This window comes from Hyla sarda, chromosome 1 (genome assembly GCF_029499605.1).
Source record: "Hyla sarda isolate aHylSar1 chromosome 1, aHylSar1.hap1, whole genome shotgun sequence".
NCBI classification, from domain to species: domain Eukaryota; kingdom Metazoa; phylum Chordata; class Amphibia; order Anura; family Hylidae; genus Hyla; species Hyla sarda.
Window position 1 is genome coordinate 139,416,792 of NC_079189.1, and position 288,358 is coordinate 139,705,149.

A 288,358-nucleotide genomic window follows, 5' to 3' on the forward strand; every position below is an offset into this window, starting at 1 on the left:
TCACCTTAAGGACGCAGACCTTTTTTTTGTAATTCTGACCACGGTCACTTTAAGCATTAATAACTCTAAGATGCTTTTACCGATTATTCTGATTCTGAGATTGTTTTTTCGTGACATATTCCACTTTATTTTGGTGGTAATTTTTTGTCGTAACTTGCATCCTTTTTTGGTGAAAAATCCCCAAATTTCATGAAAATTTTGAAAATGTAGCATTTTTCTAACTTTGAAGCTCTCTGCTTGTAAGGAAAATGGATATTCAAAATAAATTTTATATTGATTCACAAATACAATATGTCTACTTTATGTTGGCATCATAAAATGGACATATTTAACTTATTGAAATTAGAGGGCTTTAGCAGCAATTTTCTGAAGGGACAGATGTTACAGAACTACAACTCCCAGCATGCCTGGGCAGTCTAGGCATGCTGAGAGTTGTAGTTTGGCTACATCTGGAGGGCTACCATTTGGGCACCACTGTAACAGTGGTCTCCAAACTGTGACCCTCCAGATGTTGCAAAACTACAACTCCCAGCATGCCCAGCATGCTGGGCGTTGCAGTTTGGCAACCACTAGAAGGGCAGCAGTAAAGATCACTTTACTGCCCCCTTCCTTTCCCCCTCCCCCATCGTCGCTTCTCTACCTGCGCCGCTGATCTCCGCAGTCTCCACCGATGATCGGCGGTTCCCATGGCATCTTCTGTTCAGGTAACCGCCGCCATCTTCTCCCCCCGTTCTGCCCGACATCCAGGGGTGGGCAGAGTGGGGGTTTCCATGGCAACCCCCTGTCGTGCGCTGCCATTGGTCAGAATTCATTTCTGACTAATGGCAGGGGATAGGAGGAGATCGCAGCACTGCAATCTCGCTCCAATCCCTCAGGATGATCAGGGCTGTCACTGACAGCTCCGATCATCCATATTTACTGGGCGATCAGGTCACCAGAGACCCAATCAGCCGGAATAGCAGAAAATCGCATGTCTGAATTGAAATGCGATTTTCTGCGATCGCCGACATGGGGGGGGGGGGGGGTCTCAGGACCCCCCTCGGTGATGTGCCGGGATGCCAGCAGGCATCCCGGTCCGGTCCCCAACCGGCTAGCGGTGGGGACTGGAATTCCCACGGGCGTATGCATACGCCCTACGTCCTTAAGGACTCGGGATCCAGGGCATATGCACACGCCCTACATCCTGAGAAGGTTAAAGGGGGTACTGCAGGCAAAATTAACTTATCCCCTATCCACAGAGAAGGAGATAAGTAACTGATCGGGGGGGTCAGACCGCTGGGACCCCCGCAATCTCCAGAACTGGACCGGGCTTTTAGTGAGGAGCGCATGGTCCATTGATTTCTATGGGAGTTCTGAAGAGACCTGAGCCCAGCACTCTATAGAAATGAATGGGACGTGTGCTGTCTAGCGGTAGACGACACGTGTTCCATTCCGTGGGCGCACTCCTACCCTTGCCCCCCCCCTCCCCCGTGCGGCCCCGGACGGCACTGCAGCTCGCATGTCAGGCTGTGGCTGTACTCTCCCGGCCGGCGGTCACTCTCCCGGCAGCCACGTTACCAGCACCTCCACTCTCTCACACTGCTTGCGCCCTCGTTCCTGCCTCCTAGGGTGTACCTGCCGGCTCTCTGAAATTTAAAGGGCCAGCGCACCAATAATTGCTTTCTTACGGCGCTGACCCTACATTTCCCATTGACCCCTGCTGGATCTTTGTGCCTCCTAGTGTTTCTAAGTTGTTTCTGCTTTACCGTGTACCAGTACCGTTTGCTAAGTTTCCTGACCACCCATCTCACTGCCTGCCCTGACCTTCCTGCCAGTCCACTGACTCTGAGTTTCCCTTACCATCTTACTTTACCTCGGCCGCCACTGTGAGCTAGTTGTACCAGGGATAGTGACCTGGGAGTCACCTGCTGCAGCAAATCCATTCACCCTTGCGGCAGGCTCTGGTGAAAACCAGCGGCTCCTTAGACTCAGCTCCCTGGTGCGGCTTTCTGATCTGGCCATGGATCCTGCCTTTACTGAGCGTTGCTGATTTCACCACCATCATGGCCCAACATTCTCAGCAGATTGAACAGCTATCCGCCATGATGCAGCTGCTTCTCTCCGCCCAGCAGTAGCAGCAACAGCAGCGACAATCTGCCCCTGTGCCTCCTCCTGTGCCTGCAGCTTCCATGGCATCCATCGGTCCCAAGCTTAAAGGAGTTCTCTGAAGAAAAACTTTTTACCACCATTTTCAAGCATTCCCCAACTTATATAAGATAGTAAATTGCCTCCGTTGCGTTGCATGCAGCCATCCCTGTCTTTCGGCGAAACCGGAACTGCAGCCGCTCACAGTGAATTATGACTTTCGTTCCCTATTATCTGGCCGTCCGTGGCCATCTTGGGAACGAATCGTCATTATGCTCAAGATCCTCCCCGCTGTGTCGGTCCCCACACCCACGAGTCGGTGACTCCCACATATGAATATTCACATTCCCCAGCGTGAGCTGGGTGCAGCAATGAGGAGCTTAGCAGAGGGGGAGGAGATTGCGTAGTGGCTCCGGGTGGGGTTCGGCACAGGGAAGGCAGCGGATTGCGTACTGTGAGCGGTGGGGAGCGAGAGGGAGGGAGGGCTTGGGAGCCGAAGAAGAGGAGTAATGCCTCATGGGTGACGTCATTTCTGACGTAACAATACAGTACCCGGAAGTAAGCGAAATGACCATGGTCTGCAGCGGGAAAACGGCTAGACCGATTTGGTCGAGAAGCACCTCTAGGGACAGGTAATGATACAGCCTGTCCTATGGTGCTTTTTTTTTTTAAGTATAATACTACTTTAATTTGTCCCTGCCGTCTAAGTATGAAGGGGACCCAAAATTGTTCAGGGGGTTCGTGACTCAGTGTTCCCTTCATGTGGAATTGATGGTCGACCAGTTTCTGACTGAGCGTGCCAAGGTGGCATTTGTGGTGAGTCTACTTTCCAGTAAGGCTACTGCCTGGGCCAGATACTGTTTTTAACCCCTTAAGGACTCAGCGTTTTTCCATTTTCATTTTTTCCTCATCACCTTCCAAAAATCATAACGCTTTCAATTTTGCACCTAAAATTCCATATTATGGCTTATTTTTTGTGCCACCAATTCTACTTTGCAGTGACATTAGTCATTTTACCAAAAAATTAACGGCGAAACGGAAAAAAAATCATTGTGTGACAAAATTGAAGAAAAAATTTCATTTTGTAACTTTTGGGGGCTTCCGTTTCTACGTAGTACATTTTTCGGTAAAAATAACACCTTCTCTTTATTCTGTAGGTCCATACGGTTAAAATGATACCCTACTTATATAGGTTGGATATTGTTGTACTTCGAAAAAAATCATAACTACATGCAGGAAAATGTATATGTTAAAAATTCTCATCTTCTAACCCCTATAACTTTTTTTTTCCGCATACGGGCCGGTATGAGGACTCATTTTTTGCGCCGTGTTCTGAATTTTTTATCGGTACCATTTTTGTATTGATCGGACTTTTTGATCGCTTTTTATTCATTTTTTTCATGATATAAAAAGTGACCAAAAATACACTATTTTGGACTTTGGAATTTTTTTGCGAACACGCCATTGACCATGCGATTTAATTAACGATATATTTTTATAGTTCGGACATTTTTGCACGCGGCGATACCACATATATTTATTTTTATTTACACAGTTTTTTTTATGGGAAAAGGGGGGTGATTTTTTTTTCACTTTTTTTTTCACTTTTTTTTTTGCAGTGTTATAGCTCCCATAGGGACCTATAACAATGCACACACTGATCTCCTATGCTGATCCCTGCAAAGCCATAGCTTTGCAGGGATCAGTCAGATAGGCGGTCGTTTGCTCAAGCCTGTAGCTCAGGCTTGGAGCAATCAATCGACGATCGGACGCCACGGAGAGAGGTAAGGAGACCTCCGCCTGCCTCCCAGCTGATCGGAACATCGCGATTTTATAGCGATGTCCCGATCAGCCCGACTGAGCTGCCAGGAACGGTTTACTTTTGTTTTCAGACGAGGCGATCAAATTTGATCGCCGCGTCTGAAGGGTTAATAGCGCTCCGCACTGCGATCAGTGCCACGCGCTATTAGCCACGGGTCCCGGCTGTTGTTAGAGGCCGGGCCCACGCTGTGGCCCCGCGTTAGAGATCGGGAGCGGACTCATGATGTAGCAGTACTTAAAGGGTTAAATATACTTTAATAAAAGTTCTATTTTATGACTAAGTGGGAGTCAACTTGGTTTTTCATAAAGTGTACAAAAAGTTGGTGTCAGCAAGTTGTTGATATAGAGATACAGAATGGAAGTCTGAAATAGTTGCCACACTAGTATGGTTGAATATTTAGGCAACGGCGTTTATAGCCGATTGGAGCCTTATAGTGTAATTTCAAACTCGAGAAATGCCTCTTCGAGAAAACGGGTCTGTCATTTCTTGGTTAGATTGTCTCTAACCAAGGCCTCCAGATGGACCCTGACAAGTTGTCTTCTGTTCTAAACTGGCCCTGCCCTATTGGCCTGCAGGCTATACAACATTTTCTTGGATTTGCCAACTGTTATCGACAGTACATACTGCACTTTTTCACGTTGGTTGCACCAATTGTGGCCCTTACCAAGAAGAATGGTAACCCCCAAATCCTGGCCTCCTGAGGCAGAAGAAGTATTCTCCAGATTGAAATCGGCGTTTGCTTTTGAACCAGTTCTGACAAGACCCAACCCTGGAAAACCTATCTTCCTCGAGGTGGATGCCTCGTCTGTAGGTGCCGGTGCGGTCCTGCTCCAAAAGACCACCAGGGGCAAAAAAGTGACATGCGGGTTCTTCTTCAAAATGTTTTCACCTGCCGAGAGGAACTATTCCATAGGAGACCAGTAACTCTTGGCCATTAAACTCGCCCTGGAAGAATGTCATCACTTACTGGAGGGATCTTCTCATCCTGTCAATATTTACATGGACCATAAAACTCTCTTGTATTTAAAGTCTGCACAACGATTGAACCTCCGACAGTCCAGATGGTCTCTTTTCTCGATTAAATTTACTTATCCATTTTCCGCCAGCGGACAAGAACGTCAAAGCTGAAGCTCTCTCTAAGGCCTCCGATGTTGTGGGCCTGGACTCCTCTCCTCGGCATATAGTGCCTCCTGAGCATGTGATTTCAGCCACACCAGTCGACCTTCTGCAAGTTCCTCCAGCCAAGTCTTTTGTGCCTACCCACCTTAGAGTTAAGGTGTTGAGCTGGGGACATTCTTCTTTACTGGCCAGGCATCCTGGAGTAAGGAAGTCCATTCTGCCCATCTCCCGACATTACTGGTGGCCGAACCTGGACACACATTGCCCTGGACTTCATCACGGATCTGCCACCTTCCTCTAACAACACAGTTATTTGGGTGGTCGTGGATTGGTTCTCCGAAATGGCCCATTTGGTACCTCTGCCTGGACTTCCCTCTGCTCCACAGTTGGCGAACCACTTCTTCTGGCATATTTTTAGCCTACATGGCTTGCCATTACACATTGTCTCTGGGGTCCAGTTTGTCTCCAAGTTTTGGCAGGCTCTCTGCTCTCGTCTCAAGGTCAAGTTGGACTTCTCCTCGGCATATCCCCCACAGACCAACAGCCAGGTAGAGAGAGTAAATCAAATTCTAGGGGAATACCTCTGCCACTTCGTTTCTGCATGGCAGGATAATTGGGCCAACTTGTTACCTTGGGTGGAGTTTTCCTATAACCACCGGGACTCTGAGGCTACAAGAACGTCTCCATACTTCATTGTCTACATCCGCCATCCTTGCCCTCCCCTCCCACTACCTGCCTCTTCTGTGGTAACTGCAATGGATGATAAGGTTCTGGACAATTTGGCAGGAAATCTGGTGCTCTTTAATTCACACCTCCACCCACATGAAGTCTCAGGGGACAGGGTCTGGTTGTCACCCAAATATGTATGTTTGAAGATTCCCAGTTACAAACTGGGTCCTCGGTTCCTGAGTCCTTTTAAAGTCTTTCACCGTATTAACCCGGTGTCATGCAAGCTCTGCCTGCCATCTTCTCTTCGCATTCCGAACTCCTTCCACGTCTCCATCCTTAAGCCACTAGTCTTCAACTGTTTCTCCCAGGAGGATGTCTCTCCTACTCCTGTGACCAGTGCTGCCAACGTATTTGAGGTAAAGGTAAATCTCGCCACCAAGACCGCCAAGGGAAAACACTTCTTTTTGGTGGACTGGAAAGGGTTCGGACCTGAGGAGAGGTCCTGGGAACCAGAAATGAATATCCTGGACCAGGATCTGGTGCCTGCGGCTTAAAAAGAGGGGGAGACCTAAGGGGGGGTACTGTAATAAGTAGCTCCGTTGGCAGACATGCTGACCACGGGCGCACTCCTACTTCGTCGCCCTGTGCTGTATACGGCACGGGCAGCACTGTGGCTTGCATGTCGGGATGTGGCTGTACTCTCCTGGCCAGCGGTCACTCTCCCGGCCAGCTTTCAGTCTCCCCACCGTGTTCCCGGCACCTCTACTCTCTCTCACTGCTGGCGCGTGCGTACCCACCTCCTAGGGTGTACGCACTGGCGTCTGAAATGTAAAGGGCCAGAGCACGGATAATTGCTTTCTGTCGGGCGCTGACCCTATAAGTGTTCCACACTTCCCATTGACCCCAGCCGGATCTATGTGCCTCCTAGCATAAGAGAAAGCGTTTCCAAGTTGTTTCTGCTTTACGGTGTACCAGTACCATTTGCTAAGTTTCCTGACCACCCATCTCGCCGCATGCCCTGACCTTCCTGCCAGTCCACTGACTCTGAGTTTCCCTTACCATCTTACTTTACCTCGGCCGCCACTGTGAGCTAGTTGTACAAGGGATAGCGACCTTGGAGTCGCCTGCCACAGCAAGTCCATCCCATGTGTACATGTATATATGTGTGTGTGTGTGTGTATATATATGATTACTAAATGTAGGCACTATACGAAAAACTGAGCCATGGGCACTGCAGTTGTAACCATGGCGGTTGTCAGGTGTAAGAGGACATTTCAGTAGTCAGTTTCGGTTAGTATGTGGATGCACTACATAGCATTAATCCATAGGGTATACTATTGCACTGTTCATTGATCTGGTCAAATCCTACCAACTTATAAGGTTTAACCCCTTAAGGACTCAGCCCATTTGGGCCTTAAGGACTCAGACAATTGTATTTTTATGTTTTCGTTGTTTTCCTTCTCGCCTTCAAAAAATCATAACTCTTTTATATTTTCATCCACAGACTAGTATGGGGCTTGTTTTTTCTGCGACCAGTTGTCCGTTGTAATGACATCACTCACTTTACCATAAAATGTATAGCGCAACCAAAAAAATACTATTTGTGTGGGGAAATTAAAAAGAAAACCGCAATTTTGCTAATTTTGGAAGGTTTCATTTTCACGCCGTACAATTTACGGTAAAAATGACATGTGTCATTCTTTGGGTCAATACGATTAAAATGATACCGATGATAACACACTTTTCTATTACTGTTGAGCTTAAAAAAAATGGTAAACTTTTTAACAAAATTAGTATGTTTAAAATCCCCCTATCTTGAAGACCTATACATTTTTCATTTTTCATTATAAGCGGCGGTATGAGGGCTCCTTTTTTGCGCTGTGATCTGTACTTTTTATTGATATCATATTTGCTTATATAAAACTTTTAATCCATTTTTTATAAAAAATTTTAATAAAATCTTATAAAAAAGAATCTATTTTGGCCTTTTTTTTTACGTTCACGACGTTCACGGTACGGTATCATTAACATTTTATTTTAATAGTTCAGATATTTACGCACGCGGCTATACCAAATAGGTATATAAAATATTTTTTCCAAACTTGTTGGGGGTGAAATAGGGAAAATGGGACCATTTACGTTTTTATTGGGGGAGGGGGGTTTTCCAATTTTTTTTACTTAATTTTTTTACTTTTATTTTTACACTTTAATAGTCCCCATAGGGGACTATTTATAGCAATCATTCAATTGCTAATACTGTTCAGTGCTATGTATAGGACATAGCACTGATCAGTGTTATCGGTCATCTTCTGCTCTGGTCTGCAGGAAGGCAGATCAAAGCAGAAGATGCCGGCAAGGCAGCAGAGGCAGGTGAGGGGACAGCGCCGTGGCAGCGCTGCGGGCGATCAGATTATCCATTTTAGTGACCGCGATGCTGCAGATGCCGTGATCTGTATTGATCACAGCTCCCGCTTATGTCCGCCATTACCAGCGGGTCCCTGGCTGCTATCAGAAGCCGGGACCTGCCGCACATGATCCGGGCATCGCTCCGATGCTCAGGGTTATGCTTAGGATGTAAATGTACGTCCTGGCGCGTTAAGTACCAGCTCACCAGAACGTACATTTATGTCCTGCATCATTAAGGGGTTAAGCAAGAATATATATATATATATATATATATATATATATATATATATGTGTGTGTGTGTGTGTGTATAATTTTAAGTTTCAAATGTTCAGCAAGGTTTCTCTCATTTAGTATTGCTGCCAAATGATCCTATATTTGCCATTGCCAATATAAAACCGAATTGTTAGGACAAATATTCATGGCAGACAGCTGCTAATACCAGGATGAGCTATTCTGGCAGTTTGATGATCTTAGATTTCTTCTGACATGGATGGACATGTTGTCATGTGAACGCATTTAAAACATATGTGCTACCATATCTTTTCTTTTTATAGAATACTCTTGTATATTATTTCAACTTCATCCTCCTCTTTGCTTTATTTTATTCCTAGATAAAATCTATGTCTAGATTGTTGGATTTAACCAATAAAACCCCTTTAGCAGCTGTAGTCTGTTTTTGGTTCTGTATGGATTTTTCCAGGTTTACATTGCTATGTATTTTATTCCACAATCCCATTCCAGTCATATATATAGTAGCTTAGCTTTTATTTGACCAGAATGTATCAATGACCCATACATCGATATGCAGAATGCACATTACCATTACAAAGAAGGCTTATTCATCATAATCATTTCTCTCTGTGTGCCTTTCAAATAACTATGGTAGAAGCATATGATGGGTATTATGGACTATATCAATGAAGCGAGGAGGATATGATCAGCTCAAGAACACTCAGCTCAGCTGGAGAGCTAAGTCAGTGCCCTTTGCTTAGCTTGCAGTTTACCATCTCTCCATTATTTCTAGTGATTACTTGAAATGTTATCTTGCATTTCAAAGCATCAGTCTGCATGTTCATAAAAAGCTAATGGTTCAACATAACATATATTTTAACGGTCTAATAAATGTATTTAATGAAGTAAAGTTATAGTTATAGCACCTTTTTGTGGTTTTTAATGCTTTCCTTCTGCTTTTAATGCAATCCGTCTGCTATGTTCTCTTCATTACTTCCACTTCCTATCTCCTTGCAACTAACAGGTTTTATTGTCATTAAGGTTTAAAGGGTAGTTTTTTGCTGGAGAACCCCGGGTTCAGTTTGCATACAGTAGTTGAGTATTTCACATTTTTTGCTTTATTAGATTTCTTATATATATATTCTTTAGGTACACCCATTTTCCATCAAATTCTAAATAACAATTCTGTGTCTAAGAAATATTATCTACCTTTGAAGATACAAACTAGTCACCTGTTAAAAGCATCTTGGCATCTGTTTGCCACTTGTGCCTATGTGCTTTAACTTTTCAGCATTGTCATAAGGGGTGATATCTGCTGCCATTTAAATTGTATATGTACACTTATATGGAAACACTGTAACTCATGCATCAAAACTGTCTCATAGATTCATTTTCTTAGAGTTTGCAGAGGGAATCATCTGGCACTTGCTTCCATCCAGCATCCAGACGATCTAAATCTGTTAAATAAGTATGCCTTCTCCCTGAAATCCTTAGATGGTAAGAACAAACCCAGGTAAGCTTCTCCCACCTCTCCTAAAAGCTATTAAATGTAAAAAAAAAATCTATAAACTGCTTGTTAAGTTGAAACAGTAATAGGTAGGCTTGGATTGGCTCACTAGGTGTGGGCCCCTAAAAAGAGAAGTGGACATTCCTTTTCTTAATAAATGGGCCCCATAAGCAAACTTCCCTTCCCCCATTCTTTGAGTAGCACACGATATGTCAGGGCCAAATTATCAGGTTTATTTACCAAAGACAAATGACAAAGGCCTTTTACAACAGAGCACAAGGACTGACAATGTGGTGACAAATAATGAGGGGAATCATGGGGAGTCGGAGAGAAAAGTTTTGGTTTTTTTAAGGGACCAGTGTGTGTAAAAGAGAGGGGGAACCATGGGGAGCAATGCATGTCAGAGAGGGGAGAAACATGGTGAGTAGCAAGAAAGAATGAACATAGAGAGCAGTATGTATGACAACAGCATGGAGAGCAGTCTGTGTGAGGGGGAGCGGGGTTTATAGGATAAGTCTGTATAATGGGGGACCAAGAGGAGCATAATGTGCGATACAAGAGGACATGTGACCCAACCTTTGTGAAAGGATGGCATTGGGCCTAGTCTGTAAGAGAAAATGGGGGTATTCTGGTCTGATCTGTGTATGAATTTATTTAAATGTCTTTTCTGGTATCTGTACTTAGGGGTCTGGTTTGAAGCCTGAATTATTTTTGGGTCTGTTCTGCTGTCTGAATTCAAGCATACAGCTGAGGACCTGAACTAATTTAGTAGTACGGTCTGGGGTTTGATTAATTAAGGAGTCTGTACACGGTTCTGAATTCATGTTGAGGTCTTATCAATAGGATCACATTGGGCAACGGTAGTCATATCATTGATGGTAGCAGCAGGATGACACTTTTAAACTTAGGGAAGGGGATAGGGATGTCAGCAGAAGTGACTAAATATGTCTGGGCAGCAAACATTACAATTGTCCCAAAACACTGTCATATTGGTCTGGGCTGGATGGAAAAGAAAAGGCAACATTTGTGGATATCATAGGATATCCATAGTTATGTATTCTATGACTGCATTTAATCAGTTGAGAACTTCGACTGAACTTAGTCCAGCATGTACAAAATACAGACACACTTTAGGGACTGTATTATTTTACATAGTTTACTGAATTAAACATAGATCACCGAAGAATTAGATTACCAGGGATCAAGTTTCAAGTTTCAATGGTTTCAAGTGTAGCGGTGCAACATAGTCCCTATGACAAAACCAATACACCAAAACCAGCACTTTGCTCTGCGCCCAAAAGGCTAGACACCTGGCCATGTGATTCAAACGTAGGGAAGCGGCACTCCAAGTCCAAACAAAAAGCTAATTTACCCATTCATGTTACAAACGCAAAATTTCAGTCTCATATTGAGACCTATTTCAAGCATTTAAAATGTTCCATTACTACCTTTTATAAGGCATTAATCAGTGACATACATTTACATAATATGTATATAAACATACTGTATCCAATACAGTGATCTCACATTGATTTGTGGAGTTGACAGACCTGTGCAATTGATAGATCCCAGACTAGATTGACTTCTATTTTATTGTGACCCTAAGAATGTATGAATCTATGTTGTTAATACCCCTGGATACTAACTCTACCTCATGAATGGGTACAACATTGGTGTGACTTTTTAGTCTTATATAAAAGTGATGCAGTGGAGCATGCTACACACCATTTGTTTATCCCATACACACCATTTGTTTATCCCAGTTAAGCGAGAGAGACGTATGAGTAGCAATAAGCATTAGACATGCAGAGTTCTTATATCTTTATTAGTCTTATATAGAATGAAGATGGGCCTTTCCTACACAGAAATGGCCACCGCCTGGGTTTTTTATCTTTGATCCGACCCACTCACTGCAACATGTGACAAATGTGGAGTATCAGGGAAGAACAGTCAGTGGGATTTGGAGTGAAGAGATGGAGATGTTTTGGATTCATTTCTGGTGAGTGCCGGCCCACTTAATAATATGTAATGATACTTATTGACACTAGAAACAAATAGGGCATATAACTAGACCACATCTATATTGATTAATCACAATGTATGTTATGTTTGGGTGATACTTGATTACGCACTATATATGTAAGATCACTGTATTGGATATGATTATATATACATTATGTAAATGTATCTGATGATGTCACAGATGAATGCCTTATAAAAGGAAGTGATTTAACACTGTTTCATTGCTTGAAAAAGGTTTCAACGTGAGACTGAAACATTGTGCTTGTAACATGGATGGGTGAGTAAACCAATTTTTGTTTGGATTTGGAGTGCTGCTTTCCTACTTTTAGATCTATGACAGATTTGTATTATAGCAGCATGAAACAGGTCTTAGATACATTTCTCCAAATTGGGGTCTTGGGCTGTAACCACGCGGTTATAAACAGGGGTTAAGTCCTGGGGGGAAAAAAAGTGAGGGAACTCACCCAAGATTTCCACTCAAGGGCTGGTCCTGCAGGACTCCTGCTTATGGGAATGGTGTTCCTGCTGTGGAAAAAGTGCAGGAATTTATTTGCCACAAGTTTCTGCAGGACTTGAGCCCTGGTTATAATTCTTCGAAAAGTATGTTATGTTTACCTTAGATGGGTTTCCAATCTGTTTTTGTTATGAAGTATACAACACTGAGGCTAACTAGCAATATAGTAGCATGAAATACAGCTTAGATGAGATGTCCATTTGTCAATACATTATTTAGTAAATAATTAAAACTACATAAATACTTTTTTAATACTCTTGCATTCATAAAGACCTAGAGGACAAACTAGCTGAAATAGTACTTTAAAACAAACTTACTTTACATAAGACCAACATCTCAGGGGAGCTGCAGTAAACAAGTGTCCCTTAGGAAGTCACAAATAAAACAAACAGATTGGGGGGCGTGCCTAGCCATGATGCTGTGAGGAAGCTGTTTCACTGAGCTCCGTCCCTGACCGCCATCTCTCTGGGAATTAGCACCCTCAAAATGATGAACTGCCGCAACAAATCCCAGTCCAAGGCGGGGGAACCCCTGCTGCCTCGGGGGTTCCCATCTCCAACTATTTTACCCCTCTCCTGGAGAAATTAGGGGCCCCGGCCATCTCGCCCCCAGCCAGGCGCCATCTTCATGGCGCCGGCGCGCGCAGCCACCCGGAGCTCCAGGCACACTTCCTGCTCCTGCTCTCCTGCCTACCCCGGAGCCGCGGCGGACCGTGCGACCAGCTGCAGGGGGTGAGTCTTTGATGCCCCCACTCACCTCTCCGGTGCCTCTTCTGGACCTGGCCTCCCCACAGTGTTCGGTCCCGGCCCTCTCTTGCACACAGGCCCGGTCTCCTCACAATCGAAGTGCTGCGGTGGTGGCCCCGCCACTCTACACTGCAGACTTGAGGCCGCCATCTCCCCGGCTCCCCTCGTGGTCACAGAGTCCCGTCGGGCTGCCGAACCTTCCTCTGGGGGCTCCGCTACGGCCCCTCCGGGCCTCACCTCCAGAGGCCTGGTCAATTCAGGTGCCTGAGGAACAAACAGAACTTGCTGCAGTGGCACCTGGATCCCCGCTGCAGGCACCTTGTTAGGATTCGGCAGGCTGGAGGTGGATCCTCTGTGTCAGAGAGGGATTGGCGTGGACCGTGTCGGTGGACCGGTTCTAAGTTGCTACTGGTTTTCACCAGAGCCCGCCGCAAAGCGGGATGGTCTTGCAGCGGCGGTAGCAACCAGGTCGTATCCACCGGCAACGGCTCAATATCTCTGACTGCTGAGATAGGCGCGGTACAAGGGATTAGACAAGAGCAAGGTCGAACGTAGCAGAAGGTCGGGGCAGGCGGCAAGGTTCGTAGTCAATAGCAACAGCAAGAGGTCAGGTACACTGGTAAGGCAAACACTGTAACGCTTTCTCTGGCACAAAGGCAACAAGATCCGGCAAGGAAGTGAAGGGGAAGTGAGGTAATATACACAGGGAGCAGGTGGAAGCTAATTAGACTGATTGGGCCAGGCACCAATCATTGGTGCACTGGCCCTTTAAATGTTAGAGAGCTGGCGCGCGCGCGCCCTAAGGAGCGGAGCCGCGTGCGCCAGGACGTGACAGCCGGGGACCGGGACAGGTGAGTGACTTGGGATGCGATTCGCGAGCGGGCGCGTCCCGCTATGCGAATCGCATCCCCGCCGGCAGAGTCAGTGCAGCGCTCCCGGTCAGCGGGTCTGACCGGGGCGCTGCAGAGAGAGGAACGCCGCGAGCGCTCCGGGGAGGAGCAGGGACCCGGAGCGCTCGGCGTAACACACCTCCTGCGGAACCTGCACAATCCCCTCAGGGCTCCCTCTGCTGTTCAGCCCTATGGAGGCCCCTGAGCCCGCTCCTGATTCTGCTACACCTCTGCTGGAGGCCCATGGACTCCTCCAGCAAGACCCCTGTGCCTTGGATGCTGAGAGGATGCTAGACCCTCTGGCTCGCCCGATGTTCCCCGCTCCTGGGAGGCCTACATCCCCCGCTCCATCCTGGGGGTCCTTCAGCGGGTCCTCCTGGCTGGTGGGGAAAGGTGGTGGCCTGTCTGCTCCCCGTGCCCCTGCCTCGCTGCCTGCCCCACTTCTGATGGACTCTGTCCTGCCCCATCCAGTGGGCCAAGCAAGTGCCCTGATGGACCCCCATCCGCATTCTGCCCGGTCTGTCTCTGCTGCACACGTGATATTGCAGGATCACCCTGAATTACAGGCCCTCCTTACACTTATCCCTACCAAGCAGGACCTCACCTCCTTGACAACAGAGCTGAAAACTGCATGGCGTCAGGTTATTCAGGTTGTGCAGACTGAGGTTGACTCTTTGCGCATGGCTGTGCATGACCTCCAAGCATTCAAGGACTCTGTCCAACACCAACAAATCCTCCACGCACAATTTGATGACTTAGAGAACGGGAATCGCCAGAATAATATCCGGATCCGAGGGCTCCCTGAATCGGTATGTCCTCAGGAACTCTTTCAAACTCTTACTGAACTGTTCAATTCCATTCTCAATCGCCCAGCCCGAGCACCCGTTGAAATGGACAGGGCACACAGGGCGCTACGTCCCCAGAACCCCGACCCCTCTAAACCAAGGGATGTAATCTGTCGCCTGCATTATTATGCGATGAAGGAGGATATTTTGCGAAAGGCCAGACAACTTAGAGACCTGGACTTTGAGGGGACTCGCTTGCAGCTGTTCCCTGACCTCTCCCGCCACACCCTCTGCCTACGTGCCTCTCTCAAACCACTGCTGGTGGTTCTTCAAAGCCGTAACATCCCCTACCACTGGGGCTTCCCATTTGCCCTCTTGGTCCGCGTGGAGGATAAGCTGATTACTCTACATCTCCCTCAGGATTTGCCGCTGTTCTTACAGACTTTGGGCCTGCCCTCCATGGAGCTTCCGCAATGGACTGAGCTACTGGACAATCCGTTCCTGCAGCCTTCTCCTGATACCCGCCAGGGTATGATTTATTCTCTCCACCCTGCTACTCCTCGCTCCCAAAGATCCCGAAGACGTCCTAGGAGCGCCTCTCGATCCAGGAGGGGTTCGCAACTCTCCCCCTGTGCCGCGTCCCGTCTGGACTTGGATGCTTGATGTTGCTGTTGGACTCTCACCTCCGGGACTCTTTCTTCACCTGCCGAGACTGATGAGTATACTACTCTGCTAATTCCTCTAGTCGTTGTTTTATGATATGTGCACTATTTTTCTTTTTCCCAATATACCGACCCTAGGTCTCATACAGTTTTCCTTATAGTGGCGGTCATACGGATAATGCAAGCTATCTATTGTTTTTCTGCCTCCGGTTTACTGTGGTTTCCATTATCTGTATCACCCTTGTCCCTACGCCCCACGTAGGTTGCTGGTAGTTGCATTGACTACCGCGTTTTCGCCTTTTGGCTTTTTCCTTTTAGTCGGTTGCGCAGGCATTTCTCTTTTGCTCTGTGCTTACTTCCCCTCTCTACTTCTCTCTCTTCTACCTTTCCTCCTCTTCCCTCCTATTTCTTTCCCTCTTCCCCTCTCTGCCCCCTTCCCACCCCCCACCCCTTTTTTTTTTTCCTTAGCTCTCTCCCTTGCTGCTTTCTCCCCCTTCCGCTACCCCCTGGGGTGCTCTCCGTTGTTGATCGCACGCTCCCGTTTTAGCCTCTATGGCCTCGCTCAAGGTCTCCTCCCTGAATGTTCAGGGACTTAACGTCCCTGGGAAACGGGCCAAACTATTGTACCACTTCCATAAGCTTAGGTCCCAAATAGTGTGTCTGCAGGAAACTCATCTCCGTCAGGACCAATTGTCGGTCTTCCGTAATAGGTATTACCCGACCTGGGTACACAGTAGCTTTCCCCCCCAGAAAGTGAAAGGGGTTGCGGTGTTTTTCCATAAATAATTGCCTGTACACATTGTGGATACTAGGGCCGATCCCGAAGCCCGCTATGTGTGTGTCAAATTTCTCTTGCAAGGCTGTGAATACACTGTGGCCTCTATCTACGCCCCAAATCATGGCCAACGTTTTTTTCTTGAGAGGACTCTGGAGGACCTTAATGCTTTCTCCCAAGGTTTGCTCATTGTCTGCGGAGATTTTAATGTCGCCCTGAACCCCCAGATTGACACCTCCTCTGGCTCTAGTACACTCTCCTTTGCTGCGCTGAGAGGGATTAAGCGCTCTCTTCATGCCCACCAACTGTGTGATACGTGGCTCCTACTCCACCCTGATGACGGTGATTTCTCCTTCTTCTTACATGCGCGGAGAGTGTACTCTAGACTCGATTACATTATGATCTCACACCACTTACTCCCTACTCTCCTGTTGGGGGTCATAGACCCGATGATCCATTCTGATCACGCTCCTGTTTCCTGTATTTTTAGTCTCCCGACGGCTCCCCAGAGGGATTTCACTTGGAGGCTGAATGAGACGCTCCTGTTGGATCCCCTTTGTGTGGCCGATATTAAAAGAGACCTTCACTCTTAACCATGCCTCTGACACTACGTCGCCGCAGACCCAGTGGGAGGCATTGAAATGCGTCCTTGAGGGTGTTCTCATACGGCATGGTGCCAGATGCAAGAGGGAGGCCTCCCATAAAATCACCAACCTCCTCGCACAACTTCACACTCTAGAAACCAGACATAGACATACTCTAGCCGACAGTGACCTGAGGAAACTTCTTAAAACACAGAAGGAAGTACAAACCCTTATTGACAAGAAACACAACAGGTACCGTCAGTTTTGCTCCACTTCCCACTATGAGTGGGGCAATAAGGCAGGCAGATTACTTGCTAGAGCCTTAAGGGAGAATCGTGCTGCCCTCTACATCCCCTCTATTAAGAGTCCGCAGGGGCATTTGGAACACCTCACCTCCCAGATTCTAGCTAGTTTTCATACTTACTACTCTGGACTCTATGACCTGGAGGGAGTGGGGGGCGTTTCCCCCCTTCCCCTCAGGTCCTTCAGTCTTTCCTGAGACGCACAGCAACTTTTGCATGTAAGTTATGACTCCATATCAACATGGATTTATGAGGGATTGGTCCCGTCAAACTAACCTGATCAGCTTTTATGAGAAAGTGAGTTCAAGACTTGACCAGGGTGAATCACTGAATATTGTTTATCTAGATTTTCCAAAGCATTTAATACGGTGCCACATAAAACGTTGGTACATTAAATGAGAATAATTGTCCTGGGGGGGGAATGTGTGTAAGAGGGTGAGTAACGGCCTCAGTGATAGGAAACAGAGGTTGGTTATTAATGGAGCTTATTCTGATTGGGTGACTGTTACTAGTGGGGTACAACAGGGGTCAGTTTTGGGTCCTAGTCTATTTAATATATTTATTAATGAGCTTGTAGAGAGGTTGTATAGTAAAGTATCAATCTACGCAGATGATACAAAGCTATGTAAAGTGGATAACACAATAGAGGAAAGTGCACTGTTACAAATGGATCTAGATAGGTTGGAGGCTTTGGCTGGCAAGTGGCAGATGAGGTTAAACATTGATACTTGTAATGTTATGCACATGGGGGAAAAAATTTGGGCTGGGATTATGTATTACATGGTAAAACACTGGGAACGACTGACATGGAAAAGAACTTAGGATTTTTAGTTAACAGTAAATTTACCTCTAGTGACCAGTGTCAGGCGGCTACTGCCAGGGCAAATAAAATCATGGGATGCATCTAAAGGGGCATAGATGCTCACGACAAGGAAATCCTTCTACCACTGTACAAATCACTAGTCAGACCACACATAGAATACTGTGTACAGTACTGGGCACCAGTGTACAAGAATGATATAGGGGAGCTGGAGAGGGTTCAAATACGGGTAACCAGAGTAATAAGTGGAATAAGAGAACTACAGTACCCAGAAAGATTATCAGAATTAGGGCTATTTAGATTAGAAAAAGATTCATGCTGGAGCAATCGAGCACTGATTACACTGATCAATGCTATGCTATGGCATAGCATTGTTCAGTGTATGCAATTAAAGGATTGTAGGTATTAGTCCCCTATGGGGGCTAAAAAAAAGTTTTACAAAGTTTTACATTTTTTTAAATAAATGTGATTTAACCCCTTCCTGAATAAAAGTCGGAATCACCCCCCTTTTCTCATTTAAAAAAAATGCAAACAAAAATAAAAATGAACATGTGGTATCACCACGTGCGTAAATGTACGAACTATAAAAATATAATGTTACCTAAACCGCACAGTCAATGGCTTAGACGTAAAAAAAATTCCAAAGTCCAAATGTGCAAATTTTTGGTCACTTTGTATACCCCCAAAAAATTGATAAAAAGTCCCATCAAAACAATCAAGGTACCGATAAAAACTTCAGATCACAGCGCAAAAAATTAGCCCTCATTCCACCCCATATACGTAAAAATAAAAAAGTTTATAGGGGTGAGAAGATGACAATTTTAAACATACAAATTTTGGTGCATGTAGGTATAATTTTTATTTTAACTAGTAAAATAAAAAAAACTATATAAATTGGGTATCATTGTAACCGTATGGACCAACAGAATAAATATAAGGCATCATTTTTACTGACAAATGCACTGCGTAGAATTAGAAGCCCCCAAAAGTTACAAAATAGAGGTGTTTTTTTTCAAATTTTGCCCCACAAATAATTTTTTTTCTGGTTTCACCATAAATATTTGGGTGAAATGATTGATGTCATTGCAAAGTACAATTGGTGGCACAAAAATAAGCCCTCACATGAGTCTTTTTAGAAGGTGAGGTGGAAAATAAGAAAGTGCAAAAACGAAAATAAAAACTCTGGTCCTTAAGGGGTTAAAGAATAATTATAAGGAACTAGGTGCCAAGCTAAAGGAAAGGACCTCTAAGGTTGTATTCTCCACAATACTGCCTATGCCATGCGCATCACAGGAAAGACAGCGGGAGCTTAGGGAGTTAAACGCATGGCTTAAGTCGTGGTGTAAGGGGGAAGGGTATGGGTTTTTAGACCAATGGGCTGATTTTTCATTGGGGTACAAACTTTATTCTACGGATAATTTGCACATGAATGGAAGGGGGTCCACTGTGCTGGGGGGGAGAGAATCCGGGAAGGGGTGACAGAGTATTTAAACTAGGTAAGTGGGGGAGAACAATAAAGCAAATCAAGCAGATAGTGGGACAGATAGGTTAGAGAGCACCTGTATGCTCCACAGGAAGTTCTTTTCTTTTTGAATGTCTTTTCCGTCTGACCACAGTGCTCTCTGTTGACCTCTGTCCATCTCAGAAACTGTCCAGACCAGGATATGATAGGTTTGCTATAGGGATTTGCTCCTGCTCTGGAAAGTTCCTGACATGGACAGAGGTGTCAGCAGAGAGCACTGTGGTCAGACAGAAAATAAATTCAAAAAGAACTTCTTGTGAAGCATACAGCTGCTGATAAGTACTGAAAGGATTAAGATTTTTAAATAGAAGTAGTTTACAAATACAGTCATGGCCATAAATGTTGGTACCCCTGAAATGTTTCTATAAAATGAATTATTTCTCACAGAAAAGGATTGTAGTAGCACATGTTTTGCTATACACATGTTTATTCCTTTAGTGTGTATTGGAACTAAACCAAAAAAGGGAAGAAAAAAAACAAATTGGACATAATGTCACACCAAACTCCAAAAATGGGCTGGACAAAATGAATGTCACCCTTTCAAAATTGTGGAAAAATAAGATTGTTTCAAGCATGTGATGCTCCTTTAAATTCACCTGGGGCACTTAACAGGTGTGGGCAGTATAAAAATCACAAGTCAAAGCACATAAAAAGGAGAGAAGTTCACTTAGTCTTTGCATTGTGTGTCTGTGTGTCCCACATTAAGCATGGACAACAGAAAGAGGAGAAGAGAACTGTCTGAGGATTTGAGAACCAAAATGGTGGAAAAATATCAACACTCTCAAGGTTACAAGTCAATCTCTAGAGATCTAGATTTGCCTTTGTCCACAGTGCGCAACATTATCAAGAAGTTTGCAACCCATGGCACTGTAGCTAATCTCCCTGGGCGTGGATGGAAGAGAAAAATTGATGAAAGGTGTCAACACAGGATAGTCTGGATGGTGGATAAGCAGCCCCAAACAAGTTCCAAAGATTTTCAAGCTGTCCTGCAGGCTCAGGGAGCATCAGTGTCAGCGCAAACTGTCATTTAAATGAAATGAAACGCTATGGCAGGAGACCAAGGAGGACACCAATGCTGGCACAGAGACATCAAAAAGTAAGACTACATTTTGCCAAAATGAACTCGAGTAACCCAAAATCCTTCTGGGAAAACATCTTGTGGGCAGATGAGACCAAGAAAGAGCTTTTTGATTAAGCACATCATTCTACTGTTTACCGAAAACAGAATGAGGCCTACAAAGGAAAGAACACAGTACCTACAGTAAAATATATTGGAGGTTCAATGATATTTTGGGGTTGGTTTGCTGCCTCTGGCACTGGGTGCCTTAAATGTATGCAAGGCATCATGAAATCTGAGAATTACCAATGGATTTTGGGTCGCACTGTACAACCCAGTGTCAGAAAGCTGGGTTTGCGTCCAAGATCTTGGGTCTTTCAGCGCAGGACAATGACCCCAAACATATTTCAGAGAGCACTCAGAAATGGATGGCAACAAAGCACTAGAGAGTTCTAAAGTGGCCAGCAATGAGTGCAGATCTAAATCCCATTGAACACCTTTGGAGAGATCTTAAAATTGCTATTGTGAAAAGGTGCCCTTCCAATAAGAGAGACCTGGAGCAGTTTGCAAAGGAAGAGTGGAGTTTGGTGTGACATTATGTCCAATTTGCTTCCCCCCCCCCCCCTTTTTTTTGGTTTAGTTCCAATACACACACAGGGGAAATGTATCAAAGATTTTACCCCTGTTTTGTGTGTATTTTTTTGCCCAAAATTTTGCGCAAGCCCTTTCTTTTTGCGCATTTTTTTGCGCACGTTTTGGTAGAGCATGTCCTCCAGATGTGGTGATATGGGGTACCTTGGAGTGACATCTATAGTACGCATGGATTTATTAACTGCGTACTTTTCCTTTACACCAAAAATTGTGCCACAAGAGCCGGTTTTTTTTGGCGCAAATATAAGCCATCTTGGACTTAACGTAGCAAGATGCTCTAAATCATCGATTCTATTTTCCAAAGAGTGGATTGAGGAGATTACTATATTTACATGCAATTTATGAAGCTCATTGCTCTTGATTGATACATTTATCTCTTCTTCGCATAATTGAGAATTCGGGAAAAGGGGTAAACTGCTTCTACCATACACAAATAATGATACATGTCCCCCACAGGGTATAAACATGTGTATAGCAAAACATGTGTTACTGCAATCCTTTTCTGTGTGAAATACTTCATTTTCTAGAAAAATTTCAGCGGTGCCAACATTTACGGCCATGACTGTATGTATGACTTTCTGGCACCAGTTGATTTGGAAAAAAAAATTTCCACTAGGTTACCCCTTTATGACCCAATCCGTTTTTTCTAATCTGATATTTGTCTCTTTAAGTGGTAACAACTTTGGACTACTTTTACCTGGCAAAGTGATTCAGAAATTGTTTGTTCGAGACATATTGTACAGGGTGGGCCATATGTATGGATACACTTTAATAAAATGGGAATGGTTGGTGATATTAACTTCCCGTTTGTGGCATATTAGTATATGTGAGGAGGGAAACTTTTCAAGATGGGTGGTGACCATTTTGAAGTCGGACATTTTGAATCCAACTTTTGTTTTTTCAATAGGAAGAGGGTCATGTGACACATCAAACTTATTGGGAATTTCACAAGAAAAACAATGATGTGCTTGGTTTTAACGTAACTTTATTCTTTCATGAGTTATTTACAAGTTTCTGACCACTTATAAAATGTGTTCAATGTGCTGAACATTGTGTTGGATTATCAATGCAACCCTCTTCTCCCACTCTTCACACACTGATAGCAACACCGCAGGAGAAATGCTAGCACAGGCTTCCAGTATCCGTAGTTTCAGGTGCTGCAGAAGGGGCAAAACAAAAATTGGAACAGGACCCTCAGTTTATGCAGAAGATTTTGTTCAGTGATGAGGCAAACTTTTATGTGAATGGTGAAGTTAACAAACAAAACCACTGATATTGGTCTGACACTAATCCACATTGGATAGATCCCTCCAAGACTGTTGGAACACAAAAATGTATGGTATGGTGTGGTCTATGGGGTACAAAGATAGTGGATCAATGATCAATGGAAACCTCAAGGCCACTGGATATGCAAAATTGCCACATGATGATGTGTTTCCCTCTTTATGCACTGAAGCTGTAACGTTCCCTGAGTTTTTCCAGCAAGATGGTGCACCACCACATTATGGGTGTCAGGTCCGAGCATTCCTAGATGAACAGTTTCCTGGAAAGTGGATTGGTCATCGTGAGCCAGTTGAATGGCCCCCAAGGTCTCCTGATCTGACCCCCTTAGACTTTTATCTTTGGGGTCATCTGAAGGCAATTGTCTATGCTGTGAAGATACGAGATGTGCAGCACCTCAAACTACGGATACTGGAAGCCTGTGCTAGTATTTCTCCTGTGGTGTTGCTATCAGTGTGTGAAGAGTGGGAGAAGACGGTTGCATTGACAATCTAACACAATGGGCAGCACATTGAACACATTTTATAAGTGGTCATAAACTTGTAAATAATTAATGAAAGAATAAAGTTACGTTAAAACCAAGCACATCATTGTTTTTCTTGTAAAATTTCCAATAAGTTTGATGTGTCACATGACCCTCTTCCTATTGAAAAAAAACTAAAGTTGGATTCAAATTGGCCGACTTCAAAATGGCCACCATGGTCACCACCCATCTTGAAAAGTTTCCCCCCTCACATATACTGATGTGCACAAACAGGAAGTTAATATCACCAACCTTTCCCATTTTATTAAGGTGTATCCATATAAATGGCCCACCCTGTACTTTATATTAGTGGTACATTTTTGTTGATACATGAAGCGTTTTTGTGAAAAATTTGAAAAAAATTCATTTCTCCATGTTTGAAACTCTCTACTTGTAAGAGAAATAGTCATACCAAATAAATGTAGTTATTCAAGGGGTATTCCAGGAAAAAGTATTTTTTATATATACACATCAGCTGGCTCCAGAAAGAGATTTGTAAATTACTTCTATTAAAAAATCTTAATCATTTCAATAGTTATCAGTTGCTGAAGTAAATTTGTTCTTTTCTGTCTGGCAACAGTGCTTTCTGCTGACATCTCTGCTTGTCTCGGGAACTGCGCAGAGTAGAAGAGGTTTGCTATGAGGATTTGATTCTACTCTAGACCGTTCCCGAGACAGGTGTCATCAGAGAACACAGACAGAAAAGAACAACTACTTCAGCAGCTCATGAGTACTGAAAGGATTAAGGTTTTTTAATAGAAGTAATTTAACAATCTGTTTAATTTTCTGGAGCCAGTTGATATATATATATATATATATATATATATATATATATATATATATATATATATATATATATATAAATGTTTTTTCCTGGATAACCCCCTTAATTCCCATCCACAACATGTCTAGTTTATGCTGCATAACTTGTTAAACATTCTTCTACTTTTGAGTATTATGAGCATTCTTTCAAATTTTCTACAAAAGTTCAAAATCAAATTTTTTTATGGACCACTTGAATTCTGAATATATATGTGTGTGTATATATGTGTGTGTATATATGTGTGTGTATATATATATTTACTTCATGTCAATAGCAACATTTCATATCACACAGGATCCTTTTTCAAGCTCATAAATACACACATTAGGGAGTAATATATACCCATGTGAACAAATCAACAATCATAAAACAATTATAGTGCCAATTAATATACAAAGTGTGAAAAAACTGTATATACTGTAAACCATATCTTAAATAGACCGCAACAGTGATGAGTACATTTAAAGTGCTATCTAGTGTATTAAAATCATTAAACTAGCTTGAAAAATGTTCATAATATCATACAGGGAAACATAATAGAGTAAATACATACACCTGTATCCACTAGTTTATGATCATATTCGTATGTTCCAGGATATATCCTAAAGAATGAGGAGGAGGGACGCTAACCTGCTGAGAATGGTAATGACACCGGCTGGCGTGGAGGAATTTCCACTGCGCAGGTGCAAAGAGCTGTGACGGAGTACGTGTGGGGCTGTCAGCTGACTCTCCCGATCACGTGATCCGCGTCATCAAGCTTCTAAGGATCATATGACCGTTGTCATGGAGAATACCGATGCTCACGCTTGCTCTCTCCACGACTCTCGGCTCAAAACATTGTATATATATATATATTGTGTCCGGGGAGGCATACCACAGTACCTGAAATATCGAATTAATAAATACGTTGTAAGCATCATCTACCTTAATATAAATATATATGTGTACTCTATACATAGATTACTATAAGAAACGTGTAAAGCGTGGAAGAGGGTAAACCTACGGTGGCGATCCAGGGACACACATCAGAACCATTAAGAAATTATAAAAATGAAAACACAACATAATAATAAAATAAAATATAAATAAATAAAGATATATAAAAAATTATAATAAAAATTATAAAAAATAAAATAAATATAAATAAATGTAAATAAAATAAAAAATGAAATGAGTAAAATAAAAAAATACCAGCAAAATTTCTCAAACAAAAAGAACTATATTAGTCCAGATTAGTCAGGATTTCATACTGTGCTTTCACTCGGACTCATAGACCCTTCAAATTATTGGGGACTCGTATAATAACTTTCTAATATCTGCTCCTGGCACCATGGGACTAGTGTTAGGGAGCACACTATCCATGTACCCCCCGGGCATCAGTCACAGGAAGAGTCCCCTGGTCTGAGCCGCTAGACCCTTATCCAGGGGCTCTAACCACCATGGTCTATAGTTGGAGCCCGCCCGCTTATTCAGCAGCATCATATCAAACTAACTGGGTCCCCCTCAAAAAATTATAAATGTTAGAAAAAAAATTTATAAAAAATAAAGAAAAAACTAAAAACCGAATAAAGTAAGAACCAATCTTCATCCAGAGGTGTCTCCTCCATCCACCATCGAACAGCATGCTCACTCCATCCTGGCTATAAAAATATGTGAAGAATTTTTATATATGTGCAAAAGAGTTTTTTTTTTATTGCTTAAAACCAAGATAGTATAGCAGCTCTTCCTCTGACACACTATCCTATTACATTTAAAATCGATATAATACATGTAATGTTCAACAATTTTCAAGCAGATGAGATGTTCCTCCTTCTCATCCAATCACATTTTCATATTCTACCTGCAAAGAAACAAAAAGCTAAAATAAATATAAAGTAATATTTATTAAACATATAATGTGTATATTTAATATTCACACATCTTTTTGGATGAGTTCAGAAAACCGTGTCATGGATGGAACTATACAATATTAAACTCTACATTTAATCCCTTAGGGCGGAGTGAGTCCAACTGATGGATCCACCATAGTTCTCTTCTTCGTAATTGGGAGAGTCTGTCACCCCCTCTTTCCGGTGCAAGTACAAAATCTATCGCCATAAATCTAATATCATTCTCATTGTGTCCAGCATCTACACAATTTTTGGACACAGGGAGATCAAGTACTTAGACCTTATGTGTTTGCATCTAAATCCTATATCAGGGACACCGATGATTTTTTAACTAAGATTCGTAGATTTCAGAACATACTTTGTTGGTGTCTTTTGATGTTGTAAGCCTATACACCTCAATACATCCAAAAAGATCGTATTTATACATCCAAAAAGATGGTATTTGAGAGAGAGTCATGAGAGTGGTCATCACGGAGGGGATCACGTGACGAGAGGATGTGATCTTGTCAGCTCCGTCCGCTCCAGGGCTCTCTCCCTCCCTCTCTCCCTCCCCCCCCCCCCCCACTGGGAGGCACGATACTGTTCCCCGGGATGGATGCCCCTGACTAGGGCGGAAAAATAAAAAAAGGAACCATCTGATGCTTGGGTCTGGTCTCCGCTACGGTACGGAGATGGGAGTGACCGGCACGGGAAGAAGTGTGGCGGTTTTGCTGTGGTGGACAGTAACGGTGACAGAGGTGCACGGGTTGAGAGGCACCCAAGCTGCAGAAAAGAGATCCGGCAGGAAGAAGAGGAGGAGGCGGAGTGGTAGGAAGCAATCGCGAGCGGTGCAAAGCAGCTTGGGGGATAACGTGAGCGGGCTTACCGCGAGACGGAAAATGCTAACCAGTCGCCGGGAAGCAGCTGCCGGGATCAGCGCCAGGCTGGTGGGAAGAGACCACGAGGCGGTGAGCTTGAATCCACTCCTCTTTATTGAGGTCTTTTGCAGCAAAGTTCTTTCTGAATGAAGGCTGGCGATGGCAGTTTATGAAAACCTTATTGTGTATACTTCCCCTCTCTGGCTACAGATGCCAGGATAAGCATGTGAGGACTTAATGAGAAATCTGGATGAGCTACTGTATTGAGAGCAGTGGGGGGGGGGGGGGAAGAGGTGTATTGGAGTTGTCACTGATTTGGAACTAACAAGTGACCCCCCCCTATATCCCTTATAATCCTCCAACTACCCCACCTCTATATGGATAATGTCGCCTAGGAGTATATGTGAATATGATCTGCAGACTGCATGACTAATTATGTAAGTTGATTATCTGATGTCGGATATAAAAAAAAAAAAAAAGCAGCTAAATGATGTCTGTATATGGATTTACAGGGGACGAAGGGAGAAAGAACTTTCAGCCACCCACAAGGTTAAACAAAAACGTGTTAAGTGAAGGCATCGGTAGAGAGGAGGAGGTGAATATTGAAAAGAACTGCTCGGTCTGAATCTATAAAATAACCCACTGAAGAAAGATGAGAAGTGATTCTCTGTTAATGAATGGTGTATGATTTTTTGCAGGACATATGCATTAAGATTTACAGCTTAGAGCCTGCAGAATTGAACAACGGAACTGTAAGTCTATTACTTTTTTTTTTTCAAACTTTGTTTATTGAAAGGATTTTCAAAATTTTACAATTAGGTAAACAACAATCAGGATAATAAGGCAGGTATGCAATCAGAGAGAGGGTCGCTCCGGACCCAACAGACATAAAAGCAAATATGATATAGAAGTCCTCGTTCGAGGGCAAACAGATCGCCGGACAACAGGCAATCACAATCCAAAATCAGTACGATTGTCAGCATGGTGCAAAACACTCACTCCCACACACAGGGGCCTCCTCCACATACCACACATGACATCCTTCCAAACACACATACCCACACAAGCAGAAGTAAAAAAATAAATAAAAAAAAGTCTATTACTTTTTAAATTAATGTGTAGAACTTTCAGGCCTCAAGGGTGGGAACGGTGAGAAAATACCATGGACTTTTGTTGCTTCTTCTCTGTGCAGGTATTTTCCTTGGGTATAACATATAAAAGCCAAAACAAATTAATATGGCTCCCAAGATCCAGCCTAGGAGATCAGGCGGGAATGTTACAGGAGAAGGCAAACTGGATACATTTCTAAAATCACCTAAAGAAACAATAAAAACTAGAACAAAGACATGGGGATAGCATGTATGGTTCTAGATATGCAGCCCTTCAGGAGGAAGGAGTAACAGAGGAGGGAGAGAGTGAAGACGTCAATAATTCTATATTAACTTCTATATTAAGTGGTGTGGAAAAAAGTAATAAAGCACTAGAAGATTTAACAGTACAAGTGGGCAGTCTCAGCTCAGACGTGAGTTTTATCCGTGAAAGTATAAAAAAGGTGAAAGAAAGAGTGGGAAAAATAGAGAACATGGTGCCCCAGATGGACGGTAAACTACAGAGCATTGAGAAAGCTCAGGAAGAACTCACAACGGAAAATAGTTTTTTTTTAAAGGAAGATAGGAGATTTAGAGGACAGATCAAGGAGGGCTAATGTAAGAGTTATTGGCCTTCCGGAAGGGGAAGAAGGAGCTGACCCTATTGCCTTCTGCACAAAATGGCTAGCTGACATTTTTGGAGAACGGACTTTTTCAACTTGTTATGTTATAGAAAGAGCTTACAGGATACCATATACTAAACCACCGCCCGGAGCTCCGCCAAGGACTTTACTGCTAAAATTTATGTGTGCTAAAGACAGAGATACCCTATTGAAATTATCAAGGGAGAGGGGAAAAATTGAGGTTGGGAGTGCGGGTGTCCTTTTTTATCCAGATTTTTCAAAAGAGACTCAAAGGAAAAGAATGGAGTATAGAGACATTAAGAAGAGATTGCATACTCTGAATATTGCTTTTTCATTGTTATTCCCAGCCCGTTTGAGGGTGGTTCATGATGGAAAAATATTAATTTTCCTGTCCTCTGTAGAGGCGGGAAGATGGATGGAAAGTCAGGGGTTGTAAAGTTTTGGAAAGTTTATTAATTATATTTTTTTTTTAAAAGGGGGGGGGGAAGGGGGTGGAGGGGTGAGGGAGGAGTGGAGGAGTTAAGGGAATAGTGAAGGGTTCCGTTGATAGAAGCGGATTGATGTGGGGGATAGGGTGGGAGGGGGGTGGGAAGACAGCCTGGAAATTGGTCAGAAGTGGAGATGGTGGAGTAAAAGTGTATGGGGACCCAGGGGAGCCAAGGAGGTAAAGCGCTAGTTTGGAATATTAGAGGTATTAAGGAGAGAAAGAAAAGAGTAGCTATCATGGATAGGGTTAAAAATTATCTACCTGCAGTGGTATGTTTGTTAGAAACACATTTAACAAAATAATCTGTCCATTTAATTAAAAAGAAATGGTCGGCTCAGGAATTCCACTTGTTTGGAACAAACTACTCATCAGGGGTCTCGGTGTTGATTCACGGTAAAATGAATATGCAGGTTAAAAGTGCTTGCTGTGATGATAGAGGGAGATTTGTTTTTCTCCACGTAGTGTGGAATATGGTACAAGTTATTCTTGCGTTTGTCTATATTCCTCCGCCTTTCAAAAAAGAGGTATTGGTTAATATGGTGAACTTCTTAAGTGATAAAAATTATAAAGATTTATACATTATGGGGGACTTTAACTCGGTAATGGATAACAAAAGGGACCGGAGAGGAGGAGTAATGAGGGAGGGGAGGAATATTTTGGCAGACTTTTGTGAAGAAGTACGATGGAGGAATGTATGGAGAAACCTGAATCCTTTGTGAGAAAAATTTTCCTGTTTCAATCTGAGCCATAAAACTGCATCACGTATCGATATGATTCTGGCCAATGATAGCGGAGCAAGGGGTATTAAAAAAATTGTTAATGAACCCAAGGGCCTGTCTGATCACTCCATGGTGGTCTGTAGTTTTGATTGTGAAGATCAGGTTCCCCCCCAGAACAAGAATAGAAATATTAATCCGCATTGGTTTGAGGTGGAAGAAGTGACAAAGGGTATAGAGGAGGAGATTAAATGGTTTTGGGCCACTAATAAAGGTTCTGCCGATATATTTATGGTTTGGGACGCTATGAAAGCATATCTGAGGGGGATTTTGATCCGAAATATAACCCAGTTTAGGAGGAAAGTAAGGAGGAAAGAAGACAATTTGGTAGATCAGATTAAAAAATTAGAGGAAGCTTATGCAAAGGACGCCCGAAATGAGAATTGGGAAAAATTGGAACAAGCTCAAAAAGAATATAAAGAGCTAGTGCTTGAGAAGGCACAACATAGGATTTTTTTCTGGGGACAAAAACGGTATGTGGAAGGGGGGAAATCCAATAAGTGGCTCTCTTGTATAATAAAAAATCAAAGGGAAAATACAGAAATTACTCATTTAGAAAATAAGCAGGGAATGATAGTAACAGATCAAGAGGAGATAAGGAAGATAGTGATGGAATACTATCAAACATTATATGAATCTGAGGGGGGAAAATCAGAATCGGAGATTAAAACATTCTTACAAAATTTAGCTCTACCAAGTTTAAATGAGGAGGGGAATAGGAAGATGAATGAGGGGATCAGCTTGGGTGAAGTCCAAGAAGCATTGAGAACATGCGCGGGGAATTCTGCCCCAGGGTCTGATGGGTTCTCATTTGATTTTTACAGGAGATTTCATGGGTCTCTGTTACCCTGCTTGTTGGAGATTATTAATGAATCCTTGGAAAGAGGGGCTATGACCCCTTCGATGTCTGAAGCAGTGAAAATATTGATCCCCAAGAAGGGGGGGGGGGGGGGGAGACAGGGAAAAGATGGAAAATTATTGACCTATATCACTATTGAATACGGATTACAAAATCTTTGCAAAGATATGGGCAGGAAGATTAAAAAAGGTTTTGGGTGAGATTATAGGGGAAGAACAGAGGGGTTTTATGCTAGGTAGGAATATGTTTGCTAATATACACAGGACATTCCTTAATATTCAAACACGTGGAGGGGACCCCCACTCCATCCTGTCGTTGGATGCTAACAAAGTGTTCGACAGGGTGGAGTGGGGCTTCCTCTTTGGGGTGGTGGAGAGAGTTAGTTTGGGCACTTTACTCTTAAAAGCTATAAAAAACGGTTTATTCAGCCCCTACAGCAAAAATTAGTATCAATGGGAATTTTTCTAATACAATATTTTTAAAAAGAGGTTCAAGACAGGGATGTCCGCTATCACCTTTATTATTTGCACTTTTTATAGAGCCACTAGCAGTCATGGTTAGGAACACGGAGGTCTTTCAGGGGTTTGGGGTACAAGGGGATAGAGAAAGAATGCTATTATATGCCGATGATGTGCTTTTGTTTGTTAGGAATCTGGTAGAGAAAGTACAGGAAGTGATCAGGTTGGTGGAAAATTTCGGATGTTTCTCAGGAATGAAAATGAATTGGCAGAAGTCTGGTCTTATGCCATTGGATGTAGAAATTAAGGTCCCTATTGGCCCTGTAAACGTACTAAGAGTTAATGATAGTTTGGAATATTTGGGTATTAAGATCTCTAGCGCTGTCTCAGATTTTGAGAGATTAAATTTAGTACCTTTGATGGGGAAGGTAAGGGGAAAGATAAATACTTGGAGGAAAATGAGATTAGGAATGGCAGATAGAATAGGACTGCTGAGAATGGTATTACTCCCCATGATAACGCATTATTTCAGAGCTTCTCCCATATGGATTAAAAACACTTGGTTTAAAAAATTGGAAAGTATATTAAATAATCTTATATGGGGTGGAAAAAGAGTTAGGATCACGAGTCAATATCTGTACCATCCCTTAGAGGAAGGAGGGCTGGGTCTCCCTAACTTCCATCAATATTTCATAGCATCCCAACTAACATTGGTTATCCAAGAGCAACAAACATTGTTGGATTATTTGGAAAGGGGGCGTAAGAAATACAGGTCCATATGGGAGTGGTTGGAGAGTGGGAGATTGAAGAAGGACGCAGAAGAGGAGAACATAGCTAAAGAATTATTGGTACAAATATGGGATAATATGAAGTCAGCAATAGGGATAACAAGTAGTGTGTGGTGTACCCCCATATGGGAAAATGAGAACTTCCCAGAAATAAAGAAAATCGCAGAATATTTGAATTGGGAAGATAAAGGAATTAGGTTGGTAGAGCAGGTTTGCACAAATGGGAAGATAATAGATTGGGAGTGTCTGAGTGAACGTTTTAATTAAAAAAAAATAGTAATTATTTTGGTTATGTACAGTTAAAGGAAGCCTTGGGACAATAAGAACTGAAAGAAAAATTAAAGGTAGAGTGTTATCACATTACAGAATATATTAAAAATGCACAGGGGGGAAATGCACAGGGGGGAAAAAAGAAAATAATGAGTACACTATATAATATGTTAGGTTAGAAGGGTTGGGAGGACGTAGTAAAACGGTTAGGACAGGCACTTGATATAGGTGGAATTTTCAGAAGAAGAGTGGAAACTGGTGTTAAAGAATATTAGAAGAAAAACGATTAATGTAAATAATAGGGTGTCTTTCTTGATGTTAGTATATCGGGCACAGTACTCACCGCAATTTCTCTATAAAATTAATGTTAGGGAGAATGCACAATGCCCAAAGTGTGGGTTTGAGAGAGGTAATTGGTTACACATGATATGGAATTGCACAAAGTTGCAAAAATTTTGGAGTGTGGTGTTTGAAACTATTAAAGTTAGAATAGGTGTGGCATTGTTCTTTGAACCTAAGGTCGCAATTTATGGACTAGAGATAGTGGGAACTAAGCATACAGATCTTATACTTGGAGTATTAGGAGTGGCAAATAATTTGATTCTCAGGAAATGGTTGACTCCAGCGGCTCCATCAAGGGAAGAATGGTTAGGAGGTATAAATAAGGTGAGAATTTATGAGTTGTTGCTGTTTAACCCCCTAAGGACCCAGCCATTTTACACCTTAGGACACGGCCATTTTTTGCACATCTGACCACTGTCATTTTAAACATTAATAACTCTGGAATGCTTTTAGTTATCATTCTGATTCCGAGATTGTTTTTTCGTGACATATTCTACTTTAACATAGTGGTAAAATTTTGTGGTAACTTGCATCCTTTCTTGGAGAAAAATCCCCAAATTTGATGAAAAATTTGAAAATGTTTCATTTTTCTAACTTTGAAGCTCTCTGCTTGTAAGGAAAATGGATATTCCCCAAAAAAAATTTTTATTCACATATACAATATGTCTACTTTATGTTTGCATCATAAAATTGACGAGTTTTTACTTTTGGAAGACACCAGAGGGCTTCAAAGTTCAGCAGCAATTTTCCAATTTTTCACAAAATTTCCAAACTCACTATTTTTCAGGGGCCAGTTCAGGTTTGAAGTGGATTTGAAGGGTCTTCATCTTAGAAATACCCCACAAATGACCCCATTATAAAAACGTCACCCCCCAAAGTATTCAAAATGACATTCAGTCAGCGTTTTAACCCTTTAGGTGTTTCACAGGAATAGCAGCAAAGTGAAGGAGAAAATTCACTATCTTCATTTTTTACACTCGCATGTTCTTGTAGACCCAATTTTTGAATTTTTACAAGGGGTAAAAGGAGAACATGTATACTTCTATTTGTAGCCCAATTTCTCTCTAGTAAGCACATACCTCATATGTCTATGTAAAATGTTCGGCGAGCGCAGTAGACGGCTCAGAAGGGAAGGAGCGACGAGGGGATTTTGGAGAGTATGTTTTTCTGAAATGGTTTTTGGGGGGCATGTTGCTCTTAGGAAGCCCCTATGGTGCCAGAACAGCAAGAAAAAAAAAAAAACACATAGCATACCATTTTGGAAACAAGACCCCTTGAGGAACGTAACAAGGAATTAAGTGAGCCTTAATACCCCACAGGTGTTTCACGACTTTTGCATATGTAAAAAAAAAAAAAAATAAATTTCACAAAAATGTGTTTCCCCCCCCAAATTTAACATTTTTGCAAGGGTTAATAGCAGAAAATACCCCCAAAATTTGTAACCCCATCTCTTCTGAGTATGGAGGTACCCCATAAGTTGACCTGAAGTGCACTACGGGCAAACTACAATGCTCAGGAGAGAAGGAGTCATATTTGGCTTTTTGAGAGCAAATTTTGCTCGGGGGGCATGTCGCATTTAGGAAGCCCCTATGGTGCCAGGACAGCAAAAAAAAAACAACACATGGCATACCATTTTGGAAACTGGACCCCTTGAGGAACATAACAAGGGGTACAGTGAGCATTTACCCCCCACTGGTGTCTGTCAGATCTTTGGAACAGTGGGCTGTACAAAATGTTTAATTTGCACAGCCCACTGTTCCAAAGATCTGTCAGACACCAGTGGGGTTTAAATTATCACTGCACCCCTCATTACATTCCGTGAGGGGTGTAGTTTCCGAAATGGGGTCACATGTGTTTTTTTTTTTGCATTTGTCAAAACCGCTGTAACAATCAGCCACCCCTGTGCAAATCACCTCAAATGTACATGGTGCACTCTCCCTTCTGGGCCTTGTGCGCCCCCAGAGGACTTTGTGCCCATATATGGGGTATCTCCATAGTCGGGAGAAATTGCATTACAAATTTTGGGGGGCTTTTTTCCCCCTTTTACCTCTTGTCAAAATGAAAAGTATAGGGCAACACCAGCATTTTAGTGTAAAAAAATTATTTTTTTACACTAACATGCTGGTGTAGACCCCCAATTTCACCTTTTCATAAGGGGTGAAAGAAAAAAAAAGCCCCCCAAAATTTGTTAGGCAATTTCTCCCGAGTAAGGCGATACCCCATATGTGGCCCTAAACTGTTGCCTTGAAATACGACAGGGCTCCAAAGTGAGAGCGCCATGTGCATTTGAGGCCTGAATTAGGGATTTGCATAGGGGTGGACATAGGGGTATTCTACTCCAGTGATTCCCAAACAAGGTGCCTCCAGCTGTTGCAAAACTCCCAGCATGCTTGGACAGTCAACGGCTGTCCGGCAATACTGGGAGTTGTTGTTTTGCAACAGCTGGAGGCTCCATTTTGGAAACAGTGTCGTACCAGACGTTTTTCATTTTTATTGGGGATGGGGGCTATGTAGGGGTATGTGTATATGTAGTGTTTTTTACTTTTTATTTTATTTTGTGTTAGTGTAGTGTAGTGTAGTGTTTTTAGGGTACAGTCACATGGGCGGGGGATTACAGCGAGTTTCCCGCTGCGAGTTTGCGCTGCCGTGCAAAATTTGCTGCATTGCAAACTTGCAGCCTGATACTCACTGTAAGCCCCCTGTCCATGTGAATGTGCCCTGTACATTCACAGGGGGGGGGGGGACCTCCAGCTGTTGCAAAACTACAACTCCCAGCATGCATGGTCTATCAGTGCATGCTGGTAGTTATAGTTTTGCAACAGCTGGAGGCACACGGGTTGGGAAACACTGAGTTAGGAAACAGACAATGTTTCCCAACCAGTGTGCCTCCAGTTGTTGCAAAACCACATCTCCCAGCATGCCCAGACAGCCGAAGGGCATATTGGGAGTAGTGGTTACGCAACAGCTGGAGGAGAACAGTTTGGGGACCACTGTGTAGTGGTGTCCAAGCTGTAGCCCTCCAGATGTTGCAAAACTACAACTCCCAGTATGCTAAAACTGTCCAGGCATGCTGGGAGTTGTAGTTCTGCAACATCTGAAGGGCCAGATGTTACAGAACTACAACTCCCAGCATGCCTGGACAGTAAGGGCATGCTGAGGATGTGCAGTTTTGCAACATCTGGAAGGGCACAGTGGTCTCCAAACTGTGGACCTCCAGATGTTGCAAAACTGCAACTCACAGCATGCCCAGACACCAAGGGCTGTCTGGGCATGCTGGTAGTTGTAGTATACAGGGTCCCATTACAGCAATGCATGTCGCTTTACAGCGACGTGCATTGCTGTAAAGGGCCCGACCGCGGCTGAAGAGGAACTCACCTGTCGCCGCCATCTTCATCGCCGGGATCCGGGTCTTCAGGGACGAGGTAAGTACCGGGGCCGGGCCCCAGCACTCCCCCGTCCCCCGCCGCGTCCTCCGGTCTTCCTCCCGTCCTCTCCGGACATCCAGGGGCCGGGCAGGGCGGGAGGAAGTAACCGCCCCCCCCCCCTGCGATTGGTCGGTTAGCTAACCGACGGAACCCAGGGGATAGGAGGAAGTGGCAGGCTTGCCACCTCGCTCCTATACTTTAGCATGGTCCTGGTTGTCTGTGACAACCGGGATCATACAAAATTATCAGGCGGTTGGGTCCCAGAGACCCGATCAACCCGGTATCGCCGCAGATCGCAGGGGCAATTTCCCTAGCGATTTGCGGCGATCAACAACATTGGGGGCCTACATGGCCCCCCTCAGCGTTTGCCCTGGATGCCTGCTGAAGCATTTCAGCAGGCATCCGCTTCCGATCTCTGCCCGGGGCGCGGCAGAGACCGGAGAAACACCAGGACGTACTAGTACGTCCTAGGGTTCTTAAAGCCCAGGGTGCCAGGACGTTCTAGTACGTCCTGGGTCCTTAAGGGGTTAAGGACAGTGAAAGAAATAAAAAAATCGAGAATAAATGGCTACCCAGGGAGAAAGGAGATAGTGAAAAGGAGAAAAGAGTAAGAGAGGGAAAGGAAGGAAGATAATGGATTTCGGGCCAGCTGTCTTAAGGGGAGGGAGGGAAAAGGGGGGGGGGGGGTTGGTTTTGATAATGCTGTAGTAATAATGGATTTTGTATGTATTAAAATTTAAATAAAGGGAAGGAAAAAAGGTACTTAGACCCTATGTGTTTGCATCTGAATCCTATATCAGGGACACCGAATAGGATAGTGTGTCAGAGGGAGAGCTGCTATACTACCTTGGTTTTAAGCAATAAAAAAAAACTCTTATTAATTCGATCTTTCAGGTACTGTGGTATGCCTCCCCGGACACAATATATAGATACGATGTTTTGAGCCGAGAGTCATGGAGAGAGCGAGCGTGAGCGTCGGTCCTCTCCATGACAACGGTCATATGATCCTTAGAAGCTTGAGGATGTGGATCACGTGATCGAGAGAGTCAGCTGACAGCCCCACACGTACTCCATCAGGGCTCTTTGCACCTGCACAGTGGAAATTCCTCCACGCTAGCCGGCGCCATTACCCTTCTCAGCAGGTTAGCGTTCCTCCTCCTCATTCTTTAGGGTATATTTTTGAACATACAAATATGATCATAAACTAGTGGATACAGGTGTATGTATTTAATCTATTGTTTCCCTGTATGATATTATGAGCATTTTTCAACCAATTTTAATGATTTTAATACACTAGATAGCACTCTAAATGTACTTATCAATGTTGCGGTCTATTTAAGATATGGTTTACAGTATATACACTTTTTTCACACTTGGTTTATTAATTGGCACTATAATTGTTTTATTATTGTTGTTTTGTTCACATGGGTATATATTACCCCCTAATGTGTGTATTTATGAGCTTGAAAGAGGATCCTGTGTGATCTGAAACGTTGCTATTGACATGAAGTGAATAAAAAACTTTTGCACCTTGGATTTCTGGTGGAGTGCTGCACCATTTGTTGTGATGGACTAACTGTGAGGACCCTGATCAGGTTTATATATATATATATATATATATATATATATATATATATATATATATATATATATATGTAGACACACACACATATATATATATATATATATGTATATATATATACATACACATAATGTAGTAAATTTGTGTAGCCGTATTAGTCCAGTGATGCTGATGCAAAATCATAAAATGTTGCAGTATCTTGTAATACCTTTTTTATTGGACTAACAAAAGTTTGTAGAGACAAACGTTCGGGATTCCTCTCTTTATCAAGTCCAAAGCAAATCTAAGCTCACAATCTAAACTCCCTGCATATTTGTGAGATGTAACCTGTGTCTTCTGCTTGTGAGCTTAGATTTGCTATGGACTTGATAAAGGGAGGAATCCCGAAAGTTTGTCTCTACAAAATTCTGTTAGTCCAATAAAAAAGGTATTACAAGATACTGCAACATTTTTTGATTTGCAAAAAGGAAAAAAAGGAAAAAAAAAGGAAAAAAAAGGTGTGCAGCTCACAAATCTACAATCCGAGGATATAGTTGGTTATATGCCGAAACCCCAACGGCCGGGAATAAATAATATAGATAAAATATATAACCAATTCTTCTAGGATTTTACCTCGAAGGGTACACAATGAATACAAAAATAGTATAGAGAAATTTCAATTGATATAGGTTTTATTAAACATGTATAAAATTATTCTAATCCTGGCACAGATATATAAAGGTGAACAATCCACTGGGCCCTAGTGGTATTGATCACCAAAGTGGGAAGACTTGATTCTAACAATCATATATAATGGAAAAAATTGGTTAAAAAAAATATTAAAAATTATAGAAAAATATATATTGATCTGAAAAAGGGTATTGAGTCCTTCTCTGGTGCAGCTGATAAAGTATCTAGGTGATGAATAGATAGACCAGTAGTGTATCCACTTATACAGTTGATTTTATCAGTCTATTGACTAGTATAGGCTTACTGGTCTGTGCTGGATACTGCTGTCACAATGTATCTCACCCACTCCTGGCGCTTGATGTTGTCTCCGTCCACCATATGCCGGCTGCGCTGGCACAGGGCTGTCACTCGTGCAGAGTTTGGATTATGCAGGGGTACGTTTGGCACAACGTCCCCAGTGGCCTCTGTGTTGCTCCTGTGATGGTATTACAGGGCGGGCGCAGCGCTGGCGTTCCTCGTGGTGGATGATGATGGAGAATGGTGTTTTCTCAGGGCGGGTGGAAGATGGATATTTCCCAGCAGATTCAGGTTAGTGAGAAATCGCGGTGTGAGTCCAGATCGGACTACAGCTGCAGTGATTGATGTTTCCAATATATAGCAAGTCTCTGTGCCAGGTTCACACCATCGATGTGTAACAAGGTGCGGCAATTTAACCTAGTTAAGTTAACCTAGGTTAAATTGCCGCACCTTGTTACACATCGATGGTGTGAACCTGGCACAGAGACTTGCTATATATTGGAAACATCAATCACTGCAGCTGTAGTCCGATCTGGACTCACACCGCGATTTCTCACTAACCTAAATCTGCTGGGAAATATCCATCTTCCAACCGCCCTGAGAAAACACCATTCTCCATCATCATCCACCACGAGGGACGCCAGCGCTGCGCCCGCCCTGTAATACCATCACAGGAGCAACACAGAGGCCACTGGGGACGTTGTGCCAAACGTACCCCTGCATAATCCAAACTCTGCACGAGTGACAGCCCTGTGCCAGTGCAGCCGACGTATGGTGGACGGAGACAACATAAAGCGCCAGTAGCGGGTGAGATACACTGTGACAGCAGTATCCAGCACAGACCAGTAAGCCTATACTAGTCAATAGACTGATAAAATCAACTGTATAAGCGGATGCACTACTGGTCCATCTATTCATCACCTAGATACTTTATCAGCTGCACCAATGACAAGGACTCAATACCCCTTTTCAGATCGATATATATTTTTCTATAATTTTTTATATTTTTTTTTACCAATTTTTTCCATTATATATGATTGTTAGAATCAAGTCTTCCCACTTTGGTGATCAATACCACTAGGGCCCAGTGGATTGTTCACCTTTATATATCTGTGCCAGGATTAGAATAATTTTATACAATTTTATCAATTGTTTTATACATGTTTAATAAAACCTATATCAATTGAAATTTCTCTATACTATTTTTGTATTCATTGTGTACCCTTCGGGGTAAAATCCTAGAAGGATTGGTTATATATTTTCTCTATATTTTTTGATTTGCATCTATATACACACACACATATATATATATATATACATGTATATATATAATTGATATTTATGTGTGTGTGTGTATATATATATATATATATATATATACGTGTTTGTATATAATAATATTATATATATATATATATATATATATATATATGTGTATATTTTTAATTCTGTACAACAGCTCCCCCTAGTGTCTGCCTTGTCAAGCACAAGAGGCAGTAGCAGGTTTAGGACACTAGGGGGAGCTGTGGTACAACTAAGCAGCTCATTTACAAAAAAAAAAAATTACTGCACTTGCTTCACCCGGAAGTGAAGCATGCAGGAGGGCACAGCTGCGGGAGCACAGGACGGGTAAGGGACATCGGAGAAGGGGGCCAGGACATTGGGGACACTTAGCAGAGCAGTGTGTGTCCCCTGATCCCTGTGATCTGGACACAAATACCGCTCTGCTCAGGATTTTCATTGCAAAATGCTGCCATCGGTTAGTCACACTTGACTAGCTGATAGTAGTGATCGCAGTGAGGGGGGACAAACCCCCCTAGGTCCCGAGGCAAGATGGCTGGCTATTAGTGATAGCCACCATCTTACCTGGCACGGCGGGATGCCGCGAGTATCGACCAGTATCTGCATAATGTACATGCATACGTCATAGGTCAGGAAAACCTTCCCGGTCATGACGTACATGTATGTCATGGGTCGGGAAGGGGTTAATGTAGATATGGTCCAAGGTAAATTAGGTAAAGTAAATGTAAGCAGGACCAGATGGATTACACCCAAAAGTTCTTAGAGAACTAAGTTCAGTCATTTCTGTACCCTTGTTCATGAAATTTTTAGATTTTCTGGTGTCTGGTATTGTCCAGAGGGACTGGCACAGGGCGAATGTGGTGCCAATCTTCAAAAAGGGCTCTAGATCTTCCCCAGGTAACTATAGACTGGTAAGCTTAACACGCATTGTGGGAAAATAGTTTGAAGGGCTCATAAGGGACTACATACAGGAATACTTAGGGGATAATAGTATTATAAGTGGTAGCCAGCATGGGTTTACTAAGGATGAAAGCCATTCGAATTGGTTTTTATGAAGATGTGAATAGAAGCCTTGAAAGAGGAATGGCTGTGGATATTGTGTTTTTGGATTTTGCTAAACCATTTGATGCTGATAGGCAAGTGAATGTCTTTGGGTTTGGAAACTTTAGTTTGTAACTGGATTGAAAACTGGCTTAAGGATCATACCCAGAGAATGGTGGTCAATGGTTCGTGCTCTGATTGGTCGGTAATTAGTGGTGTACCCCAAGGTTCAGTACTGGGTCCGCTCTTGTTTAATTTATTTATTAATGATATAGAGGATGGGATTAGCAGCTGTTTCTATTTTTGCAGATGATACCAAGCTTTGTAGTACGGCACAGTCTATAGAGGATGTTCATAAGTTACAAGATGACTTGGATAGACTAAGTGTCTGGGCATCCACTTGGCATATGAGGTTCAATGTGGATAAATGGAAAGTTATGCATCTGAGTTCTAAAAATCTGCGTACAACCTATGTCTTAGGGGGGGTTAAACTGGAAGAGTCACTGGTAGAGAAAGATCTGGGTGTACTTGTAGATCATAGACTACAGAATAGTATGCAGTGTCAGGCAGCTGCTTCTAAGGCCAGCAGGATATTGTCCTGTATCAAAAGAGGCATGGACTGAAGGGACAGGGACATAATACTACCCCTTTATAAAACATTGGTACGATTCACCTCAACTCACCTGGAATATGCTGTTCAGTTTTGGTTACTAGTTCATAAAAGGGACGTTAAGGAACTGGAGAAGATGCAGAGAAGTGTGACTAAACTAATAAGGAGCATGGAACATCTTTGTTATGAAGAAAGATAAAAATAATTACATTTGTTTAATCTTGAGAAGAGACATTTAGGGGGGATATGATCAACATATATAAATATATAAATGGCCCATACAAAAAATATGGTGAAAAACTGTCCCAGGTTGAACCCCCTCAAAGGACAAGGGGGCACTCCCTCCGTCTGGAGAAGAAAAGGTTTGGTCTAAAGGGGCGACACGCCTTTTTTATCATATGAACTGTGAATTTATGTAACAGTACACCTCAGGAACTGGTCACAGCAGAAACAGTTGAAAGGTTTAAAACAGGGTTAGATACATTTCTAGAACAAAATAACATTAATGTGTATGCAGAAATATAATCACATCCCTTCCCCTTCATCCCACCATACCCCTTCCCTTCCTTGAACTTGATGAACGTATGTCTTTTTCCGACCATACTATGTATGTAACCAACCAACCAACCAACCAAGTGGTGTATCTAACAATGCTGAGATTGTCAATGGCTAACAACTAGACAACAGTTCTAAGGACTCCTCAGCACCAAGTCCAGAACATGGATGAAGAAAGAAAAAAAAAGGGGAGGACCTTATCTATGTACGCATACATGTTTTTGTCAGGTCTGGAGGTGCCAAATGCTTGTGCAAAGATTGCACATTGTAAATTCTTAAGCTGTACAGGTTAAAAAAAAAATTGTATGAGGTGAAGCAAACATTGCTGGTTATGTATATTAGATTTATAGGGACAAAACGTTAATCCAGGGATTTTTCCTGACTGCCATATTTGGAGTTGGGAAGGAATTTTTCCTTCTAGTACGAGGTTTTTTTTCCTTCCTCTGGATCAACTCAGTAGGGACTCATTAGGGTTACTGGTTGAACTTGATGGACTCTGGTCTTTTTTCAACCTTATGAACTATGTTACTATGTAAATAAGGTAAAAAATTGCAAGAATGATAGTTTTGGCAGCAAAAAAATAGCAAAAAATGAATTTATGAGTTTAAAAAAAAAGTGGAGTGGTAAATTACTCCCTAAGTCCGAAAACATGCGCATGAAGCTCTGGCACATTGAGCACATGATGTTGGACACCAGCTGAATGTATGCAGATTGGACACAGCGATGCTTGTGCTGTGTAAAGGTTACCTACTTCACTGTTCAGCACTGACTGGACATCACAGTGCAAGTGCAGAATAATGGGCAACCGTAAGCAATTTAGCACAATTCTCTTTGTAATATGGAACATTTCATTGGGTGAGTATTCACCATTTAGGTGGTTTATGATGATGAAAGGAGAGCATTTCTAGGCTATAGTTGCCTACCTTGTGTATTAATAAGATTGGCTATCTATGTGCAGACACCTCATTGGCCCCATAACAATACAGCTGCCTATGAGGTCAATTAAAACTGTTGCTGTCACCAGTTATTATCAAGAGTCTAGTGACACTGTTGAATTTAACATTATTGTTTGCTTTTTCAAAAAGCACAAACATCTTTTAATTGAAGGAATAAAAGTTGAGTTTTAATTTGGGAGGTGTAAATACCGGGTGTTCGTGCACCCTCTGGGTCTTGGTGTATGGAATTTGTAATGTACCCTACAACCCTACGTGGGCAGCTGGTTTTAACATTATTAATGACCAGTGTATATACATGCACTGGCCACTTTATTGGGTACACCTAACTTTAAATCCTGTATACATATGTTTACACTATCCATGTTCTAAAAGAGTAAACCAGTTTACAATTTAAATACAGTTAGCTTAGAACACATGACGTATACAGTGCACTTTAATAAACACGCCCTTGTACAAAAATAATACATCTGATAACTGAAGGGCAAATCTAATGTACTGTACTGCTCAGTTAACCTCTTGACTTGTGAATTTATTTAGGACTAATTGAAATTTATGGACAAGAAAACGTTGTACTTTTTTTTGAAGGTCACGTTGTATTTCCATCAGCTTTTACAGAAATAAAAGAAACACATTTTTTACCAGACACAATTATGCTTAAAAGCACACAATATTATATGCATTTCAGAATGAAAAAGTAGCAGAAATTATAGTTGGTATTTTAATATGCTTTGGCCTTTTGAGTAAATAAAAAGTTTATGGAAAGTTAAAAAAAACATATGTTCAAGTTCTTTATAAATTAAGGAAAAGTACTATAGACCTCATCATGTAGTATATTTTTATTTTAATACAGTGAACATGTGTTATTTATAAGGTAGTTTTCCTACATATCCACAGGTTTATCTTATGACATAATAGGTAAAGATACTGGGGGGGGGGGGGGGGATTTATCAAAACCCATATAGAGGAAGAGTGGTGTTGTTGCCCATAGCAACCAATCAGATCGCAATTGCACCACTCATCTTCTACTAGGTTTTGATATATCTCATCCACTTTGTTTACATTCTTTACACTCTGTGTACATCGACCTGTTATGGTAATCTTCAAGATTCACCATATAGAACCTTGGTTACCATATCTTGCATTGATGGAGTTCAGAAGAAATGGGCTGTTCAAATGGTAATGTACAAATAGGCTCTACAGTAAAAAAAAAAATTAGAAGCCTACTTAGCTATTAAACTCCTGTAATAAAAGCAACCAAGAGTGAAAACATCAAGCCAAAACACCCTTAACAAGGAGATGGTGAAACTAACCACTGTCCCACAAGTGCGCTTTTTTTGTTTAGTGACTCTTCCTAGGGTGTTGAACTGTCTCCCCTTTTGAATCTGGTCCTTATATTCTAGCCATAGCAACTATTTGAAATCATGACATATTGTATATATGATTAACAGTGGAAGTGTCAAACCTCTAAATAACAAAAGCTGTTTCCAAGTGAAATAGGCTTGAACCAGCCTTTTAAGCCAATATAAACCTGGATATCAGTGGGCTTTTTGGTCACTTCTTGGGCTTTAAAATGTACTATTTTTAAATCCAGCCACACAAAAGCCAAGATATAGAGATAAATCACACAAGAAGAAAGAATGTTACGGAAAAAAAAACCTCACTGTATATTGGTTTACTTGCTTCTCACTTCCTTATTCACAGCTGTGCAGATTTAACAGGGTGTGGAATGATATTATATTCGAGGGTATCCAAATAGCAATGGAGCAACAAAGGGATTGCCCTAGCACAAGAAAAGATATAAAATACCCTAAGAGCCCAGCGCTCAATTTCTGGAGAATGTGTTAACACAGCAGAATACCTTTCTTCCTACTTGCAGTGGTGAGAAGAGAAAAGAGGAGAAGGCGCTCTCCAGGGCCTCCACATCAACCTGCTTTTTTTTTTTTTTTTCTTAAGCCGAGGAACATGCTCTCGATTCACCCAAAGTGCAAGAAAAAGTGCAAACGTGTTGCACTAAAAAAAACGTGCACAAAGGATGCGGTCTATCGCAAGCCCTTCTCCGATAGGAGAGAGGCCCCCCAACAAACCTTACCCTTCGCCTCCGGACCAAAAGGTACCTGCGAGGTTCCAGGTTCGATGTCCCTTTTCGCCGAAGCTACTAAGGGACCACAAATGCTCCCGGCATCCCCCTTGGCGTTAGCCAAGGTATCTGCCCGCAGAGCCGATAACGGTAGGTACCCTGCCAAAGCAGGAGTACCCGGAGTGTTTCCAGGGAGGTGTGGAAACCTAATGGCCCCACTCACCTCCCCTAGACCGCCAGGAGGGACACCCAGAAGGGCTACCGCATCCTGACAAATCCTGTGAACACACAACACGCAAAAAGTGACACAGTGAGACAAAAATAAATAAGTGAATGTGTACAGATATACTGCCCGGACATCCGGACAGATCTATAAAAATTTCTCTGATCCTAGCCAGAAGGCCGGGAATCAAGAGGTGAGTGCCACAAGGTGAAGAGATTATGGTGTCCGTGCTTCAACTCAGTGAGCCAGTATTCCCAGTGAGTTTCTTCACCTCGGGGTCACCACTCCCCGAGGAACAAAAGTACCTCAGCTCTAGACCCTCTCAGCCTCGTGGCGAGACCCGGAGGAATCAGGTCACATCGGGGCAGCCGTCGAGCTGATTCCTCAGAACCAGCCTCGGAAAGCCCTGGTACACCTGCACCCTCCATGCAGCACCCATCCCCACCAGCCCCATACTGGTGTTACTGCCCACCGGCATGAAAAACTGATAAGAACAGATACTACACTTGATCTTAGCCAAAAGGCCGAGAAGCGACCGAAAGGCCTCCACATCAACCTGCGGGGGAAGGAAGTAGGTAGGTTGTGTAACATACACAACAATGTAAAGCGTGTGTTCAAAATTGTCCCATCTGCAGCCTTTCTGAGAGTAAGTGTAGAGATCAGAGAGGATCAGGATCACCTGGCGCTGAATGGAACATAGGAGTCAGGATAATGGAACCTTCAGGTGAGTACCTGCAGGGGTTTGCTGTGTCACCGCAACATCACACAGCCATTGGCCACCTCGAATAGGAATGGTTTCAACCACATGCAGATATTGCAATGAAGGATCATCCCCAGCAACACACTCCTCAGAAGTTGAGAGATGGAAAAAAGGTTTGCTATTTCTTTGAGCAGGGAGAAAGATAACAGGAGAGGACAGCATCCTGTGTAATTCCATAAAATTAGGTAGGGACTCAAACAGGTATAGGTAGTTATATCTACCCAGTGACTATCTCTAACATGTTATAGTACTTAAGGTATAGTGCATTACCCCTGTTGGGTTTACACAAGATGTAAGTGTTACGCCGAGCGCTCCGGGTTCCCGCTCCTCCCCGGAGCGCTCGCTTCACCTCCTCCGCTGCAGCGCTCCGGTCACGTCCTCTGACCCGGGGCGCTGCGATCCTGCTGCTAGCCGGGATGCGATTCGCGATGCGGGTAGCGCCCGCTCGCGATGCGCACCCCGGCTCCCCTACCTGACTCGCTCCCCGTCTGTTCTGTCCCGGCGCGCGCGGCCCCGCTCCCTAGGGCGCGCGCGCGCCGGGTCTCTGCGATTTAAAGGGCCACTGCGCCGCTGATTGGCGCAGTGGTTCCAATTAGAGTTATCACCTGTGCACTCCCTATATTACCTCACTTCCCTTGCACTCCCTTGCCGGATCTTGTTGCCTTAGTGCCAGTGAAAGCGTTCCTTGTGTGTCCCTTGCCAGTGTTTCCAGACCTTCTGCCGTTGCCCCTGACTACGATCCTTGCTGCCTGCCCCGACCTTCTGCTACGTCCGACCTTGCTTCTGCCTACTCCCTTGTACCGCGCCTATCTTCAGCAGCCAGAGAGGTGAGCCGTTGCTAGTGGATACGACCTGGTCACTACCGCCGCAGCAAGACCATCCCGCTTTGCGGCGGGCTCTGGTGAAAACCAGTAGTGGCTTAGAACCGGTCCACTAGCACGGTCCACGCCAATCCCTCTCTGGCACAGAGGGTCCACTACCTGCCAGCCGGCATCGTGACAGTAGATCCGGCCTTGGATCCCGCTGAAGTTCCTCTGCCAGTTGTCGCTGACCTCACCACGGTGGTCGCCCAGCAGTCACAACAGATTGCGCAACAAGGCCAACAGCTGTCTCAACTGACCGTTATGCTACAACAGTTGCTACCACAGCTTCAGCAGTCATCTCCTCCGCCAGCTCCTGCACCTCCTCCGCAGCGAGTGGCCGCTCCTGGGATACGCTTATCCTTGCCGGATAAGTTTGATGGGGACTCTAAGTTTTGCCGTGGCTTCCTTTCCCAATGTTCCCTGCATCTGGAGATGATGTCGGACCTGTTTCCCACTGAAAGGTCTAAGGTGGCTTTCGTAGTCAGTCTTCTGTCCGGAAAAGCCCTGTCATGGGCCACACCGCTCTGGGACCGCAATGACCCCGTCACTGCCTCTGTACACTCCTTCTTCTCGGAAATCCGAAGTGTCTTTGAGGAACCTGCCCGAGCCTCTTCTGCTGAGACTGCCCTGTTGAACCTGGTCCAGGGTAATTCTTCCGTTGGCGAGTATGCCGTACAATTCCGTACACTTGCTTCAGAATTGTCCTGGAATAATGAGGCCCTCTGCGCGACCTTCAAAAAAGGCCTATCCAGCAACATTAAAGATGTTCTGGCCGCACGAGAAATTCCTGCTAATCTACATGAACTTATTCACCTAGCCACTCGCATTGACATGCGTTTTTCTGAAAGGCGTCAGGAACTCCGCCAAGATATGGACTCTGTTCGCACGAGGCGTTTCATCTCCTCGGCTCCTCTCTCCTCTGGTCCCCTGCAATCTGTTCCTGTGCCTCCCGCCGTGGAGGCTATGCAGGTCGACCGGTCTCGCCTGACACCTCAAGAGAGGACACGACGCCGTATGGAGAACCTCTGCCTGTACTGTGCTAGTACCGAACACTTCCTGAGGGATTGTCCTATCCGTCCTCCCCGCCTGGAAAGACGTACGCTGACTCCGCACAAAGGTGAGACAGTCCTTGATGTCTACTCTGCTTCTCCACGTCTTACTGTGCCTGTGCGGATGTCTGCTTCTGCCTTCTCCTTCTCTACAGTGGCCTTCTTGGACTCTGGTTCTGCAGGAAATTTTATTTTGGCCTCTCTCGTCAACAGGTTCAACATCCCAGTGACCAGTCTCGCCAGACCCCTCTACATCAATTGTGTAAATAATGAAAGATTGGACTGTACCATACGTTTCCGCACGGAGCCCCTTCTTATGAGCATCGGATCTCATCATGAGAGGATTGAACTTTTGGTCCTCCCCAATTGCACCTCGGAGATTCTCCTTGGACTTCCCTGGCTTCAACTTCATTCCCCAACCCTGGATTGGTCCACTGGGGAGATCAAGAGTTGGGGGTCCTCTTGTTCCAAGAACTGTCTAAAACCGGTTCCCAGTAACCCTTGCCGTAACTCTGTGGTTCCTCCAGTAACCGGTCTCCCTAAGGCCTATATGGACTTCGCGGATGTTTTCTGCAAAAAACAAGCTGAGACTCTACCTCCTCACAGGCCTTATGATTGCCCTATCGACCTCCTCCCGGGTACTACTCCACCCCGGGGCAGAATTTATCCTCTCTCTGCCCCAGAGACTCTTGCCATGTCCGAATACGTCCAGGAGAATCTAAAAAGGGGCTTTATCCGTAAATCCTCCTCTCCTGCCGGAGCCGGATTTTTCTTTGTCTCCAAAAAAGATGGCTCCCTACGTCCTTGCATTGACTACCGCGGTCTTAATAAAATCACGGTTAAGAACCGCTACCCCTTACCCCTCATCTCTGAACTCTTTGATCGCCTCCAAGGTGCCCACATCTTCACTAAATTGGACTTAAGAGGCGCCTATAACCTCATCCGCATCAGAGAGGGGGACGAGTGGAAAACGGCATTTAACACCAGAGATGGACACTTTGAGTATCTGGTCATGCCCTTTGGACTGTGCAATGCCCCTGCCGTCTTCCAAGACTTTGTCAATGAAATTTTTCGTGATCTATTATACTCCTGTGTTGTGGTATATCTGGACGATATCCTAATTTTTTCTGCCAATCTAGAGGAACACCGCCGGCATGTCCGTATGGTTCTTCAGAGACTTCGTGACAACCAACTCTATGCCAAAATTGAGAAATGTCTGTTTGAATGCCAATCTCTTCCTTTTCTAGGATATTTGGTCTCTGGCCAGGGACTACAGATGGATCCAGACAAACTCTCTGCCGTCTTAAATTGGCCACGCCCCTCCGGACTCGTGCTATCCAACGCTTTTTGGGGTTCGCCAATTATTACAGGCAATTTATTCCACATTTTTCTACCATTGTGGCTCCTATCGTGGCTTTAACCAAGAAAAATGCTGATCCCAAGTCCTGGCCTCCTCAAGCAGAAGACTCCTTTAAACAACTCAAGTCTGCCTTTTCTTCGGCTCCCGTGCTCTCCAGACCTGACCCTTCCAAACCCTTCCTATTGGAGGTTGATGCCTCCTCAGTAGGAGCTGGAGCTGTTCTTCTACAAAAAAATCCTTCCGGGCATGCTGTCACTTGTGGTTTTTTCTCTAGGACCTTCTCTCCAGCGGAGAGGAACTACTCCATCGGGGATCGAGAGCTTCTAGCCATTAAATTAGCACTTGAGGAATGGAGGCATCTGCTGGAGGGATCAAGATTTCCTGTTATTATCTACACCGACCACAAGAACCTCTCCTACCTCCAGTCGGCCCAACGGCTGAATCCTCGCCAGGCCCGGTGGTCTCTGTTCTTTGCCCGATTTAATTTTGAGATTCACTTTCGTCCTGCCGATAAGAACATTAGAGCCGATGCTCTCTCTCGTTCCTCGGATGCCTCAGAAGTTGATCTCCCTCCGCAACACATCATTCCACCTGACTGCCTGATCTCCACTTCTCCTGCCTCCATCAGACAGACTCCTCCAGGAAAGACCTTTGTTTCTCCACGCCAACGCCTCGGAATCCTCAAATGGGGTCACTCCTCCCATCTCGCAGGTCATGCGGGCATCAAGAAATCTGTGCAACTCATCTCCCGCTTCTATTGGTGGCCGACTCTGGAGACGGATGTTGGGGACTTTGTGCGAGCCTGCACTATCTGTGCCCGGGATAAGACTCCTCGCCAGAAGCCCGCTGGTTTTCTTCATCCTCTGCCTGTCCCCGAACAGCCTTGGTCTCTGATTGGTATGGATTTTATTACTGATTTACCCCCTTCCCGTGGCAACACCGTTATTTGGGTGGTCGTTGATCGATTCTCCAAAATGGCACATTTCATTCCTCTTCCTGGTCTTCCTTCTGCGCCTCAGTTGGCTAAACAGTTTTTTGTACACATTTTTCGTCTTCACGGGTTGCCTACGCAGATTGTCTCGGATAGAGGGGCCCAATTCGTGTCTAAATTCTGGAGAGCTCTCTGTAAACAACTCAAGATTAAATTAAATTTTTCCTCTGCATATCATCCCCAGTCCAATGGACAAGTAGAAAGAATTAACCAGATCCTGGGTGATTATTTGCGACATTTTGTTTCCTCCCGCCAGGATGACTGGGCAGATCTCCTTCCATGGGCCGAATTCTCGTATAACTTCAGGGTCTCTGAATCTTCCTCCAAATCCCCATTTTTCGTGGTGTACGGCCGTCACCCTCTTCCCCCCCTCCCTACCCCCTTGCCCTCTGGTCTGCCCGCTGTGGATGAAATTTCTCGTGACCTTTCCATTATATGGAGAGAGACCCAAAATTCTCTCTTACAGGCTTCTTCACGCATGAAGAGGTTCGCGGATAAGAAAAGAAGAGCTCCCCCCGTTTTTTCCCCTGGAGACAAGGTATGGCTCTCCGCTAAATATGTCCGCTTCCGTGTCCCTAGCTACAAGTTGGGACCACGCTATCTTGGTCCTTTCAAAATTTTGTGTCAAATTAATCCTGTCTCTTATAAACTTCTTCTTCCTCCTTCTCTTCGTATCCCTAATGCCTTTCACGTCTCTCTTCTCAAACCACTCATCCTCAACCGTTTTTCTCCCAAATCTGTTCCTCCCACTCCTGTTTCCGGCTCCTCGGACGTCTTCTCGGTCAAGGAGATTTTGGCTGCCAAAAAGGTCAGAGGGAAAAATTTTTTTTTAGTAGACTGGGAGGGTTGTGGTCCTGAAGAGAGATCCTGGGAACCTGAGGACAACATCCTTGACAAAAGTCTGCTCCTCAGGTTCTCAGGCTCCAAGAAGAGGGGGAGACCCAAGGGGGGGGGTACTGTTACGCCGAGCGCTCCGGGTTCCCGCTCCTCCCCGGAGCGCTCGCTTCACCTCCTCCGCTGCAGCGCTCCGGTCACGTCCTCTGACCCGGGGCGCTGCGATCCTGCTGCTAGCCGGGATGCGATTCGCGATGCGGGTAGCGCCCGCTCGCGATGCGCACCCCGGCTCCCCTACCTGACTCGCTCCCCGTCTGTTCTGTCCCGGCGCGCGCGGCCCCGCTCCCTAGGGCGCGCGCGCGCCGGGTCTCTGCGATTTAAAGGGCCACTGCGCCGCTGATTGGCGCAGTGGTTCCAATTAGAGTTATCACCTGTGCACTCCCTATATTACCTCACTTCCCTTGCACTCCCTTGCCGGATCTTGTTGCCTTAGTGCCAGTGAAAGCGTTCCTTGTGTGTCCCTTGCCAGTGTTTCCAGACCTTCTGCCGTTGCCCCTGACTACGATCCTTGCTGCCTGCCCCGACCTTCTGCTACGTCCGACCTTGCTTCTGCCTACTCCCTTGTACCGCGCCTATCTTCAGCAGCCAGAGAGGTGAGCCGTTGCTAGTGGATACGACCTGGTCACTACCGCCGCAGCAAGACCATCCCGCTTTGCGGCGGGCTCTGGTGAAAACCAGTAGTGGCTTAGAACCGGTCCACTAGCACGGTCCACGCCAATCCCTCTCTGGCACAGAGGGTCCACTACCTGCCAGCCGGCATCGTGACAGTAAGCTGCAAATAAGTTCCCCAACCAGTATTCAAACCAAGGACCCATCAATGTATCCACAAAGAAGTACTAGTACTGCTTTAAAGAAATTCACCCAATGGAAATGGAGTAAATCTTTAGTTAAGTTTATTGACACAATCAACAAAATAAATTACATTTTTGGAAAGTGAACAACTCCCTTCATCAGTTTGATACCGATCAATCTCATGAAGGGGGATATTCAGCCCCTAAAACATTATTGTTTTATTTTTTGTGTCAATAAACTTTACTTTGCCATTGGAAGAATTATATCAGAGCAGTGCCAGTACAGTGCCTTATTTTGCCTTCCTTGTGCATGTTACAACTTAAACTGTGCTGAGACAACCCTGTTAACCCTGGTGGCTGAAACACTGACCACTGGGTTACTAGTGTGTTATTTGTTTTTTTAAGATTTTTTTATATATGGCTTAAAACATGGGTTGCTTTTAAATCTCAACTGACCAAAAAATAGACAAGAGAGATTGAAACAAAGAAGCATTTAAAGGGAGCCTGTCACCATGAAAATGTTATGTAATCTGCTGCAATTATGATATACAGCAGGATAAACTAAGCATGTGATTTCAATAAAGATAGCATTCAGCACAACAGCAGTGCAACTAAAATCCATAGCACTAAGGGTTAACTCTCAGAACAGCACAAACCACTAACATCCAAGACAAGATAACTCACCAGATTCAAGGAGTTTTTGTTTTTATTTCAAAAGGGATGTACAAAACATTAAATGCAGAGGAGCACCGGCACCAGCGTTCACATGTCCCTGCTTCTAATGTCTTGTACACCACTTTTGCATTAAAGACAAAACTCATATCTGAATCCGTTGAGTGCCACTCTTCTTTTTTCTCCTTGTGTTAGATAAACAAAGCGGGCTGATATACTGTATAGCTTTGTTGGTAAAGATTTAGTATAATTTATTACAATCTCAGCTTTTCTATGCCTAGGAATGTAGTGGATAGTCCAACTCATTTGCAGCCTTCGCTCTACAAGCAGGCATACAGAAATAACATTCAGTCACTGATTAGGACCTAATTACTTGAAAGTTATACTGAATCTTTTTCCATCAAAACTATGTGTGAAACTGCTCAGGCATGGCCAATTATTGAAGGACCACCTTTAATCTGTGGTGTATCCATAATCCATTGTCATAAAAGATTACGGTGATTAAAAACATGTTTACATGTTTTTATAAATGATAAAAGTGGTTCATCGCATCAGGTCTCACTCCTAAGACCTGCTGTGATTGTGAGATATAATTTGGGGAAGTGGGTGGCATTGCGCTTCACTCCCCTCTGGCAGGCAGATCTCGGTCACTTCTTTGGGGGACCTTGGGTGGGAACAACAACCGCCAGAGAAAGTGATATCAGTCCAGCGACCAAACCACAACCACTGGCAAGAGATCACGGACGAGAACCTGGACCCTGAAGGAACAGGAACCCATCAAGCAAGCGCTAAGAAAATTGAACAGACCATGTGAAGCGGGCTAGGACCTGAAAGCAAGGAACCTCCCTAAGGTAGAGAATGGGGTCCACCAACCGACAGTAATCTACAAGTAATGATCATCTTGGAGACCTGAGGGGAGCACAACCTCCAGAGAGAGACAGGAAGATGCTGGACTACCACAGCTCGGACTGAATAAAGAAGGGTGAGTGACCAGAGAACACCAGCGTCAAGATCCACCCAAAGAGAGAGCAGGAAAAAGAACGCCAAAGGCCAGGAGAGAAACATCCCGAGATGCTCGGAGGGAGAGCTCTGCAAGGCCTCAGCTCCAACCTGAGCATCTAGGCTGAAAATAGAGAAGACAGAAAGTGACTGCTGGGCACACCCAGCAAGAAGGCTAGAAAACAGATGCAAGACCCGCTACCAGGCCTTACCACAAAGGCCCGCTTCCGGAAACCACCAGGTACGGAGGAAGCTCCTGGAAGTGGAAAGGTGACAGCATGGAGCATACTACTCATGACCCAAACTGAAAAGCCTGTGTTCGAAAACCACAGTTCCAAGCCGTCGGAGAACCAGTGGAAGAGAGGACCGAGGGAACAAGTCCGGTTACCCTGGACAAGCGGGAGGAATGCAACGTGGTGGAACATGTCAGCGTAAGAAGCAGGAAGGAGCCAGTCTGGGACCACTAGTGTGACTGTAACGCCCTGGGACACGAGGTCCGCACGACCCCAGAAATTGTAGGATCACCCTGAGTGAAACGCTGTGGGAGAGGAACCCCATGCCTAGAGAGGTCGCAGAGCTGCTTCAAAAAAACCATTGCCCATGGGGAAACGCAGAAATGACCGAAACAAGACATGCCAGGCCGCCTGGAAGATTGCCAAATTCAAGAAGGTTCTGACAAGGGAAAAAACCGAGGGAAAGAGTCTCCTCCTATGCTAGGTTCACCAAAGAAGAGTGACATGCAAGGGGATAACCAAAATGGAAATGAAAAGGACAGTGTTAGAGCTACGGAGACCACATAGGCCATCATCCACCGAACACTTGCAGGCACAAGCAAGGTGTGGATTGACAGGGAAGATTTAAGCATGGGATCCCTTCAGCAGAACCGACAAATAGGCTCTGAAGGAACACACTGCAAACAAAGGGACAGAGAAGGAGACATAGTGGACCCAGCAGAGAAGTCACTCCAGAATGAAAGACCTGGAGGCAAGTACGGTCCTAAGCGTGGGTGGACGCTCAATAAGACCGATGGCCAAGCACAGAAATGGAAGCAACATATTCTGGAATTGGAAGAACATGCTGCAACCAAGGGTAGCACCGAACCTTGGAAAACCAGGGCAGGCAGAAAGTAGGGCAACAAGGAGGAAGGCCCCAAAGATACACCAAATCATAGAGACAGCTCAAAATAGAACCGCCAACATTACTCCAGAAAAGCCGATGGCTGCACAGGCAAGTGCAGGCACCATGTAACAGTATCCCCCAAAGAAGAGGGAAGAGTGCTGGCTATGGTGGAGACAGCAGAAGCAAGCAAAATATGGCGCCTATAGAAAAACTGCATTGCTAGGCCAAAGAAGGGGGGAAGTGTGAGGAACAGCCAGGTACCAACAAAAAATGGACACCACAGGAGGATGCTCTGTGCTTAGAAGATAGCATGTACATAAAGGGTCACCACTTTAATCACTGCATACAAGCAAGTGGGGTACCAATACTCCAGCCGCGGTAGACATGCGCAAGAGAGAGGTATAACCCATGAAGGACAATGCTATGCGATGCAGAGAAGGGGAAAACAGGCGCTACGTCTGTGGTGTCTACTGAATACGCAGGGCCGTCTCGACTGTCACCCTGTATTAACAAGGTGCCGTAAATTCAACTGCAGAAGTGGCAAACATGACATGGGTGTCCAGTGGTGGAAAAAACAGGAAAAGTGCCAACAGGTGCACAGGAGCAATAGTGGAAACCACATGAAGATCACAGCTACACCAACCAAGGAAGGGATAACAAGGTTGCTGCATCAGAGGAAGGTCCAGTGCATCCGAAGGGACACCCCTTCCAGACACCCCCCACCATACAGGGGTACTAGAGCACCCGCCATGGATGCGGCAGACTGCACGCCCCACATGGAGGTTGGCTCAAGCATGATCACCCTCTCAGTTCACCTCCCACTAGTAGTGGGATACCGGAACCACAGTAGAAGACTTGACAGAGGCCACACCATGCATGGAATATGGAGAAAGCCCCCCGCACAAGCAGGGTCAACCCCTCCACTGTCTGGTTTCCCAGCGATAAAAAAACTGTCAGTACTTCCTTTTATACGACAGGTAGATGGACCAAACTAAATCCTCTAGCCAATCAAAGTCCAATTAGTAGAGAATGTGCATAGTTGGAGACATATGCTAGGAAACTCCCTTATCACAACCCAATGAAGTGGGGAGACAGTCAAATAGCTCTAAAAGTATTGGACTTTGGAAACAAGGTGTATGAAAGCGGGGTTCTGCACAAGAAACGCGTGACAACAGGCCACAAATTAGTTCATGGTGTGCTGTGCCCAAAGAAACTACCAGATTAGTTCAATGCAATGCATAGGGTGACAGAAATAAGCTGCAAAACTGGCCACCGTTCACAAAAATAAAAATCCAGCCTCACAGGATAATGACAGAGAATGTCACATATCCTATTACCATGCATGATCTCAGCATATCCATGCTGCTACAAAAGCAGAAAACATATCTGGCCATTAGCTAACATTACAGAAGATAACGCAGGTGGGTGGCCTATAAACAGTACTGCAGTGGTCTGGTTACTGAAGAGAGAGCTGAGAACCATCTGTGAAACTTTTGAATTGGTGGAGGTTCAAGTTCAAGGGCCCACACAAATGCTACCAACAAGATTTAAGACCTTTAAGTATTCTTGTGATACATGAGATTAGACAAAAGAAATACTGTTTTACTCTCAGAAACAGCACCATAGTCTGTGCCTGGTATAGCCGCACAGCTCTCTTCAATGGAACAGAGTAAACACTAGGGTACAAGCGACTGATGAAACTAGCAATTTACGGAATATAAAAGAGCAGACTCTTCTATACTCCCACACAACCCACTTTAAAATTTAATTTCACTATTAGCAATTCCCAAGTATGTATATATATATATATATATATATATATATATATATGCAGGTTTACAGGAAAATAGATTGAGCTTGTATGGACAGAAGGACAAGGTCCTTATCCTATGCATTTCAGAAAGAGGCAGGGGGCCAGGGGAGACAGGAGTATACTTACCTGCTGAAGACTTATACTTATCTAGAAGACTTCAGCCAGCTTGTGGTGCCACTGCTACATCCTGGCCAAAGGCGAGGAGAGCAGGGGCAGGTGGGGGGCCCGGACCTAAGGCACTCCACCATGCGCTGGCGAGCAGGGGACAATAACACAGGTTAGTGTCGTGTCCCTTATCGCATGCATCTAGACAGGGGAGGCTTAAGAGGCATGGATGGTATCCCTGTCTCCCGGACCTAGAGGAAAGGAGAAAAAATATTTCTATACAACTTAGAAAAAAAGAAAAGAAAATACCAGGGCGGAATGACTTCTTTGCTTCCATAGTGTCAGCCTTCTAGTGGCAGAACGTATACCCATGGTGTCCCCCAATGAAGTGACCGAGAAATACATAAATTCTGAATAATGGACGTTTCAGGAGTCTCCTCCCTTTCTTGAGAAAGGGAGGAGACTCCTGAAACGTCCAGCAGCTCGCATGCCAGCGAGCGTTTCCACACCCCCTCAGAATTAGCGTCCACATGGCAAGGAACACACTGTCCAGCAAGCAGCAAGTCTGGGATGGAAGGTTCTGAAGACACCGAGTGGAACAACCTCTGAGCCGTCTATTGAGCACCGGGTGATTATGTTCTATATATCTCTTTGCTATTTTGTACATGGATAAATTTGGAGATAAAGAACTTTTTAAGTGCAATTCCCAGTCTATGTCTGTTTCTATATATATATATATATATATATATATATATATATATATATATATATCCTACTAGATGACTACAGCCATCATTAACTTCCTAACTTGGTCACCTGGGTATACAGCCCCTCTATAGCTCCTGTATTTACAAAAAGCACCCAAAATGTATTTGCTCATTTAAATCATGTGGAGCTACCATATCTAACTGGTAGATCCAGCCACACTCTTTCTGTAAGAGCAATCTATTCAGATTACCCCTTTTCAAACAAATAGCCTCTATCAAGGCCCATAAAGTGAATATTGGAGAGGTCCCCCATGTATAGTATTGATGTGATTGGCAATCGGGGTGTCCCAGAAATTCCTAATGTCCACGATATACTCCAATATTCTCTTTTTAAATTCCCTACTAGTTTTGCCTACGTACAGGAATGGGCATGTGCAGAATGCTACATATATGACTGCCCTAGTAGAGCAGTTGATATAATGCTTGATAGAGACTTGGTCAGACTGTAGGGGTATGACATTAGTCCTGGTGACATACTGGCACGCTCGGCAATGTCCGCATTTAAAGCACCCCCTTTAAGGGTGCCATCCGTCCTAGCCAGATCTGGGTGGTGGAGTCACCACGGCGAAGATGACTTTGAACCAGCATGTCACAAAGGCTGTGCCCTCGCCTATAGGTGATCTGTGAAGAGTTACCAACAATGTCCTGTAAGTCAGGATCTATCTTTAAAGGAAAACTCTGATGCAGCCTCCCCCCCAAAAAAATTAATGCCATAATGTAGCCCATTAAAATACCTTTTGATGGAGCCCTCAATCGTGTAGAATGGCCCAGCCGTTTTCGCATTATGTGCCCGGCCTGTAAAAACTACATCTCCCAGCATGCCCGCTCGTCACATCCGGCCTGTATCTCCCCTGCTTGGCCCCCTCCAGAAATTATAATAAATCACGCCCCCTCCGCGTTTGCTGAGCTGAGCCTATGGCAGCTCAGCGCATATATGAATATATTAGTGAGGGGGGAGTAGCCGACTCCGGGCTGGGAGGCCGGCAGAGCCCGCAATGACTCATGGGAGGTATGAGTCACCGGGCTAAGTTGCCGATGAAGTGCTCGGAATAAGCGGTCGAGCGTCATCAAATGCAGGTAAAGGACCCAGCTTCCGGGCAGCGGAAAAATGCAGAAGACCGGGAAAGGGGCCATATGGAAAGCACAGGTATATTAGAATGTTATATAACTTTGCTTGATACTTCTTTTGCCCCAGAAAAGATTTGCATCGGAGTACTCCTTTAATATGTCCTAATGTTTGGTAATGATGTCGCAATTTGGCAAAGGTACCTATTATTTTCACAGGTTGTGGGTTTGCAGGGACATTTACATTGCTCTTGGGGATTAGGAGCTCAATCCGAAGTCTTGCAGAAGCTTCTCTATAGGCTTGATTGAGTATAAAGTGAGGATAACCCCTCTTTTGGAAAGCCTATGTTCATGACTCAAACTTCCCAACTGAAATCCTCATGGCGGGAACAAGTCTTCCTGAGGCGGAGGAACTTCCCTTTCTGGATCCCCCTTTTGGGAGGACTCGGGTGGCAGCTCTCCCACCTCAAGAGACTATTAGTGGAAGTTGTTTTACAGTATATAGTGCTCTGCAGTGTACCGTCTGCATCCTAAAGATGCTGATGTCCAGAAATGTAAATTCCCTCTCCTGGATCTAAAAAGTAAAGAATAGTCCTAGGTAATCAGAGTTAATGGCCTGTAGCAACTGCTCAAAGCTGTCCCTAGTACCACTCCATAAGAAGAACACATCGTCAATGACGCGTCGCCACATCAGTGCCTGTTCACTGAAGTGTTCCCTGGTGTCAGAGAATAGGGTGATGGCCTCCCACCAACCCAGGGTGAGATTTGCGTAGCTGGGGGACACAGGGGCTCCCCAAGGCGGTTCCCCTGAGTTGGTGGTATATTCGGCCTTGGAATAAAAATTCCAATTAAGGACAAAGTTTAGCAGTTGGAGCACAAATTTGTTGTGCTCATGGTATTGGGAACCTCTTGTGCTTAAAAAATACTCCACTGCTTGTAGCCCGATACGATGGTGTATAGACGAACAGAGGGCTTCAACATCAATACTGGCAAGAATGGTATCTCCGTGGACTGTTATACCCTTTATGCACTTGAGCAGATCCAGATCTCTAAGATACGAAGGTAAGGCTAACACAAATTCACAGAGTATTTTATCTATGTAGATTTCCATATTCTGCACAATGCTACCCACCCGATACTATAGGGTGGCCCTTTAAGGCAATTAACCCTTTGTGTATTTTGGGCAATGCGTAGAATGTGGGAACTACAGGTGAGGATGGCACAAGGAATTCATTCTTATCAAAGATTTTTTTTGTCAATGGATCACGAAGGATATCTCACAATTCACTACAGTATTTGTAAAGTAGGGTCAGAGGAAAGAATCTCATAAGTCTCATGATCATCGAGGAGTCTTACACATTCTGATGTATTTGGGTTTGTCTAATAAGATAATATTTACCCCCTTATCGGAGGCTTTTATGACCAACTGGTCATTCCTCTGTAATTGATTCAGGGCTTGTTTTTCCTGAAAAGTGAGATTCTCCCTGTCACGATTCGGCTGGCTGGAGGTGGATCCTCTGTGCCAGAGAGGGATTGGCGTGGACCGTGTTGGTGGACCGGTTCTAAGTTGCTACTGGTATTCACCAGAGCCCGCCGCAAAGCGGGATGGTCTTGCAGCGGCGGTAGCAACCAGGTTGTATCCACCAGCAACGGCTCAACCTCTCTGACTGCTGAAGATAGGCGCGGTACAAGGGAGTAGACAAGAGCAAGGTCGGACGTAGCAGAAGGTCAGGGCAGGCAGCAAGGATCGTAGTCAGGGGCAACGGCAGGAGGTCTGGAACACAGGCTAGGAACACACAAGGAAACGCTTTCACTGGCACAATGGCAACAAGATCCGGCGAGGGAGTGCAGGGGAAGTGAGGTATAAGTAGGGAGTGCACAGGTGAACATACTGATTAAGCCTGCTGCGCCAATCAGTGGCGCAGCGGCCCTTTAAATTGCAGAGACCCGGCGCGCGCGCGCCCTAAGGAGCGGGGCCGCGCGCGCCGGGACAAGACAGACGGGGAACGGGTCAGGTACGGGAGCCGGGATGCGCATCGCGAGCGGGCGCCTACCGCATCGCGAATCGCATCCCGGCTGAGAGTGATATTGCAGCGCACCTGGTCAGCAGGTCTGACCGGGGCGCTGCGAATGAGAGGGTGCTGCGAGCGCTCCGGGGAGGAGCGGGGACCCGGAGCGCTCGGCGTAACACTCCCTATAAACCTTGTAAGTGGGTGGGATGGCTTTGAGATCCCTGAGAAATAATTCAAGGAAGACATCAATACACAACATGTCCCCAATTGGTGGGAACAAATTGCTCTTGGGTTTCAAGGTAGTGAAAGGGCCTTGCACGGGGAAATGATTATTATCATCCAGAAGGTCTACCAGATGTCTTGTTGTCATTAAGTCTTCCTCCGTCAAACCATGTGCAAGGCATTCCCATTTGTCTTTTAATTTAAAGAATTTATGCCATTTGAGGTGCCGGGTGAAGAGGTGTAGGTCCTTCGTCAATTCAAATTATACAAAGTAGCCCGGCACTACGAGAATGGTGAGAGACGGTATGCGGAGGTGTTGGGTGTCTGCTGATGCGGCTGTGTGGTGGTGCTCTGGTTAAAGCAGCAAAGAAATCTTCATAACCATAAGAAAGGTAAGAAAAAAAATGGCGACTCACCAACTTCTCTTCTTTCGACTTCTTTATTCGATCATAATACTCACATATATAGAAAAGGAGGGGACATATACAGGCGACAAGCTCTGTTTTGTACAAATTAGTACTTCATCCGGCCATATCACTCTGTAAGGATAGGTGCACTTTATATAGAGGTGAGGCCCTTACTAGTGACCACCCACACACGTGACGTGCAACGTCAAAGGAGGAGAAGGGTGAGGAACAAGACAATTAACAGGTATACCGCTGTGTCAGCTTTTTCATTTAACCCTAAAGGGCCCGTTGCGTTCAATCTTAAAATCCTTTGTCCATTCAAACGGGTCATGGTTGACGGAGGGGACAAACGATAAACCTTTAAGGAGAACACGAGTCTGTGTATCAGTAAGAATATGACTGGAAAGGTTAATAACTTGCATTTGTATGGACTGACTCAGTGCCAATATTGGGGTCTGCAGGGTGGGGGCCCTCAAAGTTGGTAGGGGTCCCTCTGGCTACCATCTAAAAAAGGGGAGGAAGAGGTGGCACCACCACATGTTGTGGCCTGGTTATTATAGGCTCCTCTAGGCCGCCCTTCTACCACATCTGTTCCTTCCAGTCCTTTTGTTGGCACCCCCCTTAAGACCTGATGATCCCACTTCAGAGTGAACTGTATCAGAGGATGAAATGTCAGTTTCAGTGTCCCTCAGTGTGAGGTCCTTCTCCAGTACACTATAAACTCTGTTCTCCCTAAAGTCACCAAGATCTCTTATGAATTGCGCGTGTTTTCTCAGTTTAAGTTAATACTGGTATTTTTCCACTTGGTTCTGTAATTGTTTCTCAATTTACAAATTCTGGATCTGTCTTAAAACTGAGAACTACTTCCTTTTGTTCTTGTAACCTAGTAGAGATATTATCTAAGTTCTTCCTTTCCTCCTTCAACAGAATATTTATAAATTTTAGGGAACAGTTCGTTGCCTCTGCCTCCACTTGGTTAGCACAGAGGTGGTTCTCAATCTGACAGAGGGTAAAATGGGGACCTGTAGACCCAGAGGAACTATATTGTTTTTGATACAGCTTTCAAAACCTTGAATTTTGAAAAGGAAGTAATATGTTGTTTATGCAAGTTTGTCAATTCGAATGTTGTTCGCATAGAGGATGTACATTTTGGCTGTACATAATTTTTTTCAGAGAACGCATCACGTGCCTCCGTTAACCAATTGTTAGTGTCCAGAGCAATGTTTAGAAAACCTGCCATAAAACACGACTTCAAAATAATAACAAGAGCCGTAGTATAGTCTCTATGGTTCTACGTAGACGACCAGGTAACATCAAATAAATCATCCAGCATAAGGCATAAGCAAATAGGGGAGACGTGCTCGGGATGTGCCTAAAACTTAACCTTTACTAATTATAGTTAACCCCTTAATGTACGTCTTATGAGGTGGTACTTAACGCACCAGGACATACATTTATGTTCTATGCATAACCGCAATTGTCAGAATGATGCCGGATCATGCGCGGCAGGTCCCGGCTGCTGATAGCAGCCAGGGACCCGCTGGTAATGGCCAACATCCGCAATCACGCTGATGTCCGCCATTAACCCCTCAGATGCCGTGATCAATACAGATCACGGCATCTGCAGCATTGCGGTCACTAAAATGGATGATCGGATCGCCCGCAGCGCTGCCGCAGTGATCCCAGTGATCATGGGTATCATTTTAATCGTATTGACCCAAAGAATAAAGAACACATGTCATTTCTACCGTAAATTGTACGGCGTGAAAACAAAACCTTCCAAAATTTAGGTTTTCTTTTTAATTTCTCCACACAAATAGTATTTTTTTGGTAGCGCCATACATTTTATGGTAAAGTGAGTGATGGCATTACAATGGACAACTGGTCGCACAAAAAAAAAGCCCTCATACTAGTCTGTGGATGAAAATATAAAAGAGCTACGATTTTTTTGAAGGCGAGGAAGAAAAAAAAGAAAACGTAAAAATTTAATTGTTTGAGTCCTTAAGGGTTTAAAATGCAAAAATATTACACTCGTGGTAAAATGATAGGAGTGATTAATTGTGGGCTTCCAAATAGAGTGCTAGGACACAAAATGGGTTCTGTAGGGCCCAGCCACTCCAGAATTGCCACATAAGAGATAGAGATGATCTATACCACTCAATATACACAAAAGTACCAAAAACGTGTTTCTACCACCAGAATTTATTATACAATTTTAGGGTGTCCTAGGGATAGGGTAGCGGCCCATAGAGCCCTGTCTATCTCCCACCCCCTGCTTTATTAGTCCCGCCCCCCCAATTGGGTGACAGCCCTCCCAGTGTCTCCTGGCTCATTCATTTTTCATGAGCTCTGACTACATGTTTTGCTCCCTTTGCTTACTGCTCATTAGTTTTGACTACATATGCTATCATTATACTATATTGCTCTTGTAAGATTATTGTCCTATACCAGAATTGGAGTTCACTCAAGATTGGCTACTATATAGCTCTCTTATAAACTTTCGCTTAGGTAAACTGTTGACCGCTATTTACTGTCCATAATTTTCTCCAAGTTATACTTGCTACCAGTCACATCACAATGATACCTTTACTTGTATATTCATTTTATGAGCCATCACACCCCGTGCCATGTTTCTTTGTTCGGTGTATATTTACCTTCTACAAAGCAATTTACATGCATTCATTAACACTCCTTCTGTACTGCGATCCCCAGTGAGCGCCGGGTTGAGCGATTGATTCCCGCTCAAACACCCCCCCCCTCTGCATCATACGGTGGGAGTAGACAGGTGCGTTATACCTCGCTGATCAGAGGGAAGTGAGGTCAGACGCCACGACCTCGTGGCATTCCGCGAGTGAGCCAGTGAACTCCAGCTCCCTGCAGGTCTCACCTCCCGGTCTCCTTGCTGATCTGCAGAACAGTGAGTTCTAAAGAGTTGTCATTGTATTGATCTATGCTGGGTTTCTCTTCACAGGTCATTTTAAGTGAATGATACAATACAGAAATTTAGGTGCACTACTGCGGTAGATGTATACAATGACATTGGCTATCCCTCAACACTGATGTTAAAATTGAGACATTCGCCAGTGTATCCTTATATGAAGGACACACCAGAGCCCGCACACCAACGCCAAGGTTTCTCAAGTGGCACGGGACCTAACGCTAACCAACCTGTGCGTAAAAAGCAAAAACCAGGGGCCAGTGGGCAATTACAGCAGCACTAGGCCAACATGCAGCCTGCTCCCAGTTACCTCCAGCGTGACTGAGCACACATACAATGGGAGGAGGGAGAAAGGCTACAATCCCCACCCAAGTTGGCTGATATAGGTGCATGGCCTCACAGGTGCAACCTTAATGCTGCCTGGAAAATGTTCAAGGTGCATTAACATATGGAGTTTACACACCTCCAAGTATACATTTTTAAACAACAACCAAAAATGTGGTCTCAAATGGCTGGAGATGCTCAACCCCAAATGCAGTTGTGCATTTATACTGGGGGAGCAGATCCTGCCCTTGTAGTCCGTTGCTAGGGGCGATCCCCAGCATAAAAATGCATACAATGGAGGATGCCTGCAGCGGACTACAAGTGCCACAATAGAATCCTACACCAGATAAATAGTGTGGATGTGTAACAATTAGAATAATACAATACAGAAATTTAGGTGCACTACTGTGGTAGATGTATACAATGACATTGGCTAATCCCTCAACACTGATGTTAAAATTGAGACATTCGCCAGTGTATCCTTATATGAAGGACACACCAGAGCCCGCACACCAACGCCAAGGTTTCTCAAATGGCACGGGACCTAACGCTAACCTACCTGTGCGTGAAAAGCAAAAAACATGGGCCAGTGGGCAAATACAGCAGCACTAGGCCAACATGCAGCCTGCTCCCAGTTACCTCCAGTGTGACTGAGCACACATACAATGGGAGGAGGGAGAGAGGCTACAAGCCCCACCCCACCCCATTTTAAGTAAATGGAAATATTTTTGTTTCTTTTTCAGGTGGATTTTAACGGCATCTGAATGGAATATATGTGACCATTAGGAAATGTGCTTTTCTCTCACAGGACCTTAATACTATGTAATTCATGCCCTCATTTGCCTATATGTAACATATATATATGGATCAGAGACAATTTTTATTGCAGATCCTCATGGTCACGATCATATATTTTTTTTTTTTATAATTGCGGCAATGGTCTTTTCGGTACTGATCTTTTGTACCTCCCTGATGACGTCATCATAAAATCTGGTGGCAGAAACGCGTTGGTGGTACTTTTGTGTATTAAGTGGTATAGATCATCTTTATCTCTCATGTGGCACTTATGGGTTGGCTGGGCCCTGCAAAACCCAGTTTGTGTCCTATCACTCTATTTGGAAGACCGCAATGAATCACTCCTATCACTTTACCACAAGTGTAATATTTTTGCATTTTAACTATAATTAGTAAAGGTTACGTTTAAGGCACATCCAGAGCACAAGTCTCCCCTGTGGGTTTATGCCTTATGCTGGATGATTTATTTGATTTGTTACCTGGTGGGCTACGTAGAACCATAGACTCTATACTACGTCATTAAGGGCTCAGGATGTACATATAATTGGTATCACCACAACCACAATGGCCCATACTCATAATAGTGTGCTGATGTGCCTTCAGGGTATGCCCATATTAGCACTTGTTTCAATGTGTGTACAGAGAAGGCTTTTAGTTTGCCTGAGGGGGAGTGGCCTCACTGTGCAGGTCTCCGCCCCCTCCCTTAGTATGCTGTCTGCTCACATCTCCCCTAGCATTAGCAAAAGTACAACTCCCAGCGTGTCCTCACTGACAGTAGCAGGACACAAGCTGACAGTGGGAGGATTTTTCTTCCAGCTGTGAGTCCTGCACTCACAGCTGTCAATCAAGGAAGTGTGTCCATGACATAGGTGATGATGCATGGACACAGCAGGACTAGTATGTGTCCAAGCAGACAGAGAGGCAGTTGTTTGACTGGCTTTTTCATTATGAAATACCGAAAATTTTCTAATGAAAGCAATTGTAAAACCTATTGGTTTTGCATGCTTTTCAACATATCAAAAGTTTTTGTATCTGACAGTGCCCATTTAAACATTTAGCAATAGGCATATACTGTATATATTTTATACAATATAGTTTAAGGAAAGGAGATGTTTTACTGACTGCCAAATGAAAGTATATATATATATATATATATATATATATATATATATATGTATATATATCTATATATATTATCTGTTGGTAGCAATTAGAGATGAGCAAACTTACAGTAAATTTGATTCATCACGAACTTCTCGGCTCGGCAGTTGATGACTTTTCCTGCGTAAATTAGTTCAGCCTTCAGGTGCTCCGGTGGGCTGGAAAAGGTGGATACATTCCTAGGAAAGTCTCCTAGGACTGTATCCACCTTTTCCAGCCCACCGGAGCACCGGAAAGCTGAACTAATTTATGCAGGAAAAGTCATCAACTGCCGAGAAGTTCGTGACGAATCAAATTTACTGTAAGTTCGCTCACCTCTAGTAGCAATACTGAAAATATATTATAGATAAGCCAAATTACTTTTCTATACTTAATAACATTTTGTAACTGTATGTGTTAATTTACCCCCAAAGGTTTTGCCACCGGGGCCCTCCTTCTGGTCCTGCCTGCAGTCCTGCTTGCAGATTGCTTCCTGCAGCAGCCGGGCAGACAAAAAAAGTCAGGAAATGCAGGTGGGACCTTAGCTCAGCAAAGTGTATAGAGCTGAATATTTCAGCTCCCTTTCCCTTTTGAGCTGAGCATAGTGCTGAATATCATGTTGAATATTGTGCTGAATATTTCTGCTTCGTTTAGCAGCTGCAGGGCAGAGCTGACACATGCTGAGTTCAGTTTCAATAGCTGATGTTTGTGTGCTGCCTCACCCAATCACAGCCCATCTCACACTGAACTGATCTGGGACTTCCGGTACATCTGATCACATTAGTCTTGGGCTGCAGAGACTTTAAAATTAGTCTCGTGCTGCCAGGGACTTTTAAACATTCCGCCGACTGGAAGGCAAGTGCAGAGAACAGTTACTGTTGTGATGGGTAATTAGGTCGGTGTATGAGAACAGGATATGGGGACAGTATATGAGGACGAGATATGAGGTTGGGATATGAAAACAGAGCGCCATTGTTGCTTTTCCTCTCCCGCAAAGTTTAGGTAAGAAGACCAGGCAACACCAGGTACTCAGCTAGTGTTGTATATAAGAATCCTCATACAGTGGTTGTAACAATCACTCTTCTCACAAAAGTATGGTAAGTACTCTATTTAATACCAACAACACTTACCACATGATTTAAACACCAAAACACATTCAAAACCTACTACTCTAACATTTACATATTACAATGTAAAAGGCAATATTTTTAACAGTGCCCAAAATAAAATGCTGGTATTTTGGTACATGTTAAATATATGTTTAATGTTATTGAAAAGTAGCATCTGTAAAAAGTACAATTTTGCAAGCAGAAATCACCAAAAATGCTAATTATTCTGAAAAAAGCAGTATGAGTTCTGGCCCTCCGATGATTTTTTTTAACAGTGTATGAATCTTGTCAAGAGACCTCTAAAAATGTAAATCTTCCACCCATTCTGAAAAAAGGGTCATATAAATCAAGTATTCCTTATGTTGGTCAAAGATCTGCCACTAATGGGCTGTTGTGCTGCCAACAGACATGTTATATCAGAGGGAACAATCTAATGTATATAAACAGGTTCAGGATATTGGGGCAACCTTACTAATTCTGTCTTCTATTTAAGCAGTGTAACTTAAAGGGGTACTCCGGTGGAAACCCTTTTTTTTATTTATTTATTTTTTTAAATCAACTGGTGCCAGGAAGTTAAACAGATTTTTAAATTTGAGGAAGTTTCTTTGTTTTATCATTTCTTTTCTGTCTGTCCACCATGCTCTCTGCTGACACCTCTGTCCATGTCAAGAACTGTCCAGAGCAGGAACAATTCCCCATAGCAAACCTATCCTGCTCCGGACAGTTCCTGACACCGACAGAGGAGTCAGCGGAGAGCACCATGGACAGAGAGAAAAGAAATTCAAAAAGAAAAGAACTTACTCTGTATTATATAGCAGCTGATAAGTACTGGACGGATTAAGATTTTTCAATATAAGTAATTTACAAATCTTTTTAACTTTCTGGCATCAATTGATTTAAAAAAAAATGTTTTCCACTGAAGTACCCCTTTAAATAAGCACTGTCAGATACAAAAACTTTTTATAATTTGTACATTCTGGCAAAACCATTAACCTTCCTAATATACTTCATAAGAAAATTGTATTTCCTTTTTATAGAAATCATGGCTGATAAAATCATGGCTTTGTCCAAACTGAAGCACAGGCATGGACAGTATGTGAGGGTGGGCTAGCACTCCTTTGTCTGATAGGACAGAAGAGAGCACAGTGGAGTCCTATCAGACAGGAGAGCACAGAGGAGTCCTATCAGACAGGAGAGAGGACAGAGGAGGGCTATCAGACAAAAGAGAACACAGAGGAGTACTATCAGACAGGAGAGAGCACAGAGGAGTGCTATCAGATAAGAGAGAGTACAGACGAGTCCTATCTGACAGGAGAGAGCACAGAGGAGTGCTATCAGACAGGAGAGAGCACAGAGGAGTACTATCAGATAGGAGAGAGCACATAGGAGTACTATCAGACAGGAGACAGAACACAGAGGAGTGCTATCAGACAGGAGAGAGCACAGAGGAGTGCTATCAGACAGGAGAGAGCACAGAGGAGTGCTATCAGACAGGAGAGAGCACAGAGGAGTACTATCAGACAGGGGAGAGCACAAAGGAGTACTATCAGACAGGAGAGAGCACAAAGGAGTACTATCAGACAGGAGAGAGCACAGAGGAGTCCAATCAGATAGGAGAGAGCACAGCGGAGTACTATCAGACAGGAGAGAGCACAGAGGAGTCCTATCAGAGGGGAGAGAGCACAGAGGAGTGCCAGGCCATTCTCACTTACTGGACTTTGTCCATGCCTGTGCTTCAGCTTGGACAAAGCCATGATTTTATAAGCCATGATTTCTATAAAAAGGAAGTACAATTTTCTTATGAAGTATACTAGAAGGGTTAATGTTTTGCCAAGTTGTACAACATATAAAAAGTTTTTAAAATTTGACAGTGCCCATTCGGACCTAACAAAAAATAAAGTGGTTCATGTGGTATTATAACTTTAAACACATTTTACACCTTAATTTATAATACAATTTAAGCCAGATTTTTTTTTTTGCAGCAGCAAATAAGCCTCACTGGCCCAGATTTATCAATCTGCCTGAAAACAAATCAGTCTGGCTTTACCCATAGCAACCAATCACAGCTCAGCTTTTATGTCTTACCAAGCTCTGATACTGTGAAAGCTGAGCTGTGATTGGTTGTTATGGGCAAAACCAGGCAGTTTTGGTTTCCGTCAGATTGATGAATCAGGGTTTTCCAGAAATAAAATCCTTTGAAAGGAAGTAAGTAGGGTTCAGGCACTTTATAGAACAAACATATTTCCCATAGGGCACTCTAGAGCAAGTACCTAGGTTGGCACAATTATAGGGGTACTCCGGTTGAAACATTTTTTTTTTTAAATCAACTGGTGCCAGAAATGTAAACAGATTTGTATAAAAAAATCTTAATCCTTCCAGTACTTATAAGCGGCTGTATACTACAGAGGATTTCTTATCTGTCTGTCCACAGTGCTCTCTGCAGACACCTCTGTCCACGTCAGGAACTGACCAGAGCAGGAGAAAATCCACATAGCAAACATATGCTGCTCTGGACAGTTCCTAAAATGGACAGAGGTGTCAGCAGAGAGCACTGTGGACAGACAGAATTTCCTCTCTAGTATACAGCCACTAATAAGTACTGGAAGGAAGATTTTTAATAGAAGTCATTTACAAATCTGTTTAACTTTTTGGCACCAGTTGATTTAAAAAAAAAAAAAAATGTTTTCCACCAGAGAACCCCTTTAAGGTAGCTGTAATAATACCCACAGTGAATTATGTAAGTGATAATGCACCTTTACATTTCAAGATGTTCTACAGAAACAATGAATAGGGTTACACAGGCTCTTTTGTTGTGACAAAGGTTGCAAGGCTCAAAAGTCTCCCATTGAAATGTAGAGGCTATCTCGCAGCTCCGATAGACAGTGAATGGAGCAACAGTGTACATGTGTAATTGCTGCTCAATACTGGTTGGGTGACCCAGTACCCCGTTCTCAAGATCACTGGATTCCAAGCAGTTGAAAAGAGAAATAATTGTTAATAGTGGGACAACATCTGTAAACTAATATGCTTTCTAATAACTGTAAATTATATCTGATAATAATATACAACTTTTATTAAGGGAAACTTAAAAAATACATAATGACCAGTTCCATTTAAAATTTCTGTGATATAATTGTTTATGGAAGGACAAAGTTGATTTTTCATACAGATTAGCTCTGTTATTCTGCAAAACATCAACGGGCACGTGTCCAAGTCCCCCTTTATTCATACTTCTCCGTAATATAGAATAGCCTGTTATTTCATATAGAATAGAGAAGATTAGAAGTGTAGACTGACAACACTTGAGATGATAAAAGAAGTGCTAAGAGAATCTGTCCACCGGCAGCACTATACAGAAGATGAGAGGAGTGTCATCATACCCTGTCAGCTTTGAGTGGCATTTCTAGCATTCAAATAGGAGATTACTAGAGCCATTACTTAGAGCTGAGAGGAGGGGCTGGTAAAGCACTCACTCAATGCAGAGAATTCTGCACCCTTAATGGGTTGTCCAGCCCCCAAAAATGTATTCCCTATCCGTTGGGACCCTTGTGATCTCCAAAATGCATCCCAGGCTCTCCACTGGCCATGATGCTGCAGACAACACGTCATCAAATGATTTCTACGGGAGCACCGAAGATATCCGAGTGAGATATCTCTGGCCTTATCATAGAAATGAACAGATGATGTGTTGTCTACCGCTTCACTGCATGCGGAAACCACGATCAGACACTTATCTTTTAACTCATGGATAGGTGACATGTTTTTTGGCTTAACAACAACCTTTTTACCATAAAGGGCCTGTTTTAGGGTACTTGCTGTAGTGGCAGCCAAGAAATGCAAAACATATTTTTCATGACCGAGACTGCACGCCTCAAAACTGCTGACATATTGCCTTTAAAGGAGAACTCCAGACCATAAAAATTGTCCCTCATACTGCCGGCAGTAAAAAAATAAAGATGTACATACCTTCCTCCGCTTCCCCGGGGCCTCCGGTAACCGGCTCCGGTCTCCGCCGCGATCCACTTCCTGGTTGCCGGTGGTCGGATGAATCATACTGCGCTCAGCCAATCACCAGCCGCAGCGCAGTCAGACTCGGCCGGCAATAGGCTGAGCGGCAGTGTGATGTTTTCGGCCCCGGCCGCAGGTGCCGGTGTAGTGAAGAATTTTGTGTCCTGAAGCGTTTTCACACTGCCGCTCAGCCTATCGCCGGCCAAGTCTGACTTTGCCGCGGCAGGTGATTGGCTGAGCGCAGTATGATTCATCCGACCACCCGCAACCAGGAAGTGGATCACGGCGGAGACCGGAGCCGGTTACCGGAGGCCCCGGGGGAGCGGAGGAAGGTATGTACATCTTTATTTTTTTACTGCCGGCAGTATGGGCAACAATTTTTATATTCCGGAGTTCTCCTTTAAGCTTGTTTGCTTTATGTAAGTATATGTGTGCTCAAGTATTAAACGGGTTTCCCAGGTGTTAAAACGTTTTAGCATTTTTATACCTCGGGGTGTGCATAAATAATAAAGTAATACTGACCTACCTTCTCAGCCCGATGCTGCCCTGCTGATACTCCTGTTTCCAGCTAGTCTCTTCTACTTACTGGTGATGCTTTGCCACTGCAAGAAGTGCCAACTTAGCCAATCCCTGACTGAAGAGGCACACAATGGCAGCCAGTGATTGGCTGAGCAGAGCAGATCCTGAGGGGATGAAGCATCACCAGAAAGTAGCGGTGACAAAAGGTAAATGGGAGCACTGGCATGGCAGCTGCGGGGTTTGGGTAGGTGAGTATTCCTTATTATTTTTACACTACTACCAGGCATATATAAACATTTTTTGTTTATATATGCCCCTTAAAGGAAATATCATAGTATTAATGTCTAATGCTCTTGAAAAAATGATGTGATATTCTGCAGCAAAACAATAGATTTTTAAAACTCAAAGCATTTTTTATTCTCAAGCTTTTTGTTAGGCTGCTTTCACACTATAAAGTTCCTCCGTTTTAAAGACCCGTTATAATGTCCGTTATGAAAACCCTTAAAAACGGCCATTACAAAATCCCATAAGGCCATTACAAAATCCCATTAAAGTCTATGGGATTTTTCCATTATCTGTTTTAACCTGTCATAACCCGTTATGAATAACTGACATTATTTGTGATGGGAGAAAAAACGTTACATGCACTATTTTTCTCAAAATAACGTCTGTTAACGGGCTATGAAGGGTTAAAACAGACAATGTAAAAATCCCATAGACTATAATAGGATTTTGTAACGGCCGTATGGGATTTTGTAACGGCCGTTTTTAAGGGTTTTCTTAAAGGGACATTATAACGGGTCTTTAAAACGGAGGAACTTTATAGTGTGGAAGCAGCCTTATTTGATCCCTTCAAGACTGTATAACTAGCATGAAAAATCCAAGTGGAAATGTGCCTTCCATTATAAATACCTTGAAATGTGTTACAATGTAAGTTTTCATTTCTCATCGGCCCATTTTAGACCTCGGTGATGTATGCATTTTGTGCATAAGCCTAATTTAAAATGATTAAAAAAAAAACAAAAAAAAAAAAAACATGTAATGGTATATATTATCCAGAGATATGGATCCATGGCACCTCAAAAATGTACAATAGCACCTGACTGTTGGGACACCAGCTCTTAGATTACTTAACTTAGGCTTGGATTACACTGGTGGCTAGAATAGCGCAGTATACTAAGCTCTTCTACACTATTAAATAATAAAGTAAAAAATGTATAAAAAATGAAACATGACACGCCCATCATAAGTCAACTGTATCTGTCACAAAACAGCACTTTTTTATCCACCAAGGATGCTTAAAATACATACCTTAACATACCAGTGTGAACAGAGCCTTACAACTTGGAAAAACAGGAATCTGGGGATCTTGAAGAATGAATTAAAGGGAAATTGACAAAGGGGTTCACTCAATACACAGGGTTATAGTGCAGGTGAACCGGATTACAACTAGATATCACTTATCCAGATCCGCGGTCCGGAGATACCCACTGTATTAGCCGGGACTGCTGATCTAGAAATGGCCAGCTTTGCGCAATGGAGACGGGACCCGGCATACCTAGCTTGCCTGCCTCCAACCCTCCTGGGCAAATCGGTGCAAAGGGGATGGAAGCTGGGTATGCTGGGTTCCACCTCAATTATGCAAAGTCAGCTATTTTTAGATTCTCAATGTCGGCTAATACAAAAGGTATCTCCGGACTGTGGATCGGGGTAAGTGATACCTCATTGTAATCCGCTTCAACCGCACTATAACCCTGTGTATTGGGTGAACCTGCTGTCAATTTCCCTTTAATTCATATTTCAAGATCCCCAGATTTAAAAATCCTTGGTGGATAAGGAAGGATTGTGTTGTAACAGATTCATTATATTGTAGTTCACCTGCACTATAACCCCATGTATTGGGTTTAGTGCGGATGAACCCGCTGTAAGTTTTCATTTAAGAATAACAGTGTAAATATGATCATTTTAAGCTAAAGCAATGATGAAAACTAATTAAAAACCTAACAATAAATTATGCTAACAGAAACACTGAAAAAGTTCAGAAATGCAATACTGATTTAGAAATAAGATGGACTAGGGAAAAGAAATCTTTGCTCCATGTGGTTTCCATTTGCAACGGAAAATGACGGTGACAACAAATGACTAGAGTTAGAAGGCCTGGATGTAAACTTCACATTTGGCGATAAAGGTGGCTGTCCATCACTCCCAGAAGTCAGAAAGTTGTGATGAAAGCTGTAGCCTGAAATCAAGAGAAAATAACTTACAATAATGATTAAAATAAAAAGTAAACAAGACAATGCTGCAATACAATATTCCAGCACTGCATTGACGAGCATAGGAAAACAATAAAGAGGAAGTAGAGCTCACCACAACTTCTTCAAAGAGCTGTGAATGGAGTTATGCCCCCACTGATCAAATAATGATCACATTTTTTTTTAACAAAGGACCTAGAGACATGTCAAAAGTTTTTATTGATTGGGGTCTAGGTGTTCCTATTGATAAGAGATTAGTTAAGAACCCCGAAACACCCCTTCAAAGGAGTACTTGTTACGCCGAGCGCTCCGGGTCCCCGCTCCTCCCCGGAGCGCTCGCAGCGTTCTCTCATTCGCAGCGCCCCGGTCAGACCTGCTGACCGAGTGCGCTGCGATATTACTCCCAGCCGGGATGCGATTCGCGATGCGGGACGCGCCCGCTCGCGATGCGCATCTCGGCTCCCGTACCTGACCCGTTCCCCGTCTGTGTTGTCCCGGCGCGCGCGGCCCCGCTCCTTAGGGCGCGCGCGCGCCGGGTCTCTGCCATTTAAAGGGCCGCTGCGCCACTGATTGGCGCAGCAGGCCTAATCAGTATTCTCACCTGTGCACTCCCTATTTATACCTCACTTCCCCTGCACTCCCTCGCCGGATCTTGTTGCCATTGTGCCAGTGAAAGCGTTCCCTTGTGTGTTCCTAGCCTGTGTTCCAGACCTCCTGCTGTTGCCCCTGACTACGATCCTTGCTGCCTGCCCTGACCTTCTGCTACGTCCGACCTTGCTCTTGTCTACTCCCTTGTACCGCGCCTATCTTCAGCAGTCAGAGAGGTTGAGCCGTTGCTGGTGGATACGACCTGGTTGCTACCGCCGCTGCAAGACCATCCCGCTTTGCGGCGGGCTCTGGTGAATACCAGTAGCAACTTAGAACCGGTCCACCAGCACGGTCCACGCCAATCCCTCTCTGGCACAGAGGATCCACCTCCTGCCAGCCGAATCGTGACAGTAGATCCGGCCATGGATCCCGCTGAAGTCCCACTGCCAGTTGTCGCCGACCTCACCACGGTGGTCGCCCAGCAGTCGCAACAGATAGCGCAACAAGGTCACCAGCTGTCTCAACTGACCGTGATGCTACAGCAGCTATTACCACAGCTCCAGCAACAATCTCCTCCGCCAGCTCCTGCACCTCCTCCGCAGCGAGTGGCCGCTTCCGGCTTACGATTATCCTTGCCGGATAAATTTGATGGGGACTCTAAGTTTTTCCGTGGCTTTCTTTCGCAATGTTCCCTGCACTTGGAGATGATGTCGGACCAGTTTCCAACTGAAAGGTCTAAGGTGGCTTTCGTAGTCAGCCTTCTGTCTGGGAAAGCTCTGTCATGGGCCACACCGCTCTGGGACCGCAATGACCCTGTCACTGCCTCTGTACACTCCTTCTTCACGGAGATCCGAAGTGTCTTTGAGGAACCTGCCCGAGCCTCTTCTGCTGAGACTGCCCTGCTGAACCTAGTCCAGGGTAATTCTTCTATTGGCGAGTACGCCATCCAATTCCGTACTCTTGCCTCCGAATTATCCTGGAATAATGAGGCCCTCTGCGCGACCTTTAAAAAAGGCCTATCCAGCAACATTAGAGAAATTCCTGCTAACCTGCATGAACTTATTCATCTTGCTACCCGCATTGACATGCGTTTTTCCGAAAGGCGTCAGGAGCTCCGCCAGGATATGGACTTTGTTCGCACGAGGCGGTTTCTCTCCCCGGCTCCTCTCTCCTCTGGTCCTCTGCAATCCGTTCCTGTGCCTCCCGCCGTGGAGGCTATGCAAGTTGACCGGTCTCGCTTGACACCTCAAGAGAGGACACAACGCCGCATGGAGAACCTATGCCTGTACTGTGCCGGTACCGAACAATTCTTGAAAGATTGTCCTATCCGTCCTCCCCGCCTGGAAAGACGTATGCTGACTCCGCACAAGGATGAGACAGTTCTTGATGTCTACTCTGCTTCTCCACGCCTTACTGTGCCTGTGCGGATATCTTCCTCTACCTTCTCCTTCTCTGCTACGGCCTTCTTGGATTCCGGATCTGCAGGAAATTTTATTTTGGCCTCTCTCATCAACAGGTTCAACATCCCGGTGACCAGTCTCGCCAGACCCCTCTACATCAATTCTGTTAACAATGAAAGATTGGACTGTACCGTGCGTTACCGCACGGAACCTCTCCTAATGTGCATCGGACCTCATCACGAAAAAATAGAATTTTTGGTCCTCTCCAACTGCACTTCTGAAATTCTTCTTGGATTACCGTGGCTTCAACGCCATTCCCCAACCCTTGATTGGTCCACAGGAGAAATCAAGAACTGGGGTACTTCTTGTCTCAAGGACTGTCTTAAACCGGTTCCCAGTACTCCCTGCCGTGACCCTGTGGTTCCCCCTGTAACCGGTCTTCCTAAGGCTTATATGGACTATGCTGACGTGTTCTGCAAAAAGCAAGCTGAGACTTTACCTCCTCACAGGCCTTATGACTGTCCTATTGACCTCCTCCCGGGTACTACTCCACCCCGGGGCAGAATCTATCCTCTGTCTGCTCCAGAGACTCTTGCCATGTCAGAGTACATCCAGGAAAATGTAAAAAAGGGGTTTATCCGCAAATCCTCCTCTCCTGCCGGAGCTGGATTTTTTTTTTGTGTCCAAAAAAGATGGCTCCCTACGTCCTTGCATTGATTACCGCGGACTTAATAAAATCAGGGTAAAGAACCGCTACCCCCTACCTCTTATCTCGGAACTCTTTGATCGCCTACAAGGTGCCCACATCTTTACCAAACTGGACTTAAGAGGTGCTTATAATCTCATCCGCATCAGGGAGGGGGACGAATGGAAGACTGCATTTAACACCAGAGATGGACACTTTGAGTATCTGGTCATGCCCTTTGGCCTGTGCAACGCCCCTGCCGTCTTCCAAGACTTTGTTAATGAAATTTTTCGTGATCTCTTATATTCCTGTGTTGTGGTTTATCTGGACGATATTCTGATTTTTTCTGCCAACTTAGAAGAACACCGCCAGCACGTCCGCATGGTTCTTCAGAGACTTCGAGACAATCAACTTTATGCCAAAATGGAGAAATGTCTCTTTGAATGTCAATCTCTTCCTTTCCTAGGATACTTGGTTTCTGGCCAGGGACTACAAATGGACCCAGATAAGCTAGCTGCTGTATTAGATTGGCCACGCCCCTCCGGACTCCGTGCTATCCAACGTTTTTTGGGGTTCGCCAATTATTACAGACAATTTATTCCACACTTTTCCACTATTGTGGCTCCTATCGTGGCTTTAACCAAGAAAAATGCCAATCCCAAGTCCTGGTCTCCCCAAGCGGAAGACGCATTTAAACATCTCAAGTCTGCCTTTTCTTCTGTTCCCGTGCTCTCCAGACCTGACCCATCTAAACCCTTTCTATTGGAGGTAGATGCCTCCTCAGTGGGAGCTGGAGCTGTCCTTCTACAAAAAAATTCTTCCGGGCATGCTGTTACTTGTGGTTTTTTTTCTAGGACCTTCTCTCCGGCGGAGAGAGACTACTCCATCGGGGATCGAGAACTACTGGCCATTAAATTGGCGCTTGAGGAATGGAGGCATCTGCTGGAGGGATCAAAATTTCCAGTTATCATATACACTGATCACAAGAATCTCTCCTATCTCCAGTCTGCCCAACGGCTGAACCCTCGCCAGGCCAGGTGGTCGTTGTTCTTTGCCCGTTTTAACTTTGAAATTCATTTTCGCCCTGCCGACAAGAACATTAGGGCCGATGCCCTCTCTCGTTCCTCGAATGCCTCTGAAGTAGAGCTCTCTCCGCAACACATCATTCCTCCTGACTGTCTGATCTCCACTTCTCCAGCCTCCATCAGGCAAACTCCTCCAGGGAAGACCTTCGTTTCTCCACGCCAGCGTCTCGGGATTCTCAAATGGGGACACTCCTCCCACCTCGCAGGCCATGCGGGCATCAAAAAATCCTTGCAACTCATCTCTCGTTTTTATTGGTGGCCGACTCTGGAGACGGATGTTGTTGATTTTGTGCGGGCCTGTACTGTCTGTGCCCGGGATAAGACTCCTCGCCAGAAGCCTGCTGGTCTCCTTCATCCTCTGCCTGTCCCCGAACAGCCTTGGTCACTGATTGGTATGGACTTTATCACAGACTTACCCCCATCCCGTGGCAACACAGTTGTTTGGGTGGTCGTTGATCGATTTTCCAAGATGGCACATTTTATTCCTCTTCCTGGTCTTCCTTCAGCGCCTCAGTTGGCAAAACAATTTTTTGTACACATTTTTCGTCTTCACGGTTTGCCCACGCAGATCGTCTCGGATAGAGGCGTCCAATTCGTGTCTAAATTCTGGAGGGCCCTCTGTAAACAGCTCAAGATTAAACTAAACTTCTCTTCTTCTTATCATCCCCAATCCAATGGGCAAGTAGAAAGAATTAATCAGGTCCTGGGTGACTATTTACGGCATTTTGTTTCCTCCCGCCAGGATGACTGGGCAGATCTTCTACCATGGGCCGAATTCTCATACAACTTCAGAATCTCCGAGTCTTCTGCTAAGTCCCCATTTTTCGTGATGTACGGCCGTCACCCTCTTCCCCCCCTCCCTACCCCCTTGCCCTCTGGTTTGCCCGCTGTGGATGAAGTGACTCGTGATCTTTCCACCATATGGAAAGAGACCCAAAATTCTCTTTTACAGGCTTCATCCCGGATGAAAAGATTTGCCGATAAGAAAAGAAGAACTCCCCCCATTTTTGCTCCCGGAGACAAGGTATGGCTCTCCGCTAAATATGTCCGCTTTCGTGTCCCCAGTTACAAACTGGGACCACGCTATCTTGGTCCTTTCAAAGTCTTGTGCCAGATTAACCCTGTCTCTTACAAACTCCTTCTTCCTCCTTCTCTTCGTATTCCCAATGCCTTCCATGTCTCTCTCCTTAAACCACTCATCATTAACCGCTTCTCTCCCAAACTTGTTTCTCCCACTCCTGTTTCCGGTTCTTCTGACGTCTTCTCCGTGAAGGAGATTCTGGCCTCCAAGACGGTCAGAGGAAAAAAATTTTTTGGGGTGGATTGGGTGGGCTGTGGCCCAGAAGAGAGATCCTGGGAACCTGAGGACAACATCCTGGACAAAAGTCTTGTCCTCAGGTTCTCAGACTGTTACGCCGAGCGCTCCGGGTCCCCGCTCCTCCCCGGAGCGCTCGCAGCGTTCTCTCATTCACAGCGCCCCGGTCAGACCTGCTGACCGGGTGCGCTGCGATATTACTCCCAGCCGGGATGCGATTCGCGATGCGGGACGCGCCCGCTCGCGATGCGCATCTCGGCTCCCGTACCTGACCCGTTCCCCGTCTGTATTGTCCCGGCGTGCGCGGCCCCGCTCCTTAGGGCACGCGCGCGCCGGGTCTCTGCCATTTAAAGGGCCGCTGCGCCACTGATTGGCGCAGCAGGCCTAATCAGTATTCTCACCTGTGCACTCCCTATTTATACCTCACTTCCCCTGCACTCCCTCGCCGGATCTTGTTGCCATTGTGCCAGTGAAAGCGTTCCCTTGTGTGTTCCTAGCCTGTGTTCCAGACCTCCTGCCGTTGCCCCTGACTACGATCCTTGCTGCCTGCCCTGACCTTCTGCTACGTCCGACCTTGCTCTTGTCTACTCCCTTGTACCGCGCCTATCTTCAGCAGTCAGAGAGGTTGAGCCGTTGCTGGTGGATACGACCTGGTTGCTACCGCCGCTGCAAGACCATCCCCCTTTTCGGCGGGCTCTGGTGAATACCAGTAGCAACTTAGAACCGGTCCACCAGCACGGTCCACGCCAATCCCTCTCTGGCACAGAGGATCCACCTCCTGCCAGCCAAATCGTGACAGTACTGCAGTGTATGACAACTCATCCCGACAGGATAAGGGATAAATGTTTGATCGCAGGGGGCCCGACCGCTGGCGATCTCCTGCCTGGCAACCAGCTTTCCTTGTGCACAAATCGATCTCCGCTCCGTGCAAGGAGACTTTTGACCCCTCCATGTATCTCTATGGGAGAGCCGATGATACACACATGTATCCCTGTCTCTCCCCTATAGATGCATGGAGGTGCATGACGGCCACCACTTCGTGCTGTTGTGAACACAGCTCTGTTCATAAGATTGCGGGGGTCCCAGCAGTTGGACCCCCCACTTATCTTCTATCCTTTGTCATACACTGCAGTACTCCTTCAACCCTGTAGATGCTGCAGTCAGAAGCAACTGCTGCATCTATATGGTTGGCAGGGGGCTCTCCCTATAGCTCATCAGCAACCACAAGCTGCGTTCATGGGACTGCTACTGTTGCCATGGCAGCTGGAGGCCAAATCATGCTGCAGGCTGGATCTCACAGGCTCTCAGTGTAGTGTTATGCTATCTTAGTGTGCAGCCAGGGTTCTAGTGAAGGCATGGAAACCTGTCATTTTATTACTTCAAATAGGAGAGCAGTAAAGTTAAAAAATTATAAAATATACATATATATGAATCCAGCAGTGAAAAATAAATAGCATGTTAAATCAAGATTCCACTGCCCACTGCAGTCTTTCACAGCATATGCCAAATAGCTTTGCTAAAGAGCTAAACAGTGGGGCTGCCAAGTGTCTGCAACCTGCTGATCAGACATTGATGGCCTATCCTGAGGACATGCTATCAATATTAAATGTACAGAAAACCTCTTTAAAAATATTTAAAAAATGTTAAAAACTTTTCAGCACATCATATGATACATTGACTAGTACCAGCAAAAAAAATACTTAACATGCGGCAATATCACTTAAAAATAGGAAAATAATGGTTCTTGGAAGGCATGAGTGAAAACATTTTAGGTGATCAAACCTAAAACCAATGTGCAGGGAAAGGGTTACAATCAGAAATGTAGTAACTATAGCAGCAGTTTTATAACTAAAAACTGGAATGTAATTGCCCACTCACCTAAATGCATCAACGTAAATTGTGCTGCTAATTCTTTGGCATCTTCCGCAAATGCGCACAACTTGTCAGGCATGAAGTAGCGGTGGGAGGAATTTCCAACAGAAGGAAGAACAACCTTATAGATCAGAAGAACTTTTCCATCCTGGCTGGTAGTTGAATACAAATAGAATTCTGGAATGGCCATATTATTTTTGTAACAATAATATTCTAAATGTATGACAGCAGAGTAAAACTGATGAGGCTTCAAGGAATACGTGTTTATTGGCGCAAGCTTTGTTCCAGGGTAGAAAGGGTATGTGCACCTTTCAGGCTCTGAAGGGGTTGGACTGCATTGACCACTAAGAACTGAAGGAGAACTTGAATATCTTGAATAAGATTTTTGGCATCCTTCTCCATAATTTACCAAAGAATGCGAGTTTTCTGCACTGGAACCCATTTGCCCATTCAAATGCTGTTTAAAGTTAGCTTCCTTATTTACTGGTTTAGCCAAGGTGACTTCAATGTTGGCTCCATCAATGCATCTGCCATTCATTACAGACATAGCTGTCACAGCATCTTCTCTTTGATAAAAATGAACAAATGCATAGTCCCGCAATTTTTTTACACGGTCAACTGATCCAGGCTTGAATTTGTTAAATTCTGCTTTAATAGTTTCTTCTGTTGTGGAAATCATCAGATTCCTCACATACAACACTTTCACTCTCTGCATTGTTTCTTCATCAACTTCTTTCTCTGGATCTGCCCAGTCAACTTGAATAGTATTGCCCCATAACTGGAAAGTTCCTAGAAAGTAAGTTTAATAGAAATCATCCAAACTTGTACATAAGGATGCAAATACAGAATAGCACACATGGTACTAGTTTACAGTTGTTATCCCAAGCTTATAACTTAAAGGGGTACTCCGGTGGAAAACTTTTTCTTTTTAAATAAACTGGTGCCTGAAAGTTAAACAGATTTGTAAATTACTTCTATTTAAAAATCTTAATCCTTTCAGTACTTTATGGGCACCTGTATGCTACAGAGGAAATGTGTTTCTTTTTGGAACACAGTCCTCTCTGTTGACACCTCTGTTCGTGTGAGGAACTGTCCAGAGCAGGATAGGTTTGCTATGGGGATTTTCTCCTGCTCTGGACAGTTCCTGAAACGGGCATAAGGTGTCAGCAGAGAGTTCATAAAAAAAAAAAATAATAATAATTCTACCGGAGTACCCCTTTAAGACCTATCCAAAAACAAATGAATGGGATGGAGTTGTCCCAGTGGTCAGACTTTGATTGGTCAGATACAAGTGACCTATCATGAGGGGGTTTATAAGCTTTAATCTTAGAAAACCACATTAAAGAGTGACAGGCTAGACTCTGTTTTAGCATATGAATCGTTACTAATGTTCTTGTAGGCATTAGCAAACTTTACTGTTAAATGGGTGAGATTTGTAGGCAGAGAGGGTCCTCTCAGCCTTCTAATCCTTTATATCCCCGGAAACAGCAAAAAGTGATACAAAAAAATATTAAATTGATCAGAATATGGCTACATTTAAAGCATATTACACATGTATAATTAAGGGCACTCTTACAGGTGACAGAACCGGTTGTGACTGCCAAATGAATCCATGAATTACAGGCAGCAGCTGGACTCTTTTAAGGGGTTGTCCAGTAAAAGAAATGATCTGTGTATGGTGTCAAAAAGCATCATAAAGCAACTTACTAATAAAACAAAATGATTTGCCATAGTGCACAGATCTTTCCATATCAGCTGAGCTGTCTGGCTTGTAGCTGTGACGTCCCTTCACACTCTTTAAAAGCAGTCTGATTTGTCCCTGCTCCTCCTCCCTTTCCTCTGCTGAGGACCAGACTACTGATGTAAAAAGGAGAAGCTTATATTACTGCTAATTAGATTTTAAGGCAGCAGGAAGACTTTCTCAGATAGGACAGGAGTGAGCCTGCTCTGATGGAGACTTCTGTGATTGAGAAAAGGATTCCTGTTGCCTTAAAATCTAATGAGCTGATTTTCGGCGCGGACATGTGAGGAGCTGGGAGTCTCTAGCAAACCAGGGCACACTGACCCACACTGCCATCTTCTGAGGTGTTTGAACGGCACCACTGTAAGCCAGGACCTTCTCTTCCTCCTTTAGTGAGTCCCTGTATGGATCAGTACTTCTACAAAGATGTATCAGCCTCTCCATAATGTCCACCTTAGCCCTCCACTTCCACTGCAAATGTCACAGCCGGGACCTGATATCCATCGAGGCGGAGATGGTAAAACTTATCACCCCTGACTTCCAGAAGATGCTAGAGGCTACTATGCCCTTTACTTTACAACAAATTAAGTCTGAAGTGGGAACGCAGGCAGCAAGATGAGATGAGCCGAAGAAATGCATCATAAATTTGGAAGATTAAAAAAGTGTCTTATTCACGGAATTAAGACGGGCAGAAACTGATTTGATTTATGTAAGTAAGAAACTAAAGGATTTGGGAAGTCTATTTGGGCTCAATGACACCATGCTGCACTCAAATTACAAAAGTTCTGCGAAGAAAAACTGCCACGAGCTCTAGGAATGCAAACGCCATGTAGGATAAAAGGGGGCATCGCTTGGGTGCTGCTCCCCACCAGCGTTCTGCTTCTCCTGCCGCCAATAACTCTTGTCCAAGACAGATGATACCCAAATTCCTTGACTATAATGACAAAATAGAGATTCTCTGTGCTTCCGGAAAATTCACCTTACCTCGAAAAGTATCTTGTTCTGATGGGATTTTCTTCTCCTACAAGTTTCTGGCAGCTGCTGAAACGGCTCTTTCCGCATTGCTCTCTTGACCACCAAACTCCTAGGTGTCGTCCGGTCATCACTTTCCCCACTGATGGAGACAGGGCATGGGCCTCCCGGACCACTAGGTGAGAGATTGAAATCTCCTTATTTCTCCGGATCGCACGAAACGCTTTAGGTTTTCCAGGGGGTGCATCAGGAGTAGGAGCAGCCAATCCGCTTTTTCTGAGTATCTCTTGTGTATTTCTCTAGTATTGCTTTCTTGGAAACTGATTAGTGCTTTACAGGGACTCATATAACTATTTCTGTGGGACATTATTATGGCCTTCCATGTTCCATACGGAGACCCTTAATGTGAGGGCCTGTTTCTGCTGTTATATTGCACAAATATGTTGTATCTAAAATGTTCATTGCTGTTGATATACAAGGTGGGCCATTTATATGGATACACCTTAATAAAATGGGAATGGTTGGTGATATTAACTTCCTGTTTGTGGCACATTAGTATATGTGAGGGGGGAAGAACTTTTCAAGATGGGTGGTGACCATGGCGGCCATTTTGAAGTCGGCCATTTTGAATCCAACTTTTGCTTTTTCAATAGGAAGAGGGTCATGTGACACAACAAACTTATTGGGAATTTCACAAGAAAAACAATGGTGTGCTTGGTTTTAACGTAACTTTATTCTTTCATGAGTTATTTACAAGTTTCTCTTTGTTTACAGCCATTGACATGTCGTCGAGGTTAACACGTGAGGAGCGGATAGAAATTGTGTTGATGTCTGGTGAACGCAGTAACCGGGTCATTGCAACAGATTTCAATGCAAGGCACCCTACGAGACCACCCATCTCCCATGCTACAGTTAGCAAACCGCTTGCTAAGTTTCGTGAAACTGGTTCAGTGTTGGATTTGCCAAAATGTGGACGCATGAAATCTGTCACTAATGAAGAAACATCAGTGGCTGTCCTAGCTTCATTCAGCAAGAGCCCACAGCGTAGAACTCGCCGCATGTCACTGGAGAATGGCATTAGTCAAACATCCCTTCGGCGGATAATAGCTACTCACAAATGGCACCCTTACAAACTCCAGCTACTGCAGTATCTCAACGAGGGGCACTGAATTTGCAGAATGGGCAAAACAAAAATTGGAACAGGACCCTCAGTTTACACAGAAGATTTTGTTCAGTTATGAGGCAAACTTTTATGTGAATGGTGAAGTTAACAAACAAAACCACCGCTATTGGTCTGACACTAACCCACATTGGATAGATCCCTCCAAGACTGTTGGAACACAAAAATTGATAGTATGGTGTGGTATATGGGGTACAAAGATAGTGGGGCCATTCTTCATCAATGGAAACCTCAAGGCCACTGGATATGCAAAATTGCTACATGATGATGTGTTTCCCTCTTTATGCACTGAAGCTGGCACGTTCCCTCAGTTTTACCAGCAAGATGGTGCACCACCACATTATGGGTGTCAGGTCCGAGCATTCCTAGATGAACAGTTTCCTGGAAAGTGGATTGGTCGTCGTGGGCCAGTTGAATGGCCCCCAAGGTCTCCCGATCTGACCCCCTTAGACTTTTATCTTTGGGGTCATCTGAAAGCAATTGTCTATGCTGTGAAGATACGAGATGTCCAGCACCTGAAACTACGGATACTGGAAGCCTGTGCTAGCATTTGTCCTGCGGTGTTGCTATCAGTGTGTGAAGAGTGAGAGAAGAGGGTTTCATTGACAATCCAACACAATGGGCAGCACATTGAACACATTTTATAAGTGGTCAGAAACTTGTAAATAACTCCTGAAAGAATAAAGTTAAGTTAAGCACATCATTGTTTTTCTTGTGAAATTCCCAATAAGTTTGATGTGTCACATGACCCACTTCCTATTGAAAAAACAAAAGTTGGATTCAAAATGGCCGACTTCAAAATGGCCGCCATGTTCACCACCCATCTTGAAAAGTTTCCCCCCTCACATATACTAATGTGCCTACTCTGTCATCTCTATGGAGAGCAATTTGAACATAGAATGTTTTTTGTAGCTCTGAACTGTTTAACTGATTATCCCTTTTGCTCTGAGACCTATTGGACACTATTGGGACGTGCTTTTTTTTTGTTTATTTTCATTTTCTCTATAGTGAAGCCTCTCTGTTGTTTTGTCCTCTTCACTCTCTCCTTGTGGTATTTGATCTTTCCTGTCCTCTCTTTTAGCATGTCCATGACCATTCTACTAGGGGATGCTACTGTTTCCTTTGGGGATAAGGGATTGTCTGCCATTTACATGCTATGCCTCAGCGTGGGTCCCACTTTCGAAAATGTCTGAAAAAAGAGAGGTCCTCTGCCCCAGTTGAGCCTGCCTTCCTCCATCTATGGCGCTGCAGTATTTACCGGGTTTTTGTTTTAGTTCATGTTTTTCCAAAACAGTTCTCCTAGTTGTTTTGGTGGCTGTGTTCACCTGTCCTTCACCTGTTTTGGGAGCTCCTTGGTCCTCTAAAAGGTAAACCATGTCATGTTTAAGTTAATCTCCTGGAAGGTTAAGGGCCTCCATTTCCCTAAAAAAAGGATGAAAATTCAGCTTTTTCTGAAATAGCAGCTAAAATTGTCATTCTTTAGGAACACACTTGTAAGAGGCGGACTTTCAGAGAATGCAGCAATTATGCATAGGACAGGTCTGTGGCTCAAGGGCAGTCAATGTCATATCTGGGATATTGACTATGATCCATAAATCCTTCCCTTGTTGTCTCCTGTCTCAGATGTGTGGCACAGAGGATTGTATGTCACATATTGTTCTAGAACACAATGGATATCCTTACAGCATTTATAATGTGTATGCTATGAGAATAATCACTCTTTCTTTGATATTATAACAGACATGGTACAACAGGATCCTTATAGGCTGAATGTTATGGGTGGTGACATGAATTCTGTTTTGGACCCCTTTAGAAAATATAGAGGCTAAGATAGCCTATATAAAAGTTATACCGAAACGGGGGAAGGACCTCACAGATCCTCACGAGTCCTACAGACCCATTTCTTTAATTAACCAGGATATGGAACTGTTATCTAAAATCCTGGCAGACACGTTAGCCTTTCTGCCATCCCTGATCAGTGATCACCAGGTAGGCTTTATTAAAAAAAGACAAGTATGATGGACTGGCGACCCTGTCATCTCCGCTTCTGTCCTGTCTTGATGTGCAGAGGTCCGCAGGTGTGTCACTCACAAACTGAAGAGGGAAACATATTTTAAATAGGCCCATTCCACACTCTACAGTTCCAATATTATCCCCTCTCTGAATTTTCCAGATAGGATAATGCACTGCCCCAACTGCAAGACCCCACTCACAAATCTATCTCATGGTCTGTACTCACACGTCTGCTTACTGGGCAATGATGGCAAATTACATTAAGACTTACTTGAAATTTCAACCCCCTCTAATTCTATCTACCTTTACATAAAGTCATGGCCGTAAATGTTGGCACCACTGAAATCTTTCTAGAAAATGAAGTATTTCTCACAGAAAAGGATTGCAGTAACACATGTTTTGCTATACACATGTTTATTCCCTTTGTGTGTATTGGAAAAAAAACAAAAAAGGGAGGAAAAAAACCAAATTGGCCATAATATCACACCAAACTCCAAAAATGGTCTGGACAAAATTATTGGCACACCTTCAAAATTGTGGAAAAATAAGATTGTTTCAAGCATGTGATACTCCGTTAAACTCACCTGGGGCAAGTAACAGGTGTGTGCAATATAAAAATCACACCTGAAAGCAGATAAAAAGGAGAGAAGTTCACTTAGTCTTTGCATTGTGTGTCTGTGTGTGCCAAACTAAGCATGGACAACAGAAAGAGGAGAAGAGAACTGTCTGAGGACCTGAGAACCAAATTTGTGGAAAAATATCAACAATCTCAAGGTTACAAGTCCATCTCCAGAGATGTAGATTTGCTGTTACGCCTAGCGCTCCGTCCCCGCTCCTCCCCGGAGCGCTCACGGCGTCTCTCTCCCTGCAGCGCCCCGGTCAGTCCCGCTGACCGGGAGCGCTGCACTGTCATGGCCGTCGGGGATGCGATTCGCACAGCGGGACGCGCCCGCTCGCGAATCGCATCCCAGGTCACTTACCCGTCCCGGTCCCCTGCTGTCATGTGCTGGCGCGCGCGGCTCCGCTCTCTAGGGCGCGCGCGCGCCAGCTCTCTGAGACTTAAAGGGCCAGTGCACCAATGATTGGTGCCTGGCCCAATTAGCTTAATTGGCTTCCACCTGCTCCCTGGCTATATCTGATCTCCTCCCTTGCACTCCCTTGCCGGATCTTGTTGCCATTGTGCCAGTGAAAGCGTTCCCTTGTGTGTTCCTAGCCTGTGTTCCAGACCTCCTGCCGTTGCCCCTGACTACGATCCTTGCTGCCTGCCCCGACCTTCTGCTACGTCCGACCTTGCTTCTGTCTACTCCCTTGTACCGCGCCTATCTTCAGCAGTCAGAGAGGTTGAGCCGTTGCTAGTGGATACGACCTGGTCACTACCGCCGCAGCAAGTCCATCCCGCTTTGCGGCGGGCTCTGGTGAACACCAGTAGTGACTTAGAACCGGTCCACTAGCACGGTCCACGCCAATCCCTCTCTGGCACAGAGGATCCACCTCCTGCCAGCCGGCATCGTGACAGTAGATCCGGCCATGGATCCCGCTGAGGTGCCGCTGCCAAGTCTCGCTGACCTTCCCACGGTGGTCGCTCAGCAATCGCAGCAGATTGCCCAACAAGGACAGCAGCTGTCGCAGTTGACCGCCATGTTACAGCAACTTCTGCCTCTGCTACAGCAGCAACCATCTCCTCCGCCAGCTCCTGCACCTCCTCCGCAGCGAGTGGCCGCTCCTAGCCTCTGCTTGTCCCTGCCGGACAAATTTGATGGGGACTCTAGACTCTGCCGTGGATTTCTGTCTCAGTGTTCCCTGCATATGGAGATGTTGTCGGACTTGTTTCCTTCAGAACGGTCTAAGGTGGCGTTCGTAGTGAGCCTTCTTTCAGGAAAGGCCTTGTCTTGGGCCACACCGCTTTGGGACCGCAATGATCCTGCCACAGCCACAGTCCAGTCCTTCTTCGCTGAAATCCGGAGTGTCTTCGAGGAGCCAGCCCGAGCTTCTTCTGCCGAGACTGCCCTGTTGAACCTGGTCCAGGGTAATTCTTCAGTGGGCGAGTACGCCATCCAATTTCGTACTCTTGCTTCCGAGTTATCATGGAATAACGAGGCTCTCTGCGCGACCTTTAAAAAAGGCCTATCCAGTCGCATCAAGGATGTGCTGGCCGCACGAGAGATTCCTGCCAACCTGCAAGAACTCATCCATTTGGCTACCCGCATTGACATGCGTTTTTCTGAGCGACACCAAGAGCTCCGCCAGGAAAAAGACTTAGATCTCTGGGCACCTCTCCCACAGCATCCTTTGCAGTCTACGCCTGGGCCTCCCGCCGAGGAGGCCATGCAAGTGGATCGGTCCCGCCTGACCCAGGAAGAGAGGAATCGCCGTAGGGAAGAAAATCTCTGTCTGTACTGTGCCAGTACCGAGCATTTCTTGGTGGATTGCCCTATCCGTCCTCCACGTCTGGGAAACGCACGCACGCACCCAGCTCACGTGGGTGTGGCGTCTCTTGGTTCTAAGTCTGCTTCTCCACGTCTCAAGGTGCCCGTGCGGATTTCTCCTTCTGCCAACTCCTCCCTCTCAGCCGTGGCCTGCTTGGACTCTGGTGCCTCTGGGAATTTTATTTTGGAGTCGTTTGTGAACAAATTCCGCATCCCGGTGACCCGTCTCGTCAAGCCGCTCTACATTTCCGCGGTCAATGGAGTCAGACTGGATTGCACCGTGCGTTACCGCACAGAACCCCTCCTGATGTGTATTGGACCCCACCACGAAAGGATTGAGCTCTTCGTTCTCCCCAACTGTACCTCTGAGGTCCTCCTCGGTCTGCCATGGCTCCGGCTTCATTCTCCCACCCTTGATTGGACCACCGGGGAGATCAAGAACTGGGACTCTGCTTGCCATCGGAAGTGCCTCTCCCTCCCTCCCAGTCCCGTCAGGCAAGCCTCTGTGCCTCCTCATGGCTCCCGTCCTTGTGTCACCCTGCCCCGTGCCAGGCTTCGCCCTCTGCCCTCCCTCCCCATTCCAACTCCTGCTGTACTGCCTGCCGTTGAGGAAACCCTCCATTCTTTCCCGGTGTCCTCATCCCAGGGGAGGCAGCTACCGGACAAAAAAAAGGGGAGACCTAAGGGGGGGGGTACTGTTACGCCTAGCGCTCCGGGTCCCCGGAGCGCTCACGGCGTCTCTCTCCCTGCAGCGCCCCGGTCAGTCCCGCTGACCGGGAGCGCTGCACTGTCATGGCCGTCGGGGATGCGATTCGCACAGCGGGACGCGCCCGCTCGCGAATCGCATCCCAGGTCACTTACCCGTCCCGGTCCCCTGCTGTCATGTGCTGGCGCACGCGGCTCCGCTCTCTAGGGCGCGCGCGCGCCAGCTCTCTGAGACTTAAAGGGCCAGTGCACCAATGATTGGTGCCTGGCCCAATTAGCTTAATTGGCTTCCACCTGCTCCCTGGCTATATCTGATCTCCTCCCTTGCCGGATCTTGTTGCCATTGTGCCAGTGAAAGCGTTCCCTTGTGTGTTCCTAGCCTGTGTTCCAGACCTCCTGCCGTTGCCCCTGACTACGATCCTTGCTGCCTGCCCCGACCTTCTGCTACGTCCGACCTTGCTTCTGTCTACTCCCTTGTACCGCGCCTATCTTCAGCAGTCAGAGAGGTTGAGCCGTTGCTAGTGGATACGACCTGGTCACTACCGCCGCAGCAAGTCCATCCCGCTTTGCGGCGGGCTCTGGTGAACACCAGTAGTGACTTAGAACCGGTCCACTAGCACGGTCCACGCCAATCCCTCTCTGGCACAGAGGATCCACCTCCTGCCAGCCGGCATCGTGACATTTGCCTTTGTCCACAGTACGAAACGTTATCAAGAAGTTTGCAAGCCATGGCACTGCAGCTAATCTCCCTGGGCGCGGATGGAAGAGAAAAATTTATGAAAGGTGTCCACAGGGATAGCCCGGATGGTGGATAAGCAGCCCCAAACAAGTTCCAAAGATATTCAAGCTGTCCTGCAGGCTCAGTGAGCATCAGTGTTAGTGCGAACTATCCGTCAACATTTAAATAAAATGAAACGCTATGGCAGAAGACCCAGGAGGAACCCAATGCTGACACAGAGACATAAAAAAGAAAGACTACATTTTTCAAAATGAACTTGAGACAGCAAAAATCCTTCTGGGAAAATGTCTTGTGGACAGATGAGACCAAGATAGAGCTTTTTGGTAAAGCACATCATTCTACTGTTTATCGAAAACGGAATGAGGCCTCATGAAATCTGAGGTTTACCCTAATGGATTTTGGGTTGCACGGTACAGCCCAGTGTCAGAAAGCTGGTTATGCGTCCGAGATTTTTGGTCTTCCAGCAGGACAATGACCCCAAACATACGTCAAAAAGCACCCAGAAATGGATGGCAACAAAGCGCTGGAGAGTTCTGAAGTGGACAGCAATGAGAACAGATCTAAATCCCATTGAACACCTGTGGAGAGATCTTATAATTGCTGTTGGGAAAAGGCGCCCTTCCAATAAGAGAGATCTGGAGCAGTCTGCAAAGGAAGAGTGGTCCAACATTCTGGCTGAGAGGTGTAAGAAGCTTATTGATGGTTATAGGAAGCGACTGATTTCAGTATTTTTCTAAAGGATGTGCAACAAAATATTAAGTTAAGGGTGCCAATAATTTTTCCAGACCATTTATGGAGTTTGATGTGACATTATATCCAATTAGATTTTTTTCCTAAATTTTTTGGTTTAGTGCCAATACACATAAAGGGAATAAACAAGTGTATAGCAAAACATGTGTTACTGCAATCCTTTTCTGTGAGAAATACTTAATTTTCTTGAAACATTTCAGGGGTTTAAACAAACAAAAAAAAAAAAACGTTCTCTCAAATGGCTGGAGGTGCTCAACCCTTGTAGTCCGTTGCTAAGGGCCATCCCCAGCATAAAAATGCATACAATGGAGGATGCCTACAGTGGACTACAAGTGCCACAATAGAATCCTACACCAGATAACCAGTGTGGATGTGTAACAATTAGAATACAATACAGGAATATGGGTGCACTACTGTGGTAGATGTAAACAATACATTGGCTAACCCTCAACACTGATGTTAAAATTGAGACATTCGCCAGTGTATCCTTATATGAAGGACATACCAGAGCCCGCACACCAACGCCAAGGTTTCTCAAATTGGTGCGAGACCTAACGCTAATCCTACCTGTGCTTGATAAGCAAAACAGGGGCCAGTGGGCAATTACGGCAGCATTCGGTTGACTCACAACTTCCTCCCAGATAGCCTCCAGCGTGACTGAGCACACATACAATGGGAGGAGGGAGGCAAGCTGCAAGCCCCACCTGAGTTGGCTAATATGGGTGCCTGGCCTCACAGGTGCTACCTTAATGCTGCCTTGTAGATATTCAAGGCGCATTAATTTTGGAGTTTACACACCTCCAAATATAAAATTTAAACAAACAACAACAAAAAAAAAGTTTTGCTTATCAAGCACAGGTAGGATTAGCGTTAGGTCTCGCACCAATTTGGGAAACCTTTGCGTTGGTGTGCGGGCTCTGGTGTGTCCTTCATATAAGGATACACTGGGAATGTCTCAATTTTAACATCAGTGTTGAGGGTTAGCCAATGTATTGTTTACATCTACCACAGTAGTGCACCCATATTCCTGTATTGTATTCTAATTGTTACACATCCACACTGTTTATCTGGTGTAGGATTCTATTGTGGCACTTGTAGTCCGCTGTAGGCATCCTCCATTGTATGCATTTTTATGCTGGGGATCGCCCTTAGCAACGGACTACAAGGGCAGGATCTGCTCCCCCAGTATAAATGCACAACCGCATTTGGGGTTGAGCACCTCCAGCCATTTGAGACCACGTTTTTTTTTTTTTTGTTTACATTTTATATTTGGAGGTGTGTAAACTCCAAAATTAATGCGCCTTGAATATCTACAAGGCAGCATTAAGGTAGCACCTGTGAGGCCAGGCACCCATATTAGCCAACTCAGGTGGGGCTTGCAGCTTGCCTCCCTCCTCCCATTGTATGTGTGCTCAGTCACGCTGGAGGGTATCTGGGAGGAAGTTGTGAGTCAACCGAATGCTGCTGTAATTGCCCACTGGCCCCTGTTTTGCTTATCAAGCACAGGTAGGATTAGCGTTAGGTCTCGCACCAATTTGAGAAACCTTGGCGTTGGTGTGCGGGCTCTGGTGTGTCCTTCATATAAGGATACACTGGCGAATGTCTCAATTTTAACATCAGTGTTGAGGGTTAGCCAATGTATTGTTTACATCTACCACAGTAGTGCACCCATATTCCTGTATAACATTTCAGGGGTGCCAACATTTACGGCCATGACTGCATGTATATATGTGTACATGTTTTTTAAAATCTATGCAATCTCTGGTTGGGGTGCCTCTTTCATTGCCCTGCTCTCTAGACTGGGGGGAGGGTTAGAAAGAATTTATTTATTGTGCTGATCATGTTACTGATTGTTGCTTGATGTATTCCAATCTTTCTGATTAACCCCTTAAGGACCAATAGAAGTAAACCTGTACACCCCTAAAAGACCAGGCCTGTTTTTTCAAATCGGGGATGTCTGACTTTATTAGAGAATAACTCTGGTAACGTTTTGCCAATCACGATAATTCTGACACTGTTTTTTTTGTCACAAGTTGTCCTTCATATTTGAATGTGGTTAACACCGCCCACCACTACTCAGAGCAGCCGCAACACCTGTGCATGGACGTGCCGATTCCGCCCTCGGCCAATCAGGAACACAGAAGAATGAAGGATTGTCCAGCTCTAGGAGTTGCGGTAAAACTTTATGCTTTATTAGAAATCCTCAGACAGTCATTACAACAGAGCAAGTTAACCGACGCGTTTCGCACTTGCGTGCTTAATCGTAGTCTACGATTAAGCACGCAAGTGGGAAACGCGTCAGACAACTTGCTCTGTCGTAGTGACTGTCTGAGGATTTCTAATAAAGCATAAAGTTTTACCGCAACTCCTAGAGCTGGACGATCCTTCATTCTTCTAAGTTGTCCTTCATGTGCATAGTAAAAGTAAGCCGATATCATTTGTATTTTTTTTTTTTTTTTACAATTCAAAAAAATCATGAAATTTTTTTTTTATTAAGATTTTTTGCTATTTTAACACTAATAGGTTGCATATATTTATACTTTTTACCACATAGTTTATGGAACTTATACTTACAGATGTCTAGTTTATTTTGAAGGCATTTCTTTTGTTTTTAATTAACATGTTAAATGAATTAGAAGCCTGACAATTTAACTTGAAATTTTGAAAATTTGTAAAGTACATATTTTTTCATGTGCTATGCAAGGTTTGCAGAAATTTGAAGGTGGTAGAACATAGCCCTCCACCCCCCAAATGATGCCATTTTAAAAACTAGACCCCCTCAAGGTATTCACTAGGGGGTACAGTGAGTATTTTAACACCATCATTTTTTTGGCAGGAATTATTACACAGTCAGGATTACAGAACCCCCACAAGTGACCTCATTTTGGAAACTACACCCCCTAAAGTATTCCCCTAGACCAAAAGTGAGTGCTTTGAGTCATTTTTGTGTGGCTTGAATGGTTACAAAATCAGTGGAAAATTTTAAATCTTTTTTTCCCCACAAATGCATCATTTGTGGGACATATTTTTTGCACATTGCATCTGAAAAGTAGAAAATGCGCCCCATATTTTATTACACTGTTCGTCCCGTGTTCTGTAATACTCCCACATAAGCCATACTTGGTTGCATGGCCACATGGTGGGACCCAAAAGGAGAGGAGCACCTTTTGGTTTTCAGGATATCATTATATAAATTATAGGCTGCACTTCATCTTCCAAAGCTTTCCACAGCATTCCAAAGCAGAACAATACTGCACCCCCAGAAGTGACCCCATTTTCGAAACTACACCCCCTAAAGTATTCACCTAGGGAAAAAGTGAGTAGGTTGAGCCCTTATTGTGTGGCTAGAATTATTCTAAATTCAGTGGAAAAAAAATAGCAATTAGCTTTTTGTTCCATAAATTCTTTTTGCGTGACATCTTTTTGGTAAGTCGTTTTTGAAATGGAGGTATTACGCCCCATATTTTATCACCCTGTTTGTCCCAGGCTGGGCAGTACCCCTACTTAGGCCATATCTGGTTGCCTGACCGCCTGGTTGGACCAAGAAGGAGAGGAGCCCCCTTTGGCTTTCAGGGCATCATTATATGAATAGTCCCAATTCATACTGCATTTCTGCAGTATAGGTGTCCGTTCTCATGACAAAAAAGGGATGCCAATGTATACTGTAGCAGTCTCATTCAGAAATGAATGGAGCTGCTACAGTATACGTGAGCACCGCTTTTTTTTTTACATGATGCTGATACCTTTAACATACTGCTAAAATGCAGTATGAACGGGATGCAGTGTAGGGTCACATAGAACGCATCCGCAGCACATTTCACATTGCGGATGCCTCCGGCAGTCACAAGGGCAAGATCACTGCTGCGGCTGGGTAACTCAGTGTGTCCACTCATGACTAACGGCAGGAAATCCGCCGCTATGAGTGGACGCACAAAGCTACCCAGCCGCAGCAGGGAGCTCATTATTGTGACTCCTGGTGGGCATCCGCAGCATGTAATATGCTGAGGATGTGCGCCGTGTGATTCTACACATTATGCATTTTTATTTTTTCATTATATTTATTTAATATGTTTTCTTTTATTTTTTGACACTTTTTAAATTTTTTTTTTTTTACAATTTTATTTTATATAATTTTTTTAACACTTTTTTTTATGCTTTGGAATACTTAGTATTCCAAAGCACTGCAGTTATATGTTGCCTGCCAGTTTTACACTAGCAGGCAGCATATCAGGACGTGCCTCTTCACATCAATGACCTGGTCCTCACCAGACAGGAGGGAAGGGGCAGCGGGGACAGAGCAGACTGTTTTTAGAGGGTTTATTGGGATGTCACAGCTACAGGCCAGACAGGTCAACTTATATGGAGAGATGTGTGCACTATGGCTAATAACATTAGTAAGTTGTCTTATTATACTTTTTGTTACCGTAGACATGTTGTTTCTTTCATCTGACAACCCCTCAAAGCAGAAGTCTAGAATTAGCTTGCAATAATCAAAAATGGACTAATCATTGCTGGAGGAATACACAGGGCAGCTGCGGACAGTTCCCCAACTTGTACGAGTGCTCTTATGGTTAGTTAGTTTTAACTAGCTATAAATCACTATGGCAGAAAGTAGTCACCTGGAATCAGTTTCCTTCTGGCCATTGCAGCTGCTCTGTGAGTTTCAAATTCTACAAATGCAAAGCCTCTGTTTTTAGTTTTGTCAGTTGCACTGGGGTATACAATGACATCTACTACTCCTTCTGCAACTTTCTTCATTTCATCCATAATGTCCTCCTTCTTCTTTTCCTTTGGAATGCCACCAATGAAGAGCCTGCAATTGTCTAAACTAACACAGACTCCAATGAACTTGCCGGGGCGGATCTCATAATTATTAAGCATTCGAATAGCTAGCAAGGCATCATCTTTACTTGTATACATAACAAAGGCATAACCTCTGTTCTCCCCACTAAATTCCATCATTAACCTAAATTCATAGATTTTTCCAGCTCGTTCAAATACTGGTACAAGCTCGTCTTCATACATGTCACGGGGAATTTTTCCGACAAACACTTCACAGCCCCGTGGTGGAGGAGGACCTTCCCAACCTGTAAAATTAACTAAATGTTAGATTTTAACTTTACAAGTAACTGGAGATTTTTTCAAACCTTTTGTAAACAGAGGAGTAGTTTCCCATAGTAACCAGATTCCAGCTGAAAAATGGCTTTTGAAAATTTAAGATGGAATCTGTTTGGTTTCTATTGGAACCTGCTACACCGTTCCTCTGCACAAGGTTTGGTAAATCTCCCCCATTGAATTTTACAATATATGTACAAATTTCTTTCTTCCAATTGCTTTGCTTTGTCCTTTAATGTGTTGATATACAATGTTTTATTCAATGGTTATCTACAGGATATGTTATTAATACTTGATAAGTGGGAGTATTCCCCCAAGGAAATCAATGGAGTGATGGCCATGCTTCTACAAGCCATACAGATAATGACTTCCATTAGCCCCTTGTCCACAGCCTAATTTTTTTATAACTAACTATACATTGGCATTTTCATAAGAAGCATAACAATTGTCAGAATGACCTTATAAGCAAAAAACATTTCCGCTCCGATCGACTTAAATGGGGAACACTCAAAACATGAAAACAGCTCTGAAAATCACTTTTTTTTTTGGGGGGGGGGGGGGGGGGGGGGAGAAGGGACGACTTCCCCCTGAAAGCTCCCATTGAATTCAGTGGGAGCATTTAAAAAACTACAGTGGTCCCTCAAGTTACAATATTAATCAGTTCCACGACAACCATTGTATGTTGAAACCATTGTATATTGAGACCATAAGTCTATGGAAACTTGGTAATTGGTTCTGAAGTCCCCAAAATGCATCCAAAAATTCAGGAAAAAGTGAGGATTAAAGAAAAAGAAGTATATAACTAATACAGATAAAGCAAGTTCTAAAAATGTAAGAAAGATCTGCTGGGAGCTGTAAATCACTTTCTATGTAGAAGACAGGAGCTTCTTCAGGGTCCTGTACAGTACGCGCAGTGTCCCAAAAAAGTAACATGGAGCCAGCCCCACCTGAAGCAGCTGTCCCTGATACATGTAAAGAGTAGTACATAACATGTAATACCTCCCTGTATTGTAGGGGGTGCTACTAGACAGCCAGTCAGTGCATGCACTTCAGGAATACAGGGGTTATACCAGTGAAATGCCCATTCAGATTGGTCAGTACTTCCGGGTATTGACATGTTTTGCAGATCTGGACTGTCCGTAGCATTGTATGTTGAGTCTGGTTTCAAGTTACAATGGTCCAGAAAAGACCATTGTATGTTGAAACTATTGTATGTTGAGGCCATCTTAAGTTGAGGGATCACTGTACTCAAAAAAGCTTTCAAAAATATCTGTACAAGAGTAATCCCTAGTCTTTGCCACTCTACAGGCACACAGTGGCTTAAGTTACCCACTGGCAATATTGCTACATAAATATACATTTAGTTTGTGTTTTTATTGTAGCTCGCTGCATAGTAAAGTGCAGCCTGCTGCACTTCCCAATATTGTCAAAAATAAAATGTAGACGAATGTATAAAACCCTGACTAACAAAGAAGGCTATATCAGAAGCTAGGTAGCGCTCATTTAAAAGGGTATTTCAGGGCGTATAAATAAAAAATGTACTCACTCAGTGTGCATACAGAGTTGTGGGGTCCCCCCTCAACAACTGTCCAAGGCATGTTTAAATGGGCACTGTCAGATACAAAAACTTTTGATATGTTGTAATAGGGCTGGGCGGTATACCGGTTCATACCGAATACTGAAATTTTTGTGCTGAAAGATATGAATTTTTCCCATACCACAACACTGGTTGGGCCCCTCCCCCTCGGGAATGAATGAGTTATCAACCCAGTGCTGCGCTGTCCCAACATCGGGGAACTAATCATATGTGACCCGCGATCGCTGTTCTGCCCCCCCCCAAAATTAATTATCAGCCCAGGGCTGCGCTGTCCCCATCGGGGTGAATACTCACATATCACCTGCAAGCGCTGCCCTCCTCGTCCTCCTGTTTGTTGTGGGCCGCCGGCGCTGACATTCTATACTGTACGCTATAAAAAAAATAAACTTTAACTCACCTTCCCACGTCGGTCCGGACCTGCTTCCTGGGGACGGGAACGGACAGCCGTCAGCCTATCACCGGCCGCAGCGATGTTCTGCCTCGGCTGGTGATAGGTTGAGCCCACTGTCATGTAAGAAGCCGGCTGGGTTCAGCCTATCACTGGCCGAGGCGGAACACCGCTGCGGCCGGTGATAGGCTGACGGCTTTCCGACGTTCCCGTCCCCAGGAAGAGCGTAAGGCCGATGTAGGAAGATGCCTTAAATTTTATTTTGTTTACCTTTTGCAGCCAGGGCATAGGGATACAGCGTACAGTATAGAGTGTCAGCGCCGGCGGACCGCAACAAACAGGAGGACGAGGAGGGCAGCGCTTGCGGGTGATATGTGAGTATTTACCCCGATGGGGACAGCGCAGTGCTGATAAAAAAAAAAATTTTTTTGGGGGGGGGGGGGGGGGGAAATACCGTTATATACCGTGGAACCGCCATAAGTTACAAAAATACCGTGATACACATATTTGGTCATACTGCCTGGTCCTATGTTGTAAAGCAAGCAAAACCAATATGTTTTGCAACTGCTTTCACTACTAGTCCTGCTGTGTCCATGCATCATTACCTATGTCATGGACACACTTCCTTGATTGACAGCTGTGAGCGCAGGGCTCACTGTTGGAGGAAAAATCCTCACACTGTCATCTTGTGTCCCGCTATCTATATGTTCACAGCGGGAGGAAGCACACTGAGTGCACTTTGCTCGGGCACAAAAGTTGCTTCTGCAGGAAACATTTCTCTGCTTCTGTACCCCCGAAATCCACACTTGGGGATCGGGGGACAGAAGCGCTGCGGGGGAGATAACTGACATGTATCCCCAGCGGGGATACATCGCGCTGCGGCCGGGTGACAGGTTACTTTCACTTCTGTACCCCCGATCTCCACTCTCAGGGATCGGGGGACAGAAGTGCTGTGCTGCGGGGGAGATAACTGACCTGTATCCCCAGCGGGGATACATCCCTCTGTGGCCAGGTGACAGGTTACTTTCACTTTTCCCGTTCTGCCACACACTTTCAGCCTCCAGCGCCTCTGGCTCTCTGCTGCCATCTCACTGTCCGCCGCTCACATCTCTGCCCCCCGCACCCCCCTCTCCCACCGCCACTCGCTGCTCACATCTCCCCTAGGGTTAGCTATACTACAGCACCCAACATGCCTTGACACTGTGCATATGCTGGGAATATTAGTTTTGCTAATGCTAGGGTAAATGTAACCATCTGCCTGCTCACATCTCCGATAGCATTAGCAAAACAACTCCCAGCATGCCTTGACAGTTAGGACATGCTGGGAGTTGTAGTTTTGCTAATGCTAGGGGAGATGTGAGCAGACAGCATACTGAGGGAGGGGGCGGAGACCCAGTGAGACCACGCCCCCTCCCTTTGAGAGGAATTCAGACTAGTGAGCTAAATTAAAAGTGTAATAAAAAAATAAATAAAGGTGCTAGACACATAAAAATTAGATGTACATGGTCAGGATTAGGCACTAAGTGATATATAAAAAAAAATGTGTTGGATCTGACGGGTACACTTTAAGCTTTGTCACTTATCCTTCATGATTACAATATTCAAGTATGTAAGTGGAGGGTGCTGGTAATTCCTGATTTAGGAGAGCCTCGACCCAGATATAGAGAATGGAATACAAAGATAAAAACAACATAAGTGCTCAAAGTACTAATGACTGCTCAAAGTATCAACCATTCCTAGTATTCACCAGAACTTACTCTGCAATGGGGGTCCCAAAATATTATAATAAGTTCCTCCCTCCAGGTTAGTGTATCAAATCTCCACTCCTTTGTGTATCAATATGCAGTCTGTCCCACGTCCAGATCGCCAAAGTCATCCAGGTTTGTTTCATACATAAATACATAGCAAAATAACAAATACATAATATATAACCTTACATAAAATACAATGGTGCAACACACACTGTATATCCCCTTCCTTAGGCACATAGGGGGGAATTTATCATTGTATATAGAGCTTTTTCTGTGTATTTTTCAACACAAAAATTTGCGCAGGAGTTTTTTTGTGCAAAATCTGATTTTTCATGGCCATGTCTACGGTTAAGTTTACCATAGAGCACTTTCTAAGTAGAATCGAATTTATTAACTGCAGTTTTATTTTTTAACGCAAAAAAAAATGCGCAAAAGCACTTTTCTTGCGCAAATATACACCACTTCGGAGGACACGAAGTGTCTATTTTGGGACAGTAAGGACTGCTACTCCCATCATGGACAGACTCTGCCCATGATGCGAGTTGTAGTCCAGGGGCTGAGGTGCAAATCGCAGCAGGTCATTATCCAGAGACCCGCTGCGATCCGCATTTATTAACTTAAAAAGTCGGCGGTACATGTGGCTCCACTGCGCTGCCCGCGGCTCCTGTATACTCACAACAATTTTAGGGGAACCCCCCTAGGGGAACCCTTAAACTAAGTACCCCCCTAATTAAAATGTACCTTTTATTAATCCATTTAAAATATAATCAGTGACCAACATAAATATGTAATTACTCAAGTTGGTGTACTAACACCACCACTAACTTTAAAAACACAGTTGCCACCTAGCTCCAGTGTTTATCTTCTGTGTACACTTTATTGTGGAATTACAGAGTGAACCTTGTTATATAGTTCACTCTTCTATCTATTAGGAGCCAGTGACAGCTGCTGATTAAAAAGACCAGATATTAGCCAGCCCTTCCTGTATACACTGTCATAATTCATAATCCCCGCCGCCAGGATACAGGAGCTCTGATTGGTCAATAGCTATCCACCAATCAGAGCTCCCCTCTCCCGGCAGGGATTATGTATTATAAGAACTGTATATAGGAGCTGGCGGGCAGTGCAGTGTAGCCGCATGTACCGCTGGCTTGTATAGTTAATAAATGCGGATCACAGCAGGTCTCTGGAGAATGATCTGCTGCGATCTGCCCTTGGACTACTACTCCTATCATGAGTCTGTCCCATGATGGGAGTAGTTGTAGTACCGCAGCGCTGCTGAGGGATGGCACTTGCACATCCCCCGGCTGCGGGACTTTATAGGACTACTACTCCCATCATGGACAGACTCTGCCCATGATGGGAGTTGTAGTCCAGGGGCTGAGGTGCAGATCGCACCGGGTCATTCTACAGAGACCCGCTGCGATCCGCATGTAAGTTAACAATCCGGGCGGTACATGCGTCTACATCGCCCGCTGCTTCCATATACACTGCCATAATTCATAATCCCCACTGGGAGCTCTGATTGGTCAATAGCTATTCTCCAATCAGAGCTCCCGTGTTCCAGCGGCGGGGATTATGAATTATGACAGTGTATATAGAAGCCGCAATGTAGACACATGTACCGCTTAATAAATGCGGATTGCAGCAGATCATTCTCTGAAGATCAGCTGTGATCCGCATTTATTAACTATACAAAGCAGCGATACATGCGTCTACATTGCGGGTTCTATATACACTGTCATAATTCATAATCGCCGCCACCGGGAGAGGGGAGCTCTGATTGGTCAATAGCTGTTCTCCAATCAGAGCTCTCGTGTTTCGGCAGCGGTGATTATGAATTATGACAGTGTATATAGAAGCGGCAATGTAGACGCATGTACCGCTGCTTTGTATAGTTAATAAATGCAGATCACAGCGGATCTCCATAGAAAGATCTGCTGCGATCCGCATTTAAGTTAGCAAGACGGGCGGTACATGCGACTACATCGCTGACATAATTCATATATACACTGACATAATTCATAATCCCCGCCGCTGGAACGCGGGAGCGCTGATTGGAGAATAGCTGTTACGCCGAGCGCTCCGGGTTCCCGTTCCTCCCCGGAGCGCTCGCCTCATCTTCGTTGTTGCAGCGCCCCGGTCAGATCCACTGACCGGGTGCGCTGCGGTCCCGCCTTCAGCCGGGGTGCGATTCGCGATGCGGATAGCGCCCGCTCGCGATGCGCACCCCGGTCCCCGTACCTGACTCGCTCTCCCTCGGTCCTGTCCCGGCGCGCGCGGCCCCGCTCCCTAGGGCGCGCGCGCGCCGGGTCTCTGCGATTTAAAGGGCCAGTGCACCAATGATGGTGCCTGGCCCAATCTTCCCAATTAGCTTAATTGGCTCCCACCTGTGCACTCCCCTATATCTAGTCACTTCCCCTGCACTCCCTGGCCGGATCTTGTTGCCTTAGTGCCTAGTGAAAGCGTTCCCTTGTCTGTTCCTAGTCCGTGTTCCTGACCTCCTGCCGTTGCCCCTGACTACGATCCTTGCCGCCTGCCCCCGACCTTCTGCTACGTCCGACCTTGCTTCTGCCTACTCCCTTGTACCGCGCCTATCTTCAGCATCTTCAGCAGCCAGAGAGGTAAGCCGTTGCTAGTGGATACGACCTGGTCACTACCGCCGCAGCAAGACCATCCCGCTTTGCGGCGGGCTCTGGTGAAAACCTGTAGTGGCTTAGAACCGGTCCACTAGCGCGGTCCTCGCCATCCCTCTCTGGCACAGAGGATCCACTACCTGCCAGCCGGCATCGTGACAGTAGATCCGGCCATGGATCCCGCTGAAGTTCCTCTGTCAGTTGTCGCTGACCTCACCACGGTGGCCGCCCAGCAAGCCCGACAGATCGCCCTTCTAACCCGTCAGCTGTCGGAAATGTCCACCATTTCGCACCAACTTCAGTCGCAACTTCTCCAGCAATCTTCTCCTCCGCCAGCTCCTGCACCTCCTCCGCAGCGAGTGGCCACTCCTAGCCTCCGCCTGTCCTTGCCGGACAAATTTAATGGGGACTCTAAGTATTGCCGTGGCTTTCTTTCGCAATGTTCCCAGCACTTGGAGATGATGTCGGACCAGTTTCCTACTGAAAGGTCTAAGGTGGCTTTCGTGTTCTGCCTTCTGTCTGGAAAAGCCCTGTCATGGGCCGCACCGCTCTGGGACCGCAATGACCCCGTCACTGCCTCTGTACACTCCTTCTTCTCGGAAATTCGAAGTGTCTTTGAGGAACCTGCCCGAGCTTCTTCAGCCGAGATTGCCCTGCTGAACCTGGCCCAGGGTGTTTCTTCCGTTGGCGAGTACGCCATTCAGTTCCGTGCTCTTGCTTACGAGTTGTCCTGGAATAGTGAGGTTCTCTGCGCGACCTTTAAAAAAGGCCTATCCAGCAACATTAAAGATGTTCTGGCCGCACGAGAGACTCCTGCTGACCTACATGAACTCATTCATCTAGCCACTCGCATTGACATGCGTTCTTCCGGATGGCGTCTGGAGCTCCGCCTGGATATGGACTTTGTTCGCACGAAGCGTTTTTTCTCTCCGGCTCCTCTCTCCTCTGGTCCTCTGCAATCTGTTCCTGTGCTTCCCGCCGCGGAGGCTATGCAAGTTGACCGGTCTTGCTTGACACCTCAAGAGAGGACACGACGCCGCATGGAGAATCTTTGCCTGTACTATGCCGGTACCGAACACTTCCTGAAGGATTGTCCTATCCGTCCTCCCCGCCTGGAAAGACGTACGCTGACTCCGCACAAAGGTGACACAGTTCTTGATGTCAACTCTGCTTCTCCACGCCTTACTGTGCCTGTGCGGATATCTGCCTCTACCTTCTCCTTCTCTACTATGCTCTTCTTGGATTCCGGATCTGCAGGAAAATTTTTTTTGGCCTCTCTCATCAACAGGTTCTACGTTCCTGTGACCAGTCTCGCCAGACCCCTCTACATCTATTGTTTTTACAATAAAAGATTGGACTGTCTCGTACGTTTCCACACAGAACCCCTCCTAATTTGCATCGGACCTCATCACGGAAAAATTGAGTTTTTTTTCCTCAGGTTCTTTGGCCCCAAGAAGAGGGGGAGACCCAAGGGGGGGGGGTACTGTTACGCCGAGCGCTCCGGGTTCCCGTTCCTCCCCGGAGCGCTCGCCTCATCTTCGTTGTTGCAGCGCCCCGGTCAGATCCACTGACCGGGTGCGCTGCGGTCCCGCCTTCAGCCGGGGTGCGATTCGCGATGCGGATAGCGCCCGCTCGCGATGCGCACCCCGGTCCCCGTACCTGACTCGCTCTCCCTCGGTCCTGTCCCGGCGCGCGCGGCCCCGCTCCCTAGGGCGCGCGCGCGCCGGGTCTCTGCGATTTAAAGGGCCAGTGCACCAATGATGGTGCCTGGCCCAATCTTCCCAATTAGCTTAATTGGCTCCCACCTGTGCACTCCCCTATATCTAGTCACTTCCCCTGCACTCCCTGGCCGGATCTTGTTGCCTTAGTGCCTAGTGAAAGCGTTCCCTTGTCTGTTCCTAGTCCGTGTTCCTGACCTCCTGCCGTTGCCCCTGACTACGATCCTTGCCGCCTGCCCCCGACCTTCTGCTACGTCCGACCTTGCTTCTGCCTACTCCCTTGTACCGCGCCTATCTTCAGCATCTTCAGCAGCCAGAGAGGTAAGCCGTTGCTAGTGGATACGACCTGGTCACTACCGCCGCAGCAAGACCATCCCGCTTTGCGGCGGGCTCTGGTGAAAACCTGTAGTGGCTTAGAACCGGTCCACTAGCGCGGTCCTCGCCATCCCTCTCTGGCACAGAGGATCCACTACCTGCCAGCCGGCATCGTGACAATAGCTATTGACCCATCAGAGCTCCCCTCTCCCGGTGGGGATTATGAATTATGTCAGTGTATATAGAAGCCGTGGGCAGCGCGATGTAGACGCATGTAAGGCCGGCTTCCGAACTTAAATGCGGATTGCAGCGGGTCTCCGCAGAATGACCCGATGTGATCTGCACCTCAGCCCCTGGACTACAACTCCCATCATGGACAGAGTTTGTCCATGATGGGAGTATTAGTCCTAAAAGTCCCACAGCTGGGGGATGTGCAAGTGCCAGCGCTGCGGTACTACAACTACTCCCATCATGGGACAGACTCTGTCCCATGATAGGAGTAGTAGTCCAAGGGCAGAGGGATAGATCTCTGTTCACATTATGCGTTTTGCATAATGGGAACAGAGCAGTGTGTTCCCAAACAGGGAGACTCCAGCTGTTGCTTAACTACTGCCCCCCATGATGGGAGTTGTAGTTTAGCAACAATTGGAGGCTGCCTGTTTAGGAACACGCTGCATTATGTGCGCTCTTCCCAGGGGAGAGCAAAAAAAATAATCACTAACCCATATTTCTTGCTTTTCTTTTCTTCTCATTTCAGATTCGTGAATGAGGAGGACTACGTCAGATTCGGTGGACTGCGACGATGACCAGCTTTTTTTTTAATTTCAATAAAATGGTTAACGAGGGCTGTGGGGGAGTGATTTTTTTAAATAAAATGTTTTTATTAATGTGCCGTGTTTTTTATAATTGAATTTTCAGGCTTAGTAGTGGAAGTTGTCTTATAGACGGAATCTATTACTAAGCCAGCAAGCAGCAACAGCCTGACGTTGCCAGGGTGGACGATGACCATTGTTACTGGCCCCCCCCAGCCTAAATAACGCCAGCCTGTTACCACCTAGGCCCAGGAGCGCCATTTTTGACGCTCCGGGCCTGTTGGTATCGGCTCTTCCCGGCACCCCTGTGGCGCTGGGTACTGGGGTAATAATTGGAGGTTAGCGCTAGCTGTTTTGGGGGCTAACGCTAAACCACGGCTTAGTGATGGATTGTCTACAAGACGCCTTCGACTACTAAGCCTGAAAATTCAATTATAAAAAACACAACACATTGAAAAAAATATATATTTAAAAAACACACTCCCCCACAGCCCTCGTTAACCCTTTTATTGACATTTAAAAAAAATGCTGTTCATAGTCGCAATCCACCAAATCTGACATAGCCCTCTGCATTCACGTATCTAAATTTTCGAAGAAAAAACAACAAAAAGTTTAGTACATTTTTTTTGTTTCCACACACCAGCAAAAACGCAAGTAAAAAACGAAAGAAAAACTGACATAACACAGGAAAAAGCTGCGACAGTTTTTCTGGCGTTTTTTGCTGATGGACAAACCTCAATGGAATCCTGGCCTCAAAGCAATAGAACAAAATCCCTATGTCCACTTTTCCTGTGAGGTAGAGAAGGAGTGTACGGTAGAGCGAGGGGGGCGTTTCTATATTTGCACAAGATTTATCAAAGGAGTGCATAGCCTTAATAAATTCTGAGCAAGAGTGTACAATGGACAAGCAGTGTAAAGGGGTATAACTGTGTCTACAAAAGACACATAATGATAAATTCCCCCATATGGTATAAATAGCTTAGCTGCTATAAATGCAAAAGCCTTACCAATAACATACGCTGTCCGTGAAGCACAAGTGTGCGCCACCGGGAGCATTAGGTATGGGCTATGTGACTCCCAGAGGCGTTCAAGAGGCAAATTGTGTCGTGCAAGTTCAACCCATTTGGGCAGGCCTGGCCGATACTAAAGATTCTGGGGAATACATAGTGATTAGAAGACCAACTAAATAGATACAATAAAATTATAAAATATACAGTAAATATAAACCAATATAAATGAAAAATATACCACAATGACTACATATGAGAGAGAGAGAGAGAGAAATATTTTTAGTTTTATTTGGAAAAATAACAAAATCACAGTCATTGAACTGAAATGAGTGCAATGCTTAATTATTTTTTAATAGAATGTTGCATAATAACTTTATTAGATTTATTCCAGTAACAAAACATAATACAACATGGCATGACAGGAAGCAGCCATTTTGGCTCACCCTTAGTCGTAGTACTCTTAGTAAGTACGACTAAGGGTGAGCTACACCGTAAACGCATCACTTACTGTCTTGCCATGTCATATTGTGTGTCGTTATCTGAACAAATCTACAAGTTCTTATGCAAAATTGCCATGCTGAAATCTTTCATTTTTCTCCTATCTCTGGGTGTAATCCTACCATGTTGTGGCTGGGCTATACTGGGAGAGCTGGAAATTGATCTGATTATCTATTTGTACTCAATGTTAGAGCTAAAATTTCCATTTTTTTTAAGTGACAACTCTTAAAGTCCAGCTAGCTATATGCATCCACCATATTTAAAGAAAAACTGCCACCATGATCACCCACACCAAACCCAATACACTGGGTTATAGTGTGGGTGACAAGGAGTTGAAATGAGGTGTCAATTACCAAAATCTGTCCAATGGTTCCATTGATATTTCCCGGAGAAGTTCTGTTGCTCAAATTAGTTAATCGCACACAGGAGACGGGGCCCTGACAGCTGTCCGCCCCCTGCTTATTCAGCTTCCTCTACTGCCGACAGCTCTATTATCATATTTAGCGACTCAACGTCCTAGTGACGTGAGTCGACATCACGTGAGTGCAGCGCTCAGGGCCCGGAGCGCATGCGCCGTTCTTTTACAGTCGGCTCTGAGAGCTGAATCTCGCGGGAGCAACTGTGATAGAATGGCGCATGCGCTCACATGCGACTCAAGTCACTAGGACGCTGAGTCGCTGAATATGAAAATGATAATAGAGGGGCCGGTGTCATGTGCAGTAGAGGAGACTGAAAGAAGCAGGGGCAGGCAGCTGGCAGGGCCCCGCCTCCTGCATGCAATTAACTCAACTGAGCAACGGAACCTCTCCAGGAAATATCAAAGGAACCACTGGACCGATTTTGGTAAATGACACCTCCTTGGACTCCTGGTCACCCACAGTATAACCCAGTGTATTGGGTTTAGTGTGGGTGATCAGGGTGACAGTTTTTCCTTTAAGTAGGTTTTGGTGCAAATAGCTCCCTTGTCGATGAAGATTTTGAAGAGTACCTGTCAGATCACACGCAAACAATGTTATGTTATCCTGATCTTTCCTTATCCTGATCTTGTACATATATATTGTTAGGAATCGCGGCAGATGTACAGCAAGAGGTAGTGGAGCCTCTAGGCCTGTGTGGATAGAGACTTGAGCCGTGTCAGGGAGTGGGGTCTAAGGTGCCACCGGTCTTCAACAGAGCCCACCCAGGGGTGTGGAAATGTAAAAAAAAAACTACTTGTCCAAGGGACTAAAGCGTAACACAATATACTTGTCCCTCAAGAAAATCCACTTGTCCTAGTAGATAAAATAATTTAAACCAAAATAGTACAATTCACCCCACTAGACCACCAGGGATGGATATAAGATTCCTTTAGACACTGCTGTCCACAGCCGGCCATGGCGATCGCAGTATGCCAGGCCATTAGTGGCGGGAGAGCTGCAGCTAGCTCCTTTTACACCAGAGGCAAGCCCAGAAAATTCCGCCCCGCCCCATCTGACCCCTATAACTCCAATTTTTCCATATACAGGGATGTATGAGGGCAATCTTATGTGCCGTGATCTGTAGTTTTTATCGGAACCATTTATTATCTGAACTTTTATTAGGAAAGGGGCTTATTCACATATATACGCACGTCTTAAAATATTTTAATCACTATTTTTCAGTCTTCATAGGGAATTATATATTGAGTCTTTTGATTGGAAAACACTGAACAACGCTGTGTTACTGCCCTGATGCAGCCCATGGCTCTGCAGCTGACCCAAACCAAAACTACAACTTCCAGCATGTTACACTTTATAGTTCTACAGTTTAGGTTATGGTCCAACATGCTGGAAGTTGTAGTTTTGGTTTGGGCGTGTTTGCATGCATCCGTGGGGCTCTTGGTCGGTGGGAGAGTATGAAGGGGGTGGGATTCTGGTGGTGCAATTTAGTGCAGGTGGCCAGAAGCCACTAAAAAAAAATTAAAAAAATTAGATAGCACAACTGGCGGCAGCACTTGTCAGTCCGCCCCTGTACAAAACATACATGCATACACATATCATACATACACATATACATACACTGGGCCACTGACCCCTATATCATACATTACATACATACATCATACATAGACACATCATACATACACCTGCCGCTGCCCCCCCCCCACATCATACATTACATACACACATCATATATACACATGACACATACACCATACATATGCACACATCATACATACACCCGCCGCTGATACACCACCCCTAATCATACATTACATACATATATAACCAACCTTCCCGCCGCCTGCATGCTCGGCCTCCTCACCTGAGCCGGTGTGAGGTGAAATCCCCAGCCTGTGCAGTGCAGTATGTCTCCTTCACACACACATCCTCTCCCCTCCCCCCTGCTCAGTATTTTCCCCCATGAAAACTTGAAACCTCCCCGTGGTAAGTGAGGTCCTGTGTAGACCGAGCAGGGGAGGGGAGGAGCTGTGTACGTCCTCATTCTCCCCCTGTCTTCTTGTATTTTGCAGAGCTGCGCTCTCCATCCTCCGGGAGGGGGGATTAAGGCGTGTGGCTTAATTATCTCCTGCAGATGTGCGATCTCGGGCTCTGCCCTCACTCCTCACCCTATAGCTTCGGCAAACTTCGAAGAGCGAAGGGGAGGAGCGGTCCGAATTTTTCACGGGTTTTTTCACGTCACACCGGCATTAAAGAAAAATAAGGGGGAAGTCTGTCTGTCCCTGCTTGCCCGATACAGGGCTAAATCTATGAAAAATTCCCCTGCCCGGCACCCGGAACTACATGTCCTGGGCGTCGGGTGATAGGATCTCCACATCCCTGTCGCCAGGGATGGTCTTGCTGCGGCGGGTGACCCCCAGGTCGCTACCCCTGGCACGACTCGTCCACACAGGTAGCTGGGGGGGGTGACGTGGCACAGACAGACTGGCAGGACGTGGCAGGCAGGATGTGGCAGACAGGATGGCTGGCAGGGCAGAAGGACAAGGCAGGAACACAGGAACAGGAGAGGCCGGAACTAGGGACAGGTACACAGACTTGGGAACAAGTCTTGACTCGGGAAAAGGACTTGACTCGGGAACAGGACTTGACTCAGGCATAGGAATCACAGACAAAGACAGACAACCAAGATCCGGCCCAGGGAGCAGGGAGGAGCAGATACTTATGGAGCAGGGACAGGTGCAAGTACAGTGACTAATTGGGTACTGGCCCTTTAAGAAAGTGAGCTCTGGCACGTGCACGCCCTAGAAGGCAGAGGCATGGGTGCCGGAGCTGTGGGGACACATCGAACAGAGACACAGGACCGTAAGTGACAATGGGCTGAGATTCCCATGCGGGCGCTTCCCGAGATGCGAATCTCAGCCCCGCCGGCAGCGGGGACAGAAAGTGCTCATGGACCGTGAGTCCGGCCAGAGCGCAGCTGTTAACATATATTTTTACATACAATGTAGCAGAGAGTAACGGGAGGCACTCACCAGGCTTCGATAAAGATTAAGTATAGATAAGTGTAGCTCACAGAAAAAATATGCGAGGTTAACTAAGATATTCTCACACCCCAGAGAAAGTTGATAAAGAAAGAAAGTTGAAAAGTGTTAAAGATAGAATACTCAGTCCTCAGCTATATCATTCAAAATGAATGTATGATGGATGAATGGTTCAGTTGAAAAAGAATAATGGACTTCCAGACCGATATACTACAAAGAGAATTTAATATAAGAATAACAAAATTGAAATAAAAACAATAGGTAAAAAATCACAGCTGCAGGGCCCTACGGCTGTGCAATATAATGAACGCCAATTGGCATAAATGTTTATCACCACTATGAGCCTTGAGGAGTAAATATACAATGATTTCAAAACAGTCAATCATAAAAACAATATGACTGAATATGTTATAAAATATAAAAATGTAACTGTGTATAGAATTGCAATTCTATGTCAAGCCCCCTCCCATAGGCTTGCATTGAGGGGCAGAGTGTGACGTCACACGGGGGCAGAGGCGTGACGCCACACGCCGCCTGCCCCGTGGTCGTCGGTAATCAGACCCGGAGCGAACATGCTCCGTGGACTGATTTTAACTGGGGTGCTGCGTGCAAGATCAGGGGGGTCCCCAGCGGCGGGACCCCCGCAATCAGGCATCTTATCCCCTATCCTATGGATAGGGGATAAGATGTCTGAGCGCCGGAGTACCCCTTTAAGGATATCAGCGTCCGTCCTGAAAAGAAAAGTCCAAGTAACAGTACAAGTCCTATCACAGAGACAGGGTCGTAGCAAGTATGTATCAAACAGTTCTGTGCGGAGGAGTACTAGACTCCTGTAACGGGAATGGAAGCTGGGAGCCCGGCTGAACGGACCTGCTGTGCTGATGTAAAAATTCCTGTAAGGAAAAGGACACATGCACTTGTGTGCCACTCACCCACTCCGCGCTGGTCCCGGTGTTGATGGTTTCTTACTCTAGCTAAGAACAGCAGGAGCACCGGGAAGTGCAACCGCTGCCACAAGCTCCCGGCGTGTGACGTAGCGGGTGGATGGTCACGTGTCTGGCAATCAGCTGATCAGGTGGATACAACCGGCTCTGTGATGTTTCAATGCTTGTATGAATAAGGGCAAATCGAAATGTCCTCCGCACAGACAGATCCCTGTGATCCGGCAATTTGTGATGCAATGGTAAGTCCGATAGTCCGGTATTGCCGCGATTAGAACAGGCAATATCCATATGGGTTAGATGTTATTCCAAATGGTTTTTCAAATGGGTTTTCAGTGGATAAAAAGTTTCTTCCTGGCTTAAAATCTTAAAACTGCAATGGTCTTGTGGTGTGAACAAAATCAATAAATTTATGCCAATTGGCGTTCACTATATTGCACAGCCGTGGGGCCCTGCGGCTGTGATTTTTTTATCTATTGTTTTTATTTCAATTTTGTTATGCTTATATTAAATTCTATTTGTAGTATATCGGTCTGGAAGTCCATTATTCTTTTCCAAGTGAACATTCATCATACATTCATTTTGAATGATATAGCTGAGGACTGAGTAATCTATCTTTAATTCGTTAAAATATGCCTGGTCTCCGGCGTCTGCTTCTGATCATGCTGTTGTACCTTCACGTTTGAAAATAAAACTCATCTTTTATCGAAGCCTGGTGAGTGCCTCCCGTTACTCTCTGCTACACTGCATTGGACGTTTCTTGTCTCTCGGGATATGAGCAACACTGTATAGCTTCAAATATCCCTACCTGCCAATCACCCTCCTAGCACGTTTCCAAACTTGCATCAAGGATTATTCGCAGTTAGTGCCGGTACCTGCCTCTATTTGCTTGCTGTATATTTTTACATGTTTAGCACCTATACTTCTCTTACAAATACCTTCTTCTGGATGGTATGGAGACCCCTAGTGGTGTTTTTTATGAGCCATGATTTCAATAAAAAGGAAATAACTTTTTCTTATGAAGTACCATATTTTTCGGCGTATAACATGTTTTAAGCTAAAATTTTTAGCTTAAAGTTTATCTGCGTGGTATACGCTGAAAAAACTATTTCTGGCCCGCAAAAGCTGCTGCGGTTTAATGATTTAAAGTGGCGCTTTAAATCATGTAACTGCAGCGGCTTCTGGGGGACAGAGTCCCGCCGCTGCTGTCAGATTCCCTCCCCATCCCTGGCTTCCATATTTACCTGTCCAGGGGCACGCTCCTGCAGGCTCTGGTACCAGCGGCATCCTGCGCTGTTGCTGTGCGCTGACATCCTCAATGCGACGTCACTCGTCATTGCACAGTGACAGCGTAGGACGCCGCCAGAACCTGTAGGAGTGTGCCCCAGGACAGGTAAATATGAGCCCGGGATGGGGAGGGAACTGGGCGGCGGCGGGACTCTGGCCTTGCAGAAGCTGCTGCAGATATCGCAGCGGCTTTTGTGGGGCCACAATTTATCGGGGTATACACGCACCCTCATTTTATGAAGGATATTTGGTTAAAAAAAAATGTTTTACTCAAATTTCCTTGGAAAAATGAGGGTGCGTTTTATAGGCCGGTGTGTGGTATACTCCGATAAATACGTTATATTAAAAAGGTTATTGGATTGCCAAGATGTACAACATGTAAAAAGTTTTTGTATTTGAATGTGCCATTTAAGATCTAGGAATACCACCTCACATGAACTGCTATGCACAGTGAATTCCATTCCCCAGTGATTATGGTTTAGATTCTTAATGAACTCTAATAACAAGCTTTCAGGACCAATTTTCAGATAATAACATGGGGAAGATTTATCAAAACCTGTGTAGAGGAAATGTTGACCAGTTGCAGGTAGCAACCAATCAGAATACTTCATTAATTTTTCAGAGGACCATTTAAAAATGAAAGAAGAAATAAACTTTTCCTCTGCACAGGTTTTGATAAACCTCCCCCAATATCACAATTAAATCAACTATATAACTTTTTATGTAAGTCATAAATATTCCTCTCAAAGGCTCCCATATACAGGTTTGCATAGCTAGGGGCAAACTTAGAGACCGTGCTTATGGGGAATCATGGTTTACACATTTTTGCTGATTTTGAGTAACAATCCACTGATTTCGAGTCTTTGCATGATACTGAGGGGTTTTATCAACAGCACCTTTTGTCAAATGATGCAAAAAAGGAGCAAAACCACAGAAAGTAGCATTTTGGTGTATGTGAAGAGTGACATTTCTGAAAATATGTACCTGCACAAAATTTACCAAATGCCCTGTGACCATTTAATAAATCTTGTGCTCCTACACATTACAAGCACACAAAAAAGGTGTAGAAAAATGCTTCACTTACACCTACAATGATAAATGCCAACCAAAAAGTGTACAAACTGGAAGTCAACATAGGCCCTCAAACTATAATAATTGAGGAAGACCCTCAAAACCATCTTAGCCTTAAACTGGGAGGAGTCAAAGCAATAAGCCAAGAAGAGTGCTTGAATAGAGGTAATGCAGTAGAGAAATACCATTCTGGTAAACTAAAAACCTTGAATGTAGTATTTTTAACAGGCTATAATGCATCAATTGGCCAAATAAAAAAGTTTTGGTTAGTATCTTTGTTGCAACACTAGTTTCATTATTTACATGTAGGAGTGTTCATGTGGCTTGCGCTACATTGGACAAGGGGTACTCCACTGGAAAACATTTTCTTTTAAATCAACGGTTGTCAAAAAGTTAAACAGATTTGTAAATTACTCCTATTAAAAAATCTTAATCGCTTGACGTCTATCATAGTGAGGGAATGGGGAGCTAGGGAGCTGTTTTGTTGGGCTGATGTAGTACACTTCTGTTCACATACCCTCCTGCTGTTTAACCAGCTGATGTCTCGTAATGGTCTTCCCTCCTCCGAGCGATTTCACTACCTCCAACTTAGCCATTACATGTCCTCTTCCTTGAGCTCCCCGGTGGTCTCCTTGCCCACAAACTTTGAACAGCTGTGCCGTCGGGGACTGCAAGAGAAAGGCCTTCTTTCGGCTATCTATTCTATTCTCAATTCTCCCCTGGCAGGGGCTGCACCCAACCATCGCCATGTGTCTCGCTGGGAGGAGGTCCTGAATACCTGCATTTGGGAGAGGGCCTCGATCTTTACAGCTTAAAAGGAAACCCAGTTTAAGATGCTTATGGGTTGGTATCACACTTCTGAACTCCTTAATAGACTGAATCCCCCCATCCCTCCACAATCCTGGCATTGTGTGGTGGGCATTGGGTAGACATTTCATATCTTCTGGTCCTGACCGCTTATGGGGGGGGGGGGGGGGGGATTTTTATTTTTATTTTGGGGGGGGGGGTGATCTCATAAAGCCCTGTCTAATAGGCCATTGAAATTGTTCTAATAATACTGTGCCGCTGTTTCTGTCTGTCTGTGATCCGTGGGACCGCTTTTCTTTTCTTTTTTTTAAAAATGCAAAAAATCATGAAATAAAAAAAAAATAATAATTTCAATGTTTTCGCTATTTTAACACTAATAGGCTGCAAATATTTATACTTTCTGACCAAATAGTTGATGAAACATATACTTTCAGATGTCTAGTTTATTTTGAAGGCATTTCTTTTGATTTTAATTTGCATTTCAAATCAAATAGAAGCCTAACAATTTAACTTGAAATTTTTAAAATGTTTAAAATGTGAAAAGTACATCTTTTTTATGTGCTATGCAAGGTTTGCAGAAATTTGAAGGTGATGGAACATAGGACCCCCCCTCCCAAATTACCCCATTCAAAAAATTAGACCACTCAAGATATTTTAACACCATAGCTTTTTGGCAGAAATTATTACACAGTCAGTGTTAAAAAATTAGCTTTTTTTCACAAATGCATAATTTGTGGGACATATTTTTTGTACATAGCTTCTAATATTGAAAGAAATGCACGCTATATTTTATTGAGCTGCTCGGCCCGTGTTTGGAAATACCCCCGCTTAGGCCATACTTGGTTCATTGGCCGCGTGGTAGGACCCAGGAGAGGAGCGCCCTTTGGCTTTCAGGCCATCATTTTAGGCCAGATGGATTATAGGCCGCACTTCATGCCTGCAAAGGGTTTTAGCTGCCAGAACCATACAGAACCCTCACAAGTGACCCCATTCCCATTTTGGAAACTACACCCCCTAAAGTATTCACCTAGTTCAGAAGTGAGTACTTTGAGTCCTTTTTGTGTGGCTGGAATGGTTACAATGTCAGTGGAAAAATTAAAATTTTCTTTTTTTTTCCCACAAATGAATCATTTGTGGGACATATTTTTTGTACATTGCATCTGGAAAGTAGAAAATGCGCCACAAATTGTATTACGCTGTTCATCCCATGTTCGGTAATACCCCCGCCAGGCCATATTTGGTTGCATTGCCACATGGTGGGACCCAAAAGGAGAGGAGCCCCATTTGGCTTTCAGGATATCATTATACAAATTATAGGCCACACTTCATCTTGCAAAGCATTCTAACTGTCAGAACAATACTGCACCCCCAGATGTGACCCCATTTCCGAAACTACACCCCCTAAAGTATTCACCTAGGGCAAAAGTATGTACGTTGAGCCCTTATTGTGTGGCTAGAATTATTTCAAAGTCAGTGGAAAAAAATTGAAATTAGATTTTTTTTTCTACAAATTCTTTATTTGTGGGACATCATTTTGGTAAGTCGCTTTTGAAATGGAGGAAATGCGCCCAATATTTTATCACGCTGTTCGTCCCGGGCTGGGCAGTACCCTACTTAGGCCATATCTGGTTGCCTGACCACGTGGTAGGACCAAGAAGGAGAGGAGCCCCCCCTACCCCATGCCTGCAAAGGATCGGCACTGTCAGAACAATACCGCACCCCTACAAGTATATTGGCTGGACCAGGGACCGCTCTGATCGGTCCCTGGTCGGCTAGTAGTGACGCGTGGCTGTAACATACAGCTGAAACGCAGTATGGACAGGACGCAGTGTAGGGTCACATAGAGCACATCCAGGGCTTATTTTACACCACGGATGCCCCCCGGCAGTCACAAGGGGGAGATCACTGCTGTGGCTGGGTAGCTCAACGTGTCCGCTCATAACTGCCGGCGGGAAATCCAATGCTATGAGTGGACACACAAAGCTACCCAGCCGCAGTAAAGAGATCATTATTGCGACTGCTGGCGGGCATCCGCAGCATGTAATATGCTGCGGATGTGCGCCGTGTGATCCTACACATTATGCATTTAAATTTTTGATTATATTTATTTAATGTATATAGCATATATGCAGAATATCAGGACGTGCCTCCAAGTAAAGACCCCAGGCTGCCCAGGTAAGTAGCAGCACCCCGCGATCGTTGCTAGGTGCTACAGGAGAGAGGACGCCTCCTCCCTCTTTCAAAACTCCTTACAGCTCACGGTCCGCTGCTGCAAGGGTTAAACTGCCGGGACCAAAGTTTTCTTCGGTCCCGGCAGTGCGGCAGGTCCCCGCCGGGGATCACACACAGCACCCCGCGATCGCGGGGTTCTGCCGGAGTGACAGAGGGAGCTCCCTCTGTCATAACACTTACAGCACGCAGTCACTTCCGACCGCGGCTGTAAGGGTTAAACTGCCAGGACCGAAGTCTACTTTGGTCCCGGCAGGGCGGCGATCTCGTGGGTACACTGGGCAGAACCCACACGCCCTAATGGCGGAACGTGCATCCAGCTTGGACGTGTATACACGTCCATGGTCCCTAACGTGTTAAGCAGCATGCTAACACACACGGTTCTTACATCAAAACGGAGATGAAACTCATAGGGGGAAATTTATTAAAACCTGTCCAGAGGTAAAGTTGCCCAGTTGCACATAGCAACCAATCAGGTTGCTTCTTTCATTTTTAACAAGGCCTCTGCAAAATGAAAGAAGCGATCTGATTGGTTGCTATGGGCAACTGGGCAATGTTTCCCTTACACAGGTTTTGATTAATCTCCCACATAGTGTCTCCAGACACTTTTTGAGGTGTCACAACAGCCATTCTAGTCAGTTGAGAGTTACCCCCTTAGAAAAGATAGTGAAGGGTGACTTTAGACAGTTGTGACACATGGATTTTCCGAATTAACACATTGGCCCTGATTTACTATTGTAAACCCGACATGTCATTCTGAAAAAAACAAAAAAAAACGACCAACTCTCCCTTTTACTGAGAAAACCCAAAAAGGGGCGTAATCGTCGTGAAAATGGGTGTGGTCTTCAAAAATGGGGTGTGTCCCCGACATTTTCGAAAAATCACAACGTATTTACTAAGGTTTCCACAGAAAAAGTGGTGGATTTGAGCTGAGGAAAATCCAACAGATCAGAGCATGTGTAAAAGCAAAACATAGGAAAATGTACAAAATGTAGGGAACCTTAAACCTGAAATATCTGGTTTTAGTTCATTTGGATTTTCACTCCTTGTGAAAAGGGAGTCTGACCTATGAATAGTTTAAATGGGCACGGTCATGAACTTTTTTTTTTGATATGTTGTAGTACAAATGTACTACAACGTATCTCTAATACATTTTCATTATTTTATTTTATTTATTAAATGCTTTAACGTTTGAAAACCGGCCACTTGGGGTCTCCCTCCTAGTGGCCGGCTGCAGGCTGGCGTGACGTCACCGCTACCGCATGTACTACCCCCTGACTTGGATGGAATAAAGCAAATAAAGGCGAATCAGGGAGTGCGGCCTTTCTTTTCTTACATTGAAAATTGGACTGTTACTAAACTTTAGGCACAGCACCACCAATTGTGCATATTGTCAGCTACCCACATGAGTATACTTGTTCCTGTAGACAGCATGTCCACAAAGATGTCGCATCAAGTAGTGCCAGTTCACATTTACATTTATGGGTAATATAAGCTTATATTTTCGGCATATTTTATAGTTTTATTGGATCTATTTAGTGAGTTTTCTAATCACTATGCATTTCCCTGAATTGTTAGCATCAAATGGGCCTCGTCCAGATGTATTCTGCTTGCCCGACACAATTTGCCATTGTCACTTCTGGCTTTGGATGGAGCACTTGTTGTGTTCCACAGAGGCAGGATTTCCAACTGAGCCACTCGGAGATACAGGACACCGTACTTTATTGTAAGACCATTGTATTTATAGCAGCTAAGCCATTTATACTGTATGTGCCTTAGCAAGAGGACATCCGAAACATGTTGCACCATAACACTTTCAGTAAAGTCTTACATATGTAATTATTATTCTACTATTTATATCAGGGGTTGGCAACCCCCGGCACGCGTGCCACTCATGGTACACGGGGTGGTTTTGAGTGGCACGTGGGGCTGGCTCCGGTCGGAGAGGCATTCGCTCCGCTAATGGGGATCCAGGACGCTTGTCCCGCATCCCCAGGTGAGCGAGCGCCGCTTTGAGCTGTGTGCGCACTCGCACACACAGTTAAAGCTTCCTCTCAGTGTGAGCTGCAGGACCTGCAGCTCCACTGAGAGGAGACCTGTCACCTCTGCCCGCACACAGCGCAGGCGCCGATGATGTCACTCATCGGTGCCTGCACTGTAGTTGGAGAAGAAGGCAGCCAGCTTGTGCTGCCTAGGAGATCCCTGTCTGAGATATAGGTGAGTAAAAGTTAATTTTTTTCTTTAAATCATCCTGGAATCTGCAGAGCAGGGGACAGAAGGTGACGGGAGTGGAGAGGGGGGGAAGTGATGATGGGGGGGGGGGGGTGCAAGTGATGATTCGGGGGTGCAAGTGATGATGGGGGTTGCAAGGGATGATGGGGGGTTGCAAGTGATGATAGAGGGGTTGCAAGTGATGATGGGGGGTGCAAGTGATGATGGAGGGGTGCAAGTGATGATGGAGGGGTGCAAGTGATGATGGAGGGGTGCAAGTGATGATGGGAGGGAAGGGGGGGTGCAAGTGATGATGGGAGGGAAGGAGGGTTGCAAGTGATGATGGGAGGGATGGGGGTGCAAGCGATGATGGGGGAAGGGAGGGTGCAAGTGATGATGGGGGGGTGAAAGTGTTGATGGGGAAGGGGGTGCAAATGTTGATGGGGGGTTGAAAGTGATAGGGGTTGTAAGTGACAGGGGGGTAGGGGGTGATTATTTGGATGTGAAGGAGCGCTGGCTACTTCCCTACCTGGTTACCTACACAATTACCTGACTGGCTACCTATGAGTGCTGGGCGGTATACCGGTTCATACCGAATACCAAAATTGTTGTGCTGCACGATATGAATTTTTCCCATACCACAATACCGGTTGGGCCCCTCCCCCTCAGGAATGAATTATCAACCCAGCGCTGCGCTGTTCCCACATCGGGGAACTAATTATATGTGACCCGTGAGCGATGTTCTGCCCCCCCCCCCCAATTAATTATCAGCCCAGCGCTGCGCTGTCCCCATCAGGGTACTACTCACGTCACCCGCAAGCGCTGCCCTCCTCGTCTTCCTGTTTGTTGCGAGCCGCCGGCGCTGACACTCTATACTGTATGCTGTATCCCTATGCCCGGGGGCGCAAAAGATAAACAAAATAAACTTTTAACTCACCTTTATTAATTACCTAACTACCTACTTGCTAGCTAACTACCTACCTATCTACCCAGGTACCTACCTACATACATAGCTATCAATTTACCTACCTTGCTACCTACCTATGAACTTGCCTCCATATCTACTTACCTACCTGCATAGATACCTACCTACTTATATCCAAGGAAAATCGTAGCTCACCAAAGTATAAAGTGCAGAATTCAGTGCAGTTTATTTCATTTCAAACAGTGTTACAGAGCAGGCTACGTTCCGTCGCCTCTCATGCTTGACAAAGACAGGTCGCTGAAACGTTTCTTGCTCTATAACGCTGTTTAGACAGCGGCAGGGCCCCCCGTATAGACAGCAGCAGGACCCCCCCCCCCCCCCGTTTAGACAGCAGCAGCAGGGCCCCCCTTTAGACAGCAGCAGAAGGGCCCCCCTTTAGACAGCAGCAGGGCCCCCCTTTAGATAGCAGCAGCAGGGCCCCATTTAGACAGCAGTAGCAGGGCCCCCCTTTAGACAGCAGCAGCAGGACCCCCCTTTAGACAGCAGCAGGACCCCCTTTATACAGCAGCAGCAGGACCCCCCTGTAAACAGCAAGCCCCCCTGTAGACATTAGCAGCAACACACAGCTCACCTGCGGCTGTCCTCCGTCGGGTGCTACCGCTCCACTGCCCCGTTCTCCGGTCCGCATCATGTCGTCTTATGGAGGAGCATGTGACATATACGTCACTCCACTTCCTCAGTAGCGTTACGCTGGGCGCAGGGGAGGAGGCGGAGTGACGTGTGTGTCACATGCTCCTCCATGGAACACTATGAAGCGGACGGGAGGACCGGAGAACGGGGCAGCGGAGCGGCAGCAGGACATGGTATCGGGGACATTAAACGAGTCCCCGATACCATGTAAATGGCTAGTATCGGCCCCGATACCGATACTAGTATTGGGACATCCCTAGTGATGTGGACTGATTCTGGGGTCTGTGGATAATATACCGTATTTATCGGGGTATACCACGCAACGGCCTATAACACGCACCCTCATTTTACCAAGGATATTTGGGTAAAAAAAGTTTTTTACCCAAATATCCATGGTAAAATGAGGGTGCGTGTGTGCGCGTGTATACCCCGATACACCCCCAGGAAAGGCAGGGGGAGAGAGGCCGTCGCTGCCCGCTTCTCTCCCCCTGCCTTTCCTGGGGTCTAGAGCGCTGCTGCCGGCCCTTCTCTCCCCCTAGCTCTCGCCGGAGGCCTGCAGCAGCGCGGACTCGACCCAGGTAATTATGCCATCGGGGATGGGGGGAGGCAACGGGGCAGCGGCGCCGGCAATGGGTGCCGCTGCCCTTTCTCCCCCCCTGGCTGTCGGCGCTGCTTCTCTCCCCCTGACAATCGGCGCCTGCAATGGGGCGCCGGCACCGATAGTCAGGGGGACAGAGCGGGCAGCGGCGCCAAAAGCTAGGGGGAGAGAAGGGCTGGCAGCAGTGCTCTAGACCCCAGGAAAGGCAGGGGGAGAGAAGCGGGCAGCGACGGCCTCTCTCCCCCTGCCTTTCCTGGGGGTGTATCAGCGTATAACACGCACATAGACTTTAGGCTAAAAATTTTAGCCTAAAAAGTGTGTGTTATACGCCGATAAATACGGTAAATGGTTAAAACTTTGAGGAATAATTAGCCCTCTAGCGCTGGTACTGATTTCATGTACATCAAAAATACACCCTTTTAGTCCCTATGAGAAGATTGGGGGCCACTGACAGTGTTTCACAAATGCATCAGCTTTCCTCTTGTATACACTAAACATTTTTTCAAAACGTTCAGTAAACTAAAACGTGAACCCATAAGGTCTTTTTTACACAAGTCAATTATGACAAAAATGGGAATTCCTAGGAAGGGTTAGCTATCAACCACTCATTCATCAGCTGATTGAATTTTTTTGGTGTGCCCTTTTACATTAACACTATCAACCACACATCACCCTGTGTAAACAGGTTGTGTGTGAGCAACAGTAATACATTTAGTGGGCTGCATGAATGATTGAGCCTTGTGATGGCTCAGCAAACGAGAGCATATCACAGAGATTGGCACTCATCATCTGCAGACTGTCAGCCCTTATCATGATGGGTTGTGTTTGTACGATCATTAGAAGAGATTTGTCAAGCATTTTACATGTCTATTGGCATGTAAAAAATCCACAAATTTGGCATATTGATGGCTCTGTAATACTGGCGGTGGCTTTGGATTAAGGAAGGTAAAAAGGAGATTTTTGTTTACTTACCGTAAAATCTCTTTCTCGAAGGATCCATTGGGGGACACAGACCGTGGGTGTATTCTGCTGTCTCTAGGAGGTGTGACACTATGGTAATAAAAAAAACAGTCAGCTCCTCCCAGCAGGATATACCCGCCTTCAGGCTCTGAGCTAGTCAGTTTAAGTTCCAGAGAAATAAGGAGACCAATAGGTCAAAGAAAAACCCAAAACTGTCCGAGAACCAGAAGAAAAAACATAACTGAACACACCCTTGGACAGAGAACCAAAGGAAAATCCCAAAAAGGGCGGGAGCTGTGTCCCCCAATGGATCCATCGAGAAAGAGATTTTACGGTAAGTAAACAAAAATCTCCTTTTCTCTATCGGCTCCATTGGGGGACACAGACCGTGGGACGTACCAAAGCCGTCCCTTGGGTGGGCAGATAAGTAATCAGGCAGACGGCCGATCCACTGCCGCCTGCAACACTTTACGACCCAGACTAGCATCAGCTGATGCGAAAGTATGAACTCGGTAAAACCTCGACAAAGTGGGCAAAGACAACCAGGTAGCCGCCTTGCAAATCTGCGAGGCCGAGGCTCTATTCTGGAGAGCCCAGGATGCCCCAACAGAACATGTGGAATGAGCCACAACCCTAAAAGGAGGAATCTTCCCCTTACAGCGATAGGCTTCCGAAATGGGGGACCGAGAAATGGTGGCCTTGGAAGCAGGTTGTCCCTTGCGACGACCTTCCGTAAGGACAAAAAAGGAATCACAGTGACAAAACAAAGAAGTGATGGAGAGATAAGACCAAACAGCCCGAACTACATCCAGCTTGTGTAGTAAGTGCTCCTTAGGATGAGAAGGAGCCGGACAAAAGGACGGGAGGACAATGTCCTCATTGAGATGAAAGGCCGAGACCACCTTAGGCAAAAAGGAAAGATCTGGCCGGAAAACGACCTTGTCCTGGTGGATCACCAGAAACGGAGAACGGCAGGAAAGAGCTGCCAGTTCAGACACCCTCCGGATGGAGGTGATAGCAACAAGAAACGCCACTTTCCAAGAAAGGAGGCGGAGACACACCTCTCTAAGGGGCTCAAAGGGTGCCCCCTGGAGGGCACTCAGAACCAAATTCAAGTCCCAAGGGGGAGAAGGTGACCGATAAGGAGGAACAGCGTGCGCCACTCCTTGAAGGAAGGTCCGGACATGAGAATTAGAAGCCAGGGGCCACTGGTAAAGAACAGCAAGGGCCGAAATCTGACCTTTAAGAGAACTGAGAGATAACCACAGTTCCAACCCGACTGCAAAAAGGAGAGAAGACGGGGAATCGAGAAGGTCACCGGGGAGAAGTCCTGAGCTTCACACCAACGAAAATAAGACCGCCAAGTACGGTGTTAAATTCTTGCGGAGGAGGGCTTACGAGCCTTGAGCATGGTGTGAATGACTTGGGAAGATCCGCGGTCTCAACTGCCACGACATCAAATGCAGCTACTGTAAATTGGGGTGGCAAAGAGGACCCTGAGAGAGTAGGTCCGGGCGGAGCGGAAGGTGCAGAGGAGCGTCGTCCAAGAGCCTGACTACGTCGGCATACCACGACCTTCAGGGCCAATCTGGAGCTACCAGAATGGCGGGGACATCCTCTGCCTTGAGGTGCCTCAGCACCCTGGGAAGGAGCGGAAGAGGAGGGAACAGATAAGGTAGGGCGAACCCCACCCAAGGAATCACTAGGGCGTCCACGGCCAGAGCCTGAGGGTCCCGGGACTTGGAAACAAACAGAAGGATCTTCCGATTGTGCCGCGATGCGAAGAGGTCCACGTCCGGAATGCCCCAGAGGTCACAGAGCTGCGCGAAGACCTCCGGATGAAGAGACCACTCGCTGAGGTCGGGTGAGGACCAACTGAGGAAGTCCGCTTTCCAGTTGAGCACTCCCGGAATGTGAATCGCCAAAATGGCAGGAACCTTGCTCTCCGCCCAGATGAGAATCTTGGTCACCTCGGCCATGGCTGCCGAGCTGCGAGTGCCGCCCTGTCGATTTATGTACGCCACGGCCGTGGCGTTGTCCGACTGAGCGCAGACAGGACGGGACTGAACACGGGACTCCCAATGAAGAAGACAAAGAAGAATCGTCCGTAATTCCAATATGTTTATCGGAAGAAGGGTATCCAGGGGAGACCAGACTCCCTGAACCGTCCAATCCCTGAACACGCCGCCCCAGCCCGACAGGCTGGCATCCGTTGTAACAACTTGCCAGTGAAGGGGAAGAAATGACCGCCCTTGGAGAAGAAGGGGGAGCGGAGCCACTAGAGCAGAGACTGATGGACCCTGTGAGGGAGAACAATCTGACGATCGAAGGACAGAGGAGACCTGTTCCATCGAGAGAGAATCGCCAGCTGAAGGGGGCGGTAATGAAACTGGGCAAAGGGTACGGCATCCATAGTTGCCACCATCCGACCCAGGACTTCCATACAAGTGCGGATGGAGACTGATACCTGGGTCCGAAGGAAGCGGACCCCCGACCGGAGCGGCAGACATTTGTCCGGTGGAGGAAAAATTCGGGCAGAGGCCGTGTCGAATCGAAGTTCCAGGAAGGTTAGAGACCGGGTAGGACTGAGGACTGACTGGTCCCGGTTGACCATTCACCCGAAGCGAGTCAGAGTGTGGAGAGTGACGTCCAGATTCTCCAGAGTCTGGGCTCTGGTTGGAGCCTTGATGAGAAGGTCTTCCAGATAGGGTATCACCGAGATTCCTCTCGACCGTAACAGGCCCATCACTGGCGCAAGGATCTTTGTAAAGACCCGAGGAGCTGTGGCTAGACCAAAGGGGAGGGCTACGAATTAAAAGTGCCCCTCCGCAACCGCAAAGCGGAGGTACCGATGAAATATTGGCACATGGAGGTAGGCATCCTTGATGTCCACCGATGAAAGGAACTCCCCTTGTTCCAGGGACGCCACCACCGAACGGAGAGATTCCATTCTGAAGTGGCAGATGAGAAGGTGACGGTTGAGACGCTTGAGGTCTAGGATTAGTCGCACAGAACCGTCCTTCTTGGGGACCACAAAAAGATTTGAATAGAAACCCCGAAAATGTTCCCCTGGAGGAACGGGGACGATAACCCCCTGGAGAAGAAGAGACTGGAGAGCCGCTTGAAATTGCTTCACCAGAGGAGGAGACCGGGGGGCACAGGATCGAAAAAAGCGATCCCTCGGAAGGGAGGCGAATTCGATCCGGTAACCGTTGGACACCACATCCCTGACCCAAGAGTCCTGAATGTGTGAAGTCCAGATGTCTTGGAAAAACAAGAGACGACCTCCCACCCGAAAAGAAACCGCGGGTGGGGGCCTCACCACATGCAGAAGTGGGTTTGCGGTTGCCCGACTTGGGCGCAAAACGGCCAGACCGGTTGGAGTCCGACTTCCAAGACGGGCGTGCCCGGAACAAGGGAGCCTTCTTGTCCCGCGAGGGCGCCTGCCCGGACACTTTACTGGGGCCAGAGGTCCGAAAGGACCGAAAGGAAAAGGACTTCCTTTGGGAAGTAGGGAAAGCCTTATTTTGAGGTAACAAGGAACTCTTACCTCCCGTTGCCTCAGAGATAATCTCATCAATGCGTTTGCCAAAAAGACGGCCACCCGTAAAGGGAAGCTCAGTGAGAGACCTTTTGGAAGCGGCATCCGCATTCCAATCTTTAAGCCACATAGAGCGGCGGAGAGCCGCTAGGTGACCCACAGCAAAGGCAGAACAACGGGCTGACTGCATGGAGGCTGCGCACAGAAAGTCCCCAGCTTTAGCGCATTGGAGAGCCAGAGCAGATAGATTCTCTGGGGGGGATCCCACTAAGATATCCTGATGAAGCTTTTGGCACCACTCCGACAGGGCCTTGGACACCCATGTCGAGGCGAAGATGGGAAGAAGAGAAGAGCCAGTTGCTTCAGAAGCGAACTTCGCTAAAGATTCTACCTTTTTGTCCGTGGGATCCTTGAAGGCAGCGGCATCTGCCAGGGGCAGTGTAGTGGCCTTAGAGATCCGGGAGATTGGTGGATCCACTGAGGGAGGGGAAACCACCTTAGCGACAAAGTCCTTGTCAAATGGATAACGTTCTTGAATTGTCTTGATTCCCGGGAACCTCTTGTCTGCATGTTTCCATGCGGATTCCAGAATGTCGTCAAAGTCAGCGTGAGAGCTGAACCTTTGAGGTGCTGGCTTAGCACGATGAAAGGATACTCCTGGATTGACATCCGAAGATCCTGGGTCCACCAAGTGAAAGGTGTTTCTTATGGGTGTCACCATGAGCTCACCGTTGCAATTGAGTCCGAGCGGTCCTCTGAGTCATATGCCGGCTCAGAAGTCTCGTCCACCAGTTCACCAGGGGAACTGTGAATGAGTAGAGGCAGTCCTGGAGGGGGGGCGACCCTGACCGGGTACGCAGCTCTGACGTGGCAAAGCGGCGACTCCGAGAACGTCCTCTGGAGGAGCGACGTTTGTGCCCAGATGATTGGGGGGGGCGGGACCCACGAGGGGAACGCTCACGTCTATCTGAAGACTCAATGGAAGAGTCAGACGAGGCACCCTTAGTACGCTTGTGAGAGCGTGAAGTATGAGGAGACGAGGAGAGGGCTCTCTCAGAGGTCCTGCGCAGGGAAGACCCCTTCAAGGCGGACACCACTTCCCGGGAGGCCTCAGCCACCGAACGGGAGACTTGGTTCAAGTCAGCCATATACTGGGTCAGGGAAGAAGACCAGGCTGGAGGAGCGGCTGAACCCACCGAGACCGAAGGGGCATCAGGGGGTACCAGGGGGTCTGGGGGAGCAGTGGAGCAGACAGGGCAAGTGGGCTTAGCAGAGCCAGACATCTTGGTATTACAGTGCTTACAGATATAATAAGTCACTGAAGTTCAAGGTTTCTGTTTAGAGGGAGGAACAGCTCTGGGTACGGACATAATGTGGGAAAAGGGAGACAGGAACTTTCTCACCCTAGTCTGTGTCCCCTGTCAGCTGCAGTGAGGAGAACTCGCTCCGTGCAGCTAGAGAGACTGAACAGGCCAGCCAATAGGAAGGGAGGTGCGTGTCTGAAGCAAGGCACACAGTAACAGACCCCTTCAGTCTGAAAATCGCGCCCACAGCGCTGATTGGAGGCTGCTTCGCGCCTCTGAGAGCTCCCAGCCCTGTAGGCGGAGCTACAGACCGGCCGAGAAGAACTGTCATGGCGCCCGCTCCTTGTCCCGAGCGCACATGCCTAGCCGCATATGCGCTCGGGGGAATAGAGCGGGCGGCCTAAACGCCGGCAGAGACTGCCGGCGAAAGTGAAAGTAAGCCGGCGCTGAAGCGCCCGGCTGTCAGCCGCGTATAAGGCGCTGCAGGCAAAACGAAAGTAAGCCGGCGCTGAGAGCGCCCGGCCCGAAAACAGCGCCATATAAGGCGCTGGAGTAGTTGCACCAAACACACACACAACATAGTAAAGTTCCCCATAATACATGCCCCATAAAGTAAAGTGCCCTATAATATATGCCCCCTCAGGTGCCACTGCTCCCCCAGAATAAAGTGCAGCCCCTGTATAATCCAGCCCCATAAACTGAAGGTGGGCCAAAAACAGCGGGTCTCCAGAGGTTGCGAGTCTGTACCTATGGAGAAAAAGGGGGGAAGTACTTACCTCAGTCAGAAGAACTTACCTAATGGAGTCTTCAGTGAAGTCTTCAGTCAGCTTTTTGTCCCTGCATCACGCCTAGCTGCTATGCACGAGCGAGGCGAGCAGAGAAAAAGGGGGACCCGGACCCATGAGGTACCAACCCAGACACTAACCATTGGCGAGGGGGGGTTACCAGCGCATATACGCAATGTCTGTGCCCCCTTACTCGCAATGGGGAAACGGAACCGGAGTCCCTGAGCCCCCACCTGAAAGCAGAAAAGAAAAGGAATAAAAAACTAACACGTCCCTATACTAGGAAAATAAAAAATCAGAAGACCTGGTCTGGAAAATCCAGACCATGTCCACCTCCTTCAGACACTAAGCTTAAAGGGGTATTCCAGGCAAAAACTTTTTTTTATATATCAACTGGCTCCGGAAAGTTAAACAGATTTGTAAATTACTTCTATTAAAAAATCTTAATCCTTCCAATAGTTATTAGCTTCTGTAGTTTTCTGTCTAACTGCTCAATGATGATGTCACGTCCCGGGAGCTGTGCATGATGGGAGAATATCCTTTGCATGATGGGAAAATATCCCCATAGGAGCTGGACAGCTCCCAGGACGTGAGTCATCAGAAAGCAGTTAGACAGAAAACAGCAACTCAACTTCAGAAGCTAATAACTATTGGAAGGATTAAGATTTTTTAATAGAAGTAATTTACAAATCTGTTTAACTTTCTGGAGCCAGTTGATATATAAAAAAAGTTTTTGCCTGGAATACCCCTTTAAACTGACTAGCTCAGAGACTGAAGGCGGGTATATCCTGCTGGGAGGAGATGACTTTTTTTATTACCATAGTGTCACACCTCCTAGAGACAGCAGCATACACCCACGGTCTGTGTCCCCCAATGGAGCCGAGAGAGAAATGTGTTTTTTTCAAACTACCCACTCACTTTGTATATGCATAAAAAACATGCTGCCTGGATAAGTCCTTTCCGCTATTAGACGTTTGCATACATCCAACTGATCTCCTGCTCTGCAGTGCAAGAGATCAGCACCCTCTCCTGGCTGTCAATCACAGCCAGAATACCGCCGCAGCTGCCAAGACCAAGATCGTGGCCTCCTGTCTGCCAAGTATGGCAGCCTTTGAGGTCCAGCCATAGCATGGATCTCAAAGGCTTAGTGTCAGTGTAATACTGACAGTTATGCTGTGCTGCAGTACATATGTACTGCCGCATATTATAACAGGTAAAAATTAAAAATTATATAAAAAAGGTTTATTAATACATAAATAAAGTGTAAAAAAATTTAATAAATGCCCCTTTCTCAATAAAGCACTGTATTATCACAAAAAAAAATCTAACTGCAAACCAATACATAAAGCTTGTACAAAAAAACTTTTACAATGAATTGATAATGTTATTTATCCCGCACGGTAAACTTCATAAAAAACTACAAAGAAAGTGCAAGAATCGCTAATTTTGGTCTAAAACATGGAATAAAAATGAACAAAGGTAGCATGTATCCCAAAAATGGTACCAATAAAGTGCAGTTTGGCCCCCACACAATGCAGTCGGACAATTTTTTTCTTAAAGTTGTGCTTGTCAGAACATGGCAACAAAAAAATGAGGAAAAAAAAGATTATTTAGTGAAAAGGAAAAAAACAAAAACATAAAAAGCTATATAAATTGGTTATCGCCATATTCCTACCGACCCACAGAATCGCTTTGCTTAGTAAATGCATTAAAAGTTTTTACCACTTGAAGAGACACATGCAAGATTAGAAAAATGAGTTTTGGTCATTAACCCCTACCAGCAAATGGAAGTTTATGATGTCCGTTGGCATGGTGATAGAAACGTCATGGCAGCTGTTCTGGACAGCTGACTGATGACACTATGCAGCTTGGGACCAATCAGAATGGTCCCCTGCTGCTGATCGTTGTCATTAGTCAGTCAGTTAGTGACTGACTAATGACAAGGACTTGCGGGGTCCCTGGCTGATCGGGTCTCTGGCGACCAGATAGCCTGGAAAATAGGGATGATCAGAGCTGAGACAGCCCCGATCATCCTGAAGGATAGGACAAACTGACCAATGGCAGGAGGAGGGGGTTTAAAATTGAAATCCCCGCTCTGCCCGCCCCTGGATGTCGGGGAAGAGTGGGGGTAAGATGGCGGCCGATGCCGGGATCGGCTATCGCGGCGGGACCTGGCGATCGCGGCGGGATCTTCACTGCTGCCTTCCAGGAGTTGGCAAACTACAACTCCCAGCAAGCCCAGACAGCCAAAGGCTGTCGGGGCACGCTGGGAGTTGTAGTTTTGCAACATCTGCAGGGCCCGTTTGGATACCACTGTGCAGTGGTGTCCAAACTGTAGCCCTTCCAGATGTTGCAAAACTACAACTCCTAGCATGCCCAGACAGTCCAGCCATGCTGGGAGTTGTAGTTATGTAACATCTGGCCCTTCAGATGTTGCAGAACTAGAAGTCCCAGCATGCCTGGACAGTCTGGGCATGCTTGGAGTTGAAGTTTTGCAACATCTGGAGGGCCACCGTTTGGACACCACTGCACAGTGGTCTCCAAACTGTGACCCTCCAGATGTTGCAAAACTACAACTATCAACATGTCTTTCGGCTGTCTGGGCATGCTGGGAATTGTAGTTTTGCAACAGCTGGAGGCACACTGGTTGGTAAACACTGAGTTAAGTAACAAACTCTCAGTGTTTTGCAACCAGTGTGCCTCCAGCTGTTGCATAACTACAACTCCCAGCATGCACGGGCAGCCTAAGGGCATGGTGGGAGTGTTAGTAGTATGCCTCCAGCTGTTGCAGAACTACAAGTCCCAGCATGCCCTTCAGTTGTCACTGCTTGCTGAGAGTCGTAGTTTTTGCAACGGCTGAAGGCAAACTGGTTGCGAAGTTTGTTACCTAACTCAGTGTTTCGCAACCAGTGTGCCTCCAGCTGTGGCAAACTACAACTCCCAGCATGCACTGATAGACCGTACATGCTGGGAGTCGTAGTTTTGCAACAGCTGGAGACACACAGGTTGCAAAACACTGAGTTAAGTAACAAACTCTGTGTTTTGCAACCAGTGTGCCTCCAGCTGCTGCATAACTTTAACCCCCAGCATGCACGGACAGCCAAAGGGCATGTTGGTAGTTTTGCAGCAGCTCGAAACTGGCTGTAGACCCCTGACGTGTGAGTGCACCCTAAAAACATTATACTACACTTACACAACGTAAAGGGTAAAACACTACATATACCCCTACCAAGCCCCCCCCCCCCCCCCCCAAATAAAAGTAAAACATTTCTCGTATGGCACTGTTTCCAAAACGGAGCCTCCAGCTGTTGCAAGACAACTCCCAGTATTGCCAGACAGCGATTGACTTTCCAGGTATGCTGGAGATTTTGCAACAGTTAAAGGCACCCTGTTTGGGAAACACTGCCATAGGGTATTTTTGGTATCTGAGGCAAGTGTAATTCTTACATCCGGGACCGTCCCTATGCAAATCCCTTATTTAGTCCTCAAATGCGCATGGCGCTCTCTCACTTCGGAGCCCTGTTGTATTTCAAGGCAACAATTTAGGGCCACATATGGGGTATTTCTGTATTCAGGAGAAATTGTGTTGCAAATTTTGGGGGCTTTTTCTCCTTTTACCCCTTATGAAAAGGTGAAGTTGGGGTCTACTCCAGCATGTCATCGTAAAAAATGTTTACATTTTTTACACTAATTTGTAACACAATTTCTTCTGAGTACGAAAATCCCTCATATGTGGACTTAAAATGCTTTGCGGGTGCACGACAAGGCTCAGGAGTGAGAGCACACCAAGTACATTTGAGGTGATTTGCACAGGGGTAGCTGATCGTTACAGCGGTTCTGACAAACACAAAAAAAAAAACAACACCCACATGTGACCCCATTTTGGAAACTACACCCCTCACGGAATGTAACAAAAGGTATAGTGAGTCTGAACACCCCACAGGTGTTTGACAAATTTTCTTAAATTTTGACTAGAAAAAAAACAATTTTTTCATTAAAATGCTGGTGTTATCCAAAATTTTTATATTAGTAATAGGAAAAAAGCCCCCCAAAATTTGTAACCCCATTTCTTCTGAGTATATAAATACCCCATATCTGGATGTAAAGTGCTCTGCGGGCAAACTACAGAGCTCAGAAGACAAGGTCTTTTGGAGAGAGAGTGTGTTTGGAATTGAAGGCCATGTGTGTTTACAAAGCCCCCATGGTGCCAGAACAATGGCCCCCCGCATGTGACCCTATTTCGGAAACATCACCCCTCACGGAGTGTAATAAGGAGTACAGTGAGCATTTACGCCCCACAGGTGTCCGACAGATTTTTTGAACAGTTGTCCGTAAAAATGAAAAATTTTATTTTTCATTTGCACAGCCCACTGTTCCAAAGATCTATCAAAGGCCAGTGGGGTGTAAATTCTCACTGTATCCCTTATTAAATTCTGTGAGGGGTGTAGTTTCTGAAATAGGGTCACATGTGGGGGGGTCAATTGTTCTGGTAGCACGGGGGGCTTTGTAAACGCACATGACCCCCGACCTCCATTCCAAACAAATTCTCTTTCCAAAAGCCCAATGGCGCTCCTTCTCTTCTGAGCATTGTAGTTCGTGCACAGAGCACTTTACATCCACCTATGGCGTATTTCCGAAAAGGGGTTACAAATTTTGGAGGGCATTTTCTCCTATTACCTCTTGTAAAAATGGTACGTTTGGGAAAAAGTCTGCATTTCAGTGAAAAAAAAAGATTTTTCATTTACACATCCGAATTTAACAAAAAGTCGTCAAACCCCTGTGGGGTGTTAAGGCTCACTGTACCCCTTGTTACGTTCCATGAGGGGTGTAGTTTCCAAAATAGTAGCCAGTTTTTTTTGCTGTTCTGGCACCATAGGGGCTTCCTAAATGTGACATGAACCCCAAAAAACATTTCAGCAAAATTTGCTTTCCAAAAGCCAAATGTGGCTCCTTCTCTTCTGAGCATTGTAGTGCGCCCGCAGTGCATTTGATGTCCACACATGGCATATTTCCATACTCAGAAGAGATGGGACTACCAATTTTGGGTGGCATTTTGGTGGAAAAAAAAACTAAAAATGTATTTACACATCCAACTTTAACGAAAAGTTGTCAAAAACCTAAAGGGTGTTAAGGCTTACTGTAACTGTAACCCCTTGTTACGTTACTTGAGGGGTGTAGTTTCCCAAATAGTATGCCACATGTTTTTTTTTTTTTTGCTGTTCTGGCACCATAGGAGCTTCCTAAATGTGACATGCCCCCCAAAAACCATTTAAGAAAAACTCACTTTCCAAAATCCTATTGTCGCTCCTTCCCTTCTGAGCCCTCTACTGCGCCCACCGAATACTTAACATCCACATATGAGGTATTTCCTAACTCGAGAAAAATTGGATTACAAATTGTGGGAGCATTTCTCTCCTTTTAAAATTCAAAAACTGGATCTACAAGAATATGAGAGTGTAAAAAAAGAAGATTTTGAATTTTCTCTCACTTTGCTGCTATTCCTGTAAAACACCTAAAGGGTTAACACACTTACGGAATGTCATATTGAATACTTTGAGGGGTGCAGTTTTTATAATGGGGTCATTTATGGGGTATTTCTAATATGAAGGCCCTTCAAATCCACTTCAAAACTGAACTGGTCCGTGAAAAATCCAGATTTTGAACATTTTTGGAAAAATTGGAAAATTGCTTCTGAACTTTGAAGCCCTCTGATGTCTTCCAAAAGTAAAAACATGTCAACTTTATGATGCAAACATAAAGTAGCCATATTGTATATGTGAATCAATATATAATTTATTTGGTATGTCTATTTTCCTTACAAGCAGAGAGCTTCAAAGTTAGAAAAATGCAACATTCAAAAAAAAAAAAAATTAGAATTTTTCACCAAGGTCCTACACTGAAAATTGGCTGGGTCCTTAAGGGGTTAAGGACGCAGGGTTTTTCTGTTTTTGCATTTAAATTTTTTCCTCATATAGTTACATAGTTCGTATGGTTGAAAAAAGACATACGTCCATCAAGTTCAACCAGGGAATTGAAGCGTAGGGGTGTGGCGCAATATTGGGGAAGGGATGGGATTTTATATTTCTTCATAAGCATTAATGATATTTTGTTCCAGGAATGTATCTAACCCTGTTTTAAAGCTGTTAAATTTTCCTTCTGTGACCAGTTCCTGAGGTAGAATGTTCCATAAGTTCACAGTTCTTATGGTAAAGAAGGCATGTCGCCCCTTGAGACTAAACCTTTTCTTCTCCAGACGGAGGGAGTGCCCCCTCGTCCTTTTGGGGGGTTTAACCTGGAACAGTTTTTCTCCATATTTTTTGTATGGGCCATTAATATACTTATATACATTTATCATATCCCCCCTTAATCGTCTCTTCTCAAGACTAAACATTTGTAACTCCTTTAATCGCTCCTCATAACTAAGATGCTCCATGCCCCATATTAGTTTAGTCGCGCGTCTCTGCACCCTTTCCAGCTCCACAGTGTCCCTTTTATGGACTGGTGCCCAAAACTGAACAGCATATTCCAGGTAAGGCCATACCAATGCTTTATAAAGGGGGAGTATTATGTCCCTGTCCCTTGAGTCCATGCCTCTTTTTATACATGACAATATCCTGCCGGCCTTGGAAGCAGCAGCCTGACATTGCAGGCTATTCTGTAGTCTGTGATCTAAAAGTATACCCAGATCCTTCTCTACCAGTGACTCTGCCAGTTTAATCCCCCCTAAGACATACGACGCATGCATGTTATTAGTACCCAGATGCATAACTTTACATTTATCCACATTGAACCTCATTTGCCAAGTGGATGCCCAGACACTTAGTTTATCCAAGTCATCTTGTAACCTATACACATCCTCTATAGACTGTACCGTGCTACAAAGCTTGGTGTCATCTGCAAAGATAGAAACAGAGCTGTTAATACCATCCTCTATATCATTGATAAATAAATTAAACAGCGGTCCCAGTACAGAACCTTGGGGTACACCACTAATAACCGGGGACCAATCAGAGTACGAATCAGTGTTCAATCCAGTTACAAACTAAAGTTTCCAAACCCGAAGACCTTAACTTACCTGTCAGACGTCTATGAGGGACAGTATCAAACGCTTTAGCAAAATCCAGAAACACTATATCCACAGCCATTCCTGTCAAGGCTTCTACTCACTTCTTCATAAAAGCAAATTAGATTGGTTTGACAACTTCTATCCTTAGTAAACCCATGCTGGTTTATATTTGCATCATAAAGTTGACATGTTTTTATTTTTGGAAGACATCAGGGCTTCAAAGTTCAGCAGCAATTTTCCAATTTTTCAAAACATTTTCAAAATTGGAATTATTCAGGGACCAGTTAAGTTTTGAAGTTGATTTGAGGGGTCTACATATTAGAAATACCCCACAAATGACCCCATTCTAAAAAATGCACCCCCCAAAGTAGTTAAAATGACATTCAGTAAGTGTGTTAACCCTTTAGGTGTTTCACAGGAATAGCAGCAAAGTGAAGGAGAAAATTCAAAATCCTCACTTTTTACACTCGCATGTTCTTGTAGACTCAGTTTTTGAAATTTTACAAGAGGTAAAGGGAGAAAAAGCCAGGGGCCCTTTGAGCCTTAACACCCCACAGGTGTTTGACGACTTGAATGTCTAAATACATTTTTTAATTTTTTTCACTAAAATGCCGGTTTTCCCCCAAATTTTACATTTTACAAGGGGTTATAGGAGAAAATGACCCCCAAAATTTGTAACCCCATCTCTTCTGAGTATGAAAATACCCCATGTGTGGACATCAAATGCACTGCGGGCACACTACAATGCTCAGAAGAGAAGAAGTCACATTTTGCTTTTGGAAAGCAAACTTTGCTGAAATTGTTTTTGGGGGGCATGTCACATTTAGGTAGCCCCTATGGTGCCAGAACAGAAAGAAAAAAAAAAAAACACACGGCATGCCATTTTGGAAACTACACCCCTTAAGGAACGTAACAAGGGGTACAATGAGCCTTAACACCCCAAAGGTGCTTGACAAATTTCCGCTAAAGTTGGACAGGAAAATGAAAAATTAGATTTTTTTTTTCCCCTTAAAATGCTGGTTTTGCCCCAAATTTTTCCTTTTCACAAGGGGTATTTGGAGAAAAAGCCTCCCAAAATTTGTAACCCCATGGAAATACCCCATATATGGATGTAAAGTGCAATGTGGGCGAACTACAATGCTCAGAAGAGAAAGAGTGCCATTGAGCTTTTGGTGAGAGAATTTGATTGGAAGAGAAGTGGGATGTGCGTTTACTGTGCGTGGACTGTGGCAGGATCATTGCGGTCCCAGAGCGGTGTGGCCCAAGACAAGGCCTTTCCAGACAGAAGACTCACTACGAACGCCACCTTAGACCGTTCTGTAGGAAATTTGTCCGACAACATCTCCATATGTAGGGAACATTGAGACAAGAAGCCACGGCAGAGTCTAGAGTCCCCATCAAATTTGTCCGGCAGGGACAAGCGGAGGCTAGGAGCGGCCACTTGCTGCGGAGGAGGTGCAGAAGCTGGCGGAGGAGATGGTTGCTGCTGTAGCCGTGGCAGAAGTTGCTGTAACGTGGTGGTCAACTGCGACAGCTGCTGTCCTTGTTGGGCAATTTGCTGCGATTGCTGGGCAACCACCGTGGATAGGTCAGCGAGACTTGGCAGCGGCACCTCAGCGGGATCCATGGCCGGATCTACTGTTATGATTCGGCTAACTGGATGTGGATCCACTGTGTCAGCGAGGGATTGGCGAGGACCGTGTCGGTGGACCGGTTCTAGGGTTGCTACTGGTTTTCGCCAGAGCCCGGCGCAAAGCGAGATGGTCTTGCTGCGGTGTTAGCAACCAGGTCGTATCCACCGGCAACAGCTCAACCTCGCTGACTGCTGAGAAGACGTGGGACAGAAGGACTAGACAGAGGCAAGGTCAGACGTAGCAGAAGGTCGGGGCAGGCGGCAAGGTTCGTAGTCAATGTGGATAGCAGAAGATCTGGAACACAGGCTTTGGACAACACTAACGCTTTCTCTGGCACAAAGCAACAAGATCCGGCAAGGAAGTGCAGGGGAAGTGAGGTAATATACACAGGGAGCAGGTGGAAGCTAATTAGACTGATTGGGCCAGGCACCAATCACTGGTGCACTGGGCCTTTAAATCTTAGAGCGCTGGCACGCGCGCACCCTAGAGAGCGGAGCCGCGCGCGCCAGAACATGACAGCCGGGGACCGGGACAGGTAAGTGGCTTGGGATGCAATTCGCGAGCGTGCGCGTCCCGCTATGCGAATCGCATCCCCATCGCGAATGTCAGTGCAGCGCTCCCGGTCAGCGGGTCTGACCGGGGCGCTGCAGAAGGGAGAACGCCGCGAGCGCTCCGGGGAGGAGCAGGGACCCGGAGCGCTCGGCGTAACAGTACCCTCCCCCCTTAGGTCTCCCCCTCTCTTTGTCCCTTTAACTGAGAAGAGAACATAGGGGGTGTCTCTTGAGTTTCCTTCCGGAACAAAAAACAGTCCTGGGTAGATACATCAGCGGCCGGTAATCCAGAAGAAGTGGGAATGGGGAGGGGGGGCAGAGGGTGAAGCTTGTCACGGAGCAGAGCTTCACCAGGACGGGGGCTATGAGGAGGCACTTCAGAGGTGCAGTTCGGAAGGACGAAAAATTCAATTTTCTCGTGATGCAGTCCAATGCTCATAAGCAAGGGCTCTGTGCGGTAACGCACAGTGCAGTCCAACTTCACTCCGTTGACCGAAGAAATGTAGAGCGGCTTGACGAGACGGGTCACCGGGATGCAGAACCTATTCACCAAAGAGGCCAAAATAAAATTTCCAGAAGCACCAGAGTCCAAGCAGGCCATGACTGAGGAGGAGGAGTTGGCAGAAGGAGAAATCCGCACGGGCACAGTAAGACGTGGAGAAGCAGACTTTGTACCAAGAGACGCCACACCCACGTGAGCTGGGTGCGTGCGTGCGTTTCCCAGACGTGGAGGACGAATAGGGCAATCCACCAAGAAATGTTCGGTACTGGCGCAGTACAGACATGAATTTTTATCCCTACGGCCAGTCCTCTCTTCATGGGTCAGGCGAGACCGATCCACTTGCATAGCCTCCTCGGTGGGAGGCACAGGGGTAGATTGCAAAGGATACTGTGAGAGAGGTGCCCAGAGATCAAGGTCTTTTTCCTGGCGGAGCTCCTGGTGTCTTTCAGAAAAACGCATGTCAATGCGGGTGGCCAAATGGATAAGTTCTTGCAGGTTGGCAGGAATCTCTCGTGCGGCCAGCACATCCTTGATGTTACTAGATAGGCCTTTTTTAAAGGTCGCGCAGAGAGCCTCGTTATTCCAAGATAATTCGGAGGCGAGAGTACGAAATTGGATGGCGTACTCGCCTACTGAAGAATTACCCTGGACCAGGTTCAGCAGGGCAGTCTCGGCAGAAGAAGCTCGGGCTGGTTCCTCGAAGACACTACGGACTTCAGCGAAGAAGGACTGGACTGTGGCAGGATCATTGCGGTCCCAGAGCGGTGTGGCCCAAGACAAGGCCTTTCCAGACAGAAGACTCACTACGAACTTGCTGCGGAGGAGGTGCAGAAGCTGGCGGAGGAGATGGTTGCTGCTGTAGCCGTGGCAGAAGTTGCTGTAACGTGGTGGTCAACTGCGACAGCTGCTGTCCTTGTTGGGCAATTTGCTGCGATTGCTGGGCAACCACCGTGGATAGGTCAGCGAGACTTGGCAGCGGCACCTCAGCGGGATCCATGGCCGGATCTACTGTTATGATTCGGCTAACTGGATGTGGATCCACTGTGTCAGCGAGGGATTGGCGAGGACCGTGTCGGTGGACCGGTTCTAGGGTAGTGGCAGGACCCTGTTACTGTAACAGGGTGCAGTGAGCATTTACACCCCACTGGCGTTTGACAGATCTTTGGAACAGTGGACTGTGCAAATGAAAAATTAAATTTTTCATTTTCACGGACCACTGTTCCAAAAATCTGTCAGACACCTGTGGGGTGTAAATGCTCTCTGTACCCCTTATTACATTAAGTGAGGGGTGTAGTTTCCAAAATGGGGTCACATGAGGGGGGGTCCACTGTTCTGGCACTATGGGGGTTTTGTAAACACACATGGCCTTCAATTTTGGACACATTCTCTCTCCAGAAGCCCAATGGCGCTCCTTCCATTCTGAGCATTGTAGTTCACCCGCAGAGCACTTTACATCCACATATGGGGTATGTTCTTACTGAGAAGAAATGGGGCTATAAATTTTGGGGGGCTATTTTCCTAGTCTCCCTAGTGAAAATGAAAAATGTAGGGTAACACCAGCATTTTAGTGAAATTATTATTTTTTTTTTCATTTTCACATCCAACTTTAATGAAAATGTGTCAAACACCTGTGGGGTGTTAAGGCTCACTATACCCCTTGTTACATTCCATGAGGGGTGTAGTTTCCAAAATGGGGTCACATCTGGGTATTTATTGTTTTGTGTTTATGTCAGAATCCGCTGTAAAATCAGCCACCCCTGTGCAAATCACCAATTTAGACCTCAAATGTACATGACACGCCCTCACTTCTGAGCCATGCTGTGCGCCCACATATGGGGTATTCCGTATTCAGAAGAAATTGCGTTACAAATTCTGGGGGTCTTTTTTTTCCTTTTACCACTTGTGAAAATTAAAAGTATAGGGCAACACCAGCATGTTTGTGTAAAAAAAAATTTTTTTACACTAACATGCTGGTGTAGACCCCAACTTTACCTTTTCATAAGGGGTAAAAGGAGAAAAAGCCCCCCGAAATTTGTAACACAATTTCTCCCGAGTACGGAAATACCACATATGTAGCCCTAAACTGTTTCCTTGAAATACGACAGAGCTCCGAAGTGAGAGCGCGCCATGCATATTTGAGGCCTAAATTGGGGATTTGAATCCGCCACAAAAATACCCTACGGCAGTGTTTCCCAAACAGGGTGTCTCCAGCTGTTGCAAAACTCCCAGCATGCCTTGATAGTCAGTGGCTGTCCGGCAATACTGTGAGTTGTTGCTTTTCAACAGCTGGAGAATCCATTTTGGAAAAAGTGCCGTACAAGACTTTTTTCTTTTTTTTTATTGGGGGGGGGGGGGTCAGGGGTATGTGTATATGTAGTGTTTTACTTTTTATTTGGTGTAGTGTAGTGTTTTTAGGGTACATTCAAACGGTCGGGTTTACAGTGAGTTTCTCACTGGGAGTTTGGCGCATCGCAAATTTGCAGCAGAACTCGCTGTAAACCCGACCGTGTGAATGTACCCTGTACATTCACATGGGGGGGGAACCTCCAGTTGTTGAAAAATTACAACTCTCAGCATGCACTGACAGACCATACATGCTGGGAGTTGTAGTTATGCAACAGTTGGGGGGGGGCACATTGGTTGCGAAACACTGAGTTTGTTAATTAACTCAGTGTTTCGCAACCAGTGTGCCTCCAGTTGTTGCAAAACTGAAACTCCCAGCACGTAAAGTCTCTCAGTGCATGCTGGGAGTTGTATTTTTGCAACAGCTGGAGGCACACTGGTTGCAAAACACTGAGTTAGGTAACAAACTCGGTTTCACAGCCAATGTGTCTCCAGCTGTTGAAAAACTGCAACAATCAGCATGCACTGACAGTTGAAGGGCATGCTGAGTTGTAGTTTTGCAACAGCTGGAGGCACACTGCTACAACTCTCAGCATGCCCTTTGGTAGTCTGTGCATGTTGGGAGTTGTAGATATGCAACAGCTGGATCCACATTTTTTCATAGAAAAAATGTGCTTCCAGCTGTTGCAAAACTACAACCCCCAGCATACACAGACTACCAAAGTGCATGCTGGGAGTTGTAGTGGGAACTCCAGCTGTTGCAAAATTACAACTACCAGCATGCCCTTTGGCTGTGCATGCTGCGAGTTGTTGCTAAGCAACAGCAGGAGGTGAACAGGCCTCACCTCCTGCTGTATCCTGCCGCCGGGACCGCCGCTGCTGCCACCGATCCTGCTGCTCCTGTCGCTGCCACCGATCCTGAGGGGACCCCCGCCGGATCAGGGCAAGGTAGGAGACCCCCGCCGGCGCCAATCGCCGCCATCATCGCCGTCCCGATCGCCGCCCAGCAAGGTCGTGATTGTTCGGTCGTTCCGACCGATCAATCCCGTGATCGTGAGGCGGCACCTGTGCCACCTCATTCCTACTGGGTAAGGGTAAATGGGACTGTCACCAACAGCCCCATCCACCCTTTTTTTCAGGGTCACCAGAGACCCGATTGACCCGGGATAGCCGCAAGTCGCCGTTCTGAATTGATCGGCGATTTGCGGCGATCTCCGACACGACGACATGGGGGGTCTCAGGACCCCCCAGGGGTTTGCACGGGGTGCCTGCTGATAGATATCAGCAGTCACCCCGGTCCGGTCCCCGGCGAGCGGTGGGGACCGGAATTCCCACGGGCGTACCCATATGCCCTCAGTCCTTAAGGACTCAGGATAAAGGGCGTATGTATACACCATGCATCCTTAAGAGGTTAAGCAACTGGTGAAACTTATGTTATCCATCAATTCAGCAACTGCAACATGTCAGGGGTAGTCTATGTAATCTCATGTGAAAAGTGCCATCTACAATATGTCGGCTGTACGTCTACCCCTCTTAAAGTTAGAATAAGAAAGCACTAATTGGACATTTCACACTTTAACTCCCGTCATGTTTCAATGATCACTCGTCACTGTGCTGAGAAACATGATGGGAGTTATTCATCTATCACAGCACAAGGGATTGAGAGAGTGTCCCCTCCTATTAGAGGAGGCAACTTTAGACAGAAGTTACCGGACCGGGAGGTCTTTTGGATCTTGAAACTCAATAGACATTTTCCCATTGGTTTGAATAACAAGATGCTACATTATTAACATAGAATATTATCTATATTATAGATTTATTATTGATTTATTGTTTCTTTGTTATGATAAAAAAAAAATTTTATATACAGTCATGGCCATGAATGTTGGCACCCCTGAAATTTTACTAGAAAATGAAATATTTCTCACAGAAAAGGATTGCAGTAACACATGTTTTGCTATACACATGTTTATTCCCTTTGTGCGTATTGGAACTAAACCAAAAAAAGGAGGAAAAAAGCAAATTGGACATAATGTCACACCAAACTCCAAAAATTGGCTGGACAAAATTATTGGCATCCTTAACTTAGTATTTGGTTGCACACCTGTTGGAAAAAAGAACTGAAATCAGTCGCTTCCTATAACCATCAATAAGCGTCTTACACCTCTCAGCCGGAATGTTGGACCACTTGCAAACTGCCTCAGGTCTCTCTTATAGGAAGGGCGCCTTTTCCCAACAGCAATTTTAAGATCTCTCCACAGGTGTTCAAAGGGATTTAGATCTGGACTCAATGCTGGCCACTTCAGAACTCTCCAGCACTTTGTTGCCATCCATTTCTAGGTGCTTTTTGACATGTTTGGGGTCATTGTTCTGCTGCAAGACCCAAGATCTCGGATGCAAACCCAGCTTTCTGACACTGGGCTGTACCATGCGACCCAAAATCCGTTGGTAATCCTCAGATTTGATGATGCCTTGCACACATTCAAGGCACCCAGTGCCAGAGGCAGCAAAACAACCCCAAAACATCATTGAACCTCCATCATATTTCACTGTAGGTACTGTGTTCTTTTCTTTGTAGGCCTCATTCCGTTTTCGGTAAACAGTAGAATGATGTGCTTTATGAAAAAGCTCTATCTTGGTCTCATCTGTCCACAAGACATTTTCTCAGAGGGATTTTGGCTTACTCAAGTTCATTTTGGCAAAATGTAGTCTTACTCTTTTATGTCTCTTTGTCGGCAGTGGGGTCCTCCTGGGTTTCCTGCCATAGCCTTTCATTTCATTTAAATGTCGACGGATAATTTGCGCTGACATTGATGCTTCCTGAGCCTACAGGACAGCTTGAATATCTTTGGAACTAGTTTGAGGCTGCTTATCCACCATCTGGACTATCCTGTGTTGACACCTTTCATAAATTTTTCTCTTCCGTCCTCGCCCAGGGAGATAAGCTACAGTGCCATGGGTTACAAACTTCTTGATACTGTTGCGCACTGTGGACAAAGGCAAATCCAGATCTCTGGAGATGGACTTTTCCACAATTTTGGTTCTCAAGTCCTCAGACAGTTCTCTTCTCCTCATTCTGTTGTCCATGCTTAGTGTGGCACACACAGACACATAATGCAAAGACAAAGTGAACTTCTCTCCTTTTTATCTGCTTTCAGGTGTGATTTTTATATTGCCCACACCTGTTACTTGCCCCAGGTTAGTTTAAAGGAGTATCACATGCTTGAAACAATCTTATTTTTCCACAATTTTAAAAGGGTGACAATAATTTTGTCCAGCCCATTTTTGGAGTTGACATTATGACATTAAGTCCAATTTGCTTTTTTTCCTCCCTTTTTTGGTTTAGTTCCAATACACACAAAGGGAATAAACATGTGTATAGCAAAACATGTGTTACTGCAATCCTTTTCCGTGAGAAATACTTCATTCTACTGTTTACCGAAAACGGAATGAGGTCTACAAAGAAAAGAACACAATATCTACAGTGAAATATGGTGGAGGTTCAATGATGTTTTGAGGTTGTTTTGCTGCCTCTGGCACTGGGTGCCTTGAATTTGTGCAAGGCATCATGAAATCTGAAAGGATTACCAACGGATTTTGGGTCGCACGGTACAGCCCAGTGTCAGAAAGCTTAGTTTGCGTCCGAGATCTTGGGTCTTCCAGCAGGACAATGACCCCAAACATACGTCAAAAACCACCTAGAAATGGATGGCAACAAAGTGCTGGAGAGTTCTGAAGTGGCCAGCAATGAGTCCAGGTCTAAATCCCATTGAACACCTGTGGAGAGATCTTAAAATTGCTGTTGGGAAAAGGCGCCCTTCCAATAAGAGACCTGGAGCAGTTTGCAAAGGAAGAGTGGTCCAACATTCCGGGTGAGAGGTGTAAGAAGCTTATTGATGGTTATAGGAAGCAACTGATTTCAGTTCAGGTGTGCAACCAAATATTAAGTTAAGGGTGCCAATAACTTTGTCCAGCCAATTTTTGGAGTTTGGTGTGACATTATGTCCAATTTGCTTCTTTTTCCTCCTTTTTTTGGTTTAGTTCCAATACGCACAAAGGGAATAAACATGTGTATAGCAAAACATGTGTTACTGCAATCCTTTTCTGTGAGAAATATTTCCTTTTCTAGAAAAATTTCAGGGATGCCAACATTTATGGCCATGACTATATATAGGTTCCTCAACATACAATGGTAATGTTTCAAATGAACATTTACTTGAATCCATCGTATATGGTGAGGGATCCGTGCAATTATAAAAGACAAAGTTATACTGACGTGTCCCTGCCACACCGGACCGTCACCGCTGCCCTGGATCGTCGCTCTCCATCACATTGGATGACAGGAAGGCGTGGGCGGCGACGTAATCCAGATCTCTTGAGCTTCAAGAGGTAGTCACCTGAAATGGTTTTCACTTCACAGGTGTGCTGGTGTGGAGGAGGAGGTGTGATGGTGTGGGGGTGCTTTGCTGGTGACACAGTTGGGGATTTATTCAAAATTGAAGGCATACTGAACCAGCATGGCTACCACAGCATCTTGCAGCGGCATGCTATTCCATCCGGTTTGCGTTTAGTTGGACCATCATTTATTTTTCAACAGGACAATGACCCCAAACACACCTCCAGGCTGTGTAAGGGCTATTTGACCAAGAAGGAGAGTGATGGGGTGCTGTGCCAGATGCCCTGGCCTCCACAGTCACCGGACCTGAACCCAATCGAGATGGTTTGGGGTGAGCTGGACCGCAGAGTGAAGGCAAAAAGGGCCAACAAGTGCTAAGCATCTCTGGGAATTCCTTCAAGACTGTTGGAAGACCATTTCAGGTGACTACCTCTTGAAGCTCATCAAGAGAATGCCAAGAGTGTGTAAAGCAGTAATCAAAGCAAAAGGTGGCTAGAACCTATAATATGACATATTTTCACACTTTTTTGTTATGTCTATAATTCCACAGGTGTTAATTCATAGTTTTGATGCCTTCAGTGTGAATCTACAATTTTCATAGTCATGAAAATAAAGAAAACTCTGAATGAGAAGGTGTGTCGAAACTTTTGGTCTGTACTGTATGTCTCCTTTGTGGATCGGCACTGAGTTTGTGGGAGCATGTTCATTTAAAGGGGTATTCCAGGCAAAACCTTTTTATATATATATATATATATATATATCAACTGGCTCCGGAAAGTTAACAGATTTGTAAATTACTTCTATTAAAAAATCTTAATTCTTCCAATAGTTATTAGCTTCTGAAGTTTTCTGTCTAACTGCTCAATGATGATGTCATGTCCCGGGAGCGGCAGGTCCTGGCTGCTGACAGCAGCAGCTGCCTCCGTTGCCTTCCACGGGTCTTCTGCTCTGGTCTGCGATCGAGCAGACCAGAACAAAAGATAGCCAATAACACTGATCAGTGCTATGCCTTATCCTTAGCACTGAACAGTATTAGCAATCAAATGATTGCAATAAATAGTCCCCTATGGGGACTATTAAAGTGTAAAAATAAATGTTAAAAAAGTAAACAAAATTGGAAAAAACCCCTCCCCAATAAAAAAGTTAATTGTCCCATTTCCCCTATTTCACCCCCAAAATGTGTAAAAAAAAATGTTATATACATATTTGGTATTGCCACATGCATAAATATCCAAACTATTAAAATATAATATTAATGATACTGTAGGGTGAACGGCGTGAACGTAAAAAAAAAAAAAGGCCCAAAATTGCTGCCTTTTTATAACATTTTATTCCCAAAAAAATTTATTTAAAAAATTATTAATATTTTCCCCTGATATATTTCGTTTTAGTGCATTATTACACACAACCTGGACCAATCCACATATTGGAGATTGCTGCAATGTTTTTATCATGTCTTCTACTATATGCTTTTATTAACAACTTTTATGGACTCTATTCATGATTGTATATTGTAAATGTGGTGACTGCAGGTTAAACTACAAACATACCAGTTGCAGGTTTGCATTCACTATATAAGAGCTTCACTTGTGTAACTCATGTGTACAACTAAGGCTACATAAGACAGGCGAAATGAGTCACATATTATCCTCCATGTCTGTTTGTTTGGAATAAAGGACTAAAAATTCTTATTAGGGTGAGCTGGACTACACTTGCTTTACTTAGTGCCAAAGATAGTATGTATACATTTATTCTTTATTTATTTATTTTGCTGCAGACATTGACCAAAACATACAGAGCTTTAACTATGTATAGATTAAGGCAAATAGACAGCAACACACCTGGAGGAGGGCCACCAAACTTGCGCTGTCCATTCTCTTGTACCATACTGTATCCAGTCTTTTCCATCAAAGCAAGCAAAGCAGCTTCATTCTGAGTCCCAATATTGGATTTGCAATTTAGAATATCTGAACATTCATCATTCATGGCTCCAAAGTCATCTAGGAAAGATTACAATAATCAATATACCAAACTATTTCTAGCAGCTAAAAAAAAAACACACAAGCTTCTTGGATTCTGTGCACTTAGGCTGAGTTCACACATAGTATATTGGACATTAGTTTAAAGGGGTACTTAGCTGCTCAGTGTTTGGAACAAACTGTCACGCCCCCTCCCATAGACTTGCATTGAGGGGTAGGGGCATGACGTCATGAGGGGGCGGGGTTATGGCATCAAGAGCTCCCGGAGCCGGCTTCAGCGTTCGGAACAGTTTGTTCCAAATGCTGAGCAGCGGAGTACCCCTTTAAGTCAAAACCAGGAGTGAGTCCAAAACACAAAAAAAGGTGCACATCTTTACATTATATTTTTCTCTCTGTATGTCCAACTCCTAGTTTTGGTCACAAAGAGTTACCAAAATACTACATATGTACCTAGCCTTACTTGAAGAAGTGTTACTGTCATTTGAAAAAAACTTTTGACATGTTGTCTAACATATTTGTAAAACACTTTAACAAAAATGACTCCTTACTCCAAAAAAGTCTCATATTTTTGCAAACAACGGTTCTTCCTGTTAGGGGAATTCCTTTCCTAGTAACAGAGATACCAGGACAGATAACAGGAAGGGGGGGGGGGGGGCTCAGTGTTATGCACAGGAGAGACACACTGCATGCACACAAGCTGAGTCTTTCTGCCTCCTTCAAAGGGTTCACAATGTGCCTGAAAACCTTTTTTCTTTTAAATCAACTGGTGCCAGAAAGTTAAACAGATTTGTAAATTACTTCTATTAAAAAATCTTAATCCTTCCAGTACTTATTAGCTGCTGAATGCTACAGAGGAAATTCCTTTCTTTTTGGAACACTGATGACATCACGAGCACAGTGCTCTCTGCTGACATCTCTGCCCATTTTAGCAACCATGCATAGCAGATGCATAGCACATGTATGCTAAGTGCAGCATGGTGGCTCAGTGGTTAGCACTGCTGCCTTGCAGCGCTGGGGACTTGGGTTCAAATCCCACTAAGGACAACAATAACTAAAGCATTATTATTATTATAATAACGTCAGCAGAGAGAACTGTGCTCGTGATGTCATCAGAGAGCATTCCAAAAAGAAAAGAATTTCCTCTGTAGTATTCAGCAGCTAATAAGTACAAGAAGGATTAAGATTTTTTAATAGAAGTAATTTACAAATATGTTTAACTTTCTGCCACCAGTTGATTTAAAAGAAAAAAGGTTTTCACCGTAGTACCCCTTTAAGGCTTCCTTCTTTTCTCTGACCACCCATAACGTTTTGGCCAGCTGTCCCTTGTGTACATTTTTGTGTTCTTACTATGTACAGTGCTGCCTCCCTCCTGAATGAAGTCTCCTCTCCCCCCGCCACTAGCTTGTTATCAGCATCAGTTGCACCAGCAGTTCACTGCTTAGAAAGGGGCTTTTGCCTGTATTTATTCTGTTAGGCTGCTTTCACATTATGAGCATTCATTCGTTATTAAACGTCCGTTTTCTGTGTAAAATCAGATCTGAAATAACGGGTGCTAACGGCTGAATAAATATTCATCCGTTGAGACCCGTTATAACATCCCTCATGTATGGCCGTAAAACCTCTGCCTAGACACTCCCACAGCCGGGACTACTACTACTCTCATCATGGAACAACAGACTTCTTTCCATGATGGGAGTAGTAATTCCCTGGCTGCGGGAGTCTGCAGAGAGCTGGGGAGGCTACATTAGTGTTTGTACTACAACCCCTATCTGCAGTTCTGTTCTTTAAAACTGTAGCTCGTTCTGCTCTGCAATTCTCTCGTGTGAATAAAACAGCAATAGCAGCAGGGCTGTAGGCCCTGTTGCAGCTTTGGGATCCCCGGCTATGCTTGTATCATACGAAAAAGGTACAGTTATTGTTATACTCAGTACGCACGTTGATAGTGTCTATGCAGCAGGTATGGCCAGTGTTGGTTACAGTACATGGACTCTTGAGGGTCATATGCAGTACACTCGCTCACAGTGCTGTGTGCAGTGGGTACAGTCACATCACTGTATAACAGTACATACGCTCATAGCGTCACATACTGCAGGCACGGTCAGTATTGTATGGTACATACGCTCGTTGCGTCACATACAGCAAGTACACTCCCAGGTTGAACGCTCATACCACTAGCACCGCTTATGGGCTCGTCATTGTCATATTGCACTCGCATGTGCCTTCCATTCCATACGCTAGTGTAGCTACATGGGACGTACGTTCATAGTTTGTTGATGTGTTTAGCTTCATACTGTTGTCATACACATGCTCATAGCTCATACTGTTCATACATGCATAACTTCACACGGAGTACGCTAAATATAAGCTCACAGCTTCATACTGTTCAGATGTTCATTGCGTGTGCGGTACAGTCACAAACAATTACTCTGCACATACGTATGGACCATTACGCTCACATACGTTATGTTTTCACTAAATATAAGCTTGTAGCATTCTACAGTACTTACACTTGTAGTTTTCTTATTACGATGTGTTTCCCGGTACATTGCAATTGCTGTATATTGTTTTACACTAAACATACCTATAGAATATAAGCACAGTTTACAGCATTCTCCAGTCACACGGTGTATAGGCTCATAGCACGCATGTGTATCTTTACTTAGTTGGTGTTATGCATGACCATAGTGGTTATAACACTTGTCCTTAAGCACGGTATAAGTAGTATCAGTGTCATGGTGTTACATTCCATTACTCAGGTACACTGCTACGAGTCAGCATATACGAGACAGCTTCGTATCATCTTCATCCACATAGTATTGTCCCAAGCTCTCACTACCATAGGTAACATACCATGCACACAGTTTCACTACGCTTATTTGCTGCGCTTCAGCTGAGGTACCGACACCTGGCTCCCGTAGCTGACATGATTCACATACGTTACCATAGTAACTGCACATAGTCACAGTTGAAGCGTCCGTATCTCGTCATACAATCACTAGTTACCTCTCAAATTGTCCAAGGGCGTGCACAAAGTCATTGGCACTTACATTTTCTTATGCTTACTGACATGTCTTCAAATAACAATGAAACGACTCATAGGTGGTTGTACCCGTCATACCTGTCACTTCTACAGGAGTAGGCACTGCTTAGTACTTGTTACTGACACGTCTTCAGTGCAACAACCTCACGATTCATAGGTGGTTTGTGTTTCAGTAATGCCTGCCACGCCCGCAGGGGGTACTCTGCATAGTCGTTACTGACACGTCTTCAAAGCAACTACATCATGGCACATAGGTGGTTGTATACCCGTTATGCCTGCCACGTCCGTAGGGGGGGTGCATTGCTTTGTCGTTACTGATCTTCAGAGCAACTACACCTTGACACATAGGTAGTTGTATACCCGTCATGCCTGCCACGCCTGCAGGGGGTGCACTGCATAGTTGTTACTGACACGTCTTCAGAGCAACTACATCATGACACATAGGTAGTTGTATACCCGTCATGCCTCCCACGCCTGCAGGGGGATGCACTGCATAGTTGTTACTGACACGTCTTCAGAGCAACTACATCATGACACATAGGTAGTTGTAGATCCGTCATGCCTGCCACGTCAGCAGGGGGATACACTACATAGTTGTGACTGACACGCCTTCAGAGCAACTACATCATGAAACATAGGTAGTTGTAGACCCATCATGCCTGCCACGTCTGCAGGGGGATGCACTACTTGGTCGTTGTTACTGACACGTCTTCAGAGCAATGACTCCGTGATACTTAGGGGTTCCACACCATCTCCTGCCAAATCTGCAGGGGATTTACAGCATAGTCAATGTCACCCTTACACAAGTAATAGAAGTTTATAAATTTCATAACGTTCAAGTGGTCATTTTCTCGAAGCAACCGGTCTCGTTCTCGCATGTCAGCGTCACGCAAACATCCGTCACATCCGCAGACACAAGGGTTACTCAAGACCTGTCCCACCTACAGGTACGAGGTTAGAATTAGGTTTGTCTCGTCACAGGCAAAACGTCTATGCAAAGACCTGTCACATCTACAGGCACAAGCGCGTTTTAATGCCTGTCTAAATCTACCGAGGGTCCGTCACATAGTTAGGTTGAGCGTCACTAACTAACAATTAAATTTTGCCACTTATTTAGCAGGGAGTGCAAGATGCGTCATGCCTGACAAGCTTTGTTGGTTTCCCCTTCTGCAATGGCACAGTAAGTATGTCAACATGCACGAGCCAGTTAGTACTTAGTCAGGTCCCGTTTCCAGTGTCGGACAGTTTGTAGTAGGCATGTCTGCCTTGACTTTGCAGCATCAAGCACTGCCTCTTGTAGTTGCTAGCCTGAAGGCATAACACTCTTTGTTTCTCTAGTTCAGTTAAGTACAGTTAGGGGAGTTAGATATGACTAGTGTGTGGCTTTGGTCATCATGGTTAGGAATAATGTTGTTAATTCTACTTCTTGATTTCTTTGCCCTCTATAGGCATGCCCTCATACGCGGTTTTGGGCACAATTCAACCGCTTCGTTAGTCTTTCTCATTTGTTATAGGTGTACAGGTTTGTATGTAAGGTGCAGTCTCAAGTACGAAAGGACTTCGACCGCTTGGTAAGTCAATGTGTGGTCGTGTATAATCTGTATTTCAAATGTTGCAACCATGAGTACGAATATAAGCCCTGACCACAAGTGGGAAGCCTATTAAGGCTGAATTTGTGCTAAGGGGCATGAATTCCAACGCCCCCCGAACCTCTAGGCGGAGCCATGACGGAGGCACGACTATAAAACGCCCCTCAACCATGCAGGCGGGGCATACGAGTCATTTCGGAACCCTCCGAACCCGCCCTTATTTTCATAATTTCACTATAGGGAATGCCCTCTATAGGCGTGCCCTCATACGCGGTTTTGGGCACAATTCAACCGCTTCGTTAGTCTTTCTCATTTGTTATAGGTGTACAGGTTAGTATGTAAGGTGCAGTCTCAAGTACGAAAGGACTTCGACCGCTTGGTAAGTCAATGTGTGGTCGTGTATAATCTGTATTTCAAATGTTGCAACCACGAGTACGAATGTAAGCCCTAAGCACAAATACAATATATCTACTTTATGTTTGCATCATAAAGTTGCCATGTTTTTACTTTTGGAAGACATCAGAGGGCTTCAAAGTTCAGCATCAATTTTCCACAAAATTTTCAAAATCGGAATTTTTCAGGGACCAGTTTTGAAGTGGATTTGAGGGGTCTTCATATTAGAAATACCCCATAAATTACCCCATTATAAAAACTGCACCCATTAAAGTATTCAAAATGACATTCAGTAAGTGTGTTAACCCTTTAGGTGTTTCACAGGAATAGCAGCAAATTGAAGGAGAAAATTCTAAATCTCCATTTTTTACACTTGCATGTTCTTGTAGACCCAGTTTTTGAATTTTTAAAAGGGGTAAAAGGAGAAAATGCACCCAAAATGTGTAACCCAATTTCTCTTGAGTAAGGAAATACCTCACATGTGAACGTAAAGTGCTCTGTGGGTGCACTAGAGGGCTCAGAAGGGAAGGAGCGACAATGGGATTTTGGAGAGTGAATTTTGCTGAAATGGTTTTAGGGGGGCATGTCGCATTTAGGAAGTCCCTATAGTTCCATAACAGCAAAAAAATTTAAATAAAAACATAGCATACTATTTTGGAATCTACACCCCTCAAGGCACATAAGAAGGGGTACAGTTAGCCTTAACACCCCACAGGTGTTTGACAACTTTTCGTTAAATTTGGATGTGTAAATGAAAAAAATATTTTTTTCACTAAAATGCAGTTTTTTCCCCAAATTTACCATTTTAACAGGAGGTAATAGGAGAAAATGCCCCCCAAAATTTGTAACCCCATCTCTTTTGAGTATGGAAATACCCCATATGCGGACGTCAATTGCTCTGCTGGTGCACTACAATGCTCAGAAGAGAAGGAGCCACATTTGGCTTTTTGAAAGCAAATTTTGCTGAAATGGTTTTTGGAGGGCATGTCGGATTTAGGAAGCCCCTATGGTGCCGTAACAGCAAAAAAAAAAAAAAAAAACACATGGCATACTATTTTGGAAACTACACCCCTCAAGGCACGTAACAAGGGGTAGAGTGAGCCTTAACTCCCCACAGGTGTTTGACGACTTTTCGTTAAAGTCGGATGTGTAAATAAAAATGCAGTTTTTTCCCCAAATTTACCATTTTTACAGGAGGTAATAGAAGAAATGGGGTTGCAAATTTTGGGGGGCATTTTCTCCCGAGTATGGAAATACCCCATATGTGGACGTCAAGTGCTCTGCAGTCGAACTACAATGATTAGATGAAAAGGAGCTTTTGGAGAGAGAATATGTTTGGAATGGAAGTCAGGGGCCATGTGTGTTTACAAAGCCCCCATGGTGCCAGAACAGTGGACCCTCCCACATGTGACCCCATTTTGGAAACTACACGCCTCACAGAATTTAATAAGGGGTGCAGTGAGCATTTACACCCCACTGGTGTTTGAAAGACTTTTGGAACAGTGGGGTGTGCAAATGAAAACTTAAATTTTTCATTTTCATGGACCACTGTTCCAAAAATTTGTCAGACACCTGTGGGGCCTAAATGGTCACTGTACCCCTTATTACGTGAAGGGTTTAGTTTCCAAAATGGGGTCACATGTGGGGGGGGGGTTCCACTGTTCTCACACCATGGGGGCTTTGTAAATGCATATGGCCTTCTATTCCAGCCAAATTCTTTCTCCAAAAGCCATATGTGACTCCTTCTCTTCTGAGCATTGTAGTGCGCCAGCAGAGCACTTTACATCCACACATGGGGTATTTCCATACTCAGAAGAAAATGGTGTTACAAATTTTGGGGGGGGCTTTTTTCCTATTACCCCTTGTGAAAATTAAACATTTGGGATAACACCAGCATTTTCGAATTCTGTGGGGTGTTTAGGCTCACTATACCCCTTGTTATGTTCCTTCATGGGTGTAGTTTCCAAAATGGGGTCACATGTGTTTTTTTTTTTTAGTTTATGTCAGAACCGCTGTAACGATCACCTCAAATGTACATAGTGCTCTATCACTCCTGAGCCTTGTCGTGCACCCGCAGAGCATTTTACTTTCACATATGGGGTATATCCATACTCAGGAGAAATTGCGTCACAAATTTTGGGGGTCTTTTTTTTCCTTTTACCTTTTGTGAAAATAAAAAAGTGTGGGGCAACACCAGCAAGTTACTGTAAAAATATATATATTTTTTTACAATAACAGGCTGGAGTAGACCCCAACTTTACCTTTTCATAAGGGATAAAAGGAGAAAAAGCCCCCCAAAATTTGTTAGGCAATTTCTCACGAGTACGGAAATACACCATAAGTGGCCCCAAACTGTTGCCTTGAAATACGACAGGGCTCCGAAGTGAAAGAGCACATGCGCATTTGAGGTCTAAATTTGGGATTTGCATAGGAACGGACCCGGATGCAAGAATTACACTTGTCTCCGATACCAAAATTACCCTTCGGCAGTGTTTCCCAAACAGGGTGCCTGCAGCTGTTTCAAAACTCCCAGGATGCCTGGACAGTCAATGGCTGTACGGCAATACTGGGAGTTGTTGTTTTGCAACAGCTGGAGGCTCCGCTTTGGAAACAGTGCCGTACCTGATGTTTTTCATTTTTATTGGGGAGGGGGGGGGGGGTACTGTGTAGGGGTATGTATATATGTAGTATTTTACTCTATATTTTGTGTAGTGTAGTGTTTTTAGGGTACCTTCACATGGTCGAGTTCACAGTGAGTTTCCCACAGGGAGTTTGAGCAGCAGCGGAAATTTTGCTGCATCTCAAACTTGCAGCGTGAAACTCGCTGTAAACCCGCCCGTGTGAATGTACCCTGTACATTCACATGGGCAGGGGCGGGGCAAACCTCGAGCTGTTGCAAAACTACAACTCCTATCATGCCCTTTGGCTGTCCGTGCATGCTGGGAGTTGTAGTTTAGCAACATCTGGAGGGCCGCAGTTTGGGGACCACTGTGCAGTGGTCTTCAATCTGTGCTCTTCCAGATGTTGCAAAACTACAACTCCCAGCATGCCCAGAAAGTCCAGGCATGCTGGGAGTTGTAGTTCTGTAACATCTGGCCCTTCAGATGTTGCAGAACTACAACTCCCAGCATGCTTGGACAGTCTCAGCATGCTGGGAGTTGTATTTTTGCAACATCTGGAGGGCTACAGTTTGGACACCCCTACTTAGCAGTCTCCCTACTGTTCTCCTCCAGTTGTTGCAAAACTACAACTCCCAGCATGCCCTTTGGCTGTCTGGGAATGCTGGGAGTTGTAGTTTTGCAACAACTGGAGGCACACTGGTGGGGAAACGTTGTTTCCTAACTCAGTGTTTCCCAACCCGTGTGCCTCCAGCTGTTGCAAAACTAACTCCAAGGCAGATGTTACAGAAGGGCCAGATGTTACAGAACTACAACTCCCAGCATGCCTGGACTGTCTGGGCATGGCGGGAGTTGTAGTTTTGCAACATCTGGAAGAGCACAGATTGGAGACCACTGCACAGTGGTCTCCAAACTGCGGCCCTCCGATGTTGCAAAACTACAACTCCCAGCATGCCCAGACAGCCAAAGGCTGTCTGGGCATGCTGGGAGTTGTAGTTTTGAAATTCCTAGAAGCAGCAGTGAATATCGATTTTCACTGCTGCTTCCACTTGCCTGCCGCTGCCACTGCTTCTTCACTTGCCTGCTGCCGCCTCCCCGTGCTCCTGCCACCGGTCCATAATAACGCACCGTTCCGGCAGGTATGTGCCGCGGTCCCCCACAGCTCCCGGGATCCTCTTCTCCCGCTCTGCCCGACTTCTAGGGGCGGGCAGAGCAGGGGGATCTGAACTTTAACCCCCACAGTCAGCAATCACTGTTATTGGTCTACAGAGGCCAATCACAGTGATCGCTGACCAGGACCATTCACAGATGGTCCTGGGGGGGCTTGCAGAAGTTGTCCCCCACTGGTAACAGCCGGGTTAACTGCATGACTTTTATAAACGTCATGATGCACGAACTACCAGCACATCATGACGTTTATATAAGTCATAATGTGGGAAGGGGTTAATCAATCTCCCCAATGGACATGTATTTATGTATACTGCCAGCTCCTGCTAAATGAAGCGTGCTTAGGAGCTGACCACCCTTCATATCCGATGGGTCACAGTTGCTACCAGCAACCAGGATCTGCGGCTAATGCTGGATATCGCCGATCGGGCTGATGTCCAGAATTAACCCTTTAGACGCCATGATCAAAATTGATTACGGCCTCTAAAACGGGAGAAAAGTTATCCTGACTAGCTCAGGTAAAATCACGACATCATGAACAGCTGAGGGGGGGGTGGGAGGTCCCTTACCTGCCTCCTCGGCATCCGATTGGTACTCCGATGCTCCAGTTAGCCATGGTAGGCTGGAGCAGTCGAGCACCGATAACACTGATCAATGTTATGCTATCGCATTGTTCAGTGTATGCAATCTAAGGATTGCATGTAATAATCCCCTATGGGGTCTAAAAAATAGTGTAAAAAAAAAGTTCAAAAAAATAGTTAATAAATGTGATAAATGTGCAAACTATAAAAATATATTGTTAATTAAACCACACGGTCAATGGCGTATATGTAAAAAAATATCCAAAGTTCAGAGTTGCGTATTTTTGGTCACTTTGTATACCATAAATTTTTTTAATGAAAAGCAATAAAAAAAAGTCCCATGAAAAAACAAATGGTACAGATAAGGCTACTTTCACGCTGCCGTTGTGCCCTGTCAGAAAACAGCTGTAAGTCTCTCTCTTTTTTTTTTGTCTTTAACATCCGTTATTGAGACGGGCACAACGGGTCCCAATGGATCTCACTGACTATAATGGGGTCCATCAGGTGCCATTGTATTTGTAGCGGGAGAAAAAGATGTTGCAAGGACTAATTTTTCTCCCGCTATTCTCCCCTCCTTTTCTGACATCCGCTGCCTGCCGGGTCACAACGGCAGTGTGAAAGGGGCCTAAAAACTACAGATCACAGACAAAAAAGGAGCCCTCACACATCCCCGTATATGGAAAAAAGGAGATTTTTTTTATTCTTAACATAAAACCTCTTTCTCGAAGGATCCATTGGGGGACACAGACCATGGGTGTATGCTGCTGTCACTAGGAGGTTTGACACTATGGCAACAATACCCGCCTTCAGGCCCTGAGCTAATCAGTTTTAGTTCCAGAGCAATAGGAGAGGACCGACAGGTCAAGAAAAAGCACGAACTGTCCGAGAACCAGAAGAAAAAGTATAACTGAACTCACCCTTGGACAGAGAACCAAAGAAGAACCCAAAAAGGGCGGGAGCTGTGTCCCCCAATGGATCCTTCGAGAAAGAGATTTTACGGTAAGCATAAAACAATTTCCTTTTCTCGGCTATCGGCTCCATTGGGGGACACAGACCATGGGACGTACCAAAGCCGTCCCTTGGGTGGGCAGATAATCAGTCAGGCAGACGGCTGTTCCACTGCCGCCTGCAGCACTTTACGGCCCAGACTAGCATCAGGCGATGCGAAGGTATGAACCCGGTAGAAACTCGAGAAAGTGTGCAAAGAAGACCAGGTAGCCGCTTTGCAAATCTGCGAGGCCGAGGCTATGTTCTGGAGAACCCAGGATGCATCAACAGAACGGGTAGAATGAGCCAAAACCCTGAAGGAAGGGATCTTCCCCCTACAGCGATAGGCTTCCGAAATGGCAGACTGGATCCACCGAGAAATGGTGGCCTTGGAAGCAGGTTGTCCCTTAAGACAACCTTCTGTAAGAACGAAAAAGGAATTGAACTGACGAAAGGAAGAGGTGATAGAGAGGTAGGACCTAACAGCCCGAACCACATCCAGTTTGTGGAGCAAACGCTCCTTGGGATGAGAAGAAGCGGGAAAAAAAGGACGGAAGGACAATGTCCTCATTGAGATGAAAGGCCGGAACGACCTTAGGCAAAAAGGAAGGATCTGGCCGGAAGACAACCTTGTCCTGGTGAATCACCAGAAACGGAGAACAGCAGGAGAGAGCTTCCAATTCAGACACTCTCCGAATGGAGGTGATAGCAATAAGAAACGCCACTTTCCAAGAAAGGAGGCGCAGGGACACCTCCCTAAGGGGTTCAAAGGGGGCACCTTGGAGGACACCCAGAACCAGGTTTAAGTCCCAAGGGGGAGAAGGTGACCGATAAGGAGGGGCAGCATGCGCCACTCCTTGAAGGAAGGTCCGGACATGAGAATTAAAAGCCAGAGGACGCTGAAAAAGAATAGAAAGGGCCGAAACCTGACCCTTAAGGGAACTAAGAGACAACCCCTGTTCCAATCCCGACTGCAAGAAGGAAAGAAGACGGGGAACAGAAGAAGTAACAAGAGACAAGACCTGAGCTTCACACCAACGAAAATAAGACTGCCAGGTACAGTGGTAAATTTTCGCCGAGGAGGGCATGCGAGCCCTGAGCATGGTGCGAATGACTTGGGAAGAGAAACTGCGGGCTCTCAGAACCGCGGTCTCAACCACCATGCCGTCAAATGCAGCGACTGTAAATTGGGGTGGCAAAGAGGACCCTGAGACAGCAGGTCCGGACGAAGTGGAAGGCGCAACGAGTGTCGTCCAGGAGCCTGACTACGTCGGCGTACCACGTCCTTCGGGGCCAATCTGGAGCTTCCAGTATGGCGGGAAAACCCTCCGCTTTGAGCTTCTTCAGAACCCTGGGAAGGAGTGGAAGGGGAGGGAACAGATAGGGCAGGGAAAACCCCGCCCAAGGAATCACTAGGGCATCCACGGCTAGAGCCAGGGGGTCCCGAGACTTTGACACAAATGGAAGAATCTTCTAATTGTGCCGAGACGCGAAGAGGTCCACATCTGGAATGCTCCAGAGGTCGCAGACCTGCGCGAAGACCTCCGGATGTAGATACCACTCGCTGGGGTCGGCTGAGGACCGGCTGAGGAAGTCCGTTTCCCAGTTGAGCACATCCGGAATGTGAATCGCTGAAATGGACGGAACCTTGTGTTCCGCCCAGAGGAGAATCTTTGTCACCTCTGCCATGGCTGCCGAGCTGCGAGTGCCGCCCTGCCGATTGATGTAGGCTACGGCCGTGGCGTTGTCCGACTGTACGCGGACAGGGCGAGTCTGAAGCAGGGACTCCCAATGAAGAAGACAAAGGATCGCCCTCAGTTCCAAGATGTTTATCGGAAGAAGGGCTTCCCAGGGAGACCAGAGGCCTTGAACCGTCCAGTCCCCGAACACACCGCCCCAGCCTGACAGACTGGCATCGGTTGTGACCACCTGCCAGTGGAGGGGAAGAAATGATCGCCCCTGAAGAAGAAGGGGGAAGCGGACCCACCAGAGCAGAGACTGATGGATCCGACGAGGGAGAGCAATCTTGAGATGGAGAGACAGAGGGGATCTGTCCCATCGAGAGAGAATCGCCAGTTGAAGGGGGCGGTAATGAAACTGGGCAAAGGTACGGCCTCCATGGCCGCCACCATCCGACCCAAGACTTCCATGCAAATGCGGATGGAAACTGGGACCTGGGCCCGAAGGGAGCGGACTCCTGACAGGAGAGTCAGATGTTTGTCCGGTGGAAGGCAAATCCGGGCAGAGGCCGTGTTGAATTGAAGTCCCAAGAAGATCAGAGATTGGGTGGGAGAGAGGACAGACTTGTCCCGGTTGACCATCCACCCGAAGCGATCCAAGGTCTGGAGAGTGAGATCCACATTCTCCAGTGTCTGGACACTGGTGGGAGCCTTGATGAGAAAGTCATCCAGGTAAGGGATCACTGAGACCCCTCTCGACCGCAAAAGGGCTATCACCGGCGCAAGGATCTTGGTAAAGAGGGAGGGCTACAAATTGAATGTGCCCCTCCGGAACCGCAAAGCGGAGATACCGCTGATGGTCGGGAAATATTGGAACATGGAGGTAGGCATCCTTGATGTCCACCTAAGAAAGAAACTCCCCTTGTTCCATGGACGCCACTACAGAATGGAGAGATTCCATGTGGAAGTGGCGGATGAGAAGATGACGGTTGAGATGCTTGAGATCCAAGATTGGCCGCACAGAACCGCCTTTCTTGGGGACCACAAAAAGATTGGAATAGAAACCCCAAAAACGTTCCCTGGAAGGAACGGGGACAATGACTCCTTGGAGAAGTAGGGACAGGAGGGCCTCCCGAAACTGCTTCGCAAGAGAAGGAGACCGGGGGCCCCGGGACTGAAAAAAATGGATCCCTCGGAAGGGAGGCAAATTCGATGCGGTATCCGTTGGACACTGTGTCCCTGACCCAGGAGTCCTGAATGTGTGTGATCCAGATGTCTCGAAAAAGTATGAGATGGCCTCCCACCCGAGAAAAATCTGTGGGTGGGGGCTTCACTTCATGCGGAAGTGGGTTTGTGGATGCCCGATTTGGCCGCAAAATGGCCGGAATGGGTGGTGTCAGACTTCCAAGACGGGCGCGCCTGGAACGAGGGAGCCTTCTTGTCCCGTGAAGGCGCCTGCCCAGACCCCTTATTGGGGCCAAAAGTCCGAAAGGACCGGAAAGAAGAGGACTTCCTCTGGGGAGTAGTGCGAGCCTTATTTTGAGGCAATAAGGAACTCTTACCCCCCGTCGCCTGAGATAATCTCGTCAAGGCGCTTGCCGAAAAGACGGGCACCACTAAAAGGAAGCTCGGTGAGAGACCTTTTGGAGGCGGCATCCGCATCCCACACCTTAAGCCACATGGAACGGCGGAGGGCCGCTAGGTGAACAACAGCAAAGGCAGCACAGCGGGCTGACTGCATAGAAGCTGTACACAGAAAATCCCCAGCTTTAGAGCATTGGAGAACCAAAGCAGATAGATCCTCTGGGGAGGATCCCGCCAGGATACCCTGACGGAGCTGTGAGCACCAAACCATAAGGGCCTTGGACACCCAGGCAGAGGCGAAGGTGGAAAGTAGGGAAGAGCCTGCTGCTTCAGAGGCAAACTTCGCTAAGGACTCCACCTTCTTGTCCGTCGGATCCTTGAAGGCAGTCGCATCTGCTAGCGGCAGTGTAGTAGGCTTAGAGAGGCGGAAAACTGGCGGATTCACCGAGGGAGGAGAAACCACCTTTGAGACAAGGTCCTTGGCGAATGGATAACGCGCTTGAACCTTCTTCATTCCCGGGAACCTCTTGTCAGGAAGTCTCCATGCAGATTCCAGAAGGGTGTCAAATTCAGCGTGAGAGCTGAACATTTGAGGTGCTGATTTAGCACGATGAAAGGATACTTCAGGAGTCACGTCCGTAGATCCTGGGTCCTCTAAGTGAAAGGTGTCTCTTATGGCCGCAACCAATGAGTTCACCGTATCCACTGTATCCGAGCGGTCCTCTGAGTCAGATGCCGATTCGGAAGCCTTATCCGCCAGTTCACCAGGAGAATGTGAACGAGTGGAGGCAGCCCTGGAGGGGGGCGACCCCGATCGGGTACGCGGCTCTGGAGAGGCAGAGCGGCGACCCCGGAAACGTCCTCTGGACCAGATGACACGGGGTTACGGGACCCACGAGGGGATCGCCCACATCTACCTGAAGACTCAATGGAAGAGTCAGAAGAAGCACCCCTGGTACGCTTGTGAGAGCGTAAAGCATGTGGGGAAGAGGAGCAGGACCCTTTAGAGGGCCAGCGTAGGGCAGACCTCTTCAAGGCAGACACCACGTCACGGGAGGACTCAGCCACCGAACAGGAGACTTAAGTCAAGTCAGCCATATACTGGGATAGGGAAGAAACCCAGGCTGGAAGGGCAGCCGAATCCATCGGGACTGAATGAGCATCCGGGGGTGCCAGGGGGTCTGGGGGAGCAGGCAGAGCAAGTGGGTTCAGCAGAACAAGGCATTTTGGAATTACAGCTCTTACAGACAAAATGGTAAACTAACGCTCCAGTTGTCTGTTTAGAGGGAGGAACAGTTCTGGGTACGGACATAATGAAAAAAGAACTCTCTCACCCGAGTCTGTGTCCCCAGGGCAGCTGCTGCGAGGAGAGTTCCGCTCTAGTATAGATAGAGCAGGGAGAAAAATCCAGCCAATAGCCAGAGAGGGGCGTGCCAGGAGTAGGAGCACTGCTGATTGGCCCCTGCCACCTACAATCACGCGCATAGCGCTGATTGGAGGACAATTAATGCCTCTTGGAAGCTCCGGCGGCCTAAGGCGCCTCGGCCGCCGAAGTGCAGAGAAGAAATGTAGTAATGGCGCCCGCTCCTTGCCTTGAGCGCACGTTCTCCGCATATGCGCTCGCGGAGAAGTGAGTGGGCGAGACTCTTTTTTGCCGGCAGCAGTCTGCTGCCGAAAGTGAAAATAAGTCGGCGCTTTGTGCGCCCGCATAGTATAAATGCTGCGGCTTGAGGGTGGAGGGTGAACCGGTCCGGGCTGTCCTTCTTCTCCGGGGATCATCTTATTCACTCCGGGCAGGCTCCGACCTAGTACGCTGCATAGACGCCGCTGCGCAGCGACGCACCTGACTTCACGGCGTAGCGGCGTCTATGCAGCGTACTAGGCCGGAGCCTGCCCGGAGTGGAGAAGAGGACCCCGGAGAAGGACAGCCCGGACCGGTTCACCCTCCACCCGGAATGCCGCAGGACACTACAGGAAGGAAGGATGGCCCGGACCTCCCCCATTACGGGTACGTTTTTTCTATTGACTCGGAGGGTGGGGGAGGGGCCCGACCAGTATAGCGGTAAGGGAAAAAATCCATACCGATATACCGCCCATCACTACGGGGGGGCGGTCGCGGTGCGGCGGGTCGGGGCAGGGCATTATCGGCTTATCGGCAAGGTAATTGCCGATACCGATAATGCCCAAAATCGTGATTATCGGCCAATAATATCGGCCATACCGATAATCGGTCAATCCCTAACTAACACATCCCTAAATCTAAGAAAATAATAAAACATAAGACCTGATCTGGAGAGAACTCCAGACCATGTCCACCTCCTTAAGACACTAAGCTAAAACTGATTAGCTCAGGGCCTGGAGGTGCTGGGAGGAGCTGACTTTTTTTGTTGCCATAGTGTCAAACCTCCTAGTGACAGCAGCATACACCCATGGTCTGTGTCCCCCAATGGAGCCGATAGAGAAATATAGTTATAGGGGTCAGAAGAGGACATTTTTAAACATGCAGATTTTCGGAAAAAAAGTAAAACAAAAAAAAAACCTATATAAGTTAGGTATCATTTTAATCGTTTGGACCTACAAAATAAAGATAAGGTGTCATTTTTACCGAAAAGTGCACTGTGTGGAATCAGAAGCCAACAAAACTTACAAAATGGCGTTTTATTTTTCAATTTTACCCCACAAACATTTTTTGGGGGTTTTGCCGTATATTTTGTGGTGAAATTATTGAGGTCATTACAAAGTAAAATTGGTGGCGCAAAAAACAAGCCCATATATGGTCTGTAGGTGGAAAATGAAAAGCGTTATGATTTTTAGAAGGTGAGGTGGAAAAAACTAAAGAGCAAAAACGAAAAAACCTGTGGTCCTTAACCCCTTAATGACGCAGGACGTATATTTACGTCCTGCGCCGGCTCCCGCGATATGAAGCGGGATCGCGCCGCGATCCCGCATCATATCGCGTGGGTCCCGGCGCTAATCAACGGCCGGGACCCGCGGCTAATACCACACATCGCCGATCGCGGCGATGTGCGGTATTAACCCTTTAGAAGCGGCGGTCAAAGCTGACCGCCGCTTCTAAAGTGAAACTGAAAGTATCCCGGCTGCTCAGTCGGGCTGTTCGGGACCGCCGCGGTGAAATCGCGGCGTCCCGAACAGCTGATCGGACACCGGGAGGGCTCTTATCTGCCTCCTCGGTGTCCGATCGACGAATGACTGCTCCGTGCCTGAGATCCAGGCAGGAGCAGTCAAGCGTCGATAATGCTGATCACAGGCGTGTTAATACACGCCTGTGATCAGGATGAGAGATCAGTGTGTGCAGTGTTATAGGTCCCTATGGGACCTATAACACTGCAAAAAAAAAGTTAAAAAAAAGTGTTAATAAAGGTCATTTAACCCCTTCCCTAATAAAAGTTTGAATCACCCCGTCTTTTCCCATAAGAAAAATAAAAAAGTGTAAAAAAAAATAAGAATAAACATATGTGGTATCGCCGCATGCGTAAATGTCCGAACTATAAAAATATATCATTAATTAAGCCGTACGGTCAATGGCGTACGTGCAAAAAAATTCCAAAGTCCAAAAAAGCGTATTTTGGTAACTTTTTATAACATTAAAAAATGAATAAAAAGTGATCAAAAAGTCAGATCAAAACAAAAATCATACCAATAAAAACTTCAGATCACGGCGCAAAAAATGAGTCCTCATACCGCCCCGTACGTGGAAAAATAAAAAAGTTATAGGGGTCAGAAGATGACATTTTTAAATGTATAAATTTTCCTGCATGTAGTTATGATTTTTTCCAGAAGTGCGACAAAATCAAACCTATATAAGTAGGGTATCATTTTAACAGTATGGACCTACAGAATAATGATAAGGTGTAATTTTTACCGAAATATGCACTGCGTAGAAACGGAAGCCCCCAAAAGTTACAAAATGGCGTTTTTTTTCGATTTTGTCGCACAATGATTTTTTTTCCCGTTTCGCCGTGCATTTTTGGGTAAAATGACTAATGTCACTGCAAAGTAGAATTGGCGACGCAAAAAATAAGCCATAATATGGATTTTTAGGTGGAAAATTGAAAGGGTTATGATTTTTTAAAGGTAAGGAGGAAAAAACGAAAGTGCAAAAACGGAAAAACCCTGAGTCCTTAAGGGGTTAAAGGGTTAATATAAAAAAAAAAATCATACTTCTGTCATTCTTTTGCAATTTACAATTGCTAAATTTAAACCTCTGCAGTTTTAACGCTGATTTTCTAACAGTCCTTGTTTGCGCAGAATTCTGCCAGAATATTCCACACAGACATTCCGCTACAGCAGAGTCCCATTGATTTCAATGGGTTTCTGCTGCACTGTGCACATGGTGAAATTTCTGATTCTGGCGCCCGCAGTAAAAATAGACATGTCTTTTCTTTCTGTGGATTTCACTCAGAAATGCGCTGCCATCTATTAAACTGCGTATTTCTGCGTCCTAGCACAAGCTGGATTGTGTAAATGTGTGCAATGTACATCCTATTAACCCCTTCACCACCCAGCAATGTTTTTTGGGGGGGCTTATGCTTTCTTCCTCCTCACATTCTAAGGGTCTAGTCACACGGGTGGAATTTCTGCCTCAAATGAAAGCGAGAAATTCCACATTTCTGAATTTCCACATGCAGAATTTCCACACTAATTCCGCACCAATTCCACCAAAAATCTACACAAGCCAAAAACCACCGAAGGAAGCGGAATTGGTGCGGAAATTCCGCCCGCGGTGGACATATCCCGGTGTACTCCTTTAACATCACTACATTCTGGAGTTGCTAGTGCTCGGTTGATTGGCGATTGCTTATGGCTGCCTAAGACAGCCTTTAGCAATTGAGCGCCGATAACATAGATCAATGTAATGCAATAACATTAAAATTTGAAAAAGAACAACTTGTCCCCCCCAAAAAATAAGCCCTAATATACCTTGTCAGTGGAAAAGTTAAAAAATTGTGAGTCCAAGGGTCTCAATTGGACTCACAATTTTTTAACTTTTCCACTGACAAGGTATATTAGGGCTTATTTTTGGGGGGGGACAAGTTGTTCTTTTACAAATTTTAATGTTCTTGCATTACATTGATCTATGTTATCGGCGCTCAATTGCTAAAGGCTGTCTTAGGCAGCCATAAGCAATCGCCAATCAACCGAGCACTAGCAACTCCAGAATGTAGTGATGTTAAAGGAGTACACCGGGATATGTCCACCGCTGGGCCCCCCCGCGATCTCCCATACGGGGCTCTGGCAGTCAGCAGCAAGGGGGAGTGTCCGACCACCGTATGACGCGGCGACTGACATGCCCCCTCAATACATCTGTATGGGAAAGCTGGAGCACTGCATTTGGCAGTCTCCGGCTCTGCCATAGAGATGTATTGAGGGGGTGTGTCAGTTGCCGTTTCATATGGTGGTCAAAATGTGCTGTTTCAGCAAAGATCCGGGAGCCCCAAATGAGAGATCGCGGGGGGGGGGGGGGGGGTACACAGCGGTCGAACCCCCGCGATCTGAAACTTATCGCCTATTTTTCAAATTTCCCTACAAATATATATATTTTTTGTTTTGCCGTAGATATTGTTATTAACTGATTAATGTCATTACAAAGTAAAATTGGTGACACAAAAATACACAAGCCCTCATATGAGTCTGTAGGTGCAAAATTTCAAGCATTCTTATTTTTAGAAGGGGAGGAGGAAAATACAAAAGTGAAAAAACTGAAATTGGCCTGGTCCTTAAGGGGGTACTCTGGTGGAATAATTTATTTACTTTTTTAAATGAACTGATGCCAGAAAGTAAATCCTTTAATGACCATGGACGTGTAGACTCGTCCATGTGCCGTTAAGGTGGTGTGGTGCGGGGTCCCGACTCGAGCCCGCGTCATTCCAGCTGGGGGCCGGCGTTAATAGCCGGCATGCGGCGATTGCCACAGTCGGCTATTAACCCTATAGATCGCCGCTGTCCGGTGTCTAAAGGTGCCTTTATTCCATCCCTGGTGGTCCAGTGGGATGGATGGCCCCCCGCCCCGCAGCGTGATCGCTGGGGGGGGGGGGATCCACTGCTGAGGTAGCCTGAGGGCTTACCTCATGTCCTGTGTCCGCTCCGGCGCTCAGAATGATAAAGCCTGGCAGGGCCACCAATTCTACTTTGTAATGACATCAGTCATTTTACCCAAAAATCTACAGCAAAACGGGGGGGAAAAAATCATTGTGCGACAAAATTGAAGGAAAAACACAATTTTGTAAATTTAAGTGGCTTCCGTTTCTACGCACTACATTTTTCGGTAAAAATGACACTTAATCTTTATTCTGTAGGTCCATACGGTTAAAATGATACCCTACTTATATAGGTTTGATTTTGGCGTACTTTCGGAAAAAATCATAACTACATGCACAAAAATGAATACATTTAAAATTGTCCTCTTCTGACCCTATAACTTTTTCATTTTTCCACGTACGGAGTAGTATGAGGGCTAATTTTTTGCGCGGTGATCTGAAGTTTTAATCTGTATCATTTTTGTTTTGATCAGACTTTTTGATCGCTTTTTATTCCTTTTTTATGGTCTAAAAAGTGACCAAAAATTTGCTATTTTGGAGTTTGGAATTTTTTTTGCGCATACGCCATTGACCGTGCAGTTTAATTAATGATATATTTTTATAGTTCGGACATTTACGCACGCGGCGATACCACACATATTTTTATTATGTTTATATATTTTTTTATATGGAATTTGGGAAAAGGATTTAAACTTTTAATAAGGAAGGGGTGAATGTGTGTGTTTTAAAGAGGTACTCCGCCCTTAGACATCTTATTCCCTATCGAAAGGATAGGAGATAAGATGTCAGATCGTGGGGGTCCCGCCGCTGGGGACCCCCGGGATCTTGTCTGCAGCACCCACCTGTTGCGGGTTCCGGCAGCACTGGAGGCTCTCATCCTAACGCCTCACGACCACGGTGACTGGAGATTGTGAAGTCACGAATCCGCCCCCGTGTGACGTCACGCCCCCTTGCATTGAGGGGCGTGACGTCACACGGGGGGCGGAGTCGTGACGTCACGATCTCCTGTCACCGTGGTCGGGAAGCTCCAGCGTTTCCGGAAGCCGCAACAGGTGGGTGCTGCAGCCAAGATCCCAGGGGTCCCCAGCGGTGGGTCCCCCGCGATCTGACATCTTATCCCTATCCTTTGTCTAGGGGCGGAGTACCCCTTTAAAACTTTTTTTTTTTTTCACACCTTTAGTCCCCTTAGGGGACTTTTAGGAGGAATCATTTGATTCCTCATACAGAACCACATCGATCTGTGTGCTCTGCGCTCGATTGATAAAGCCTGGTCCTGCCGGCACAGGAGGAGAAGTAAGCCCTTTGGCTTGGTCCTTAAGGGGTTAAACAGATTTGTAAATTACTTCTATTAAAAAATGTTTATCCTTCTAGTACTTTTTAGCAGCTGTATGCTACAGAGTAAATTCTTTGCTTTTAGAATTTCTCTTTTGTCTTGTCCACATTGCTCTCTGCTGACACCTCTGTCTGTGTCAGGAACTGTTTAGAGTAGCATAGGTTTGTAATGGGGATTTTCTCCAGCTCTGGACAGTTCCTGATACGGGCATCAAGTGTCTGCAGAGAGCACTGTGAACAAGATTGCCCGCGGGCTGTCGGGGCCCCGTACAGTAGAACGCGGGGGGGGCCCAGTGGTCGGACCCCCCTCGATCTACAACTTATCCTTAGGATAGGGGATAAGTTGTTCACCACTGGACTACTCCTTTAAGGGGTTAAGTGGCATAACTGTTTATTTTTCCATCCACAGACCCATGTAAGGGCTTTTTTTCTGTGTAACCAATTGCACTTTCTAATGACACCTTTTATTTTACCTAAAAATGTTTGGTGTAACAAAACAATTTATTATTTGTGGCAGAAAATTGAAAGGAAAACCGCAATTTTCAAACTTTTGGGGGAGGGGTTTAATTTTTACACAGTGCAGTTGGTAAAACTGACATGTTCTCTTTGTTCTGGGGGTCAATTAAAACAATACCTATGGTTACACGATTTTCTATTATTGTACTGCCTTTAAAAAGTCAAACATTTAAAAAAAAGCATGTTTTTGGTCTTCTGGCCCCCTATAAATTTCTTATTTTCTGTAAACACGATTAAAGAAGGGTTCATTTTTAGAGCAGGATCCGTAGTTTTTCCGGTATCACGCTATATGTGACTTTTAGGTCACTTTTTATTGCTGCTTTTCTGGGATGTGATGCGACCAAAAATCAGCTATTTTGACATTCAAGCAGAGCACTCATGTAGGCACAGGCTCTCACTCCCAGGTGAACGCGGAAGGAACCGGCAATCTAAAGGCTCCTGATGGAGCGAATCTGAGAAACTGCCTAGGAGAAAATCCCCATAGCAAACATATGCTGATCTGGACAGTTTGCAAAATGGACAGAGATGTCAGCAGAGAGCACTGTGGTCATGATGTCAGAGGAGATCTGTGTTCCAAAAAGAAAAACATTTCCTCTGTAGTATATAGCCCCTAAAAAGTACTGGAAAGATTAAGATTTCTTAATAGAAGAAATTTACTAATCTGTTTAACTTTCTGGCACCAGTTGATATAAAAAAAAAAAGTTTTCCACGGGAGTACCCCTTTAAAGGGTGAGGGAAAAAAAAAACGTAAGCTAGAAATCAAAATTCGCTGGGTCATAAAGGGCTTTAAGAAGAAGTCTCATGCCTGACATTCCAGAAAAACTTATCCCCTATCCGCAGGGGGGGGTCCAAGCGCTGTGGCGCTTCACGACCCGCGCCCAAAGCCATTCAGCAATATTCGGCTCTCCCATAGAGATATATGGAGGGGGCGTGGCGTCCCCGCATAGGGCGGGGGTCGTGACGCGCCACTCTGTGGGAGAGCCGGGGCTCCGTACAGACAGCGTTGAGACCCCACGCGATCTAAAACTTATCCCCTATCCTGCAGACTGGCGTGAGACTTTAAATGGGTACTCTGGCCCTAAGACAACTTATCCCCTATCCAAAATATAGGGGATAAGATGCCTAATCGCGGGGGTCCTGCTGCTGGGGACCCCCGCAATCTTTCATGCAGCACCCTGCTATCACCAGTCTCCGGAGCGAACATCGATACGGGTTCTGATGAATCACAATCACAGGGCCGGAGTATCACGCCTCTGCCCCGTGTGATGTCACGCTCCGCCCCCTAAATGCAAGCCTATGGGAGGAGGTGTGGTGGCTGTCAAGCCCCCTCACTTAGACTTGCATTGAGGGATCAGAACGTGACGTCACAATACTCCGGCCCCATGATCGTGATTCATCAGACCCGGAGTGAGGTTCGCTCCTGAGGCTGATGATAGCGGGGTGCTGCATGAAAGATTGCGGGGGTTAAGATGTCTAAGCGCCGGAGTACCCCTTTAAGCTCCTATATTGAAATCACAACAATAGTGAGATCGGTGAAGGTGAAACCTAGAAGCTCTGAATCACTGCCAGATGGTATGATGCTATAATTTGCAGGTGACAACACATTTAGGCCCCTTTCACACTACCGTTATGATCCTGCAAAACCCCCTGTCATGAACTCCGGTCAGAAAGTCCATAAAACGGGCGTCAAAAAATCCCATTCATGTCAATGGGATTTTTTTGTCCTTTAGCATCAGTTACGTCCCCTTATGGCTAACATCCGTTACTTTTGACGGGGCAAATAACGGTGCATGCACAAATTTTTTTCCCGTCAAAAATAACGGTGGAATAGCGGACATTAAAATTTTAACATTGAAGTCTATGGGTGACGGATGTTCACAAATGACATCCTTTATTGTCAGTTATTTTTATGTTCTGTTATGATCTATTATTGCTACTGAGCATGCTCAGTACAGCATAACAACTAGGAAGTCACTATAAAATAAAGTAACGGACATAAAATAAGACAATAACGGTGCATGATGGATGGCACATGTCCGTTATTTTCACAGAATGTCCATCAAAATTGGTCTTCAGTTATCATCCATTATATTCAGTTATTTCATCCATTTTTTTCATGACCCATTATTGCTAAATAAGGCTACATTCACACTGCCGGCTGTCTCCGGCAGTGTGAAGCCCATAATTTTAGGATCAAGGATAGCGGGAGAAAAAATAGTAATTGCACCGTCTTTTTCTTACGCTATTCTCTCTGAAAATAACGGCGCCCGACGGACCCCATTGACTATAATGGGGTCCATCGGGACCTGTTATTTCCCATCAGACAGGTCAAAATGATGGCCGTCAAACTACTAAAAAAAAAAAAAAAAAAAAAAAAAGAAAAGGCTGGACAGTCGTTATTGCCGGGGCATAACGGCAGTGTGAAAGGGGCCTTACTATTACTGCTTGGTACTGAGCAGAATGAGTGACCAAGGGCGTAACTACAGGGCTATGGTCTCCAAACTGGGGAGCATACTGGGAGTTGTAGTTTTGGAACAGCTAGAGGTCCAAAGTTTATGGACCACTGCCCTTTAGTTATGCCCCTGGTCACTATCATTTTGCTTTATCACAAAGGGCAGTGCTCGCCAAACTGTGGACCCCCAGATGTTACAAAACTACTACTACGTCCAACATGCCTGGACAGCCAACAGTATGCCGGGCATTGTAGTTTTGCACGAGGCTGAAGTTGGTTCCTTATTTGTCCAGTTTCTTATTCACTGAAGATGGTTTCTTATTCAAGTTGTCTTATAGATGTCTTATAGATGACTATGACTAATAAACCTTTTATCCACTTATTTTCCTGCACTAAATCAGTTTTTTATACATAAATGTTGAATACTATTTGGGAACACTTAGATTCAGAAGAAAAACTCTAGATTGTTTGTATTTTTCCTGAAAAAAACAATAGTAAAAAATGGATAAAAAAATCTGCATTTTGAATAAGTAACTGATGATTTCAAGGGGTTAAACGCTATTGGGCCACTGAATTAAAGATGAAACTATAAAGAGTAAGGGCCCCTCCATAATACCCAACTGTATCCAGCCTGGCCCAAACAGTGGATTGGCATTAAAACAGGTGCCAACCTTGCAAACTAAGTACATTTTATACATTTTGAATAAGTAACTGGTGATTTCAAGGGGTTAAACGCTGTTGGGCCACTGACCTTAGGGTTGAAAAATAAAGGGTAAGGGCCCCTCTATAATACCCAACTGTATCCAGCCTGGCCCAAACAGTGGATTGGCATTAAAACAGGTGCCAACCTTGCCAACTATGTAAATTTTCTACATTTTGAATAAGTAACTGGTGATTTCAAGGGGTTAAACTCTGTTGGGCCACTGACCTTAGGGTTGAAAAATAAAGGGTAAGGGCCCCTCCATAATACCCAACTGTATCCAGCCTGGCCCAAACAGTGGATTGGCATAAGTAACTGATGATTTTAAGGGGTTAAACGCGGTTGGGCCACTGACCTGAGGGTTGAAAAATAAAGCGTAAGGGCCCCTCCATAATTCCCAACTGGATCCAGCCTGGCCCAAACAGTGGATTGGCATTAAAACAGGTGCCAACCTTGCCATTTATATACATTTTTAGCATTTTGAATAAGTAACTGATGATTTCAAGGGGTTAAATGCTGTTGGGTTACTGACCTAAGGGATAGAAAATAAAGAGTAAGGGCCCCTCCATAATGCCCAACCATATCCAGCCGGGCCCAAACAGTGGATTGGCATTAAAACAGGTGCCAACCTTGTCAACTATGTATATTTTCTACATTTTGAATAAGTAACTGGTGATTTCAAGGGGTTAAACGCAGTTGGGCCACTTACCTAAGGGATGAAAAATAAAGAGTAAGGGCCCCTCTATAATACCCAACCATATCCAGCCTGGCCCAAACAGTGGATTGGCATGAAAACAGGTGCCAACCTTGCCAACTATATACATTTTCTGCATTTTGAATAAGTAACTGATGATTTTAAGGGGTTAAATGCGGTTGGGCCACTGACCTAATGGTAGGGGTATAAAGAGTAAGGGCCTCTATAATACCCAACTGTATCCAGCCTGGCCCAAACTGTGAACTGGCATGAAAACAGGTGCCAACCTTGCCAACTATATACAATTTTTTGCATTTTGAATAAGTAACTGATGATTTTAAGGGGTTAAACGCGGTTGGGCCACTGACCTGAGGGTTGAAAAATAAAGCGTAAGGGCCCCTCCATAATTCCCAACTGTATCCAGCCTGGCCCAAACAGTGGATTGGCATTAAAACAGGTGCCAACCTTGCCATTTATATACATTTTTAGCATTTTGAATAAGTAACTGATGATTTCAAGGGGTTAAATGCTGTTGGGTTACTGACCTAAGGGATAGAAAATAAAGAGTAAGGGCCCCTCCATAATGCCCAACCATATCCAGCCGGGCCCAAACAGTGGATTGGCATTAAAACAGGTGCCAACCTTGTCAACTATGTATATTTTCTACATTTTGAATAAGTAACTGGTGATTTCAAGGGGTTAAACGCAGTTGGGCCACTTACCTAAGGGATGAAAAATAAAGAGTAAGGGCCCCTCTATAATACCCAACCATATCCAGCCTGGCCCAAACAGTGGATTGGCATGAAAACAGGTGCCAACCTTGCCAACTATATACATTTTCTGCATTTTGAATAAGTAACTGATGATTTTAAGGGGTTAAATGCGGTTGGGCCACTGACCTAATGGTAGGGGTATAAAGAGTAAGGGCCTCTATAATACCCAACTGTATCCAGCCTGGCCCAAACTGTGAACTGGCATGAAAACAGGTGCCAACCTTGCCAACTATATACAATTTTTTGCATTTTGAATAAGTAACTGGTGATTTCAAGGGGTTAAACGCCAGTGGGCCACTGAATTAAGGATGGGAATATAAAGAGTAAGGGCCCCTCCATAATATCCAACCATATCCATCCTGGCCCAAACTGTGGATTGGCATTAAAACAGGTGAAGCCATGCCAACTATATACATTTTCTACATTTTGAATAAGTAACTGGTGATTTCAAGGGGTTAAACGCTGTTGGGCTACTGACCTAAGGGTTGAAAAATAAAGAGTAAGGGCCCCTCCATAAAACCCAACTGTATATAGCCTGGCCCAAACAGTGGATTGGCATGAAAACAGGTGCCAACCTTGCCAACTATATACATTTTCTGCATTTTGAATAAGAAACTGGTGATTTCAAGGGGTTAAACGCTGTTGGGCCACTGACCTGAGGGTTGAAAAATAAAGGGTAAGTGCCCCTCCATAATACCTAACTGTATCCAGCCTGGCCCAAACAGTGGATTGGCAAGAAAACAGGTGCCAACTTTGCCAACTATCTACATTTTCAGTATTTGAATAAGTAACTGAGGAATTTAAAGGGGTAGTCCAGTGGTGAAAAACATATCCCCTATCCTAAGGATAGGGGATAAGTTTGAGATTGCGGGGGTCCGACTGCTGAGGCCCCCTGCGATCTCTCTGTACGGGGGCCAGGCTCTCCGCCCAGATAGCGGGTGTCGACCCCAGCACGAAGCGGTGGCCGACACGCCCCCTCAATACATCTCAATGGCAGAGCCGGAGATTGCCGAAGGCAGCGCTTCAGCTCTGCCATAGAGTTGTATTGAGGGGGCGTGTCGGCCGCCGCCTCGTGCGGAGGTCGACACGCCCCCTTCCCGCGGGCTGTCGGGGCTCCGTACAGGAGATCGCAGGGGGCCCCAGCGGTCGGACCCCCCGCGATCTGCAACTTATCCCCTATCCTTAGAATAGGGGATAAGTTGTTCACCACTGAGTCACCACTGGACTACTCCTTGAAGGGGTTAAATGTAGTTGGACCACTGACCTGAGGGTTGGTATCTGGCTGATACTGAAAATACAGGGAACCCTATGTGTATCTTTTTATTAAAAATAAATAAATAAAATGTATAGGGTCCCCTATGTTTTAATTCTCAGTAGGGATCGACCGATTATCGGCATGGCCGATATTATCGGCCGATAATCACGATTTTGAGCATTATCGGTATCGGCAATTACCTTGCCGATAAGCCGATAATGCCCCGTATCGCCCCCACCGCACCGCGATATGTTTAACCCCGAAGGTGTTTAACCCCTTTAACCCCTTAAGGACCAGGCCATTTTACACCTTAAGGACCAGAGCGTTTTTTGCAATTCTGACCACTGTCACTTTAAACATTAATAACTCTGGAATGCTTTTAGTTATCATTCTGATTCCGAGATTGTTTTTTCGTGACATATTCTACTTTAACTTAGTGGTAAAATTTTATGGTAACTTGCATCCTTTCTTGGTGAAAAATCCCAAAATTTGATGAAAAAATGAAAATTTTGCATTTTTCTAACTTTGAAGCTCTCTGATTGTAAGGAAAATGGATATTCAAAATAAAACATTTTTGGGTTCACATAAACAATATGTCTACTTTATGTTTGCATCATAAAATTTATGAGTTTTTACTTTTGGAAGACACCAGAGGGCTTCAAAGTTCAGCAGCAATTTGGAAATTTTTCACAAAATTTTCAAACTCGCTATTTTTCATGGACCAGTTCAGGTTTGAAGTGGATTTGAAGGGTCTTCATATTAGAAATACCCCATAAATGACCCCATTATAAAAACTACACCCCCCAAAGTATTCAAAATGACATTCAATAAGTGTATTAACCCTTTAGGTGTTTCACAGGAATAGCAGAAAAGTGAAGGAGAAAATTCACAATCTTCATTTTTTACACTCGCATGTTCTTGTAAACCCAATTTTTGAATTTTTGCAAGGGGTAAAAAGGAGAAAATTTTTACTTGTATTTGTAGCCCAATTTCTCTCGAGTAAGCACATACCTCATATGTCTATGTTAATTGTTCAGCGGGCGCAGTAGAGGGCTCAGAAGGGAAGGAGCGACAAATGGTTTTTGGGGGGCATGTCACCTTTAGGAAGCCCCTATGGTGCCAGGACAGCAAAAAAAAAACACATGGCATACCATTTTGGAAACTAGACCCCTCAGGGAACGTAACAAGGGGTAAAGTGAACCTTAATACCCCACAGGTGATTCACGACTTTTGCATATGTAAAAAATAAAAATAAATGTTTTACCTAAAATGCTTGGTTTCCCAAAAATGTTACATTTTTAAAAAGGATAATAGCAGAAAATACCCCCCAAAATTTGAAGCCCAATTTCTCCCGATTCAGAAAACACCCCATATGGGGGTGAAAAGTGCTCTGCTGGCGCACTACAGGTCTCAGAAGAGAAGGAGTCACATTTGGCTTTTTGAAAGCAAATTTTGCTCTGGGGGCATGCCGCATTTAGGAAGCCCCTATGGTGCCAGAACCGCAAAAAAAAACCACATGGCATACCATTTTGGAAACCAGACCCCTCGGGGAACGTAAAAAGGGGTAAAGTGAACCTTAATACCCTACAGGTGTTTCACGACTTTTGCATCTGTTAAAAAAAAAATAAATTTTTACCTAAAATGCTTGGTTTCCCAAAATTTTTACATTTTTAAAAAGGGTAATAGCAGAAAATACCCCCCAAAATTTGAAGCCCAATTTCTCCCGATTCAGAAAACACCCCATATGGGGGAGAGAAGTGCTCTGCTGGCGCACTACAGGTCTCAGAAGAGAAGGAGTCACATTTGGCTTTTTGAAAGCAAATTTTGCTCTGGGGGCATGCCGCATTTAGGAAGCCCCTATGGTGCCAGGACAGCAAAAAAAAAACACATGGCATACCATTTTGGAAACTAGACCCCTCGGGGAACGTAACAAGGGGTAATGTGAACCTTAATACCCCACAGGTGATTCACAACTTTTGCATATGTAAAAAAAAATAAAAAAATTTTACCTAAAATGTTGGTTTCCCCAAAATTTTAGATTTTTAAAAAGGGTAATAGCAGAAAATACCCCCCCATAATTTGTAACACAATTTCTCCCGAGTACGGCGATACCCCATATGTGACCCTTAACTGTTGCCTTGAAATACGACAGGGCTCCAAAGTGAGAGTGCCATGCGCATTTGAGGACTAAATTAGGGATTGCATAGGGGTGGACATAGGGGTATTCTACGCCAGTGATTCCCAAATAGGGTGCCTCCAGCTGTTGTAAAAGTCCCAGCATGCCTGGACAGTCAGTGGCTATCTGGTAATACTGGGAGTAGTTGTTTTGCAACAGCTGGAGGCTCCGTTTTGGAAACAGTGGCGTACCAGACGTTTTTCATTTTTATTGGGGAGGGGAGGGGGGCTGTGTAGGGGTATGTGTATATGTAGTGTTTTTTACTTTTTATTTTATTGTGTGTTAGTGTAGTGTAGTGTTTTTAGGGTACAGTCGCACGGGCGGGGGGTTCACAGTAGTTTCTCGCTGGCAGTTTGAGCAGCGGCAGAAAATTTGCCTCAGCTCAAACTTGCAGCCGGATACTTACTGTAATCCTCCGCCCATGTGAGTGTACCCTGTACATTCACATTGGGGGGGGGGGGGACATCCAGCTGTTGCAAAACTACAACTCCCAGCATGTACGGTCTATCAGTGCATGTTGGGAGTTGTAGTTTTGCAACAGCTGGAGGCTCCGTTTTGGAAACGGTGGCGTACCAGACGTTTTTCATTTTTATTGTAGGGGTATGTGTATATGTAGTGTTTTTTTTACTTTTTATTTTATTGTGTGGTAGTGTAGTGTTTTTAGGGTACAGTCGCACGGGCGGGGGGTTCACAGTAGTTTCTCGCTGGCAGCTTGAGCTGCAGCAGAAAATTTGCTGCAGCTCAAACTTGCAGCCGGATACTTACTGTAATCCTCCGCCCATGTGAGTGTACCCTGTACATTCACATTGGGGGGGGGGGGGGGGGAACATCCAGCTGTTGCAAAACCACAACTCCCAGCATGTACGGTCTATCAGTGCATGCTGGGAGTTGTAGTTTTGCAACAGCTGGAGACACACAGGTTGTGAAACACCGAGTTTGGCAAAAAACTCAGTCTTTTGCAACCAGTGTGCCTTCAGCTGTTGCAAAAGCTACAACCCCCAGCATGTACGGACAGCGGAAGGGCATGCTGGGTGTTGTAGTTATGCAACAGCGGGAGGCATACTACTTTGGCTAGGTATGCTGGGGATTGTAGTTATGCAACAGCTGGAGACACACTGGTTTGCTACTTAACTCAGTGTGCCTTCAGCTGTTGCAAAACTACAACTCTCAGCAGTCACCGACAGCCAACGGGCATGCTGGGAGTTGTAGTTATGCAACCACCAGATGCACCACTACAACTCCCAGCATGCACTTAAGCTGTTTGTGCAAGCTGGGAGTTGTAGTTACACAACAGCTGAAGGTACATTTTTTCCATAGAAAGAATGTGCCTCCAGCTGTTGCAAAACCATAAGTCCCAGCATGCCCATAAGTGCATGCTGGGAGTTGTGGTGGTCTGCCTCCTCCTGTTGCATAACTACAGCTCCCAGCATGCCCTTTTTGCATGCTGGGAGCTGTTGCTAAGCAACAACAGGAGGCTGTCACTCACCTCCTGCTGCTGCTTGATCGCCGCACAGGTCAGTCCCGCCGCCGCCGCCGTCGTCGCTCCTGGGGCCCCGATCCCAACATTAACGCCGGGGATCGGGGTCCCCAGCACCAGGGGTGCACGTCCCGCACCCGCTCACGTCCTCCGAAAGAGGGGCGGAGCGGGTGCGGGAGTGACACCCGCAGCAGGCGCCCTGATTGGTCGGCCGGGAATCCGGCCGACGAATCAGGGCGATCGTGAGGTGGCACCAGTGCCACCTCACCCCTGCAGGCTCTGGCTGTTCGGGGCCGTCTCTGACGGCCCCGATCAGCCAGTAATTCCGGGTCACCGGGTCACTGGAGACCCGATTGACCCGGAATCGCCGCAGATCGCTGGACTGAATTGTCCAGCGATCTGCGGCCATCGCCGACATGGGGGGGCATAATGACCCCCCTGGGCGATATGCCGCGATGCCTGCTGAACGATTTCAGCAGGCATCGGACACCGGCTCCCCTCCGGCTAGCGGCAGGGGGCCGGGAAAGGACAGGACGTACTCCTACGTCCTCGGTCCTTAAGGACTCGGAAACGGGGGCGTAGGAGTACGTCCATTGTCCTTAAGGGGTTAAATCACCAGTTACTTATTCAAAATGTAGAAAATGTATATAGGTGACTAGGTTGGCACCTGTTTTCTTGCGAATCCACAGTTTGGGCCAGGCTGGATACACTTGGGTATTATGGAGGGGCCCTTACTCTTTATATTTCCACCCTTAAGTCAGTGGCCCAACAACGATTAACCCCTTAAATTCATCAGTTACTTATTCAAATACTGAAACTGCATATAGTTGGCAAGGTTGGCACCTGTTTTCGTGCCAATCCACAGTTTGGGCCAGGCTGGATACAGTTCCTTATTATGGAGGGGCCCTTACCCTTTATTTTTCAACCCTTAGATCAGTGGCCCAACAGCGTTTAACCCCTTGAAATCACCAGTTACTTATTCTAAATGTAGAAAATGTACATAGTTGGCAAGGTTGGCACCTGTTTTAATGCCAATCCCAAGTTTGGGCCAGGCTGGATACAGTTGGGTATTATAGAGGGGCCCTTATTCTTTATTTTTTTATCCCTTAGATCAGTGGCCCAACCGCATTTAACCCCTTGAAATCACCAGTTACTTATTCAAAATGCAAAAAAATTATATAAATGGCAAGGTTGGCACCTGTTTTGATGCCAATCCACTGTTTGGGCCAGGCTGCATACAGTTCATTATTATGGAGGGGCCCTTACCTTTTATTTGTTAACCCTCGCGTCAGTGGCCCAACAGCGTTTAACCCCTTGAAATCACCAGTTACTTATTCAAAATGTAGAAAATGTATATAGTTGGCAAGGTTGGCACCTGTATTCATGCCAATCCACTGTTTGGGCCAGGCTGGATACAGTTCCTTATTATGGAGGGGCCCTTACCCTTTATTTTTCAACCCTTAGTTCAGTGGCCCAACAGCGTTTAACCCCTTGAAATCACCAGTTACTTATTCAAAATGCAAAAAATGTATATAGTTGGCAAGGTTTCACCTGTTTTCATGCCAATCCACTGTTTGGGCCAGGCTGGATATGGTTGTGTACTATGGAGAGGCCCTTACTCTTTATTTTTCAACCCTTAGGTCAGTGGCCCAACAGCGTTTAACCCCTTAAAATCATCAGTTACTTATTCAAAATGCAGAAAATGTATACAGTTGGCAAGGTTGGCACCTGTTTTAATGCCAATCCACTGTTTGGGACAGGCTGGATACAGTTAGGTATTATGGAGGGGCCCTTACTCTTTATTTTTCAACCCTTAGGTCAGTGGCCCAACAGCGTTTAACCCCTTAAAATCATCAGTTACTTATTCAAAATGCAGAAAATGTATACAGTTGGCAAGATTGGCACCTGTTTTAATGCCAATCCACTGTTTGGGTCAGGCTGGATACAGTTGGGTATTATAGAGGGGCCCTTACCAGGGGTGTGGACATTCTATAAAAAACGACTTGTCCACGGGACTAAAATGGAGCAAAATCTACTTGTCCCTCATGAAGATCCACTTGTCCCGGCCAATTTTCGCTTTTACGCTCTAATTTTTTCCTCCTCGCCCTATAATAGCCATAACTACCTACTATAAGGACACCTTTTAATATTTCAATAACACATTCTCTGAACCCCAAAAAATAAATAAAATTATATATATATATATATTAAGGGAAGTGAAATTGAAATAGTAAAAGATAATTTTGCAGATTTGGTGGTTTTCTTTTCTACGCCATTTACCTTGTGGTTGAGGTAACATGTTAGTTTTATACTTTAGGCCGCCTGATTACAGCAATACCAGAATTTACTAATTCTGAACTTTTTCTAATTTTTTTAATTGCCATTTTTTAACCCCTGTAGTAGAGATGAGCGAATTTACAGTAAATTCGATTCGTCACGAACTTTTTGGCTCGGCGGTTGCTGACTTTTCCTGCATAAATTAGTTCAGCTTTCAGGTGCTCCCGTGGGATGGAAAAGGTGGTTACAGTCCTAGGACTGTATCCACCTTTTCCAGCCCACTGGAGCACCGGAAAGCTGAACTAATTTATGCAGGAAAAGTCATCAACTGCCGAGCCGAGAAGTTTGTGACGAATCGAATTTACTGTAAGTTCGCTCATCTCTACCCTGTAGCTTTATTTTTTTTCCACATACCAGGCTGTATGAGGGCTCATATTTTGCGCCATAATCTGTTTTTTGTATCGGTACCATTTTGGTATTGATCTGACTTTTTAATCGCTTTTTACGTTTTTTTTCTGGGATATTATAAAAATTGCAAATCTGTGGTTTGGTATTTTTTTTTACATTTACCGTACGGGATACATAATGTTATATTTTAATAGTTCGTACAATTGCGCACGAAGCAATACCAATATGTTTATTTTTATTATGTTTACGTGTTTTTATATAGGAAAAGGGGGTGATCTGAACTTTTTACATGGAAGGGGTTAATGCAGCGGTCTTCAAACTGTGGCCCTCCAGATGTTGAAAAACTATAACTCCAAGCGTGCCCGGACAGCCAGCGGCTGTCCTGGCATGCTGGGAATTGTAGTTTTGTAACATCTGGAGGCGCACAGTTTGAAGACCACTGGGTTAATGTGTGTCTTTCAAACTTTTATTTTATTTTTTTTACACTTTATTACACTTATATAAGGAATCATTAGATTCCTCAGACAGATGAATAGAGGTCTATTGAACTCTATTAATCTGTGTGCTCTGTGATCCATTGATAGAGCCTGGTCCAGCCAGGATCTATCAATGACAGAGCCGGGACAGGAGGAAGCAGAGGTAAGCCCTCCGGCTACCTCCATAGTGGATCGCCCCCCTGCGATCGCGCTGCGGGGGGCGATCCACCCCACTAGCCCACCAGGGAGTATTCACATCTCCCTTTAGACGCCGCTGTCAGCTTTGACAGCGGCGATCTAAAGGGTTAATAGCCAGCCATGGCGATCGCCGCATGCTGGCTATTAGCGGCGGCCCCCGGGTACTGAGAACAGCCGGGGGCTGCAGAGTATGGAGCGGGCAGGAATCCCGAGCCCGCTCCATACATACTGCAGAGCGCCGCAAGCATCTCCCCGTGCAGATGTGCCTCCTCCCCTCAGCTCTCCGAAGATACAGCTGGGGGGAGTAAAGGCAGAGGACGCAGGTCTGCACGGGGAGCAAGAAACCACGCCCCCTCATCTCCCCCCACACGTCTGCAGAGCAGGGGAGAGAAGACAAATACACAGCTTCTCATCTTCCCTGCTCTGCTTCCGAGGACACAGGCTGCAGAGTATGGAGCGGGCAGGAGTCGGGAGCCCGCTCCATACAGACTGCAGATCGCCGCTGCACTTGTCAGGTCCGGCCCTGCTTGCCCGAAGCCGGGCTAAGGGCCGGACAAATTCACCTGCCCGGCGCCCAAAACTGCTAGTCCCGGGCGTCAGGGGATAGGAATTCCACATCCCTGCCTTACTCTTTATACCCCTACCATTAGGTCAGTGGCCCAACAGCGTTTAACCCCTTGAAATCACCAGTTTCTTATTCAAAATGTAGAAAATGTATATAGTTGGCAAGGTTTTACTTGTTTTAATGCCAATCCACAGTTTGGGCCAGGCTGGATATGGTTGGGTATTATGGAGGGGCCCTTACTCTTTATATTCCCATCCTTAATTCAGTGGCCCAATGGCGTTTAACCCCTTGAAATCACCAGTTACTTATTCACAATGCAAAAAATGTATCTAGTTGGCAAGGTTGGCACCTGTTTTCATGCCAGTTCACAGGTTGGGCCAGGCTGGATACAGTTGGGTATTATGGAGGGGTCCTTACCCTTTATTTTTCAACCCTAAGGTCAGTGGCCCAACAGTGTTTAACCCCTTGAAATCACCAGTTACTTATTCAAAATGTAGAAAACGTACATAGTTGGCAAGGTTGGCGCCTGTTTTAATGCCAATCCACTGTTTGGGCCAGGCTGGGTATGGTTGGGTATTATGGAGGGGCCCTTACCCTTTATTTTTCAACCCTTTGGTCAGTGGCCCAACAGCATTTAACCCCTTAAAATCACCAGTTATTCAAAATGCAAAACATTGTATATAGTTGGCAAGGTTGGCACCTGTTTTAATGCCAATCCACTGTTTGGGACAGGCTGGATACAGTTGGGTATTATAAAGGGGCCCTTACTCTTTATACCCCTACCATTAGGTCAGTGGCCCAACAGCGTTTAACCCCTTGAAATCACCAGTTACTTATTCAAAATGTAGAAAATGTACAAAGTTGGCAAGGTTGGCACCTGTTTTAATGCCAATCCACTGTTTGGGCCAGGCTTGATACAGTTGGATATTATGGAGGGGCCCTTACCCTTAATTTTTCAACCCTTTGGTCAGTGGCCCAACAGCGTTTATCTCCTTGAAATCACCAGTTTCTTATTCAAAATGTAGAAAATGTATATAGTTGGCAAGGTTTCACCTGTATTAATGCCAATCCACAGTTTGGGCCAGGCTGGATATGGTTGGGTATTATGGAGGGGCCCTTACTCTTTATATTTCCATCCTTAATTCAGTGGCCCAATGGCATTAAACCCCTTGAAATCACCAGTTACTTATTCACAATGCAAAAAATGTATCTAGTTGGCAAGGTTGGCAGCTGTTTTAATGCCAGTTCACAGTTTGGGCCAGGCTGGATACAGTTGGGTATTATAGAGGGGCCCTTACTCTTTATACCCCTACCATTAGGTCAGTGGCCCAACTGCGTTTAACCCCTTAAAATCATCAGTTACTTATTCAAAATGCAGAAAATGTATATAGTTGGCAAGGTTGGCACCTGTTTTAATGCCAATCCACTGTTTGGGCCAGGCTGGATACAGTTGGGTATTATGGAGGGGCCCTTACCCTTTATTTTTCAACCCTAAGGTCAGTGGCCCAACAGTGTTTAACCCCTTGAAATCACCAGTTACTTATTCAAAATTTAGAAAATGTACATAGTTGGCAAGGTTGGCACCTGTTTTAATGCCAATCCACTGTTTGGGCCAGGCTGGATACAGTTGGGTATTATGGAGGGGCCCTTACCCTTTATTTTTCAACCCTAAGGTCAGTGGCCCAACAGTGTTTAACCCCTTGAAATCACCAGTTACTTATTCAAAATTTAGAAAATGTACATAGTTGGCAAGGTTGGCACCTGTTTTAATGCCAATCCACTGTTTGGGCCAGGCTGGATATGGTTGGGTATTATGGAGGGGCCCTTACCCTTTATTTTTCAACCCTTTGGTCAGTGGCCCAACAGCATTTAACCCCTTAAAATCATCAGTTATTCAAAATGCAAAAAATTTTATATAGTTGGCAAGGTTGGCACCTGTTTTAATGCCAATCCACTGTTTGGGCCAGGCTGGATATAGTTGGGTATTATGGAGGGGCCCTTACTCTTTATATTTCCATCCTTAATTCAGTGGCCCAATGGTGTTTAACCCCTTGAATTCATCAGTTACTGATTCAAAATGCAGATTTTTTCATCCATTTTTTACTATTGCTTTTTTCAGGAAAAATACAAACAATCTAGATTTTTTCTTCTGAATCTGATTGTTCCCAAATAATATTCAACATTTATGTATAAAAAACTGATTTACTGCAGAGAAATAAGAGGAGAAAAGGTTTATTAGTCACAGTCATCTATAAGACACTGGACGAATAAGAAACCAACTTTAGTGAATAAGAAACTGGAGGAATAAGGAACCAACTTCAGCCTCGTTAGTTTTACAGCATCTAGATCTCCACAGTTTGGCAACCACTGCTATAGGGGGGGGGGGGGGGGGGGTGCCCAGGACCCTAAAGGCCTGTTAGGTCTATTCCTCTTACATAACGAGACCAGTAAAATAAATAAAGTATTATAAATGTTATAACAGAACCTTGGAAATGACGTCACAGGTATACAGGGCCCCACTATGGAGTAATACTACCCAAGAGGAGACCTAGCCTGACGGCAATTTTACTCAGAGTAGGCACCTGTCTGAGCTCAGATCTACTAACCCAGTGTATGTCTCCGCATGATGTCTTTCACTGCTCCGCGCACACAGGACACAATGGCGGACGAGTCTCCTAATAATAACGACGCCACAACACTGCGCGGATCTCTGAGGAATGACAGATGAAGCTCCGCCCACCCGCCTCCTCTCAGCGCACAGCGGCCTCCCAGAATGCCAGGCGGCACTGCAGGTTTGTGGCGGGAAGTTGTCGCCTCATAGGCTGCCTACACAGTATGTTGCAGCGACTGCAGGCTAGTGTATACTAAATGGAGGGAGCAGACGGTGTGTCGCACTTTGCTGTACGCAGAATTATTAGAGATTAGAGCCGCCCTGCTCTGTAACTCTATTGATGCAATCAGTCAAGGTCCTCATATTAGAATATCCTTATATTAGTCCATGGGATATTACATTAATAGAAGAGGATTGGTCCCTGTTGTTTTTTTCCTAGGGAAGGACTCCTCTATATCACACATCCCTTTGTGGTATACCACAGCAGAATTACAACAACAATACCAATTTGGCTTAATGTTGCATACGTTTTCTGTGGTATATGTTTGTATCCGTTCACATATGTTATAAACATAATATATGTTACCCCTTCCCACTATTGGACGAATGGGTACGCCCTGTCAGCTAGTATCTTTGCGCAAAAGGGAGTACCCATATGCCCTTCATATTAGGGATCGGCCGATTATCGGTTCGGCAGATATTCACGATTTTGGACATTATCGGTATCGGCAATTACCTTGCCGATATACTGATAATGCCCCGAGACCGCCGCCGCTGCCCCATTGCCTCCCCCATCCCCGGTTTTATAATTACCGGGGTCCGCGCTACTTCTGGCTCCTGCGCTATTGCTGTGCGCTGCGCAGCGCAATGACGAGTAACATCCTCAACGCGACGTCACCGTCAGTGCGCACAGTGACAGCTCAGGACGCTGCCGGAGCCAGAAGTAGCACGGGCCCCGAGAACAGGTAATTATAAAACCGGAGATGGGGGAGGCAATGCGGCAGCGGTGGTGGTTGGAATAGGGAGGACCCCAGGACAGGCAGGGGGAGAAGCGGGCGGCGGTCTCTGGCCCCGCAAAAGCCACTGCAGTTCATTGATTTGAAGCGCCCGCTTTAAATCATTGATCTGCAGTGGCTTCTGGGGGGGGGGGGGGAGTAGCCGATAACTTATACCGGAATATCGGTATAAGTTATCGGCTATCGGCCTGAAAGGTCATAGATTATCGGTATCGGCCCTAAAAAATATATCGGTCGATCCCTACTGCATATCCCCTGTGCTGCCAGACGCCGTACAGGAGATTAGCTGTGAAAGCCAGGATCCCGCCACAACTGCTCAGACCAAAATTGTGCCGGTCTCATCAGTATTAGTATTAAGCGGTGGTCATCAATCGCGGGGTCCCACTGGTTGCCATGGCAACAGGAAACCAGCTGATGGCCTCCTGTCTGCCAAATTCAGAAGCTTGTAAGGTCCAGCCATAGACTGGATCTCACAGGCGAACTGTCAGTGTATAGTGACAGTTATACTGTGCTGCAGTACAGATGCACTGCAGTATAGTATAACAGGTAAAAAGCATTTTTTTTTAAATAAATAAAGTGCAAAAAAATATATATAAAAAATGCCCCTATCCCGATAACGTCCTGTATTATCATAACAAACAAAAAAAACAAGCCCCTAATACATAATAGGTATTGCCACATTCATATTGACTAGTACTGTATCCTGATAGTGAATGTGGGTAAAACAAATAGCATAAGAGGTGCTCATTTTGGTTCAAATAGTGGAATAAAAATATCAAAAGGTAGCATGTATGACAGTAATGGTAACAATAAAAAGTACAGCTTGTTAAGCCTTCATACAATGGGGTCGGACGACAAATTTTAAAGTTATGACTGTAAACATGAAAACGCAAAAAAGGGGTAAACAAGGAGTTTGTTGTGAAAAGGAAAAAGTACATAAAAAGCTATATAAATTAGGTATCACAAGAATTATACCATTCCACAAATAAAGATAACACAATTTTTACCTCATTGTAAACGCAATAAAAATAATAAACTGGAGTTTTCCAATTTTTCACAATATTTTTGATTTTTCACAAATGTCAACAAAAATGTACCACTAATATAAAATACATGAAAAAAAACAATCTTAGAATCACAATGTTCAGTAAAAGCATTTTAAAAATTAAAACACACCATATTACACAATATGTCACTAATAGACTTTTATAGGAAAAAAATATATACCTTAGCATACGATTTTATATCAAGACAGGAGGCCTCACATCATATGCAAATTCCTTCTTTACTGAGCTCATAGCAGAAAAGTATTTTTATAAACAAATACAGAAAAAACAAGAAAAAACTTGCTAGGTACAACCAAGTAAGCTACAATATAGTCAGCCAATCAGGACGTAAATCAGGTATTATGTAGCGTTACTTCCTGGTCCACTGCCTCCCTCTTTCTTTGCTGCTGTTCTAGCAGTCAACAAATAAGTGTTTTGCCCCTGTCATTATAACCTATATATATTTAGTTTTTATTTATTTTTCATTATTATTATTACTTTTTCATTATTAACTGTTATATATTTTATTGTAATATTTTATTTCTTATATTATTTATTCATTTTAATTTTGTTTTCTGATTCTTTGTCCCCTTTGTTTTCTGTAGGTGTTTTCACCTTTTCTTATTGTTCATTTGCATATTTTATTATGCATATATTTATTTTCTCCTTTTCCTACTACTATTTTCCCATTTATTCATATATATTTCAATATATATAGCGTATTTATCGGCGTATAACACGCACTGGCGTATAACACGCACCCCCATTTTAATAGGGAAATTTAAGTTAAAAAAAAATACATATAAGATAAATGAAAGACTAAATGCCATATCATCCCTCTAACTTTGATTTTGCCTGAACTTCAGTTTGGTCCCCCCTTCCAGTGCCACATCATTCCTCCCCTTTTATCAGCCCGTGTGCCACATTTACACCCAACCCCCCTCCCCCTTACCCTCTCATCATTCCCCACTGTCTTATCATTCCCCCACCCCTCTCCTATCATGCCCCCTCTCATCATGCCCCCTTCTCACCATGCCCCCTCTCATCATGCCCCCTTCTCACCATGCCCCCACTCATCATGCCCCCTCTCATCATGCCCTGTTCTCACCATGCCCCCTCTCACCATGCCCCCTTCTCACCATGCCCCCTTCTCATCATGCCCCCTTCTCACCATGCCCCCTTCTCACCATGCCCTCTTCTCACCATGCCCCCTCTCATCATGCCCCCTCTCATCATGCCCCCTTCTCACCATGCCCCCTCTCATCATGCCCCCTCTCATCATGCCCCCTCTCATCATGCCCTCTTCTCACCATGCCCCCTCTCACCATGCCCCCTTCTCACCGTGCCCCCTTCTCATCGTGCCCTCTTCTCATCGTGCCCTCTTCATATCATGCCCCCTCTCATCATGCCCCCTCTCATCATGCCCTCTTCTCACCATGCCCCCTCTCACCATGCCCCCTTCTCACCATGCCCCCTCTCATCTTGCCCCTTTCTCATCATGCCCTCTTCTCATCATGCCCTTTTCTCACCATGCCCCCTCTCACCATGCCTCCCTCTCATCATGCCCCTCTCATCTTGCCCCTTTCTCATCATGCCCCCTCTCATCATGCCCCCTTCTCACCATGCCCCCTTCTCACCATGCCCCCCTCTCACCATGCCCCCCTCTCATCATGCCCCCTCTCATCTTGCCCCTTTCTCATCATGCCCCCTCTCATCATGCCCCCTTCTCATCATGCCCCCTCTCATCTTGCCCCTTTCTCATCATGCCCCCTTCTCATCATGCCCCCTTCTCATCATGCCCCTTTCTCATCATGCCCCCTCTCATCATGCCCCCTTCTCACCATGCCCCCTCTCATCATGCCCCCTCTCACCATGCCCCCTCTCATCTTGCCCCTTTCTCATCATGCCCCCCTCTCATCATGCCCCCTTCTCACCATGCCCCCTCTCATCTTGTCCCTTTCTCATCATGCCCTTTCCCTCCGTTTTTGATATATATATTTTTCCCATCATCCTTACTTAGCCGCGCTCGGCAGGCCAGGTCCGGTGTCGGGTCTTGCGGGCTGCGGTCAGTGAAGCTGGATGAGTGACGTACTCTGCCGGCTGCACAGCATCAGGGACGTCACTCATCATTCGCTGCATCCGTCGCTGGTCAGTGTGGTCGCCGCTGGCAGCCCAACCGTAGCCACCTTAGAATAGTCACAGCAGCAGCATTGAATGAGGGACGTCCCTGATTTTGTGCAGCGGAGCTAGCAGAGGACATCACTCATCCGGCTTCACTGACCGCAGCCGACACCGGACCTGGCCTGGCGAGCGCGGCTAGGTAACGAAGATAAAAACAAACAAACAATACAATAAAAAGCAGAGGGGAAAAGAAGGAAAATGTAAAAAAAAACAAAGGGGGAGCCGCACGCTGGTCACTGATTTAAAGTGGCCGCGGCCAGGCTGCTAATCCTTAACAAGCAGCCGCTGCTGCGGCCACTTTAAATCAGTGGCAAAAAGATTTATCGGTGTATAACACGCAGGCAGACTTTTTGCCTTGAATTTAAGTTTTAAAAGTGCGTGTTATACGCCGATAAATACGGTATATATATATATATATATACGTCCAAGGAGGAAGACAGCACTAGTCCCTGCCTGCTCTTATGCCCGTGACCATCCGGATAACCAGTCCAGATATAGAACATCCAATTGGTATAGGTCACAGCAAAAAGTATGCAGACTCCCAATTTCAAAAAGGCTGTGGTCTTTATTTAGGTCATCAGCAATGCAACGTTTCGGCTATAGTGTAGCCTTTGTCAAGCCTATATAAATATATATATATTTCTATTTACATTTCATTTTCTCCTTTATTTGCCTCCATTTTATCCCTATTGGGCTTCCTTATTTGTCATCATCTTATATATCTCAGATGCCAGTCTCTAAGGTTGGGGCGCTTATTGCGGTTCCCTTTCCACAGGAGGCAAATGGTCTCCTTCGGAATCCACTCTACACATCAACTGCTTGGAACTCTTAGCAGGCTTTTTTGCTCTGAAGAGTTTCGCAAAGGACAAGTCTCCTTGTTGTATCTTCTGATGGACAATATCTCTGTGGTTCAGTATATCAACCGTCTTGGAGGTACGAGGTCAGAAATGTTAGCCACCCTTACCAAAGAATTTTGGCTTTTCTGCTTGGGAAAGAACATAATTTTGAAAGCCGAATACATTCCTGGCCTGTCCAATTCAATAGCGAATTGGAACTCCCGCTATCTGACCGATTCCAGCGATTGGAGACTGGATCCTTCGATTTTCCATCAGATCAATCTTCTTTGGGGTCCTATTCATCTGGACCTTTTTGCATCTCGCCTCAATTGTCAACTTCCTCTCTTCTTCAGTTGGCGTCCGGATCCAGAAGCCCTAGAAGTGGATGCTCTGTCCTCAGAAAACTCTTCATGCGTTCCCTCCTTTCCCAGAGTTCTATTGCAAGTCTCCATTCAAAAGGCAACAATTGTGTTGATCACTCCCTTGTGGCCAACTCAATCTTGGTTTCCTCGCATTCTTGAGTTGATAATAGATGTTCCGAGGATCATTTCCATATCTCCCTCTCTCCTTCTAGATCTGTTAGGGAATTCTCATCCGTTGATATTATCCAATCAGCTTCCTCTTGTAGCATGGCTCATCTCGGGTCTTCCTCTTTTGAATCAGGATTTTCTCAATCAACTAGAAACATCCTCTCCAATGCTTAGGCTCCAGATACCAGACTTTCTTACCGATCAGCCTGGAAATTTTGGTCTGATTGGTGTGCTCAACGGAATCTGGATCCCGTACACGCATCTATCGCTGATATGCTAAACTTTCTTTCTTATTCTTTTGATTCTGGCAAGGCCTATCGTACCTTGAATCTCTATCATTCAGCAATCTCTTTTTATCATTCTCCTATTGATTCTGTACCGATCGGTAAACATCCTTTGATTTGTAAACTTCTTAAGGGTATCTGTTTTATTCGTGCACCTTTGCCTAAATACCTTTCAACTTGGGATGTTAACAAACTTCTTTCTCTATTCTCTTCTTGGGAAGACAATGATTCTCTATCTTTAAAACTTTTATCCCTGAAACGTACCTCTCTTCTCTGTCTCATTTTTATCAAACGGATTTTGGATGTTAGAGCTTTGGATATTTCCAATAGACAATATTCTCCTCAAGGAGTACTTTTCTCTATATCTAGACGTACTAAGACTAATTTACATCAAGTCTTCTATCCATCTTTTCCTCACCAGGATAAACTTTGTGTCGTTAATTGTGTGTGTTCTTATTAATCTAAGAACAAACGCCTTTCACATTCTCAACTTCTCATTTCATATTGTAAGCCACACTTACCGGTTTCTTCTTCCATCTTAGCCAGGTGGGTCAGGACTGCTATGACTATGGCTGGTATTGACATTTCCGCTTTCAGAGCTCACTCTACTAGAGGGGCTATGTCTACCAAACTTGCTCAAGCTGGAGCTTCTCTCTCCGATATTCTCAAAGCTGGCAACTGGTCTTCTGAACTATAAAAACAAAAGAGAGCGCTCCATAGCGTAAAACCACCCAGGTGGACATGGCAAAACGTTTTTCTTTATACAAGCCTCTTACCCCAGGTGGTTGCGTGAGCTCACACACAACAATGGTCAGCGTGAGTGAGTGATAAGGCCCGGTCTGCAGCCTCCCAACCAAGCAGATAGCAGTAGAAATTGACCTCCAGGGGATGGTGGGTCTCCACGACGCTGACCAGGGATAGACACGTCAGGTAGGTAGAAAGGGATTTTACCTACCTGGCGTGTCTATCCCTGGTCAGCGCCGTGGAGACCCACCATCCCCTGGAGGTCGATTTCAACTGGTCTTCTGAGTCTACTTTCAAAACGTTCTATTTCTGTCCTGAATCTCATGTATCTCTCCATATTATTTAATCTTATTTATATCTTTTTGCTCTTTCTCATTATTGTTATTAAACTTTTATATTGTATAGCTTTAAACTTGCATACACGGCCTCCTGTCTTAATATAAAATTGGAGATTTTCCTAGTCTTGATGATGGAAAATATAGATTTTATGAAAGACAGGAGGCGAACATTATCCCACCCTTATTATCCCACCCCTTAATGTAAATTTATTTGTATTTCTTTCAGCCATGTATGTCCGGTTTTGTTTCTACTTATCCCCATTATCCACTAGTTCCGGTTGAGATTCATTGTTTCTCCCAGATCTTCCATTTGCCAAAGACTCCCATCCTAGTTTCCTACAGTTTCCAGATGATTGGACTACCATCCTACATTGACTGACTTCAAGTTTTTTCTTCTATGTTTTGAACACTTTGTTATTTCTGTTATTGTTGTTTTTTCTGCAAAGAAAGAGGCAGTGGACCAGAAAGTAACGCTACATAATACCTTGTCTACGTCCTGATTGGCTGACTATATTATAGCGTACATGGTTGTACCTAGCAAGTTTTTTCTTGTTTTTTCTGTATTTATTTATTAAAAAAAACTTTGCTGCTATGAGTTCAGTAAAGAAGGAATTTGCATATAATGTTCATCTCCTGTCTTTCATAAAATCTATATTTTCCGTCATCAAGACTAGGAAAATCTCCAATTTGTTTGTGTTACAGAAACACACTGCATGCAGAACTTTTCTATCCCACAAAAAGATCGTACACAAACATACAGGGTACAAAGACAGATCCAAACTGGCAAGCTTTTGGCAACTTTTACTTAAACAAAGTTAATGGGTAGATCACATCATACGTTTAGGTACTGTGTAAACATATCTCCTGGCATACTGCTGTGGTATAGATGTAAACCAGCCCTTAACCTGTTAAGGACGCAGGGCATTAGTTTTACGCCCTTGATGTCTGGGACTTAACGCACCAGGGAGTAAATTAGTTTTATTTGACCCCTGTAAGGTATAATTGCAGAGTGTTCCCTTACCTGCCGCCTGCTCGGCTCTCCAGTGATGCAGCATGGGAGAGCCAGAGGGATTAACTCTTGTTCCCTGGTGTCCATGGCTCTGTGATTGAGGGAGCCTGGCGGGACTAGGCTCTATCAATCAAGCGCAGAGCACACAGATCAATATATTTCTATGGAACTGGTATGAGGAATCTAATGATTTCTCACAAAAGTCCCCTAAGGGACCAATAAAGTGTAAAACATTCTTTTAATAGAGCTTTAACCCACATACATTAACCCCTTCCATATTAAATCACCCCCCTTTTGCCAATTGCCATATAAAAAAATATGTAAACATAATAAAAAGAAACATATTTGGAATTGCCACGTGCGTAATTGTCCAAACTAATAAAATATAGCATTATTTATCCAGTATGGTGATCGCCGTAAAAAAAAAAATTATAAACTTCAGATATGTTTTTTTATCACGTCATCCCAGAAAAAAGTTAAATGGGCAACTTTTGTTTTTGATATGTTGTAGTACTTATGTACTACAACATATCTCTAATATAGTTTCATAAATTTTTAATTTTTATTAACATGGTGTATTTTACATCTGAAAACCAACCACTAGGGGTCTCCCTCCTAGTGGCCGGCTGCAGCCTGATATGTTGTCACGCCCGAATTCGGACCGATGCGGGCCACGCAATCGGTCCTAATTAATTTAGGCTGCGCTCGCTCCCTGCCTGTCAATCATACAGGCGGAAGCGAGCTCTATGAACACCGGGGCTGCGCTCATTGGCTGCCTGCCCCCCGGCATGGACAGTCTGGAGGCAGCACGGCACTGAATTTCAGTGCTGCGCTGATGCTCCAGGACTGTACATGTCCTGTACGGGCAAGTGAGATCTTATTTCACTTACCTGTACTTTGTTTCAGTCCCGGGACTCGGCGGTGAACACGGCAGGTGAGCGATGCTCCTATACTCCTCCTCCCTGGATAACACTACACTGCTAAACAGGGAGGAGGAGACCCCGGAGCAGCCTGCCGTGCGATTCGCTGATCATCTATGCGCGCTCCCAATAGGAGCGCAGCATAGATGAAGTGCGGGCGGAAGTCAGTGCCCAGCAGGCGTCAGTGACGTTGCGCCTGCTGGGGAAGTCGGCTTCCAGCAGAGATAGGGAGAAAAGCAGATGATCAGCTATTTATAAGGTAGCAAAACATTTTTAAAAGGCAGGGAGGGGTTTAGGGATAGTTTAGCTATAGGTAGGGACAGAAAAAAAAAATACAGATGGTGGAAGCTACTATTTAAGTAAAAAGCAATCAAAAAGTCTGATCCATGCCACAATGGTAAAGCTATAGTGGTCAGAAAATCAGTAAAACATTATGCAAACTACACAAATTGGGTATTTTTTAAGTCACAACGACCTAAAGTTTCAAGATTACATGTTAGTTTGATCAGACAGTGATGAGCGTAAAAGATAAAGCCCCAAATTTGCTAAATTGTTGTTATTTTTTTTCAACTCCGTTTTGGAGCATATGTTATGGAAAAATGAATGAAGACATTACAAAGGACAATTGGCAGTGGATAAGAAGTGAAAAAAAGTCTCACCCTTCAGTTTGTGATTATGCATAAAATGACTCTTTATTTCATATTGATCCTTCAGAAAAAGGCAGCATGGCAGCAGGAGGCCAGTTGATGGCATTCTGTTGTTTGCCTAGTATGGCAGCCTGTGAGGTTCAGCCATAGGCTGAATCGCACAGGTTCCATGTCAGTGTGATACTGACAGTTATACTGTGCTGCAGTACAGATGTACTGCAGCATAGTATAACCTGTAAAAAGTAAAAAAAAAAAATTTAAATTATTAAATAAATTACCGTATTTTTCGCTCCATTAGACGCACCTGACCATAAGACGCACCTAGGTTTTAGAGGAGGAGAACAAGAAAAAAATTCTGAACCAAACCCCCCTTGTAAACAGCAGGACCCCCCTTGTGGCCAGCAGGATCCCCCTTGTGGCCAGCAGGTCCCCCCTTTGTAGCCAGCAGGACCCCCCTTGTGGCCAGCAGAACCCCCCTTGTGGCCAGCAGGACCCCCCCCTTGTAGTTGCTTACCGGTATATCACTACTGCTGCCCTGTTCTGCCGTCCGCATAATGGAGTCTATGGAGGAGCATGTCACACACATCACTCCCCTGCGCCCAGCATAACATTTCGCTGGGCGCAGGGGAGTGACGTGCAGGGCCGGACTGGCTTACCGGGATAGCGGGAATATTCCCGGTAGGCCGCTGCCCTGTGGGCTGGCAGTGGCTGGAGCGCAGGCTGCCTGAGTCCCGACAAGTCACTGTGTCAGTCTGTCAGCAGTGTCTGGACCTGTGTGCTCTGCAGCTGCAGCATCACACACAGATCCTGAGGCTCCTGACAGCTGACACAGTGAGCGGAGGTCCGGGGTACAGAGTACTGGGAGCTGTACAGACAGTACACTCCCCTCTACTCCCTGCCTCCTCACTGCTCCTGGCCCCTCCTCCTGTCTGCACAGAGTGACTGCAGCTGCTCGGGGGAAGATCTACTATACTGGGTGAGAGGAAAAGGGAACCTAATGTTATCACAATGTAAGGGAAAGGGTGGGAGTCCTGTTATGTGGTGTGTGTGTGTGGGGGGGTCTGGTAATAGGGGGACCTTTGTTGTGTGTGTGTGTGTGGGGGGGGGGGCGCTGCAGAAGGTGACCTGTGATGTGGGGGGGCTGAAAATGGGTGTGGGGGACCTGTGATGATAGGGGCTGTAAAGGGGGGGAACTGTGATGTTGGGGGGCTGCAAAGGGGGACCTGTGATGTGGGGGGCTACAAAGGGGGGGGGGGGCTGTGATGTGGGGGGCTGCAAATGGGGGGACCTGTGATGATAGGGGCTGTAAAGGGGAGACCTGTGATGTGGGGGGCTGCAAAGGGTGGACCTGTGATGATAGGGACTGTAAAGGGGGGGGACCTGTGATGATAGGGGCTGTAAAGGGGGACCTGTGATGTGAGGGGATGCAAAGGAGGGGGGGACCTATGATAGGGGCTGTAAAGGGGGGCACCTGCGATGATAGGGGCTGTAAAGGGGGCACCTGTGATGATAGGGGCTGCAAAGGGGGCACCTGTGATGATAGGGGCTGTAAAGGGGGTACCTGTGATGTGAGGGGCTGCAAAGGGGGGACCTGTGATAGGGGCTGTAAAGCGGGGGACCTGTGATGATAGGGGCTGTAAAGGGGGGACCTGTGATGTGGGGGGCTGCAAAGGGGGCACCTGTGATGATAGGGGCTGCAAAGGGGGCACCTGTGATGATAGGGATTGCAAAGGGGGGGACCTGTGATAGGGGCTGTAAAGGGGGGGGACCTGTGATGATAGGGGCTGTAAAGGGGGGACCTATGATGTGGGGGGCTGCAAAGGGGGGACCTGTGATGTGAGGGGCTGCAAAGGGGGGGACCTGTGATGATAGGGGCTGTAAAGGGGGAGAACTGTGATGTTGGAGGGCTGCAAAGGGGGGACCTGTGATGTGGGGGGCTGCTAAGGGGGGACCTGTGGTGTGGGGGGCTGCAAACGGGGGACCTGTGGTGTGGGGGGCTGCAAAGTGGGGACCTGTGATGTGGGGGGCTACAAAGGGGGAGACCTGTGATGTGGGGGGCTGCAAAGGGGGGGACCTGTGATGATAGGGGCTGTAAAGGGGAGACCTGTGATGTGGGGGCTGCAAAGGGTGGACCTGTGATGATAGGGGCTGTAAAGGGGGGACCTGTGATGTGAGGGGATGCAAAGGAGGGGGGGGACCTGTGATAGGGGCTGTAAAGGGGGCACCTGTGATGATAGGGGCTGTAAAGGGGGTACCTGTGATGATAGGGGCTGTAAAGGGGGCACCTGTGATGATAGGGGCTGTAAAGGGGGGGGACCTGTGATGATAGGGGCTGTAAAGGGGGGGACCTATGATGTGGGGGGCTGCAAAGGGGGGACCTGTGATGATAGGGGCTGTAGAGGGGGGGGGGAACTGTGATGTTGGAGGGCTGCAAAGGGGGGACCTGTGATGTGGGGGGCTGCTAAGGGGGGGACCTGTGGTGTGGGGGGGCTGCAAACGGGGGACCTGTGGTGTGGGGGGCTGCAAAGGGGGGACCTGTGATGTGAGGGGCTGCAAAAGGGGGACCTGTGATGTGAAGGGTTGCAAGGGGGGGACCTGTGGTGTGGGGGGCTGCAAAGGGAGAACCTGTGATGTTGGGGGCTGAAGAGGAGATGCCTTTGATGTAGGGAGCTGGAGACGGAGGGGACCTGTGATGTTGGGGGCTGGAGACGGGGGGACCTGTGATGAGGGGGGGAACCTGTAATGTGGGGTAGGGGGTAGGTTATGGGAAGAGGAGACCTTACTACTTTGTAAGGGAGGGGCACTTTGGTTCGCTCTTTTTTTTTTTTTTTGCAATTTAAGTTGTTTATTCATTATTTTTAAATAACTATATTTTTTATATTTAACTACAGTTAAGAGGAACCTGTTATCAGTTTTATGTTGCCCAAACAGCAGGCAGCATAAAACTGGTGCAGGCATCACGATCCCAGGACACTGTGAATTACACTAAGACACTCGGTCATTCAAAGTAATCTTAGTTTCTAAATGCCACCAGACCCGGTAATTAGTCCTTAGGGTAGGTGACGCATCTTTCCCTGTATCAGTGGTCTCCAAACTGTGGATCTCACGCTGTTGCTAAACTAAAACTCCCAGTAAAACGTCAACTCCCAGCATGCACAGAGCGTTGTTGGAACAGCTAACAGTCCACAGTTTGGAGACCTAGGGGAGATTTATCAAAGCCTGTGAAAAGGAAATTATTCCCAGTTGATTGGTGAGTGCTTCCAATAATTTTCTACTGTGAGACTGTTATGCTCACTACTATAAACTATTGGAATTGAGTACCCCATCTGTATGCAGGAACCTGCAAAGTGGGGAAAAGATGTAGTGTTGGACTTTGTAGTGCTGAGCACTGTATCTTCCTGTGTCTCCCTATACACTGCTAGAGACAAGAGAGACTTGTCAATCAAGCCAGCTGGGCAGGGAGCAGCCGCCAGGACCTGCCCCTGTGACTATCTACCTGTATTCTTGTAGCATTTTCAAACTATGTCTCTGTGTAATTTGTGTACCGGAATCGCAATGCCTGCAGCAGTGTTATGCTGCCCACTGTATTTTAACCCTATGTAATATCTACTATGGGAGGGGGAACAGTAAAAAAACAAAAACCCTTTCTAAAATTCCTTGCTTTCACACTGCCACTGAAATGACGGAATTCTGTTTCTGGTATCTGGCACTTTCGGTTAGGTGACATGACATGGCCAGCCATCCAATCAGCGCCTGAGGCTGGACAGTGCTTCGGCCTGTAATTGAATGAACAGTTGTGTGAGATCACATAACCTGACCTAGTAGTGCTGGACACTGAGAACTGAGTTCTGTGATTCTGGCGGTAGCTCAAGTGCAAAAAAGAGAGGGCTGCTTTTATTTATTTATTTATTTATTTTTTTTACTGTTTTTCCCAAGTGGATTTTACATAGAGTTAAAGGGGTACTCCGCCGCTTAGATATTCCTGATCACGGAGGTCCCGCCGCTGGGGACCCCTGTGATCTTGCACGCCGCACCCCCTTAAAATCAGTCCCCGGAGCGTGTTCACTATGGGTCTGATTACTGTCGATCACAGGGCCAGAGTGTTGTGACGTCAAGGCTCTGCCCCATGTGAAGTAATGCCCTGCCCCCCTCAATGCAAGCCTATGGGAGGGGGCGTGACAGCTGTCACGCCCCCTCCCATAGGCTTGCATTGATGGGCGGAGCATGACGTCACATGGGGGCGGAGGCGTGACGTCACACGGGAGCGGAGGCGTGACGTCACATGCCGCCGGCCCCGTGGTCGCCGGTAATCTGACCCAGAGCGAACATGCTCCGGGGACTGATTTTAACTGGGGTGCTACGTGCAAGATCACGGGGGTCCCCAGCGGCAGGCCCCCCGCGATCAGGCATCTTATCCCCTATCCTTTGGATAGGGGATGAGATGTCTAAGCGCCGGAGTACCCCTTTAATACCACATTACTATCTTGTATGTTGAGGCTGCACCGCTTTGACTTCAGGGCGCACCCACAACATAGTTCTCTTATAGAGGCATGGCAAATCAAGTGCCAGGCTTCCCTGTCCCTTCCCTGCAGCCAGTGACTGCTACAGTGACGCAATGCTGTGGGGCTGGTATGACAATTTTTCCAAGGCTGGATTTTAGCCCCAGTCCGGCCCTGGTGACATGTGTGTCACATGCTCCTCCATAAAACTCCATTATGTGGACAGGAGAACGGGCCAGCGGCAGCGGCCTGAATCAGGGGCAGCGGAGCAGCAGAGCACTACAAACCCAGGAGCAGGTAAGCTTAGCAGCCTCCCCTGCACTTCATTCGTACACACACTTCATTCTCACACACACATCATTCGCACACACACTTAATTCGCACACACACTTTATTCGCACACACATTTGCTCCATAAGGCACAGACATTTCCGTCCCACGTTTGGGGTAGAAAAAGTGCATCTTATGGAGCGAAAAATACGGTAAGAAAGTGTAAAAATGTAAAATAAATGCCCCTTTCCCAATAAAACCCTATATTATCAACCCCCCCCCCCAAAAAAAAAAATAAAAAAGTTATGACTGTCAGAACATGACAAAACAAAAAAGGGGAAAAAAGGATTCCGTTGAGAAAAGGAAAAAGAAAATAAAAAAGCTATATAAATTTGGTATTGCCATGATCGTACCAACCCATAGAATAAAAATAACATCATTTTTACCATACAGTGAATACTACACAAAAAAAATTAAAAATAAAAACAGAAATGTTCTAATTTTTCACAATATTTTGGAGTTTTTCACAAAAAATGCTGTATGAATCAATATAGATTTACCAATATAAAGTACTTTACTAATATAAAGTACAATATGTCACAAAAAAACTATCTCAGAATTGCGTCGCTAAGTAAAAGCACATCAGTGGTATTACCACTTAAAGAGACACAGGCCAGATTTGCAAAATTAGGCTTGGTCATTAACCCCTTAAGGACTCAGCCCATTTGGGCCTTAAAGGAGAACTCCAGGATACAAAAATTATCCACCATACTTCCGGTAGTAAAAAAATAAATGGATACATACCTTCCTTCGCTCCCCCGGTGCCTCCGGTAACCCACTCCGGTCTCCGCCGTAATCCTCTTTCTGGTTGCAGGTGGTCGGCTAGTCATACTGCACTCAGCCAATCACCGGCCGCAGCGAAGTCCCGACTTGGCCGGCGATAGGCTGAGCGGCAGTGTGAGAACGCTTCAAGACACAAAATTCTTCACTACACCGGCACCTGCTGGGGCCGAAAATGTCACACTGCCGCTCAGCCTATCGCCGGCCTAGTAGGGATTTCGCTGCGGCCGGTGATTGCAGTATGACTCGCCGACCACCGGCAACCAGGAAGAGGATCTCGGCGGAGACCGGAGTGGGTTACCGGAGGCGGAGGCACCGGGGGAGCGAAGTATGGTATGCATCTATTTATTTTTTTTTACTGCCGGCAGTATGGAGGACAATTTTTGTATTCTGGAGTACTCCTTTAAAGGGGTTATCCAGGAAAAAACTTTTTTATATATATCAACTGGCTCCAGAAAGTTAAACAGATTTGTAAATTAGTTCTATTAAAAAATCTTAATCCTTTCAGTACTTATGTTGAAGTTGAGTTGTTCTTTTCTGACTAAGTGCTCTCTGATGACACGTGTCTCGGGAACCGCCCAGTTTAGAAGAGGTTTGCTATGGGGATTTTCTTCTAAACTGGGCGGTTCCCGAGACACATGTCATCAGAGAGCACTTAGACAGCAAAGAACAACTCAACTTCAGAAGCTCATAAGTACTGAAAGGATTAAGATTTTTTAATAGAAGTAATTTACAAATCTGTTTAACTTTCTGGTGCCAGTTGATATATGTAAGAAAAGTTTTTTCCTGGATAACCCCTTTAAGGACTCAGACAATTTTATTTTTACATTTTTGTTTTTTCCTCCTCGCCTTCAAAAAATCATAACTTTTATATTTTCATCCACAGACTAGTATGAGGGCTTGTTTTTTGCTCAACCAATTGTCTTTTGTAATGCCATCCCTCACTTTACCGTAAAATGTATGGCGCAACCAAAAAAATTCTATTTGTGTGGGGAAATGAAAAAGAAAACCGCAATTTTGCAAATTTTGGAAGGTTTCGTTTTCACACCGTACAATTTATGGTAAAAATGACATGTGTTCTTTATGTAAATATGATTAAAATGATACCCATGATAACATACTTTTCTATTACTGCTGCGCTAAAAAAAAAAAACGCAAACTGTTTAACCTCTTCAGGACATAGGGCGTATGGATACGCCCTGCATCCCGAGTCCTTAAGGACCGAGGGCGTATCCATACGCCCGTGGGAATTCCGGCCCCCACCGCTAGCCGGTTGGGGACCGGAGCCGGATGCCTGCTGAAATCGTTCAGCAGGCATCCCGGCATATCGCCCAGGGGGGTCATTATGTTGGCAATTCAGTCCAGCGATCTGCGGCGATTCCGGGTCAATCGGGTCTCCAGTGACCCGATGACCCGGAATTACTGGCTGTTCGGGGCCGTCTCTGACGGCCCCGAACAGCCAGAGCCTGCAGGGGTGAGGTGGCACTGGTGCCACCTCACGATCGCCCTGATTCGTCGGCCGGATTACCGGCCGACCAATCAGGGCGCCTGCTGCGGGTGTCACTCCCGCTCCGCCCCTCTTCCGGAGGACGTGAGCGGGTGCGGGATGTGCACCCCGGGTGCTGGGGACCCCGATCCCCGGCGTTAATGTTGGGATCGGGGCCCCAGGAGCAGCGGCGGCGGCGGGACTGACCTCATGCGTCTGGATCGTTGGAGGTGAGTGACAGCCTCCTGCTGTTGCTTAGCAACAGCTCCCAGCATGCAAAAAGGGCATGCTGGGAGCTGTAGTTATGCAACAGCAGGAGGCAGACCACCACAACTCCCAGCATTCCCTTATGGGCATGCTGGGACTTATGGTTTTGCAACAGCTGGAGGCACATTCTTTCTATGGGAAAAGTGTACCTTCAGCTGTTGTATAACTACAACTCCCAGCTTGCACAAACAGCTAAAGTGCATGCTGGGAGTTGTAGTGGTGCATCTGCTGGTTGCATAACTACAACTCCCAGCATGCCCGTTGGCTGTCGGTGACTGCTGAGAGTTGTAGTTTTGCAACAGCTGAAGGCACACTGGTTGTGAAACTCAGAGTTTTTTTTTTACCTAACTCAGTGTTTCACGACCGGTGTGCCTCCAGCTGTTGCAAACTACAACTCTCAGCAGTCACCGTACACAATGCACCGTTCATGCTGGGAGTTGTAGTTTTGCAACAGCTGGAGGCACACTGGTTGTGAAACACTGAGTTAGGTCACAAACTCAGTGATACATAACCAGTGTGCCTACAGTTGTTGCAAAACTACAACTCTCAGCAGTCACCGACAGCCAACGGGCATGCTGGGAGTTGTAGTTATGCAACAGCTGGATGTCCCCCCCAATGTGAACGTACAGGGTACACTCACATGGCCGGAGGTTTACAGTAAGTATCTGGCTACAAGTTTGAGCTGCCGCAAACTTTCTGCTGCAGCTCAAACTGCCAGCGAGAAACTACTGTGAACCCCCGCCTGTGTGACTGTACCCTAAAAACACTACACTACACTAACACAAAAAAATAAAATAAAAAGTAAAAAACACTACATATACACATACCCCTATACAACCCCCCTCCCCAATAAAAATGAAAAACGCCACTGTTTCCAGAACGGAGCCTCCCGCTGTTGCAAAACAACTCCCAGTATTGTCGGACAGCCGTTGACTGTCCAGGCATGCTGGGAGTTTTGCAACAGCTGGAGGCACCCTGTTTGGGAATCGCTGGCGTAGAATACCCCTATGTCCACCCCTATGCAAGTCCCTAATTTAGGCCTCAAATGCGCATGGCGCTCTCACTTTGGAGCCCTGTCGTATTTCAAGGCAACAGTTTAGGGCCACATATGGGGTATCGCCGTACTCGGGAGAAATTGTGTTACAAATTTTGGGGGGTATTTTCTGCTTTTACCCTTTTTAAAAATGTAAAATTTTTGGGAAAACAAGCATTTTAGGTAAAAAAATTAATTATTTTTTTTACATATGCAAAAGTCGTGAAACACCTGTGGGGTATAAAGGTTCACTTAACCCCTTGTTACGTTCCCCGAGGGGTCTAGTTTCCAAAATGGTATGCCATGTGTTTTTTTTTTTTGCTGTCCTGGCACCATAGGGGCTTCCTAAATGCGGCATGCCCCCAGAGAAAAATTTGCTTTCAAAAAGCCAAATGTGACTCCTTCTCTTCCGAGACCTGTAGTGCGCCAGCAGAGCACTTTTCACCCCCATATGGGGTGTTTTCTGAATCGGGAGAAATTGGGCTTCAAATTTTTACGGGTATTTTCTGCTATTACCCTTTTTAAAAATAAAACATTTTTGGGAAAACAAGCATTTTAGGTAAAAAATTTTTTTTTTTTTTTTTACATTTGCAAAAGTCATGAAACACCTGTGGGGTATTAAGGTTCACTTTATCCCATGTTACATTCCCCGAGGGGTCTAGTTTCCAAAATGGTATGCCATGTGTTTTTTTTTTGCTGTTCTGGCACCATAAGGGCTTCCTAAAGGTAACATGCCCCCCAAAAACCATTTCAGAAAAACGTACTCTCCAAAATCCCCTTGTCGCTCCTTCCCTTCTGAGCCCTCTACTGCGCCCGCCGAACACTTTACATAGACATATGAGGTATGTGCTTACTCGAGAGAAATTGGGCTACAAATACAAGTAAAAATGTTGTCCTTTTACCCCTTGTAAAAATTAAAAAATTGGGTCTACAAGAACATGTAAGTGTAAAAAATGAAGATTGTGAATTTTCTCCTTCACTTTGCTGCTATTCATGTGAAACACCTAAAGGGTTAAAACGCTGACTGAATGTCATTTTGAATACTTTGGGGGGTGTAGTTTTTATAATGGGGTCATTTATGGGGTATTTCTAATATGAAGACCCTTCAAATCCACTTCAAACCTGAACTGGTCCCTGAAAAATACTGAGTTTGAAAATTTTGTGAAAAATCGGAAAATTGCTGCTGACCGTTGAAGCCCTCTGGTGTCTTCCAAAAGTAAAAACTCATCAATTTTATGATGCAAACATAAAGTAGACATATTGTATATGTGAACCAAAAAAAAATGTATTCGTAATATCCATTTTCCTTACAAGCAGAGAGCTTCAAAGTTAGAAAAATGCTAAATTTTCACATTTTTCATCAAATTTACGGATTTTTCACCAAGAAAGGATGCAAGTATCGACAAAAATTTACCACTATGTTAAAGTAGAATATGTCACGAAAAAACAGTCTCCGAATCAGAATGATAACTAAAAGCATTCCAGAGTTATTAATGTTTAAAGTGACAGTGGTCAGATGTGCAAAAAACGCTCCGGTCCTTAAGGCCAAAATGGGCTCCGTCCTGAAGGGGTTAAAGGAAATCTGTCATCAGAATAACCCGCACTAAACCTGTTACACAGGCTTGTAATACGGGTGATACTGATTAAAATGCTTCTTACCTCATTAAAAATGGTTCAGCGGTTCGTCAGATATCTTTATTTTTAGTTTTCTGTTATTCCCTGGCTTGGGACTCAGTGGGAGGTCTGCATCAGCTCGGACTCGGCTATACGTCATTTTAGACGGGCGAAGCGGCTGCCCGGCTCATGAATATTCATGAATGTATCATCGCAGTCTAACTCCTTGTTTTTGGTCACGTGGGGATCGCCGCCCATGCGCTGCATTCCGTACACCCGGAAGAGGCGTTCTCCCCCCGGCTTCACTCGAGCAGAGGCCCAATACAAGTAAGAAGACGGCCTGCATGAGTGAAAAGCCGGGGGTGGGAGGAAGGGAGGGACGGACGAATGACGTATAGCCGAGTCCGAGCTGATGCGCACCTCCCACTGAGTCCCAAGCCAGGGAATAACAGAAAACTAAAAATAAAGATATCTGACGAACCGCTGAACAATTTTTAATGAGGTAAGAAGCGTTTTAATCAGGATCACCCGCACTACAAGCCTGTGTACCAGGTTTAGTGCGGGTGATTCTGATGACCGATTTGCTTTAACCAAATTAGTACGTTTAAAATCCCCCTATTTGAAGACCTATAACTTTTTCATTTTTCCGTATAAGCGGTGGTATGAGGGCTCATTTTTTGCGCCATGATCAGTACTTTTTATTGATAGCATATTTGCTTATATAAAACTTTTAATACATTTTTTATAAATTTTTTGGGGAATAAAATTTTATAAAAAAGCAGCTATTTTGGACTTTTTCTTTTTTACGTTCACGCCATTCACCGTACTGTATCATTAACATTTTATTTTAATAGTTGGGATATTTACGCACGCGGCAATATCAAATATGTATATAAAGTATTTTTTTACACTTTTTGGGGGTGAAATAGGGAAAATGGGACAATTTAAGTTTTTATTGGGGGAGGGGGTTTTTCAAATTTTTTTACTTTTATTTTTACACTTTAATAATCCCCATAGGGGACTATTTATAGCAATCATTCGATTGCTAATACTGTTCAGTGCTTTGCATAGGACATTGCACTGATCAGTATTATCGATCGCAGACCACAGCAGAAGACCCGTGGAAGGCAGCGGAGGCAGGTGAGGGGACCTCTGGCTGCCATGCTGGATGAACTGATCGCCACGGCAGCGCTGCGTGTGATCCGATCATCCATTTTAGTGTCCGCAATGCTGCAGATGCCGCACATGACATGATCATCGCTCCGATGCTCACGGTTATGCATAGGACGTAAATGTATGTCCTAGTGCGTTAAGTACCAACTCATCAGGACGTACATTTACGTCCTGCGTCGTTAAGGGGTTAAAGTGTACCTGTCGTCAACAAAAACTTTTTATATAATGTAGATAATATGAGAGTAAAGTCCAGCTCACCTCGGTGCACAGACCAGTGACCAACTAGGCACCCAGCAATACCAAGAAATGGAAGATGGTCCAGCACTTCGTTAAATGCAGCTTTATTGTAGATCACAACACACATTAAAACGACTGTACCATCAGACGCGTTTTGAGCGCATGCGTTCTTCCATAATGAGACACAGGCCAGATTTACAAAATTAGGCTTGGTCATTAACCCCTTAAGGACTCAGCCCATTTGGGCCTTAACCCCTTAACGACGAAGGAGGTAAATGTACGTCCTGGTGAGGTGGTACTTAACGCACTAGGACGTACATTTACGTCCTATGCATAACCGCGAGCATCAGAGAGATGCTCGAGTCATGCGCGGCAGGTCCCAGCTGCTGATAACAGCCCGTAATGGCGGACATCCGCGATCGCGCGGATGTCCGCCATTACCCCCTCAGATGCCGTGATCAATACAGATCACGGCATCTGCAGCATCGCGGTACTTTGAATGGATGATCGGATCGCCCGCAGCGCTGCCGCGGCGATCCGATCATACAGCATGGAGGCCGGAGGTCCCCTCACCTTGCTCTGGCCGTCTCCCGGGGTCTTCTGCTCTGGTCTGTAATCGAGCAGACCAGAGCAGAAGATGACCGATAACACTGATCAGTGCTATGTCCTATACATAGCACTGAACAGTATTAGCAATCAAATGATTCCTATAAATAGTCCCCCATGGGGACTATTAAAGTGGAAAAATTAAAGTAAAAAAAGTAAAAAATAAAAGTAAAAAAATGTGAAAAACCCCCTCCCCCAATAAAAACGTAAATTGTCCCATTTTCCCTATTTCACCCCCAAAAAGTGTAAACAAAATATTTTATATACATATTTGGTATCGCCACGTGCGTAAATATCCAAACTATTAAAATAAAATGTTAATGATACCATACGGTGTACGGCGTGAACGTAAAAAAAAAAGTCCAAAATAGCTGCTTTTTTATAACATTTTATTCCAAAAAAATTAATAAAAATGGATTAAAAGTTTTATATAAGCAAATATGGTATAAAAAAAAGTACAGATCATGGCGCAAAAAATGAGCCCTCATACTGAAAAATTAAAAAGTTATAGGTCTTCAAAATAGGAGGATTTTAACCCCTTAAGGATATAGGGCGTATCCATACGCCCCCGTTTCCAAGTCCTTAAGGACCGAGGGCGTATGGATACGCCCTGAGCATTTCCGGCCCCCACCGCTAGCCGGAGGGTAGCCGGGGCCGGATGCCTGCTGAAATCGTTCAGCAGGCATCCCGGCATATCGCCCAGGGGGGTCATTATGTCCCCCCATGTTGGCGATTGCCGCAGATCGCTGGACAATTCAGTCCAGCGATCTGCGGCGGATTCCGGGTCAATCGGGTCTCCAGAGCCTGCAGGAGTGAGGTTGCACTGGTGCCACCTCACGATCGCCCTGATTCGTCGGCCGGATTACCGGCCGACCAATCAGGGCGCCTGCTGCGGGTGTCACTCCCGCAACCCGCTCCGCCCCTCTTCCGGAGGACGTGAGCGGGTGCGGGACGTGCACCCCGGGTGCTGGGGACCCCGATCCCCGGCGTCCCTGTTGGGATCGGGGCCCCAGGAGCGACGGCGGCGGCGAGGGACTGACCTGCAGTGTGGATCGTTGGAAGTGAGTGACAGCCTCCTGATGTTGCTTAGCAACAGCTCCCAGCATGCAACAAGGGCATGCTGGGAGCTGTAGTTATGCAACAGCAGGAGGCAGACCACCACAATTCCCAGCATGCCCTTATGGGCATGCTGGAACTTGTAGTTTTGCAACAGCTGGAGGCACATTCTTTCTATGGAAAAGTGTACCTTCAGCTGTTATGTAACTACAACTCCCAGCTTGCACAATCAGCTAAAGTGCATGCTGGGAGTTGTAGTGGTGCATCTGGTGGTTGCATAACTACAACTCCCAGGATGCCCGTTGGCCGACGGTGACTGCTGAGAGTTGTAGTTTTGCAACAGCTGAAGGCACACTGAGTTAAGTAGTAAACCAGTGTGTCTCCAGCTGTTGCATAACTACAATCCCCAGCATCCCCAGCCAATATAGTATGCCTCCAGCTGTTGCATAACTACAAGACCCAGCATGCCCTTCCGCTGTCTGTACATGCTGGGGGTTGTAGCTTTTGCAACAGCTGAAGGCACACTGGTTGCAAAACACTGAGTTTGTTACCAAACTCGGTGTTTCACAACCTGTGTGTCTCCAGCTGTTGCAAAACTACAACTCCCAGCATGCACTGATAGACCGTACATGCTGGGAGTTGTAGTTTTGCAACAGCTGGATGTTTCTCCCCCCCCCCATGTGAACGTACAGGGTACACTCACATGGGCGGAGGATTACAGTAAGTATCCGGCTGCAAGTTTGAGCTGCGGCAAATTTTCTGCCGCTGCTCAAACTGCCAGCGAGAAACTACTGTGAACCCCTGCCCGTGCGACTGTACCCTAAAAACACTACACTACACTAACACAAAATAAAATAAAAAGTAAAAAACACTACATATACACATACCCCTACACAGCCCCCCTCCCCATCCCAATAAAAATGAAAAACGTCTGGTACGTCACTGTTTCCAAAACGGAGCCTCCAGCGGTTGCAAAACTACAACTCCCAGCATGCACTAATAGACCGTACATGCTGGGAGTTGTAGTTTTGCAACAGCTGGATGTTCCCCCCCCCCAATGTGAACGTACAGGGTACACTCACATGGGCGGAGGATTACAGTAAGTATCCGGCTGCAAGTTTGAGCTGCAGCAAATTTTCTGCCGCAGCTCAAACTGCCAGCGAGAAACTACTGTGAACCCCCCGCCCGTGCGACTGTACCCTAAAAACACTACACTACACTAACACAAAATAAAATAAAAAGTAAAAAACACTACATATACACATACCCCTACACAGCCCCCCTCCCCAATAAAAATGAAAAACGTCTGGTACGCCACTGTTTCCAGAACGGAGCCTCCAGCTGTTGCAAAACAACTACTCCCAGTATTGCCAGATAGCCACTGACTGTCTAGGCATGCTGGGAGTTTTGCAACAGCTGGAGGCCCCCTGTTTGGGAATCACTGGCGTAGAATTCCCCTATGTCCACCCCTATGCAATCCCTAATTTAGGCCTCAAATGCGCATGGCGCTCTCACTTAGGAGCCCTGTCGTATTTCAAGGAAACAGTTTAGGGTCACATATGGGGTATCGCCGTACTCGGGAGAAATTGGTCTTCAAATTTTGGGGGGTATTTTCTGCTATTACCCTTTTTAAAAATGTAAAATTTTTGGGAAAACAAGCATTTTAGGTAAAAAAAAAATTTTTTTTTACATATACAAAAGTCATGAAACACCTGTGGGGTATAAAGGTTCACTTAACCCCTTGTTACGTTCCCCGAGGGGTCTAGTTTCCAAAATGGTATGCCATGTGTTTTTTTTTTTTGCTTTCCTGGCACCATAGGGGCTTCCTAAATACGGCATGCCCCCAGAGCAAAATTTGCTTTCAAAAAGCCAAATGTGACTCCTTCTCTTCTGAGACCTGTAGTGCGCCAGCAGAGCACTTTTCACCCCCATATGGGGTGTTTTCTGAATCGGGAGAAATTGGGCTTCAAATTTTAGGGGGTATTTTCTGCTATTACCCTTTTTAAAAATGTCAAAATGTTGGGAAAACAAGCATATTAGGTAAAAAAAATAATTTTTTTTTTACATATGCAAAAGTCGTGAAACACCTGTAGTGTATTAAGGTTCACATTACCCCTTGTTACGTTCCCCGAGGTGTCTAGTTTCCAAAATGGTATGCCATGTGTTTTTTTTTTGCTGTTCTGGCACCATAGGGGCTTCCTAAATGCGGCATGCCCCCAGAGCAAAATTTGCTTTCAAAAAGCCAAATGTGACTTCTTCTCTTCTGAGACCTGTAGTGCGCCAGTAGAGCAATTTTCACCCCCATATGGTTTTTTTTCTGAATCGGGAGAAATTGGGTTTTACATTTTGGGGGGTATTTTCTGCTATTACACTTTTTAAAAATGTAAAATTTTTGGGAAACCAAGCATTTTAGGTAAAAAAAAAAATATTTTTTTTACATATGCAAAAGTCATGAAACACCTGTGGGGTATTAAGGTTTACTTTACCCCTTGTTACGTTCCCTGAGGGGTCTAGTTTCCAACATAGTATGCCATGTGTTTTTTTTTTGCTGTCCTGGCACCATAGGGGCTTCCTAAAGGTGACATGCCCCCCAAAAACCATTTGTCGTTCCTTCCCTTCTGAACCCTCTACTGCGCCCGCCGAACACTTTACATAGACATATTGTTACGCCGAGCGCTCCGGGTCCCCGCTCCTCCCCAGAGCGCTCGCTACACTCTCCTCACTGCAGCGCTCCGGTCAGATCCACTGACCCGGGGCGCTGCGATACCGCCTCCAGCCGGGATGCGATTCGCGATGCGGGTAGCGCCCGCTCGCGATGCGCACCCCGGCTCCCGTACCTGACTCGCTCTCCGTCGGTCCTGTCCCGGCGCGCGCGGCCCCGCTCCCTAGGGCGCGCGCGCGCCGGGTCTTTGCGATTTAAAGGGCCACTGCGCCGCTGATTGGCGCAGTGGTTCCAATTAGTCTGATCACCTGTGCACTTCCCTATATTACCTCACTTCCCCTGCACTTCCTTGCCGGATCTTGTTGCCATCGTGCCAGTGAAAGCGTTTCCTTGTGTGTTCCTAGCCTGTGTTCCAGACCTCCTGCCGTTGCCCCTGACTACGATCCTTGCTGCCTGCCCCGACCTTCTGCTACGTCCGACCTTGCTTCTGTCTACTCCCTTGTACCGCGCCTATCTTCAGCAGCCAGAGAGGTTGAGCCGTTGCTAGTGGATACGACCTGGTCACTACCGCCGCAGCAAGACCATCCCGCTTTGCGGCGGGCTCTGGTGAAAACCAGTAGTGACTTAGAACCGATCCACTAGCACGGTCCACGCCAATCCCTCTCTAGCACAGAGGATCCACTACCTGCCAGCCGGCATCGTGACAGTAGATCCGGCCATGGATCCCGCTGAAGTTCCTCTGCCAGTTGTCGCTGACCTCACCACGGTGGTCGCCCAGCAGTCACAACAGATAGCGCAACAAGGCCAACAGCTGTCTCAACTGACCGTTATGCTACAGCAGTTACTACCACAGCTTCAGCAATCATCTCCTCCGCCAGCTCCTGCACCTCCTCCGCAGCGAGTGGCCGCTTCTGGTCTACGCCTATCCTTGCCGGATAAATTTGATGGGGACTCTAAGTTTTGCCGTGGCTTTCTTTCCCAATGTTCCCTGCACTTGGAGATGATGTCGGACCAGTTTCCCACTGAAAGGTCTAAGGTGGCTTTCGTAGTCAGCCTTCTGTCTGGAAAAGCCCTGTCTTGGGCCACACCGCTCTGGGACCGCAATGACCCCGTCACTGCCTCTGTACACTCCTTCTTCTCGGAAATCCGAAGTGTCTTTGAGGAACCTGCCCGAGCCTCTTCTGCTGAGACTGCCCTGTTGAACCTGGTCCAGGGTAATTCTTCCGTTGGCGAGTATGCCGTACAATTCCGTACTCTTGCTTCAGAATTATCCTGGAATAATGAGGCCCTCTGCGCGACCTTTAAAAAAGGCCTATCCAGCAACATTAAAGATGTTCTGGCCGCACGAGAAATCCCTGCTAATCTACATGAACTCATTCACCTAGCCACTCGCATTGACATGCGTTTTTCCGAAAGGCGTCAGGAGCTCCGCCAAGATATGGACTCTGTTCGCACGAGGCGTTTCTTCTCCCCGGCTCCTCTCTCCTCTGGTCCCCTGCAATCTGTTCCTGTGCCTCCCACCGTGGAGGCTATGCAGGTCGACCGGTCTCGCCTGACACCTCAAGAGAGGACACGACGCCGCATGGAGAATCTCTGCCTGTACTGTGCTAGTACCGAACACTTCCTGAAGGATTGTCCTATCCGTCCTCCCCGCCTGGAAAGACGTACGCTGACTCCGCACAAAGGTGAGACAGTCCTTGATGTCTACTCTGCTTCTCCACGTCTTACTGTGCCTGTGCGGATATCTGCCTCTGCCTTCTCCTTCTCTACTATGGCCTTCTTGGACTCCGGATCTGCAGGAAATTTTATTTTGGCCTCTCTCGTCAACAGGTTCAACATCCCAGTGACCAGTCTCGCCAGACCCCTCTACATCAATTGTGTAAACAATGAAAGATTGGACTGTACCATACGTTTCCGCACGGAGCCCCTTCTAATGTGCATCGGATCTCATCACGAGAGGATTGAACTTTTGGTCCTCCCCAATTGCACTTCTGAAATTCTCCTTGGACTTCCCTGGCTTCAACTTCATTCCCCAACCCTGGATTGGTCCACTGGGGAGATCAAGAGTTGGGGGCCCTCTTGTTCCAAGGACTGCCTAAAACCGGTTCCCAGTAACCCTTGCCGTGACTCTGTGGTTCCTCCTGTAACCGGCCTCCCTAAGGCCTATATGGACTTTGCGGATGTTTTTTGCAAAAAACAAGCTGAGACTCTACCTCCTCACAGGCCTTATGATTGTCCTATCGACCTCCTCCCGGGCACTACTCCACCCCGGGGCAGAATTTATCCTCTGTCCGCCCCAGAGACTCTTGCCATGTCTGAATACGTCCAGGAAAATTTAAAAAAGGGCTTTATCCGTAAATCCTCCTCTCCTGCTGGAGCCGGATTTTTCTTTGTGTCCAAAAAAGATGGCTCCCTACGTCCTTGCATTGACTACCGCGGTCTTAATAAAATCACGGTTAAGAACCGCTACCCCCTACCCCTCATCTCTGAACTCTTTGATCGCCTCCAAGGTGCCCACATCTTTACCAAACTGGACTTAAGAGGTGCTTATAATCTCATCCGCATCAGAGAGGGGGATGAATGGAAAACGGCATTTAACACCAGAGATGGACACTTTGAGTATCTGGTCATGCCCTTTGGCCTGTGCAACGCCCCTGCCGTCTTCCAAGACTTTGTTAATGAAATTTTTCGTGATCTCTTATACTCCTGTGTTGTTGTATATCTGGACGATATCCTGATTTTTTCTGCCAATCTAGAAGAACACCGCCAGCATGTCCGTATGGTTCTTCAGAGACTTCGTGACAATCAACTCTATGCCAAAATAGAGAAATGTCTGTTTGAATGCCAATCTCTTCCTTTCCTAGGATACTTGGTCTCTGGCCAGGGACTACAAATGGATCCAGACAAACTCTCTGCCGTCTTAGATTGGCCACGCCCCTCCGGACTCCGTGCTATCCAACGTTTTTTGGGGTTCGCCAATTATTACAGGCAATTTATTCCACATTTTTCTACCGTTGTGGCTCCTATCGTGGCTTTAACCAAAAAAAATGCCGATCCCAAGTCTTGGCCTCCTCAAGCGGAAGACGCCTTTAAACGGCTCAAGTCTGCCTTTTCTTCGGCTCCCGTGCTCTCCAGACCTGACCCATCCAAACCCTTCCTATTGGAGGTTGATGCCTCCTCAGTGGGAGCTGGAGCTGTCCTTCTACAAAAAAATTCTTCCGGGCATGCTGTTACTTGTGGGTTTTTTTCTAGGACCTTCTCTCCGGCGGAGAGGAACTACTCCATCGGGGATCGAGAGCTTCTAGCCATTAAATTAGCACTTGAGGAATGGAGGCATCTGCTGGAGGGATCAAGGTTTCCAGTTATTATTTACACCGATCACAAGAACCTCTCCTACCTCCAGTCTGCCCAATGGCTGAATCCTCGCCAGGCCAGGTGGTCTCTGTTCTTTGCCCGATTTAATTTTGAAATTCACTTTCGGCCTGCCGATAAGAACATTAGGGCCGATGCTCTCTCTCGTTCCTCGGATGCTTCTGAAATTGAACTCTCTCCGCAACACATCATTCCTCCTGACTGCCTGATTTCCACTTCTCCAGCCTCCATCAGGCAGACTCCTCCAGGAAAGACCTTTGTTTCTCCACGCCAACGCCTCGGAATCCTCAAATGGGGTCACTCCTCCCATCTCGCAGGTCATGCGGGCATCAAGAAATCTGTGCAACTCATCTCTCGCTTCTATTGGTGGCCGACTCTGGAGACGGATGTTGTGGACTTTGTGCGAGCCTGCACTATCTGTGCCCGGGATAAGACTCCTCGCCAGAAGCCCGCTGGTTTTCTTCATCCTCTGCCTGTCCCCGAACAGCCTTGGTCTCTGATTGGTATGGATTTTATTACTGACTTACCCCCTTCCCGTGGCAACACTGTTATTTGGGTGGTCGTTGATCGATTCTCCAAAATGGCACATTTCATCCCTCTTCCTGGTCTTCCTTCAGCGCCTCAGTTGGCTAAACAATTTTTTGTACACATTTTTCGTCTTCACGGGTTGCCTACGCAGATCGTCTCGGATAGAGGCGTCCAATTCGTGTCTAAATTCTGGAGGGCTCTCTGTAAACAACTCAAGATTAAATTAAATTTTTCTTCTGCATATCATCCTCAATCCAATGGACAAGTAGAAAGAATTAACCAGGTCTTGGGTGATTATTTACGACATTTTGTTTCCTCCCGCCAGGATGACTGGGCAGATCTTCTACCATGGGCCAAATTCTCGTATAACTTCAGAGTCTCTGAATCTTCCTCCAAATCCCCATTTTTCGTGGTGTACGGCCGTCACCCTCTTCCCCCCCTCCCTACCCCCTTGCCCTCTGGTCTGCCCGCTGTGGATGAAATTTCTCGTGACCTTTCCATCATATGGAGAGAGACCCAAAATTCTCTCTTACAGGCTTCATCACGCATGAAGAAGTTCGCGGATAAGAAAAGAAGAGCTCCTCCCATTTTTTCCCCTGGAGACAAGGTATGGCTCTCCGCTAAATATGTCCGCTTCCGTGTCCCTAGCTACAAGTTGGGACCACACTATCTTGGTCCTTTCAAAATTTTGTGCCAGATTAATCCTGTCTCTTACAAACTTCTTCTTCCTCCTTCTCTTCGTATTCCTAATGCCTTTCACGTTTCTCTTCTTAAACCACTTATCATCAACCGTTTCTCTCCCAAATCTGTTCCTCCCACTCCTGTTTCCGGCTCCTCGGACATCTTCTCCGTCAAAGAGATTCTGGCATCCAAAAAGGTCAGAGGGAAAACCTTTTTTTTAGTGGATTGGGAGGGTTGTGGTCCAGAAGAGAGATCCTGGGAACCTGAGGACAATATCCTAGACAAAAGTCTGCTCCTCAGGTTCTCAGGCTCTAAGAAGAGGGGGAGACCCAAGGGGGGGGGTACTGTTACGCCGAGCGCTCCGGGTCCCCGCTCCTCCCCGGAGCGCTCGCTACACTCTCCTCACTGCAGCGCTCCGGTCAGATCCACTGACCCGGGGCGCTGCGATACCGCCTCCAGCCGGGATGCGATTCGCGATGCGGGTAGCGCCCGCTCGCGATGCGCACCCCGGCTCCCGTACCTGACTCGCTCTCCGTCGGTCCTGTCCCGGCGCGCGCGGCCCCGCTCCCTAGGGCGCGCGCTGGGTCTTTGCGATTTAAAGGGCCACTGCGCCGCTGATTGGCGCAGTGGTTCCAATTAGTCTGATCACCTGTGCACTTCCCTATATTACCTCACTTCCCCTGCACTTCCTTGCCGGATCTTGTTGCCATCGTGCCAGTGAAAGCGTTTCCTTGTGTGTTCCTAGCCTGTGTTCCAGACCTCCTGCCGTTGCCCCTGACTACGATCCTTGCTGCCTGCCCCGACCTTCTGCTACGTCCGACCTTGCTTCTGTCTACTCCCTTGTACCGCGCCTATCTTCAGCAGCCAGAGAGGTTGAGCCGTTGCTAGTGGATACGACCTGGTCACTACCGCCGCAGCAAGACCATCCCGCTTTGCGGCGGGCTCTGGTGAAAACCAGTAGTGACTTAGAACCGATCCACTAGCACGGTCCACGCCAATCCCTCTCTGGCACAGAGGATCCACTACCTGCCAGCCGGCATCGTGACACATATGAGGTATGTCCTTACTCGAGAGAAATTGGGTTTCAAATACAAGTAAAAATTTTCTCCTTTTTACCCCTTGCTAAAAATCAAAAATTGGGTCTACAAGAACATGCGAGTGTAAAAAATTAAGATTTAGAATTTTCTCCTTCACTTTGCTGCTATTCCTGTGAAACACCTAAAGGGTTAATACACTTACTGAATGTCATTTTGAATACTTTGGGGGGTGTAGTTTTTATAATGGGGTCATTTGTGGGGTATTTCTAATATGAAGACCCTTCAAATTCACTTCAAACCTGAACTGGTCCATGAAAAATAGCGAGTTTGAAAATTTTGTGAAAAATTTCAAAATTGCTGCTGAACTTTGAAGCCCTCTGGTGTCTTCCAAAAGTAAAAACTCATAAATTTTATGATGCAAACATAAAGAAGACATATTGTATATGTGAACCCAAAAAAAATTTATTTTGAATATCCATTTTCCTTACAAGCAGAGAGCTTCAAAGTTAGAAAAATGCAAAATGTTCATTTTTTTCATCAAATTTGGGGATTTTTCACCAAGAAAGGATGCAAGTTACCATAAAATTTTACCACTAAGTTAAAGTAGAATATGTCACGAAAAAACAATCTCGGAATCAGAATGATAACTAAAAACATTCCAGAGTTATTAATGTTTAAAGTGACAGTGGTCAGAATTGCAAAAAACGCTCCGGTCCTTAAGGTGAAAAAGGGCTCGGTCCTTAAGGGGTTAAACTAACTAATTTGGTTAAACAGTTTACGATTTTTTTTACACGCAATAGCAATAGAAAAGTATATTTTCACGGGTATCATTTTAATCGTATTGACCCAAAGAATAAAGAACACATGTCATTTTTACCGTAAATTGTACGTCGTGGAAACAAAACCTTCCAAAAATAACAAAATTGTGGTTTTCTTTTTAATTTCCCCACACAAATAGTATTTTTTTGGTTGCGCCATACATTTTATGGCAAAGTGAGTGATGGCATTTCAACAGAAAACTGGTGGTGCAAAAAACAAGCCCTCATACTAGTCTGTGGATGAAAATATGATTTTTTGAAAAACGTAAAAATAAAATTGTCTGCGTCCTTAAGACACAAATGGCTACGTCCTTAAGGGGTTAAAGGAGAACTCCAGAATACAAAATTATCCTCCATACTGCCGGCAGTAAAAAAAAAATAGATACATACCTTTTTTCGCTCTCCCGGTACCTCCGGTAACCCACTCTGGTCTCCTCCGCGATCCTCTTCCTGGTTGCCGGTGGTCGGCGAGTCATACTGCACTCAATCACCGGCCGCAGGGAAGTCCCAACTCGGCTGGCGATAGGCTGGGCGGCAGTGTCAGAACGCTTCAAGACACAAAATTCTTCACTACACCGGCCCCTGCTGCTGGGGCCGAAAACGTCACACTGCCGCTCAGCCTATCGCCGGCCGAGTCTGGACTTCGCTGAACGGTGATTGGCTGAGTGCAGTATGACTCGCTGATTATCCAGCACTTCGTTAAATGCAGCTTTATTGTAGATCACAACACACATTAAAACGAGTATACCATCAGACCCGTTAGAACTCTATTGATCTGTGTTATCTGTGCACATTTGGTTGAGCTTGTTCAAGGCATGCTCAATCAAATACAGATCCATGGAGCCATGGGATGAGAAGTAAGCCCTCTGGCTACCTCCATAGTGGATTGCCCCTATCCCCCCATCCCACTAGACCACCAGGGATTGTGATAAGATCCCTTTAGATCGCCGTTGTCATAGCTGACAAAGGCGATCTAAAGGGTTAATAGCCAGTCACGGCAATCACTGCGGACGGGCTATTAGGGTCACCCTCAGCTACAGCAATCAGCTGGGGGCTCTGGGTATGGAGCAGGCACTAGTCAGGAGTCCACTCCATACACCATGAGCGATGCGGTCTTAAAATTATAGGTCCGGTGTGAGGTGCGAACCGCATCCGTTCTGCACCTCACTGGCCCTGCTGGCCCGATGCAGGGCTAAACGCATTAAAAATTTACCTGCCCGGTGCCCGACACTGCATGTCCCGGGCGTTGGGCGATAGGATTTCCACATCCCTGACTTCAGTACTGAAAAAATGTCTTTTGACAGTTAAATTGCGAACAAAGAGAGGCATTTTGGCAAATCATGTTGGGGACACGTTATTATTTAATTACTGATTGTTTTTGCTTCACTTTTTTATTTCGCATGTATTCTAATCCATTCATGCCTGAACTTTGTTGATTTTATGTATTTTAACATATTGTTCAACTATCACCAAGTTGGTTACATCTCCGGTGAGGTGGGAGGTATTTGGAGTATTCTTACTCCGCCCCGCAAGCAGGTATTTAAGCCTCACCTGAGATTGAACTGACGTTAACGAGGAAGAGCACATGCGCTCGAAATGCTTCTGATGGTATAGTCGTTTTAATGTGTGTTGTGATCTAGAATAAAGCTGCATTTAACGAAGTGCTGGACTATCTTCCATTTCTTGGTATTGCTGGGTGCCTAGCTGATCACTGGTCTGTTCACCGCACAGAGAGAGGTGAGCTAGACTTTGTTCTCACATTTGCATTTGCTCTCCAGCTATCTCGTGCTCCCTCTCTGCAGCTGATATCATCACTTATAATTGGAGTTTGCTCTCTCCCACATACAATGGGGAAATCGATTACATTGGATGAGACTGCATGTTCACCTATTCTACTTGCCTCAATGGACCGCACAAAGAAAGCTGCAAATTTGTTTGCCGGTCGCAGCACAGCAGACACCTAACTGGTCTACTTGAGGGTTATGATGCACAACCTGGAAAAGTTACAGCTACAGGAGACTAGGGTGTGGTGTGATTGCACGACCCTAACCATCTATTTATCTAAGGACATTATCCCGAGAGAGAAAATTCCTACCACCATTTTTTGCGATGAGATGCTAACTGAATGGAATGATGCCATTACCGTATGTTCCAATTGTTTTATGAACATCATCATCAAGTATGAGACAAGAAAGTTGGAAGCACTTAACGAGGATATCAATAAACTACATCAGGAGTTGGAACCCTACAAAGGTATGGCAGATTATAATGAACTTTTAAGCAAAACTAATGAACGTATTATTAAATTAGAGGAACAAATTATGGAAACTAAAAAACTTAAACTGCAATGTGATGTTCGGGACTTTGAATTGTAGCAACAATATGAACGGGGGCGGTGGGAAACCAATGATGTCACACCCAAATGCATTCTAAAAAGGCAAAAGTATGGAAGCAAAAATGTATACCTCCACACAAAGTCACCTTTAGTTCATCTGAATTGGACTCTGATCATAATGGGGATAGTCCGATAATCCCACTACCTTCCAGCCCCCAACCGGGACCTCCTATTACAAGAAGTCAAAAAACACCAAACGCAGAGGAAGAAACCCATAAGGGGAGGGGGAAACACACATGAAAAAGAAATTCTGCACCTGAGGAGTCAGGTCCCGAAACACACGGGGTCATAAATATATCTCCAGACCAGGTTTCCTTGTTGTCTAAAGGCTTGAATTATGCACCAGTAAATGGGTTTAATGTGTTTGGGACACTTTGTGAAATAAATTGCTGTGTTTGCAATTTAACTGTCAAAAGAAATTTTTTCAAAACTAAAGTGGTTAATAATGAGTTTAACACCTCTCTGGCTCAAAGCCATTTTTCTAATGATATCCATGATTTACCCTTTTCAGATCAAATCACTTTATATCAGTTACAGGAGTTGGGCAGTGATGCCAAACATAGTAATGATGTCATTTCTTCTACTGTCTGGCATGTTAACAAGAATCCCTATTTCTATCCACTTACCTCGTACACGGAGAGTATGGATTTATTCCTAAGTGAGGTAAAAACGGATCTTGTTGCCCTTGGCAACAGCCTGACTGACACCACCCCCAGATCAGACAATCTAACTAAAAGGAGTGCACTGCACTAAAAGAACTTTCCTCTTATGAGAATATTGTCATTAGGATGTCTGATAAGGGGGGGGGGGGGTGGTAACAGTCATGGATAAGAGTATGAATGTATCACAAATTCTTGATATGTTGTCTGACGTCACTACATACAAAAAATTACATAGTGACCCCACGTCCAAATTCCAACAAGAATTGTCAAAACTACTCATGGAAGGTCTTGCACTGGGCGTCATCGCCGAGAGAGACAGGGATTACGAGAGACAGGGATTACCTCTGTGTAGAGGAGTCTGTAATCCTGGTGATGTACGCCCTTCCAAAGACACACAAAGGTTTCATGCCTCCACCCATGAGGCCTATTGTTTCCAGTAACGGTTCCCTTCTTGAGTGATTGTCCATGTGGGTGGACCAGATGCTCCAACCACTTGTACAACGTGTACCCGGTTACCATAAAGGGACGTGCTTAGAGCATTTGATAAAATGCGGTGGAATCCAGGGTCTTCGTGGCTTTCTTGTGATGTAGTTTCTCTATACACATGTATTCTGTGGCACATTGCAATGCAGGCCCTGGATTACCACCTTTCAGTACACAGCAATTACTCCCCAGATCTATGTGAGTTTATTAAGATGGTGATATGGTTTCTTATGTCTCAAAATTATTTTATTTTTGATAGGACATTTTTTATTCAGATCAGTGTTTCCATGGGGGCCAGACACTCCCCATCTCTGGCCAACCTCATCATGTCGTTCTGGGAGTCCAAATACATTTTTACATCTGACAATCCAGTTGGTGACAGCATACAGTGGTACAGCCACTTTATAGATTACCTCCTCCTTGTTTGGAGGGGAACGTTGCGGCCGTACCACTGTTAGCTGAATTCCTAAATGATAACCAGTACAACCTAAAATTCCCTCACCACGTTAACTCTACATCCATTGTATTTTTGGATTTAGTACTTTCAGGTACACATCATGAAACCATTTCAGTTGCTACTCATCACAAACCTATCTCAGGCAACACTGTACTCAGGGCAGACAGTAACCATCTTTCCACGCCACTCTGGCCATTCCTATAGGAGAACTCACTAGGCTGAAAAGAAACTGTACTGAACCTGAGGTTTTCAAAAAGCAAGCCAGTGAGCTGGAACAAAGGTTTAAAAGTAGGGGTTATTCCTCGCATACATTAAACAGAGCCCATCATATTGTGGCTGGAAAGGATAGAAACATGTTAATTTATCCCTCACATCCAATCAGAACCAAATTCCAAACACCTGTTCATTCACTTACACCCCCCCCCCCCACTTTAATAGTGTGAAGAATATAGTACTCAAACTTCTACACTTTTTAAAACAAGACGAGATGTTGTCCAATATATTATGTGAAGGATGCCATGTGGTTTCCAAAAGGGCACCCACCTTGGGAGATCAGTTATGCTGTGCATACTCAAACAAACCCCAGTAGCAGCTGGCTAACCCAGAAGGGCTTTTTCAAATGTGGCCATAAAATCTGTTGCACCTGTCATTATGCAAAGCCCACCAAATATTTTGAGAATGTGGATGACACTAAAACCTTCCAAATAAAAAACTACATTAATTGTAATTATAGCAATGTAGTCTATATCATTGAATATACTGCATGCAATTTAAAATATGTGGGTTACACCACATGCAAATTAAAAACACGAGCACTAGAACATCTCAATGATAGTAGTACTACTGCTGTTCGACACAGGTCAGCTGCATTGATACATTTCCATTCTGTACATGCGGGCAATTTAAATGCATTTAAGATCTATGCTATTGATCATGTCAATGCTGGAATAAGAAACGGATGCTTATGAAAAAAGTTGGCTGACAGAGAGGCATTTTGGCAATTCACGTTGGGGACACTTGCCCGATCGGGTCTAAATGTCCGTCGTGAATTATTTCATTACTGATTGTTTCTGCTTCCCTTTCTTATTTTGCATGTACTCTAATCCATTCATGTCTGAACTTTGTTGATTTTATGTATTTTAACATATTGTTCAACTATTGCCAAGGAGCATGTTCTAGAGCCTCAGTGCACACTGTCCTACTTTTTCTTAGTGCACAGAGCCCTGCTTGTCAACCCTCACTTCCTGTATTTGGACTCCTCATAGAGACACACATGCAATAGCTGCAGGGACAAAAATATACAATTTTTTTAATCAATGTATATTACAAATATATAAAATGGTATTATCTACTTTATGTAAAAAGTTTTTGTTGACGGTACACTTTAAGGTAAAAACAGGCTGTGTCCTTAAGGGGTTAAAAGGCAAGGAGGAAAAAACGAAAACACAAGAATAAAAATTTGTCCTCAAGGACAAAATGGGCTGTGTCTATAACCTCTTCATGACCCAGCGAATTTTGATTTCTGGCTTATGTTTCTTTCCTCCTCACCTTCTAAGCCCCAAAACGTTTTCATTTTTCCACCGACAAAGTTGTATTAGGGCTTATTTTGTACAGGACAAGTTGTAATTTTTATTGGAACACTTTTTATATAATATATATTATAATTTTGTTGGGTAATAATTTTTTCGAAGTTCACAATGTAGTAAAAGTGACATACAAACTTTATTGTGTGGGTCAGTACGATTTCAATTATACCAAACTTGGATTTAGGGTTTATTTTTTGTGTTTATCTTTTGTGTAGTTCTGGCTTTTTGATCACTTTTTACTTCATGTTTTCTGGGGTGTTATGTGAGCATAAATCAGCAATTTTGGCATGTGTACTTTTTTTTTTTTACAGTGTTTTATTTGAAAAATGGGAAAAGAGGGGTGATATAAATTTCTATTGGGGAAATTATTTTTATATTTGTACATTTTTTTTAACTTTTTTTACTTGTTTTTTTATTTTATTTACACATTAGATGACTTACATAGATCAATGTAATGCTATTGCAATGCTAATGCTATTGAAAAGGGGGGTGATTTTAATGTTTATCAGGGGAGGGGCTTTTTTTATATTTAAAAAAAAACATTTTTTATAGAGTACTCTACTGGGGAAAAGTGACAGAAGCCTCAGGAATGACTGGAGCAGGTACAGTAGTAGATGCCACTGCCATATTTGCCATCCGAGCAGCCATTACGGGTAGCGGTGAGGAGGCAGCAGAAGAGACCTCAGGATAGGCACAGGGTGCACTGATATTCACAGGAGCAGAGGAAGAGAGCAGTGCAATGTTGTGGTTCTTGGAAGGCCCTACATCACTATCGTTTATCTCTGACACTACTAACTTTATGGGGATAGAACATTGATCCATTAATTTATACTGATAACCATCTATGGAGTCATGAAGAAAATTTTCCCTTTTACGGGGCAATTGGCATCAGCCTTATAAGGGTTTACAACACAGTCTTTTTTTTTTTTTCATCACTATGCTTTAAGAGCCACAACGTCTTAGTTTTTTTGTGTGACTTTTTTGCAGAATTAGTTGAATAATTTAGTGGCAACATTTTCTAGTATGCCTAATGCAGTGATATTCAACTGGCTGACTGTGATCCGGACCAGGACCATGCAAACTAGCTGTCTGAACTGGAGAATTACTAACATTGGCTATCTGGTATGCAAGCCCCAGATTTATGGCCTAGTGCCCCAGATCTCCAGACAGCTACCTGGTTCTCAAGAAATAGATACAGCTGAATACTATGGTGGAGGAGGGGGCTATCAGCATCTCATAAGCTGCATCATTACTTAGTGAAAGCAATAAAAGGGAAATTCATACTGAGTGGGACACCAGTTTTAATGGGAGGCATCATGTTCTTAATGGAAGCTCTAAAGGGAAGGATTTGAGTGGGACACTAAGGGGCAGTAAGTGGCCACTATAACTAAGTGGTGGCAATAAAGGGCAGTACTGAGTGGGGACAATAAGACAGCTCAGGCAAGATGGCCGCCCCAAAATAATCTACAGAAGAGAGAATACAAAATCTATAGAATGAGAATTAGAGAATAATAATATAAATAAGAGCATATATAGTATGTGATTCTAATAAGGAAACTGCATCTTCCAGTATGATATACTTTGAAAACAGGGTAATTTATTTCCAATTTTCGTAGACTACAGTTAAAATCTACATCTGTTTGTCAAGCTTTCTCCCTACCTCACATGATCCCTTTCAGCATATTTACAGCTATGAACAGTGTCGCATGATCCTTTTCAGAGATGTTGACCAGCTCAGAGGGATCATGAGAACCTGTTTGGCATCTTGGGGTGGCTCAGTGGGTATAAGTGTACCTACTAGTATATACTGATTAGGGTATGATATTGATGTCTCTATTTTAATAGATCTGTTAAAGTGATAAGATACACTTTGAAATTAAAACAAGGTACCTTCATGAAACTTTGGAACAGACCTATATCCATGTTGGTCTACAGTAATGTAACCGACAGGTATTTATTATAAAATATTATTTAGAAAGACAGCTGATAAAAAATAAAAGATTGACATGCCCCCATTTCTTCATATTTTTCCCATGAAATTCCACACTTCTTTCCACTTTAAATTATTTTACTAATTATGTCTTCTTATTTCTGCCTTCTGATAATCTTCCTTAGAGATTTAGTAGTACAAGATTCATTTCATAAATATCACAGATGGGAATAAGAAGAAAGATTGTCAAAACAGAACAATAGTAACAGTGTTGTAAGTGAAGCAAATTAGGAACGCTGTGATTTCCACTCCCAAAGCAGATTAAACTGCAGGGAATTTACAACAATAAGTACAGCCAATCCTTTACAATTTGAGTAACTGTAAGACATAATCTATTGAACTAGTGACTCTACTTTTTTCTAATCTAACATACCAGGAGTTTAAGAATCTACATGAAAGTAAACATGTAGGATTTGTTTTGCTTATCTGTATTGTGAATGAAATTTTGTAAAAAAAAAAAAATTATCAATGATCGAGTTAACTTTATTGAAACATAACAATATGCTGATACCAATCTGAAGTAAATCTGTATGTAGCTATATAGCTCTCCAAATAGATACCCTAAGTTAAAAGTGTACATCCAACTGGCAGATTCCCTTTTACCAATGAAAGCGATTATTTTTTACAAAGATTTATGCTCAGGACCTGCTATCTCAGTCATTCAGTAGCTGAGGAAGGAGACCGCTACGGCCTCTGATTGTCATGAGTAGATTATTTTACTGATGCCAATACAAGAAAATACTGAGCAGTGCGACTGAGCTCTGTGACAATGGTGGTAGAAGGGGAACGAAGAAAGTAGATAGATATTTTTCTATGCACATTTACAAGCAAATTTACCCAATTAGAAATATCGGATTGATGCAAAACTCTGTATGCAGTTATGTCTTAGGCAGGTAAATAAATCATTACAGGTGTGGTATAATTAAACCCTGGGTTTTGCCGCATGAGGGCGTAAAAGTTCTTCCCCTTTTGCCCTAAACAAAATTACTTTTGGGTAGAGGTTATTGACTGCTAGACATGCTGCTGCAACACACTCAGTAGAGAGGATTGTTTGATCTGCTGACAAGCATGATCAGCTCCCACAGTTTTTTTACACATACAAATGAGCGGGCTCAGCACCATAAATACATAGGGGGTGCTACTATACGTACCAACCAACAAATACTACACCAAGGACAGAAGAAATACGTAATATAGTGCACACCTCCAATTCCTGTATCACAAAAAATATCTTTATTGCACATAAATTTATACAAAAAACAGACAATACAGTTAGAATCAATTAAAAGGCCCAAATGGCCACCTCCACAAACAGGGGGGAGCCCCCTAAAAAAGAGGGGAACCCCACCCAAGGCACCTGCCTATACAAATAAATTGCAAATCCGTCACAGTAATAGTTAGAATAATCTCACCTCAATACAGTCTCAACCCCACAACAAAATAACCCATATAATGCCTGAATAGTTTTCACTAATAACATGGGGGAGAAGGAACAAGGGACGGCTGATGGAGGAATAACCAGGCAGGTGCCCCCCTAGGACCCCACGTGTTCCGTTGCTCGTCGGTAACTTCCTCAGGGGTGTTGTGCCTCCTTAACGTAACTTCTGCTATATATACCAAACATAATTAACTAATTAGTATGAAGGAGATACCTGTTTGTCCATGATGCCCTGTATCCGGGTACTGCAAAATTCACATCCGCTTAGTCATACTCTCGCACCTGCGCATATCTCACTCCCCATACAAACTCCATGCACATGCGCCAATGCGCTCCATAGTGTCGGCTAGACACCTCTCATACTTCTTTATCTTGTGTCTTTGCGCATGCGCGCCTCCCCATACAGACTCCATGCACATGCGCCAATGCGCTCCATAGCGTCAACCAAACGCCCCTCTCCCACACTATTATCTTGTATCTTTGCGCATGGGCACCACAGTCCGTGCCTACATATCATGTATCATATGCACATATATACACGTAAACCCTCATTTTCCAAAGATAAATCCTGCTACCAATGTGCATGTGTGAGGTAACCTTTCAGTTGTGCAGTTTCCTCAATAAAATTATCCTTTGCTTTATCATCATTATTATTATTATATTGTCAATGTACAGTATTTTACTGCAGTCTGAGGCCAAATCTTTGTAAAAACTATTTGCTAGAATATCCCGTTAATACTGCATCTGCAATGTACATTGCAGGTATACATCAAGAAATCTTCCCAAAGTAGGAAAAGTTTATAATGTATTGCTTTGTGTAAACATACAGTAGCATATATCACTCATAGGCTGTCATTATGAAAATGATGTAATGCCGGCTGTCCATGCCTGTTGGCGCACTGCTCCTTATTTCAGGCACGGTCACTAGGTTACCTTTTCTGCATGATGTTCATTCCTTCCTGTTGCTGCTGATGTCATCCCAGGTATTTGCCTCTAAAATGTACAGGTGCTCCCTTTTGGTCTCCTAAACCCAAATCCTTTTCCAATCACCTACAGTCACCTGGTATATCAGACAACCAAATCCTGAGCATGTTTGACCCCCGCAGCGCATCTATATACAGATGCCGCTGCAGTGCTATGAATGACAAGTATTCTTTCAGTAGCACATCGCGACGGCCGGCTTCCCAGTAATACCAGTAACCTTTTTAGAGGATTGATAATATCTATCCTTCTCTACTCTGTAGTGTATTGCTGAACCATTTTATGTATTTTTTACTGTGATACTTAGTATTGCGCTACCGTAGGGCCCTGCGGGACACGCATATATTCTATTTTATCTTTATATTAAACAAGTTATTAGTGATATGGTTGTCTTTTGCTCTTTCTGACACCAGACATCTACCACTTAATCTTTTTTTCATATTGAGCTGAGGACTAATAGCCTTTATTCTCTCTTTTATTTCATCTCTCTTTGGGGGAGAGCTTTAGTTAACCTCGCTAATTTTTTGTGGTTGAGCTACACATAACCACTCCTATTTTAGATTTTTAAATTACTTCTATTAAAACATCTTTACCCTTCCACTGCTTTTTAGCAAATTCTTTTCTTTTTGGATTTCTTTTTTTGTCTTGTCCACAGTGCTCTCTGCTGACACCTCTGTCCATATCAGGAACTGTCCAGAGCAGGAGAAAATCCTCATAGCAAACCTATGCTGCTCTGGACAGTTCCTGACACGGACAGAGGTGTCAAAAGAGAGCACTGTGGACAAGACAAAAAAGAAATTCAAAAAGTACAGAATTTCCTCTGCAGCATACAACTGCTAATAAGTACTGGAAGGATAAAGATTTTTTAATAGAAGTAATTTACAAATCTGTAAAATTTTCTGGCACCAGTTCATTTAAAAAGTAGAGTATCCCTTTAAGGGTCTATTCACACGTTCAGTATTCTGCGCAGATTTGATGCACAGGATTTCAAGCTGTGAAACATCATCAAATCTGCGCAGAATACTGTACATGTGAATAGACCCTAAGGCTAAGTTTCTACTTGTTTTTTTGCCCTGCATTTTTTGGGTTGAAAAAAACGCCTGAAAAACGCCAGTGCAATTTCCTGCGTCTGGCGCTTTTTCTGCAGTTTTTACCTTGGCAGTTTTTTTTGTACCGAAAATTTATTGGGTTGAAAAAAAAAAAGGATGCAGTAGTGATGGAAAAAATATGTATTTAACGAAATTTATATTTTTTATAAATACATTTTAATTCGTTTTAAATAAAGTGTGTGTGTTTCACTTTTTTCTCTATTTTTTACATTTTTTAGGTAGTACTACTACCCCCAGCATGGAACAGACTGTTCCATGATGGGAGTAGTAGTACCTATACTAATAGACATATTTGGCCCGGGTGTCAGTCGTGACACCCGATGCGATCATCCATAATATAGCAGAGATGCGGAGCAGCTCTATACAGTACTCGCATCTCTGCACTACACTCCAGCCTGTGATGTGAATAGAACATCACTCATTGATATTTTCCACCCAGAGGGGTGATTGGCCGAATGGTTGCAGCCATTCACCGCTCTGATGGAAATATGAATAAGTGATGTTCTATTCACATCACTGGATTTTTAGGTGCAAAATTTAAAGGGTTATGATTTTTAAAAGGTGAGGAGGAAAAAATGAAAGTGCACAAATAGAAAAACCCGTGGTTCTTAAGGGGTTAAGGACTTTTTTATTTTTACATTTTCGTTTTTTCCTCCTCGACTTCAAAAAATCGCTTTTATATTTTCATCCACAGACTTGCTTTTTGCGCGACCAGTTTTCCGTTGTAATGCCATCACTCACTTTACCATAAAATGTTTGGCGCAACCAAAAAAATACCATTTGTGTGGGGAAATTAAAAAGAAAACCGCAATTTTGCAAATTTTTGAAAGTTTCGTTTTCACGCTGTACAATTTACAGTAAAAATGACGTGTTCTTTATTCTTTGGGTCAATACGATTAAAATGATACCCATGATAACATAGTTTTCTATTACCGTTGCACTTAAAAAAAATCGCACACTTTTTAACCAAATTAGTTCGTTAAAAATCCCCCTATTTTGAAGACCTATAACTTTTTCATTTTTCCGTATAAGCGGCGGTTTTAGGGCTCATTTTTTGCGCCGTGATCAGTACTTTTTATTGATACAATATTTGCTTATATAAAACTTTTAATCAATTTTTTATAACATTTTTTTGGAATAAAATGTTATAAAAAGCAGCTATTCAGCGTTCATGCTGTTCAACGTACGTTATCATTAACATTTTATTTTAATAGTTCAGATATTTATGCGCGCGGCGATACCAAATATGTATATAAAATATTTTTTTAACACTATTTGGGCGTTTTTATTGGGGGAGGGGGTTTTTCAAATTTTTTTACTTTACTTTTTAATTTTTTTCACTTTTATTTTTCCACTTTAAAGGGGTAGTCCAGTGGTGAAAAACTTATCCCCTATCCTAAGGATAGGGGATAAGTTTGAGATCGCGGGGGGTCCGACCGCTGGGGCCCCCTGTGATCTCTCTGTACGTGGCCCCGGCTCTTGGCCCAGATAGCGGGTGTCGACCCCCGCACGAAGCGGCGGCCGACACGCCCCCTCAATACATCTCTATGGCAGAGCCGGAGATTGCCGAAGGCAGCGCTTCGGCTCTGCCATAGAGTTGTATTGAGGGGGCGTGTCGGCCGCTGCCTCGTGCGGAGGTCGACACGCCCCCTTTCCCCGGGCTGTCGGGGCTCCGTACAGGAGATCGCAGGGGGCCCCAGCGGTCGGACCCCCCGCGATCTGCAACTTATCCCCTATCCTTAGGATAGGGGATAAGTTGCTCACCACTGAGTCACCACTGGACTACTCCTTTAAGGTGCATTCACACATAGTAAATCAAGAGTAATTCACGCCGAAAATTTTCCGGCTGGAAAAAATAATTGTATTTTCGTGCAAAATTTGCGTTCAATTCATGGGCAATTTGCGCACAATTTGGATGGAATTGCGAGCGGAATTGCATGCGGAAATGGGGGAGAAAGAAGTGAAGGGTTTTTCAGCAATTTCTGCACGAATTCTGCGCAAATTGCGCACGAAAAAGATGTCGGTCGGAATTTTTTTATTCATTGACTTCTATTGATTTCTGCTAGCGGATTCTGCTTAAAGAATGAACATGCTCATTCTTCAAGCGGAACGGAATTCAGCGTCGGAATTCCGCTAGCAGAATTTCCGCAGTGTGAACAGCGGAAATAACATTGAAGTCAATGGGCAGAGGAGATGTGCATTAATTTAGAGCAGAGAATTCAAGAGGAATTACTCGAGTAAATTCCTCTTGAATTACTCCGTGTGGACGCACCCTAATAGTCCCCATAGGGGACTATTTATAGCAATCATTCGATTGCTAATACTGTTCAGTGCTATGTATAGGACATAGCACTGATCAGTGTTATCGGTCATCTTCTGCTCTGGTCTGCGGGAAGGCCGGGAAGGCAGCGGAGCCAGGTGCGGGGACCTCCATCTGCTGTGCTGGAGGATCAGATCGCCGCGGCAGCGCTGCTGTCGATCCGATCATCCATTTTAGTGACCGCGATGCTGCAGATGCCGTGATCTGTATTGATCTGAGGGGTTAATGGCGGACATTCGGGCGATCAGCAGCCGCGACCTGCCGCACATGATCCGGGCAACGCTCTGATGCTCGCGGTTATGCTTAGGACGTCCTGGTGCGTTAAGTACCAGCTCACCAGGATGTACATTTACGTCCTGCGTCATGAAGGGGTTAAGAAAATGCCAAAGTGAAAAACGCCAAGTGGAATAAGAATTTTGCGATTTCTCATTGATTTACAGCTAACATCTGGCCGCAGCGTTTTTTGGCCGAAAAAACGCCATATGGCAGAATTGGTGTTTTTTCCCAAAAAAGTGGAAACTTAGCCTAAAACAGCCGACTACAGATGGGTAAGGCTGAATTTGCATCTTGTTTTCATCATGACAAGCTAAAAGTCAGCAAACTGTCAAACAGGTATACTGATGTATATAGTCTGACATGTTGCCAGTGTCCAATTGACTTTCATGGGCCCAAAGTAGTTTAATTGTGATTATGCTCAGTCCATTGCCAGGATATGCACATTCACTGACAGAAAGACATTGGGGAAGATTAAGCAAAAATCTTTCCAGAGGAAAAGTTGCTCAGTTGCCAATAACAACCAAACAGATCGCTTATTTCATTTTTCAGAGGGCCCTTTCAAAAATGAAAGAAGCGATCTGATTGGTTGTTATGGGCAACTCAGCAACTTTTCCTCTTACAGAAAGATAAATCTCCCCCCATGAGTTGTAAACGTGGCCTAATTTTATCTTCTGGAAAATAATCTGTCTTGACTAATATTCTTCAATCATGTTTCAAGGCATTTTAATGGTCAAATATGACTTGAAGAGATGCTTCCAGGGAGGGCCCTACAATGAGTCCCACTGGGTCCAAAAAATATCTGAGAGATTTCTCTTTCCAAATTTTCTTATTATTTTTTTTTACTCCTTTTAAATCATTTTACGCTACGGGCAGCATTGCCCCATATTTTGTGCCACCTGTAGTGTACTGATATTAGGAAAAGGCAGAGCAACAAATCCTGGGAACATTTAACTCTTTCAGCCTTTATCAACATTGTGGTTCCTTCTGCCAAGCTGCAAGATTTCACTATACTGCTACAGAGGAAGAAGCTTTTCACTTGAGGAACCAATAATGTCTGGGTGTCAGACTGCAGAGGATGATGTAGCTGGAAAAAGACACAGCATCTTGACAAGGTGAAGAGGAATACAAAAGGAATGGCAACAGAGAAGACATCTAATGTCTTTATACCAGTGTATATTCCGCCTGATGGGCAAAACTGTGTCTCAATCTGTGGCTCTCCAGCTGTTACAAAACTACAACTCCCATTATGCCTGAAGCGGAGGCATGATGGGAGTTGTGGCTTTGGAACAGCTAGAGAGCCACTTGAACCAGGGTTGATCTTAGACTATACAGCCCGGTATATTTTAATTGGTATCCTGACTGTTTATAATAAAAAAAAATAAAAAAAAAAATGTATTTGTATTATCATTTTTCATTTTTTTTTTTTCATATTTTTCATTGATTTGAACGCATCAGGCCGGGCAAATGCAGTTGAGGGTGAAGGTGCCAGAAAATGCTGTGTGTAGGTTAATTGCAGGAGAAAGGAGTTCACACGAGGTCTGTAACTGTGACCCAGGACTGTGTTTGGTGCAGTGTGTGCTCTTAACAGGGATTCTGTTAATCCTGTATTCCTTGGACAAGTATTAACTCTCCTGGTCCTGGTGTTGGTGTGTGCTCCATTTATTGCCTATGGGGCCGATGAAGATAACCATTCTCTGTTATCTGCATTATCTTTAGCTAGCCCATAGAGTTGAATGGAGTGATAGTGCATATGTCTGACTGCTACCCTAATTAACCAGGGGACCCAATTCCAAATCTCATGATCATTGTGGATCAGAGTGATGAGTGTTTTTGATAAATAATCCCCTTTAACACTTAGACTCTGACAGATCAAAATTTTTGACATGTCTTTCACTTTGGCTCAAAAACTGCATTATTTTTTTTTCCAAATAATGGCAGTGTGGGACACCAGTCTTAGGCTGGGTTCACACTACGTTTTGTCCCATAAGGGAGCGCATACGGCAGGAGGGAGCTAAAACCTCGCGCTCCCGTATGGGACCGTATGCGCTCCCGTATGCCATTCACTTCAATGAGCCGACCGGAGTGAAACGTTCGGTCCGGTCGGCTCATTTTTGCGCCGTATGCGCTTTTACAACCGGACCTAAAACCGTGGTCAACCACGGTTTTAGGTCCGGTTGTAAAAGCGCATACGGCGCAAAAATGAGCCGACCGGACCGAACGTTTCACTCCGGTCGGCTCATTGAAGTGAATGGCATACGGGAGCGCATACGGTTACATACGGGAGCGCGAGGTTTTAGCTCCCTCCTGCCGTATGCGCTCCCGTATGGGACAAAACGTAGTGTGAACCCACCCTAAGGCTAGGACTCCATTGAGGTTTTTGCCCTGCGATTTTTGTGGCATAAAAACGCCAGAAAAAATGCCAGAAAAACTGCCACAGTTCAGTTTACCTTTGTGCGGAATTTGCCGTTTTTTTGGCCCCTTTTGCTTTTTTTTTTTACAAAATAGTTGGGTACCAAAAAAAAAAAAAAAAAGGATGCAGTAGGGATGTAAAAATGTATTTAACTAAATGTTTATTTTTTATAACAAAATGTTAATCCTTTTTTTTATAAAGTGTGTGTGTTTAACTTTTTTTTCTCTTCCCCCCCCCCATTTTTAATGTAGTACTACTACTCCCAGCATGGAACAAGACTGTTCCATGATGGGAGTAGTAGTACCTGTACTATAGACATATCGCATCGGGTGTCAGTCTAACACCTGATGCGATCGTCCATAATATAGCAGTGATGTGGCTCTATAAAGCGCTCACATCTCTGCTCTATTCACATCACTGGCCATTCATATTTTCCGCCCAGAGCTGTGATTGGCCGAATGGTTGCAGCCAATCACAGCTCTGAGGAAAAGATGAATGAATGAGCAGCCGGCCCGGAGTACAGTGCAGAGCAGGGATGCAAGTGATGTATACAGCCGCTCTGCATCTCTGCTATAGACAGGACGATCACAGATGGTGTCAGTAGTGACACCCGCTGTGATGTGTCCTTTAGCAGGCACTACTACTCCCAACATGGAGCACACTCTGCTCCATGCTGGGAGCTGTAGTACCTGCAATAATAGACAGATTGCAGCAAGTGTAACTTCTGACACCCGCTGCGGTCTGTTTATTAATGCAGGTAATACAGCTCCCAGCATGGAGCAGAGTGTACTCCATGTTGGGAGTAGTAGTACTTGTAGTTAAGGAAAGATCACTGTGGGTATCACTCCTGACACCCGCTGTGATGCTCCTGTATAATGTATGGATGCAGCGGCCGGCGCTCTCCTATGGTCCCCTGCACGCCGTATATATACACATTCTGATTTCTCACAGAGAGCTGTGATTGGCTGGAACCATCTGACCAATCACAGCTCTCTGTGGGAAATATGAATATGTGTATATATACGTCAGTGCAGGGGACTAGAGAAGAGCGGCCGCCGCATCTATACATTATACAGGAGGATCGCAAGGGGCCCCGGCGATCTGTCAATAAGCACAGGTAACTACTACTCCCATCATGGAACAGTGTGTTCCATGCAGGGAGTAGTAGCACTACCTAAAAAATGTCAAAAATTAAAAAAGTGAAAAACACACACACACTACATTTTTATTATTATCGGCTACATTTTTAGCGCTTTACCCGCTCACATAAATTGATCCCTGTTTAAAAATTAATAAACATTTGGTAATAAAAAAGATACATTTCGTTAGGTACAATTTTTTCCATCACTACTGTATCTTTTTTATTAATTTTTTATGGTACCCTACGAAATTTTAATAAAAAAGGTATCTCCATAATTTTTTTGGATCCAAAAAAGAATAAAAAACCATTGTTTCACTACTGCTATAGCATTTTGATTGAACTCCATATCATCTTTTTTTTTTTTCAACTGTAATTTTTATTGAAAAAATTTTCAAGATACAAATCCAAAGAAACAAAACATGCATATAATGACAAGAAGGGCCGAAACCCAACAGAAGGCAAGGGGTGACACAGATGCAAGGCTAACAATGGGGAGCTATAGTAAATGCCAGGGCACAACACAATATGACCACCATGTTAACCCCAAGGACCCCCAAGTACTTGATAGCAGAGGTGGACCATTTAAAAGAGTAATGAGAGTGTAAGAGGGTAGACACAGGTAAGGGAAGATTCAGAGGGAGTGCCTCCGATTTAGAGAGATTAACTTTGTAGCCAGAAACCACCCCATAATCATGCAAAGCTTTATAAAGGTTAGGAAGAGAAAGAAAGGCACGGGAGAGAGTGAGGAGGACATCATCAGCAAATAAGCATATCTTAAATTCTCTATCGTGTATGGGAATGCCAGTGATATCCAAGTCCCCCCCTGATCATTGCAGCAAGGCAAATACCACAGGGGACAATGGACAACCCTGCCTAGTCCCGTTAAACAGAGAAAAGGCAGGGGATGGAGCATGAGGGAGTTTAAGGGAGGCAGTAAGAGAGGAATAGAGACCCTGCAGAGCCGTGAGGAAGTTACCTGTGGTACCAAATTTCTGGAGGATGGCAAAAAGAAATGGCCACCCCAACCTATCAAAGGCCTTTTCCGCATCCAAGCTAAGAAGCAATGCCTGGTAAGACCTCCGATCGATTAAGTCTACCAGACCCACTACCCTCTTGGTATTGTCACCACCCTGACGACAGGGGATAAACCCAACCTGATCCTTATGGATGAGGGAGGGGAGAAAGGAGCTAAGTCAGACAGCTAAGATCTAAGAAAAAGCTTTAAATCAGAGTTAAGGAGAGCAATAGGCCTGTAACTAGAGCAATCATGGGGGTCTTTGCTAGGTTTAGGTATCAGGGTATTCAGGGAGTGTAAAAAGGACTGCGGGATCTCCTCACCCCCCATAAAAGAGTTGAAAAGAGTGACAAGTTTAGGTAAAAGTATGGAGGAGGAAGTTTTAGTACAGGTAAGAGAATCCGTCAGGTCCGAGGGAGCGGCCAACTGGAAGGGATTTAAGAACTTCAAGGCGTTCCTCCTCAGTAATAGGTGCAATGAGAGCCTCACGATCAGCCCCCGACAAAGTTGGTAAGTCGCATCGGGACAGATAGGAATCAAGAGCAGCTGCATGCTCCACTGGGTCAGACGGAAGCTGTGAAGGAAAAGAATAAAGATTAGAATATTAGTTAACAAAGAGGCGGGAGATGTCAGCTGGATGATAAGGCAGAACACCAGAGGAGTCCTTCAGGGCAGAAGGTGATGGAGCAACTGCACGACCACGCAGGCGCCTGGCCAGCATACTGTGGGCCTTATTACCCTTCTCATAAAAATGCTGCTTGGCGTATAACAACTGTCGCTCCACCTTATGAAGAGCCAGATCGCCCAATTGTGCATGAGCAGTTATCAAGCGCCTCAGAACTGATACAGAAGGAGAAGAAAGTAAACGGCCTACAGATGCATAATTTGTGTGCAGAGTTCCCGGAGCGATTTGGAGCGTCACGTTTAAGATGGGCCCCCAGTGCAATACAATGCCCCCGTACCACTGACTTGTGGGCTTCCCAAAGGATGGCCTGCGAAGAGACCGTACCCTCATTAGTGGCAAAGTAATCAGTGAGACACTTCTGAATCGACTCCTGGGAAGGCAATAATTTAAGAAAAGAATCATTAAGACGCCAATGACAGCTTCGAAGAAAGGATGGAGAATGTGAAAAAGAAAGGAGGGCAGGACAGTGGTCTGACCAAGAAATAGGTTCAAGGGAAGCAGTAGAGAGCATATGCACCATTGGAAGGTTACCAAAGAAAAAGTCTATGCGAGTGTGTAATTTATGGAGGTGCAAATAAAAACTAAAAGAGCGGTCTGTCGGGTGGTTTATCTGCCATAGGTCATACAGCTTGGAGGCCCAAATAGTCCGCAGAAAAATGGTAGCCAGGCGCAATAGGGCAGGAGAAGGAGGAGTGTCAGAGAGGGAATGATGGTCCATAGAAGGAGATAAAATAAGATTAAAAGTCCCCCCTAGCAACCAGGCAGAAGAAGAGTATTTATGGAGCTTAGAGAGGACCCTACATAAGAACGGGATTTGTGCAGTGTTAGGGGCATATATATTACAGAGCAGAAGTGGGACCCCCCCCAGGACCCCCTCCACCACGACATAACACCCCTGAGGGTCGAGAAAGTAAGAGGAGACTTGTAAGGGGCAAGATCGAGAGACCAGGATAGCAGTCCCAGCTGTCTTCCGATTGGATACAGCAGAATAGGCTTTAGGAAAGAGCTGCTGAAGAAATTGAAAGGATCCAGAATGATCAAAGTGTGTCTCCTGTAGGAAGACAATATTAGCCCACAACTCAACTAACTCCCGTTGTAACAAACGTCTCTTAGAGGGGGAGTTAAGGCCTTTAACGTTTAGGGAGACACACTTGACCATGGTGGATAATGAGAGGAAGAACACAGCCAATAAAGAGACATACTCACAGGGGATCTTGGAGTGACCTCAGTAGATCCGTGGAGAGGCGACAGGGGGATCCAGACCTTAGAGAGGAAGAACAAGGAATGGCGACCTAAGGAAAAAGAAAAGCAGGAAGGGGAAGGACACAACGGACAACAAAAGGACCAACGGACAAACAATAGACAAACAAGGACAACTCACGACACACCAAAAACAGAATAGAGCAAAAAAAATTAACCATTGGCCTAGAAGCCAATGCAGAGGCCAAGACCACCAGAGTGGACTAGTAACCTAGGCATGAGCGATCCATTGCTATAGCCTCAAGAGGGGAAATGGAAGAATACCCACAAGGAAGGACCATAAAAAAAGGTAACACCCTTCTCCGAGGCCACAGCAAGGAAAACACAACCTGGAAGAAAAATTTAACTACAAGTGACCAACAATGCAAGTGTAAGACAACAGTAAATAATAATGCAAAAACATGAGGAACATTAGTAACAATGACAAGCAATACCGGACCAAAGAGCAAAGAAAGCCCACAGCCAGGAGCAACAGTGAGGTGGCATAAGGGTTCCCACAGCTACTCAGGGGGGAACCCGCGGGGGTCCCCTAGTGTCACTGGGAGGAGACTTGCGCTGAGATCCAGACCGGCGGGGCCGAACAGGTTGCCACACAGGGGGCAGGGGAGATGGGGGAGATGTAAGGTCCCAGTCCACCATTTGGGGCACCGTCAAGTCCAGGGCAGAACAGATGGCCGGGAGATCAGAGAAGGAGCGAAAAACAGCTGAGCGTCCATCCTTACGAGCATGAAGTGCAAAAGGAAAGTTCCATCTGTAAGGCACCTGTCGGGTGCGGAATACAGCCAGGAGGGGCTGAAGCATCCAACGTTTCCGAAGCATCAGCCAGGACAGGTCTTGGTAAAGTTGAATAGGGTCACCATCAAAGTCAAAATTCTGGAATGAGCGAGCTTTAGCCATGATGGCCTCCTTAACTTGAAAATCATGCACACAGCAGATAACATCTCTAGGAGTGCCCGTGTTAGATTAAGGGAGGAGGGCCCTATGAGCTCTGTCCAGTTTGATCTTATGGGAAGAAGGCTCAACCAGAACAAGTTTGAAGATGGCTTCCAGAGTTGCAAAGAGGTCCTCCTCAAGAGGTCGCCTTCGGCAGCCCACGCACCCGTATGTTGTTACACCGTCCTCTATTATCTAAATCCTCCACAGGGGCATGAAGATCACATAGAGAGTCCGTTTGGGACGCAATAGTGGAATGGAGCCTGGCAATATAAGCTCTGGTAGCATCATGGGCATCCTCTAGGCCCTCCAACCGATCAGAAACATGCTGTAGGTCCAGGCGTTAGGATGAAATTTCCGCCCAACATGTATCCTTCACTTTAGCAATAAATGAACGAAAGTCCTCCTTTGTGGGAATTTGGGAGAACTGACTGAGATGAGGCAGAGTAGAGGTGAGCACGGGCAATCCTGAGCAAGGCAGGTCAGCCTCTGAGAGAGCCTCCCAGGAGGAAGAAGCCGGCCCCAGGGGGGAAGGCAGTTAGGGCCCAGACGAGTGATGAGGCGACCCCTGGGAGGGCAGGCGAAGAGTATTGGAGGACATCCTGTTGGACAGAGGGACCCTCTGTGGTTTAGGCGCAGCCTGGATGAGAGCGGGCAGCAAGAGGGTCCAAGGGCGGTGAGGGTGAGAGTGCAGGCAGCACAGATCCCAACCCCTCAAACTTAGGTAGCAGAAGAGAGGTATGATCAGTCCCCAAGTTGGTGTCGAGAGGTGAGGGGGGAGCTGAACGAGGAGGAGAAGCTGGGGACTGCTGTGGGCCATATGGAGGAGACTGTATGCCCCTTGCAATAGACTCCCAAGATGGCAGACCTGTGCTCCAGCAGGGAGGAGAGGGCTCAGATCCTTCAGGCACAGGGAGCTGGCGGGGGTAACAGCCCCTGTCAGGCTGAGGGCTATGGTCACTCACCCCCTGATATGGGTGTCCTGGCGCCTCAGGGGTTAAGCCTGCAGGAGCGCTTACACAGGCTAGCAGGGACGTGCAGCAGCTGCAGGAGTGACATCTTCGGAGTCTCCGGAGCAGGTAAGCGGAGAACGGGAGGCTCACTGGTCCGGACGGCAGAAGTCAGCCCCGAACGGGAGCGCAAGCCCAGCACAGGCCCTGGAATTGAGGGCAGGTGGGCGGGAGCAGAGGCCGGAGGAGCCTGGAAATAGCGGAGGATACCTCCGGGCGGAGTAGCACCAAGCCACGCCCCCCCTGAACTCCATATTATCATTGCCAGACTATCAGATGTGTTAGGATTCGGCAGGCTGGATGTGGATCCTCTGTGTCAGCGAGGGATTGGCGTGGACCGTGTCAGTGGTCCGGTTCTAGGTTGCTACTGGTATTCACCAGAGCCCGCCGCAAAGCGGGATGGTCTTGCTGCGGCGGTAGCAACCAGGTCGTATCCACCGGCAACGGCTCAACCTCGCTGACTGCTGAGAAGGCGTGGGACAGAAGGACTAGACAGAGGCAAGGTCAGACGTAGCAGAAGGTCGGGGCAGGCGGCAAGGTTCGTAGTCAATGGCGATAGCAAGAGGTCAGGAACACTGGTAAGGCAAACACTATAAACGCTTTCTCTGGCACAAGTCAACAAGATCCGTCAAGGAAATGAAGGGGAAGTGAGGTTATATGAGCAGGGAGCAGGTGGAGGCTAATTGGACTGATTGGGCCAGGCACCAATCATTGGTGCACTGGCCCTTTAAATCTTAGAGAGCTGGCGCGCGCGCGCCCTAAGGAGCGGAGCCGTGCGCGCCAGGACGTGACAGCCGGGGACCGGGACAGGTGAGTGACTTGGGATGCGATTCGCGAGCGGGCGCGTCCCGCTATGCGAATCGCATCCCCGCCGGCAGTGTCAGTACAGCGCTCCCGGTCAGCGGGTCTGACCGGGGCGCTGCAGAGAGAGGAACGCCGCGAGTGCTCCTGGGAGGAGCAGGGACCCGAAGCGCTTGGCGTAACAAGATGGTTATGCTGACGTAATACTCCATAACTCTGTATGTTTTAATTCCACTGTTTATGCATTTTAGCCATATTCCTCCCACAAGGGCCCTGTGAGGGGAATTCTATGCACTATATGTATTTTATTTGTTATTTATTTTTTTATAGAAAAAAAATCTTTGTTATTTGAAGCACGGTCTTAGTTGAATAGTAATTACCATTCAATATTATATACTCACTACCCTAGAGGTTGGGCTATTTTTTCTTTTCTTTTCAGCGATATGGGTCTGACTGCTGCATCCCCCACAAAATTAAATGGGCTGCATTGTCTAATATGCCCTGGCCTGTTTTTGGCCCCAGTTCGACCCCGGTGAGCAGTGGTACCTAGTAAAGGAAAATTCACTGTAGTGCACTTAGTGTGTCGCTACTTTTGTTTTCTTGGGGGGGTTATGATACGTGGGGGTCTTCCAAGGTGCCAAGCGTCTTGCCCTGCTCATAACTCTGGGGACGAGGGCTCCCTGATTTTATTCTCAGACCCAGGCAGGCCCACATTGCCATGGGATGGGCCTGGATTCTTCCCATAGGTGGCAGCAGCGAGAGGTTTTTTTCACCTGGTAAAATGCCTAATGTGTCCAGCTTCTTGCTGAGCTGTTCAACATTAGCATGATATGTAATAACTCACTGACTGATGTGTCTACTGAAATTGTTGAATTTGTTAGTGGTGAAAAATCTCATTTTTACACCCATCCTCCTTTGCAGCCAAGAAGCTCATTATACTTGCTTTCTATGTAAGTTAGTTTTATACCCAGTGCTGTGAAGAACCTTCCTGTTGGTTAATTAAAGTACAGCACATGTGACACCACCCTTATAATACAGACGTATATGTACCTTTCACAAATGATCCCACCTACAGGATACACAGGTTATCACAGTCATTTTTACAGAGATATGTGGAAAATGGGCTTTTATCCAGGAATACTGCTGGAAGGTTGCTGTCATGGTTCCCCAGAAAAAAAAAACATGAGTAAGTCACTGAGCCATGCCCCTGGCCACCCTTTTGTAGCAGATAGTGTCAGTGACTTAGTATATGTCAAAATATTTGGATTGACTTTTGAGACTCTTGCTAAGTGATATTCCAGCAGATCTGAAGGATATTGGCAAATTTTTGAAAGATGATTTTCAGCTTGCCTCCATTGATGTTGAGAGCCTGTACACCTGGATCTCACAAATTGCAGGTGTGCAGGCTATCAGGGAGTTTTTTCTAATCACTGATAAGATGAGTGAATACATTGATTTTGTTTATAATGGTTGAATATTATCCTTCAAATGCCTTTAATCAATCCCTTAAGAAATATGGATGTAAATGTATGTCTTGGTTCCCTGGTACTTAACACACCAGGATGTACATTTACTTCCTATACATGAGGGAATACAGGAGCTTTGCTTGATTATAGCATGGCAGGTCCCAGCAGCTGTCAGGCATTTGAGGGGGTTAATGGCAGACATCAGAATGATCGCTGATGTTACAGATTAACTCCCGTAATCAGTATTAATCACAGCATCTACAGCAATGCAGGGGTTCCAATGGCTGATCTGATCACAACGGGGCTCAAATGAGCCAAGATGGCAGACAGGGGTCCCCTCACCTGCCTCCAGCCGTCCTCCCAGGGTCTTCTTTGGTCTACCTTCTAAAAGACCAGAGAAGTGGATCCCCAATAATACTGATCAGAGCTATACCTATGCATAGCATTGAACAGTATTAACAATCTAAGGATTTCTATAAATAATCCTTTATGGGCACATAAAAAAGTACAAAAAAAAATGTCAATAAGCCCCTCCCCAATAAAAAAATGAATCACCTCTTTTTCCTATTTTACCCCCAAATGTGTTAAAAAATAACTAATAAACATATTTGGTATTGACGTGTGCAAAAATGTCCGAACTATCAAAATATAATGTTAATGATTCCGTAGGGCGAATGGCATAAATGTAAGAAAAAAAAAATTTCTAAATTGCTGCTTCTTGGTCACATCACATTCTAAAAAAAATTAATTCAAAGTGATAAAAAAAAGTCACCTATACACAAAAGTGGTACTGAAACAATCTAAAGATGACGGCACAAAAAAATGTGCCCTCATACAACCCCATATATACAAAAAATGAGAAAGTTATAGAGGGGTCAGAATAGGGCAATTTTTTATATACTTATTTTGTAATGAAAAAAAAAAGTATGAGTCTTTTTAAAAGCAGTACAATAATAGAAAAGCCCACATAATAAGAAAACGTCACTTATACCATAAAGTGTACAGCATGAAAACGAAATGTTCAATATTACCACCAAATTTTTTTTTTGTTTTGCCATACATTTTATGGTAAAATGAGCAATGTCTTTACAGAGTAAAATTGGTCTCGCAAAACCAAACCCTCATATGGGTCTGTGGATGAAAATCTAAAAGAGTTATGGCTCTTAGAAGACAAGGAGGAAAAAACGAAAATGCAAAAATAAAATTGGCTGTGTCCTTAACCCCTTAAGGACACGCGCCGTACATGTACGGTGCTGCAGCGAGATACTTTGCACACAGCGCTGTACATTTACAGCGTGGCTGTGAAGCAAGCACAGTGGGTCCCGTGCTTAGAGCAAGGCGGTTCCCGGCGACTGTCAACAGCGATCGTGCTGATGTCCACCATTAAACCGTCAGATGCCGTGATCAACACAGATCATAGCATCTGCAGCAGTGCGGCACTTAAAATGGCTGATCTGATCGCCCACTGCCGCTTGGATCAAATCAGCCAAGATGGCGGACGGAGGTCCCCTCACCTGCCTCCATCCATCTCCCCGGGTCTTCTGCACTGATCTGCCTTCCACCAGACTAGAGCAGAAGATCACCGATAATACTGATCAGTGCTTTGCCTATGCATAGCACTGAACAGTATTAGCAATCTGATGATTGCTATAAATAGTCCCCTATGGGGACTTAAAAAGTGTAAAATAAATGTTAAAAAAAAGTTTTAAAAACAGTGAAAAGCTCCTCCCCAATAAAGATTTAAATCACCCCTTTTCCCCAAAATGTATAATAAACATATTTGGTATCGCCGCGTGCGTAACTGTCTGAACTATACCTTAAAAAAAACGAAATTACACAATTTCGGCCTTTTGGTCACATCATATTGCAAATTTTTTTTATAAAAAGCGATCAAAAAGTCACATATATAAGCAAAAGTGGTAGTAAAAAAAACTACAGGTTATGGCACAAAAAATTAGCCCTCACACATCCCTGTATACAGAAAAATTAGAAAGTTAGAGGTGGTCAAAATAGGGCAATTTTAAACGTACTGATTTTGTAAAAAAAAGTTTGAGAATTTCTAAAAGCAGTACAATAATAGAAATGTATGTAACCATGGGTATAATTTTAATCGTATTAACCCAGAAAATAAAGAAAATATATCATTTGTACCGTAAAGTGTACAGCCTGAAAACAAAACCCCCCCAAATTAGCAAAATTTTAATTTTGGTTTAAATTTCCTTACACAAAAAATAATTTTGGGGGGTTTACCATACATTTTAGGGTAAAATGAGTGAAGTACAACTAGTCACACAAAAAACAAGCCCTAAAATGGGTCTGTGAATGGAAATATAAAAGACTTATGGATTTTAGAAGGCGAGGAGGAAAAAATTGGATGTGTTCTTAAGGCCAAAATGGGCTGTGTTCTTAAGGCCAAAATGGGCTGTGTCCTTAAGGGGTTAAATGGGTACTCTGGTGGAAACAATTTTTTTTAATCAACTGGTGCGAAAAAAGTTAAACAAATTTGTAAATTACTTCTATTAAAAAATCTTAATCCTTGTAGTACTTATCAGCTGCTGTATGCTGCAGAATAAGGTTGTATAGTTCTTTTCTGTCTGACCACAGTGCTCTCTGCTGACACCTTTGTCCGTTTCAGGATAGGTTCGCTATGGGGATTTGTTCCTGCTCTGGACAAGTCTACTGCAAAATGGTTCTAGCAAGAGACATGAACCATGATGTTAATTGCCTGTAGCTTGCATATATGCAAATTTATTTCTAGCAGTTATTGAAAAACATTTTGTATTGTCTTTCAAAAAACCATTTGTACAGGTCTATTTAAGGTTTACAGATTACCGTACTTATTCTTAGTCTGGTCCAGTCCAGTTTGGTTTGGTCCAGTTAACAGTTGCATTTTCATGCCTTTGTAGAGTATCTCAATAAGGGTAACTAAAAAAACATGCTATTTACATCTTATTATGGTGGCCATGAATCTGAGTTTTTAGATGTGAAGGTGGAGGTCAATGAAGGTGCACTGATAACATCGTAATATACAGAGTCAACAGTTAGATACATTCCTAGAACAAAATAACATTAATGCTTATGCAGAAACATAGAATCCCTTACCCCTTCATTCACTCATACCCCTTCCAATTATCTCCTTGCTTGAACTTGATGGGCATGCGTCTTTTTTCAACCGTACTAACTATGTAACATTCACAAATTCACACCTTTACTTTTACTTTGATCCCTTTCCTGTAAAAAAAAGGCTGTCCCATAAGAACAGTTTGTGAGAACAAGGCACCTAAATATTGATGAGGATACTTTAAAAGACAAGCTATGGACCTGTTCCACAGATTACATCAAAGAGATTACACAGTTAAAGGGGTACTCCGCTGATCTGCATTTGGAACAAATTGTTCCAAACATTTAGAGCTGGCGCCGGGAGCTCGTGATGTCATAGCCCTGCCCCGCTGTCAGGCTCCCTCCTTGCATTGAGGGGGCAGGATATGACGTCATGAGGGTGCGGGGCTATGACATTACGAGCTCCCAGCGCTGGCTCTAAGCTTTTGGAACATTTTGTTCCAAACGCTGAGCAGCGGAGTACCCCTTTAAACTTGTTAATGAAGCATAAAAAAAGCGTTAAAAAAGCAGTTAGCTGTAGTGAACTTGAAACCTTAAAGAAGATCTCCCCGTGATCAATGGGATGGGACCCGGCACTCAGTGAGGAGTGTGTCCTGAAGTCGGCATGTGCTCTCAAGCATCATCGGTGCTCCCATAGAAATGAATGGAGTGTGTGCCGTCTACCAGCTCCTCACTGAGAGCGCCGGGGTCCCGTCCTGGAGATTGGGGCGATGCCCCAGCGGTCGGACCCCCTGCGATCAGCTACTTATCCCCTATCCTGTGGATAGAGGATAAGTAAATCTTCACCGAAGTACTCCTTTAAATGATAAAGCCAATATAATGAAAAACCAGAGATGTTATGCATTCACTTTTAGATATTGCCCATTAGATACCGTATTTATCGGGGTATACCACGCACCGGCCTATAACACGCACCCTCATTTTACCAAGGATATTTGGGTAAAAAAAGTTTTTTACCCAAATATCCATGGTAAAATGAGGGTGCGTGTGCGCGTGTATACCCCGATATACCCCCAGGAAAGGCAGGGGGAGAGAGGCCGTCGCTGCCCGCTTCTCTCCCCCTGCCTTTCATGGGGTCTAGAGCGCTGCTGTCGGCCCTTCTCACCCCCTGGTTATCGGCGCCGCTGCCCGTTCTGTCCCCCTGACTATCGGTGCCGGCGCCGATAGCCAGGGGGAGAGAAGCGGCGCCGACAGCCAGGGGGAGAGAAGGGGCAGCGGCACCCATTGCCGGCGCCGCTGCCCCGTTGCCTCCCCCCATCCCCGGTGGCATAATTACCTGAGTCGGGTCCACGCTGCTGCAGGCCTCCATCGTGCGTCCCCAGCGTTGTTGCTATGCACGGCGCGGCGCACTGACGTCATGCGCCGCGCCGTTCAGCGCATAGCAACGACGCCGGGGACGCACGCCGGAGGCCTGCAGCAGCGCGGACCCAACTCAGGTAATTATGCCACCGGGGATGGGGGGAGGCAACGGGGCAGCGGCGCCGGCAATGGGTGCCGCTGCCCCTTCTCTCCCCCTGGCTGTCGGCGCCGCTTCTCTCCCCCTGGCTATCGGCGCCGGCACCGATAGTCAGGGGGACAGAACGGGCAGCGGCGCCGATAACCAGGGGGTGAGAAGGGCCGACAGCAGCGCTCTAGACCCCAGGAAAGGCAGGGGGAGAGAAGCGGGCAGCGACGGCCTCTCTCCCCCTGCCTTTCCTGGGGGTGTATCGGCGTATAACACGCACACAGACTTTAGGCTAAAAATTTTAGCCTAAAAAGTGCGTGTTATACGCCGATAAGTACGGTACATTGGGGTGAACAAGTATTTCATACACTGCCGATTTTGCAGGTTTTCCTACTTATAAAGCATGTAGAGGTCTGTCATTTTTATAATAGGTACTGTGAGAGACAGAATCTAAAAAAAAATCCAGAAAGTCACCTTTGATACATCAGAAAAGCATAGCTTAATATTTGGTACAGAAACCTTTGTTTGCAATTAAAGAGATCAAATGTTTCCTGTAGTTCTTGACTAGGTTTGCACACACTGCAGCAGGGATTTTGGCTCACTCCTCGAAACAGATGTGATGAGCCACTGTTGTGAATGGCGGGACCACGGGTGTTGCGGTATGAGTGGTGGGATTAGATGTTATTAACCCCGGGGGTCGGATGGTAGAGGTGGCTAGGACCCAGAGGACCTTGCAGCTTGCTGGACCAATACTTGTAATAAACTTGACTTTGACTTGTAATTAGACTTGTCTTGACTATGTGCAGGACTTGACTAGTTTCAGTGACAGCAGACATAGACTTGTAGACTTACTAGAGAGACTTGTAGCTTTTGGGGTACTCAAGATGCTGATCACTTGACTTCTGGTGCTTGCTGCCTCAGCAAAGACTTGTTCTCAGATTAGATGGTAAGATCCAAGAGAGCGAATTGCAAATGGCCACCCCTTTATATAGTGAGGAGCTGGACTAAGGCCCATTGGTCAAGCTATGGGTCATAGGTTAAATTGGTGCTATCTGGAAGTACATATGATGACAAACCAGGTGACTACATAACATAACATGTGACAGGCTTACTCACAGGTTCTTGAGACCTCCCACAGGTCCTCCAGACTATCTAGACATAAGGATCCTGTCTAAGCATTAAAGTGACATACACACCATATAAAACCAACAGGGAGACAACAGGGGTAGATCCTGCATGGGAGCCCCCAGGTCACTGAGGGACTCAACCTGACAGGGCCTACAGGTAGTATAGGACCATGTACCTGTATTGGGACATTACACAGACTTCTCCAGATCCTTCAGGTTTTGGGGCTGTCGCTGGGCAATATGGACTTTCAGCTCCCTCCAAAGATTTTCTATTGGGTTCAGGTCTGGAGACTTGCTAGGCCACTTCAGGACCTTGAGATGCTTCTTACAGAGTCTTTCCTTAGTTGCCCTGGTTGTGTGTTTTGGGTTGTTGTCATGCTGGAAGACCCAGCCATGACCCATCTGCAATGCTCTTACTGTGGGAAGGAGATTGTTGGCCAAGATCTTGCAATACATGGCCCCATCCATCCTCCCCTTGATACAGTGCAGTTGTCCAGTGCAGTCGTCCTTTGCAGAAAAGCAGCCCCAAATAATGATGTTTCCACTTCCATGCTTCACAGTTGGGATGGTGTTCTTGTGATTGTACTCATCCTTCTTCCTCTAAACACGGCGAGTGAAGTTTAGACCAAAAAGCTCTATTTTTGTCTTATCAGACCATATGACCTTCTCCCATTCCTCCTCTAGATCATCAAGATGGCAATTGGCAAACTTCAGACAGGCCTGGACATGCACTGGCTTGAGCAGGGGGACAATACTTGCGCTCCAGGATTTTAATCCATGATGGCGTAGTGTGTTACTAATGGTTTTCTTGGAGACTGTGGTCCCAGTTGGAGACTGTGGTCCCAGTTCTCTTCCGGTCATTGACCAGGTCTTGCCGTGTAGTTCTGGCCTGATCCGTCACCTTCCTCATGATCATTGATGCCCTACAAGGAGAGATCTTGCATGGACCCAAGACCAAGGGAGATTGACTGTCATCTTGAATTTCTTCCATAGTCTAATAATTGCACCTACAGTTGTTGCCTTGTCTATTGTCCTGTAGCCCATCCAAGCACAATTTTATCCCTGATGTCCTTGTACAGCTCTCTGGTCTTGGCCATTGTGGAGAGGTTGGAGTCTGATTAAGTGTGTAGACAGGTGTATGTTATACAGGTAACGAATTCAAACAGGTGTAGTTAATACAGGTAATGAGTGGAGAACAGGAGGGCTTCTTAAAGGGGTTATCCAGGAATAGAAAAACAGAGGTAATTTCTTTAAAAAAAAAACACTTCCTGTCTGTCTCCAGGTGGGGTGTGGTATTACAACTTGGCTCCATTCACTTCAATGGAACTGAGCTGCAGAACCACACTCAACCTGGATACAGACAGGGAGTGGATTTGGAAAGAAATTACCTGTTTTTCTATTCCTGGATAACCCCTTTAAAGAAAAAAACAACAGGTCTGTAAGAGCCAGAATTCTTACTGGTTGGTAGGTGATCAAATACTTACAGTATGTCATGCAATAAAATGCAAATTCATATTTTTAAAACCGTACAATGTGATTTTCTGTATTTTCAATTTAGATTCCGTCTCAGACAGTTGAAGTGTACCTATGATAAAAATTACAGACCTCTACATGCTTTGTAAGTAGGAAAACTTGCAAAATTGGATTTAAATACTTGCAAAATGAATCAAACACTTTTTCTCCCCACTGTAGCTCAATACATACTGTAATATGCCATTACAGGCATCTAAACTATTCCTCAAGTAAGAGACATACCACTAAGGCTGCCTCGGGTCCCCTACCATTGCAATAGGACATTAGGCAATTATTTATCTAGCTACTATTTTGACACTCAGGCCAATACCTTGTTGGATAGAGCTCCCCCAAGAAAAAATAAGAGGTGTGGCCACAGTGCCTGGTGCAGTTATAACCTGAATGCTAGATTTGAAAAGCTGGGTGGTGTAGCTTGCACAATAAATCAATTGATAACGTGTAAGATGTAATTTGCTGTGTACACTATAGTCCGCCTTTACAGCCTGTTTTGTATAGGCAAAACGATCCCCCATTTATATGTGCACTTCTGGGAATACTGTAAGTCAGTTAGATCAGGTGTGGGTTCCCCTCCCTTAACTGACCATGTAAAAAAAAATATGCATGCTGGTATCCCTGATGTTTTTTGTTTTGCTGGACTTCAAATGGTGTACCCCCTATGGTAAGAAGTTATCATCAAAAATACTTTTTTTGTGGAAATGTGTGCACATGGCCTACTTGGTTTTAATGACAAAGTTGATTAAGTGTATTTGTGTAATTGTCTATTTATGTATATATGACTATTATTGGATTTCTATGTAAATTACTTTTGTTAATCTGATAACCATGGTAGGCACGCTTTCATAAGCCTGACCCAGCGCCATGATGTATCACTTTGAGCCAGAAGAAGCGCAGACCAGGAAATGGCTGTTGCTCAGTGGACCACTGTTGTATGTCGCTGCAAAAAAGATTAAGGAAACAACCTTTGGTGAGTGCTGCTTTTCTTCATGGCTATAGAAAGTGTTTGTACTTGCTTAATTTTCATTGCTGAACTCCACTATTATTGGACTATTGTGCAGCCTTGTACCAGTCCCATAATTGCTGGAGCAGGATGTTACTGAGACCGTAAGCAGTGCCAGCCTCTCTGCCCCTGTCTCTTTCATGATTGCCATCTACATTGCATTTATCAACCCATTAATATAACAAGTGGTTTCTCAAAATACTGACTACTTCCTATTAACCATCTTTGATTACCCTTGTAATAGTGCAATTACATAATAATGGTCAATTAACTTGGTAAGCATAATGAAGTGTAAACAGTCCACTATATGTATGCAGGGAAGTAAATCCACTGTGTGTTCGCCATTATCAGTCTGCAGATAGGATTCTTTGTTGGTTTGAAAATAAGTCTTTAAGGAGTTTTTTTTTCTGGGATTAAAAATTTGCATAATGGAACAGCCTTTAACAATAGGACAGTAATGGATCAGTTTCTTTCCAGGCCTTTTCTGATTCACTTGGGGAAGAGTTTATTTGCAAATGCTGCTGACCATTTGTTTTGGTTTTAGGGAACAACACAGCTTGTGGCCAATTTAGATGCTAATTGTTTAGTAAAGTTTAAGCTGATATAATCGCCCTCTATTTGTCGTCCTCTCTAGGAAGGCCACATTTAAATTTGTTGAGTGATCTAAATGAAAATTGATGGCCCTCTGATGGGCACTGTATTTTTACAGGTGTCACTTCACCAAGAGTCTGCCACTGATACAGTTAATTCATTCAAGAAGCTGGGTTTACAATTTTGGTCAGTATTTTTTAGCCAAAACTAGGAGTAAAACCAACATAGAGGGAAACTAAATGGAAAGATGTGTATATGTTTTATGTGTTTTGGACCCACTAAAAAAACTGACCAAAATACTATGTGTGAATCCAGGCTAATAACCAATTCACATTGTATTGTAAAAAAAAGGCTTTAGAGGCAGCAGCATTTTACAATACATTGTGGACTGTTTGGCAGCAGCATTATGCTTTTAAATTAGGCTGTGTAGTGAATATAGCTGGCCATACACATTACACATTACGGGGGAGATTTATCAAAATCCGTGCATTGGAAAAGTTGACCAGTTGCCCATAGCAACCAATCAGAGTGAATCTTTCACTTCTTATAGGCCTTTTCAAAAATGAAAGAAGCAATCTGATTGGTTGCTATGGGCAACTTGCCAACTTTCCCTCCACACTGGTTTTGATATATCTCCCCCGTAATGTCTAATATATAGGGGGAAGGGGGGCTACCAGATTTTGACATGATGGCAAAGAAGGAGGGGTTGAGCATGTTGCCTTTAAACTGCCCAACTCTTTTGTTCACGGGGACATAAGCAGCCATCAGAGGTGTCTGGCATCTGCTTTTTCCCCACTTTCCATTGCGAACATATGCTGGCACCCTGACTTTATCTCTGCCTAGACTTCTGGAATTTTTGCATGTTCACAAATGCCAGGAGTCTAGCAAGCAAATTGGGGGAGCTTAAGGCCTTGATATTGAAGGGACACATTGATGTAGTTTTTGTCTCTGATACATGGCTAGACTCCTGCATGACTGGGCTGTCAATCCGGATAGAGTTAGCAGGAAAGGTGGAGCAATATGTCTGCATATTAGAAGTGATATGACAGTCAGTGTGAATGATAAAATAGTGGGTGGTGACTGGCAAGATGTGGAATTCATGTGGGTAGAATTACAAACTCAGGTAAACATAAAAAATATTATTTTTGGTGTAATCTAAAGACCCCCCACCCCCACTCCCAACACCACTTAGGAGATAGTCAGCTGCATACACAAATAGAGAGGGCTGCCCGAGGTGGGTAGAGTGGTGATAAGGGAGATTTTACGGCATAGACCTGGAGGAGTTGTTATCAAATACTGATACTGATGATAAATGGGATATTTCCAAATCAACACTAAGTAACTATACTGCTAAGTTTATTCCTATGGGAAACAAGTATAAACAATTAAAACAAAACCCCCTCATGGCTGACATCTGATGTTAAAAAGGCAATAAACAACAAACAAGAGCCTGATAATCTCTGTAAATATTCACAATGAAAGGCAGATGGCCAAAAATAGCAATACACTGGGTTATAGTCTGGGTAAACAGGAGTAAAATTAATTATCACTTCCTTAAATTGGTGCAGCCGTTTGTATGGGGTTAAGATAGAGTATGGCCCCCGTTGCTGTAGTAGTAATATTTTTCAGCATGCAATGGTGGCAAGGAGCCGGCTTGCTGAGCCTCCCTGCCTCCGTCCTGTATGTTGTGCTATGCCCGACTATAGTATGCATGTTCATTTTTCTTTTGAATATAAGAATTATGAATATCCATAAGATGGGCAGGCATAGCACGGCATACAGGACAGAAGCAAGGAAGCTGGAACCATATTCAAGACCCAAGTGCTATGCTCTCAGACTTCTTTCCTTTTTTCTTTAACTTTCTGTACATTATATACTTTATTCCTTGAGCACAGGGGACATATGAAGGGGACTCAGAAGATGAGTCTACTCTATAGGATCACATCTGCCTCCAGTCTTTTACCTACCAAGATGCCATGTTCAATCACAATTACATAATCTAAGTAGTCAAAGCAGTGTGTGCTTCCTACCTTCAATTTCCCAACTTGGCAACCTTGGAAAGCCAATAGAGAATGAATGGAGCATGCACAGTAACTGTGTAAATACTGATGAAATGGAGGAGATAGCCACTGATGTAATTATTGTGAGGATGGTCACAACAAAACACTGTGACTGCTGGGGAGTTTTAATTATCAAACGTTTTGAAATGTGGCAGACTTGATGCTGAGAACAAACAGAGTTAGAAACGCTCAGCTGAGAGTTCCCTCTCTTTGCCGTTTCCTCACTGTAGATGGCAGATTCTATAGAAGGTTTATAGAGTGTTTAAGAAAATGCTGAACTAAGTACTTTTTCCTGTTTGGTTTTGCAATTAGTGAAGGCCTAAGCACCCAGACATGTCTATATATATATATATATATATATATATATATATATATATATATAAACCTATACTGTGTATATATATATATATATATATATATATATAACCAGTCCAACAAAAACAGCACCCAGACATCGATCTGTAGAGACTAAGCACCCAGAGAGAAGTCTCCTGCTCACTGAGCAAGTACTCTCTGGGGTAGAGGTGGGGGCGGATAGTGGGACGGAGGTGCAGGACAGTCAGGCAGTTCGCTGGGTTACAGTTAGAAAACAGGGTAGAGGGAAAAGTGTCAGGGAGGCTTGTCCTGAACTGGCACACCCCAACAAGTTTGCCCAGTTGACAGATGAGGGGGGATGCCATTTCAGAGCTAGCAGTACTGTAGCAAGATACTGCCTCTGACCGCCAGGGGGGTATCTGCTCCAGTAAGGAGGGAGGGAGGAGTGCAGGGCAGGCCAGACAGGTATTGGTAATGGGGGACTCAATTATTAGCGGGACAGACAGGGTGATCTGTCACAAAGACCGGGATCGCCAAGCAGTGTGTTGTCTTCCTGGCGCTCGAGTTCGGCACATCGCGGATCGGGTTGACAGGTTGCTGGGTGGGGCTGGAGAGGATCCAGCGGACATGGTACATAATATCACCAATGACAAAGTAAGAGGTAGGTGGAGTGTCCTTAACCTTTAAGGGCTCAGCGTTTTTCCATTTTTGCATTTAAATTTTTTCCTCATCACCTTCTCAGCACATAAAATTCCATATGATGGCTTATTTTTTGCTCCAACAATTCTACTTTGCAGTGACATTAGAAAATAAACGGAACGGAAAATAAATTCATTGTGCGACAAAATTGAAGGAAAAATGTAATTATGTAACTTTTGGGGGCTTCCATTTCTACACAGTGCATTTTTTTGTAAAAATGACACCTTATCTTTATTCTGTAGGTCCATACGGTTAAAATGATATCCTGCATTTATAGGTTTGATTTTGTCGTACTTCTGAAAAAAATCATAACTACATGCAGGAAAATGTATACGTTTAAAATTGTCATCTTTTGACCCCTATAACTTTTTTCTTTTTCTGCGTATGGGCCGGTATGGGGGCTCATTTTTTGCGCCGTGTTCTGAAGTTTTTGCATTGATCGGACTTTTTGACCAAAAATACGCTATTTTGGACTTTGGAATTTTTTTGCGCATACGCCATTGACCGTGCGGTTTAATTAACAATATATTTTTATAGCTCGGACATTTACGCACGCGGCGATACCACATATGTTTATTTTTATTTACACAGTTCTTTTTTTTATGGGCAAAGGGGGGTGATTTAAACTTTTATTAGGGAAGGGGTTAAATGACCTTTATTATCTTTTTCCCTCCTTTTTTTGCAGTGTTATAGCTCCCATAGGGGGCTATAGCAATGCACACACTGATCTTTTACCCTGATCCCTGCAAAGCCATATCTTTGCATGGATCAGCGTTCTAGGGGCTCGATTGCTCAAGCCTGTAGCTCAGGCTTGGAGCAATCAAACGCCGTTCAGACGCGACGGAGACAGGTGAGGGGACCTCCACTGGTGTCAGGCTGATTGGGACTATCGTGATAAAATCGCGATGTCCCGATCAGCCCGACTGAGCTGCCGGGAAGCTTTTACTTTTACTTTGAAGGGTTTATAGCGCGCGGCACAACAATCTGTGCCGCGCGCTATTAGCCCAGGCTCCCAGCTATCAGGACCGACCCTTTGTGATGCGGGGTCACGGCGTGACCCCGTTTTAAACACCAGGCGCAGGGCGTACAGGTAACGCCCTGTGTCCTTAACAGGTTAAAAATGATTTCAGGGACTTAGGCCGTATGCTTAAGGCAAGGACCTCCAAGGTAATATTTTCTGAAATATTACCTGTTCCACGAGCCACACCAGAGAGGCAGCGGGAGATTAGCAAGGTAAACAAGGCGCTCAGAAGTTGGTGTAGGAAGGAGGGGTTTGGGTTCATGGAGAACTGGGCCGACTTTGCTGTCGGTTACCGGCTCTACCATAGGGACGGGCTGCTGCTCAATGGTGAGGGTGCAGCTGTGCTTAGGGAGAAGATGGCTAGAAGGGTGGAGGAGTGTTTAAACTAGGGACTGGGGGGAGGGAACAACATAGAGGGGGAAGATAGTGTAGATAGAGAGGGGGGCCTTATTAATGTACCTGGGGGTGGAGCGGAGGGCGGAGGGGGTTAGAATAGTTAATAGGAATAGGCTTCATAGAAAAAAAGAAACATACACCATTAAATTGCATGTTGACTAATGCCAGAAGTCTGTCCAATAAAACTGACGATCTGGTGTTGATAATGTCTGAGGAGAATTATGACATAGTCGGTATAACAGAGACTTGGTTGGACGATAGCTGTGACTGGGCGGTCAACATACAGGGTTATAGTCTATTCAGGAAGGATCGGACAAAATAGAAAGGGGGAGGAGTTTTTCTTTATGTAAAGTCCAGTCTGAAGGCTGCACTGCGGATGGATATATGGGAGGGAAACGATAATGTGGAGTCATTATGGGTAGAAATATATGGAGATAAAAATAAAAAAAATTCTCATAGGGGTTTGCTATAAGCCACCAAATATAACGGAAGAGGCAGAAGATCAATTACAGAGGCAAATAAACAAGGCAGCAAATCAGAATGAGGTGATAATAATGGGGGACTTTAACTATCCTGATATAAACTGGAAAACTGAGTCCTGTGAATCTCATAAAGGAAACAGATTTCTGACTATAGCTAAAGACAATTATCTGTCCCAAATGGTGCAGGGCCCGACCAGAGGGGGCGCCCTACTAGACTTAATATTAACCAACAGACCTGACAGAGTAACTAATGTGCGAATAGAAGGACACTTAGGAAATAGTGATCATAATATAATACATTATAACTTGTTCTTCAATAAGGGAATCTCGCGAGGGGCCACAAAAACAATGAATTTTAGGAAGGCAAAGTTTCATCAACTCAGAGAAGCCCTTAACAATATAAATTGGGATAATGTCCTCAAAAAGAACAATACTGAAACTAAATGGAAGACTTTTAAAAATATCTTAAACTCTCACTGTAAGATGTATATACCTTATTGGAATAAAAGGGTCAGAAATAAAAGAAAACCAATATGGATGAATAAAAACGTTAAGGGGGCAATAAATGACAAAAATAAAGCATTTAAATGACTAAAACAGGACGGCAGTGAAAAAGCATTAAAAAGCTAAAGAGAAAAAAGTAAAATATGTAAAAAACAGATAAAAGCCGCAAAAATAGAGACAGAAAGACTCATTGCCCAAGAGAGTGAAACTAACCCCAAAATTTTCTTAAACTATATAAATAGCAAAAAGGTCAAAAATGAAAGTGATAAGGTAAACTCCCCAGTACAGGTCACCTGTCTAACACAGGAAGAAGTACAGTGCTGGCTACAAAAAATCAAAATAGACAAATCACCAGGTCCAGATGGCATTCACCCCCGTGTTCTAAAAGAATTAAGTAATGTAATAGACAGTCCCCTATATTTAATATTCATGGACTCCATAGTAACAGGGACTGTTCCCCAGGACTGGCGCATGGCAAATGTAGTGCCAATATTTAAAAAGGGGACAAAAGGTGACCCAAGGAATTATAGTCCTGTTAGTTTAACCTCGGTTTTATGTAAATTGTTTGAGGGTTTTCTAAGAGATGCTATTTTGGAATATCTTGCTAAAAATAAATGTATGACTCCATATCAGCATGGCTTTGTGAGGGATTGGTCCCTGTCAAACTAACCTGATCAGCTTTTATGAGGAGGTGAGCTCCAGACTGGACCAGGGGCAATCGCTGGATGTCGTAGATCTGGATTTTTCCAAAGCATTTGATACGGTTCCACATAAAAGATTGATGCATAAAATGAGAAGGATTGGGCTGGGGGAGAATGTGTGCAAGTGGGTAAGTAACTGGCTCAGTGATAGGAAACAGAGGGTGGTTATTAATGGTACTTATTCTGATTGGGTGACTGTTACTAGTGGGGTACCACAGGGGTCAGTCTTGGGTCCTGTCCTGTTTAATATATTTATTAATGACCTTGTAGAGGGGTTGAATAGTAAAGTAGCAATCTTTGCAGATGATACTAAACTCTGTAAAGCGGTAAACACTATAGAGTATGACACAGCCTGGAGTTGGCTGATGCATGAGTACGCACCAAAGCTTCACAATCCCTAATAAAAAAGACAAACATTTTTGACAAAAAATGTTGACGAAATTTTAGGACAGCGGGTGCTCTCTATATATTACCTGAATGACGCAGACTGGAGTTGGCTGCAGCATGAGGAGACCATTGAAATGTCTGATTTTTTTATTTGAAATTTAAATCAAAATGTGTGTCCCGGACCCCGCCGTGTGGGTACAAAGGACCTAATCTCACAAGCACCCACAGGGCTCATGTGGCCGTAAGATGTAGTCGCAACGTCTCCATAGCCCTGATTGGCCATTTTAGTTTTTTGTACCTTTGTTTAAGAACAAGCGCATATCCAAGACTCCAGGAGACTCTATAATGCAGGACGGTGGACCACTAAAAGACATTCTTCTCTAAAAAAAAATTTTATGAAATAAAGAAGCAGAGTTCATCCCTCTCTGTATTTTTTTTGAAAATTTTAATAAAAAAATCACACGCAACAAGCGTTCAATGGTGTAATGGTTATTATTCTGGAAAATTCGAGTTTATTACTGTGATGATTATCAGAAAATTTGAAAAAAACACTACCCAAGAGTGTTTAACCCCTTAAGGACCAAGGACATACCGGTAAGTCCTTGGTCCTGCTCTTCTGATATAACGCGGGGTTACACAGTAACCCCGCGTCATATCACGGCGGGCCCAGCGTCATAGTGAAGCCGGGACCCGCCTCTAATAGCGCGCAGTGCCGATCAGAGCTGAGCTGCGCGGCTAAAAGTGAAAGTGAAAGTTGCCGGCTAGCTCAGTCGGGCTGTTCGGGATAGCCGCGGCTAATCGCGGCATCCCGACCAGCTGACAGGACAGCGGGAGGGCCCCTACCTGCCTCCTCGCTGTCCGATCGCCGAATGACTGCTCAGTGCCTGAGATCCAGGCATGAGCAGTCATGCGGCAGAATCGTCGATCACTGGTTTCCCATGAGAAACCAGTGATCAATGATGAAGATCAGTGTGTGCAGTGTTATAGGTCCCTATGGGACCTACAACACTGCAAAAAAAAAGTGAAAAAAAAAAGTGAATAAAGATCATTTAACTCCTCCCCTATTAAAAGTTTGAAAAAAACACAGTGTAAATAAAAATAAACATATATGGTATCACCGCGTGTGGAAATGTCCGAATTATAAAAATATATCATTAATTAAACCGCTCGTTCAATGGCGTGCGCGCAAAAAAATTCCAAATACAAAATAGTGCATTTTTGGTCACTTTTTATATAATTTAAGTCAATAAGTCCTATCAATGCAAAAATGGTACCGTTAAAAACTTCAGATCACGGCGCAAAAAATGAGCCCTCATACCGCCCCATACACGGAAAAATAAAAAAGTTATAGGGGTCAGAAGATGACAATTTTAAACGTATTAATTTTCCTGCATGTAGTTATGATTTTTTCCAGAAGTCCGACAAAATCAAACCTATATAAGTATGGTATCATTTTAATCGTATGGACCTACAGAATAAAGATAAGGTGTCATTTTTACCAAAAAATGTACTACGTAGAAACGGAAGCCCCCAAAAGTTACAAAATGGCATTTTTTTTTCAATTTTGTCGCATAATGATTTTTTTTCCGTTTCACCGTAGATTTTTGGGCAAAATGACTGATGTCATTACAAAGTAGAATTGGTGGCGCAAAAAATTAACCATCATATGGATTTTTAGGTGCAAAATTTAAAGAGTTATGATTTTTTAAAGGCAAGGAGCAAAAAACGAAAATGGAAAAACCCCTGGTCCTTAAGGGGTTAATAACCCCATACATTGCACCATAAATGTTGAAATTTAAATTAAGCATGTATGTATGTATTTCAAAAATCCTAAAATTAAAGGCCCAAGCCCAGAAGCATCATGAAGTCAAGTAGTTCCTGAAAGGAGCAGTCAGGAGTGGGCATCAGCAATACCCAAGAGGCTTTCATAACCCCTTACATTGCACGATCAATCGCGAGATCGAGCAATAACAGGTGTCCTGGGCTGCACGCGCGCTACACTGAACGGACCAGCGTGTGTCTATCTTTCACCGACAGGTGCGGGTAACTCGCTGAACCCCGTTCGTGATAGGGATCAGGGATTGCAATTATTTGCCAGTAAAGAAGAATCCCAACTAAGTGCAGGTCATAAGCTCGGGTTCATTAAGTCCCTGCCCTTTGTACACACCGCAGTTCTCTACTACCGATTGGATGGTTTAGTGAGGTCCTCGGATCGGCCCCGGCAGGGTAGGTGAAGGCCCTGGCAGAGCACCGAGAATTTAAAGATCATTGTTGAAATTTGCATTAAGCATGAATTAGCTACTGCTAAACTTCCAAAAATGAAAGGCCCAAGGCCAGAAGCATCAGTAAGGCAAGAAGTTCCTGAAAGACACAGGATGAGTCAGGAGCAGGTTTGTTGTACCCAAGAGGGTTTCATAACTCTTTACATTTAAAGATCAATGTTGAAATTTGCATTACGCATATATTTAGCAACTGCTAAACATCCAAAAATTAAAGGCCCAAGGCCCGAGGCATCAGGGAGCCAAGTAGTTCCTGAAAGACACAGAATGAGTCAGGAGCAGTCAGGAGCAGTACCCAAGAGGGTTTCATAACCCCTTACATTTAAAGATCAATGTTGAAATTTGCATTAAGCATGTATTTAGCTACTGCTAAACATCCAAAAATTAAAGGCCCAAGGCCTGAGGCATCAGGGAGGCAAGTAGTTCCTGAAAAACACAGAAAGAGTCAGGAGCAGTCATTCGCAGTACCCAAGAGGGTTTCATAACCCCATACATTTAAAGATCAATGTTGAAATTTGCATTAAGCATGTATTCAGCTACTGCTAAACATCCAAAAATTAAAGGCCCAAGGCCAGAAGCACCAGTGAGGCAAGTAGTTCCTGAAAGGCACAGGATGAGTCAGGAGCAGGCATTCGCAGTACCCAAGAGGGTTTCATAACCCCTTACATTTAAAGATCAATGTTGACATTTGCATTAAGCATATATTTAGCTACTGCTAAACATCCAAAAATTAAAGGCCCAAGGCCAGAAGCATCAGTGAGGCAAGTAGTTCCTTAAAGACACAGGATGAGTCAGGAGCAGGCATTCGCAGTACCCAAGAAGGTTTCATAACCCCTTACATTTAAAGATCAATGTTGACATTTGCATTAAGCATGTATTTAGCTACTGCTAAACTTCCAAAAATTAAAGGCACAAGGCCAGAAGCATCAGTGAGGCAAGTAGTTCCTGAAAGACACAGGATGAGCCAGGAGCAGGCAATCACAGTACCAAAGAGGGTTTCATAACCCTAGTTGATAACCCAAGAGGGTTTCATAACCAGCCATAATTGGGAAATGTTGGTGTAGCAGCATGGTCAATCTACTCTGAGGCATCTGGCATATGTGGCTGGAAATCCTGGCTCATCCATCCCTGATTCATCTTGACAAACGTCAATATCTCCACATTTTTAGTGGACAGACGAGTTCACCTTGGATGGACTATGGCCCCGGCTGCACTAAACACCCGCTCTGATGGCACACTACTGGCTGGGCAGGACAGCTTTTCCAGGGCAAACTCTGCTAGTTGCGGCCATAAATCAAGTTTGGCTGCCCAGAAGTCCAGCGGATCTTCAATGGTTGTTGGCATGGTCATGTCAAGGTATGCCACCACCTGCTGTTTCAGGTCCTGCTCCATGTCTACCTGCTGCTGATGAGTTGCTTCACTATGCGGGTGAAGAAAGCTACTCATCAGCGACTGTAGACTCAGGCTGCTGCTGATTTTGCTGGTACTGCTCCTGCCACCCCTCCCCCAGCAGCCATGGCAGTGGAAGGTGAGCGCAGAGGGCCCCCCAAGTCAGACCTGCGAGTGGATGGACCATGTGGCCGATAGGCATCGGCCAACTGACTACGTAGAATCTCTCTGTAGTAGGTCAGTTTGTCCTCCCTCTCAGTGGGTGTAAAAAAATGCCCCCATTCTGGGATGGTAGCGAGGGTCTAATAAGGTGGAGATCCAAAAGTCATCCCGCTGATGAATTTTGACAATTCAGGGGTCTCTACGCAAGCAACTGAGCATGCATCGTGCCATTTGTGCCAGTGACTCGGAGGGACTACCTGCCTCCATATCCACTGCATACTGCCACGGTGTGTCGGGTCTTCTGTCTCGCCTTCCTCATAACCCTCTGGCTGCTCCTGCTCCTCCTCTCCTGTCCGATGACTAGAAACACCGGCCATCTCATCCAACCTAAACTGTGCTCCGCTCTCTCCCTCATCATCCTCCTCCTCCAGTTCAGCCCCCACAGGGCTCATGTAGCCTTGAGATGTAGGCGCAACGTCTCCATTGCCGTGACCAGCCATGGTTTCAATCATTTGTTGTAGGAAATGTAGGAGTGGAATTGTGTCGTTCATGGCGTAATCCAGGCGACTTACAAATAATGTGGCTTCCTCAAAGGGCCTCAGCAAACGGCAGGTGTCACGTATGAGCTGCCACTGGTTCACATTGAAGTTAAACAGGGGAGTACTCCTATCTGCTTGGATCATCAAGAAATCGGTGATGGATTTTCTTTGTTCGTATAGTCTGTCCAACATATGGAGGGTGAAATTCCAACGTGTGGCAACGTCACAAATAAGACTATGTTGTGGAATACCGTTCTGACGCTGCAGCTCAAGGAAGGTGTGCTTGGCGTTGTACGAGTGGCTGAAGTGCATGCACAGTTTCCTTGCCATTTTGAGGATGTTTTGAAAATGGGGTGAAGAATTGAGGAAGTGCTTGACAACCAGATTCAACACGTGTGCCATGCAGGACGTATGTTTCACACTTCCTTGTCGCAGCACGGACACAATGTTCTTCCTGTTGTTGGTCACCATGGTTCCCATTTCCAGATTTCGTGGAGTAAGCCATACTCGGATTTCTTTATGAATGAACTTTAGCAGTTCCTCCCCTGTGTGACTCCGTTCGCCAAGGCAAACCATGTGAAGAACAGCCTTGCCATACATACATGGTACGATGAAGGGCCACCGAGATTTGGACGTGCAGTGGAGGCCGAGGACACGGTGGGGGATGAGGAGGTGGCGTTGCACACTGTAACAGGACCAACTGCCTGAGAGCAAGAGCGTGGAGGAGGAAGCAATGTGACCTGTCCAAGTTGCTGTTGTGGCTGTGCAGGAACCACATTTACCCAGTGGGCCGTAAAAGACAAGTATTGTCCCTGCCCGTAGTTACAGCTCCACACGTCGGCGCTGCCGTGCACTTTTGAACACACCGACAGGCTCAAGGACTGGCCCACCTTCTCTTGTACAAACTTATGTAGGGCTGGTACTGCCTTCTTCGCAAATAAATGACGGATTGGGACTCTCCACCTCGGCTCGGCACAAGCCATCAATTCTCTGAAAGGTGCAGAGTCCACCACTTGAAAAGGGAGGGACTGCAACACCAGCAACTTGGACAGGAGCACATTCAACTTCGGTGCCATTGGATGAGTGGGCGCATACTGTTGTCTCTTGGACATGGCTTCGCCGATGGATTGTTGGCGGAATGGCTGACTAAAAGCGTGAGAAGCAGGATCGACAGAAGGAGGGTTTGACACACAACTCTCTTCGGCTGAGGTGGTGGAGCCTTGGCTGGATGAAGGAGGGAGCGGATGGCCACTGGGTGATACAGCAGGCTGGACCACTACATCGGAGCCACGGTTCTCCCAGGCCGCTTTATGGCGGCAAAGCATGTGTTGATGCAGGGCCGTGGTGCCGACATTGGGACCCTGGCCACGCTTCACCTTCTGCCGACAGATGTATGTGGCTATGTGAACCTCCTCCGGATGCCTGATGAAAATCTGCCACACCGCCGAGTAGCTGATTTTCCCACCCGCAGTCTGCACTAATTGACTGCTACTGGCGCTGTCTCCAGGAACCCCTTTTCCACTACCTCCCTGAAAGGTAGGCTGCTGCGAAGCAGGTGGTCTCCCCCGGGCACGTTTGGCTCCTGAGTTTCCACTCCTGCCACCACGCTGACTGCCAACCGTGCTACCACCTTGCTGCCTCAAGGGCAACCTGCAACTCTTTTCTCCTGATGATGATGAAGCCCCTTCTGCACCCTGCTCCCAATTGCGACCGGCTTCATCATCATCAACAGGTGTGTGCACGTCACTGATGTCCTCCTCAGGTTCCCCAACAGTGTCTGCTTCAGGAACCTGAAACCTTGCAACACCGCCTCCCACGTCACTCTCCGCATCACTACTTGGCTGCCTAGTGGAGCAAGCGGCGCATGTCTCCTCCCCTTCTTTGCTGGCCAGTAGCTGCTGACTGTCCTCTATTAGATCGTCCTCAGTAAATAGGGGAGATGATCCCAGAGCATAAGATACTTCTTTAGGAGAGGGAACAGCATAGGACAAAGGCAATGGTAGAACAGGGACTTCTCCTGGGCCATGCCAACTGAGGGTTGTGTCTGAGGAACCCACCGACTGTTGACTGGGGATGTCAGATGTCACTTGTGATGATGTGGATGAGCGTGTTAACCAATCGATGACGGCAGATGGGTTGCTGGTCGAGACACGACCGCTGGCTTATAACCGGAGCTCAGGCCTCTCGCTGCGACTTCTGCTGCCACTCGCCCCAAGTCTGCTGCCAACTCTGCCTGTAGTATTTAGTCCACTGCCACTCCTCTGTGCACGTCCTGGCACTTCTCTGCCTGACATACTTAGTGCGTTTATGATGGTATTACAATACGCTACACTACTCTTTAAACAGTATTTGTCTAGAACAGCAGCAGGTGATTACTTATGGCTGTCCTTTCTCAGTATGTAGGCCCTTTACAGATTAACAGGTACAAGATGGTACACTACTTGGATGTACCTATGCAGTATGTACTGATACGGGCAGTAATATGCGCAACTAAATGCAGGAAAAACTCTGTATTTTTGTAAAACACCAGCCGGTGAATACTATTGTTTGGACTTTGACAGTATGGAGCACCTTGACAGATTAACAGGTACTAAATGGTACAATACTTGGATGTACCTATGCGGTATGCACTGATGAGGGCAATAATATGTGCAACTATACGCAGAAAAAATAAGTATTTTTTAAAAACACCAGCAGGTGATTACTTTTGCCAGGAGTCAGGACTTTCCCTGTATCTAGAATTGTTACAGATACAGAATAGTAGACTGCTATCTGCCCCTCTCTGCTGCAATGCTCAATAATGTGAATAGGCGGTTTAGCTATCAATGATCCTTCTTAGTGTGAACAGCAAAGCACTCTGCACTCCTGTCTTTCCCCAATGCTGATGTGACTAGCAGTTTCAGTGTAACGCTGTGGTATAAGCTAGTCAGAAACGCACAGTCCCGTTCTCTCTATCTCTGAGTGCATAGACGAAATGAAGAGAAGAAAGATGGCTGCCTATTATATAGGGCTTTGACATCACAGGGGTCAATGAATGCTGATAGGCTGCATCTCACATGTGATTCATTCCCGCCGCTGTTTCCCACCCTGCCATAATCCCTTGCCCCATGTACTCACACGTGGATCCGCCATTTTAGATCTCCAATAGCCTGGAACGCTGTAAAATGAAGTTTAATGAAGCGATTCGCGCGATCGAATCATGGCGATATTCGCATTCGTTGCAAATACAATTTTTCATGAAATTCGTAACGAATTCGGGTTCGTCAACTTCGATTCGCTCATCTCTAGCCACAACAATCGCATGAATGTCACAATCTACAGTCAGCCAGTAGGGATCCAGATACAGTTATCACACTCATTCAAGCTGAGGTACAGAAAGGGTACATGATGGGACCTTTCACAGAAATTCCTTTCGATACATGGAGGATCAGTCCAGTAGGCATAGTTGTAGGTAAATTTTCCAATAAAAAAATGTCTAATTTATGAGTTGTCTGCACCTCATTCCTGCGAGATTCCTAGTCTAAATGCTTTAGTGCCATCTGAGGAGTTATTGATGAAATACGCATCTGTAGACCAAGAGATGGGATTATCCTGACATCAACCTCTACCATTCCTAAGAAAACTCCTACATAGTATATAAACTAATCATTGTAATAAGATATAGTGTACTGTATCTATGTATGTATAAGTGTCATGTTTACTCATTAATTAATAAATAATCAACTTTTTATATAAAAACCTGGCATGATAATTTCTCTATCTTAGATTTGTGTTTAGAAAACTTCGACTCCACATCAGCACTCTTCGACATCTTTTTAAGTAGATCCAGGTCAGCGCAAATTATGAGTTTTGCCAGGAAATTGGTCTGGTTATCCCTCATGTACAAGTTTCATGTTAAATGTGAACATGTTGACGGTATAAAGAATGTGGCGGCTGATGCCTTATCCTGTGCTAAATTTGATTTCTTTTTTTTTTTTTCAGGTCATGCCAGGTATGGACAAAATGGCTACTCCGGCACCTCTTGTCACAGAACTGATGATGGATTAGATCATTTAACCCATTAGGGTATGTTCACACGTTCAGTATCCTGCACAGATTTGATGCTCAGGATTTTTTGCTGCGGATCTCAATGTTAACTAAATGACTGAGCACAGCTTTTAATCTGCAGTTACAAATCCTGTGCATCAAATCTGCGCAGGATACTGTACGTGTGAATAGACCCTTAAGTACCACGGGTTTTTCTGTTTTTGCACTTTTGTTTTTTCTCATCACCTTGTAAAAATCATAACTTTCAATTTTGCACCTACAGATTAATATGAGGGCTTATTCTTTGCACCACCAATTTTACTTTGCAATGACATCAATCATTTCACCACAAAGTTTACGGTGAACCCGAAAAAAAATATTTGTGGGACAAAATTGGGGGGGAAAACGCCATTTTGTAACTTTTGGGGGATTTTGATTCTACGCAGTGCACTTTTTGGTAAAAATGACACCATATATTCATTCTGTAGGTCTAGACGGATACAATGATGCTCAATATATATATAGGTTTTTCTTTAGTTTACTACTTTAAAAAAATTATAACTACATGCACCAAAATTAGTATGTTTAACCCCTCAAGGACCAGGCCATTTTACACCTTAAGGACCAGAGCGTTTTTTGCAAATCTGACCACAGTCACTTTAAACATTAATAACTCTGGAATGCTTTTAGTTATCATTCTGATTCCGAGACTGTTTTTTCGTGACATATTCTACTTTAACTTAGTGGTAAAATTTTATGGTAACTTGCATCCTTTCTTGGTGAAAAATCCCCAAATTTGATGAAAAAAATGAAAATTTTGCATTTTTCTAACTTTGAAGCTCTCTGCTTGTAAGGAAAATGGATATTCAAAATAAAAAAAAATTTGGTTCACATATACAATATGTCTACTTTATGTTTGCATCATAAAATTTATGAGTTTTTACTTTTGGAAGACACCAGAGGGCTTCAAAGTTCAGCAGCAATTTTGAAATTTTTCACAAAATTTTCAAACTCGACATTTTTCATGGGCCAGTTCAGGTTTGAAGTGGATTTGAAGAGTCTTCATATTAGAAATACCCCATAAAAGACCCCATTATAAAAACTACACCCCCCAAAGTATTCAAAATCACATTCAGTAAGTGTATTAACCCTTTAGGTGTTTCACAGGGATAGCAGCAAAGTGAAGGAGAAAATTCAAAATCTTAATAGATTTCTTGTAGACCCAATTTTTGAATTTTTGCAAGGGGTAAAAAGGAGAAAATTTTTACTTGTATTTGAAACCCAATTTCTCTCGAGTAAGCACATACGTCATATGTCTATGTAAAGTGTTCAGCGGGCGCAGTAGAGGGCTCAGAAGGGAAGGAGCGACAAATGGTTTTTGGGGGGCATGTCACCTTTAGGAAGCCCCTATGGTTACATAGTTACATAGTTAGTACAGTCGAAAAAAGACATATGTCCATCAAGTTCAACCAGGGAATTAAGGGGTAGGGGTGTGGCGCGATATTGGGGAAGGGATGGGATTTTATATTTCTTCATAAGCATTAATGTTATTTTTTTCCATGAATGTATCTAATCCTGTTTTAAAGCTGTTAATTGTTCCTGCTGTGACCAGTTCCTGAGGTAGACCGTTCCATAAATTCACAGTCCTCACGGTAAAGAAGGCGTGTCGCCCCTTGAGACTAAACTTTTTCTTCTCCAGACGGAGGGAGTGCCCCCTCGTCCTTTGGGGGGGTTTAACCTGGAACAGTTTTTCTCCATATTTTTTGTATGGGCCATTAATATACTTATATACGTTTATCATATCCCCCCTTAAACGTCTCTTCTCAAGACTAAACAATTGTAACTCCTTTAATCGCTCCTCATAGCTAAGATGTTCCATGCCCCATATTAGTTTAGTCGCGCGTCTCTGCACCCTTTCCAACTCCACAGTGTCCCTTTTATGGACAGGTGCCCAAAACTGAACAGCATATTCCAGGTGAGGCCGTACCAATGCTTTATAAAGGGGGAGTATTATGTCCCTGTCCCTTGAGTCCATGCCTCTTTTTATACATGACAATATCCTGCCGGCTTTGGAAGCAGCAGCCTGACATTGCATGCTATTCTGCAGTCTGTGATCTACAAGTACACCCAGATCCTTCTCTACCAGTGACTCTGCCAGTTTAATCTCCCCTAAGACATACAACGCATGCAGGTTATTAGTACCCAGATGCATAACTTTACATTTATCCACATTGAACCTCATTTGCCAAGTGGATGCCCAGACACTTAGTCTATCCAAGTCATCTTGTAACTTATGCACATCCTCTATAGACTGTACCGTGCTACAAAGCTTGGTGTCATCTGCAAAGATAGAAACAGAGCTGTTAATACCATCCTGTATATCATTGATAAATAAATTAAACAACAGCGGGCCCAGTACTGAACCTTGGGGTACACCACTAATAACCGTGCCAGAACAGCAAAAAATGAACACATGGCATACCATTTTGGAAACTAGACCCCTCGGGGAACATAACAAGGGGTAAAGTGAACCTTAATACCCCACAGGTGATTCATGACTTTTGCATGTGTAAAAATTTTTTTTTTTACCTAAAATGCTTTGTTTCCCAAAAATTTTACATTTTTAAAAAGGATAATAGCAGAAAATACCCCCCAAAATTTGAAGCCCAATTTCTCCCGATTCAGAAAACACCCCATATGGGGGGGGGGGGGGGAATTGCTCTGCTGGGGCACTACAGGTCTCAGAAGAGAAGGAGTCACATTTGGCTTTTTGAAAGCAAATTTTGCTCTGGGGGTATGCCGCATTTAGGAAGCCCCTATGGTGCCAGAACAGCAAAAAAAAACACATGGCATACCATTTTGGAAACTAGACCCCTCGGGGAACGTAACAAGGGGTAATTTGAACCTTAATACCCTACAGGTGTTTCACGACTTTTTCATATGTAAAAAAATATTTTTTTTTTTTTACCTAAAATGCTTGGTTTCCCAAAATGTTTACATTTTTAAAAAGGGTAATAGCAGAAAATACCCCCCAAAATTTGAAGCCCAATTTCTCCCGATTCAGAAAACACCCCATATGGGGGTGAAAAGTGCTCTGCTGGTGCACTACAGGTCTCAGAAGAGAAGGAGCCACATTTGGCTTTTTGAAAGCAAATTTTGCTCTGGGGGCATGCCGCATTTAGAAAGCCACTATGGTGCCAGAACAGCAAAAAAAACACATGGCATACCATTTTGGAAACTAGACCCCTCGGGGAACGTAACAAGGGGTAATGTGAACCTTAATACCCTACAGGTGTTTCACAACTTTTGCATATGTAAAAAAAAAATTTTTTTTTACCTAAAATGCTTGGTTTCCCAAAAATTTTACATTTTTAAAAAGGGTAATAGCAGAAAATACCCCCCAAAATTTGTAACACAATTTCTCCCGAGTACGGCGATACCCCATATGTGGCCCTAAACTGTTGCCTTGAAAGACGACAGGGCTCCAAAGTGAGAGCGCCATGCGCATTTGAGGCCTAAATTAGGGACATAGGGGTGGACATAGGGGTATTCTACGCCAGTGATTCCCAAACAGGGTGCCTCCAGCTGTTGTAAAACTCCCAGTATGCCTAGACAGTCAGTGGCTATCTGGCAATACTGGGAGTAGTTGTTTTTCAACAGCTGGAGGCTCCATTTTGGAAACAGTGGCGTACCAGACGTTTTTCATTTTTATTGGGGAGGGGATGGGGGCTGTGTAGGGGTATGTGTATATGTAGTGTTTTTTTACTTATTATAAATTTTTTTGTTAGTGTAGTGTTTTTAGGGTACAGTCGCACAGGTGGGGGTTCACAGTAGTTTCTCGCTGGCAGTTTGAGCTGCGGCACAAAATTTGCCGCAGCTCAAACTTGCAGCCGGATACTTACTGTAAACCTCCGCCCATGTGGGGGGAACATCCAGCTGTTGCAAAACTACAACTCCCAGCATGTACGGTCTATCAGTGCATGCTGGGAGTTGTAGTTTTGCAACAGCTGGAGGCTCCATTTTGGAAACAGTGGCGTACCAGACGTTTTTCATTTTTATTGGGGAGGGGGGCTGTGTAAAGGTATGTGTATATGTAGTGTTTTTTACTTTTTATTTTATTTTTTGGTAGTGTAGTGTTTTTAGGGTACAGTCGCACGGGCGGGGGTTCACAGTAGCTTCTCGCTGGCAGTTTGAGCTGCGGCAGAAAATTTGTCGCAGCTCAAACTTGCAGCCGGATACTTACTGTAAACCTCCGCCCATGTGAGTGTACCCTGTACATTCACATTGGGGGGGGAGAAACATCCAGCTGTTGCAAAGCTACAACTCCCAGCATGTACGGTCTATCAGTGCATGCTGGGAGTTGTAGTTTTGCAACCGCTGGAGGCACACTGGTTGTGAAGCACAGAGTTTGGTAACAAACTCAGTGTTTTTCAACCAGTGTGCCTTCAGCTGTTGCAAAAGCTACAACCCCCAGCATGTACGGACAGCGGAAGGGCATGCTGGGTCTTGTAGTTATGCAACAGCTGGAGGCATACTACTTTGGCTGGGGATGCTGGGGATTGTAGTTATGCAACAGCTGGAGACACACTGGTTTGCTACTTAACTCAGTGTGCCTTCAGCTGTTGCAAAAATACAACTCTCAGCAGTCACCGACAGCCAACGGGCATGCTGGGAGTTGTAGTTATGCAATCACCAGATGCACCACTACAACTCCCAGCATGCACTTTAGCTGTTTTTGCAAGCTGGGAGTTGTAGTTATACAACAGCTGAAGGTACACTTTTCCATAGAAAAAATGTGCCTCCAGCTGTTGCAAAACCATAAGTCCCAGCATGCCCATAAGGGAATGCTGGGAGTTGTGGTGGTCTGCCTCCTGCTGTTGCATAACTACAGCTCCCAGCATGCCCTTTTTGCATGCTGGGAGCTGTTGCTAAGCAACAGCAGGAGGCTGTCACTCACCTCCTGCTGCTGCTCCACGCCACATCAGGTCAGTCCCTCGCCGCCGCTGCTCCTGGGGCCCCAATCCCAACATCGACGCCGGGGATCGGGGTCCCCAGCACCCGGTGTCTTCTTCCCGCACCCGCTCACGTCCTCCGGAAGAGGGGCGGAGCAGGTTGCGGGAGTGACACCCACAGCAGGCACCCTGATTGGTCGGCCGGTAAACCGGCCGACGAATCAGGGGGCGATTGTGAGGTGGCACCAGTGCCACTTCACCCCTGCTGGCTATGGCTGTTCTGGGCTGTCTCTGACGGCCCCGATCAGCCAGTAATTCCGGGTCACCGGGTCACTGGAGACCCGATTGACCCGGAATCGCAGCAGATCGCTGGACTGAATTGTCCAGCGATCTGCGGCCATCACCGACATGGGGGGGCATAATGACCCCCCTGGGCGATATGACGCGATGCCTGCTGAATGATTTCAGCAGGCATCGGGCACCAGCTCCCCTCCGGCTAGCGGCGGGGGGCCGGGAATGGACAGGACGTACTCCTACGTCCTCGGTCCTTAAGGACTCGGAAACGGGGGCGTAGGAGTACATCCATTGTCCTTAAGGGGTTAAAATTGTCCTCTTTTGACCCCTATAGCTTTTTTATTTTTCCATATGCGGGGTGGTATGAGGGCTCAAATATTTGCATTGTGATCTGAAGTTTTTATAAAATAAAAAATAAAAAAACACCCACATGTGACCCCATTTTGGAATCTACACCCCTCATGGAATGTAACAAGGGGTATAGTGAGCCTTAACACCCCACAGGTGTTTGACAAATTTTCGTTAAAGTTGGACATGAAAATGAAAAATTAGTTTTTTTTTCCAATAAAATGCTGGTGTTATCCCAAAGTTTTCAAGGGGTAATACAAAAAAGTCCCCCAAAATTTGTAACATTTGTAAGGAAATACCCCATATGTGGATGTTAAATGCTTTGGGGGCTCACTACAGGGCTCAGAAGGGAAGGAGCAAAATTTGTTTTTTGGAGAGAGAATTTGGCTGGAAATGAAGGCCCTGTGCGTTTACAAAGCCCCCATGGTGCCCACAACCCACTGTTCCAAAGATCTGTTAAACGCCAGTGGGGTGTAAATGCTCACTGCACTCCTTGTTACACTACGTGAGGGGTGTAGTTTCTGAAATAGGGTCACATGTTCTGCTAGCATGGGGGCTTTAAGAACGCACATGGCCCCTGACTTCTATTTCAACCAAATCCTCTCTCCAAAAGCCCAGTGGTGCTCCTTCTCTTCTGAGCCCTGTAGAGCAATTAACATCCACATATGGGGTATTTCCATACTCAGAAGAAATTGGGTTACAAGTTTTGGGGGGCTTTTTTCCTATTACCCTTGTGAAAATGAAAAATTTGAGGTAACTCCAGCATTTTTGTGAACAAAATCTAATTTTTCATTTTCTCGTCCAACTTTAGTGAAAATTTGTCAATCACCTGTGTTGTGTTAAGACCCACTATACCCCTTGTTACATTCCTTGAGGGGTTTAGTTTCCCAAATAGTGTGCCATGTGTTTTTTTTATTTTATTTTATTTTATTTTTTTGCTGTTCTGGCACCAAGGGGGCTTCCTAGATGTGACATGCCCCCCAAAAACCATTTCAGTAAAAATTGCTCTCCAAAAGCCTAATGTCGCTCCTTCCCTTCTGAACCCTCTAGTGCACCCACAGAGCACTTCACATCCTCATATGAGATATTTCCTTAATCCAGAGAAATTAGGTTACACATTTTGGTGGCTTTTTCTCCTTTTACCCCTTGTAAAAATGAAGAAAAAAAAAAATAAATAAATGGGTCTACAAGAACATGTTAGTGTAACAAATGAAGATATTAAATTTTCTCCTCCACCTTGCTGCCATTCCTATGAAACACCTAAAGGGTTAACAAATGTTCTGAATGTCATTTTGAATACTTTGAGGGGTGCAGTTTTTATAATGGAGTCCAATATGGGGTATTTCGAACATAAAGACCCTGAAATTTGGAACAGCCCACTGTTCCAAAGATCTGTCAAACGCCAGTGGGGTGTAAATGCTCACTGCACTCCTTGTTACACTATGTGTTCAAAACTGAACACATGCCTAAAAAAATCTGATTTTGAAATTTTTGTGAAAACTTGGAAAATGGCTGCTAAAATTTGAAGCCCTCTAATGTCTTAAAAAAATAAAAACATGTCAACTTTATGATGCAGACATAAAGTAGACATATGATATATGTGAATCAATATATCATTTATTAGAAATGTCTATTTTCCTTAGAAGCAGAGAGCTTCAAAATTAGAAAAATTATAAATTTTCAACATTTTCATGAAATTTGGGAATTTTTCACCAAGAAATGATGCAAGTATTGACAAAAATTTACCACTAACATAAAGTAGAATATATTATGAAAAAACATTCTCGAAATCAAATTAATAAATTAAAGTATCCCAGAGTTATTAACCCCTTAAGGACTCAGCCCATTTTGGCCTTAAGGACTCAGACAATTTAATTTTTACGTTTTAATTTTTTCCTCCTCGCCTTCTAAAAATCATAACTCTTTTATATTTTCATCCACAGACTAGTATGAGGGCTTGTTTTTTGCGCGACCAGTTGTCCTTTGTAATGACATCACTCATTATATCATAAAATGTATGGCGCAACCAAAAAACACTATTTTTGTGGGAAAATTAAAACGAATAACGCAATTTTACGAATTTTGGAAGGTTTCGTTTTCACGCCGTACAATTTATGGTAAAAATGACGTGTGTTCTTTATTATTAGGGTCAATACGATTAAAATGATACCCATTATTACATACTTTTATATTATTGTTGCGCTTAAAAAAAATCACAAACTTTTTAACCAAATTAGTACGTTTATAATCCCTTTATTTTGATGACCCCTAACTTTTTTATTTTTCCGTATAAGCGGCGGTATGGGGGCTCATTTTTTGCGCCATGATCTGTACTTTCTTTTGATACCACATTTGCATATAAAAAACTTTTAATACATTTTTTATCATTTTTTTTAAATAAAATGTATTAAAAAAGTAGGAATTTGGGACTTTTTATTTTTTTTTTCGTTCACGCCGTTAACCGTACGGGATCATTAACATTTTATTTTAATAGTTCGGACATTTACGCACGCGGCGATACCAAATATGTCTATAAAAAAATTTTTTACGCTTTTTGGGGTAAAATAGGAAAAAACGGACGTTTTACTTTTTTATTGGGGGAGGGAATTTTTCACTTTTTTTTTTACTTTTACTTTTACATTTTTTTACATTTTTTTTTACACTTGAATAGTCCACATAGGGGACTATTCATAGCAATACCATGATTGCTAATACTGATCTGTTCTATGTATAGGACATAGAACAGATCAGTATTATCGGTCATCTCCTGCTCTGGTCTGCTCGATCACAGACCAGAGCAGGAGACGCCGGGAGCCGCACGGAGGAAGGAGAGGGGACCTCCGTGCGGCGTTATGAATGATCGGATCCCCGCAGCAGCGCTGCGGGCGATCCGATCATTCATTCAAATCGCGCACTGCCGCAGATGCCGGGATCTGTATTGATCCCGGCACCTGAGGGGTTAATGGCGGACGCCCGCGAGATCGCGGGCGTCGGCCATTGCCGGCGGGTCCCTGGCTGCGATCAGCAGCCGGGATCAGCCGCGCATGACACGGGCATCGCTCCGATGCCCGCGGTTATGCTTAGGACGTAAATGTACGTCCTGGTGCGTTAAGTACCACCGCACCAGGACGTACATTTACGTCCTGCGTCCTTAAGGGGTTAAAGGGTACCTCTCATCAAATAAACTTTTGATACCGGGGTCGCCGGTAATCAGATCCGGAGCGCACATGCTCCGGGGACTGATTTTAACTGGGGCGCTGTGTGCAAGATCATGGGGGTCCTCAGCGGCGGGACCCCCGTGATCTTGCATCTTATCTACTATCCTTTGGATGGGGATAAGATGTCTAAGCGCCGGAGTACCCCTTTAATGCTTAAAATGACAGTGGTCAGATTTGCAAAAAATGGCCTGGTCCTTAAGGTTAAAATGGGCTTTGTCCCCAAGGGGATGGGAAAATTGCCTGTCATACTGCCGGCAATAAAAAAATAAAGAAGTACATACCTTCCGTCGCTCCCCCGGCGCCTCCGGTAACGCACTCCAGCGTCCGCCGCGATCCTCTTCCTGGTTGCCGATGGTTGGCAAGTCATACTGCACTCAGCCAATCACCGGCCGCAGGAAAGTCCCACCTCGGCTGGCGATAAGCTGAGCGGCAGTGTGACGTTTTCGGCTCCGGCAGAAATGACTTGCCGACCACCAGCAACCAGGAAGAGGATCGCGGCGGATGCCGGAGTGGGTTACCAGAGGCATTGTGGGAGCGACGGAATGTATGTACCTCTTTATGTTTTTTACTGCCGGCAGTGTGATGGGCAATTTTCTCATCCCGGAGTACTCCTTTAAGGTAGTAGTAATAGTAGATGCCCCCTTTAGGTAGTAACAGCAGCAGTCTCCTTTAGGTATAAGTAATAGCAGAAGCCCACTTTAGGTAATTAGGTAATAGCAGTAGCCCCCTCCCCCTTAGCAGCTGCCCCAGGCATGCAGTCTTCCCCCTTAACATCCCCCTTCTTCTCCCTCCTATATTAGTAAAGTAGGTTTCATGTAGAAATAAAACAAAAACTCACTTTACCACCACACCCACACAGAGCCATTCCTTATGTGTCCAGGCCGCACACAACATCTATGTCATGGCGCCGGTGACCCAATGCGATGACATCATTGCAGGACGCCGGTGACGTGAAAGACATTTAGTGTAGCCTCCCGGCAGGCACTGGAGTAGGCGGCTGAGCTAGGAGCTTTTTGCCCTTAGCTCTGCCACTCTGTGGCCAGTACACACAAGGTCCTGACACTAAAGTCAGGACCTTGTGTGCTAGCCTGAGTAAGCGGCCGTTGGGTGGCTGGGCAGTCACCCTACTGGCCATTTTTCGATATCCCGATAGGCCAACCTGGCCCTGTTGCTTCTGAGTCAATCACTGGATGAGGAGGGACACCAAAGCGACCAATGATTGGCTGAGCATCAATGTGACACGTCGACCCCCATCACTAGAAAGTGTAGCACAAAGACTGGGTGATGCTATACTGGAGGCTATTGGTGAGTAAAGAAGATAAGTACAGTTTTTTGCGTTTAAAAAACTGACAGCTGGTTCACCCGCATTAAACCCAATATACTGGGTTATAGTGCAGGATGTGACAATGTGATAGAAAAATCAACAGGGAATACTTTGACATCACAACAAGACTTGTAAGCTAGAAAATGCATTTAGTATTTTTTTAGTGCTGTAGATGTTCTTACTTTTCAGATATGCATAATAAACCTACAAAGGAAGAGAGGGTTGTAGAGATCTACAAATATTTTTATTGACTTAGCAATAACCAAATGTTGTGTACCACATTCATTATGTGTTTTAGACACTTTTTCCTTCAAGTCAAACAAAGGGGATCTGCCTTGTTGGGCTGTAAGGGGATGTGGCATTAAATGCAACTCAGTGTGCCAACATTGTACCAGGATTCTGATGCAAAATTTTGGCACAAATTAAGACAACTCATAGCTTGTGTATACCTGTGGCAAGATGTAACACATTCTTAGACTGTCTAGTTTAAGATTACACTGCATAAGAATTAGACAGTTGTAGTATATATGCCCATTTAAAAGAATCCTAGCAGATTTAAATTGCAATAGATTTTGTGTGTTGTGTGATGAATGAGCATAAGTTCAGTAAAGAAAGTATAGTATGGAAAAATAAGTCCTTACATACTCAATCCTTTGATAGGAAATAAAAAATATTTCACTTGTCTGTAAGATGCCTATGTTATGTACATGTAGCAGAATAGAATGTATGCATGTGGAAGAACAATGAGGGTTTCATACAGAGAAATCAATAAAAAATTGTTTACTGCTAAATTTAGACATCAAGGATGGTGGGGGAGATTTATCAAAACCTGTCCAGAGGAAAAGTTGCCCATAGCAACCAATCAGCTTGCTTCTTTCATTGTTAACAAGGCCTCTGCAAAATGAAAGAAGCAATCTGATTAGTTGCTATGGGCAACTGGGCAACTTTTCCTTTGCACAGGTTTTGATAAATCTCCCCTGATGTGAGTACTTTGTGTGCTAAAGTGTAAAGATAAATTGACTAAGCATTCATGCAAAAAAAAAAATCATAAAATTAAATGTTTAAATGTCTAGCTAAAAGCCCATGGGCAAGAAACAGCTTGTTATGTTAAAGGGTTACTCCGCTGGAAAACATTTTTTTTCTTAAATCAACTGGCGCCAGAAAGTTAAACAGATTTGTAAATTACTTATATTAAGAAATCTTAATCCTTCTAGTACTTATCAGCTTCAGTATGCTCCAAAGGTAGTTCCTTTCTTTTTGAATTTCCTTTCTGTCTGACCACAATGCTCTCTGCTGACACCTCCGTCCATTTTAGGAACTGTAGAAGCAAATGCTCATAGCAAACCTATCCTTCTCTGGACAGTTCCTTACATGGACAGAGGTGTCCGTACAGCACGGTGGTCTGACAGAAAGGAAATTCAAAAAGAAAATAACTTCCCGTGGAGCAAACAGAAGCTTATAAGTACTAGAAGGATTAAGATGTTTTAATAGAAGTTTTACTATTAGAAATTTACTAATTTGTTTAACTTTCTGTCATCAGTTTATTAAAAAAAGATACATGTTTTCCAGTCCAAATTTACAAAACAGAAAAGCAAGCAAACAAAAAAGAAGCAACAAATGTCCTGAAATAAAAAATAAAAAAAAAACACAGCTCCGATTCTTCAGTGGTCCCCCATTTGCCTTTGTTTAGAGGCTGCTAACAGTAACACACTTTAATTACTGGTATCACCAATGAACCTGTAAACAAAGATCAGAGAAAGGTCACCGCTAGCGCATGTGTGCTGAATCAGAAAGGGATTATAGAGATGAGTACTGTTTAGGTTTTTTGTTGTCTTTTTTATAACACATTCAGCACATTCTAGTTGCCAAATTCTTTGGCATGCATCGAAATATGACCTATATATTTAACTCCTTAAGGACATCGGACATAAACGAAGAAAGGAAGGTATGTAAAAGAGAATAAAGGACTAGCCGACTGCCTCAATAAATAATTCTGTTCAGTTTTTACAGAAGAAAAGTAAGGAAAAGGATGAGGAAGATGTTCTTAGTCAATCAGCTGTCTAAAGTTAAGACAAATAAGTCACAGTGGTTTTATGGGATACACCCAGGGGCCAAGTCCTGGGAAAAAAAAGTGCAGGAACTCACCCACGATTTAAACTGAAGAACTGGTCCTGCAGAACTCCTGCTAATGGGAACTGTGTAGCTGCTGTGGAAAAAGTGCAGGAACTTAGTTCCCACATGTTCCAGCAGGACTTGAGCCCTGGATACACCCAAAGATATTAAAACAACAGGAGTTGTCCCAGAAGATTGGAAATTAGCAAATGTTTTCTCCATTTATACGAAAGGTAGTAGAGAGGAATCAGGCAACTATAGGCCTGACATCAATAGTGGTGACATTAAAAGGGTATTCCGGGCAAAAACATCTTATCCCCTATCGAAAGGATAGGGGATAAGATGTCTGATCACGGGGGGCCCACCGCTGGGCCCCCCCCCCCCCCCCCGCGGTCTCCCTGCAGCACCCCGCATTCTATGCGTAGCTGCGTCTGAAGTTCCGGAAAACGGCGGGCTTCCAAGACAGGGATGTGATGTCACGCCACGCCCCCTCCATTCATTTCTATGGGAGGGGGCGTAACAACCGCAACACCCCCTCCCATAGACATGAATGGAGGGGGCGTGGCGTGACGTCACGTCCCCGTCTCGGATGCCCGGATGTTTCCGAAACTTCAGACGCAGCAACGTATAGAATGCGGGCTGCTGCAGGGAGATCGCGGGGGATCCCAGCAGCGGGCCCCCCACGATCAGACATCTTATCCCCTATCCTTTCGATAGGGGATAAGATGTTTTTGCCCGGAATACCCCTTTAATGTAAATCCTACTAAACAATAGCATTGTGGAACATCTAAAATCCCATGGATTGCAAGATGAAAAACAACATGGGTTTACCTTAGGAAGATCACGTTAAACTAATCTTATTGATTTTTTTGATTGGGTACATAAAATAATAGATGGTGGAGGTGCAGTAGAAATCGCTTATTTAGATTTTAGTAAGGCTTTTGACACTGTCCCACATAGAAGACTTATCGATAAACTACAGTCTTTGAGCTTGGACTCCCATATTGTTGAATGGATTAAGCAGTGGCTAAGGGACAGAGGCATGTAGTTAATGGAGTATATTCAGAGCAAGGTCTTGTTGCCAGTGGGGTACCTCAGGGATCTGTACTGGGACTTATTTTGTTTAACATCCTAAAGAGTACCTGTCATCAAACCATATTTTCTGAACTAACTCAGATTATATACCCTGACTACTCCTAACACCTCTCATGCCCTAAAAAAAAATTCTGAGCTTTAAAAAGCTGTGTATCATATCGTTCCATTTGCTCCCATTGTCTGAGCTCCTGGCAGGAGAAAGAGGGTCGTTCCCCAGCTAGTGCGACATCACTGAAGCCTGCGAGAGACCAAACGTGAAGACCAAACTAACTGTTTGCCTTGCGGCAGGGAACAGAACAGAGCCACCTAGTGGCCGTTTTTTCAATCACATTAAAAACATATAAAGGTTGAGAATTTTAACAGCAAGTAAATAGAAAAGTGTCTTATAATAACATAAGGAACAATATATTAAAAGTTTAAATTGGTGACAGGTACTCTTTAACCTCTTAAGGACGCAGCCTATTTTTACCTTAAGGACACAGTTGTTTTTTACAAATCTGACCACTGTCACTTTAAGCATAAATAACTCTGGGATGCTTTAACTTATGAATTTGATTCTGAGATTTTTTTTGTGACATATTCTACCTTATGTTAGTGGTAAATTTTCATTGATACTTGCATCATTTCTTGGTGAAAAAATACAAAATGTCATGAAAAATTAGAAAATTTAGCATTTTTCCAACTTTGAAGCTCTCTGCTTGTAAGGAAAGTGGACATTCCAAATAAATGATATGTTGATTCACATATACAACATGTCTAGTTTGTGGTTGCATCATAAAATTGACATGTTTTTACTTTTTGAAGACGTTTCAAAATTATAATTTTCAAGGACCAGTGCAGTTTCAAAGTGAATTTGAGGGTCTTTATGTTAGAAATACAATATAATGGAGCCCCTTATGAAAACTGCACCCCTTACAGTATTCAAAATGACATTCAGAAAGTTTGTTAACCTTTTAGGTGTTTCACAGAAGCAAAGTGGAGGGGAAAATTCAAAATCTGTATTTTTTACACTAACATGTAGACCCATTTTTTTTTTCATTTTTACAAGGGGTAATAGGTAAAAATGACCCTCAAAATTTGTAACCCTATTTCTCTCGAGTAAGGTAATACCTCATATGTGAATGTTAAGTGTTCTGCGGGCGCAGTAGAGGCTCAGAAGGGAAGGAACGACAATGGGATTTTGGAAAGAAAATTTTTCTGAAATGGTTTTTGGGAGGCTTGTCTCATTTAGGAATCCCCCATGGTGCCAGAACAGCAAAAAATAAAAAATAAAACACATGGCACACTATTTGGGAAACTACATCCCTCAAGGAACATAACATGGGGTAAAGTGAGCCTTAACACCCCACAGGTGTTTGCCGAATTTTCACTAAAGTTGGATGTGAAAATGAAAATTTTTTTTTTTTTCTCCAAAATGCTGGTGCAACCCCAAATCTTTCATTTTTCGAAGGGGTAATAGGAGAAATGCCCCCCAAAATTTGTAACACAATTGTGGATACAAAGTGCTCTGCGGGCGAACCACAATGCTCAGAAGAGAAGGAGCGCCATAGGGATTTTGGAGAGAGAAATTGGTTGGAATAGAAGTCGGGGGCCATGTGCGTTTACAAAGCCCTCGTGCTACCAGAACAGTGGACCCCCCCCCCCACATGTGACCACATTTTGGAAACTACCGTACACCCCTCACAGAATTTAATAAGGGGTGCAGTGAGCATTTTCACCCCACTGCCGTTTGACAGATTTTTTGAACAGTGGGCTGTGCAAATGAAAAATAATTTTTTTCATTTTCACAGACCACTGTTCAAAAATCTGTCAGACACCTGTGGCGTGTAAATGCTCACTGTACCCTTATTACATACCGTGAGGGGTGTAGTTTCCAAAATGGGGTCACCTGTGAGGGGGGTCCACTGTTCTGACAGCATGGGGGCTTTGTAAACACACATGGCCTTCAATTCCAGCCAAATTCTCTCTCCAAAACCCCATGGCGCTCCTTCTCTTCTGAGCATTGTAGTTCGCCCGCAGAGCTCTTTAGTTACATCCACATATGGGGTATTTACTAACTCAGAAAAATTGGTGTTACAAATTTTGGGGGGCTTTTTCTCGTATTACCCCTTGTGAAAATAAAAACGTTGGGGTAACACCAGCATTTTAGTGAAAAAAAATCAGATTTTTCATTTTCACGTCCAACTTTAACGGAAATTTGTCAAACACCTGTGCAGTATTTAGGCTTACTATACCCTTGTTATGTTACGTGAGGGGTGAAGCTTCCAAAATGGGGTCACATGTGGGTGATATTTTTCTTTTTTGCGTTTATGTCAGAACAGCCACCCTTGTGCAAATCACCAATCTAGGCCTCAAATGTACATGGTGTGCTCTCACTTCTGAGCCATGTTGTGCGCCCGCAGATCACTATACACCCACATATGGGGTATTTCCGTACTCAGGAGAAATTGCGTTATAAATTTTGGCGGCCTTTTTTTTTCTTTTACCTCTTGTAAAAATGAAAAGTATTGGGATATACCAGCATGTTAGTGTAAAAATTAAAAAAATTTTACACTAACATGCTGGTGTAGACCCCAACTTTACCTTTTCATACGGGTAAAAGGAGAAATGACAGTGCACTCAACCTATCCCCGGCCGAGGCCGGACATCGCTGTGGCTGGTGATACGCTGATGGCTTTGTGATGTTCCCGTCCCCAGGAAGCAGCATGAAGATCGCAGCGGAGAACCGTGAGGCCGATACCGGAGCAACGAGAGAACGTAGGAAGGTGAGTCAAAGTTTATTTTGTTTATTTTTGCAGCCCGGGCAAAAGAATATGTAAAATTCATCAGTACAGATGTCCTTTAATAACAGTATAGTTAATTTTAAAAAACCTTCTGCTTTCCTTGAAAATAAAATAAAAGATTCCTTTTTTGAAGTTTTAAAAACAGAATTCTGAAGAAGGGCCAGGGTTCAGGCAGCAAAAGGATCAGGCAGCTGATATCCGATTCGATTCTTATCTATCTAAACATTTGCCATTAAGGGAATAATACCAATGGGTTCTGCTGACATGTATCTAATGTGGATTGCCAGTTTTTTTTCACTTGTTTTATTGGGCATCAATGTCCCCAAAAGTGCCATAACTGTCGCAAAGTTGGGGCAAAACTAGGGAGTCAAAAAGGAATTGTAAAATGCACAACCCACTTTGCATTTTTGGCGGTTTTCCTGATTTTGGGTGTTTTTGGGATAACTGGCATAGTGGCAGCATCTACAGAGGTAAGGAGTGATGCTTAGCATCACTACCTACCTCTGCCAGCTGTATGGTATACAGCAGAGCCACTGTATCAGGGTTCCTTATCCCCTATCCCTTCAACAGATTCCATCTCCAAATCCTCCCTCTCAGGTCCCACTTACTCATCCAACTCCTCCTCTAATGGAATATCCATGCTGCAGCCAGCCAGATGTAAACCTTCCTCCATCCCTCGCTGCTCAATCATCACCTTAAGCGTTTGCTCCAGAAGGAATATCATCGGCATAACATCACTGTTGTCCTTGCTGACAAATGTTGTAGCCTCTTCGAAAGGCCTGAACACGCGACAGATGTCTCTGATTAGCTTCCAATGCCTCAGTCATACTGGCTCCAAAAATTGTGATGTATTAGGAAGTCTGTCACTGCTTTGTGCTGCTGGTACAGGCGGTCCAACATGTGTGTATAAAAGCATAAGAACAGCAAAACTGAATGCAAACTTTCCTGCACATAGCCAGCACATCACTAAGACTGACACAATTTTGTGCCACTATCCCATTACAAACAGAAAGCCAGTATGAAACTTTCTTCTGCATACAGGGCAGCAAGTTGTCCGCTTTGTGGCTTTTCTTGCCCAGGTTTAGCAGATATCGTACATCATAGAAGTGCAAGACTTTGCACCGATGAAAAGAAGGAGGAGAAGTGTAAGCTACACTCATCCCTGTGGGAGGTTGCAAGATGTCTGTGGAGGAGAACCTGGATGAGGCAGCAGCAGACAGAAGTTGAACCAGATTGACACAACTGTGGAGGTGTCACTATTATTTCCTTGCCTTGTTGCAGTAGAGACTCGTTCTGCAACATGTTGACCCACTGAGCCATAAAAGACATATAATGGCCCTGGCCATAGCTACCATTCCAAGAACCTACCATAGCATGTCATAGACAAAAAGAAAGCAGGTCAATCCAGCAAGTAGATAAAAGTTTCAGCTTTATTTAACCAAGTATATGGCATGCACTGTGCTGCACATCCACAACTGCATGGAGTGACCCATCCTCACCACCACATGACTGTGCAAAGCAGGGATTGATATTTTGGCATAATAATGACAAGGTATGCGCCACATGGTTTGGGAGCATCCCATTAGTTGCCTAAATGCCATGGAGTCAATTAGATGATATGGTAGTGGAATGATAAGGTGCACTACAACAAGGTGACTGGCCGAAAACTTTTGTCTGTATGACATATCTGTTCTGTTCTGACATATGACAGAATCCCCAATAGATAACTTACGGATAGAGGAGGAGAATATGACAGTAATAAGGACAAGACAGAGAATTCGCTGCCTGCGGATTAGGTCTGGCTCCTAGACAGATAAGTTTGATTTCAAGGAGAAGCAGTGGCAAGTTTTTCTTCACATTGTAGGGAATCTTGACTGTACCACGTGGCCTTGTAATGCCACTCCATGTGCCCACGTAGAGATGTAGCTCCTATACTCTTAGCTTGGCCATGGCTTATTTCCTGTTTGCACACAAAGCTCAATGCCACGTTTTTTGCATTTGGTAAGGTAGAAAAGAATTTCCATGTGGCATGTACCAGACAGGTACACCACCACCTGATTGTGCCCCTCCTCTGAAGGTTTTTTTCTCAGGCCTACAGATGCAGCAGCATCGTCGTCACCTGCTACTGAGCTGTTCAGACCAGCAGCACTACGTCTGGTTTGTTTGACAGGTGTTCTGGACCTACCTCGGCTACGCTCTTCTTCGATGACAGTACCACAACCTTCCTGCTCTGGACACACCTCCTCCTCCTTACCTGGTTCAATGTCCTGTCAGTTGACCCGACAGGGATCAGCATAAGAGATCAGTGTGTGCAGTGTTATAGGTCCCTATGGGAGCTATAGCACTGCAAAAAAAAGAGTGGAAAAAAAAGTTAAAGGGGTACTCCGGTGAAAAACTTTTTCTTTTTTTTTTTAAATCAACTGGTGCCAGAAAGTTAAACAGATTTGTAAATTACTTCTATTAAAAAAATCTTTATCCTTCCTGTACTTATTAGCTGCTGAATACTACAGCAGAAATTATTTTCTTTTTGAAACACAGAGCTGTCTGCTGACATCATGAGCACAGTGCTCTCTGCTGACATCTCTGTCCATTTTAGGAACTGTCCAGAACAGCATATGTTTGCTATGGGGATTTCCTTTTACTCTGGACAGTTCCTAAAATGGACAGAGATGTCAGCAGAGAGCACTCTGCTCATTATGTCAGCAGACAGCTCTGTGTTTCAAACGGAAAATAATTTACACTGTAGTATTCAGCAGCTAATAAGTACAGGAAGGATTAAGATTTTTTAATAGAAGTAATTTACAAATCTACCCCAGTTATTAATTTAAGTAGCCATATATTGACAACTGCACAGGAAAGTTTATTAAGTAGAGGTTTGAAATACGCCCCCACATACAATCTTAAAAAATGTTACACTTATGTGGGAATTGAAAAATTTATTAGGACATTAAGCCTGAAGAAATATTTCTTAAAACATCCATTGGAATCTCAAGTCCCCCAGTCTGAATATGTACATACGAATTGTAAACCCAAATCTTGGTTTTACCCTAAACATATGATGGGTCCGGACCTCATCATCTTCAAAAAATCAGTAGAACAAGATCTCAGAAAATTAAAAATCTATCCCAAAACTAAATCCAATATTAATCGTAGTGAGAGAGATGCGATGCGAGAACTACAACAATTGCCAATAATAACTATCCGCCCCGCTGATAAGGGGGGCGGTATAGTTGTTCTAAATACAGTAGATCATGACGGAGAGTGCCACAGACAGCTAAGTGATTCATCCACTTACAAAAAATTGGGGAGTGATCCCACGACAGAGTATAGTATAGAATTATTAGCAATGTGCAAAGAAGCTTTGGAACAAGAAATCATTAATGATAATTTATCACAGGCACTCAAGAAAGATTGCCTGTATTTTATTGTATACCGAAGACCCTTAAAAATCTGATTAGTTCACCAGGCAGACCTATCGTATCTGGGATAGGTTCGATCAAACCTATCCCAGTACGTAGATAGGCTTCTGCAACCATTTGTTCAAAAAACTGCATCATATCTAAAAGATACAACACAAATTGCACACATTTTAGAATCATTCACTTGGTCTGACACTTATGTATTAGCCACATTAGATGTCTCTTCACTATACACCATTATTCGTCACGATTTGGGGCTATCTGCTATCAATCACTTTCTCACCCAAGGACACATAAAATCTGCACAAGTTGAGTTTATTAAGTCTGCTATTCACTATATTCTCACTCACAACTATTTTTATTTAAATGGTGATTTTTATTTACAGTTAATTGGCACTGCTATGGGCACCAGATTTGCGCCAAGTTATGCTAATTTACTTATGGCCTATTGGGAAGAAAAATTCATCAGACCCCAACTTGGTGCAGGTCTGGTGCTCTGGCATATAATTTTAGTTTGGGATGGCACATTTTCGGATTTAGAATTATTTATAGACACTTTAAACACTAACACATATCATCTTAATTTCACATCAAATATTAGCAAGGAATCTGTCACCTTTTTGGACCTGGAAATAAAAATAAAACAAGATAGATTATCATGTACTACATACAAAAAACCTAGAGCTAGAAATAGCTATATAGGTTATGATAGTTGCCACCTCCCAAGATGGCTAATGAACGTACCCAAGGGTCAATTTAGACGTCTGAAACGTAATTGTACGTCGGACATTGATTTTTTTAGAGGAGGCTAAATCACTCACCACCCTATTTAAAGAAAAAAACTACCCTAATCATTTACTGTATAACTCGTCGGACCAGGTAAAAAAACTTGACAGATCTTTTTTTTCAACCAAAAATCAAGAACTTCATAGAAGAATGAATTAAAAAGTCGGCAACTCACCACGCTGGTTCTACATGAGATCCTTCTTTATTGCGGCATACTCACAATAACATAACAGGGGAGAGACACACTGTGGGGGTACAAAATTCGGCAACGGAACCGTTTCACACAGTGAACGTGCTTCTTCGGGCCTCAAATGCAGAATGGAACGCACTAGCCTTAAGTACAGGTGTCCAGACTACTGCACCTATGAGGAAAGGCTACGTGCGTGACGATGTCATATGTAGGTGGAAACCACTCACGGTACTAACCCGCCCATGACATAAAGAATAAAAACATATAGGTGCAAAAATTAAAAACAGGGGGCCATATCGACCTTATCATTAAGGGCCCTTGGGGGATAGGGGCCCTGGGCAATTTCCATGTTTGCCTGCCCTAATGCCAGCCCTGCTAGAGACGGTGAGCTCTTATCTCAACTTATATTAGTGTGTAATGGGTTGTAATTTAATTTTGTTATCTTAGATGTCAATTACAGTATATACTGATAATACAGCTAGACATGTGTCCTGTCACTTGATCCTTTGCTTCAAACAACACAAAGTGAATGTTTTTTTTTTCCTGTTCTTTTTTTTTTTTTTTCCTTCAATGTGTAGGAAAATCAACAGCAAAAAATCTGCAACAAAATATGCATATGTAAACATACCTTGAAATAAAAATCTCCTACATTTTTAACTTATAGAAGAGAATGAAAAACACTAAAGTGTTACTGTCAATTATCAGAAAAAATTGATATGTAACCCAGACAAAGGTTTGAGTGGTCAGGGCCCTAAAACTCCCATTAATTGCTACATATATCCAGGAAAAGAGTGCAGCTGTGTGCTTCACTTCCTGGCTTGCCACTTGATGCCCAATAGAATGTCAAATAAAGTAGCGAGCTAGGTACTGAAACTTGCTTTCACACACTTTACCCAGCTATATCTGGCGATTGGTTCGTCATGCCCCCTCCCATAGACTTGCATTGGAGGGACGGGGCGTGACATCACACGTGGGCGGAGCTGTGACGTCACGAGCTTCCGTTCCCGTGGTGGGGACCCAGACCCTCCAGCGCTTCCAGAGCAGAAACAGGTGGGTGCCGCATGCTATATTGCGGGGGTACCCAGTGGCCGGACCCCCGCGATCAGACATCTTATACCCTATCCTTTGGATAGGGGATAAGATGTCTAGGGGTGGAGTACCCCTTTAAGAACTTGCAGACATGACTTTAATTGTACCTGATCTTTTGCACTCAGGCTAATATGACTATTGGCTAACATTTGTATAAATCATAAAATCACTCTGATAAATATTGAGGATGATTATCTAATCTATGTGTAAATAGATATATAATAAAGTTTACGCTTTCAGTATAGTTCCATAGAGTTTAACCTGGTCAAAGTGTGTGTCTCAGACATGCCATTTCTGATTTTTCTTTTAACCCCTAAAGTTTGGGCCTAAAGTACACAGCAGATTTTTTGTTCAGTTTTTTTCATGCCCTTGATGGAAAGATATTTTTTTTTTTTTGTCGATGTAACCATATGAGGGCTTGTATTTTATATAGAAAAAGTGAAGCATTTTTGAGTGTATATAAACTGTATTGTTCAACTTATAGGCGACACAGTACATACCTGTAGACCCTGTCCGCCTGGTCCTTGAAGGGGCACTCTGCCCCTAGACATGTTATTCCCTATCCAAAGGATAGGGGATAACATGTCTGAGCGCAAAGGGTCCCTGTGGCTTGACCCCCGCAATCTCCAGGCCAGCGTGTGGCATTACGGTCACGCCACGCCCCCTCCATTCATGTCTATGGGAGGGGGTTTGACGGCTAGTACACAGCTGTCACACCTCCTCCCATAGACATGAATAGAGGGGGTATGACTGGGGTACCGCTGCAGAGATCACAGGGGTCCCCAGCGGCCGGACCCCCACAATCAGGCATGTTATGCCCTATCCTTTGGATTGGGGATAACATTTCTAATGATGGAGTACCCCTTTAATGCATCAGGGTGTACATATACGCCCTGAAGTGTTTAATGTTTATGAAGCAAGCACAGGAGCATACTCAGTCATTGACAGATAACAGCTATCTCAATGACTTAGGATTTTTATGGTTAATTGTTTGCTGATTTTGCTTGTTATGCACCTAGATAATGAATTTGATTTTCTTGTCACTGACATGGGGCAAGGCTTAACCCCTTAAGGACCAAACCCATTTTCTCCTTAAGGACCAGAGCATTTTTTGCATATCTGACCACTGTAAGCATTAAAGGGGTACTCCGGTGCAAGATGACGGGGGTCCCCAGCGGCGGGACTCCCGCGATCAGGCATCTTATCCCCTATCCTTTGGATAGGGGATAAGATGTCTAAGCACCGGAGTACCCCTTTAATAACTCTGGGATGCTTTTACTTATGAATTTGATTCCGAAAGTGTTTTTTCGCGACATACCGTATACCGTCTCCTGCTCTGGTCTGAGATCGAGCAGACCAGAGCAGAAGATAGCTGATAATACTGATCAGTGTTATGCCCTATGCATAGCACTGAACAGTATTAGCAATCAAATGATTGCTATAGATAGTCCCCTATGGGGACATAAAAAGTGTAAAAAAAAAAAAAAGTTGTAACATTTTTTTTTTTAGTAAAAAAAAAAGTGAAAATCTCCTCCCCCAATAAAAATGAAAATTGTCCTTTTTTCCCATTTTACCCCCAAAAAGCATACACTTTTTTAATAAACATATTTGGTATAGTCGCGTGCGTAACTGTCCGAACTATCAAAATATAATGTTAATGATCCCGTACGGTGAACGGCGTAAATGTAAAAATAAAAAAAAGTCCAAAAATGCTGCTTTTTGTCACACTTTATTCCAAAAAATATTAATAAAAAATGATCTAAAGGTTTTATATATGAAAATGTGGTATTCATAAAAAGTAAAGATGACGGCGCAAACAATGAGCCCTCACACCACCATATATATGGAAAAATGAAAAAGTTATAGGTGGTCAAAATAGGGCGAAAACAAAACCCTCCAAAATGTGCAAAATTTTGGTTTTCATTTAAACTACCTCCCTAAAAAAATTTTTTTTTGGGTTCGCCGTACATTTTATGGTAAAATGAGAGGTTTTATTACAAAGTACAATTGGTCATGCAAAAAACAAGCGCTTATATAGGTCTGTAGATGGAAATGTAAAAGAGTTATGGATTTTAGAAGGCGTGGAGGAAAAAATGAAAACGCAAAATTAAAATTGGCCTTGTCCTTAAGGTCAAAATGGGCTTGGTCCTTAAGGGGTTAAGAAATGTCGTGGGCTTAGGGCAAAGACTTTACAAGAGCGCAGGGAGATTCTCAAGAAACTTGGAATATACTTCAAGTGCTGTGCTTCTTATAGCCATCTTGCTAAAGACTACAAAGTCGTCACCAAGTGCACAGAATGCAGTAGCGACAAACATTTTACAGCTATGCATCCTACTCCACTTCCAGACAAACTAAAGCAGCCACCTACCTCCTCCCCTGCCTCAAATCATGGCGGGGAGCAACAAGGTCATGTCCCAGCCAAAGATAATGTTCTCTATCCACAGAAGTCTGTGGAGAGGGCTTGTATCACAAATGCCGTGCCAAGCTATGTCTAGTCAAGATATACCCGGAGGACATACCCCTACCAACATTAGTTGAGTGTTACTAGATACCAGATGAAAGGGAAGAGATTCCCACTCCAGAAGCCGCATATCACCATCCTCACTTAAGGCACTTTGTTGATGA

At 44.9% G+C, this 288,358-nt stretch overlaps 1 protein-coding gene and 1 non-coding gene across 4 annotated transcripts; both read right to left on the reverse strand.

Moving 5' to 3' along the window:
* Positions 1-45,379: 45,379 nt before the first annotated feature.
* On the reverse strand, positions 45,380-45,567 carry LOC130344018 (U2 spliceosomal RNA). The gene has a single exon (XR_008883136.1). It is a non-coding gene; the product is annotated as a U2 spliceosomal RNA (small nuclear RNA).
* A 27,954-nt stretch (positions 45,568-73,521) lies between these two features.
* Positions 73,522-184,577, reverse strand: RBM46 (RNA binding motif protein 46). Of its 3 annotated transcripts, none has more exons than XM_056562187.1 (5): positions 184,199-184,577; positions 146,459-146,617; positions 96,096-96,563; positions 80,957-81,739; positions 73,522-73,992 (listed from the first exon to the last, which is right to left on the reverse strand). In XM_056562187.1, the coding sequence occupies exons 1-5, from the start codon at positions 184,215-184,217 to the stop codon at positions 73,811-73,813; spliced, it is 1,611 nt and encodes a 536-aa protein (XP_056418162.1). In that variant the 5' UTR covers positions 184,218-184,577; the 3' UTR covers positions 73,522-73,810. The 3 variants fall into 3 exon arrangements, with proteins under 3 accessions (XP_056418162.1, XP_056418169.1, XP_056418152.1); XM_056562194.1 differs by lacking the exon at positions 184,199-184,577 and adding an exon at positions 184,078-184,176; XM_056562177.1 differs by lacking the exon at positions 184,199-184,577 and adding an exon at positions 172,003-172,115.
* Between the last annotated feature and the right edge of the window lie 103,781 nt (positions 184,578-288,358).

Bases quoted from the DNA above. Each gene is read 5' to 3' on its own strand.
- RBM46 (XM_056562187.1), bottom strand. The intron at 81,740-96,095 runs GTGACTACTTTC...CTTACTTTCTAG, and splicing joins CAGAAGGAAACTGATTCCAG to GAACTTTCCAGTTATGGGGC. The intron at 73,993-80,956 runs GTGAGTGGGCAA...TCTTGATTTCAG, and splicing joins ATTTACGTTGATGCATTTAG to GCTACAGCTTTCATCACAAC.